At 37.2% G+C, this 283675-nt stretch overlaps 3 protein-coding genes and 2 long non-coding RNA genes across 6 annotated transcripts; 4 read left to right on the top strand and 1 right to left on the bottom strand.

Annotated features, from left to right (window-relative positions):
- Window positions 1-4631: 4631 nt before the first annotated feature.
- On the top strand, window positions 4632-10023 carry LOC117329213. 2 transcript variants are annotated; one of them, XM_033887030.1, is made up of 3 exons: window positions 4632-4662; window positions 4839-4891; window positions 8082-10023. In XM_033887030.1, exons 2-3 carry the CDS (start codon window positions 4885-4887, stop codon window positions 9821-9823), a joined length of 1749 nt encoding a protein of 582 aa, XP_033742921.1. In that variant the 5' UTR covers window positions 4632-4662; window positions 4839-4884; the 3' UTR covers window positions 9824-10023. The 2 variants fall into 2 exon arrangements, with proteins under 2 accessions (XP_033742921.1, XP_033742922.1); XM_033887031.1 differs by lacking the exon at window positions 4632-4662 and having other exon boundaries at window positions 4679-4891.
- Window positions 10024-15569: 5546 nt separating this feature from the next.
- Window positions 15570-23748, top strand: LOC117329212. Its single transcript, XM_033887029.1, has 4 exons — window positions 15570-15961; window positions 19070-19139; window positions 20836-20881; window positions 23053-23748. Exons 1-4 carry the CDS (start codon window positions 15820-15822, stop codon window positions 23332-23334), a joined length of 540 nt encoding a protein of 179 aa, XP_033742920.1. The 5' UTR covers window positions 15570-15819; the 3' UTR covers window positions 23335-23748.
- A 97886-nt stretch (window positions 23749-121634) lies between these two features.
- LOC117329209 (protocadherin Fat 1-like) lies at window positions 121635-276398 on the top strand. The gene is given in 36 exon segments (XM_033887028.1): window positions 121635-121756; window positions 145157-147897; window positions 147899-148520; window positions 164677-164991; window positions 198691-198752; window positions 228667-228975; window positions 229380-229596; window positions 229754-229893; window positions 240859-241069; window positions 241861-242136; window positions 244135-245621; window positions 246031-246208; window positions 246447-246668; window positions 249672-249692; window positions 252642-252763; window positions 252942-253761; window positions 253981-254189; window positions 254323-254458; window positions 254591-255645; window positions 255930-256092; window positions 256311-256544; window positions 256780-257381; window positions 257867-258004; window positions 258360-258503; window positions 259235-259252; window positions 261309-262353; window positions 262754-262861; window positions 263133-263296; window positions 263986-264388; window positions 264926-265075; window positions 265400-265576; window positions 265749-265946; window positions 266193-266714; window positions 267047-267157; window positions 269177-269200; window positions 272000-276398. Coding segments are annotated over 35 exon segments (14109 nt in total). The 5' UTR covers window positions 121635-121756; window positions 145157-145167; the 3' UTR covers window positions 272776-276398.
- On the bottom strand, window positions 184399-186600 carry LOC117329211. The gene is made up of 3 exons (XR_004533132.1): window positions 185865-186600; window positions 185674-185744; window positions 184399-185107 (listed from the first exon to the last, which is right to left on the bottom strand). It is a non-coding gene; the product is annotated as an uncharacterized LOC117329211 (long non-coding RNA).
- On the top strand, window positions 206504-208437 carry LOC117329210. The gene is made up of 3 exons (XR_004533131.1): window positions 206504-206713; window positions 206827-206897; window positions 207464-208437. It is a non-coding gene; the product is annotated as an uncharacterized LOC117329210 (long non-coding RNA).
- Window positions 276399-283675: the final 7277 nt, after the last annotated feature.

The following is a 283675-nucleotide window of genomic DNA, read 5'->3' as shown; positions in this document are numbered from 1 at the left end:
ATTGTGTAATTTTGTACTTTTAAGAGAAAACACGTTTAGGGAAAGTACCCCATTTGGGTAACTTTGTCCAATTAGAGTTTTGTCTCGTACCTTTTGTCATGCTAGGGTGGTACGCAGGGACATATGGATGAGGATATCGGGGGTCATTTAACGAAAAATGAACTTTACTCTCACAATTGTTGCCACCAGTCTAGTGGTTATATCACTGTATGATAACATTAATCAAATTTAAGACATCTTCAATTTATTTAAATAGAATTTAGCCTTGAATGCATTATCCTTAGGTGCCTTATTCCTGTTTTATTAAATGTCATATAATACAAATAGCAATTCACACAAAATTTACAAAATACATGTCTATGACAGTTTCTTTTTCCTTTCTAACACGACTTTTACAGGGAATGTTGATTTTAACAACCAAACAATCGAGGAGCTAGGAGTGGGAATATTGATTTTAAAAATCGGGGAACTAGGAGTGGGATATTGATTTTAACAATCGGGGGAACTAGGAGTGGGATATTGATTTTTAACAATCGAGGAGCAAGGAGTGGGATATTGATTTTCAACAATCGGGGAACTAGGAGTGGGATATTGATTTTAACAATCGGGGAACTAGGAGTGGGATATTGATTTTAACAATCGGGGGAACTAGGAGTGGGATATTGATTTTAACAATCGAGGGAACTAGGAGTGGGATATTGATTTTAACAATCGAGGGAACTAGGAGTGGGATATTGATTTTAACAATCGGGGGAACTAGGAGTGGGATATTGATTTTAACAATCGGGGAACTAGGAGTGGGATATTGATTTTAACAATCGGGGGAACTAGGAGTGGGATATTGATTTTAACAATCGGGGGAACTAGGAGTGGGAATATTGATTTTTAACAATCGAGGAGCAAGGAGTGGGATATTGATTTTCAACAATCGGGGAACTAGGAGTGGGATATTGATTTTAACAATCGGGGGAACTAGGAGTGGGATATTGATTTTAACAATCGGGGAACTAGGAGTGGGATATTGATTTTAACAATCGTGGAACTAGGAGTGGGATATTGATTTTAACAATCGAGGGAACTAGGAGTGGGATATTGATTTTAACAATCGGGGAACTAGGAGTGGGATATTGATTTTAACAATCGGGGAACTAGGAGTGGGATATTGATTTTTAACAATCGGGGGAACTAGGAGTGGGATATTGATTTTTAATAATCGGGGGAACTAGGAGTGGGATATAGATTTTAACAATCGTTGAACTAGGAGTGGGATATTGATTTTAACAATCGGGGGAACTAGGAGTGGAATATTGATTTTAACAATCGGGGAACTAGGAGTGGGATATTGATTTTAACAATCGGGGAACTAGGAGTGGGATATTGATTTTAATAATCGGGGGAACTAGGAGTGGAATATTGATTTTAACAATCGGGGAACTAGGAGTGGGATATTGATTTTTAATAATCGGGGGAACTAGGAGTGGAATATTGATTTTAACAATCGAGGGAACTAGGAGTGGGATATTGATTTTAACAATCGGGGAACTAGGAGTGGGATATTGATTTTTAATAATTGGGGGAACTAGGAGTGGGATATTGATTTTTAACAATCGGGGAACTAGGAGTGGGATATTGATTTTAACAATCGAGGGAACTAGGAGTGGGATATTGATTTTTAACAATCGGGGAACTAGGAATGGGATATTGATTTTAACAATCAGGGAACTAGGAGTGGGATATTGATTTTTAACAATCGGGGAACTAGGAGTGGGATATTGATTTTAACAATCGGGGGAACTAGGAGTGGGATATTGATTTTAACAATCGGGGGAACTAGGAATGGGATATTGATTTGAACAATCGGGGGAACTAGGAGTGGGATATTGATTTTAACAATCGGGGAACTAGGAATGGGATATTGATTTTAACAATCGAGGGAACTAGGAGTGGGAGATTGATTTTTAACAATCGGGGAACTAGGAGTGGGATATTGATTTTAACAATCGGGGAACTAGGAGTGGGATATTGATTTTAACAATCGGGGGAACTAGGAGTGGGATATTGATTTTTAACAATCGAGGAGCAAGGAGTGGGATATTGATTTTCAACAATCGGGGAACTAGGAGTGGGATATTGATTTTCAACAATCGTGGAACTAGGAGTGGGATATTGATTTTAACAATCGGGGAACTAGGAGTGGGATATTGATTTTAACAATCGGGGAACTAGGAGTGGGATATTGATTTTAACAATCGGGGGAACTAGGAGTGGGATATTGATTTTAACAATCGGGGAACTAGGAGTGGGATATTGATTTTTAACAATCGGGGAACTAGGAATGGGATATTGATTTTAACAATCGAGGGAACTAGGAGTGGGATATTGATTTTTAACAATCGGGGAACTAGGAGTGGGATATTGATTTTAACAATCGGGGGGACTAGGAGTGGGATATTGATTTTAACAATCGGGGGAACTAGGAGTGGGATATTGATTTTAACAATCGGGGGAACTAGGAGTGGGATATTGATTTTAACAATCGGGGAACTAGGAGTGGGATATTGATTTTAACAATCGGGGAAACTAGGAGTGGAATATTGATTTTAACAATCGGGGAACTAGGAGTGGGATATTGATTTTAACAATCGGGGGAACTAGGAGTGGGATATTGAATTTTAATAATTGGGGGAACTAGGAGTGGGATATTGATTTTAACAATCGAGTATATAGGAGTGGGATATTGATTTTAACAATCGTGGAACTAGGAGTGGGATATTGATTTTAACAATCGGGGGAACTAGGAGTGGGATATTGATTTTAACAATCGGGGAACTAGGAGTGGGATATTGATTTTTAACAATCGGGGAACTAGGAATGGGATATTGATTTTAACAATCGAGGGAACTAGGAGTGGGATATTGATTTTTAACAATCGGGGAACTAGGAGTGGGATATTGATTTTAACAATCGGGGGGACTAGGAGTGGGATATTCATTTTAACAATCGGCGAACTAGGAGTGGGATATTGATTTTAACAATCGGGGGAACTAGGAGTGGGATATTGATTTTAACAATCGGGGGAACTAGGAGTGGGATATTGATTTTAACAATCGGGGAACTAGGAGTGGAATATTGATTTTAACAATCGGGGAACTAGGAGTGGGATATTGATTTTAACAATCGGGGGAACTAGGAGTGGGATATTGATTTTAATAATTGGGGGAACTAGGAGTGGGATATTGATTTTAACAATCGAGTATACTAGGAGTGGGATATTGATTTTTAATAATCGAGGATATAGGAGTGGGATATTGATTTTTAACAATCGAGGCAACTAGGAGTGGGATACTGTGGGTCTTGCTTTCTCTTCTCTTATACATGAAGGAGTCCCCAATGTCTTGGTGGTCGTTATCTGGACATTACCCAAATCTTCAAACAAAGCATTTCCAATCGAAGAAAGGTTCTGGCACCACCGAATTCCTTCTGTCCTTTACCTTCTCACAAATGCTCAATTGGGAATAATCAGTTGCTATATTGCGGGCAGTCAGTTGGATCAATAATACGATTCTCCAATAAGTCCTTATGATTCCTTGCAATACAAGAGTATGTGAAAAGAGAATGAAATAAATTTGAATTTGACGGCAGTGTAGTTAAAACTGCTTTTCAAGTAAAATATGGTAGCTGATTGTGACTATTTCGTGGTGGCGCTTTGGTGTGTTTCGCTGTGAAATGTATCGGCGCCTTTGTGTATTGGCACAGTGGAATGTCGCTTTGGCCTGTTGGCGCCTTGGGGTTTAAAAACGCAACAAGATGAAAATATGGAAGTTTTTTATGCGGTCATGAATTTGAGATTTATTTCCGTTAACAACTTTCAAACCGAGTACCATTATCTCTTTCTAAGAAATGTTTTTGAAGACTGCCTGCCGATTTATTTGTAAGATATGACAGGCATTTCAAGGTTTGTCCAGCCTAGTTATACAAGGTGCTATCTTAAGTGATGTAAACATGATATTTAATGAGTGAGAATAAATTGAGATATTAAATTAATGTGGTCATGCAAATGATTGAATCTTGGACTCTAGTTACAGAAAGCATCAGTTTAACTGCTGTGATTGCTAATTGGTATAGATACTTGGTTAGACCCACGACATTCCCTCTACCCGTAAATGTTCGGCACATCTAATAGTATGGCACCAAGTCAGCCCTGGAGGATGACAGGTAGGCGTAACACTATGTTTAAAGAATGTTTTAGTTAATGGTGTAAAATATGTAATAAAGACATTTAACTACAGGAGAAAAATCAATGAAACCAGAATAGATAATCATGAGAAAACCAACATGGTCGAGCGAGTGACCATTCATTCTCATCTTCCAATCGGAGAATCAAACCCCGGACATACCTTGGTGAAAGGCGATAACTCTACAAACAAGTAAAATCCTGGTAATGTGTAACCGTGTGACATTTCTGTTAAGAAAGAGTATCTATTAAGATTTCGATTTTTATTATCCATTCACACTCCCGCGGAGATGGCTTCAGTAGTGCTAATCATAACGACGCCATTCCATAGACAAGGCGTCACAAACATTGTGACGTCCTATACATTGTCGTCAACGTCGCTAAGCAACTTGAACGAGGAGGCTGACAGGAATGGCGGGACCCGAAAGGTAATATGTCGTGGAATTGGTGTAGTGGTCTTAGTAGAGGTAATGAGAGCAACATTATCGTATGCTCTTTGAATTCAAAGTTTATAAATATAACCAAACTGGTATTAATGGACTGTATAAATGTCAATTCTCGGATTTATTATTGAGGAACTTCTTTGTCTACTAATTGTTGACAGGTGAAGTTTGATGGAACAGAAAGCTTATCGATGATCAGGGGCGACCATGAAGTGTAAGTACACTGTAATATGTAACTTGTATACAAAATAGAAACCTTATAAATACCGGACACTTTGGATTCCGCAAAAGAAAATCAGGCATACTAATTTCCGGATTACTGCAATTACCGTAATTAAACTAAAATCTAATGACCATTAGAGATTTGTGACTTAGTTCTAATGACCGTTAGAGATTTGTGACTTAGTTCTAACGACCGTTAGAGATTTGTGACTTAGTTCTAACGACCGTTAGAGATTTGTGACTTAGTTCTAACGACCGTTAGAGATTTGTGACTTAGTTTTAACGACCGTTAGAGATTTGTGACTTAGTTCTAACGACCGTTAGAGATTTGTGACTTAGTTCTAATGACCGTTAGAGATTTGTGACTTAGTTCTAATGACCGTTAGAGATTTGTGACTTAGTTCTAATGACCGTTAGAGATTTGGGACTTAGTTCTAATGACCGTTAGAGATTTGTGACTTAGTTCTAATGAAATTTAGAGATTTGTGACTTAGTTCTAATGACCATTAGAGATTTGTGACTTAGTTCTAATGACCGTTAGAGATTTGTGACTTAGTTCTAATGACCATTAGAGATTTGTGACTTAGTTCTAATGACCGTTAGAGATTTGTGACTGAGTTCTAATGACCGTTAGAGATTTGTGACTTAGTTCTAACGACCGTTAGAGATTTGTGACTTAGTTCTAACGACCGTTAGAGATTTGTGACTTAGTTTTAACGACCGTTAGAGATTTGTGACTTAGTTCTAACGACCGTTAGAGATTTGTGACTTAGTTTTAACGACCGTTAGAGATTTGTGACTTAGTTCTAACGACCGTTAGAGATTTGTGACTTAGTTCTAATGACCGTTAGAGATTTGTGACTTAGTTCTAATGACCGTTAGAGATTTGGGACTTAGTTCTAATGACCGTTAGAGATTTGTGACTTAGTTCTAATGAAATTTAGAGATTTGTGACTTAGTTCTAATGACCATTAGAGATTTGTGACTTAGTTCTAATGACCGTTAGAGATTTGTGACTTAGTTCTAATGACCATTAGAGATTTGTGACTTAGTTCTAATGACCATTAGAGATTTGTGACTTAGTTCTAATGACCGTTAGAGATGTGTGACTTAGTTCTAATGACCATTAGAGATTTGTGACTTAGTTCTAATGACCGTTAGAGATTTGTGACTTAGTTCTAATGACCATTAGAGATTTGTGACTTAGTTCTAATGACCGTTAGAGATTTGTGACTGAGTTCTAATGACCGTTAGAGATTTGTGACTTAGTTCTAATGACCGTTAGAGATTTGTGACTGAGTTCTAATGACCGTTAGAGATTTGTGACTTAGTTCTAATGACCGTTAGAGATTTGTGACTTAGTTCTAATGACCATTAGAGATTTGTGACTTAGTTCTAATGACCGTTAGAGATTTGTGACTGAGTTCTAATGACCGTTAGAGATTTGTGACTTAGTTCTAATGACCGTTAGAGATTTGTGACTTAGTTCTAATGACCGTTAGAGATTTGTGACTTAGTTCTAATGACCATTAGAGATTTGTGACTTAGTTCTAATGACCATTAGAGATTTGTGACTTAGTTCTAACGACCGTTAGAGATTTGTGACTTAGTTTTAACGACCGTTAGAGATTTGTGACTTAGTTCTAACGACCGTTAGAGATTTGTGACTTAGTTTTAACGACCGTTAGAGATTTGTGACTTAGTTCTAATGACCGTTAGAGATTTGTGACTTAGTTCTAATGACCGTTAGAGATTTGTGACTTAGTTCTAATGACCATTAGAGATTTGTGACTTAGTTCTAATGACCGTTAGAGATTTGTGACTTAGTTCTAATTACCGTTAGAGATTTGTGACTTAGTTCTAATGACCGTTAGAGATTTGTGACTTAGTTCTAATGACCGTTAGAGATTTGTGACTTAGTTCTAATGACCATTAGAGATTTGTGACTTAGTTCTAATGACCATTAGAAATTTGTGACTTAGTTCTAATGACCGTTAGAGATTTGTGACTTAGTTCTAATGACCGTTAGAGATTTGTGACTTAGTTCTAATGACCGTTAGAGATTTGTGACTTAGTTCTAATGACCGTTAGAGATTTGTGACTTAGTTCTAATGACCGTTAGAGATTTGTGACTTAGTTCTAATGACCATTAGAGATTTGGGACTTAGTTCTAATGACCATTAGAGATTTGTGACTTAGTTCTAATGACCGTTAGAGATGTGTGACTTAGTTCTAACGACCGTTAGAGATTTGTGACTTAGTTCTAACGACCGTTAGAGATTTGTGACTTAGTTCTAATGACCGTTAGAGATTTGTGACTTAGTTCTAACGACCGTTAGAGATTTGTGACTTAGTTTTAACGACCGTTAGAGATTTGTGACTTAGTTCTAATGACCGTTAGAGATTTGTGACTTAGTTCTAATGACCGTTAGAGATTTGTGACTTAGTTCTAATGACCATTAGAGATTTGTGACTTAGTTCTAATGACCATTAGAAATTTGTGACTTAGTTCTAATGACCGTTAGAGATTTGTGACTTAGTTCCATTTCGTTGCCATGATAAAATATCAGCTACTGCCCCATTCTATCCATTTTCAAAACATGATTTATTTTCAGAGTTCTTATCATGAGGTATTTTCGTATTTAATCAAACTTATGTCCAATTATACATTATTGTATGAATTGTTTTACCCTATCTTCACGAAGAGGATTTGTAAATAGTCAGCTGCTAGTTCCGTAAGTGTTTCTGTAGAAGAAATCATACACGTTTTCTTGTTTACCTTAGAGAGCATTTAGAACATAAGACAGCGTTTATGATGCAATTCCTAAAAATCATGTTTTTAATGATAAGAAAAAAGAATCATGCCCGATCGTCAGAGTTGAACTATGATTATAGCAATTAACACCTGACGAATTAAGACTATACTTATTGACTAAGATGCACTTATTTTGACTCTCTAACTACATGTATTGGTTGGGTTTTTTTAAATATTTTTTTATTAATTTATTTATTTAATATTTTTCGTGATTAGGTTATTTCAATATTTGGACACTAAATCAAAAGTGTCACCAACATGTCCGGGTACTTATCATTAGTATTATTATTTTGTTTAATAATTACATGGTAATACAGACTGAATTTAGGTTTAAATAACTAATTTCTGTCCTTTCGTCCATTTATAGATCAAGTGATCACCCGGAACAGGTCGATGGTGAACCTACAGGAAGTGGAACACCAGGTGGCCATCTTGGATGCCAAGCAGGACTTGGAGAGGATGCAACAAGCGGTACGAGAATGGCGAAATAAGAAAGAGGTTGACCCAGACTGCGTCCAGGACTCGGGGAGCGACAGTAGAGTAATAGAATCATACACAAATAGTAATCAAAACGAAGTTATCAACAAAAATACACTGTCGAATAATATATCGTGGGCAAAGGGGAATGAATTCCGTCCTCTTATGGTACCAGCATTAATCAATCAGCCCATTCGGAAATGCTTCTCGGAGTTTCAGTTATGTGGTGACAGAGAGGTCACAGGCGGAACTGGGGTCAGCGTTGGCGATATCTTTCAGGAGGCTTCTTTGCTTCTTAGAAAGGGGTCATCGAATAGCGATGCTGCGGCCAACATGATGCGATATTTGAAACCCTTGGGAGCAGAATCTAAACACTACACCACCCCGAACCAATCGGCCAAAAATTCACCCCGAGATAATCTGATGTGGCAGCAAATTCAGGAAGAAATAGCTGACCAAGGAGATGGAAGGCAGGTCTTACAGGAAGTGCCAGAAGTCGCACAGGGGACGAGGTCACCGCATGCTTCGAAAAGCAGTATGGGAGGGGACACTCGGAAGCAGAGACGCGAACAGCAGGATGCCGACGAGGACCTTGATCAGATAAGCTCCATGCCGTATTGTCATGGAAGATGTGGTATAGTAGAGGTCCTCCCTACCATCATGGAGAAAACATCTCCCACAGCAAGCTCTTCTCAAAGGTCATTCGTTTCTTCGTCAAGGTCAGACGAAATTCTCCAGCCAAAAAATGCACTTATTAAAGTAAAGAAGGGAGCAAATACATCCGCTCTGGCGAAATGCTCATTATGTGAACGATTCGGGTCAAATAGTCAGATAATATTTTCAATAGACAATGTCAAATATACATTTTCTAAAAGTGGACAAAAAAGACTTGAGCCTTATACAGGCAGGAATGGCACTAAGGACAGAACAACGGCCAATACTAACGACAACAAAACGGAACCCACTCACCAAGAAAAGTCGAATAACATGAACTCTAGTGCTGGGCCGTATACACGATATGAAAATCAGAATGTCCATCTCCCTCCTATCAACCCCCGCTCGGACAGCTCGTGTTCACCCCATCAGGAGAATCCCATGAAACCGAAACATCCGTCCAGAGTTTCCCTTCCTCCATTAACGCCACAAACATTTCCTTCGGATCGCAAGTTGCGCCTGTCTGACGTTTGCCGTGCAGACAACAAGAAGCTTCCCCCGATACCGGGTCATGTTGTGTTAAAACGGAAAAAGAAGGTGCACATTCAAAAAGCAGAAATGCCAAGAACACCCGCGAGTTTGTTAAATGGTTGTAAACTTCCGCCATTGAAACTACCGGAAGTATGTGGCCGCGGCAAACCCAGCAGACGACAGAAATACCAAGGCTACCAGTCTCCCTTCTGCGAAAGTATCAGAAACAACAGTCGATGCGAGGAAATAGAGGGGCCTACTGAAACATACGAGGTCGGCAAAATAGCAACCGAGAAAAATCGCGCGGTTGAAATCAAAGACGATCCTACCGAGGAAGCCATACATCTGTTTGTGAAGGTACCTACTATGGAAGCTACAGTTATAGACACACCGAGAACGCCAAGAAAACGGAGGGGCTCGAAAGGATCTAAAACTAGAAAAAATTGAAAGTAATTGTGAACTGGTTTCATAAAACACCTCAATGAATTATTCAAAATAGTTACACTGCTAAATTTGTCAATACTTATCGAAAGAAAAATCAAGAAGAAGTTCTTAATGTCATCATATTAGGAAATGAATTAGGAAATGTTTGAAAAGTCATTATTATGTAAATTTATATACACTAAATAATAATAATACACAAAGAGGAGAAGTTTATATTCTATTTCATTCGCTGATATATAAACACGGATAGATGATTTGATTTGATTTGATTTGTTCCATCGCAACTGGTAGAAACAAGAGATTATCAGTATTAAAACTAACAGTATTATTTCATCAAAAGCCTCACCTACAAACAATCACTGTTACAACCAATCACAACCGACCTCTGTAACAACCAATCACTGTAACAACCAACCACTGTTATATACAATCACTGTTCCAACCAATGACAGCAATCTGATTAAAATCAGCTGTCACGTGTCTACCTTTACTTAGTTATAACAATGTTTGCTTGTAACAGTGATTGGTTGTAACAGTGATTGGTTGTGGTGGTGATCGACTTTAACAATTATAAGCTGTATCGCTAATTGGTTGTAACAGTGATTGGTTATAACAGAAGTTGCTTGTTACTATCATTAGCTGTAAAAATGGGTGCTTGTAATTGTGATTGACTGTAATAGTGATTTGTTGTAACGATGAGTGGTTGTAACAGTGACTAGATGTAACAATGATTGGTTGTAACAGTGATTGGTTGTAACAGTGATTGGTTGAAACAGTGATTGGTTGTAACAATGATTGGTTGTAACAATGATTGGTTGTAACAGTGATTGGTTGTGGTGGTGATCGGCTTTAAAAATTATTAGCTGTACCGATAATTGGTTGTAACAGTAATTGGTTGTAAAAGTGATTGGATGTAACAGTTATTAGCTGTAACAGTGATATGTTGTGATGGTGATTGGTTGTAACAGTGATCAATTGTTACAATGAATGGTTGTCACATCTATAAGCTGTAACAACGATTTGTTAAAAATGATCGGCTGTGCTAGTAATTGGTTATAATAGTAGTTGGTTGTTACTATTATTAGCTGTAACAGTGATTGGTTGTTAATATCGATTTGTTGTAACGGTATTAGGTTGTAACAGAGGTCGGTTGTAACGCTAATTGACTGTACAAGTGATTGACTGTAACATTGATTGACTGTTACAATAATTGGTTGTGATGGTGATTGACTGTAATAATAATTGGTTGTGATGGTGATTGATTGTAACAATAATTGGTTGTGATGGTGATTGATTGTAACAATAATTGGTTGTGATGGTGATTGATTGTAACAATAATTGGTTGTGATGGTGATTGACTGTAATAATAATTGGTTGTGATGGTGATTGATTGTAACAATAATTGGTTGTGATGGTGATTGATTGTAACAATAATTGGTTGTGATGGTGATTGATTGTAACAATAATTGGTTGTGATGGTGATTGATTGTAACAATAATTGGTTGTGATGGTGATTGATTGTAACAATAATTGGTTGTGATGGTGATTGATTGTAACAATAATTGGTTGTGATGGTGATTGACTGTAACAATAATTGGTTGTGATGGTGATTGATTGTAACAATAATTGGTTGTGATGGTGATTGATTGCAACTGTAATTAGGCGTCAAAGCAATTGGTTGTAACAGCGCTTGTTGCACAACTTGTTTATGTAGCAGTGATAAGTTGTAACAGTGACTGGCTGTTACAGTCACCACCAATCACTGTTAAAACAATCACTGTTACAACTTATAACTGTTACAAACATTCATTGTAATAACCAATCACTGTTATAACTTATAACTGTTACAACCATTCATTGCAATAACCAATCACTGTTATAACCATAAACTATTACAACCAATCACTGTTCCAACCAAAAACTGTTATAAGCAATCGCTGTTACAGTTAACTGTTACAACCAGGCACAGTCACAACCCATCACCGGCCTATAACCATTGAAACCAATCACTGTTACAGTCAATTAGCTTTACAATCAATCACTGTTTCAATCAATCACTGCTGTAACCAATCACTGTTATAACCAATCACTGTTACAACCTATCACTGTTACAACCAATCACTGTTATAACCAATCACTGTTACAACCAATCCTACAACCAATCACTGTTATAGCCAATCACTGTTACAACCAATCACTGTTACAACCAATCACTGTTACAACCAATCCTACAACCAATCACTGTTATAACCAATCCTACAACCAATCATTGTTACAACCAATCACTGTTACAACCAATCACTGTTTTAGCTAATAACTGTTACAACCAATCACTGTTACAACCAATCACTGTTATAGCTAATAACTGTTACAACCAAACACTGTTACAACCAATCACTGCTTTAGCTAATAACTGTTACAACCAATCACTGTTACAACCAAACACTGTTACAACCAATCACTGTTACAACCAATCACTGTTACAACCAATCACTGTTATAGCTAATAACTGTTACAACCAATCACTGTTACAACCAAACACTGTTACAACCAATCACTGTTACAACCAATCACTGTTACAACCAATCACTGTTACAACCAATCATTGTAACAACCAATCACTGTTACAACCAATCACTGTTATAGCTAATAACTGTTATAACCAATCACTGTTACAACCAATCACTGTTACAACTAATCACTGTTACAACCAATCACTGTTTTAGCTAATAACAGTTACAACCAATCACTGTTATAGCTAATCACTAGTACAACCAATCACTGTTACAACCAATCACTGTTATAGCTAATAACGGTTACAACCAATCAGTGTTATAGCTAATCACTGTTACAACCAATCACTGTTACAACCAATCATTATAACAACCAATCACTGTTACAACCAATCACTGTTACAACCAATCACTGTTACAACCAATCACTGTTACAACCAATCACTGTTTTAGCTAATAACTGTTACAACCAATCAGTTTTACAACCAATCACTGTTACAACCAATCACTGTTATAGCTAATAACGGTTACAACCAATCAGTGTTATAGCTTATAACTGTTACAACCAATCACTGTTACAACCAATCATTATAACAACCAATCACTGTTACAACCAATCACTGTTACAACCAATCACTGTTTTAGCTAATAACAGTTACAACCAATCAGTGTTATAGCTAATCACTGTTACAACCAATCACTGTTACAACCAATCGCTGTTATAGCTAATCACTGTTACAACCAATCACTGTTACAACTAATCACTGTTATAGCTAATCACTGTTACAACCAATCACTGTTACAACCAATCATTGTAACAACCAATCACTGTTACAACCAATCACTGTTACAACCAATCACTGTTTTAGCTAATAACTGTTACAACCAATCAGTTTTACAACCAATCACAGTTACAACCAATCACTGTTATAGCTAATCACTAGTACAACCAATCACTGTTACAACCAATCACTGTTATAGCTAATAACTGTTACAACCAATCACTGTTACAACCAATCAGTGTTATAGCTAATCACTGTTACAACCAATCACTGTTACAACCAATCACTGTTACAACCAAACACTGTTACAACCAATCACTGTTACAACCAATCACTGTTACAACCCATCACTGTTACAACCAATCACTGTTACAACCAAACACTGTTACAACCAATCACTGTTACAACCAATCACTGTTATAGCTAATAACTGTTACAACCAAACACTGTTACAACCAATCACTGTTACAACCAATCACTGTTACAACCAATCACTGTTACAACCAATCACTGTTACAACCAATCACTGTTATAGCTAATAACTGTTACAACCAATCACTGTTACAACCAATCACTGTTACAACCAATCACTGTTACAACCAATCGCTGTTATAGCTAATCACTGTTACAACCAAACACTGTTACAACCAATCACTGTTACAACCAATCACTGTTCCAGTATATTGAAAACCCTTATAACAAACAGCTTGGATTTATTCCTGATATTTGGTGTATTTTATACAAATACAACTTACAGAATTTCCTGCAGGAGTACTTGGTAAATATCTACTTCCCTTCTAAAACGGCTTGGAAACGGATTGTCTCACATTCTATTAAAACAATGGAAGACACCCTCCTGAAAGACAGACTTGTGACAGATTTAGACTTTTTGAGATTAAGAGACATCCATGATACAAATAAATATCCATATATTCTATGGAATACACCAAAAACTAGTAAAGACCTCCAAATTGTCAAGTTCGTGTGTAAAATGGTGGCATGCTCCCCCCAGTGGAAGGAGCAACGATGTAAATATTATGTAATGTATCGCCATTCTCCACTTTGTAACTGTGTGTAGTGCTACAGCTGACCTTCGTGACATATTCACATCACTGGTAATAGATAATTCCGGCATCGAATTATTTATCTACTTGGACAACTTACACCATGAGAATTTCCTTAGAACTCTTCTTGGCAAAACAATTCCAGCAGAGATATACGAATCTATAGAGGATTACCAGGGATTTTTATTGGATAGTGCTAAATACATTAGAAGTGCTGCACATGTGTTTTTCTCCTAAACTAACTCATCATGTAACTTATGCAATACTACAAACAGTACCAGTATTAAATGTGACAGCAATAGTAATGTAATTCATACATGGACATGTAGAAAACAATTCAATTGATCACATTCAACCTAATTTTATGTAAATATTAACTTTTCATTTTGTAAATCTCTTAACAGAGGAATAAAATATTTGATTGATGATCACTGTTACAGCCGATCACTTGGCAATTACCGTCACCGCGATGGCAGAGTGGTTAAGGTGTACCGACACTTTATCACTAGCCCTCCATCTCCGGGTTGCGAGTTCGAAACCTACGTGGGGCAGTTGCCAGGTACTGACCGTAGGCCGGTGGTTTTTCTCCGGGTAATCCGGCTTTCCTCCCACCTCCAAAACCTGGCACGTCCTTAAATGACCCTGGCTGTTAATAGGACGTTAAACAAAAACAAACAAACCGTCACAACCATTCACCGATACAACTAGTCATTTAAAACCAATTACTGTTAAACAATCACATTTACAACTGAGACAACTGTACAATCACTTAACGTGTGACATCGTATTGTTTTATGGTCCGTCGACAATTTAAGTGATTTAGGGCCAATATCACCATGGATCAGTTGTATGATTAGCTCACTTAGCAGTCGCCAATTCGTCGTTCGAGAACTTTTTCTTTGAATCGTAACTAGTCGTGAACGACTGATTTTTTTTATCTGTCAGAAGCATCCTTGTAGAAGGGGAAGATAATAGTGACTCTGGCTCCCCTGGGCAGGACCTAATAGAGGAAACCGACGTCATTTTTAAAATGGCTACTCATGTTTTCCGATGATCCTTGAAATATCCGGGTAAACAATGCAGGCCATTTGGGCCTTTTGTTTTACATTACATTCATACAACTTGACACAAGGACACATTATAATAGACAGAGTCAGTGAAATATGGATCCTTGCTGTGATAGTGACGTTGGTTTATGTGGAGATTTGTTTCTGAGAAAAGGGCATTGGACCATAACAGTCAACGCACCACTTAACACTGCGTCAAGCTAACAATACTCATAGATGTCGGTCACGGTGGTCATTTTGTCACGTGACCAAATATGCTATCGTAAAGTCCAATGTCGTGTTGGTCAACAATATTAACACTGCGTCCTGTTTATCTATCCTATGCATATCACACACAATGTTATCCAAACACCATTACCTAAGTTCACAAACGTGTATAGTATGCCCCATGTTCAATTTTCTATGCCAAGCAAGTCCTCCCCGAAAGTGAACCTGACCTAACACACCCAATAATAACTTATATATGTACAGGATTATAGCTCGGAATCACCGTACTACAACTGTCGCTCACGTGGTGTCAACTCTCCGCCTCGGAGGAAAGGACTGTGTCACTTTTTAAACAGCCGTACAATAATGGAGGGCGTTCTACAGATGCCGGGTTGGATTTTGATCTGGTTTTACTCCACCGCCGCCATCTGTACGTGGGATGCAAGCTTTATTGTTTTCCGACCTCATTCCCTGCCCGGGGGTAGACTGGCCTATATCTGGTACCTCTGTAAGTACACATAAAAGAAAGTATGTCACCCTTCGCAAAACAAGTCGGGTAAGTTTTGGCAGAGTGATATCTAATACTTGTATCGTACGTAATTCTTACTCCTGTTGTAGTTTGTTAATATAGGTTACTTATATGCACAGTTGCTACATTATTATCGTTCAGATATCAGTGTCGTTTACCTGGTTCAAAGTCTCTAACTGTTCATGTAGATTTATTCTGGAATGTTTGATTTAATACCCACAGGCACATGTTGATCTTTTATATCGAGGTCCGACAATTAAAGTGAATTAAAACGTAAACATAGAATGAGATTATAGTCAGTGAAATCCTACCCCCCCCCCCCCCCCCCTCCCCTTCCTCTCCCCATGTCTCCACCCATCCCATGTCTTCACCCTCCCCATCTCTTCCCGTACCCCTACCAGGAAAATCCCGTCCCCACACCACCCCATGCCCCACCCTCCCCCATCTCTTCCCGTAACCCTACCAGTAAAATCCCCTCCCCACCCCACCCCATGTCCCCACCCTCCCCATCTCTTCCCGTACCCGTGTCAGTAAAATCCCGTCCCCACCCCACCCCTTGTCCCCACCCTCCCCATCTCTTCCCGTAACCCTACCAGTAAAATCCCGTCCCCACACCACCCCATGCCCCACCCTCCCCCATCTCTTCCCGTACCCGTACCAGTAAAATCCCGTCCCCACCCCACACCATGTCCCCACCCTCCCCATCTCTTCCCGTAACCCTACCAGTAAAATCCCGTCCCCACCCCACCCCATGTCCCCACCCTCCCCATCTCTTCCCGTACCACTACCAGTAAAATCCCGAATCAATCAAATTTTATGTCACTTTTCATTTCACTTCAGTATGCAAATAGTAAGCATAAAGCGATTCGCGACAATGTGTCAAGTGGCCCACACCACCTGAACGTTCAGCTTACCTACTGAAACATTTATGACGTAGCCTTCAAACTGAGTGAACTTTGATTGTATTTACACTGGTTTGAGATTGAGTTTTAGCGATCCTTAGGACCTATTTTTAAAATATGTAATTGACGTAATTGCTAAAATAATCCGACGAGTGTCCCGATCCAGTTTCACGAATATTTGTTAAATACCTGGGAATAGGGTACGTTTTCTTACACGTATTACTAACCCTCTCTACGTTATATGTAGGCTGACTCGACATCTACCAACTGGTCCGTGGGAGACTTTTAACAAGTTTCGCATGGACTGTAAATTACAAAACCATAATTCAATGCTGTTTACGTTACACTTCTGTTTGATGGTGTTCTACATAGACAAATCTACACTTACTTAACAAACGTTACAGTTGTTGTGTGTCTTACATGTATGAGTAAATAGTTGATTATTCTGTGTTGTATGGTTAGAGTATAGGAATACTGTCTGAGTTGTCTCCCTTGTTAACAGACAAGGCATCGCTACGATGCATCGTCTGGAAATGCCACTATCACAAATCACTTTCAAGAGGAATATTGACTTGATGATATCAGCTCGTGGTTCCTTTACAAATACTACTGTCAATTATAAACCATACCAGGATATCAATGGGAATGAGAATAATAATAAACGAGACCCCTTAACGAGATCCCAAAGGGATCTTGGTGCCACCATTGAAAGATCTTGAGAGGTAATGATCTTTTCTCTACGTTAATGACAAGATCCTAGAGAGATCTAAGAAGAACTTCATGTGAATTAGAAATGGCAATACCAAACTTAACAACGGACTCGGATATAAAGAGGTTTGAAAACTTCTCAAGAAATAGCGAGAGCAAACTTCAACCTTCAAAGATGGCTGCCTGTTGGCCATTTTCTTTTCTGGGTCAGATTCAGAAGTGAATGGGCACAACAAAGGACCAACGGAAACCAACACAATTATGAAGTTTGAGAAAAGAAATCATACTTGTACTTTTTTTCACGAAATAGATATAACTATCTTCAAGTGTCAAAATGTTTTCTAGATCAGCCTCAAAATTGAACGGGTACAACTTGGGACCCAGGGGAATCGACATTTGAAGTTTGTAAAAAGTAGTCCTCTCAGTACTCAAGAAATTGCGACAAAAAATGCAACTGTTAAAATCAAAGATGAACGTTTTGTCGGCCATTTTGTTTTCTGGGTCAGATTCAAAGAATCATATTGGCACATCTAGGGACCAAGGAGAACATGCCTTGGAAGTTTGAGAAAACTCCTCTGCGTACTTCTCAAGAAATTGCGATAACACACTTCAACTCTCATAGATCATAGCGGTCATTTTGTGTTTCTTTATCAGACCCAAAATAAATTGTGCACAGCTAGGGATCAAGGGGAACCCACATATGAAGTTTGAGAAAAGTCCTTCCAGTACTTATCAAGAAATAACTATAACAAGGACTGTTTACGAACAAGCGGTGAACACCCTTGTATAAAACAACGAATTGAAAGTGTCTTTGAGACGGGAAACTGAAGCGCCCTTTCTGTTTCAGATTTATTTAAATTGTAAAGTAAACTGTAAAAATGGACATTGGACTGTTACTACACGATAGCCACAGTCGAAGCGAGTACAGTACATGGTTTGTAACAGATACGCAATCAAACCGGGCAATGTTCTATCTATCACAAAAACAAACGATAACAATAAAACAACTTATACGCAGATTACCTTGTTAGCATATAGAGACTTAACATAAAGTCCTACACCATGGACGGTCCCAGTAATGGACATGTACTTTTGTGATTGTGTATTGTGTATTACTATATTTCATTTTATTGTTTTGTAATGTCTTCTCTCTGATGTGTGGAAAAACACAATGAGAAATAAAAGAATCTGAATCAGTATTATCATGATACGTAGGACCCGATACACGTGCCAGGTCCCTGTGTTTTATATAAACAATGCCGAACCAAACCATAAATAAATATTGGCTTATATAAAAAAATTGAGCATTTGTTAGAACTAGCTTCGAAATTTGTTCTTTCAAAATCTTGGATTTGCAGCATTTACTACAAGATCGAAATGCTGTGTATAAAGAGATAATATTAATTATAGATTAATTAATTATTAAAAGAAAACATTTATCAACACGTAAAACAATGTGTGACATTTATTATTGTAGATAAGCACTATGTGACGGTGGACCAGCGGTATGCTGATCTGAAAGACGACTTTGTGTTTGCTCAGAGTTTGTAAGTGTCAAAACTATTGTTTGTGACTACATCTATTGTTTTTACGTCGCCTCTATTGTTTACATTGCACATTTATTGTTGTATTTTAAAGCTATTGTTTGTTTTGGGTTTTCTTTTTTTGTAAATCTCGTATGCTAAAGCTATTGTTTGTTTTGGGGGGTTTTTCGTTGTAAATATCGTATGTTAAAACTATTGTTTGTGACCGAAAAGGGTCAAATTAACTGAAATTTCATGAAATTTCTTCTCAAGACTTAAATAAGGTAGAATCAAACACTCTTCATAGCTGGAAGGGTCTTAATGTGCTTTACCAAAATTGTGAATTTCATGACCCTGGTTCACACTTTTGTCCCTCGGAGGTTAATTTTTACTATATTTTATATAAGTAAATCACATTTTTGACTATCATTTGTTTTATTTCTATTGGAATTCATTCTAACTTTGTGAAAATTAGCAGCATGGGATAACGGCTTGATGGTATGCACATGTTGGCCTTGACTGACCCTAGGGACTGATGGGCGGGGCCAAAAAGGGTCACTTGTTTTGTTTGTCCAAGCTATTGTTTGTACATCACATCTATTGGTTCTTCGTCTTAGATATTGTTTGTACATCACAACTATTTTTTTCAGGATTTTTATTTTATTCCGTTATGCATCAGCATATAGGATTATAATATACATACAAATTATAACATATTTCATTTTACAAGATGGCGGAGAACACAGCCAGCATAATTCAAAACATAATTAAAGTACAGCTCAATGCATCATAACATTATGACGTCATCATGAAAAAAGTTCATATAATGAGTAATATAAACCCCTCGTTCTGGACAGTAGGGAAAACATGATCTTTTGACGTTAGAACGTTAGAAAGATGGCAAATTTGAACAATATCTGAACTATTTAAAAGTAATTTTCTCTTAGTCGTAGCATGAATTAACATTATTGCTAGAGAACAGTTCTGTTATTTTGTAAACCGATGATCGACGGTAAAAGTATGGATTGATATCTTTAACTCTTTAATCTGAATAAGTTGCACACAACAATATCAAATGAGTTTCATCTTCAACTTCATTACTTTTACAAAGCGTACATAACTTTTCAGATCTAGGGATACCACGTTGTCTACCAGTTTCAACATTCAGCGAATGTGCATTCGTCCTATATTTAGCTAAAATATGTCTGTTTGACCCACCTACCATACATTTTATCTGATTATACAAACTGTATATGCCCCCACTATGAGTATCGTGTCAGCGTGTAGCGGGTAGTTTAACGACTGTGCACAAATTCCGAACTTAGGTCCATATATATGCATAAGTATACATATAATACTGTACTTACATATTTCGTACGTATACATGTAATCAATTTAAATGGGGTGTGAGTCGGAACTCCGGAACTCGAATAATACATATATATGGACCTTAGGCTGGGAATCGGGGACTTGAATAATAGATTGATATGGACCGTAAATTAGGAATACAGTAGTCGGATAATGGACTTATATGGACCTTAGATTAGGAAATTGTGCAAAGTCCATGACCATGTCCTCTTAGTTTTTCAGTCATGTAAAGTTTGTGTTCATGTATCACGATATTGTTGTATAGTCAATGTATTTTAAATAATATCACCAGAAATTGTGCTTACTTACATAAAAAAAACTACAATGTATTTTTAACATTTTCTTTTTTCAGACTAAATTATGTAGAAGTTGTCCTGAACATCATAGCGATAATCATGGTACGTAACTAGATAGTCAGAGTCTGTATAAGAGTTATTGCCCTTCCATCGGAAGATCATTTATTTTATAAACAATTTCATTACTGAGAATTGGTTCGTGTGGGTACGCGACAGGTGGCGTTACTGGTCAAGATGAAGTATGTGATTGGTCAATGTAGCGGTAAATGCAAAATGCAGATATGCAGTTAAAAACGAAACAAAAGTTAAGGTTGAATGCAAGCTGAATAAGTCCATGGATGTATCTTTTCAAATGACACATTAATAAAATTATATTCCTGATTCAAATGCAGTCTTATTATCACCAAAAATGATTCAAACTGATATAATTTTGTTATCCGTGTCGAAACGCATTAGTTCGTTGATTTATTTCACCAGCAGTTTTACATTATAACCACCAGCATTAAAACTATGCCATTTATCTTTTTTAAATGTATATGAACACGTAATTTCAGTATTCAAATATGTCTTAATATTCATACAAAGATGTTGGCGTTTTATATTGGACTGAATAATATGTAACATTGATGTGGCAGCTAATTATTTATATTCGCCAATGGTCGTCTGGTTCCTTGATCAAAAGTGCATATCTCCTTTGACAAGTGTTTGTTGAGAAAGTTTACTTCAATCTACAGGTAATTTGAGCGTTGACGAAAAATGTCGAGATGTAGCAATTACGTTATACCATTGTACCTATATACGATATAATAATTTGAATGCGAGATCTCCGAGTCTGACTTAAAGGAAAATTATTTTCCCTTTCTTATTGGAATGACGATAATAATAACGGTGCATTGGTATCTGGAGTGTATTCTAACTGACCACCATATATCTAATGATGTGTAGGGGAATACGCCAGAATCAAACGTCCCTGTGATTTCAATGTATTCGACCTAAACTCTATTCGGTCTGAAACTCGGACAACACAAAACATCTAGCAGTCGAAGTGCCTTTTGGTCATGATGATGGCAGTCATGTTAATACTCGTATATCAGCGATTTAGAAAGCAATTCACCACTACGTGACAACTCAAAATCGTAAGCACACAATCTCGTAAAAATTAAGAGATAATGTTGAGGGCAGTAGACTGAAGGGTGTCAGGATGTATTCATTCCTGATTTCATCAGTGTCAAATGGCAATTAAAACATATGCATGTCACATCGGGCTGACGCTCTCGACAATCCAGGCTTTTTATTGGCTATTTAATATGTACTTTATTAACCACTTGTTATGACGACGAAACTATTCCACGTGCTAATCTGCGCGAGGCGTGTAGTATCAGATACGGGTGTCGTGTGGTTCTCAATCTTAACTTATTCAACTTGTCGTGTTTACATTAAAACTTTAATAACCGTAAGTTGGTGAACTCTAGCATGAATCGCTATGAAATAAAGTTTTAACGTTTAAAATAGAAGCCTTTTATTAGAAGTTAAAGAGCTTTTCAGCAAAAAAAATATATAGAGACGACCCCCGGTGAAGACTTTGTTGACGCAATCACAAATTGATGTTTGACTCCTGTTTGACTTCAGTAAGCCAGTAAAAGTGGTGATGAAATACAACAAAACATTGTTAAACATCATTCCATATTTTTCTAACGATCGTTTACATATCTAACCAATAATATCTGGTAATAAATCTCTGTAATCATTTTATTGTAAAGCCGACCGTGGTGACCATGACAACCATTTCGTTATTTCCGGAGTTCGCTATATTTAATCGGGTCATAAATAATATCACTTGTAATATTTTTGTAGTTCCCGAATGCACTATTTCACCATACCGAAATACTCTAAATCTCGCGAACTGATCTTTTCAGACATATTTGCGAATACATTGTTTCGCGAACGCTGATCTAGAAATGACTTTAACTTCGCGAATAATGAGTTTTTAGAGTCGCGGACTCCTATATCGGTAACCGGTAGCCTGGCAACCATTCAAGTGTTATTTTCGTAGAAATAACATCAACGGTTTTGAATTCGCGATTGGCTATCCTCGCATAATAACGCGAAAATAACTCCCACGCGAAATATAAGTGATTTACAGTATGTATCTTGATTCGGTAATTGTCTTAGAGTTTTAAGGGATTAATAATCCATAGTGATCCACATAATTAGCCTTTAAATTTCTTACTGAATAAGTTTTGTGTCATTCAAGATTTTCATTGATCTTGCAGCATTACCGGAAGAGCCGCCATACGGTTCCGCTGGCGTTCACAGTGACTGTTATGACGTTCTGGAAGACAGTGCTCTATTTCCTGATGTACCTTGTCTCCGACACCTACCGGAAGAACAACACAATGGTGGAACACATTTTCCTTTTCGTGATTCCCAACGGTTTCTGGATCGTCGTCCCATTCCTCGTAATGATCAAACTCTGGGGATGTCTACTTCCGCGTGGCGAAGATGAAGTCAGAGGATTGGCGAACACCCGGAAACGAAAAACAAAGGCGTCGTAGATATTCCTATCATTTAAAGACTTTTCGTATTACGCTAGTCTTACACAGACTTAAGTGCATCATTCTCCATCAAGTTGTTTCAGTTAGTTAAGGGAGTATGCTAGCTTACTAATCTATGGCAATGTATGGATATTTGTTAGCACGAAAACATCGACACGCATCTCCTTAAAATTGATTATAATGTATGCAATGAAGGTTCCATAATGCATTGAGAAGACGACGATATTGGGAGATGTACGACAACAAACTTGTGCTCAATGCGTAATTAATCCTGGATGTTTTAATTAGTATCAATATATGAGCTGAAACAAATAAATAATGATAGGCTACAGCATCCATCGTCGGTCAAAGATAAAGAAGACTATACAGGTTGTATAGCATTATAAATAAAGGGATATAAAAGTCTACTTGTCAGAAGGTCTTTATGGTCATTATGTTTGGTTATTAGCTACCGGAGATGAAATACTTATGAATTTCGTAATATTGATAATTTCGATTTATTCTCAGAGCCAAATATTTAAAACAACATCTACATACTGTATTTGTGCTGCTGATAGTATAAAATGTCGTTACGAAAAAGAATTTTGATCCACATACACAACTTATATGTAACAGAAATTGTCATCTTCCATTCCATATCATAACGAACTAGGTGAGTGCTGCAGGCCCATTAGACCCCTTGTTTATGCACAGTATTTTATATATACTTATCGTCATCTTTGGTTTTTGAACAATTGAAATACACGGTGTCTGCATGTACGTTGACATAAATACAATCGCAACGAAGAGAGATTTATAGAATTGCACTCACTCACGAGTTTTTTCCTACACGAAAGAAATCTATCCGAACGTCATTTAAATGATTATTAGTTTTAAAAATTCGAATAAATTGCGAAGAAATCGAACAAATAATATGACAGGTTCCATTTGAAATCGCTTCATTCGATGGTGGAATCAGTGACAAGCTCCAAAGATATATATTTCATGGTCGTTTTAATAAATGTTTAAGATTATTTGAAATAATTAAAAGTGTAATTCATCAGTTACAGTGTAGTCTTTACCTTTTCGCTTCCTTATGTAAGTCACTTCATGGACATTATGATATTACCTTCATACAGCTATGACTGAAATATGATCAGTATCATTTAGACTTTTCTCTTCGCATTTCATTAGATGTAAACATTTTGGTGATGATTAGCTGTTACAGCCGCTTCATCACCTTTAATAATTTGTACGGCTTATTTATCGGCTTGAACAATGGCAATTTAATGGCTTCCACATTTTTTCAGTTATAGAATGCCTCAGCGCGAGCTCCAGCAGCGTCCACAAGTCTCATATACATGTTGCTTAGATGCCACCTCGTCACACCTTTTTTGTCTTCTTATGGGGAGAATCGACTTCTTCAAATGTATAAAGCACGGGAAAATACTATACTAATTCGAATATTGCATACGCACACGGTTTTGATATTCATTGAGAATGAAATTGAAAAGTCGTTTTCCGATAAACTGGGTCGATGTTCACCAACCATTGTGCCGTTTTCCTGAAATAGACAACCATAATTATGCCACGGGACTCTTCTCGCACCACATCAATTTTACACGTTTAGTATTAACCTACAAAAAAAAAAAGACAAATAACACCGACATATAACGAGGAGACTCACGAAATAGTACCAGGAGAATAAGAGCAGGTGCCAGGATGAGAGCGAGCGTCTTTCCATGGAAATCTAAAAAAAAATCACGTTTGGTTTGTTTTTGTTGACGTCCTATCAACAGCTATTGTCATAAAAGGACATCTTCCCGTTTGTGCTAGATGCACGCGATACATGCTTGTAGTGTATGTGAGTGTGCTTTGGGAGGCTGTGGCATGTTTGTATTTGTCTCCTTGTTAGAGCGAAACTTATGCCGACTTTATAGTGCCACCTCACTGAAGCATACTGTCGAAGGTATCCAGCAGGACACCTCACTTGTTCACGTTATGCTACAACAGGTAAACCAGATGTCCCAATATCAAAATGTTGAGCGTAAAGCAGGAGTAGAAACTGCCATTTTCATAGACTCTGGTTGTCTCTGTCGGAGGACAGATGCTTGGGCCAAACAGTGATGAAGTGTCAAGGGAGACATCATCAGATCAAATTTCGGCTAAGGTACAATCTCAAATGAGAGTTAGGGCGGTGACAACGGAACCACTTGGCATATCAACAAGTATCAAACACGTCTGTTGTCATATCGCATATAGAAACAGAATATTACCAAATAAAATCATCCCTGCAGGTCGGAGGTGGGAAGCCGCTGTTACATTTGACGAGGTGCTTTACGTACATGGATAAACTTAACCGACAACCTCCAGTGGTTCCCTATCTTTTAATTACACCTTTATTATAAAATGGTCAATTTCTAATTGTTACAGGTGTTACGCGTCACTGTCCAGGTGTAGTTAGTTACAAGTATAACAGACCAGCTTCACTAACGAATCCCACTGCTCAGAATTTTAGTTAAGTGTACCGTTTAAAGAATATGCATGTCCATCGTCAATATGTCCACTCAGAACAAGTCGTGTGATTTAGATTTTAAGTCTAAAATGAAGTTGTTGCATGCGTTGTACATAAAACGATTCCCCTGCGAGATCGACTTCGTGGTATGGCCCGGCAATAGTTAATCACTTAGCCACAGATGAAGCCGCTGGGTGTAATTTGGCTCAATTGAAAGAATTTGTCGCTTTGAGATCCAATAATTGAGTTTCGAGTCACGGAAGAGTAGTTTCTGCTTTGGTGCACGGGATTTTTTCTCCAGTTTCTATGTACGTTATAGAAATCGTGCTTTAGAATTGGCGTCGTTTTCCACGAGAGGATGCAGGATTTTGGACTTTGTACTTAAAACCAGCGATACTTGTCATTCAGTGGAAGACTGAAAACAATTACATGTGGTATTGTTGAATAGCAACAAAGCTTGGCAAGAATAAATGTAGCATAATGCCCCGTCAAATTTAATATTTCAACTGTTTAAATGGATGCCAATATAATACAAAAAACATTAGTTATTTTAAAATGTATAAATGGAATTGTTCTCAATTATTTCGACTATCGTTTTATTCACGTTAACCGTGTCCAATATAGAGTTACACGCCTGACTGAACATAATCTTTGGAACATCACAACACACTGGACTTATTCTAGACATTTTATGGTATCGAGCTGTCAAATCTGGAATCAGCTTCATGGTGATGTACGATCACCACTTTCATTAACAATCTTACTAAAAAAAAGGAAATTTGTCATTACTATGATATGTACTTTTAGACTACAATACCAATTTTAATGTGTACAAGCCACACTGACCTCTTCCTTTGACACTACTCCCCCTGTTTTACCCAAATCTCAACCCGAGACTCTCATTACCACCAATGTGGGATTTTAGTTGGTCGCCAATGTGAAAGACAGGGGAAACACATTCCTGCAGAGTGCCTCGACAGGAATCGAACCCAGGTCTCTGGCGTGATAAGCAACGGCTCTACCTCCGTGCTCCGTGAGCCGAGAGTACAATTATGAGGCCCTGGCCATTTGACTTTGAGTATTATAAGCATGGTATTTGTGTTTTCTGTGATAATAATTTCCTACTATACATCATGTATGGATGGATATCATCATTATTCATATTCTTGCTTTTTAAGTACATAACGTTTATCTTTATCCGCATAAATATTATCAATTTAAGAATGTATACGTATATACATGTGTGTATAGTAATACGTAACTAACTTTTACTAACCTAGAGGACCCTCAGGGAGACTAGCCCTCGGCTAAATCAGGTTTTACATCCTCGGTAAATAAACTTTATAATAATCTCTACAGTATACTCCAAGATGTTACAGATTGAAGAAGACAGCATAACAACATATCATCATTAAAGACGAAGATATCGTTGGATGACAAATGTGTGGCGAAAATTGAAAAGTAAGTCAAACCCTGTATATGATGACTAATCCAGAAAAAAAAATCGGAGTACAGGAAATTCTCTAAACATGATTGCTTCATAGTGAAAATCTAAAATCAAGCACTGTAAAGCACACGGAAGAGTATTTGAGACAAAGATTACAGTTGTGGCACCCAAATTAAGCACACTAAGTCAAATGATACCGGCCTTGTCTGATCTTATAGCAGCTGGTTACAACGGCAATACAGAAAACACTGTTTACTGTAAATAAAAATTCGCATTTTCCTGGCGACAGTGAACAAACTTTAAATGCTTGAAGCAGCCACCATACGGCTTTGACGTCATAGAATGAGGATTGTGATATCTTTCCATTTTTGTGGGCCCTGCGGTTTCAGGTATCGATGTTTATCCGTGTCGACTTCTATGTCAGTACCGAATGCATAAGTCGTAGGAATTAAAATAAAATTACGCTATGTGGCTTTAAGGAGATTGTGTTCATGGCTGTCATTGTTTTCTCATTGGACAAAAACGCGTAATTAATTTCAACCGGGTCGTAAAATTAAAAATTAAATTTTATTTAGTATTGCTATGAGAAGAAATTGGTGCATCGGTTTTTCTTGCACATGCTGTCACCGAGTCGGAAACTATTCTTCTTTTTATGTATATGTATGACAGGTTTCCTATTTCAATGTGACGTTGCTAAGCAACACTGTGTTTTATTTTCCAAGAGAACAGCTATTTCATTTAATTGTCTAGATTTTCAACAAATAGTGAGACAGGTTTCTGACTGTGCTTTTTGTACAATGTCGCTTAACGATGATTGTGTGGTACCGATTGGTACCGGAATCATCCGAATATTTCCGAATATACTGGTATCTATTAGATATTGTGTAATTAGGGGTTGAGGCATATTGGACTGGGCAAACATATTCACCATAAATGCCAGACGACCACTCCGGATTTATACGGTCACGAAAGATGTACGGACAGAAATTCCACTCAGGCATGAAGATATATGGACAAATACGGACATGCTTGAAGTCTGATTTCCTGCTGCGAATGTTGCGACTAGTCTACGTTAACTGGTCGTATCATCCGCAGCAGGGAACCAGATTAACATGTATGTGTTGTGTACCACATGCATGTACGACATGCTTACATGCGTCATCACGTCGGTCACGTGGTTCTACGCCACTTTGTTTGTCGTCGAGATTGTCCCCAGTTTTTATTGACAATAAGAAATGAGAGATATCATTGTAGGTGTTTCTATAATCCCTGATAGTGCAATCCAGTCGTAAATGGACCCCTCGGCTCGGGAAACGCCAAACCAGCACGAGCCGGAAGTATGAGCAGACATCTTGATTTACATAGTCATAGGATGTTTTTTTAAACTTCTGAACAATGAACAGCGCCCACATAGAAGTCGTGTAGACGGTATAGATATGGAGTCCATTGTACGGCACAGTTTATCAGCAAGCGAGATGGATGTCTTCATGCAACAATAGTGATACATTCTCATTTATATTCCCACAAAACCGGATGTTGACGGTCACACCTAATATTACAATATATTACAACAAATATTTCTTAAACGAGTCAATGTTCAGTTAAAGTCGGTCAATGATTACTCATTTCGTGCATGCTGTATGCGTCATGTTTAAAGAATAAAAATAACTTTGTTGATATTCTGTTGAAATATTGACACTAGCCTTTAACCTGAACTCAAACGAAACCATGCATTTAATGTTTCATTAAAATTGTTCAGACACGAAATATTCTTTGAAATATGAAATAACCTTAATTGTATCATCACAACCAAGGATCGTAAGACTGTTTCCGTTTGTCTACTGTCATGTTTGGCGACATACCAGGTACCTCGACAGCCTTAATCACTAATGCGCTTTCACTTGAATGCTATCGCAAGTGTCAGCTTCCAAACAACTCTCCCAGAGAACACACGTTTGAGACGCGACAAGGGATGATGTCTGTTGGGTTAGTTGTTTCCCCACTGATACAGACGACAGGGGATGATGTCTGTTGTGTTAGTTGTTTCCCCACTGATACACAGACGACAGGGGATGATGTCTGTTGGGTAAGTTGTTTCCCCACTGATGCACAGACGACAGGGGATGATGTATGTTGTGTTAGTTGTTTCCCCACTGATACACAGACGACAGGGGATGGTGTCTGTTGTGTTAGTTGTTTCCCCACTGATACACAGACGACATGGGATGATGTATGTTGTGTTAGATGTTTCCCCACTGATACACAGACGACAGGGGATGATGTCTGTTGTGTTAGTTGTTTCCCCACTGATACACAGACGACAGGGGATGATGTCTGTTGTGTTAGTTGTTTCCCCACTGATACACAGACGACAGGGGATGATGTATGTTGTGTTAGATGTTTCCCCACTGATACACAGACGACAGGGGATGATGTCTGTTGTGTTAGTTGTTTCCCCACTGATACACAGACGACAGGGGATGATGTCTGTTGTGTTAGTTGTTTCCCCACTGATACACAGACGACAGGGGATGATGTCTGTTGTGTTAGTTGTTTCGCCACTGATACACAGACGACAGGGGATGCTGTCTGTTGTGTAAGTTGTTTCCCCACTGATACACAGACGACAGGGGATGATGTCTGTTGTGTTAGTTGTTTCCCCACTGATACACAGACGACAGGGGATGATGTCTGTTGGGTAAGATGTTTCCCCACTGATACACAGACGACAGGGGATGATGTCTGTTGTGTTAGTTGTTTCCCCACTGATACACAGATGACAGGGGATGATGTCTGTTGGGTAAGATGTTTCCCCACTGATACACAGACGACAGGGGATGATGTCTGTTGTGTTAGTTGTTTCCCCACTGATACACAGATGACAGGGGATGATGTCTGTTGGGTAAGATGTTTCCCCACTGATACACAGACGACAGGGGATGATGTCTGTTGTGTTAGATGTTTACCCACTGATGCACAGACGACAGGGGGTGATGTCTGTTGGGTAAGATGTTTACCCACTGATACACAGACGACAGGGGGTGATGTCTGTTGTGTTAGTTGTTTCCCCACTGATACACAGACGACAGGGGATGATGTCTGTTGTGTTAGTTGTTTCCCCACTGATACACAGACGACAGGGGATGATGTCTGTTGTGTTAGTTGTTTACCCACTGATACACAGACGACAGGGATGATGTCTGTTGGGTAAGATGTTTCCCACTGATACACAGACGACAGGGATGATGTCTGTTGGGTAAGATGTTTCCCCACTGATACACAGGGGATGATGGGGATGATGTCTGTTGGGTAAGATGTTTCCCCACTGATACACAGACGACAGGGGATGATGTCTGTTGTGTTAGTTGTTTCCCCACTGATACACAGACGACAGGGGATGATGTCTGTTGTGTTAGTTGTTTCCCCACTGATACACAGACGACAGGGGATGATGTCTGTTGTGTTAGTTGTTTCCCCACTGATACACAGACGACAGGGGATGATGTCTGTTGTGTTAGTTGTTTACCCACTGATACACAGACGACAGGGATGATGTCTGTTGGGTAAGATGTTTCCCACTGATACACAGACGACAGGGATGATGTCTGTTGGGTAAGATGTTTCCCCACTGATACACAGGGGATGATGTCTGTTGGGTAAGATGTTTCCCCACTGATACACAGACGACAGGGGATGATGTCTGTTGTGTTAGTTGTTTCCCCACTGATACACAGACGACAGGGGATGATGTCTGTTGGGTTAGATGTTTCCCCACTGATACACAGACGACAGGGGGTGATGTCTGTTGTGTTAGTTGTTTCCCCACTGATACACAGACGACAGGGGATGATGTCTGTTGTGTTAGTTGTTTCCCCACTGATACACAGACGACAGGGGGTGATGTCTGTTGTGGTAGTTGTTTCCCCACTGATACACAGACGACAGGGGATGATATCTGTAGGGTAAGATGTTTCCCCACTGATACACAGACGACAGGGGATGATATCTGTTGGGTAAGATGTTTCCCCACTGATACACAGACGACAGGGGATGATATCTGTTGGGTAAGATGTTTCCCCACTGATACACAGACGACAGGGGATTATGTCTGTTGTGGTAGTTGTTTCCCCACTGATACACAGACGACAGGGGATGATGTCTGTTGTGTTAGTTGTTTCCCCACTGATACACAGATGACAGGGGATGATGTCTGTTGGGTAAGATGTTTCCCCACTGATACACAGACGACAGGGGATGATGTCTGTTGTGTTAGATGTTTACCCACTGATGCACAGACGACAGGGGGTGATGTCTGTTGGGTAAGATGTTTACCCACTGATACACAGACGACAGGGGGTGATGTCTGTTGTGTTAGTTGTTTCCCCACTGATACACAGACGACAGGGGATGATGTCTGTTGTGTTAGTTGTTTCCCCACTGATACACAGACGACAGGGGATGATGTCTGTTGTGTTAGTTGTTTACCCACTGATACACAGACGACAGGGATGATGTCTGTTGGGTAAGATGTTTCCCACTGATACACAGACGACAGGGATGATGTCTGTTGGGTAAGATGTTTCCCCACTGATACACAGGGGATGATGTCTGTTGGGTAAGATGTTTCCCCACTGATACACAGACGACAGGGGATGATGTCTGTTGTGTTAGTTGTTTCCCCACTGATACACAGACGACAGGGGATGATGTCTGTTGTGTTAGTTGTTTCCCCACTGATACACAGACGACAGGGGATGATGTCTGTTGTGTTAGTTGTTTCCCCACTGATACACAGACGACAGGGGATGATGTCTGTTATGTTAGTTGTTTACCCACTGATACACAGACGACAGGGATGATGTCTGTTGGGTAAGATGTTTCCCACTGATACACAGACGACAGGGATGATGTCTGTTGGGTAAGATGTTTCCCCACTGATACACAGGGGATGATGTCTGTTGGGTAAGATGTTTCCCCACTGATACACAGACGACAGGGGATGATGACTGTTGTGTTAGTTGTTTCCCCACTGATACACAGACGACAGGGGATGATGTCTGTTGGGTTAGATGTTTCCCCACTGATACACAGACGACAGGGGGTGATGTCTGTTGTGTTAGTTGTTTCCCCACTGATACACAGACGACAGGGGATGATGTCTGTTGTGTTAGTTGTTTCCCCACTGATACACAGACGACAGGGGGTGATGTCTGTTGTGGTAGTTGTTTCCCCACTGATACACAGACGACAGGGGATGATATCTGTAGGGTAAGATGTTTCCCCACTGATACACAGACGACAGGGGATGATATCTGTTGGGTAAGATGTTTCCCCACTGATACACAGACGACAGGGGATGATATCTGTTGGGTAAGATGTTTCCCCACTGATACACAGACGACAGGGGATGATGTCTGTTGTGTTAGTTGTTTCCCAACTGATACACAGACGACAGGGGATGATGTCTGTTGGGTAAGATGTTTCCCCACTGATACACAGACGACAGGGGATTATGTCTGTTGTGGTAGTTGTTTCCCCACTGATACACAGACGACAGGGGATGATGTCTGTTGGATAAGATGTTTCCCCACTGATACACAGACGACAGGGGATGATGTCTGTTGGGTAAGATGTTTCCCCACTGATACACAGACGACAGGGGATGATATCTGTTGTGGTAGTTGTTTCCCCACTGATACTCAGACGACAGGGGATGATGTCTGTTGTGTTAGATGTTTCCCCACTGATACAGACGACAGGGGATGATGTCTGTTGTGTTAGTTGTTTCCCCACTGATACACAGACGACAGGGGATGATGTCTGTTGGGTTAGTTGTTTCCCTACTGATACACAGACGACAGGGGATGATGTCTGTTGTGTTAGTTGTTTCCCCACTGATACACAGACGACAGGGGATGATGTCTGTTGGGTAAGATGTATCCCCACTGATACACAGACGACAAGGGATGATGTCTGTTGGGTTAGTTGTTTCCCCACTGATACACAGACGACAGGGGATGATGTCTGTTCTGTTAGTTGTTTCCCCACTAATACACAGACGACAGGGGGTGATGTCTGTTGTGTTAGTTGTTTCCCCACTGATACACAGACGACAGGGGATGATGTCTGTTGTGTTAGTTGTTTCCCCACTGATACACAGACGACAGGGGATGATGTCTGTTGGGTAAGATGTTTCCCCACTGATACACAGACGACAGGGGATGATGTCTGTTGGGTAAGATGTTTCCCCACTGATACACAGATGACAGGGGATGATGTCTGTTGGGTAAGATGTTTCCCCACTGATACACAGACGACAGGGGATGATGTCTGTTGTGTTAGTTGTTTCCCCACTGATACACAGACGACAGGGGATGATGTCTGTTGTGTTAGTTGTTTCCCCACTGATACACAGACGACAGGGGATGATGTCTGTTGTGTTAGTTGTTTCTCCACTGATACACAGACGACAGGGGATGATGTCTGTTGGGTAAGATGTTTCTCCACTGATACACAGACGTCAGGGGATGATGTCTGTTGGGTAAGATGTTTCCCCACTGATACACAAACGACAGGGGATGATGTCTGTTGGGTAAGATGTTTCTCCACTGATACACAGACAACAGGGGATAATGTCTGTTGTGTTAGTTGTTTCCCCACTGATACACAGACGACAGGGGATGATGTCTGTTGTGTTAGTTGTTTCCCGACTGATACACAGACAACAGGGGATAATGTCTGTTGTGTTAGTTGTTTCCCCACTGATACACAGACGACAGGGGATGGTGTCTGTTGGGTTAGTTGTTTCCCCACCGATACAGAGACGACAGGGGATGATGTCTGTTGTGTTAGTTGTTTCCCCACTGATACACAGACGACAAGGGATGATGGCTGTTGTGTTAGTTGTTTCCCCACTGATACACAGACGACAGGGGATGGTTTCTGTTGGGTAAGATGATTCCCCACTGATACACAGATGACAGGGGATGATGTCTGTTGGGTAAGATGTTTCCCCACTGATACACAGACGACAGGGGATGATGTCTGTTGTGTTAGTTGTTTCCCCACTGATACAGACGACAGGGGATGGTGTCTGTTGGGTTAGTTGTTTCCCCACTGATACAGACGACAGGGGATGATGTCTGTTGTGTTAGTTGTTTCCCCACTGATACACAGACGACAGGGGATGATGTCTGTTGGGTATGATGTTTCCCCACTGATACACAGATGACAGGGGATGATGTCTGTTGGGTAAGATGTTTCTCCACTGATACACAGACGTCAGGGGATGATGTCTGTTGGGTTAGTTGTTTCCCCACTGATACACAGACAACAGGGGATGATGTCTGTTGGGTAAGATGTTTCTCCACTGATACACAGACAACAGGGGATAATGTCTGTTGTGTTAGTTGTTTCCCCACTGATACACAGACGACAGGGGATGGTGTCTGTTGGGTTAGTTGTTTCCCCACCGATACAGAGACGACAGGGGATGATGTCTGTTGTGTTAGTTGTTTCCCCACTGATACACAGACGACAAGGGATGATGGCTGTTGTGTTAGTTGTTTCCCCACTGATACACAGACGACAGGGGATGGTTTCTGTTGGGTAAGATGATTCCCCACTGATACACAGATGACAGGGGATGATGTCTGTTGGGTAAGATGTTTCCCCACTGATACACAGACGACAGGGGATGATGTCTGTTGTGTTAGTTGTTTCCCCACTGATACAGACGACAGGGGATGGTGTCTGTTGGGTTAGTTGTTTCCCCACTGATACAGACGACAGGGGATGATGTCTGTTGTGTTAGTTGTTTCCCCACTGATACACAGACGACAGGGGATGATGTCTGTTGGGTATGATGTTTCCCCACTGATACACAGATGACAGGGGATGATGTCTGTTGGGTAAGATGTTTCTCCACTGATACACAGACGTCAGGGGATGATGTCTGTTGGGTTAGTTGTTTCCCCACTGATACACAGACAACAGGGGATGATGTCTGTTGGGTAAGATGTTTCTCCACTGATACACAGACAACAGGGGATAATGTCTGTTGTGTTAGTTGTTTCCCCACTGATACACAGACGACAGGGGATGGTGTCTGTTGGGTTAGTTGTTTCCCCACCGATACAGAGACGACAGGGGATGATGTCTGTTGTGTTAGTTGTTTCCCCACTGATACACAGACGACAAGGGATGATGGCTGTTGTGTTAGTTGTTTCCCCACTGATACACAGACGACAGGGGATGGTTTCTGTTGGGTAAGATGATTCCCCACTGATACACAGATGACAGGGGATGATGTCTGTTGGGTAAGATGTTTCCCCACTGATACACAGACGACAGGGGATGATGTCTGTTGTGTTAGTTGTTTCCCCACTGATACAGACGACAGGGGATGGTGTCTGTTGGGTTAGTTGTTTCCCCACTGATACAGACGACAGGGGATGATGTCTGTTGCGTTAGTTGTTTCCCCACTGATACACAGACGACAGGGGATGATGTCTGTTGGGTATGATGTTTCCCCACTGATACACAGATGACAGGGGATGATGTCTGTTGGGTAAGATGTTTCCCCACTGATACACAGATGACAGGGGATGATGTCTGTTGTGTTAGTTGTTTCCCCACTGATACACAGACGACAGGGGATGATGTCTGTTGGGTAAGTTGTTTCCCCACTGATACACAGACGACAGGGGATGATGTCTGTTGTGTTAGATGTTTCCCCACTGATACAAAGACGACAGGGGATGGTGTCTGTTGTGTTAGTTGTTTCCCCACTGGTACACTGACAACAGGGGGTGATGTCTGTTGTGTTAGATGTTTCCCCACTGATACACAGACGACAGGGGACGATGTCTGTAGGGTAAGATGTTTCTCCACTGATACACAGACGACAGGGGATGATGTCTGTTGTGTTAGTTGTTTCCCCACTGATACACAGACGACAGGGGATGATGTCTGTTGGGTAAGTTGTTTCCCCACTGATATACAGACGACAGGGGATGATGTCTGTTGTGTTAGTTGTTTCCCCACTGATACACAGACGACAGGGGATGGTGTCTGTTGTGATGACGGCACATTGGTTTTCCGCCTCGCTGGTTTTCCTCCAACATCAAAAAACAATATTTGTTCCCGTATCGTTATAAACGCAGCTAAAAGTTCATCACATCTGATATCATATAATGGTTCATTCTCATTTGTTATCTATGGTAACATGTATGGGACTTATAAAGAAAAGTGATAAACCTTTAACAATAAAAAGAGATTTTATGCATCGACGTTTTGCCGCATTTATTTCTGTGACGGAATTTAAGCGCTGCTTTGTCATGTAGATTTCACGAACATATTCCATACATTTGTCAAATGAATGATAACTCTTCTCCAATGAACTCTCGCGAGAGTTGTACCTACCGCATTTGTGATGCACTTTATGACCCCAGGCTGATCATGGCTTCCATCATAACCCACGTTTACTATAAGAGGCTCACTTCGTTGTACTTCAGTATCATTACTTAACAAGAGAAATAAAGTCGTGTGTTTTAGGATTTTACTGCTAAATACACATAAAACAAGGACCCTTGTGACTTAAAGGATTGGAGGGAAATTGATCGAAAGCGATATAACATTTGACCTTATGATTCGTGCACGTGCCCATCACGTGTCAAGTATTCTCTAGAGACGCCGATACGCGTTAGTCGGAAATCAGTCCCAGAAAAGTTACGTAACCAAATACTTAATTAGGTTTACCCTTCTATGTTCAGAGGATGAAACACTTGCCTGTCAAATATAGGATGATAAACCGGAATAAAGTTAATGCTCTGTCTGATATCCAATAAAGGAGACTTGGCATATTCCGTTAGCTTTAAACAATTTCAGTCGCGGGTTGTATTATCATATATTACCTGTCGGGAATTTGATTTAGACAATTTATGTTTATGTGCATGTTAAAATGAAAAAGTAGCACCGTATTCTATTAATTGATATAGGGGTATCCATGCTTCGTAGGAGTTATTGACCTTCCCACGGGCGCATGGGATGGCTCGCGCGTTAATATTTACAGTAAAGGGTTTCTTATAGGCTTTTTTCAAAAACTTTTTAATGGGAGCTCAAACTTAAATTATGATGCTGCGCAAAATACAATTTCTATTAAATTTTATAGACAAATGTACGTGAATACTTTCAAGGTGGGTCTACACGTCGGTTTCTACCTTCGGTGTCTTACGGGCTTTTCCATTGTCCTACACCTATAAATTGCGCTTTCCGAAGCAGTTAAAGCCACGGATTATGTATTTCGTATGTTATAAATCACAGCAGGATGAGAAAGTATTAATCATGGTCACGTATTCTGATCAACTTGACAAGTTCGATCTGTCTGCGTTAAGATGATGTTGTGAGGGCTAAGGAGTTCATTGTCAGTATATCATTACATATGGTTAGGGGACGTCACTTTTGTATTTTACTGTTCTATTTTGTCCTGATTGACGAACTTTCAAAGTCCAATAAGCTTGGAATCATAAAACGTAAAATTGGTACCTTCATTTAGAAATCACAAATGACACGAGCGCATTTGTTAGCATGTTGAATGCCTTTCATCAGACAGATGTCATATGAGACGATTTCGATATAATCTTTGGAGATATAAGATAACAAATATGGACATTTGAATAATGTTTGATTAAGCTGTTAAAGCCATATACTTTATACAACGGTTTTACCTCTCGAAGCAGCTGGGTATCACTTTAAATCGAGTGTAAACAGTCACACAGACAAAACGCACCACGTGCATACAACGCGGTTAATCTTTGATTACACAGAAGTCAAATCGATGTCATCGCGATGTTTACCCACGTTTAAGTACATATATATATATAATATATATTGAATGTTTAGCGTTAAAGTCAGCTGATTCCTTTATGTGTGTTTGTGGGGATTACCTTGTTGGACAGGTAAATATATGTATATTTGTCTACCCGAAGAACATTTGAGGAGAAGTTAGCATTGACACCCAATTATCCCCGTCCCGTCTCTTGTTGTATAAGAAGTGTCCCTCCCTGTAGGGGGCGTGACACTGCCAATTGTGGTTGCCCCTCCCTTCAATAAAAGGGCGTGGTTCTAGTGTGCTCGGTAAATATGTGTAATTTGTCTGTTACGCTATCAAGCCTTTGTGATGACACGAGTATGATCCCTTCTGTACGGCGTTAATAGAAGTAAAGACACTTACTTATCTATCCGTGAGGGTACCCGGATGTTTAACCACGCACCTGCACAAACAATTACATAGCCACGTCGGTCTCCTGTACACACAGACAATTTGTAATGATATTATCAGTTTTCAATTTCCCTCTCCATGAGTAAGAATTGAAACTTGTCGACAACAGCATATTTGCATTCATGCTTATTGCAGACCATTTGACAAATATTTATCAGTTTGCAAGACGTTCGATTACGAAGAGACGCGTGACTACAAAATGTGGGTCTATAGTTGGAAATTCATTTACTTGTTAAAACAAACAGTCTTTGCTGGAACAAAGAATAAAAGGCGATATTTACAATGCTTTATAGATAAATAAAAGGGCATTAAGTTTGGCTTCTTCCTTATAATTGGAATCAACAGATTGTCTTTAAAGATAATGTTGTTTACAAATAAAACTCAGCGACCCTGACTTCGCCGTCGTGTCCGACACTGGTAATTCTATACCAATATACATGTGTCTACGCCTTACTAGCTGTTTACCCTTAGATTGGCACATGTAGACTTTTCTTTAACGATCGCCATTGTTTCAGTCTAACAATGTATCTCTTGAAAACACTACTAGTCCCCTCGCTAATCAATATTAACATGTACAGTATGAATACGCAAGAATAGATGGTAAGAATGGTCTCATCTCAATATTGCACAGGAAACGCTACTAAATATCATAACAAGAGACATAATGAGTAGAAGTTAGGAGTAACAGAACTACATATATATGTAGCTGAGCCCGTTTTTTTCAAAATTATCGATGTCTTTAACACCAGTGACAGTTAGTTTCGAACTTTTTCCCACAATGCAATTTGTTTAAATGACCCTGGCAAGCAGATAGAGAGACGGGGTTGGGGTGAGGGGAGGGGATACACACACACACATTAGAGGAGTGAGGACGGCGGTAACTTAGTGTGTGGATTTGTCATAATGAACCCCGTATCAATATCCAATTGTTTGTCGGAGTTATTGCCCTTTGCACAAAGAAAACTATAATTAACTAAGTAATTACCTGTTCCCCGGGTTTTTTCGTTACCGCTTGCTTCATCGATTTGTAACTTGATATGATGGCTTTATCATATTACATCAGACATTTTGTTTGAACTCGTGTTAAAATGTCATAGTTTTGCCGGAGTTGTGGTCTTTTATTCACAGTGTAGTATCATGCAATCATATCATCCTCATATGACCTCAGATGTTGCGTGGACGTTCAATTCCATCAATCAACCATCCAGCAACATAAAGTATGTTGCTTTTCATATGGTGACCATTCAATTAAGACACATCCACTTATTGTATTTTAGTAGTTAATGATTTCCTATCAAAAGAGATCATTATGGGTCACATGCATGCTACTCGGGTGTTTTCGTCGGGACGAAACTTTATGACGGAAAAAACCGAATGGATTTCTGATCAGGAGATCACCTTGTAAACCCGCAGATCGCGATCAGGTAATCGACACTTGACGTAATTAATACGTACCCATTGGTATTCTCTGTAACAGATAACAGCTATTATCTATCAACCACCCAGGTTGACCTCAAAAACCGGAAATGCAATGCCGTTCAGACAATTGTTTTGCGATTTAAATGACGTAAACCAGTTCCGGTATGATGGGTTTGTCAGGATTGAGTAAGTTTACAAAACGTAGCAACCTTTGAACTTTCATTTTAAAAGATTTTAAATGTTGAAATGGATATCATTTGATTACTAGCTGAGAGAAAAAAACGAATAAAACCCCAAATCAAGCGACATAATTAAAGTGTCGTAATGCGAGTCGATGGTTCGGTAATGAGGGTCCCATTTCGACATAATTACATTTTCGAAACGAATGCGACTAACTTACTTTGAATGGTGTCGTTGATATCTCTAGATTGCTGATAATGTTTATATTATATTTGTTGTCGTTCATTAAAATGAAACAAAACACGCTAGTGGGTCTAGTTGTGTTAAAATGATAATATTAAAAGTTGTCTGCAGTGTGAACGTTCTATTCCAGTGCAAGAGATAGGCTTAGACTGGCCACCAGAACCTAAGTTTTTTTGTTAAGAATTGCCAAGCTAAATTCTAATACTAGATTATCTGTCCCTAGTTTGAAACTAGAATCAGACATATCCTAGGGATCAAAATAAGAAAGTTCAATTATATTTATAATTCTAATATTCTAGAGACAGGGGGCCAGTCTAGAGATAGGCTATCAGACCGTCTATACTCTACACTGTTGTGACTTTGTCTCCAATCTTAAAGGATTTTTGTTGTTGTTTGTTTCTTTTCTTCTTCCATATTAGGCATATTAGGAGGTACATTTGTATTTAAAACATCAAAAATGCTCTTATTAGACAATATAAAGTATTCTTGATGTGGCAAGAAGACTGCTTTTATGAAAAAATGTTCAACCGTTGAGTTTGGGGTAAAATAAGCCTTTTTCTGAAAAAGGCTCCAAACTCACCAGTTTAACAAATTGACTTCAAAATGTTCATGTTACTATGATAAGATGTCATAAAAGTACGATATAGGAGTTTTGTTATTAACTGAAATGCCTCCTCTAAGCCATATTTATGTAATATTATTCTCAGCTGCCATTTGCATTTCAAGGTCAAAACAAAATAAGTGTTTATACGTACATACAGTAAAATCCGGTCAAACAAATGCTCCTACCCTGTGCTATAGACACTTGTGAACATAACAGCATGGCTATTTTTCAGGTTTGATAATTTGCGTGACTTAGAATTATTCCATGCTACATCTTACCGCAAAGTTACTCTATAGAAGAAACTGGTAGCATCTATAGCATATTATTGGTGATTGTAAGAAGCTACATGTCCAAACAAACATTTTGGTATATTACATCACATTTTTTGTGCAAATCTTTAGGTATTTATTCGTATTTGAAATTCAACACTATTCTGCTATATAGATGACCCTATGGTCTGGAGATAATCAACCGGAAACAGTTGACCTCTAATTAGAGAGCAACCTAGGGATCAATAAATTAAACGGGTAACAGAAATGTGTAGTTAATTTCAAATTCATAATGTTATGACCCGGATATGCAGGCACTGAATAAAAAATCAATTTCACTTTTAATATTTTTTAATGTGACCTTGATATTGGACGTTATTGAAGTTATGGAGGTGGTAAGCGACCCCCAGGATATGTAGACGAACACACCAGACATTCAATATCTATTTTAGAACAGCACACATGCTCTTGAAACAGAATTATAATCGGTTTTTGTTTTCCACATGAACATTATTAGTGATCGAGCACTGCATCAGGATACGACTGCATCACATTTCGATGACGTCACAACACTGTAGTCAACAATTATTCAATTCAAACATTGTATCTAACCTGATGTCCACAACACACCTGTAATCGGCTCGAGACGTCGGATGACTAATTTCCGCAAGCCAGCTTTGACAACGATCTAAGCGACCTTAAGTGCGATAAGAAAATGGGGTCAGCGGGAAAAAAATAAATCGATTAAAGTTTACGAGGTCGAGTGCGCATGGGTCGGTCGTCGGAGTAACGTTCATTCATATGCCATCAAAAAAAACATTAAATTCAAATTAGTTTGAGAGCTGCCAAGGAATGATTGAGAACACGTCCATGAAGAGTTTTACTTTTTGTTTTAAATACCTCTATCAATTAGCCACTTATTATAACACAAGAACAAGCTCGACAATTTTCTACACCTGTGTCTTCGGGTTTAAAGAGACAAACTTTTGATTCTTCTCCGGATGATACAATCGAATCCGCACCAAAAAAAACTGCTAATGAATCCCTACAGCCAGTCAGTACTTGTAAATTTTCACCCACCACATTAACAATGAACACATCAGATGATGAATTTTTCAACAATCTGATTCAAGCATTGGTAGAACCTGTAAGCCGGCTTGTAGCCTCAATTATTACTCAGACTTTTACTGCTGAGATCCAACCTAAATTGGACCAAGTTCTATCCGATATGGTCAACAATGAGAAAACAGAAAATCTGATTCAAAGTTGTGTGGATACTAAAATAGGCTCTATGATTGACAACAAAGTATCTTCCATGGAAAAGTAGATTATTCTCCAAGACAATCAGATAAAGGCTCTACACAGTAGAATTGATCAGTTGGAAAACAGTCATAGAGAACACGAAGATATCCTCGACGAACATGAACAGTATTCACGTCGGACTTGTCTAAAGTTTCTTAATGTACCCGTTCCGAGAGGTGAAGACGTCCATACTTTCGACCCCCAGAAGGCGGTATTAGATATATGCGAAAAATATCTAAAATTGAAAGTCCAGCCGCGGTCCATTTCTCGCTGTCATATCCTTGGATCTATCTCTGAAGGTAAAACCAACATCATTATACGCTTCCTGAGGTACATTGACCGTGAACAAATTTTTTCCGCGAAACAAAAACTTAAGGGCAATGAACATAAAACGTTGATTGTTGAATCCCTCACAAAAAAAAGACAAACTGTTGTGAACGAATTGAATAAGCTGAGACATGCAGGTAAAATCAATTCATTTTGGACTCGAGACGGCCGAATATTTGCAAAAAAATCACAAGAAGACAGGAAATTCATGATTGTGTCATTGAAAGACATAGGTGAACTTCTACCCGGCTATGAATACGTCCCACACCGTCCAAATTAGTGGATGATGTCTTGTCACCAACTAACAATTGCTACTTTATTCAATTGAAATATGCATGGTGTTTATAAAACTAAATAATTATGCTATTTTAGCTGTTACACGTACAATGTATAACTATATTCCCATGTTTGAAGTGTGAGCGAATGTACACGTGAACACTTTTGAAGTCATGTTATTTTACAAAACCATACACGTGGTTAGACTACAAATGCTTCTTTCGGGCCTGAGTGACCCCTCGATGACCCTGTAATTTCGCATGATAGAAATGTCGAGGGGTGTCTTGCTCTCTCTCACTCTCTCTCGTGGACCTACACACTATTCATATATGGAGCCGTCAAATAGTTTGCTCCCCTACGTATAACTTGTTGTAGACTCTCCTATTCTATTTGCATATGAGTTGAACGATTCGACACACGCTCGCTGATCACCAGTCTCTTCAACACTAATAATTCTAAATGATAAGTTACAATCATATTCTTTGGTTCAATAGTACACTATATGATGCTATATCGACTACGTTCATGAAAAGAACATTATCATTTGTAATTTCAAAAAAAACATTCCTCATAAACAATGGTTGACGTTCCTATACAGATGTACTTTTATAAACTTTATCGTGCTAAATCTATCACTGCTCAAGTCACTGGAATTTCACGAGGAAGGAGAGATACATTGTACAGTTTATCTAAGTGTACAATTATTATATGTTTTTTTTTTTTTTTTTTTTTGTATTTAATTTTACGAACAAAGAATATTCCTCGTAATTTTAAGTCCTTCAATAATCAACTGTAATGAATTCAATCTACAACACGGACAGTGTAAGTGTACATTACCTACATTAGCTAGATGCTAGGTGTGTAGATACCTTTTATAAATTTATAAATTATGTTGTAATAAATTTATCCCTGTTCAAGTCACTCGAACTTCACGAGGAAGGAGAGATACACTGTACAGTTTATTCAAGTGTACAATTATTATATGCATTTTTGTTTGATATTTTTTCTACATCTTGCCTTATATGTTATCTTCTGGATATACATGTACGAGTTTCTGCTTATCTCTTGTGCAAATATTTACTGCGAGGTATGTTGGTATTATTATAATTATAAGCAGTGAGTCGTGTTAGCTTTGAATATATGTGTATAATATGTGTGTGTGGCAAAGACTGTTTTCTTTTCTATAGTAAGCATGAAAAATTTGTAGAGCGCGTGCATGTGAAATTTGTAGGGCGCGTGCGCAATGACGGAGCTGATTTAGTGGTGTGTGCGCAGTGAGGTGTATTTGCAACTTGCCTGTGTGTATGTGTGTGGCAAATACGATGTATTCATATAGTATGCATGTGGGTTCCAGCGTACTTGTGTACTAAGTGTGTAGATATGTACTGATGAGTGTATGTACCATTTAACATTATTCTTGTTCTCTTTATCTCTTGAAAATATCAGTGTTCATTTATTTTTATTATCGTAAGCATCTCCGATCTTCACTTTCTCTCGATCAATTAGTTATGTCATTACATACTTCTGTTCCATTTTCTATATTTCTTCTCGCTTTATCCTTACTTGTATCATCTTTCTTTCTCTTTTATCTATCTGTCTACTGTTTACTAAACTTTGACCTTGACCGAAACCAATATGTATATTCAAGAGCCGTTTTCTTTCTCGGAACAGTTTATAATGCTATTATTGTGAATGTTTCCGATGGGATCACTGTGCGGTTGACTAATTTTGATAATGGTTAGAAGGTGATATATCCGCAATTTGGCACAGAGTTTCTATCGGAAGTTTTTACAATGTAGCTTATGGGGGACTAATTTTTAAGAAGATTCATTTTAAAGGTCACATCAGTGCTAAATTTTTTTTAGATATTTTATCTAGTTTGATAGCAAGTTTGATATCCTTCGTCTTTATGTGCATACAGTCACAATTTGACAACATATTTTATTACAATATTTTATTATTACTGTTGATATTGGACATGGATATAGAATCAAACCCTGGTCCCGCGGAAAATGAATTGTCTATATTTCATTTAAATACTAGGAGTATAAGAAACAAATTGGAATATATTGAAAATATAGCAGATGAATTTGATATCTTGTGCTTTACCGAAACCCATTTAGATCACCATGTACCATTTTCTGAATTAACTATACCGGGTTTTATGGAGCCGTTTCGAAAAGATAGAAATTTCTCAGGTGGAGGTTTATTAGTATATTATTCTGATTCGTTGAAATGTATTCGAAGATACGATCTTGAATTTGTACATGGAGAAAATATTTGGATACAAATCGAAATGGACAGGCAAATTTCATTACTGTGTACTTTATATCGACCGGAAGGTTCATGTCATCCTTTTTGGGAAAATTTTAAATATTCTATTGAGAAGGCCTTAGAAATTACAACGAATGTGGTAATTGTTGGAGATATAAATGTTGATTTTTTAACCATATCGCATAACCATATTTTAAATCAAATTATGTTGGAAATGGACTTAACCAATGTTATTAATGAACCCACTAGACACGGATTGACGAGACATAGTTTATTGGACCCTATTTTATTGAGTGATAATTCTAGATGTACAGATTCTCATGTTATTAAGATAGATCGTAATATAAGTGATCATGACGGATGTGTAGTATTTCTGTCTATACCCATTAGTCTATCCCGTAACTATACCCGTCAAGTTTGGTCATATAAAAATGCAGATTTTAATAAGTTAAATAATTTGATTAATACTTTTGATTGGGAAACATTTTTCCAAAATTTTGATTCTGTTGATATCGCCAGTGTTAGATTCACTGAACAGTTTTTATCATATGCTTCGGAATGTATACCAAAAAAATCAGTTGTTATTAGACCACAAGATAAACTATGGATGAATTCAGAACTCAGGAAAGCTATGCGGCTACGAGATAGACTCCGTAAAGTATTCAAGCGTGTTAAGTCCATTTCCAATCTAACAAAATATAAACAACAAAGAAATAAGGTCAATAATATGAAAAAGCATGCAAGGGAGTTGTTTTATGATAAAGTTGGGGACATTATTGATAAGCTTGACACTAGTAACCCTAAATCTTATTGGAGACTTGTTCGTAAATTATATAAACAATCTGAGTCGCTGGAAGTTATTCCACCACTTACGAACCCAGATAGTGGAAATATTGAACTTGGTGATATCGAAAAAGCCAATATTTTGAATAACTATTTTTGTTCTATTTCAACAATTAATGATAGGGAGGTTCCATTACCAAATTTTAATCTTAGAACTAATTCTTTCCTTGACTCCGTTGTAGTCAGATCCGACGAAGTTTGCGATATTCTGAAAATTCTTAAACTAGGGAAAGCATCTGGTCATGATACCATAAGTCACCATATGTTAAAATTTACTGCAAATTCCATATGTAAACCTTTGTCAATTTTGTTTAATATGTCTTTTAATCAAAAAAGTTTTCCTGAAATCTGGAAGAAAGGCGTTGTACTTCCCCTTTTCAAAAAGGGTGATAGACATTTAGTGTCCAATTATCGACCAATTACTCTTCTGTCTTGTATCGGTAAAGTTTTTGAAAGAGTTGTTTTTAAACACATTTACAATTATTTTCATGAAAACTCCCTTTTCTATGAAAAACAGTCTGGTTTCATGTCATGTCACTCTACAGTGCACCAACTTATCGAAATTTACCACAATATTTGTTGTTCACTAGAGGAAAAAAAACACGCATGTCTTATCTTTTGCGACATCTCCAAAGCGTTTGACCGTGTATGGCACAAGGGTTTGTTAATTAAATTAGAAGCATATGGTATTAGGGGTGATCTTCTAGAGTGGTTAAAAAATTATATTTCTGATCGTCAACAACAAGTTATAGTTAAAAATGTGTACTCCAATACAGGTTACACGACTGCTGGCGTACCACAGGGAAGCGTTTTGGGACCCCTTTTGTTTTTAATATATATAAATGATATTGTTGATAATATGAATAGTATATCTCGTTTATTTGCTGATGACACTTCGTTAATGTATTCTTCATCATCTCTTTTAGACATTCAAAGATCTCTTAATAATGACTTGCAAAAACTCAATAAATGGTCTCAAGACTGGCTCACTAAATTTAACCCACAAAAAACTGATGTATTGCTAATAACAAATTCAAAAAATATTCCACCCTTGAACCTTACTTTTGGAGAAGAAACTTTGAAACTAGTTAGTAACCATAGACATTTAGGTGTGACTTTCAGTTCGGATGCAAAGTGGTCCCTGCACATAGCAGAAATAATAAAAACATGTATGAAAAAAGTATCGGTGTTAAGGAAATTCAAATTTTTGTTGAGTAGAAAAACTTTATTACGAATTTATAGAGTATTTGTGTTGCCTGTATTGGAATATGCTTGTGAGGTATGGGATGGTTGTTCTCTGGCAGATGTAAATAAACTAGAACAAGTTCAACTTGAGGCAGCAAGAATCATTACCGGCATGCCATCTTTCTCTAGCAAACAATCTCTATATAAAGAATCCCAGCTCCAACCTTTATCTGAAAGAAGAAAGTTCCGTAAACTTTCAATGATGTATAAACTCCACAATGATTTAACTCCTTCCTATTTCAGCAATCTTCTTCCTCCAAGAGTAGGTGAACGTAATTCGTATAATGTTAGAAATAAAGAAAACTATACCGTTCCAAATTTTCGATTGTCTACTTCTTATGAATCCTTTATCCCATCTTCTGTTAGGTTATGGAATAATTTACCTATTGATATCAGAGAACAGCCATCCATTAGTAGATTTAAATCCAAAATAGAAAACAATCGTGATATATTACCTATTTATTATCTAACTGGAAATAGAAAATTAAATGTTTTACACACAAGGTTAAGACATGTTTGTAGTAGCTTAAACTATGATTTGTATAGAGTAAATATAATTAATGATACAACCTGTGCATGTGGTAATGAGTGTGAAAACGTGTATCATTATTTTTTTGATTGTATATTGTACAGAAGAGAGCGTGAAACTTTATTTGATAATCTCTCCCGCTATTGTAATGTGACTCTTAATGTTATTCTCTGGGGTTCTCCTAAACTATCTGATGAACAAAATGGCTATATTTTTCAATATGTTCAAAATTTTATTAAATCCAGTAATCGATTTTAGGTCATCTCTCTCTCTCTCTCTCTCTCTCTCTCTCTCTCTCTCTCTCTCTCTCTCTCTCTCTCTCTCTCTCTCTCTCTCTCTTTAAATTAACTGGCATTAACATATTTACTTTTCATTCTGTCCCTCATCTCTGTCTTTTCTTACATCATATACAAATTTTATATACTGTATTATATTGTAAATTCATATTATGTACATAATGATTATTGGAAGAAGGCGTTTTAAGTTGCGATAACTTGTGTCCTATTCCTGTTGTTATATTTAACAATAAAACTATGTTTAAATCAAATCAAAACCTCTATCAATATATGTATACAAAGGTTTTTTTTTTAAATAGCAAATTACGAATCTGCAATATATTGTTCCATATATCAGATACACTTATAAACCTGTGGGAGGGATTTAACGCGATTTCTCTCTTCTTCTTTTATATATATATATCTATATTAAGATATATTTAATGCATTTGTTAATCCAGACGGATGCTGATAACGTATACTCTCGTTATTCCGGACAAATTGGTCTGTGTATACTGTGGACTCCTTTGTTCGGACATTTCAGTAATGTAATAGTGTTCAGTTGGTATGTACTATGACATGTACCTTGATAATATGGACACTTTATATACTCGTTAGTCCGGCTTTTCAGTTTTAAGACCATATCTAGTCCGGATACTTTTGACATTATCTAAAATAAACCCTCCTTAGTCCGGACGTTTGCTTTTTTTAGAAAGTCTATACTCTTTAAGTCTGGATACTTCGTTTATATAGAGAAGACCATAATTGGTATGACCACCTTGGATTGTATTTTTAAAAAACCGTTAGTCCGGAAATGTTCTTTGAAGTCTCTTCGCTTTGGTGTGTGTGTAAAGTAAACTCACGCTAGTCCGGATATTTGCTTTCATTACCATTGTTAGTCCCGGACATTTATTTGTATGAGCAGACGATTCGGTATTATAGAAAATAAAATCCATATTATCGGTTATTATTCTTGATCATAGAAGAATGTGATTGATGGGGGGACGACTGCTCCGAATGTTAAGAGTCGTGATTACCCGAAGATGGTTCCGAATGTTATGAGTTTACCCCAATATGGTTCCGAATGTTAGGTGTCGTGATTACCCGAAGATTGTTCCGAATGTTATGTGTCGTGATTACCCGAAGATTGTTCCGAATGTTAGGAGTCGTGATTACCCGATACGTGACGTATTTACGTCGGTGGCCACTGAACACGACATGTTGATCTATTACCAGTCACCTTTAACTAGTCCTTCTCACACTTACACAAATTCTCAAAATAAACATCTTGTATCCATTATGTGTTAACATGGCGTGCTTATACGTAGTTTTGGTTTCGACACAAACTTAAATTAATGTCTCGCGGGATTCAGCGGAAATACTGATTACAGAGCCACTATGAATTGTTACTATTGAACCAGCGCCTCGATTTCTGGATCTGCCTGTGCCCAGTAGACCGAATTCGTATTAAGAGTTTACAATGATAGAGTTCTAGGCGCCTAACACCAATATGAGTAATTGACAATATTTTCAAGAGTGTAAGCAGCCCGGTGTTTCTAGGGATTTAAGCGGTCCTGTGTCATCTCTGACTGATGAGACTGACATAGGTTCAACAAGCACAAGTTGGGTTGCCGGTCCCGGATGACCGACGGAATTGACAGGAAACATGTTTTGATAACATTTGTCATCCTGTTCGTGTCTTTCAGATATATTAACGTCCAACTGTCTAGGGTAGATTATTGGTGGTTGTGACTGGCGGTCTTATTTTTACTTAGTTACTCAGTGTCATTTATCCAAGTCACGAAATACACAGTAAATACGAGGGGTAAGGTATGGTAACTACAATGGTCAAAGCCTTTCACACAAAAAAGTACTACAAATTATTCATCACATTATATTTAAAATGTCCTAGACGGTAAGTCACTTATTACTTCTATTTGTTTATATTACATAATGCGTTTGATTTTCCTTAAATATACATCTAAGCTATAACTATTGCCAGTCACGTGCGAACTATTGAACACCTGTGACGCTTTGGAATTTGGTCACGTACGAACTATTGAACACCTGTGACGTTTCGGAATTTTTCGCCCTACCTTTTCAAGCGTCTAAGTCACTCAGATGTCAACACTGCCGACGACAGCCATGGTGACTTCTAGGCTTACAGGAAAGTCGAGATGTCAGTGATTCTAACTGTGTTTTAGTGAGTATGTAATAAAACATGTATATCATGGTTGCCTGTGCAATAGTCCAGAATATTTGACCCTCGCTACTGGTAATCGAATGATGTTCTAGTGCACGAGGCCGAAGGCCGAAGGCCTCGTGCAATAGAACATCGGTCGATTACCAGTACCTAGTGTCAAATATTCAGGACTATTCCACAGACACCCATGGAATATTTGCATAATACATATCAGTTTCATTTTATTTAACCATTTGTATCTAACATTAATATTCAATTCAAGGGAAATGGTTCCAAACGAATAAGAATCATTTGCAGAAAAGAGCATGAAGACGAAATAATGATGCTGAGTGTCAATCTATGAGAAGTAATGGCAGCACGGGAGCAGAGTTGTGACTTAACGTATAGACGCCTTATAACTGTCTGTTTACCGAAAACCTAGCAAATACTTGCTGAATAAGAATTGTGTCAACCAACGTAACATTTCTTCTTCACGAACGTGATCCAGGGAAATGTACTATACTGCACAACTATAACTGTATAATAATATTGAGTGTGATATCCTGATCCAGCCACTCTTACGACACAGTAACGTAAAACAGAGTCTGAGAATGTCTAAAACGACAAAGTCACGTAACAGAGTCTGAGAATGTCTAAAACGACACGGTAACGGAAAACAGAGTCTGAGAATGTCTAAAACGACAAAGTCACGTAACAGAGTCTGAGAATGTCTAAAACGACACGGTAACGGAAAACAGAGGCTGAGAATGTCTAAAACGACAAAGTCACGTAACAGAGTCTGAGAATGTCTAAAACGACACGGTAACGTAAAACAGAGTCTGAGAATGTCTAAAACGACACAGTAACGTAAAACAGAGTCTGATAATGTCTAAAACGACACGGTAACGTAAAACAGAGTCTGAGAATGTCTAAAACGACACGGTAACGTAAAACAGAGTCTGAGAATATCTAAAACGACACGGTAACGTAAAACAGAGTCTGATAATGTCTAAAACGACACGGTAACGTAAAACAGAGTCCGAGAATGTCAAAAACGACACGGTAACGTAAAACAGAGTCTAAGAATGTCTAAAACGACACGGTTACGTAAAACAGAGTCTGAGAATGTCTAAAACGACACGGTTACGTAAAACAGAGTCCGAGAATGTCAAAAACGACACGGTTACGTAAAACAGAGTCTGATAATGTCTAAAACGACAAAGTACACAGTCTGAGAATGTCTAAAATGACACATCAGTAACGGAGAACAGAGTCTGAGTAAAATATTCTGGTGAAGTAATAGATGACGATGAAAGGAAACACGGGAAATTTGTTTCGTACATATAATTACAATATGTAGTGTTTTTGCATATTTTAGTTCACCAAAATATATATGTATTACCAGCTTATAAATATATATGATATTCGAAACAAAGACGGAAGACGGCCATGATGCCATTGATCCAAAAACAATTAGGGCTGTCGTTACTGAGCTATCCATCCGACGACTCTCTCGTAAACTCTGATTATACCCCGTATTGGGGACCACTCGGTGTGGGAGGGACTCGTCTATGTACAGATGTCAGTCTCATTACAATGATTTGTTAGCAATTTGTTCGTTCTGTCCGGAAATTATCATTCGCATAAATCTCACCAAACGTCGTCAAGAGCGAGACTGGACAAGCTCACATCGTTTGTCTGACATCGAAAAACACATGTATTAATCTGTGTATTAGTTGACTGTCTCGTCAGTAAATACTGAATATATTCTCATCAGATTAAGAGAGTAACCAAGCTGTGACTTACAAAGGAAAACACCACGGACATTGAAATTCTTATGTATTCCATTTCTGTCAAGGCCGAATTAAAACGAAACGGTAATGTGAACCGAATGTAAGTCAAAACATAATGGAAATAGACAAAGGGAAAAAATCAAAGTATACATCACATGTTCATTGGAGTTTCCCACGTTAAAACTAGTTTCCCATGATGCAATTCATAAAACGGAAGTACAATGTAAGTTACATTCGCATGTTACAGTGCTCTTTCCTATGATGTATTGTCGGCCACAACATGTAATTCACTCGTTATCCTGAAAAAGTGTTGTTTCCGATATTCTTGAATTAACGTTTGTTTATTTTCAGACAGAGATCCTATTATAAAGAAAAGTACATTGCAGTATCGATTTCCGGAGACCATATAACGCCCAATCTATTGCTGGTGATTCCTGAAGGAATGGGATTCTGTATATACGTCCTTACTGCAGTCTCTTTGTCGGGTTTCCCTTCCATGCCGACCTAGGCTGACTTTTCTATGTCAGACTGGCGGCGGTTGTTGTAACAAAAGGAACATATTTCTCGTGAGATGCTCGTTCGTGTCACGTGACGTCTATATTGTTGTTAACCGTCTGTCGTAGTCTTTCCCGTTATATTTGGCCCCCAGCGTCCCTCCCTTCCCCCATTATACCGACCCCGTATCACATCCGACACAAAAGGGATGTCAAATGACTCACTGCATCAAACCGGTGATAATCCGGCTCACAATTGAGACTAATTGACAAGATAGGAAAATAAATAATTTGTCGTCAAAATCTTTTCAATCATTATTCAAATAAAAGACATCTGTGTGTGTGAGCTGAAGTGCCGAGACAATACCACTTATGATGTCAGCGTTAAAACGCATTCAGAAATTGTCGCCATCATTTCTCGATAATTAATTCCAAAAGTACACCAATTAACGGGATAAAGTGTTGACAACATAGCCACATCTAAAGGATTCTGTATTGTGATGTTGAGGATATCTTTATAGGGCGCATCGAGTATTCTCTAAATAGTAAAAAAAAAAAAAAAAAACACCGATAAACATAGCTATAACATCACAGCCAGACGATAAAGTATGTGAAAGACTTTTGAAGTTTGGTACCGGGGCTAAGGACATACTAAACCAACTAAATTCGGATGTAGTATCCATCGCATTATATCAGCCTACTCGGAATCGGCGAGCCTTGAATTTCATTTGAAATGAAGAATGGCGGAGTTTGACATTTTTCGATTTATGAGATTATGTGTGAAATAAAATGCTACTGTCAGAACAGATTCTCCATCAATTTGAGCTTTAATTCCGAGCACTGACGGAACTGGCCGAGGTCTTGCGAATTGGAGCGGTACTGTGTGCCGATAACCGATTGTACAAGACTTAACAACGAAGCGGTGCACTGAACGTTATACAAGACTGTTGACATAATACAGTTTTATCCTGATTTATATATATCATATGTTTACTACTGATAACACCCTTTTTGTATATGTGATATGTCTACAATTCTCACAAATTGATATCGGCCCGAGTGATATCACACCCCCTTCAAGTGATATCATACCCTCTCGAAAGTGATATCAAACCATCTGTAAAAAATCCGGATTTTGCCATTTCGGCTTATTTTTACCGCTTTTAATGTAAAAATAAACGAATTGTTGAATTAAGTCATCTTTTATAAAAAGTTACCGAACAACGCCATTTCCGGATTTTTCTTTTCTTATTAGTGTGTGTTAAACTTGTCTGCATAAATATAAACAACGATGGCGACTGGTGATCGAGGGGAGGAGATATTAGAGGAGCAAGCAGCCAAAATTGTTGACCTGGACGAGCTGACATTGATAACAGCAGACATATTTCAGGGAATCGATTTGATGATGCAGATGACAAAGAAGCGTTTGTATAAAATATGAAAAATTGTAATGAGAAAAACACAAAAGGACATGAAGATTTGCACAGATTATTTGACAACTCAATGAATGTCGGAACTCCTCGGAGAATCTACATTTGTACATTACAGCGACAATACCCGATGAGTTCAGAATGATCCCATACCAGCCCTCAAGTCTTTAGATCAGCCATCGGGCCTTCGGTCCTGAGCTGATATCAAGACTTTCGGGCTGATAAGGGATGTGATATCAAAATGCTCATATAATTATCTATAAAGATATAATTTATCATATAATAACGACATATATTGTACATGTGAAATGACAGGTTTTTTTCCCAGAAATTCAGACTAGAGGTAGTCATCATTTAGTTTCGAGGCACGACTGGACCAGCCCCTCCTGAGGCCCCACCACATTACCTGTGCATGCATGTATATATGAACTACCGCAATCTACACGTGCTTTGGTCACGATCGGAATTTGTCGTTCTTCCAATTTCAATTGGATACACAAAACGGTCTAAATTCCGAAAAAATAGCATTGCTTAGGTGAAAAAATGTCGTGAATGGGGCAAACCATATCCGGAATGTTACTTTCCGTGACCACTAAATAACAAAATACGTTTGGAAACAGTCTTTTTTTCTTCTGACCATATTTTACATATAACGAACGGTATCACGGTCGCAACTAAGCTCTGGAATGGGCATCATATCTTTGGGGAAACTATTTCCAAATCAATATCGCAATGCACGCGCTGACCCGGAAGTAGTGACCCAGAAGTATCATCATGAAGTTGACATCGGATTTATCAAAGTAATACAATATGCGATCCGGAAATATCCCCAAGTCTGACATGCAACATGCCCCGTCATTAGATACGATGTTCGATCAATACTCTGCGCCTTGTAGGCATCTGTAGCGATCACGTGACGAGCATCTCGATGTGAATTAAGGGGCAGCAACTGGAAGGTTTCAATTAATTATCTGCCTCGTTTTTATTGCCGATCTGTGTCAGAATATTAACCATTTGACTAAACAGAGCTCCGTCTATTGGATTTAGGCGACTTCCACTGAACCGCATTTAATATTCAGGAAATAGAATGGCCAGGGACTGGGAAGGAGGAATTGGGAGGAGGAGAGGGAGGGGTGGGGTCAACGTGACCATTTCGTTTCCTCACCATTATTATGAAATTCAGTTCATCAAAACAATACAATTTTAGGTGTCGACATATTGATATAATCAGCGTTGAGTCTGATTATATATGTTTTATTTATCATGGAAATATTGGTCTTGCACCTTGAATGCTGAAATAGACGAATTTACTGCGAAACTGTTCGTTTTTTGTTTGTGTTTTCTCAAAGGGTGTATTTCCTATTTCTAATATAGAAACATCTAGATGGAGTTGAAATCTACATTTGACTTATTTTTTAAACCTCCAGCGATGAAGAACCAAATATCACATGATCTGTATATCGATCGAGCCGGAAGAACATGTGATACCTAATTGGTATTATTGTGGTTTAGCATTTGTATAATAATCAATTGTCTATACGTTGCAACACGACAAAACAAAACGTCTGCGTCCGGATTAATTACATGAAAACCCAGTTTTCGGTACGAGGCACTAAAACAGTGATATTGACGACCACCTGTTTTGATACACGATGTCTTCCTAGATCCATAACATTGAAAAAAATATTTCGACTAAGAATTGTTTTTGTCTAGAGACTGCAATTAAAAAGACGATCTCGCCCAAGTCTGAACGAGGATATAAGATATCCTGTTTGTAGTCATATTAAAGCGATGGTAAAACTAGGCGACATTTCCAATAAGGACAGAAATAACAACAGTACAAATTGGCGACTTTTGTATTTCATACAGAATAAAAGACCAATAAACAGATGTTGGTCTCTGTATAGTAGTAGGAGTCAGCTAGACGACAACGACAGTCCAGAGAGAACGTCTTCCCTAAACATCTAGGCGACAACGACAGTCCAGAGAGAACGTCTTCCCTAAACATCTAGACGACAACGACAGTCCAGAGAGAACGTCTTCCCTAAACATCTAGGCGACAACGACAGTCCAGAGAGAACGTCTTCCCTAAACATCTAGACGACAACGACAGTCCAGAGAGAACGTCTTCCCTAAACATCTAGGCGACAACGACAGTCCAGAGAGAACGTCTTCCCTAAACATCTAGGCGACAACGACAGACCAGAGAGAACGTCTTCCCTAAACATCTAGGCGACAACGGAAGCCTAGGCTAGAACATATTTTACATTGTCCGGAAATGTTTTCACAGTGCGAATTCGTTTCTTGCTTAGAAAGTCAAGTCACGTGACCATCTCTGAGGAATCCTAGACTACCGGGACTGATGGGTCAAAGACATTATCGATTTCAGCAAATGTGGTAGAGTCGTCGACGGGGAAATAAAGCGAAACGTTACGCAAGTCCGAAGGTGAAAACAAACAGTTAGCTTTAACTTTTTATCGAATCATCCAATTAAGTGGCGAATGTCTGCCGTAACTGTCAAGATCTGTCCTTGATTCTCTAAATTAAATACCAACAAAAATCTGTGTTAATCCCCAGTCTACCATGTGTTAGCTGAGAATGGTATCAGTAATCATAGTGGAAAGTACGTTAGCAAACATTCAAACACTGGACAATACAATGGTGCTAGTTTATACATCCGGTACTGGTCGGAGGCAGAACTTATAGTCGTTTATGTGTATCTATTTTCTGGTCGTTAGTTGGTTGGTTGGTCGGATTTTAGGTTGGTTGGTTAGTTGGTTGTAAGATTTAAGGTTAGTTGGTTGGTTGGTTGGTTGGTTGGTTGAGTTGTTTGGTTGGTTCCGGGAGGGGGAGGGTTTTGATTTGGTTTCATACTGTTTTATATCACATACCGACACAGAACGTTCATGTGATGGCGATTATCACGGACGATGGAACCGTTGATATACGCTTTTACAGTGCCATCACACTGAAATGCCACCTTTATACGGCAGTGTGACAACCACGTGATCACATTATACTGACAACGGGCGGACCAGTCATTCAGGCAGCATTAAAGCTGACGTCATGTCAAGCAGAAAGAAGTATGTCTCAACTAGCTCAGCTGTAGCCTAAAAGGCGGCAGTGTCAAGGGAAATGTCACGAATGTCCCAATTGTAGTCAACAATTTACGAATCGTGTAATAGGGAAGGGGGTAGTTATAATCCTTACGTCCTACCAGCAGCACGGGACAGACATAGTCTAACTCGCTATAATAATTTACAAAAGTGTATAATGGTAGCACGCTTCCGTAGACTTTCCTCGTATCTCTGATCGGAGAGTTCCTGACACCACTTCTACCACTCATATCAGACAGGAAACGATTCCCGATCGAATTTGTAGCCGATAGCCTCGATCAGACAGTCCAGGAGGGTACAAGCTGATATGACAGCAAGTATTTATTGTTTAACTCGGAACTAATCAGCAAAATAGACGGGTCAAATCGCCATTGATTTCCGGAAAATGGATGTCACTCATCTTAAGCTCTGCACCATCGAAACACTCCGTAAATATGTTTCTAGTACACTTCGGAACACTTTGCATTGGGCTGTCGGTTCTTCTATTACGAGACGTAATCACAACAGTCTCGTGACCAAGTAGTTATGGATGTCTGGTTTTGACAGGCTCAAGATTCTCGATTCGCAATGTTTATTTGACTGGTGAAAGTCCAATTTGTTTTTGTATACCGTTATTACCAAGACTTCGGCACAGCACTTTTCGAGGTCAATACCGATAATGACCTGTCACGTAGATCTTAATGCATCACAACATGGGGGTCGCGTCACATTAGAGTCTTACCAATGTGGTATCACCACGTTAGTCTTACCAATAGGGTCTCACCACGTTAGTCTTACCAATAGGGTCTCACCACGTCAGAGTCTTACCAATAGGGTGTCACCACGTTAGAGTCTTACCAATAGGGTGTCACCACGTTAGTCTTACCAATAGGGTCTCACCACGTTAGTCTAACCAATAGGGTCTCACCACGATAGTCTTACCAATACGGTCTCACCACGATAGAGTCTTACCAATAGGGTCTCACCACGTCAGAGTCTTACCAATAGGGTCTCACCACGTCAGTCTTACCAATAGGTCTCACCACGTCAGAGTCTTACCAATAGGGTCTCACTACGCCAGAGTCTTACCAATAGGGTATCACCACGTTAGAGTCTTACCAATAGGGTCTCACCACGTTAGTCTGGCCAATAGGGTCTCACCACATTAGTCTGGCCAATAAGGTCTCACCACGTTAGTCTTACCAATAGGTCTCACCACGTTAGAGTCTTACCAATAGGGTCTCACCACGTTAGTCCTACCAATAGGGTCTAACCACGTTAGTCTTACCAATAGGGTCTCACCACGTTAGTCTTACCAATAGGGTCTCACCACGTCAGAGTCTCACCAATAGGGTCTCACCACGTTAGTCTGACCAATAGGGTCTCACCACGTTAGTCCTACCAATAGGGTCTAACCACGTTAGTCTTACCAATAGGGTCTCACCACGTCAGAGTCTTACCAATAGGGTCTCACCACGTCAGAGTCTTACCAATAGGGTCTCACCACGTTAGAGTCTTACCAATAGGGTCTTACCACGTTAGTCTTACCAATAGGGTCACACCACGTTATAGTCTTACCAATAGGGTCTCACCACGTTAGTCTTACCAATAGGGTCTCACCACGTTATAGTCTTACCAATAGGGTTTCACCACGTTAGAGTCTTACCAATAGGGTCTCACCACGTTAGTCCTACCAATAGGGTCTAACCACGTTAGTCTTACCAATAGGGTCACACCACGTTAGAGTCTTACCAATAGGGTCTCACCACGTTAGTCTTACCAATAGGGTCACACCACGTTAGAGTCTTACCAATAGGGTCTCACCACGTTATAGTCTTACCAATAGGGTCTCACCACGTTAGTCCTACCAATAGGGTCTCACCACGTTAGTCCTACCAATAGGGTCTCACCACGTTAGAGTCTTACCAATAGGGTCTCACCACGTTAGTCTTACCAATAGGGTCTCACCACGTTAGAGTCTTACCAATAGGGTCTCACCACGTTATAGTCTTACCAATAGGGTCTCACCACGTTAGGGTCTTACCAATAGGGTCTCACCACGTTATAGTCTTACCAATAGGGTCTCACCACGTTAGTCTTACCAATAGGGTCACACCACGTTAGTCTTACCAATAGGGTCTCACCACGTTAGTCTTACCAATAGGGTCTCACCACGTTAGTCTTACCAATAGGGTCTCACCACGTTAGAGTCTTACCAATATGGAATCAACACGTCAGAGTCGTACCAATGTGGTATCACCATGTTAGAGTCTTACCAATAGGGTCTCACCACGTTAGTCTTACCAATAGGGTCTCACCACGTTAGAGTCTTACCAAGAGGGTCTCGACAAGTTAGTCTTACCAATAGGGTCTCACCACGTTAGAGTCTTACCAATAGGGTCTCACCACGTTAGAGTCTTACCAATAGGGTCTCACCACGTTAGAGTCTTACCAATAGGGTCTCACCACGTTAGAGTCTTACCAATAGGGTCTCACCACGTTATAGTCTTACCAATAGGGTCTCACCACGTTAGGGTCTTACCAATAGGGTCTCACCACGTTATAGTCTTACCAATAGGGTCTCACCACGTTAGTCTTACCAATAGGGTCACACCACGTTAGTCTTACCAATAGGGTCTCACCACGTTAGTCTTACCAATAGGGTCTCACCACGTTAGTCTTACCAATAGGGTCTCACCACGTTAGAGTCTTACCAATATGGTATCAACACGTCAGAGTCGTACCAATGTGGTATCACCATGTTAGAGTCTTACCAATAGGGTCTCACCACGTTAGTCTTACCAATAGGGTCTCACCACGTTAGAGTCTTACCAATATGGTATCAACACGTCAGAGTCGTACCAATGTGGTATCACCAAGTTAGTCTTACCAATAGGGTCTCACCACGTTAGAGTCTTACCAATAGGGTCTCACCACGTTAGAGTCTTACCAATAGTGTCTCACTGAGTTAGATCTTCGCGGTGAATATTTGTTGTTTTTATCATTTATTTTACAGTGAATTTAATGTCTTTCTGGAGAAGACAATTAACCGTGATATGAACAGCATCTGAAGATATCATGAAGATCTATATATGCGGCGCGCACTTTCCGTTGTGAAGTGCATGTAGTATACAAGATGTTCCCGTTTTTATTAAGTTTACTTAAAGCAAAACATGCTGTATAGAAACTTTATTTTCCTTATTTACCAATTTAAGGCAAAATAGCCCACTAATAATACACATTAATTTTCTGTTGCCGTTAGTAGGCCAACTGAAATGCAAGATTCAAAATTAGATTATTGGTATCAAATGCATTCCATCAAATAAAGCTTTAAATGAATTTTACAACGTCCATGACTTGAATTTCACGGAATGAAAAAGAAAGAATTAAATCTTAAGTTAAAACTCATACCGCATTTTCACATTTTTTTAAAGCCCTACATTAAATTTGCTCCCTTTACAGTAGTGGTAACAAAACACTGACCAACATTCCTGGTCAGCTGCATCATTGGAGTGATAACCCTGGCGACAGAGACGTGGGGGGTGGGGGGTGGGGGGCAGTAGAATACACAAAAGAGCAGCATTTCTGGGGGCTAACCTGGAAAACGACTGAAAGAGATTATTATGGTGTTATAGAGCTGGTGTTCCGGCGAGTATCGTAAGCGAGACTGGAGTGTACTGTCGCCTCTGTATTCGGCTGTACGGGATGACTGGCGGGTACACTGAGACTGGAGTGTACTGTCGCCTATGTGTCCGGCTGTACGGGATGACTGGCGGGTACACTGAGCCTGGAGTGTACTGTCGCCTCTGTGTCCGGCTGTACGGGATGACTGGCGGGTACACTGAGACTGGAGTGTACTGTCGCCTCTGTATTCGGCTGTACGGGATGACTGGCGGGTACACTGAGACTGGAGTGTACTGTCGCCTCTGTATTCGGCTGTACGGGATGACTGGCGGGTACACTGAGACTGGAGTGTACTGTCGCCTCTGTATTCGGCTGTACGGGATGACTGGCGGGTACACTGAGACTGGAGTGTACTGTCGCCTCTGTATTCGGCTGTACGGGATGACTGGGGTACACTGAGACTGGAGTGTACTGTCGCCTCTGTATTCGGCTGTACGGGATGACTGGCGGGTACACTGAGACTGGAGTGTACTGTCGCCTCTGTATTCGGCTGTACGGGATGACTGGCGGGTACACTGAGCCTAACAGCTTAACCAGCTATATTCCCCATAAAATATTTATATCTATCCCAGACGCTGTACTAGGTAGAAATATGACCGGACAAAACTATCGTGTGAAGCTTTCCCCTGGGTGAGAATCACAAAGGAAAGCAGTGTCATATCTCACGACACACCATATTGTCATCATCGAACAACGAAATTGTCACTACGGGAGTTTTAAATCTTCATTTTTGTACTCCATATTAGGATTGATGATATCTCTGTATATGTAGTTTATGTCTGCCTTTTATTAGCATTGCGTTTATGATATCATAACTGTAATACCATTACTATCGAAAGTACGTGACGCTATGCAACCGTTACATTCATTGGAACAAAACGACAGAACCAAAGGCAGACTTTGAATGCATGAACTGGTGAGTCGTTTGTTACCAAGGTTACAGTTATACATGTCCAAGTATTACAAAAAATACTCTGTCTGCCAAAGCGACCTCTAGCTACTATACTCCATCTTACGGCACCGCCATATATATAACAACTAACGTAAAAACTGTATCAAGAATAGGCCAAATGAGAATGTCTGGGGATTATCAAGGGAAGGCAACTCTTGTACGAGGATTATATTCCCTTTATATCTGGTAACACACATAGCACGTGCCGTACTTTAACCATCATCTCATAAACTGACTTGATGCGAAAATATAGTGTGAAATATGTCAGTTTTAAATCTTTACGACTATCTGTATGCATCCCGCCAGTGATGGGCGTTTGGATATATGCCATTACACAGGTACATCGCCACAGGTGAGATATGTACCCAACTAAGTCTAAAGCTTCCTAGATGTTTCTATACGTCTTACCTTGTGCATTAGAATACGCAATATCTAATAAAATATGTGTCAGACACTTCTTCTAAGTATAATGAGCCAGAAAATCGGTGGTGATTTCTTTTATATTTCGTTAAAATATCTACGTGAATCTAAGATAAGACTCTAACATGGTAACAAACTGTGTTATCTCGTCAGAATATCTCAAAGCGACACATGTTTCACCCAACGTCTGTCAGAGGACGTCGAGGGTCGTGAAAATGTCTACACAACATCTATAGCTGACTGGTACGAATTGAGAATTACATATCAAATCTTCGCCCCTTTAATCATGGTTTCTAAAATTTGAAAAAAATAAAACGATGTTGTTTTTGGTAATTGTTGTCAGCCTTTGACGGGACAACATAAAACGTCTGTTGAATATATATTGAAGGTACGTTATAGAATTAGTACTTGAATCTTATGATTTTGCACTGAAAGCAGATAAAGATAGACTAGGCTAATTCTTTAGAGTAGGACCCACTCAAGTCCTGTCAGCTTTACGAAATCTAACATGTGACGCAATGTAAACGCCTAAAACAACATAGATACTTTAAATACGAGTGCATAATAAAAATAAATAAATGTTCATTCAGTAAAACATAATAAACCTCCGTAAAGAATTAGGAATTCCGGCAGAATATTTATCAAAAATATCTACAGCAGATTAAAGCTAACGTCACTGGTTGGATTTTGTAACTCTATCCGTTCAGTATCAATGACGTAAAGACTAAACTACAATGACTTGTGTCAAGCTCAAACTAAATTTCAATTTTTCGGGCCGAGGGATTTAGACAAGGCGATCGTGTGTGCCCTCCCCTGTTCTCGAGCACCCGTCGATTTACGGTATTTGAGATGTAATTCAATCGATTCCCTAAATTCTGATTACACGGGGAACAATGCCCGAATGTAATATAACTGCAAAGAGGTCGTGTAACAAAACGTCCATATTCCTGTAGTGGTGTAATTTGTCCGTGAATAAAATCGGGACAGTCCGTCCACTGAACCGGAAAAAAACATCGGATAAATCACTTGATCACCACTGTAAACTTATAATAAATTCTTACCTAATTAGATTCAATTAAAATTCCGTAATTGTTGAACTGCCTGACATGATATGCACATAAATTACCACAAACAGTAATCCGAGTTCAGATTGAGATGATTTATATGTGTTTCAGCACACTTCAATTACGAATTCTTAATTATTTTATACGCTGTATATTTAAAAGATAATAAATCAATATTTTAAATACGTGGTACATGTATATATACTTACATAATGTATCATACGCCACGAGGTGGAATTCTAGATCTATATTACACAAAATGACGTCAAAACATTAGACCCCATTTAAGTAACAGGTGTGCTCAGACAAAAACATCGCCATTGATTGAAATGACCCCACATTTTTGCTTTTAGCAATAAATAACCCATATATTCATAAAAAATGACGTAATCTCTTTCATCGAATCTTGCACGCGCTCTAGAAATAGACATAATAACATATTTATCTATTAATTGACCTGGTCGCTGTTAGATTTTTCACAGTTTGACTGTAGACGTACCCCACCGTTAGGTAGACGACATGGGATTGTTTCATCTGTAACCATTCGGCCTTGAATCCCCGGGAAATATAACTACGACATGTAATTCATATGTTTGTAGAAACATGAGGTGGCGTATAGATATATTTGAATGCAGATCGGTTGAGATGCTGCAGGAAAATCCATCGTAACCTGCTGATATCGTGCCTTTGGTATGGATACAGCTCGGAAAACTGCAGATGTTTGACTATGAAATTTGATGAACGATTTTCGCTGATATGGTCTTGCCAGAGATACAACATGAAACATTACTCTGGGTTTGCAACCACATTCAAGACAATTTATAAAATAAATGTTACTCTTAAAATAATGTATATGTAGAAAATGATACGGAGTTCAACAGCGTGACCATTCATGTAAATGGCAAATGCAAAATTTGTGTTTTCCTAAAGACCGTGCGCTGTCGGTTCAAATGACTAAAATCACTTCAAAATACAAAAAAAAAAATTTCTCGTATTTCTCTACTTCAACAATTTACATATCTAAAATGGAGAAACAGCGTTATCATACATTTAATAGGTATACAATATAGGTGCGGTATTGTATATGCCCCTGAAATGTTGTACTTAAGTTATCTCCCTTTTAATTTCATTTCACACTGAATCACAATTTTCTAACCATTATTTAAAATTTTTGTTTGTTTGTTTATTTCTTTTTTTTTCCAATGAATTCCCGAAGGTCAAGTGCCTTGATATTATATGTCTTAACTTTATTACAACAAGTATGTGAAATATAATTTTAGGACTTTCTTTTTACTGAACAATGAGCACTGTTCTCCATTTTGAGTAGACTGGGTCTAGATCCGCTTGATGACGTCCAAGGTTGCTACTGGCAATGTCTTGCTAACGTGACCTCGCGTGTGAACTTCGTCTTTTTTCCTTGAAATTGCTTTTACCACTAAATTTGGAACAGGAGCAGAATATCTATTTTGGAATGTTTCGATTTCTCATAGCATGACTACTACAGAATATTGACCTCGACAACAACACCACTTTTATTTGATGTGCTGTTTCATGTTTTAAATCCCAAACGGAGAAAACTGCGTGACTCCATCTCATTACTAGTTTATAACAGTATGTTTCATTAATACATCCTATTAAATTCGATCACAATACAAAATTGCATCCAGAAAATAAACAATGCCGTATAAGGTTACAAGGTCATCCAGCCATGTAGGTCACAAACGAGATAAAAAAAAAAAGAACAAAGCAGACTGACTGTATCAGTACCACAACAACGGCCATCAGTATACATCCGACCAACATGTCATCCCTTCATTTTAAAACGATCCACATCATACCTATCAAATCGGTTTAATTCTTTGACTTGTTGATTTGTTTTACGATACACAGTATTAGTTCTGTTTAAAGAACAATACGCTGTTTGTCAAGTTGTCGCCAAGATTTAAGTCTTCGGATTTACTGTCCGGCATTTTGTTTACCGTGTGGATTTAGTTTGTACCCGATCAAGCCCCTGTTTAACCCGGATCTCTTCCCTACCATCCCTCGTTCCGATTGTGAGGCTCGAGACGGGTATGGAAAAATACATTCCACAGTTTTTGCTTAAAATCATTCCTTGGTTTCTGTTTTAATAACTACAGACTTAATCGATACGCACTTAAATCGTTCAATATTTCAGGATGTGAATTTAACGGCAATAAACCACTTTAAATGGACTTCCAACCTGAGCTAACGCTAAACCGATACTGCCTAACTGTTCAAAACAATGCATACTTGTTACCACTTCATATTCTGTAAAATGACATAATCAGTCTTTATATGGCTGTTAATGGACGTACTGAAACCCCGCAACAAGGAATGTATGACAATAATTAGATATTTCCAATATAATACAGTTGTTTCATGCCACAGACTGTTAGATCATGAAACAACTGTTTTGCTTCCGGAATAACAGAAAATAATCGCATATAAGCTATTTTATGAGAAACCGGCCCCAGAAGACCCTCGTCTGATATATTTCCAAACAGTCGGTAGCAGACGTCGGCAATTGCGAACAGAAAAAAAAAATGCTTCATCATAATCATTCCACACCGGTCAACATTTTTGATCGTGGACTGGCTTGTTTCGATCCTCTAACAATTTCCCTGGGAAACAGTCGAATATACTTAACTCATATCTACGTAGAGAGTCAGGTAACAACACGGTTTGTCATTCTGAGCCCCACGAGTTAACATTATCTATACAATGGCCCGTTTGTTTGATAGTTGCCAATTTCCAAATTCATGTAATATGTCAACCTTCAGGATATAGCTCGGAAACGAGATAGGATTTAACTGTCTCCCATAAACGACCTTGATTTCTGTTTCTCCTGATCTTATTTGATCTACAATAAGCATGCCATCTAGACCACATCGGTGTCTACAGAGCTTATGTTTATCTACAACTTTTCTTCCTAACAGGAAGACAAAGTGAAAACACTGACTTCCGGTAGTTTATCGCCCTTGTAATGCTTCTACCTTTGGTTTGTTTTTGTTTAACGTCCTATTAACAGCCAGGGTCATTTAAGGACGCGCCAGGTTTTGAAGGTGGGGGAAAGCCAGAGTACCCGGAGAAAAACCACCGATGCTTCTACCTGTCGATATACAATAATGGTGGTCATCAAGTACAGTTAGATACTGAACCGAATGCATTTCACAACATGATGATGGTACTTTCGGAACTTCATTTCCGGATTGAAAAAAATCTTTCCATTGTAGTTTGACGTTGTGTGAGATGTTTAAGAGAGAGATGAGGACACACACAATATGTGTTTGTCTTATGTTTGATTAGTGTTACCTTTACAAAATAGCAATGGACCTTCGCCTTCTAGAACACGATAGCTTACTCTGTAATTGCAAATTTTGAAGAGAACAAAATGCAGAATAATAAGAATTAAAATGTCTTAATCTCTAACTACCCATTATGTACGCTTACGGATAATTCAACGCCCAATGGGACAGTCAATTATAAATTCATGAATGATATGTTTACCTGGCCATACAGACACGTGTGTACGTCAATCAAACTTACACATTTTACCGGGTAGATAACGTCAGTGATTGGGTATCTTATCTAGATAAATGTGTATGTAACCAGCGTTGCTGAGTTACATATGTCCATCGTCAGTCAGAAGGTTTTTAGGTTTCGTACTCGTAAGTGCCGAGATATATCAATAAATTAGCCGATTATGAGTTTTCAAGATACTTTATGATCTTGCCAAAACAGCAACAAAACTATATCGAAAGTGTATTTAATCCAGAAAAGTTTTAACAGTGTACCGCCGATACATAGTTCGGGTTATGAATCATTTACGAAACATGATGTACACAAACCTGTGGAGAAGTTGGAATAAAGTACATGGTGGAGAAGTGGGAATAAAGTACATGGTGGAGAAGTGGGAATAAAGTACATGGTGGAGAAGTGGGAATAAAGTACATGGTGGAGAAGTTGGAATAAAGTACATGGTGGAGAAGTGGGAATAAAGTACATGGTGGAGAAGTGGGAATAAAGTACATGGTGGAGAAGTGGGAATAAAGTACATGGTGGAGAAGTGGAAATAAAGTACATGGTGGAGAAGTGGGAATAAAGTACATGGTGGAGAAGTGGGAATAAAGTACATGGTGGAGAAGTGGGAATAAAGTACATGGTGGAGAAGTGGGAATAAAGTACATGGTGGAGAAGTGGGAATAAAGTACATGGTGGAGAAGTGGGAATAAAGTACATGGTGGAGAAGTGGGAATAAAGTACATGGTGGAGAAGTGGGAATAAAGTACATGGTGGAGAAGTGGGAATAAAGTGCATGGTGTGTCTCATTGCACGGTGATCGTTTACAGGAGTCGACAAAACTGCTTCTCCTATTTTTTAGGCTTTGGAGGACTAACAAGTTTAATCTGATCCCCAATCACAGCACTTGTGATGTTTATATGTTTTTCTTTCCTGTAATCTTCTCCTTGTCTCTTCCGCACTTGGCTTGATGTGACCCTGACTGTTGGTGTCTTATCCACACATGACCTGACAGTGACCCTGGCTGTTGTTGTCTTATCCACACATGACCCGATATGACCCTGACTGTTGTTGTCTTATCCACACATGACCCGATATGACCCTGACTGTTGGTGTCTTATCCACACATGACCCGATATGACCCTGACTGTTGGTGTCTTATCCACACATGACCCGATATGACCCTGACTGTTGGTGTCTTATCCACACATGACCCGATATGACTCTGACTGTTGGTGTCTTATCCACACATGACCCGATATGACCCTGACTGTTGTTGTCTTATCCACACATGACCCGATATGACCCTGACTGTTGGTGTCTTATCCACACATGACCCGATATGACCCTGACTGTTGGTGTCTTATCCACACATGACCCGATATGACCCTGACTGTTGGTGTCTTATCCACACATGACCCGATATGACCCTGACTGTTGGTGTCTCATCCACACATGACCCGATATGACCCTGACTGTTGGTGTCTTATCCACACATGGCCTGATATGACCCTGACGGTAGGTGTCTTATCCACACATGACCCGATATGACCCTGAATGTTGGTGTCTTATCCACACATGACCCGATATGACCCTGACTGTTGGTGTCTTATCCACACATGACCTGACAGTAACCCTGACTGTTGGTGTCTTATCCACACATGACCCGATATGACCCTGACTGTAGGTGTCTTATCCACACATGACCCGATATGACCCTGACTGTAGGTGTCTTATCCACACATGACCTGACAGTGACCCTGACTGTTGGTGTCTTATCCACACATGACCCGATATAATCCTGACTGTTGGTGTCTTATCCACACATGACCCGATATGACCCTGACTATTGGTGCCTTATCCACACATGACCCGATATGACCCTGACTGTTGGTGTCTTATCCACACATGACCCGATATGACCCTGAATGTTGGTGTCTTATCCACACATGACCCGATATGACCCTGACTGTTGTTGTCTTATCCACACATGACCCGATATGACCCTGACTGTTGGTGTCTTATCCACACATGACCCGATATGACCCTGACTGTTGGTGTCTTATCCACACATGACCCGATATGACCTTGACTGTTGGTGTCTTATCCACACATGACCCGATATGACCCTGACTGTTGGTGTCTCATCCACACATGACCCGATATGACCCTGACTGTTGGTGTCTTATCCACACATGACCTGATATGACCCTGACGGTAGGTGTCTTATCCACACATGACCCGATATGACCCTGGCTGTTGGTGTCTTATCCACACATGGCCTGACAGTGACCCTGACTGTTGGTGTCTTATCCACACATGACCCGATATGACCCTGACTATTGGTGTCTTATCCACACATGACCCGATATGACCCTGACTGTTGGTGTCTTATCCACACATGACCTGACAGTAACCCTGACTGTTGGTGTCTTATCCACACATGACCCGATATGACCCTGACTGTAGGTGTCTTATCCACACATGACCCGATATGACCCTGACTGTAGGTGTCTTATCCACACATGACCTGACAGTGACCCTGACTGTTGGTGTCTTATCCACACATGACCTGACAGTGAGCCTGACTGTTGGTGTCTTATCCACACATGACCCGATATGACCATGACTGTAGGTGTCTTATCCACACATGACCCGATATGACCTTGACTGTAGGTGTCTTATCCACACATGACCCGATATGACCCTGACTGTTGGTGTATTATCCACACATGACCCGATATGACCCTGACTGTTGGTGTCTTATCCACACATGACCCGATATGACTCTGACTGTTGGTGTCTTATCCACACATGGCCCGATATAACCCTGACTGTTGGTGTCATATCCACACATGACCCGATATGACCCTGACTGTAGGTGTCTTATCCACACATGGCCCGATATGACCCTGACTATTGGTGTCTTATCCACACATGACCCGATATGACCCTGACTGTTGGTGTCTCATCCACACATGACCCGATATGACCCTGACTATTGGTGTCTTATCCACACATGACCCGATATGACCCTGACTGTTGGTGTCTTATCCACACATGACCCGGTATGACCCTAACTGTTGGTGTCTTATCCACACATGACCCGATATGACCCTGAATGTTGGTGTCTTATCCACACACGACCCGATATGACCCTGACTATTGGTGTCTCATCCCATTTGACCCGATATGACCCTGACTATTGGTGACTCATCCCATTTGACCCGATATGACCCTGACTATTGGTGACTCATCCCATTTGACCCGATATGACCCTGGCTGTTGGTGTCTCATCCCATTTGACCCGATGTGACCCTGGCTGTTGGTGTCTTATCCACACATGGCCCGATATGACCCTGACTATTGGTGACTCATCCCATTTGACCCGATATGACCCTGACTATTGGTGACTCATCCCATTTGACCCGATATGACCCTGACTGTTGGTGTCTCATCCCATTTGCCCCGATATGACCCTGACTGTTGGTGTCTTATCCACACATAACCTGACAGTGACCCTGACTGTTGGTGTCTTATCCACACATGACCCGATATGACCCTGACTATTGTTGTCTTATCCACACATGACCCGATATGACCCTGACTATTGGTGCCTTATCCACACATGACCCGATATGACCCTGACTGTTGGTGTCTTATCCACACATGACCCGATATGACCCTGAATGTTGGTGTCTTATCCACACATGACCCGATATGACCCTGACTGTTGTTGTCTTATCCACACATGACCCGATATGACCCTGACTGTTGGTGTCTTATCCACACATGACCCGATATGACCCTGACTGTTGGTGTCTTATCCACACATGACCCGATATGACCTTGACTGTTGGTGTCTTATCCACACATGACCCGATATGACCCTGACTGTTGGTGTCTCATCCACACATGACCCGATATGACCCTGACTGTTGGTGTCTTATCCACACATGACCTGATATGACCCTGACGGTAGGTGTCTTATCCACACATGACCCGATATGACCCTGGCTGTTGGTGTCTTATCCACACATGGCCTGACAGTGACCCTGACTGTTGGTGTCTTATCCACACATGACCCGATATGACCCTGACTATTGGTGTCTTATCCACACATGACCCGATATGACCCTGACTGTTGGTGTCTTATCCACACATGACCTGACAGTAACCCTGACTGTTGGTGTCTTATCCACACATGACCCGATATGACCCTGACTGTAGGTGTCTTATCCACACATGACCCGATATGACCCTGACTGTAGGTGTCTTATCCACACATGACCTGACAGTGACCCTGACTGTTGGTGTCTTATCCACACATGACCTGACAGTGAGCCTGACTGTTGGTGTCTTATCCACACATGACCCGATATGACCATGACTGTAGGTGTCTTATCCACACATGACCCGATATGACCTTGACTGTAGGTGTCTTATCCACACATGACCCGATATGACCCTGACTGTTGGTGTATTATCCACACATGACCCGATATGACCCTGACTGTTGGTGTCTTATCCACACATGACCCGATATGACCCTGACTGTTGGTGTCTTATCCACACATGGCCCGATATAACCCTGACTGTTGGTGTCATATCCACACATGACCCGATATGACCCTGACTGTAGGTGTCTTATCCACACATGGCCCGATATGACCCTGACTATTGGTGTCTTATCCACACATGACCCGATATGACCCTGACTGTTGGTGTCTCATCCACACATGACCCGATATGACCCTGACTATTGGTGTCTTATCCACACATGACCCGATATGACCCTGACTGTTGGTGTCTTATCCACACATGACCCGGTATGACCCTAACTGTTGGTGTCTTATCCACACATGACCCGATATGACCCTGAATGTTGGTGTCTTATCCACACACGACCCGATATGACCCTGACTATTGGTGTCTCATCCCATTTGACCCGATATGACCCTGACTATTGGTGACTCATCCCATTTGACCCGATATGACCCTGACTATTGGTGACTCATCCCATTTGACCCGATATGACCCTGGCTGTTGGTGTCTCATCCCATTTGACCCGATGTGACCCTGGCTGTTGGTGTCTTATCCACACATGGCCCGATATGACCCTGACTATTGGTGACTCATCCCATTTGACCCGATATGACCCTGACTATTGGTGACTCATCCCATTTGACCCGATATGACCCTGACTGTTGGTGTCTCATCCCATTTGCCCCGATATGACCCTGACTGTTGGTGTCTTATCCACACATAACCTGACAGTGACCCTGACTGTTGGTGTCTTATCCACACATGACCCGATATGACCCTGACTATTGTTGTCTTATCCACACATGACCCGATATGACCCTGACTATTGTTGTCTTATCCACACATGACCCGATATGACCCTGACTGTAGGTGTCTTATCCACACATGACCCGATATGACCCTGACTGTTGGTGTCTTATCCACACATGACCCGATATGACCCTGACTGTTGGTTTCTTATCCACACATGACCCGATATGACCCTGACTGTTGGTGTCTTATCCACACATGACCCGATATGACCCTGACTGTTGGTGTCTTATCCACACATGACCCGATATGACCCTGACTGTTGGTTTCTTATCCACACATGACCCGATATGACCCTGACTGTTGGTGTCTTATTCACACATGACCCGATATGACCCTGACTGTTGGTGTCTTATCCACACATGACCCGATATGACCCTGACTGTTGGTGTCTTATCCACACATGACCCGATATGACCCTAACTGTTGGTGTCTCATCCACACATGACCCGATATGACCCTGACTGTTGGTTTCTTATCCACACATGACCCGATATGACCCTGACTGTTGGTGTCTTATTCACACATGACCCGATATGACCCTGACTGTTGGTGTCTTATCCACACATGACCCGATATGACCCTGACTGTTGGTGTCTTATCCACACATGACCCGATATGACCCTAACTGTTGGTGTCTCATCCACACATGACCCGATATGACCCTGACTGTTGGTGTCTTATCCACACATGACCCGATATGACCCTGACTGTTGGTGTCATATCCACACATGACCCGATATGACCCTGACTGTTGGTGTCATATCCACACATGACCCGATATGACCCTGACTATTGGTGCCTTATCCACACATGGCCCGATATGACCCTGACTGTTGGTGTCGTATCCACACATGACCCGATATGACCCTGATTATTGGTTTCTTATCCACACATGGCCCGATATGACCCTGACTGTTGGTGTCTTATTCACACATGACCCGATATGACCCTGACTGTTGGTGTCTTATCCACACATGACCCGATATGACCCTGACTGTTGGTGTCTTATCCACACATGACCCGATATGACCCTAACTGTTGGTGTCTCATCCACACATGACCCGATATGACCCTGACTGTTGGTTTCTTATCCACACATGACCCGATATGACCCTGACTGTTGGTGTCTTATTCACACATGACCCGATATGACCCTGACTGTTGGTGTCTTATCCACACATGACCCGATATGACCCTGACTGTTGGTGTCTTATCCACACATGACCCGATATGACCCTGACTGTTGGTGTCTTATTCACACATGACCCGATATGACCCTGACTGTTGGTGTCTTATCCACACATGACCCGATATGACCCTGACTGTTGGTGTCTTATCCACACATGACCCGATATGACCCTAACTGTTGGTGTCTCATCCACACATGACCCGATATGACCCTGACTGTTGGTGTCTTATCCACACATGACCCGATATGACCCTGACTGTTGGTGTCATATCCACACATGACCCGATATGACCCTGACTGTTGGTGTCATATCCACACATGACCCGATATGACCCTGACTGTTGGTGTCATATCCACACATGACCCGATATGACCCTGACTGTTGGTGTCTTATTCACACATTGCCCGATATGACCCTGACTATTGGTGCCTTATCCACACATGACCCGATATGACCCTGACTGTTGGTGTCATATCCACACATGACCCGATATGACCCTGATTATTGGTTTCTTATCCACACATGACCCGATATGACCCTGACTGTTGGTGTCTTATCCACACATGACCCGATATGACCCTGACTGTTGGTGTCTTATCCACACATGACCCGATATGACCCTAACTGTTGGTGTCTCATCCACACATGACCCGATATGACCCTGACTGTTGGTTTCTTATCCACACATGACCCGATATGACCCTGACTGTTGGTGTCTTATTCACACATGACCCGATATGACCCTGACTGTTGGTGTCTTATCCACACATGACCCGATATGACCCTGACTGTTGGTGTCTTATCCACACATGACCCGATATGACCCTAACTGTTGGTGTCTTATCCACACATGACCCGATATGACCCTGACTGTTGGTGTCTTATCCACACATGACCCGATATGACCCTGACTGTTGGTGTCATATCCACACATGACCCGATATGACCCTGACTGTTGGTGTCATATCCACACATGACCCGATATGACCCTGACTGTTGGTGTCATATCCACACATGACCCGATATGACCCTGACTATTGGTGCCTTATCCACACATGGCCCGATATGACCCTGACTGTTGGTGTCGTATCCACACATGACCCGATATGACCCTGATTATTGGTTTCTTATCCACACATGGCCCGATATGACCCTGACTGTTGGTGTCTTATCCACACATGACCCGATATGACCCTGACTGTTGGTGTCTTATCCACACATGACCCAATATGACCCTGACTGTTGGTGTCTTATCCACACATGACCCGATATGACCCTGACTGTCGGTGTCTTATCCACACATGACTCGATATGACCCTGAATGTTGGTGTTTTATCCACACATGACTCGATATGACCCTGATTATTGGTTTCTTATCCACACATGGTCCGATATGACCCTGACTATAGGTGTCTCATCCACACATAACCTGACAGTGACCCTGACATTTGTGAATATGTAAATCTGCGGTCAAAGCCAATTTAGGATATGATGTGTTACAGCGGAATATAAGCGATCTATAACGCTTCAGCCTTGGTGTTCTGATTCAGAGTTATGGTTCCTGATTTACATTCCACCTTAATATAAAAAAAATGTCCCTCTACATGCTCCTCTACATCTCGTCTTGTTAATACAAGGCTCTCCAATTATCGTCTAACTTTGCCGCTACAATAACTAAGATATAATATTATAATTAGGCAGAAGTTCATTTTTGTCTAAGCCCAGTACACATTTGCCTATATTTGCAACACGGCGGGTAGCCTTGTGAAAGAACATTGCATGTAATTGTTTTATTGAATACAAATAATACCTATGCAGTGATTGCGTGATAATATGAAGCTAGTAACCAATGAAACGTGTCATAGGTGAATAACATTGCGTTTTATCGTTTAAATATGAAATACCTTGTCTGTACATTCCAGTGTATACAAAGTAGCTGTATTTAGGCCCCCATCGGTGATTTATTGTCACTATATATAGGAGTATGCATTGAATAATTAAAAAGTGTTATTAATCTTGTGCTAAATCATAAGACTTGGGGGAGAAGTTTTAAGGTTGGCGGAGTACGCTAGCCTTTTGACTTCCCTGGTGTGATGTATGCTACTAATTCAAGTTAATTTATAAATGTTAAAAACGTTTTGTGTTTGTTTTGCATACAGCCGAGATGGTTTGTTGGGGTTTGATGACAACATGGCACCCCGGGGGTTAACTTCTGTACAGATAAGTGTTAATTTGACACATTTAACGTGAATACGGACGAAGCGTGTCAGGTACAGAACACATTATCTTGTACCTCATTGAACACTACGTCGTGTCTTTGCTTTTCACAATATCTCACCTTAAAAACAAATTACCTTTAAAATGAAATTCTATTTGGGACAAAATCACGTTTGAATTAGAGGTCTACCGGTTTCACAGGTTAGTAGAAAAAAAAAAACATTTAAAAAATTGCATCATCATACTCGAAACTACCGCACATAGGAACGTTTTAGTCAATGTGATTCAGCAGTATTTGTCAAATAAATTATCTCAGTGTCTATGATGTATACTACACGTATAATGAAGGTCATTTATTTTCTGTATTCATCCATTATAAAGAAAAAGATATTTCATTTTTAAAAAAACCACGAAAAGTTGATTGAACTCCCTGTACGCTTTCGCCTGTTAGCTCAGTGAAAGGATAAGCTCATCAAGGCAACGTCAATACCACTGTTATAACGTACTGTAAGGATAAGTGTTATCATGTTATACCACTGTTATAACGTACTGTACGGATGAGTGTTATCATGTTATACCACTGTTATAACGTACTGTAAGGATGAGTGTTATCATGTTATACCACTGTTATAACGTACTGTAAGGATGAGTGTTATCATGTTATACCACTGCTATAACGTACTGTAAGGATGAGTGTTATCATGCTATACCACTGTTATAACGTACTGTAAGGATGAGTGTTATCATGTTATACCACTGTTATAACGTACTGTAAGGATGAGTGTTATCATGGTATACCACTGTTATAACGTACTGTAAGGATGAGTGTTATCATGTTATACCACTGTTATAACGTACTGTAAGGATGAGTGTTATCATGCTATACCACTGTTATAACGTACTGTAAGGATGAGTGTTATCATGTTATACCACTGTTATAACGTACTGTAAGGATGAGTGTTATCATGGTATACCACTGTTATAACGTACTGTAAGGTTGAGTGTTATCATGTCATACCACTGTTATAACGTACTGTAAGGATGAGTGTTATCATGTTATACCACTGTTATAACGTACTGTAAGGATGGGTGTTATCATGGTATACCACTGTTATAACGTACTGTAAGGATGAATGTTATCATGTCATACCACTGTTATAACGTACTGTAAGGATGAGTGTTATCATGTCATACCACTGTTATAACGTACTGTAAGGATGCGTGTTATCATGTTATACCACTGTTATAACGTATAGTAAGGATGAGTGTTATCATGTCATACCACTGTTATAACGTACTGTAAGGATGAGTGTTATCAATTCAATTGAAGATAGGTACATTAAAGATTGGTGAAAATAAGACTAATTGAACCTATCTTAGATTGATTTGAACCTATCTATAATTGAATTGTACCTATATCTAATGAATTAAACCTTACTCTAATTGATTTAAAGATAGGCCCAATTGAATTGAAGCTATGTTTACTTTAATTAAGGATATGTTGTATTTGAAGATAGGTACAATTCAATTAGAGATAGGTTTAATTCAATTAGAGATAGGTTCAATTCAATTAGAGATAGGTTCAAATTAATTAAAGATGGGTTCAATTCAGTTAGAGATAGGTTCAATTCAATTAGAGATAGGTTCAAATTAATTAAAGATGGGTTCAATTCAATTGTACCTATCTTTAAATAATTAAAGACAGGTTCAATTAATTGAATATATTTTAATTTGGAGTTCCATAAATCATATCGGTCCTGTACCTTCTCCACGGACATAAGGCTGAACTGATATTCGTTATAACGAAGTTCCAGCAGTGCGCTACATATATCTATCTGATATAAGGACTTTGCAATTAATTCAATATTCAGGGCGACAACTTGACATCGTTATTGTAGAATTTGAATTCATTCTAAAGCGGTAATCTAGCAGGCTTTTGTTCAGGACATGGTCTTATAAGATAGTACATTCTGATTGTCGGGGACATGGTCCTATAGAATAGTTCGTTTTGTTTGTCGGGGACATAGTCCTATAGAATAGTTCATTCTGTTTGTCGGGGACATGGTCCTATAGAATAGTTTATTCTGTTTGTCGGGGACATGGTCCTATAGAACAGTTTGTTCTGTTTGTCCGGGACATGGTCCTATATAATAGTTTGTTCTGTTTGTCGGTGACATGGTCCTATACAATAGTTCATTCTGTTTGTCGGGGACATGGTCCTATAGAATAGTTTGTACTGTTTGTCGGGGACATGGTCCTATAGAACAGTTCATTCTGTTTGTCGGGGACATGGTCCTATAGAACAGTTCAGTCTGTTTGTCCGGGACATGGTCCTATAGAATAGTTTGTACTGTTTGTCGGGGACATGGTCCTATAGAATAATTCAGTCTGTTTGTCGGGGACATGGTCCTATACAATAGTTCGTACTGTTTGTCCGGGACATGGTCCTATAGAATAGTTTATTCTGTTTGTCCGGGACATGGTCCTATAGAATAGTTTGTTTTGTTTGTCGGGGACATGGTCCTATAGAACAGTTTTTTCTGTTTGTCCGGGACATGGTCCTATAGAATAGTTCATTCTGTTTGTCGGGGACATGGTCCTATAGAATAGTTCATTCTGTTTGTCGGGGACATGGTCCTATAGAATAGTTCGTTCTGTTTGTCCGGGACATGGTCCTATAGAAGAGTTCATTCTGTTTGTCGGGGACATGGTCCTATAGAAGAGTTCATTCTGTTTGTCCGGGACATGGTCCTATAGAACAGTTCATTCTGTTTGTCGGGGACATGGTCCTATAGAATAGTTTGTACTGTTTGTCGGGGACATGGTCCTATAGAACAGTTCAGTCTGTTTGTCCGGGACATGGTCCTATAGAATAGTTTGTACTGTTTGTCGGGGACATGGTCCTATAGAATAATTCAGTCTGTTTGTCGGGGACATGGTCCTATACAATAGTTCGTACTGTTTGTCCGGGACATGGTCCTATAGAATAGTTTATTCTGTTTGTCCGGGACATGGTCCTATAGAATAGTTCATTCTGTTTGTCGGGGACATGGTCCTATACAATAGTTCATTCTGTTTGTCGGGGACATGGTCCTATAGAATAGTTCATTCTGTTTGTCCGGGACATGGTCCTATAGAATAGTTCATTCTGTATGTCCGGGACATGGTCCTATATAATAGTTTGTTCTGTTTGTCGGGGACATGGTCCTATAGAATAATTCATTCTGTTTGTCGGGGACATGGTCCTATAGAATAGTTCATTCTGTTTGTCCGGGACATGGTCCTATAGAATAATTCATTCTGTTTGTCGGGGACATGGTCCTATAGAATAGTTCATTCTGTTTGTCCGGGACATGGTCCTATAGAATAGTTCATTCTGTTTGTCCGGGACATGGTCCTATATAATAGTTTGTTCTGTTTGTCGGGGACATGGTCCTATATAATATTTCGTTTTGTTTGTCGGGGACATAGTCCTATAGAATAGTTCATTCTGTTTGTCCGGGACATGGTCCTATAGAATAGTTCATTCTGTTTGTCCGGGACATGGTCCTATATAATAGTTTGTTCTGTTTGTCGGGGACATGGTCCTATGGAATTATTCATTCTGTTTGTCGGGGACATGGTCCTATGGAATTATTCATTCTGTTTGTCGGGGACATGGTCCTACAGAATAGTTCATTCTGTTTGTCGGGGACATGGTCCTATGTAATAGTTCATTCTGTTTGTCGGGGATATGGTCCTATAGAATATTTCGTTTTGTTTGTCGGGGACATAGTCCTATAGAATAGTTCATTCTGTTTGTCCGGGACATGGTCCTATAGAATAGTTCATTCTGTTTGTCCGGGACATGGTCCTATATAATAGTTTGTTCTGTTTGTCGGGGACATGGTCCTATGGAATTATTCATTCTGTTTGTCGGGGACATAGTCCTACAGAATAGTTCATTCTGTTTGTCGGGGACATGGTCCTATGTAATAGTTCATTCTGTTTGTCGGGGACATGGTCCTATAGAATAGTTTGTTCTGTTTGTCCGGGACATGGTCCTATAGAATAGTTCATTCTGTTTGTCGGGGACATGGTCCTATACAATAGTTCATTCTGTTTGTCGGGGACATGGTCCTATAGAATAGTTCATTCTGTTTGTCCGGGACATGGTCCTATAGAATAGTTCATTCTGTTTGTCCGGGACATGGTCCTATATAATAGTTTGTTCTGTTTGTCGGGGACATGGTCCTATAGAATAATTCATTCTGTTTGTCGGGGACATGGTCCCATAGAATAGTTCATTCTGTTTGTCCGGGACATGGTCCTATAGAATAATTCATTCTGTTTGTCGGGGACATGGTCCTATAGAATAGTTCATTCTGTTTGTCCGGGACATGGTCCTATAGAATAGTTCATTCTGTTTGTCCGGGACATGGTCCTATATAATAGTTTGTTCTGTTTGTCGGGGACATGGTCCTATGGAATTATTCATTCTGTTTGTCGGGGACATAGTCCTACAGAATAGTTCATTCTGTTTGTCGGGGACATGGTCCTATAGAAGAGTTCATTCTGTTTGTCCGGGACATGGTCCTATAGAACAGTTCATTCTGTTTGTCGGGGACATGGTCCTATAGAATAGTTTGTACTGTTTGTCGGGGACATGGTCCTATAGAACAGTTCAGTCTGTTTGTCCGGGACATGGTCCTATAGAATAGTTTGTACTGTTTGTCGGGGACATGGTCCTATAGAATAATTCAGTCTGTTTGTCGGGGACATGGTCCTATACAATAGTTCGTACTGTTTGTCCGGGACATGGTCCTATAGAATAGTTTATTCTGTTTGTCCGGGACATGGTCCTATAGAATAGTTCATTCTGTTTGTCGGGGACATGGTCCTATACAATAGTTCATTCTGTTTGTCGGGGACATGGTCCTATAGAATAGTTCATTCTGTATGTCCGGGACATGGTCCTATATAATAGTTTGTTCTGTTTGTCGGGGACATGGTCCTATAGAATAATTCATTCTGTTTGTCGGGGACATGGTCCCATAGAATAGTTCATTCTGTTTGTCCGGGACATGGTCCTATAGAATAATTCATTCTGTTTGTCGGGGACATGGTCCTATAGAATAGTTCATTCTGTTTGTCCGGGACATGGTCCTATAGAATAGTTCATTCTGTTTGTCCGGGACATGGTCCTATATAATAGTTTGTTCTGTTTGTCGGGGACATGGTCCTATATAATATTTCGTTTTGTTTGTCGGGGACATAGTCCTATAGAATAGTTCATTCTGTTTGTCCGGGACATGGTCCTATAGAATAGTTCATTCTGTTTGTCCGGGACATGGTCCTATAGAATAGTTCATTCTGTTTGTCCGGGACATGGTCCTATATAATAGTTTGTTCTGTTTGTCGGGGACATGGTCCTATGGAATTATTCATTCTGTTTGTCGGGGACATAGTCCTACAGAATAGTTCATTCTGTTTGTCGGGGACATGGTCCTATGTAATAGTTCATTCTGTTTGTCGGGGACATGGTCCTATAGAATAGTTTGTTCTGTTTGTCCGGGACATGGTCCTATAGAATAGTTCATTCTGTTTGTCGGGGACATGGTCCTATACAATAGTTCATTCTGTTTGTCGGGGACATGGTCCTATAGAATAGTTCATTCTGTTTGTCCGGGACATGGTCCTATAGAATAGTTCATTCTGTATGTCCGGGACATGGTCCTATATAATAGTTTGTTCTGTTTGTCGGGGACATGGTCCTATAGAATAATTCATTCTGTTTGTCGGGGACATGGTCCCATAGAAAAGTTCATTCTGTTTGTCCGGGACATGGTCCTATAGAATAATTCATTCTGTTTGTCGGGGACATGGTCCTATAGAATAGTTCATTCTGTTTGTCCGGGACATGGTCCTATAGAATAGTTCATTCTGTTTGTCGGGGACATGGTCCTATATAATAGTTTGTTCTGTTTGTCGGGGACATGGTCCTATATAATATTTCGTTTTGTTTGTCGGGGACATAGTCCTGAATAGTTCATTCTGTTTGTCCGGGACATGGTCCTATAGAATAGTTCATTCTGTTTGTCCGGGACATGGTCCTATATAATAGTTTGTTCTGTTTGTCGGGGACATGGTCCTATGGAATTATTCATTCTGTTTGTCGGGGACATGGTCCTATGGAATTATTCATTCTGTTTGTCGGGGACATGGTCCTACAGAATAGTTCATTCTGTTTGTCGGGGACATGGTCCTATGTAATAGTTCATTCTGTTTGTCGGGGACATGGTCCTATAGAATATTTCGTTTTGTTTGTCGGGGACATAGTCCTATAGAATAGTTCATTCTGTTTGTCCGGGACATGGTCCTATAGAATAGTTCATTCTGTTTGTCCGGGACATGGTCCTATATAATAGTTTGTTCTGTTTGTCGGGGACATGGTCCTATGGAATTATTCATTCTGTTTGTCGGGGACATAGTCCTACAGAATAGTTCATTCTGTTTGTCGGGGACATGGTCCTATGTAATAGTTCACTCTGTTTGTCGGGGACATGGTCCTATAGAATAGTTTGTTCTGTTTGTCCGGGACATGGTCCTATAGAATAGTTCATTCTGTTTGTCGGGGACATGGTCCTATACAATAGTTCATTCTGTTTGTCGGGGACATGGTCCTATAGAATAGTTCATTCTGTTTGTCCGGGACATGGTCCTATAGAATAGTTCATTCTGTATGTCCGGGACATGGTCCTATATAATAGTTTGTTCTGTTTGTCGGGGACATGGTCCTATAGAATAATTCATTCTGTTTGTCGGGGACATGGTCCCATAGAATAGTTCATTCTGTTTGTCCGGGACATGGTCCTATAGAATAATTCATTCTGTTTGTCGGGGACATGGTCCTATACAATAGTTCGTACTGTTTGTCCGGGACATGGTCCTATAGAATATTTTATTCTGTTTGTCCGGGACATGGTCCTATAGAATAGTTTGTTTTGTTTGTCGGGGACATGGTCCTATAGAACAGTTTTTTCTGTTTGTCCGGGACATGGTCCTATAGAATAGTTCATTCTGTTTGTCGGGGACATGGTCCTATAGAATAGTTCATTCTGTTTGTCGGGGACATGGTCCTATAGAATAGTTCGTTCTGTTTGTCCGGGACATGGTCCTATAGAAGAGTTCATTCTGTTTGTCGGGGACATGGTCCTATAGAAGAGTTCATTCTGTTTGTCCGGGACATGGTCCTATAGAACAGTTCATTCTGTTTGTCGGGGACATGGTCCTATAGAATAGTTCATTCTGTTTGTCCGGGACATGGTCCTATAGAAGAGTTCATTCTGTTTGTCGGGGACATGGTCCTATAGAATAGTCCGTTCTGTTTGTCCGGGACATGATCCTATAGAATAGTTTGTTCTGTTTGTCGGGGACATGGTCCTATAGAATAGTCCGTTCTGTTTGTCGGGGACATAGTCCTATAGAATAGTTCATTCTGTTTGTCCGGGACATGGTCCTATAGAATAGTTCATTCCGTTTGTCCGGGACATGGTCCTATAGAATAGTTTGTACTGTTTGTCGGGGACATGGTCCTATACAATAGTTCATTCTGTTTGTCGGGGACATGGTCCTATAGAATTGTTTGTACTGTTTGTCGGGGACATGGTCCTATAGAATAGTTTGTTCTGTTTGTCCGGGACATGGTCCTATAGAATAGTTCATTCTGTTTGTCGGGGACATGGTCCTATACAATAGTTCATTCTGTTTGTCGGGGACATGGTCCTATAGAATAGTTCATTCTGTTTGTCCGGGACATGGTCCTATAGAATAGTTCATTCTGTATGTCCGGGACATGGTCCTATATAATAGTTTGTTCTGTTTGTCGGGGACATGGTCCTATAGAATAATTCATTCTGTTTGTCGGGGACATGGTCCCATAGAATAGTTCATTCTGTTTGTCCGGGACATGGTCCTATAGAATAATTCATTCTGTTTGTCGGGGACATGGTCCTATAGAATAGTTCATTCTGTTTGTCCGGGACATGGTCCTATAGAATAGTTCATTCTGTTTGTCCGGGACATGGTCCTATATAATAGTTTGTTCTGTTTGTCGGGGACATGGTCCTATGGAATTATTCATTCTGTTTGTCGGGGACATGGTCCTACAGAATAGTTCATTCTGTTTGTCGGGGACATGGTCCTATAGAATATTTCGATTTGTTTGTCGGGGACATAGTCCTATAGAATAGTTCATTCTGTTTGTCCGGGACATGGTCCTATAGAATAGTTCATTCTGTTTGTCCGGGACATGGTCCTATATAATAGTTTGTTCTGTTTGTCGGGGACATGGTCCTATGGAATTATTCATTCTGTTTGTCGGGGACATAGTCCTACAGAATAGTTCATTCTGTTTGTCGGGGACATGGTCCTATGTAATAGTTCATTCTGTTTGTCGGGGACATGGTCCTATAGAATAGTTTGTTCTGTTTGTCCGGGACATGGTCCTATAGAATAGTTCATTCTGTTTGTCGGGGACATGGTCCTATACAATAGTTCATTCTGTTTGTCGGGGACATGGTCCTATAGAATAGTTCATTCTGTTTGTCCGGGACATGGTCCTATAGAATAGTTCATTCTGTATGTCCGGGACATGGTCCTATATAATAGTTTGTTCTGTTTGTCGGGGATATGGTCCTATAGAATAATTCATTCTGTTTGTCGGGGACATGGTCCCATAGAATAGTTCATTCTGTTTGTCCGGGACATGGTCCTATAGAATAATTCATTCTGTTTGTCGGGGACATGGTCCTATAGAATAGTTCATTCTGTTTGTCCGGGACATGGTCCTATAGAATAGTTCATTCTGTTTGTCCGGGACATGGTCCTATATAATAGTTTGTTCTGTTTGTCGGGGACATGGTCCTATAGAATATTTCGTTTTGTTTGTCGGGGACATAGTCCTATAGAATAGTTCATTCTGTTTGTCCGGGACATGGTCCTATAGAATAGTTCATTCTGTTTGTCCGGGACATGGTCCTATATAATAGTTTGTTCTGTTTGTCGGGGACATGGTCCTATGGAATTATTCATTCTGTTTGTCGGGGACATGGTCCTATGGAATTATTCATTCTGTTTGTCGGGGACATGGTCCTACAGAATAGTTCATTCTGTTTGTCGGGGACATGGTCCTATGTAATAGTTCATTCTGTTTGTCGGGGACATGGTCCTATAGAATATTTCGTTTTGTTTGTCGGGGACATAGTCCTATAGAATAGTTCATTCTGTTTGTCCGGGACATGGTCCTATAGAATAGTTCATTCTGTTTGTCCGGGACATGGTCCTATATAATAGTTTGTTCTGTTTGTCGGGGACATGGTCCTATGGAATTATTCATTCTGTTTGTCGGGGACATAGTCCTACAGAATAGTTCATTCTGTTTGTCGGGGACATGGTCCTATGTAATAGTTCATTCTGTTTGTCGGGGACATGGTCCTATAGAATAGTTTGTTCTGTTTGTCCGGGACATGGTCCTATAGAATAGTTCATTCTGTTTGTCGGGGACATGGTCCTATAGAATAGTTCATTCTGTTTGTCGGGGACATGGTCCTATAGAATAGTTCATTCTGTTTGTCCGGGACATGGTCCTATAGAATAGTTCATTCTGTTTGTCCGGGACATGGTCCTATATAATAGTTTGTTCTGTTTGTCGGGGACATGGTCCTATAGAATAATTCATTCTGTTTGTCGGGGACATGGTCCTATAGAATAGTTCATTCTGTTTGTCCGGGACATGGTCCTATAGAATAATTCATTCTGTTTGTCGGGGACATGGTCCTATAGAATAGTTCATTCTGTTTGTCCGGGACATGGTCCTATAGAATAGTTCATTCTGTTTGTCCGGGACATGGTCCTATATAATAGTTTGTTCTGTTTGTCGGGGACATGGTCCTATAGAATATTTCGTTTTGTTTGTCGGGGACATAGTCCTATAGAATAGTTCATTCTGTTTGTCCGGGACATGGTCCTATAGAATAGTTCATTCTGTTTGTCCGGGACATGGTCCTATATAATAGTTTGTTCTGTTTGTCGGGGACATGGTCCTATGGAATTATTCATTCTGTTTGTCGGGGACATGGTCCTACAGAATAGTTCATTCTGTTTGTCGGGGACATGGTCCTATGTAATAGTTCATTCTGTTTGTCGGGGACATGGTCCTATAGAATATTTCGTTTTGTTTGTCGGGGACATGGTCCTATAGAACAGTTCATTTTGTTTGTCGGGGACATGGTCCTATTGCATAGTTTGTTCTGTTTGTCCGGGACATGGTCCTATAGAATAGTTTGTACTGTTTGTCGGGGACATGGTCCTATATAATAGTTTATTCTGTTTGTCCGGGACATGGTCCTATAGAATAGTTCATTCTGTTTGTCGGGGACATGGTCCTATTGCATAGTTTGTTCTGTTTGTCCGGGACTGGTCCTATATAATAGTTTGTTCTGTTTGTCGGGGACATGGTCCTATAGAACAGTTCATTCTGTTTGTCGGGGACATGGTCCTATAGAATAGTCCGTTCCGTTTGTCCGGGACATGGTCCTATAGAATAGTTCATTCTGTTTGTCGGGGACATGGTCCTATAGAATAGATTGTTCTGTTTGTCCGGGACATGGTCCTATAGAATAGTTTGTACTGTTTGTCGGGGACATGGTCCTATATAATAGTTTATTCTGTTTGTCGGGGACATGGTCCTATAGAATAGTTTGTTCTGTTTGTCCGGGACATGGTCCTATAGAATAGTTTGTACTGTTTGTCGGGGACATGGTCCTATATAATAGTTTATTCTGTTTGTCCGGGACATGGTCCTATAGAATAGTTCATTCTGTTTGTCGGGGACATGGTCCTATAGAACAGTTCATTTTGTTTGTCGGGGACATGGTCCTATTGCATAGTTTGTTCTGTTTGTCGGGGACATGGTCCTATATAATAGTTCATTCTGTTTGTCGGGGACATGGTCCTATAGAATAGTTCATTCTGTTTGTCGGGGACATGGTCCTATAGAATAGTTTGTACTGTTTGTCGGAGACATGGTCCTATAGAATAGTTCGTTCTGTTTGTCGGGGACATGGTCCTATATAATAGTTCGTTCTGTTTGTCCGGGACTGGTCCTATAGAATAGTTTGTACTGTTTGTCGGAGACATGGTCCTATAGAATAGTTCGTTCTGTTTGTCGGAGACATGGTCCTATAGAATAGTTTGTACTGTTTGTCGGGACATGGTCCTATAGAATAGTTTGTACTGTTTGTCGGGGACATGGTCCTATAGAATAGTTTGTACTGTTTGTCGGGGACATGGTCCTATAGAATAGTTCGTTCTGTTTGTCGGAGACATGGTCCTATACAATAGTTTATTCTGTTTGTCGGGACATAGTCCTATACAATAGTTTGTACTGTTTGTCGGGGACATGGTCCTATACAATAGTTTATTCTGTTTGTCGGGACATAGTCCTATACAATAGTTTGTACTGTTTGTCGGGGACATGGTCCTATACAATAGTTTATTCTGTTTGTCGGGACATAGTCCTATATAATATTTTGTTCTATTTGTCGGGGACATGGTCCTATATAATAGTTCATTCTGTTTGTCGGGGACATGGTCCTATACAATAGTTTATTCTGTTTGTCGGGACATGGTCCTATACAATAGTTTATTCTGTTTGTCGGGGACATGGTCCTATATAATAGTTCATTCTGTTTGTCGGGACATAGTCCTATAGAATAGTTGGGTTTTTTTGTGTGTTTTTCTTACATTTCCAGCCTGTAATGTTACATGTTTATGCAAATACATTCTTTAATATATACATATATTCCCGAATTCATAATACAAATATTTTTAATTGATACTTTGATAATGATGGCTGTAATATCTAGAACGATCTTAATGTACTATTTCATTAAACAGTTTTCTATACCTGTTCTGCTGTGTCATGGCAAAGTAATGCTTATGTCTGCTCCATACTTGTGTGGGGAGCTTTATCAACTTAACAGTTTATCGGCATTCAGTAATATATTAAACCCCGTAAAGACGTTTCCGTGATGGCATCGAAAATTGCTGGTATTTATTCAGGAAACTTCCCGAGCCTTGAAGCCAAGTAAAAGTGAAGGAAGCCTGTGTAAGTGACAAACACCACTATCATATTGTCATTCATTCATAGTGTCAATGCTACCTACCCCCTATATCGCGAGCACGCACCTGTGCATACAGAGATTGTAAAACGCACTTTGCATTAGGTGTAATTGACAGGCTGTCACATTTTTACAGGTAAATGTAGATTTCAGGGCAATCTTTAGAATGGAAATGGAGATTGTCAAATGTTCGTGAGGTTTACCTTAAAAGATAAATGTGTTTATTTTACAGGGTCATATTTGATCTGTCTGATAGGAAAACGAGGTCAGTTGAAATCAATGATATCGCATTATCTACATGACACAGGTACATGTACAGGTAAGTACACACGATAACATGGGCATCTGTCTTGTCTTACTGCTGGACCAAAGTGATGTTTGTAACAGTACTCATCTCAATAGGTCAGTGGTCCAGCTTCACGACACGAAGATACCAGAATAGGTTATTATGTAAACATTACAAATAATTTAACAATGAAATTGAATTTGAAAACAAAATGGAATAAAAAAAATCGGCAGTGGCGGGTCTAGATGAGCATTGAGTACCACCATCGGACAGATTTCCATAAAGAAATTCTCCCATCGCGAACCCTATATAAACATATGCATCATCAGCATGGATATATGTAATAGAGTGTCTGTATACGGCAACATTTGCATACTGGAGGTTTTCTATCCAGCCTTGTTAGCCGGAAGTTGAAAATTCGCCATTTTGTCCGTTTGCCATCAACTCACCGATTTTCTGTGAAAGTACACTGATTTATATTCTGAACACGTGAACCACGTGATTCTAAGCATTCAGCTGTAAATATCAAACCTACTGACAACTCAATAGCGAGCTGTAGTCTCCGACGTCAGACCAATTTCATTTACAAAAACAATTTTGAAATCACGTGACTTGATGCTGCGTTACTGTTGTCTGACTTTTTATTCCGGATTAATACCGTAGGTCAGTCGGCATCCCTTGTCACGTTCTAATATATCATTACATTGACCTGTCGACTTCAAATTTGTCTAGCTGTGTTTGTTCTGATATATCATTACATTGACCTGTCGACTTCAAATTTGTCTAGCTGTGTTTGTTCGCAACATTAGGAGCATTTTACGACACCTTAAATGTTGAATTTCAATTATTTTTCTTCTTCTTTTTTTCAAAAACAACATTTAGATTTGTTCCCTTTCTGAGTAATACTAGTATCCTTGACGTTTCCGATACGATAACACGTATGGTGTTGGTAATTCAAACGTTCTCTCTTAGCGTGCAATGTTAGCAGAATACTCGAATGTTTTACTGTTATTGAGTTCGTCAAGTAAGCCTCATCCGTTATCCGTTTCTCCAAGGCCGGACCTGTTCCCTTTGAAACCTCATTTCATATAATATCTTTTTTCGTAAATGCCTTTCCGACGCTGTTCGGTAAATGTAATATGTTGGAGCAAAATGGCTTTTGTTTCTGACTCACCAAGGAGGTTTTTGATTCGAACCAAACTATTTTTTCTCACAAATTAAAGGCAATTCAACCTCCTGAAATGATTTGAGGCGAATTGCAGTGTCATTGGGTCACATACTGATACCGCGGGGCGCCTTGCAAGACATTCTGACCTATCGCAGTGACTTCCCTTCGTTTCATTCTAGTAGCGATAATGCCTGCCGGATCGTGAGCGCGTTTTGACTTTTAATCGAACATAAAAAAGAGACCAGCTTTGATATACTGTAGTCACTGGAATACTTGACATTTAATTGTTCTATCTTAAATAATTGTACTGATGTCTCCCCGAGTACATATATAAAGTTTAATTTTGTGATAGAGTAGGCTCCCTTGTCGATATTGTGACGTATAAGAGTGATAGGCGTAATAGATCAAATGGACGACGAGAGACCCTACATTGGCTATAAAGTTCAACATATGACCTTAACTGTAGACTAAAACATATTACAAGCAGATGTTATCCAAGCTTCGAGTACATCGTCCTCTGCTGAAATACATTAAGCACAAGTCACAAGACGCTCACATTATACTTTTTGAACGTGTCACATAAACATTTCATTTTCTGTTAAAACTTTTTAACTAAATATTATTCATTACTCATTGAGAAAGTATCTAAAATGAAAAAAAAAATAGTTTATGAATGGAAATAATGACATGAAGCGGAAAACAATTTTGTTGACATATACGTAAATGTTTTGACAAATGTTCTCGAGAATGTTATCAGCTAATATATATATATATATGAATGATAAAAGCAACATTATTACGCAGAAACGAAAAATCTGCCCAAATAAATATCTGTTGACATGCTATATTGGTTGAGTGACGTAATAACTCAATGAGACGGTGTTCCCGATACGATCTACCACACGTGATGGCGAGTCTGATAAACTGTTAAAAATGACGCTGTCATTTGGAGCCATTGTTGTGAGACCGATAGCGAAATGATATCCGAGATATAATGGTTAGATAAAGCTTTAAAGACAACCACTTTCCATAAGGTGTTTTAACAACATATATATTACGCATGAGTTCGCATTTAAGTTCGCGTTAAGTACAGACACCTCGTCCAGATACATCTGTAATGTACTATGGTGAAGAAATCCCTCTCCTCATCTCTTCACGGATTCTTTCTATCGCTGTACAATCCCTCCTTCTGTTCGCATACTCCCACCCCTTGTCTCCTCTCCCTCCCTACTACTATAACATAAGAGGCCGCTGGTCGGCCGACCTATTATGCCAACTGGGACGTCACCTGTCAAACCTTGTTGAACAGCTAACATTGATGGAGCTCCCTCCCCTTCTTCTCCCCATCCATTATATTCCCTTTCTCTTTCGCTCTTCTCTTTGCTCCTTTCTCTTCATACCCACCATTTATCTTCCATGCACAATTTTTTTATGTAAAGGAAAACACTTGTGAAATAAAATCAATATGAAAATTGTTTATTACAAAACTCATTACTCTATAAAAATAAAAGTCCGCTGTCACTATAAGAAATAATTTTAGAAGATCGATCTGATAGTTAAATGTACCATTAGACATCTCTCAATCTGATTTAACAAAACGTAATGAAATCACGACTTTAATGGGGTTTTCTAGGGACGGATGATATTGCCAGTCATGTATCTGATGGTGAGTATCTACTGCTCCACTCACTACCAACGCTTGTCGTTCGATAAATCATCGATGAAGTCATATATGACGAATGACAGTTCGTGTGGTAAATCAACAAAACATCTTAAAACTTTTTGCAAGATTGAAAATGTAGTAGGGATATAATTTAGGGTTTAAAAAGATAATTTCACCTCTCTTACGTCAATAAAACAACATGTTATTGCAAAACCTTCAGAACAGAAAGTAAAATGTAAATGACGTAAGTTGCGTTTGTGTGTCTGTAAGTTTTAAATATGAGACTATGCTCCTTCGATTGTGACAAACCAACGGGACTCTACTTTGTCGTTTGTGTCACACGATACTCTACTTTGTCGTTTGTGTCGCACGAGACTCTACTTTGTCGTTTGTGTCACACGAGACTCTACTTTGTTGTTTGTGTCACACGAGACTCTGCTTTGTTGTTTGTGTCACATGGTACTCTACTTTGTTGTTTGTGTCACACGAGACTCTACTTTGTTGTTTGTGTCACACGAGACTCTACTTTGGTGTTTGTGTCACACGAGACTCTGCTTTGTTGTTTGTGTCACATGGTACTCTACTTTGTTGTTTGTGTCACCCGAGACTCTACTTTGTTGTTTGTGTCACACGAGACTCTACTTTGTTGTTTGTGTCACACGGTACTCTGCTCTGTTGTTTGTGACAAACCCAAGAGACTCTATCGTTTGTGTCACAGCTGTATGATGTCCCTGGCATCGATGACGAGTCCTAGAAGGCTAACCAGCTGTATGATGTCCCCGACATCACTGACGAATCCTAAAGAGACGACCCAGCTGTATGATGTCCCTAACATCACTGACGAGTCCTTGAAGGACGAACCAGCTGTTTGGGGCAGGTTTATATTATTCAGAAACAAACTTCAGCTCCCATCACATACACGACCCACCCATTCAACTCTAAACACAACCCACCCACTCACCCCTAAACACGACCAAAGCAATCACCCCTAACCACGACTCACTCCTTACCACGACCCAACCACTCACCCCTAAACACGACCCAACCACTCACCCCTAAACATCACCAAACCACTCACCCCTAAACACGACCCAACCACTTACACCTAAACACGACCAAACCACTCACCCCTAAACATGACCAAACCACTCACCCCCAAACATGACCCAACCACTCACCCCTAAACGCGACCCAACCATTCACCCCTAAACACGACCCAACCACTCACCCCTAAACACGACCAAAGCAATCACCCCTAACCACGACTCACCCCTTAACACGACTCATTCACTCACTCCTAACCACGACTCAACCACTCACCCCTAAACACGACTCAACCACTCACCCCTAAACACGACCCAACCACTCACCTCTAAACACGACCCAAACACTCACCTCTAAACATGACCCAACCACTCACCCCCAAACATGACCCAACCACTCACCCCTAAACGCGACCCAACCATTCACCCCTAAACACGACCCAACCACTCACCCCTAAACATGACCCAACCACTCACATCTAAACACGACCCAAACACTCACCCCTAAACACGACTCAACCACTCACCCTTAAACACAACCCACCCACTCACCCCCAAACACGAACCAACCACTCACCCCTAAACACGACCAAACCACTCACCCCTAAACATGACCAAACCACTCACCCCTAAACACGACTCAACTACTCACCCCTAAACACGACCCAACCACTCACCCCCAAACATGACCCAATCACTCACCCCTAAACACGACCCAACCACTCACCCCTAAACATGACCAAACCACTCACCCCTAAACACGACCTAACCACTCACCCCTAAACACGACCCAACCACTCACCCCCAAACATGACCCAATCACTCACCCCTAAACACGACCCAACCACTCACCCCCAAACATGACCCAACCACTCACCCCCAAACATGACCCAATCACTCACCCCTAAACACGACCCAACCACTCACCCCTAAACACGACCAAACCACTCACCCTTAAACACGACCCAACCACTCACCCTTAAACACGACCCAACCACTCACCCTTAAACACGACCCAACCACTCACCCTTAAACACTACCCAACCACTCACCCTTAAACACTACCCAACCACTCACCCCTAAACACGACCAAACCACTCACCCTTAAACACGACCCAACCACTCACCCTTAAACACGACCCAACCACTCACCCCTAAACACGACCAAACCACTCACCCTTAAACACTACCCAACCACTCACCCTTAAACACGACCCAACCACTCACCCCTAAACACGACCAAACCACTCACCCCTAAATATGACCAAACCACTCACCCCTAAACACGACCCAACCACTCACCCCTAAACATGACCCAACCACTCACCCCTAAACATGACCAAACCACTCACCCCTAAACACGAACCAACCACTCACCCCTAAACACAACTCAACCACTCACCTCTAAACATGAACCAATCACTCACCCCCAAACATCACCAAACCACTCACCTCTAAACATCACCAAACCACTCACTCCTAACCACGACCCACCCACTCCTCCCTTTGGTCCTCTCTAATAATCGGATATATGGTTGATTTATAGGTCGTGTCATGCAATTTAACCTCTGTTGACCTTTAGTCTTCGGACAGTAGAAAATTCAATATACCGGACTACTTGTGGTATTATGGAGCATTGTCTACATAATTTGCATTTGGAAATCTTTCCCCAAGTCCCATCAAAGACCAATCAATGCGAAAGAAATATGAACGTTTGGAATTTTGATATCAGAGAGATTTTTTTTAAACTTATGAACAAGGTAAGGAGACGTTACTCCATTCGACTATCCATAGCTGTTGTCTTAAGTGTCAACTCCCATCGGAATTGTGACATTATAGAATTAAGACATTTGAGATTTTAACGTTCTGCTATTTTTGTAAACAACAAAGAAAATGGATTGTTCGCCTCCAACAATCCTGAATTTGTCCTCAAAATGTCAACTCAATGACGGAGGATAGAAACTATATATCATAGCTATCAGGTTTCCCGTTAACACGTATTAAGGTTGTTGTTGATTTCTGTGGGGCCTATTGTGTAAGTTAAGGCGTACAGGAAAAACAGGGGACAATCTCCAGTCTAAATGTCGGTAGAATCGAGTAATGATAGGAATTTTATTACAAAGGATATTTTAACAATTAAGTGGATTTTCCAATCACAACAGATATTGAAAATTGACCCGTAACATAGAAAATCAATCTGATAATGAAATAAAAGAGAAAAAACTGAATTGTTGGATGTTTACAAATCTGTTTATCAGGGAGTACACCATATACAATAGTGTAGTATAGCCATTGTCTGTCCGATAATAAAACCGTATGGAACAAGTCACCCACGGTGTTTTGATGTCTACGATGATAATTACTCCAGGCAGAATAATGTGGCGAAAAATTCCTGGTTTTATTATCGCCTTATTAACAGTGCGCGTGGAGCATAAATGTTCATAGATAGCAGTCTATACAATTAATGTACTTCTCTAAAACTGTAATGACAATTTATAGCGTAAAAACATACAAAAAAACTCTTCCTCTATTCCCCACTAAACCATAACAAATATCCATCTCTTGTTTGTTTCTCCTCTTTACTTAAATTCTTTATTGTATATTAAAGTAACACAAACGTTGCATGATGTATATTATAATATTATGATTAATGTTGCATTGTGTCCAATTGGTTTGCAATTTTTGGTTTATTTTGTTTGACGTCCTATTAACAGCCAGGGTCATTTAAGGACGTGCCTGGTTTTGGAGGTGGAGGAAAGCCGGAGTACCCGGAGAAAAACCACCAGCCTACATCAGGCAATTGCCTCAGGTGAGTTCGAACTTGCGACCCAGAGGTGGAGGGCTAGTGATAATGTGTCGGGACACCTTAACCACTCGGCCACCGCGGCCCCTTCGTTATGTGTGGTAGTGTGTATTATGTCTGGAAATGAATTATGTCTGGTAGTGTATTTTGTCTGGTCGTGTATTATGTGATGTGGTAGTGTATTATGTATTGTCGTGTATTATGGCGGATGAAGCCTTAACTAAGTCCTATAACTTAACAACGGGAAAATACAATTGGATGGCGACAATAAGATCATGCAAACGCTTAATCTGATGGCAACGTTTGAATGGCAATACAAAAATAGTGAGCATTAAGAAGCCACAAATGCATAGTGTAACATAGTCGGCACACTTTGTCTGCGGCAGATTTTTCACGCAGAAAAAAGAAAACCAGCTTATGATTAAGCACACACAACGAGTCGAACAACAAATAAAATCTCTGAATTTTTTGTTTTTATTATGGTTCGGGGCTGTTGAAGCCTAGCGGTCTTTTAAGTTATATATGGTAATTGAATTTTAAAAAGAGTTTGTCTCAATTAACAAAATGCATGTATTGCATATAGGAAAAACGCCGGTTGGAACGTGATAAAAGAAGCTATGTTTATCATGGGATACACAGAGAACACCAGTGGTACACATGCACTGACTTCTGGTTCGGAGGCTATCCCGCACTCTGGCCAACCAACAATGTCCTTAACGACTGACGGGTATTTTATGTCGACCACGTGATAGAAATAATCATATTGCCGATCTCTTTTTGTCTGACCAAGATCTCTTAAGTTACAGAGAACTACTCCAGAAGTTCACCATCCGCCATTCTGAACCGCTGTTTTGTGATTAGTAAGGAAGGATATCTCCTTTAGTTCAAAGCAAGCCATATATTGATAATGATTTGGAGTCACAATACGATGGTTTTATTCGCATTGTCAAAAAAAAAGATGAATTATCTCCCTTCTCGTCTTTTTTTTGTTTGGGATTTTTAGAGTAGTTTCCGGATAACGCTTACGAAATAATCATCAACTTTTAATTTACCGGGTTCTAATTTTAGAAACGCCGATTCATTCAATGTTTAATTTATGTCTGTAGTTGGCGATGGCTAAGTGGATTTATTTTTATCCTATAAAATAAAGTTACTACGAGATAAGACACAGACACCGCCTAAGGAAAGTCTATTGAACGAGAATACATAACATTTCAAATCGTAAGAAAATCAGCGACACACAAATGCATCATATCGAATTATGAAGGTCTTTAAAGTAATCAGTTTGTGGAGAAATGGCTTCTGCACTAAGTCTATATAGTACAGTAAAACTGATAACAAAATAATGGCATATATTGATAAATTACGGCGGTCAGGAATGACCTCGGGCTACAACGCGGTCATTGGTTCATATCTGGTGCTTTCAGATACCTTAGGCAACTCCAAACAGTCCATTACCATAAACCAGACGCGGTTTAGTATTATGACCTTTTAACGCTGAAAGTCTATGTACCATACAGGCCTTGCCTTTCCTCCGAACGGCATATGTTGTGGTCTATCTCCAGTTATCGGCGTGTGTGTTTGAATCAAACTCGGCTACTGTAACGTAGAAATGAATGGGCGATAAAACTAAACCCTGTCATTGCCGACAGTAATAAAAATGGCGAGATCCGCAACGTTATGCCGCAGGAAACTTTGTGAAAATGCTATCGACAATATCTTTGATTCAATGTAAGCGGGTTTTCCGGACGGAACGATGAACGAGAACGAGATGTGCAAATTGTTATAGCCAATGACATAGAACACAAGCTTCTGAATAACCGGAAGTGATTGCCTGTTTCCAGGAATTGTAAGCTTAGGTGCGTTTGTAGTGGTCGGAAAAGTCGTATTACGTGTTTTCAGAGTGTCTTTTTTTTGCTGGTGTTGTTTTTGTACCATACTAGAGATGAGCCATCAAAAAATCATTTATTCAATCAAACCATCAATAAGCGTTTGATCGATGAGTGCGGTATGTCGTTAATGGCTGTGTATAATATTAAATCAGGCATATAACATTTCAAAGTTGAGTCTAATTTTAAAGACAAATGGGTAGGTGGCATGTCATTGGAGATACTAATAAACAAAGCGGAAACGCAACAAGTACACGTCTTGTTCCACACTGTGTCACGTGACTGGCGTATATAAAAATATTGATCTGAGAGTATAACTGATGTTGTCGCGTTGACCCTCTCCCTGTTTGATTACAGAAGATGATATTCTCCTTCCCATTACACAAAGTGCACACAAACAACTACTCAGCACAGCTCCATAGCCATCTTTCTATGACAGCTTATATCGACGTAGACGCAAACCTACCTAGATAATCACAGGCTGCATCCAGAACAAACACTTAAGTGACGCCGTCACGACGCTGGCTGATTCTCTCCCCCATACGGAACTAAGCGTACAGCATCACCACTCCCCTTTTGTTACATTATATACGTGTATTTTGCGAGATGTATACATAAATATATTGATGTGGACTTAAATCTCTATCCTATACTGTGCTATGTGCGTTATGAATGCAGTGAAAAAAATCAGATTATAAAAAAAATTATCAGACATTATAAATAGGTCACATGACTACCCTATTGATAACACCTAAATATAATTCATCATTGGTTCGATAGTTACATAACAAATGTGACAATTTCATTGAATTTAATTGAGAACTTTTTCTCAATATAAAGCTAATTCATCAGCCCAAATTCTACAAAACGGCATGCAATAAATAGGCCTATAATTCGATTTTTTCACCTTTACTTAAATATATAGTCCTTTGATTAGTTTCTTTTTAACTTGGTAGACTGCGTTGGAAATTGTAGTTTATTATCATATAGGCGTTATTCTTTATTTGTCAACATGCTGCCATTTGAAAAAAAGGTGCGATGGCGTATTAATATTGGTAACATGGTGTGAGATCCTGCCTAAAGCCATGCACACGGAAAATGATAGGCAAGACAGTCGCTAATCATTAAGAATAGATATCGTGTAAGTGAGCAATTTAAATTTCTGTGTGATTACTTCGATAATATTGTGTTGGCTTGTCGCTAAGACTACCGTGTGGTTCGCTAAGGTAATATCGTGTTGGCTAGTCGTTAAGACTACCGTGTGATTCACTAAGATAATATTGTGTTGGCTAGTCGCTAAGACTACCGTGTGGTTCGCTAAGGTAATATCGTGTTGGCTAGTCGTTAAGACTACCGCGTGATTCACTAAGATAATATTGTGTTGGCTAGTCGTTAAGACTACCGCGTGATTCACTAAGATAATATTGTGTTGGCTAGTCGTTAAGACTACCGTGCGGTTTACTCAGATAATATTGTGTTTGGCTAGTCGTTAAGACTATCGTGTGGTTTACAAAGATGATATTGTGTTGGCTAGTCGTTAAGACTACCGCGTGATTCACTAAGATAACATTGTGTTGGCTAGTCGTTAAGACTACCGTGTGGTTCGCTAAGATAATATTGTGTTGGCTAGTCGTTAAGACTACCGTGTGGTTCACTAAGATAATATTGTGTTGGCTAGTCGTTAAGACTACCGTGTGGTTCACTAAGATAATATTGTGTTGGCTAGTCGTTAAGACTACCGTGTGGTTCACTAAGATAATATCGTGTTGGCTAGTCGTTAAGACTACCGCGTGGTTCACTAAGATAATCTTGTGTTGGCTAGTCGTTAAGACTACCGCGTGATTCACTAAGATAATATTGTGTTGGCTAGTCTTTAAAACTACCTTATGGTTCACTAAGATAATATTGTGTTGGCTAGTCGTTAAGACTACCGTGTGGTTCACTAAGATAATATCGTGTTTGGCTAGTTGTTAAGATTACCGTGTGGTTTACAATGATGATATTGTGTTGGCTAGTCGTTAAGACTACCGTGTGGTTCACTAAGATAATATTGTGTTTGGCTAGTCGTTAAGATTACCGTGTGGTTTACAAAGATGATATCGTGTTGGCTAGTCGTTAAGACTACCGTGTGGTTCACTAAGATAATCTTGTGTTGGCTAGTCGTTAAGACTACCGTGTGGTTCATTAAGATAATATTGTGTTGGCTAGTCTTTAAAACTACCTTATGGTTCACTAAGATAATATTGTGTTGGCTAGTCGTTAAGACTACCGTGTGGTTCACTAAGATAATATCGTGTTTGGCTAGTTGTTAAGATTACCGTGTGGTTTACAAAGATGATATCGTGTTGGCTAGTCGTTAAGACTACCATGTGGTTCACTAAGATAATATTGTGTTGGCTAGTCGTTAAGACTATCGTGTGATTCACTAAGATAATATTGTGTTGGCTAGTCGTTAAGATTACCGTGTGGTTCAATAAGATAATATCGTATTTGGCTAGTAGTTAAGACTAGCGTGTGGTTTACTAAGATAATATCGTGTTTGGCTAGTTGTTAAGACTACCGTGTGGTTCACTAAGATAATATTGTGTTGGCTAGTCGTTAAGACTACTGTGTGGTTCACAAGATAATATTGTGTTGGCTAGTCGTTAAGACTACTGTGTGGTTCACTAAGATAATAAAATTATTGTGTTTGCAGTCGTTAGACTACTGTTTGGTTCACTAAGATAATATTGTGTTAGCGAGTCGATAACACTACCGTGTGGTTCACAAAGATATTATTATGTTTGCGAGGCGTTAAGACTACTACACACGTATATGGTTCATTAAGATAATACCGTGTTTGCGAGTCGTTAAACTGTTTGGTTCACTAAGATAATATCGTGTTTGCGAGTCGTTAAACTGTTTGGTTTACTGAGATAATATTGTTTTGATGAGATGTTAAGATTTCCTTGTGTCTCAGTAAGACAATGCCTATTTTAATTGATTTGAATAGCTTGTATCGGCATGAAAAAATGGAGGTTTCATTCAAATAGCTTTGTTCATCACGTAAGTCTTTAATCTTGCGTTCGATGTTAAGAACAATCCACGAATTTCCCAATCTGATAGAACCCATCTGTAAGTAGGATTTCAAATACACGGACCATGGTTCTTTACTTCTTTTAGTCATGCATGTATTACCATTACAGTTAATGAAAAGCGAGATGTAAGGACGATTTACAAAAGCATGAAGTTTGTCAAAAGATGATTAACGTTATCACCGATGCCCCTGAACAATGAGTGTACACAGAGCTACCCGTGGATTTGATACACAGTGGGGGAAGGGATATTACACATCTCCTTATTTGGTCATGTTTTAATGTAATTAAACAACGGCTCCTATTATACGCACGATGTATTGTAACTATCATCCAATTAACGTAACGTTGTATTACTTGGAACATTTTCTCCTTTAGAAATATGCATACGTTATAAAAAGTCGAATGACACGGCAAACGTGTATGATGAGACGTTAGTCTTCCTCTCACTTATTAAAATGCAGATTAAGCGAACAGACGACTGATCGTGTCGAGCACGTGTTGTAACAATAGGCCCCACACACTGTCATTTCGCTCCGTTTTGCAGAAAATGACATTTTATGTGCATGCTTTAATGGAGATATTGAATCATAAAGACGGATTTACGACAAACTGTTAAATAAGAGAAATGAATCGACCTGTTTATCTCGGGCACTACTGAGTATACGAATTCCTCGAGATCAGACATCTCTGTATTTTATAATGGCGTCTTTGGTTGACATTTGGAAAGATATGTAGCCGTAACTTTTTTTATTGAGGGATTTGTACGCAGATAGATTTATACCTGTAAAGTTGTGTCATATCCGGAGTGAAACATTCTTCTGTCAGAAATTAATATAAAATGTAAATGGAAGTCGCTAGTTGGCGTATTAATCAAATCTTTCCAAATAATACGATGTGTAACCTGTAAGATACAAAGAAATGTGGCAACCTCTGTAGCGACATGTTAAAAATTAACCCGTTCCACTTGTGGCTATTTTACATTTGCGAATTCGGACAACCCAACGTTGTCAATAAGGAACACCGACACGTGTCAAGACTTCCGACCCCTGCCAAGAACGACTACCCACCCTTGTCAATAAGGACTACCAACACTTGTTAATAAGGACAACCCACCCTTGTCAAATGGGACCCACCCTTGTTAATAAGGACTACCCACCCCTTTTAATTGTCTTGTCAATAAGGACTACCCACCCCTTTTAATTGTCTTGTCAATAAGGACTACCCATCCTTGTCAATAAGAATTACCCATCCTTGTCAATAAGGACAGTCCACCCTGGTTAATAAGGACTACCCATCCTTGTCAATAAGGACTACCCACTCTTGTCAATTAGGACCACCCACCCTTGTCAATTAGGACTACCCACCCTTGTCAATTAGGACTACCCACCCTTGTCAATTAGGACCACCCACCCTTGTCAATTAGGACTACCCACCCTTGTCAATAAGGACTACCCACCCTTGTCAATAAGGACTACCCACCCTTGTCAATTAGGACTACCAACCCTTGTCAATAACGACTATTCACCTTGTCAACTAGGACCAACCACCCCTGTCAATTAGGACTACTCACCCCTGTCAATTAGGACTACCACCCTTGTAACTTAGGATTAACTATCCTTATCAATTAGGATTACCCACCCTTGTCAATTAGGACTACCTACCCTTGTCAATAAGGACTACCCACCCTTGTCAATTAGGACTACCCACCCTTGTCAATAAGGACTACCAACCCTTGTCAATTAAGACTACCCACCCTTGTCAATAAGGACTACCCATCCTTGTCAATTAGGACTACCGACCAATGTCAATTTGGACTTCCTATCCTAGTTAAATAAGATTACCCACCTTTGTCAATTAAGACTATCCACTCCTATCAATAGGGACAACCTGCCCTTGTCAATTATGGACTGTTACATCCTTTCTAAATATGAACTCTTAACTATTCGACTATAGACTCATACATGTATAAAGAGCTATACCTGTTTTTATATGGCTGCAATCATAGTTGATGATCGTCCTCACCCCTATTCTTTGCATTTTTTGTTCTTGTGTCCTTGTGTAAGACTATAATGGGGGCCATTTTGATAAAACATTTTCTGTGAAATCCTTTGTTCCATTTGCGACATCTGCGCCGAACAACGTGATTAACTATTTTGTTGCTTTTGTCAGCATTCTGTTGTTTTTTTAGTTGCTTTCTCCCTAGACACCAGTCTTCACATGTTTCTGGTTGTTGGTTTCTCCCTAGACACCAGTCTTCACATGTCTCTGGCTGTTGGTTTCTCCCTAGACTCCCGTCTTCACATGTCTCTGGCTGTTGGTTTCTCCCTAGACTCCCGTCTTCACATGTCTCTGGTTGTTGGTTTCTCCCTAGACACCCGTCTTCACATGTCTCTGGTTGTTGGTTTCTCCCTAGACACCTGTCCCCATATGTCTCTGGCTGTTGGTTTCTCCCTAGACACCCGTCTCCACATGTCCCTGGCTGTTGGTTTCTCCCTAGACACCCGTCTCCACATGTCTCTGACTGATGGTTTCTCCCTAGACACCTGTCCCCATATGTCTCTGGCTGTTGGTTTCTCCCTAGACTCCCGTCTTCACATGTCTCTGGTTGTTGGTTTCTCCCTAGACACCCGTCTTCACATGTCTCTGGTTGTTGGTTTCTCCCTAGACACCCGTCTTCACATGTCTCTGGCTGTTGGTTTCTCCCTAGACACCCGTCTTCACATGTCTCTGGTTGTTGGTTTCTCCCTAGACACCCGTCTTCACATGTCTCTGGTTGTTGGTTTCTCCCTGGACACCCGTCTTCACATGTCTCTGGCTGTTGGTTTCTCCCTGGACACCCGTCTCCACATGTCACTGGCTGTTGGTTTCTCCCTAGACACCCGTCTTCACATGTCTCTGGCTGTTGGTTTCTCCCTAGATACCCGTCTCTACATGTCTCTGGCTGTTGGTTTCTCCCTAGATACCCGTCTCTACATGTGTCTGACTGTTGGTTTCTCCCTATACACCCGTCTCCACATGCCCCTGATTGTTGGTTGCTCCCTATACACCTGTCTTTACATGTCTCTGGTTGTTGGTTTCTCCCTAGACACCCGTCTTCACATGTCTCTGACTGATGGTTTCTCCCTAGACACCTGTCCCCATATGTCTCTGGCTGTTGGTTTCTCCCTAGACACCCGTCTTCACATGTCTTTGGCTGCTGGTTTCTCCCTAGACACCCGTCTTCACATGTCTCTGGTTGTTGATTTCTCCCTAGACACCCGTCTTCACATGTCTCTGGCTGTTGGTTTCTCCCTAGACACCTGTACCCATATGTCTCTGGCTGTTGGTTTTTCCCTAGACACCCGTCTTCACATGTCTCTGAATATTGCGAGTACGTTGAACCCGATTTAAAGTAGTATTAAGAACGAGATCAATTGATTTAAGAAATGCGAGACATTGATTTCAGCGACAGTTTCACCTAAACTTTATTCGTCTACCTTGTGATCCTGTATGACAACTATTGTGATTGTTTGGCCGTCCAGGCGTCTATATGAACACACATTTCTGAGTCAAAGTAATTGTTTCGAATGACCACAGCTCGTTAACATGTGCAATATGACAATATCCGTTACAAAACCATCGTCAGTACCAGACAATCCAGCTGTGTCCAGAAGGAATGGGGAGGGGTAACAGGTAGAATGGCTGATTTAATGATAACGTTCGCGCATTACTGAAACCTGTAATATGTACACCCGTGGGTACAAATATTCCACGAACTCGTGAATATCCATGTAGTACTTTATTTCTGAAGATTAAACACTAAAATGTATATTTAGTGTTCTAACCCCTTTGTGTCGGCCCTGATTCCTCATTAATCTGGGGTAGATATTACGGGCGGTTGCCGCGTCGTTACTTATAGTGTCTATTTTTGGTCGGTAATTCCGTATCCCCGGTCATGAGCGAGCCCAGAATTAGTTTGTAATGACAGGTCTTGGAGGTCGTAAAATGTAGAGTTTTCGTTTTTATTATCGAAACGTACACGGAATTAGTGTCTTTCTTGATATACCTGTAATTGTCTTTTGTGAGCACATAATAAATGACCTCTTTGACCTTATCTACCATCACGTGTATCGACCACGGCCGAGCGATCATGTCGGAATGTCACGGAAACAGCCGATATTAACTGGTGGTACTGGACTACCTTACACGATTTTGATCAATGTCTGGTAATGAAGCGAACATAAGTAATGTGGCTTTGTCATGCACGAGTCAAAACCGAATGGCTGTCACAATGTCAACAAAATAACACTGCATTGCTCTTAGACGGTTGTCAAAGCATGACTTTGCTATTTTGTTGAATTTACAAAATGGCGCGAAAAGAAAGAGAGGTCAATAACCATGGGTTTGAAACATGGTGGATGACTAAAATGCGTGGTCAAACGGGCAGACGGTTAGACTGATGCCATCAAGTGGTCAAAATGTACTCCAGCATTCACCCTCCAACTCAGTTTCAGTTTCATCATCAATTTCCACCAGATAACGATGATTGTTTCGTTTGCTGATATCTGAAAGCGACAGCAATGCATTCTGGGATCTGGAAGAGAATGTAGTTACAGCATTCTAACGAGCTGTAATCAGTGATATCGGACCGTCCATATGTCCAGTTTCCCGGCATTTGCAGTGTCTATTGTTTATTTGACCGTCCTTGTCGACAAACTTTCTTTTACGGTAGGGGTCTGAGGCTTTAGCATTGACGACAAGTGCAAAAACTTAGTTTTCTTTTAACAAACTGCCAACAATAATTATATGGACCGAAAGCGTGGTAAAATGTTAATATTATATACAAAGTTTATGGTTTATGGTATGCTAAAATCCAATTTAATTTTTAAAGAATTATTGCAATAATATCAATATTCGGATCAAAATGGAAATATCAGCACCATGCGTTTCAAACTAACCAATCTTCGAACAAACCACAGACAGTGGACACTAACTTCCGGCCCGGAGTCGTAAAACTGCCTAATCCGGACAAAGTAATGGCACTGTCTACGACTGGCGACTGTGATTGACATTAACTCGCCAGACTTATTACGGACAGAGCTGACCACGATTGATGACCAAAATACGGACACTGTGACATTATTTTGGTAACGAAACAAAACATGTTTGTGTAGAAGTGCACACGTTCGAAAATTCCATTGGAAGTATCGATAAAACAAATTGAATTGAATTGTTTCGTGCGGAGAAAATCAAATTTAAGAGAGAAAACACAACCTTATTCTGTGTTGTTCAATGAGGAAATTGAATGAAATTATATAATAAAAGTTTTGGATGACTCCTGGTAATCTCGTCAGCAATAAAGGTCACCATTTTTATAGAGTCGTATTTAACCTAGTTAGACATTAATTGGTAATATAAAACTATATAAAAATACAAACTATCCTATAGAATTACCGAAATTGACAATTATGATTGAAATTTCCAGTTGGGAAAATAAAGGTTAAATGTTGTATTCCGATTGTTGTATTGTGATCGTATGAGTCGACTAATGTGATCCCATAAAAAGAAGAACCAACATCGATCTGTGCAATTATTCTTTGTTAATACCATATAAGAATTCCGTTTCTAGCAGCTGAGTCAATCAGACCATCACGTGATAGAATGAAAGATAATTTTTGTTTTATTAACTCATTACAAACCACAATGTACCGCATTTTACATGATACAATGGTCATATGGACATCTTGTCACCTCTATCCTATCTCAATACACTTGAACATCATATTGAAATTTACTCGTTGAAAGCTACTGGCGCCATAGAAGTTTGAAGCACAATCTCGAATTTGTCAAAGGCAAAATTAATGCGCTGCACTTGAAGAGTGTAAATATTCAGGGAGAGGAAATATAGTTTTCCTGACAGAGTTTTCTTTAAGTTAGGAAAGTAGTCAATCACTGAATGTACATCATTTAAGGATTTTACAAGATGATAAAGTGGCTTGTCTATGTATATGAGGATATCTGTCTACACTACACAGTACAAAAATGCATTGTCTAATATAGCCTTACTGTCATATAACCTACGTCCCCGGTAAATAAGGAGTAGGCTTATTGCCGGACGGTCTTATAGCCTTACTGCCATATAACCAACGTCCAGGGTAAATAAGGAGCAGACTTATTGTCGGACGGTCTCATAGCCTTATTGTCATATAACCAACGTCCCCGGTAAATAAGGAGCAGACTTATTGCCGGACGGTCTTATAGCCTTACTGTCATATAACCAACGTCCCCGGTAAATAAGGAGTTGGCTTATTGCCGGACGGTCTTATAGCCTTACTGTCATATAACCTAACGTCCCCGGTAAATAAGGAGCAGACTTATTGCCGGACGGTCTTATAGTCTTACTGTCATATAACCAACGTCCCCGGTAAATAAGGAGCAGACTTATTGCCGGACGGTCTTATAGCCTTACTGTCATATAACCAACGTCCCCGGTAAATAAGGAGCAGGCTTATTGTCGGACGGTCTTAATACATATTGAATGATGACGTTGGTTATATGACAGTAAGGCTATAAGACCGTCCGGCAATAAGTCTGTCCCTTATTTACCGGGGACGTTGGTTATATGACAGTAAGACAGTGACGTTTGGTATATACTAAAGCATGTTAACGTACACGGTCTGTCCAAATAAGGATGTTTATATATGATACCCATCGTCATTGAATAATTATTGTTTAACTGTAGATGGAATTTTTAAATCCTTTACATACGAGGTTTTATCTTAGGCATACTAAATATTTTACACCTGGCCCCAGTTTCATCAACATTCCGATAACTCATAACAGAAAAATTCCCATAGGAAAACATTTTAGTGGATTTAAGGAAAACAGTCTTAGTTAAAGAACCTAACTTTTGAAAATACTGTATGATGTCTTGTTATTGCAGTTTTTAAATTAAGGGATGTTGATAAAACATGGGCCTGGTTATATGTCAATATAATACGTCATTTTATATTAGGTATTAAGGTCGAAATGCAATTCATGAGTTAAAATTTGTGCCGGAATTTCGTTGAAAAATGTTCAAAGTTAGAAAAAAGTAAACAACACTTTGTTTCGATTGTTACATTTTTCTACTTCGACCTTGTCTTCTCAAGTCTTGTTGGATTATACATGTACGACAAGATTGCTGCTGCTGTTCTCGATTTCATACATACCGGTCGATATCGATGTCCTCATAGGCCTTTTGAATATCTTGCTACCATACATTTATGAGTTTGGTATCTGACTGAGATGACGAGCTGATAATGGGTTATAATAATATCAAATATGCAGACAGCCCACCACTGAATCACTCGATATTGTTGCCAGCTATATTAGCAATGGTGTATTTGTATTCATTGTCCCAGAAACCCGCTACATTAGTGAGTTGAATACCAATATATTAGTACTAATATGTTTTTAAACGACAGTCACACTTGAATCCAATATGGCCACTGTATAATATAGTGGTCTCTAAACCAAAGCTAACATAATGTGATTGAGGTGTTATTAGGGGACTTATTCCAGATGTTCACAATTTACAATTTTCTTCAACCTGGCATCAGTTTAATCAACTTTCCTTAACCCAGTAATGATATTCTTTAATATTTACCGTAGGGAATAATTACAGACAATATTAGTATGCATCTATGGGACACTTTAACCAAGACCATTAGACTCTAATAATGCTTCCCTTTCCTTATACTAAGAAACGTTTCAGGCCCTAAGCTGCATGGATGGATGAACAAAACTACAATTTACATCTGTTGAGATTACAGTCGATGTTATTATTTCCGCTTGTTCACTGTATGTTTTGATTTTAATTGGAAGCGTCCGAGGCTTTCCGAAAACACGTGTATGGCATATCGCCGTATCTCTGTATTGGACTATTAATATTGGACATGGAATCGCTTCTAAGGCAGTTGTTACGAATCTAATTCGGGAATGACATTCTAACTCGTCCGCCTCACTCAATCTCCATTGGACGTGTGAACTCCGGACAATATTACGAGGTCAGCGTTAGGTCAAATGGACATTAATTAGAATAATCAATGAGGATGGAGATGTTGAAATGGATGAACACATGGAATGTATCGTCACTGGAAATCCCAAGGAAGCAATACTAGCATGCAGGATTGTCCGTTAATTTGTGTACGGAATTGATAGACGCCATTGGAAGGCATGCAGTCCGACAGTACGGGAACTGTATAACAAAATGGTCTAAAACCATACATGTTTATTTTACAATTTGTTTATGATAAATGTTTTAAATATACATGCGTATGTATTTCCTTTAATATATTAAAAGAAATGATTTCAAAACATATCAAATTTTACCAAAAATATAATTTTACTTGACTTGGTTTGCTTACACGAAACCATTTATCATTTAAAAATGTCCTTTTTCAGTCAATAGACTCTGAATTAACATGTGGCTATGTGGTGTAGTGAAGGTGTAAGCGTCACAACGGCGGGTCTGCTCTGTGGATGCTGGACGCGGACATTTTATAGACATGTTTACAATGTTTGCAGTTTTAAAATCACGTTTAATATAATATACCCTGTTCATTTTGATTCTATTGCGGCTTTGAAGCAACAAACATTTTATCTAATAATCTTGAAGTTGAGAAAGACGGTCACCTACATATTCTGTTTTCTCCTGATAAAACATGAATATGTAAAACCCTTATATATCCTCTCCATTTAGTAACTGGTCTCAGAAGAGAAGATCGTTGTCGCCGTCTGAGGGTACACACGGATATAGGTATACATGTATATATAATCGTTTCTAAAACACTTTACGCTATATTCGGCCACATCGTGGAACAGCTCGCCATCTGCCACAAGGAAAGGTGAAAGCCATGATCAAGTTCAAGAAGGGGTTAAAACTCATCTGTTCCCCGTTTGCCTTTTAGAGTCTCTCGCAGACGTCCTGTACATACATCATTATGTAATTGTTCGAGTCGTTATAGGATATACATGTTCTGTAACACTTGTATTATTATATTACGAATGTGAGCGCATTAGTGTAATTTTACAACTTAGATAGTGTGTCAATGCTGTATATTATCTAATACACTGGCAGATTGAAAGGGGGCGTGAGGGCGCACGCACACTACCCCTCCCCCCCCCCCCCCCCCCCCCCCCAACCACAACCACAACCCTACCCCTCCTAAAATTGTATGAATCGTGAAATACACTAGAATGCAGGATTTTGCATTTACCTGCTAACTTATTTTCCCGTGGGAGGACCCCCCCCCCCGTAATTTGGCACGCCCCCTAGCTGAAAATCGTGTGTCCGACCTTGATCTAATACATGTATTGTATTCTGACCAAATAGGATATTACATGTATCAGTTGCACACGCTCTATTCGCGCGACATCACACGATAAAAAACAGTCTAGTTTACATATTTCAGTTACCTATGTGGCGTTGTCTATAAAACAGAGGTAGACACGAAAAGCACGTTCCACAGCATTTTGACATGGTATTTAAAGCAGATAGACAATCCAGGGCGTGTTTGTATTTTTTCTGACATAAGCCTTCTGTGTCGATATTCCACGCGTTTTTCTTCCATGTCGCCCGTTTGCGGGTTTAGAGTGCGGCTCTGGTTATGGGAACACGCAATGGCTTCACACTGAATTTGGTACTCGTGTTCTGTCGTAACAAAATATTGAATTGACGCACCAGCAATTTCCAGCTCGGCAAATAAAATATGATATAATCAAATTAAGCTAATACGATTACCGCTATCCACGTTCTAACAAAACTGATGTCTGTTGCTTCCCTTCGACATCAGCAGTAATGATTTTGTTCGTAATATGGATAACATAGGAGGTTTGAACGCGAAACCAACAGTTGAGCGGACTGTAAAACCTCTGATGCCCGCTTCAGTTTCCTAACTCTTACGTCAGCCCCGACAACAACGGGCTTTATATTATTCTGGCAGTACCGAGGTTAGTAGACATCTAGTGTAGATCGATTAGGAGGTGGAAGAGTTTTCTGTTTGTATGCATACAAGGCTTTGGAATCCGTAATAACAAGTGACGTCGCTATTACATCATTAAGGTACATTTATGGAGGTGAATATCTCATCACGACCAAACGGAAACGCGCTTCCGTCGTCTTCCCAAATATTATTAAATGGAAGGCAAAACATTAAAAATATGTTATTTCCTCTCGCGGCTTGGTGGCATGTCAAACTAGTCAGGAGATTAAGCCCATGAGCTGCGTTCTTTAGTAAACACACCAATACTGCAAGATAGTTACATTATGGGAACTTTTAGTCATTCTCAATTGTCTTTTTGAGGAGTTTAAGGTTTTGCATCACTGTTCTGCAAATGCTCAATTTTCGAAGCTAACAACAATCAGGGATTTCGCCACCCTTTACTCCTGTATGATGTCCCTTACATCACTGACGGGTCATAGAAGGACGAAACAGCTGTATGATGTCCCTTACATCACTGACGGGTCATAGAAGGACGAAACAGCTGTATGATATTCCTAACCATCACTGACGGGTCATAGAAGGATAAAACAGCTGTATGATATCCCTTACATCACTGACGGGTTATAGAAGGACGAAACAGCTGTATGATATCCCTTACATCACTGATGGGTCATAGAAGGACGAAACAGCTGTATGATATCCCTTACATCACTGACGGGTCATAGAAAGACGAAACAACAATGTAATGTCCTTAGCATCACTGACGAGTCCTAAACGGACGAAACAGCTGTATGATGTCCCCAGCATCACTGACGAGTCCTAAACGGACGAAACAGTTGTATGATGTCCACAGCATCATTGACGAGTCCTAAACGGACGAAACAGCTGTATGATGTCCCCAGCATCACTGACGAGTCCTAAACGGACGAAACAGTTGTATGATGTCCACAGCATCATTGACGAGTCCTAAACGGACGAAACAGTTGTATTATGTCCTTAGCATCACTGACGAGTCCTAAACGGACGAAACAGTTGTATGATGTCCTTAGCATCACTGACTAGTCCTAAACGGACGAAACAGTTGTATGATGTCCCCAGCATCACTGACGAGTCCTAAACGGACGAAACAGTTGTATGATGTCCACAGCACCATTGACGAGTCCTAAACGGACGAAACAGTTGTATGCTGTCCTTAGCATCCCTGACGAGTCCTAAACGGACGAAACAGTTGTATGATGTCCCCAGCATCACTGACCAGTCATAAACGGACGAAACAGTTGTATGATGTCCTTAGCATCACCGACGAGTCCTAAACGGACGAAACAGTTGTATGATGTCCCCAGCATCACTGACGAGTCCTAAACGGACGAAACAGTTGTATGATGTCCCCAGCATCAATGACGAGTCCTAAACGGACGAAACAGCTGTATTATGTCCTTAGCATCACTGACGAGTCATAAACGGACGAAACATTTGTATGATGTCCTTAGCATCACTGACGAGTCCTAAACGGACGAAACAGCTGTAATATGTCCTTAGCATCCCTGACGAGTCCTAAACGGACGAAACAGTTGTATGATGTCCCCAGCATCACTGACGAGTCCTAAACGGACAAAACAGTTGTATGATGTCCTTAGCATCACCGACGAGTCCTAAACGGACGAAACAGTTGTATGATGTCCACAGCATCACTAACGAGTCCTAAACGGACGAAACAGTTGTATGGTGTCCTCAGCATCAATGACGAGTTCTAAACGGACGAAACAGTTGTATGATGTCCTTAGCATCACTGACTAGTCCTAAACGGACGAAACAGTTGTATGATGTCCCCAGCATCACTGACGAGTCCTAAACGGACGAAACAGTTGTATGATGTCCCCAGCATCAATGACGAGTCCTAAACGGACGAAACAGCTGTATTATGTCCTTAGCATCACTGACGAGTCCTAAACGGACGAAACAGTTGTATTATGTCCTTAGCATCACTGACGAGTCCTAAACGGACGAAACATTTGTATGATGTCCTTAGCATCACTGACGAGTCCTAAACGGACGAAACAGCTGTATTATGTCCTTAGCATCCCTGACGAGTCCTAAACGGACGAAACAGTTGTATGATGTCCCCAGCATCACTGACGAGTCCTAAACGGACGAAACAGTTGTATGATGTCGTTAGCATCACCGACGAGTCCTAAACGGACGAAACAGTTGTATGATGTCCCCAGCATCACTAACGAGTCCTAAACGGACGAAACAGTTGTATGATGTCCTCAGCATCAATGACGAGTTCTAAACGGACGAAACAGTTGTATGATGTCCCCAGCATCAATGACGAGTCCTAAACGGACGAAACAGTTGTACGATGTCCCCATCATCACTGACGAGTGCTAAACGGACGAAACAGTTGTATGGTGTCACCAGCATCAATGATTAGTCCTAAACGGACGAAACAGTTGTATGATGTCCCCAGCATCACTGACGAGTCCTAAACGGACGAAACAGCTGTATGATGTCCCCAGCATCACTGACGAGTCCTAAACGGACGAAACAGTTGTATGATGTCCCCAGCATCACTGACGAGTCCTAAACGGACGAAACAGCTGTATGATGTCCTTAGCATCAATGACGAGTCCTAAACGGACGAAACAGTTGTATGATGCATTTTAGTCTTGCCGTGCATTCCTTTATCGGGTTCGTACCAGTTGTACCAAATAGGCAATGTATCTTGTTATGGAACGCAATTGAATCTCAAGTGATTTCCCAAGATGGCGGCTATCGCTCACTTCAAACATAAAAAGATCATTTTCCTGTTTAACAACGTAACGGATGTAAAATCAATACCTAAATAGTTCTGTCAAACATTGACTAATATAATTTATAAAATTTCATTGCAAATTGAGAGTCCTCGTCTCGTTTTTAACAAAAAGAAAATGTACTTTTGTATGACAAATGAAGTACTAAACATATTTCTGCCATCTCGAATTTAAGTGGCACGTTTGAAAAATCTGTTAGATGACCGTAGAGAATCGGCCGAGGTGTTCCGAGAGGGTACAGCGCGTTCCACTATGAGTACACCAGATGCGTATCGGTACAACTGGTACGAACCCGATAAAGGACGCACAGTTAATTAACAATTGTGTGTCTATTGTCCAAAATATGGGTAAAAATGGGAAACTCTAAAAATTCTGGAAGGAACAAACCTTTGTGTGACTCCTGCTATTAGAAAAACACGACTCAAGCAAGGCTTAGGGTGTGAACTATTCTGAGGTTTTATTCCTAATACCGAAACGCGTCGACGAAGTCCTGGAACTGTAATCACGCAAGTCATGAACCCCTTTAATCACGCGACCTTTTGTGTGTCTTCAATCGACTGTTCCGCTGGAAAATAAAGTGTATTATGAATGCATGTGTATTTGCCGTTCTAACAGCATGTTGGATATGACACTGGGGACACCAACCATGCGGGCAACTCATACCGTAATTCCCGTATAAAATATGTAATAAAAATGACATTAAAAAACGTATGTCTCTTTCTATAAAAGTTTTATTTTTTCTGTATTTTTTTTTAAGATTTAAATGTACAAATGTATATATATTTCCCATTCAAAAACGTCCCTGCATTGGACGCTTTCCCCTCCGGACCACCTGGTCTTATTTCATGTGTTTCCGTGTAACTTATATTTTTGTTCGTACTTCCCCTCATTTTATTCACTTAGAGTCAGATTTTAAAGTAAATGTTCTCTACTTGCATTGAGTAAGGTATATCACACCTCGTCCTGACTGATCTCTAATAGAACAGGGAAACATATTGAGTACCTATACTGGTTCTCATTGGTCGATAGTTCTCCGTCAAAGACGCTAATTGGACCAAAAAATGATTGGAATATTGAAATATGCTGTATCAATTTCTCGTTTTCTGGCATAAAAATAATGTTTTCAACAAGAACAAGAAGTATGTGCGTTATTCTGAAACGGTGTCAGGATTCGTAATAATTAAATTGTGACATGCGTGTGACATGCGCGTGACATGCGGGGTGGTTTAGCTTTATTTGTTAGGATATCGTATTTAACAAAACTTAAAACCGTGATATAGGTCAGAACAATTCACGAGAATAAAAAAAGCTCAATATTTTGTATATTACATTCATCTATGATTTACCATGATTACCTGTCAGCGCCATTGAAAGATTCCCTTTGGAATTGGTGCTTACCATTATATGCTAATCGCGATACAAATTATTTCATTTAAACGCCCGGATTGAAATTATAATGTCGTGATTATTTCCACTAGGAAGTCGTTTTGTGATTTACTCTTTGTATCAGGGGTATGGAATTTTTACTTGCTAATCGTCGCTTTCATTGTTGCTGTGTATTGCTTTTGTCAAAAGCTAAATAAAACCATCTGGCGAACCAATGCTTTGACATCGTTTCCGCGTTATGATAAATGACCTATTTACATATATGTCTGAGATAATTACTCAATAGACATGAAATGAATATAGCAGTAAAAAAGTGTATGTACGAAGGAATCCATGTACATTGTAGTTTAAGAATTTCCTGTCTTTTCCGATCTTCTTTAAAAAAATCCTTTCTACATGTGCCAAGTACGTGCCAATGTAATCCCAATGTGCCCCGCTAACGACAATACGAGAATGGCTGAAAATTAACACACAGCTAACTAAAGTCATTACGTGTAATGCGCGCGCTAGTCGGCACCTGCGACGTTGTTGCTGACGAAGGTGCTGCGCAGAAAACACCATACGAACACTAGTTTATATTTTATGGTGCGACTTATGAAACCATCATTTACATTCCTGTTGAACTTCTGAATGTACTGTAATACTAAAGAGATAAGAGGGGATTGTGGAAGGGTATTAGGTGTCGACATTTTACTGTAGCCGATCTCAGTGGATACGAAAGTTACATGGAATTGAATGCATGTCTTCTTCCTTCACTACCGCTGATAAGCTGATGCAATGGCCCAATATGGCAAATACCTAGAGATTTAAAAACTGCATGCACAACGGAAATTAAATAAAGATTACATTAGATATAGGTAAGGGAATATATTTCAATCCTAAGTCCTCGTTGTAGACGAATAAGCGGACTTCATGCGATTACACCACCCGCGGTGATTAAAATAGGTGGTGTCTGGAACGGAATCCTTGACGTCATAGGAGCAGTGCTCATGTCTTGTTATATAAACCAATTAACGAATCATGCTATTTATTGAAATGCCAAAATAATTATGAGGTCGAAACCAGACACATTTTATTCCATTCCTCATCCATGCTTCGTCATTCATGTTCATAATTCTGATAATTTTCAAATTGTGACGTCACATTATATAATGACATCACACCCTCCACCTCTCCAGACAGGGGACCAAGGTGTAGACGACGTTAAGTTAAGGTATTACATGCGGGCACGTGATGGCGAAGGAAATTTGTTTCTAGTTTGTTTCTTAAATTAAAAAAAAATGAAAGCAGTTTGGTATTCATATATCTAAAAACAGTTGTGATCATTGGTGAAGGCGTTTGCAGAAAATGATAAAGTGTTGTATTGAAAGCCACAGTTGATTAAAGGAATTTTGGTTAAAAAATGTCCCTTTATTATTATCAATTATGAAAAAGTTTCTACTCTCTTGTCCTCTGGAAGTATCAAGGTGGTACACCTGCTTTAAATATTAAATAATATAACAAGAAATATCACTCAAAAACTGTATGAAAATCGGTGGTCTGTTCAGTGTTTAATATTTTTGAGTTGTTTTTACTTCATGTTATATTTCCTCTTCTGTTTTGAAAATGTCAACGTTTATGAAATTTGAATAAAATACACACGAACTTGACGACATTCTTTGACTTCAAATATTGACAATTATGAAATTCATTGAATTATGCGGCTATTGTATCTGCCTAACCAGGTTTTGACATTTTTTCGACCTTTTTGTATTGCCTCCGTCGCCTGCTAGGTAATAATACTTGAGGTCACCACATCAGTGAACGATACGACAAAGGAGTGACATGGTGCCGTCTATGGCTCTACTGTACCTTACTCTTAAATTGTGTTGAAAGCACTAATATCTTGTGTGCTTTTTACACTAGTTTGATGCATGCGTTTGTGCTCAATACCTTAGTAATGGTCTTTTGGCAATTTAAAGTGGTCATTAAATTGAACAACAAAAACAACGATTGTAAATATGTAATTGATGCTGAGAGGTAACAAAGTGTTACAGAGAGGAATTCGACCCTATAGGAGTATTAATCGTTCGTAAACAGGTACGAGGATCATCTAGATACTAAATAGGTAACAAAAAACAGCATTTTTGTTATGGAACAGCATGCATTTGGTCGCCGAATATATAGCCTACAACAAAGAGGAATCCCCTGATAGCATCGGGAATAGAAACCAACAGATTCCTCTCGCTTCTGTTCCGACAGGTGGCTTCCTCTATATATGTAAAGTAAACATTGTTATAACAAGGTACGAGACAAATTACGAGGTACACATGCCAAACATTTTGCACCAAATGCTGAAGATATGCCTCGCTGCAAGATATATTGGGGCGATTGCTAAGGCCTTGTGTCTTCTTTCTCTCCGACAGCTACACACCTGTCAGCTTCCATCTGCCTGCTATGTTTATTAGACTCATTATAGAAATTAACCTCGCTGTATGTTGCCTACCCCGTCGTCAGAAAATCCCCGCCAACGGACTGCCATTGTTTACGAGGAAGAAACCAATCTCATCATATCGTATAAACAGCGTGAAACGCCCGCAGCAATGTAATGCGTTGTTAGAAACCTATATCAATCGCAGTGGAAATATTAATATGAAATATGTTTGAAATATCTTCCTTTTGTAATCAATATAATATATTGTTGCAGGTTTGTTGCCATTACTTTTCAATCGGATATAACAACCATTTGCAAAACATCTGATATACCAGTAGACTGGTAGGGTCGAGAAATCATTTGGTTGTGTTCAGTATTAACAATATCGTAAAATAATTAACAAACATCACTGTTTTATTGTTTGGCATCTCATTAAGGAACAAAACAAAAACGACCAGGAAATCTACCGAAATCCCGTGTAACCTTATGATGGTAAGTTCGTATCGAATGCCTTCCGTTTGTGCGTTAACAAGGATTAGTATAAAGTATTGTAAATAGATACCAATCCATCAAACCTTCTACAGATTATGTACTTCAACGAACGCGCCTTAATCAATCTCGTTGCCAGCTCCACAACGGAGCTCGACAAAGAATTAATGGCAGTTTAAGAGAAACTAACCGAAGTGCCTTTAATCCAACGCCAGAGATGAAATTTGAAGATATCGATGCAAGGTTGAACTTACTCTGTTAATTCGAAATTAACGTCGATGTTTTTATCTTTTACGTCGGTACGATACGCTACCGATAAGAAAAATGAGTTATAAACACATCTCGGTACCTCGCCGTGGTTTATCGAGTAACTTACTTATACCTGCTACACAATCAATGCAATAAGTCGACGCCAGAATTTTAACTAAAGTTTATTCTCGGAGGTAAAATACCTCACTGTACCCTTCATGTCTCACTAAGTTTACGAAGTGTAAGTTTTAACATTTTAAGCCGGTGGGCGGCATCTTCCTTCCCGATTCCTGTAGATTCCGTTTGGCGTTACTTGAGCACTTTAAGACTTGGCACCTTTGATCTTCTCCACTGCTTCTATGTCCGCCGAGGAAAGGGAGGGCCGGGGGAGAATATGATTTACCCTGTCGGGAAGTCGTGCTGTGAGGAATTAGTGCTAGAAAGTTTGACCAAACGATGCATTCAGAGGGTTCAAAGGTATTTTGGGAGAATTATGTGACAGAAAAACGATAACCAACCATTACAGCCATACTTTTTGCTATAACACTGCGAAAATTGGCATAGAATGTGACCAGTATCAACTACCGCTCGGCACGCGTTATATTTATATAGGGCTAGTAACGGAGCATGTCTGTATGGACGATATAGTATACCGCATCTCTTTTGATGACGAAGGTTTCATGTGCAATAATACTGTATTCATACATGCATGGATGTTTCGCAAAAATTATTCAATTATGATTTCGCGTAAGTCACATGTAGACAATTGTACGTGGACCTCAAAGCATGCACGTACATAGACGAATAAAAAAAATTTCGATTACAACATATTGTGTCCGATTTTTACACTCCCGAAAATGTACGAATTCTTGAGTGCAGTAGTAGTTACGTGTTTAAACGAATGAACCTATCCAGATAAATGCATGGGACGGGCAAAGGTTAGTAACGGACAAAGGTTAGTAACGGACAAAGGTTAGAAACGGACAAAGGTTAGAAACGGACAAAGGTTAGAAACGGACAAAGGTTAGTAACGGACAAAGGTTAGTAACGGACAAAGGTTAGAAACGGACAAAGGTTAGTAACGGACAAAGGTTAGTAACGGACAAAGGTTAGTAACGGACAAAGGTTAGTAACGGACAAAGGTTAGAAACGGACAAAGGTTAGTAACGGACAAAGGTTAGAAACGGACAAAGGTTAGTAACGGACAAAGGTTAGTAACGGACAAAGGTTTCGTGTGCGGCAATGCATGTTCACACGGACGAAGGTTTAGTTTTCGCCATTACATGTTTAGACGAATGGACAATTTTCGCGTGCGGCAATGCATGTTTACACGGACAAAGGTTCCGCGTGCGGAAATGCATGTTTAGACAAATGAGTAAAAGTTTCGCGTGCGACAATGCATGTTCAGACTGACAAAGGTTTCGCGTTCGGCAATGAACAAAGGTTGCAACGGTGTTTCGATACATATGAAGGTTTCGTGCACCGCAATAAATGGTGCGTCTTAGGAAAACCATCTTCACTTCGGCCAAGACATCATGAGGTGTGTTTATTTTGTTCAAGATTATGGAAAATCCAGTAAAACCTCTAATGGTCGATGAAGTATAGAGATGTGGGCAATTGCATGCAGCAAAAACTTTTGTCCGGACCATAGGTCGTACCAATGTTCCCGACTGAAATTGTTTCAAGTTTTTTTTTTATTGATAAACATCTTTAAATCTTAGGTTTTGTTCAATACTGCAGCAACGCACTTTGGAGTGATTCCGTGGTTACCAAGGCGAAGAAAATGGATGACATTGTATAAGAAGGTAGAATATTGCACTTTTCACAGGTGTGTCAAGTACCAGTTCTACCAAGTCCGAAATCATTGGGGAGTGTGTTGTGATACTAATAGCACCAGTTACACTATTGTTAGGTCTCGTATGTCGCGTAAGTGTAACCAAAGTAACTGTTCAATATAGTTTCATAAGATTAACTATCAGCCGTCGTAAATTGAATGACTGAGAGGAGGGGTTTGACTTAACATCCGTCGGTTCTATACTTACGTACACGGGGGTGAGGGGCTACCTAAGACATTGACCTTGGATCTCGCTTCCTCCGATACTGGGCTAATGAGATACCCCACCGACAGCGGTATCCACCCCCGCCATGGCCTAATCCCTATCGCTTCCTTGAGGATTGCTTTTAGTGTTTTATTTCTTTTTTATTTTCTAAAAAGTCTAATAAACCTATGATGAATGTATTTCTGGTGCTATGTATTTTTTATCATTTCACGAATCATAATTTCAGTGAAACAAGCTCGGAAATTGAATCATAAATAAAAAATAATATGTATACACAGCGGTGTTTGGGAGTGGTCTCCCTTCTCTTAGACTGGCCGGACTGCAGTTTCTGCTCGAGTTATTTGGTACATTAACAGCTGGACCATATCTTTACAGTAAAAACTTCGGCTAAAGCCTAACGTTTCTTACTGATAAGTGAACCAAAACGGGCGTTCACCCGGACTCTTGTACCCTATTGGACCCACGAGCCGCGGAAAGGCAAGCTGTGTCGTGATCTATTGAACTCCGACAATAGATCAGAGGTTGGAGACAGGGACCCTTACGTAGCTTAAATACATTACCCAAACAATGTTTGTTGGCTTTTATTGACATTTTAGAAGAATTGTAAACAGTATTTGGGTATGTCTAAAACAAATATCGAAACAGCTTATAATAACGATTTGTCGTAGTACAATGAACTTGGGGGTTACATATGCGATAGGTGCCTTCAGTGTAGAGTATTTTAGACCAGGACTTCACAACCTAATACCACGGACTTGTCCAATATATATGTCAATGTTAATATCTCTAATGGTCATAAGATGATAATAGTAAAGTTGTTCATGTATGACAACCGATATGACAGATACATTTTGATCAGTGCCAGTTATTTAAAAAGTAAACAAAGTCAAACATGAAATATGATTGAAACACAGTTACATATTATCAGGATGTTGTTAAGTTCATATTCTGTGTTTATTAAAAATCCAATCGTATCAGAATACGTTTAAACATATCATATCTATTATAATATTGTGAAAACAAATCGTACACAGGCTTTTCCATACTGTACTGCCATTAATAGCTACACTTTAACATATTTTTAATTTCCTTTTCACCTCACCGGAGTGATATTTAGTTTTAATGTTAATGACGAATGTGTTACGTAGTATCGTCTAATTTCTAAATCATCAAAATACTTTCTAAATAGAAAGAGACAATAGATATACATTGTATTTGTGATGCTTATGACGGAAAGCTTTACACACATAGACCTGTATGTGTTTTTACACACATAGACTTGTACATATAGTAGCTGAGTGAATCTTAATGTGTTTTTACACACACAAACTTGTATGACAGAAAGTGAATCACTGTTTGATAAACTTTTACACACACAAACTTGTATGACAGAAAGCTACTGAGTGAATTCCAACGCCTTTACACACACAAACTCTCTGTCAATACACATGAATTATCAGTCATTTGACTCGTCATTTGAACATTGATAAAAATTCTACCGTAATACCAGTAAGCATATAATGCCACCTGTAATATCCAAACTTCACATTTACAAAAGTTTTACATATTAGAGTGGACTGCACTTTAAATGGGAAATCTTACATCAGGACAGCCTTGATAGATGTCACGTTCTGTTTTACAGAAGTTTATACTCCGTTTATAGGTCTAAAAGACATAGAGCTTAGTACCAATTAACGCCAGGCTCGGCCGATGGCGTTTGATAAATCTAGATTATAAGACGAATGTTTAGTATTGAAAATAGTATGATCGTTGAAATATGAAGATAGTCGGCACGATTTTCTATTATAATTTTTATCTTAGTTAAAATAATTACTTCGACCTTTGTAACCTTTTTATGTAAAGAGTACATAGTTTAAGTTTTTAAATGTTTGTGATCGTTATCCTAGTGAAACATATTATGTCACCTTGTTAGCTTTTGTAATGAACCCGATTTGCTCCATTTCCGATAGAGTACATATATAATAATATGATGTTCTGTAGTCCAGGGTAGGCTGTACATTACAGACTGTTATCGTGCCAACTTGTCAATAAGATACATACTAATAAGGACTAATTACTCAGTGTAGTGTCTCCGTGATTTACCTGTTGATAACTCCCTTTGATGGTCGAGCTAAGCCGACGCGTGAAAGGTGTGATGCCACTGTCAGTCATTCGGATATGGGCGGAGCATAGTATATCCCTGCACTAGTAGGGGGGCAAACACGCTGGAATGTTTTGATTAAATTTATGTTTGTCGTATTAATGTATCGGAAACGCACAATCACGTATTTAATATGTAAAACACATTGTTTAACAAAAGAAACGATTGATATAAAAAGTGATCCATGAACGTTAAGTTATAGCGTAGAACTATTTTTATCGCGGACGACGCGCACCTGCCGGTGTGAGTGAGTGTGCGCGAGTCGCATGGCGGTTGTCGAAGTGTACACATAGAAAGGAATACAGTCATGTTGTGAATTGGAAATGATGTTTTTGCTCGGAATTACTGCTATTCTGGATTAATTTGAAGGTTTGTATTGATTTGTTTTATCAGTTGCTATATGGAATATATCAGCTTTATTTTTTCCGACTGTCAGGTAAGATAATAACCTATGGATATGTAAACTACCACTGGAATAGGTCATATATGACTGTCGTCGATCAGCGAGAGCTTAGAGACCTCGGAATGGGGACATGTCCGCTCTCTATGCTAACCCTGGGGACGGATTAAAACCCCATGAACTCCCGTATGTGGTCGAGAAAAGGATGAAATGCTGTCGAGGACTTCACTAAAAAGTCAAAAAGGATTTTTATCCCGTGGTCAGTTTTTAATGCACTAGTGTATTGGAATATAAAGTGTGGACGGTGTATATTCCAGCTCGCTGTTTACGGTATCAGCTGATTGCGGTTTTGTGTCATTTTTCACTCGGATAAGGCAGGTAACACAGCTCATACTGGTGACAGTGTATAGATAATCTATGAGTTTTGAAACAAAATAATAATCCCAGTTCGAAGATTCAATGACTTGTATGTATTTGTCTTAAATTTACAACTGTTGTGATGAGTTTTCTAGAGTTCTGATAATGAAACAAAAATCGATTTTAAAAATTTAGTAGAATGTAGAAATCTATTAAAAATTGCATATAATGAATGATGAAAAAAAATAAATTATTCAAATCAAGCCAGAGGTTAATCTATACCAATTTTGCTACCAAAATTAGGTAGGTAGTATTTTCCACTGATGGTGTTTTCTTTCCCCTTTGAATAAAAACAAATTACTCATCAAGAAAAATCCTAAACAATAGAAAAATTCTCCAAAATCGGAAATCCCCCAAATTTGATGGAACATGTTAGAATAATATCAAAGAATAGCTGTATTAATGAATAATTCAAGACACTGCTGCCGTTCATTTCCCCTAAATTTCATAATGGATATTATATATTCCCCAAATCCGAGATTAATGACTGCAAGCCTAACACTACCTGAGCAGTTTGCAGTAACTTGCTCAGGTATATATTACAAACATGGTAATAAACTGTAGAATATTTTTATAGAAAACTTTCTGTCACCTACTGAGATGTCTAATATATTGATCTGTATAATATATATATAAATATCATGGGTACAGATAAATCACTTTACAAGAACACATTAGTATAATATATGATGTACATCAACTTAAATGGGATCTACTAAAAACCTTAAAGTAAACTGAAGCTTTGTGATGCATACATAATGTTGTGAATACACCATTTATATGCAACAATGTGTTAACATGTGTATTTATATAGTTTTGTTTTAATTCAACGGAACACTCCGTCAAAGTTTATCTAAGTGAGATAATGTTGACATGAGATCAAATAAAAGTATATCGGACTGCGATATGTGTAGGTTAGGTAAGCTATAAAAGTGTGGAGCCTTTTTGATAGCAAATTCTGTGCAATCTGTGAAATCACATGTTTATATTCTCAGCCTGAAGGGCTGAATTGATCAACCTGGTTTTCAACCCACAATGTTACTAAAACCTTCAGAATTTTGTTTGGAGTCAATTTTTTTTGTTTCTGTATTTATTTTTCAACAGCACTTGAAGTAGACTATGGTACATGTATAATGATCCTGCTGTTTGGATTATAGCAGAGGAGGGGAGTCTCGTACATTCCGTGTGATAAAACAGGAAATTTGTTTCGTATTAAAAGTTATTCTCTTATCTGACACACCAATCTGCGATTATTCTGATCATAAAGATATATGGTTTCTAAAGGGCCTGCTGCACATGTTCTGACTGCAGTGCGCTATATATGTTCTTTACAAACATGTACACCTTTCTGTCAAGTCAAATCTAAAATCCTCTGGCAAGTTCATAATATCATAAACCGGCAATCATAGGTATGAAAAAAACTAAATATCTCAAATGCTCTTATGTAAGAGCAATTGAGCAAATTATGAAATTATTAGAACTTATTGCATTTTTTTTAATGTAATGTGATGTTATTAGATAGAAAAAAAATATAATTATAGTAAATTACATGTCTTACTTTAAGGTCTGTAAGATTCATCATTATATCTATGTAGGATTATTACAAGATAGTGTTTATCTTGTAATGAGGAAGTTTGGGCATTACATTTGCTGAATAGATTTAAAAGTAATGTCGTATATTAATCACATTTGTTATAGTTATTATTAGAATAAATTAAAATATTTAAATGTCTACAAGAAGGAATTGTTCAGTAGCATTTCATATGTATAGTGTAATAGTTATTCTAAGAATGTCATATTATGAATATTTTGTTTTAAGATGTGTGTGTGTGTGATAGCTTTATAGCTTGTTGTTCAGTGACATCTCCTTGTCATCTTTTGATGAACAATATGGCAGTACTTGATAATATAGCTCTTATACCTAGATGATAGCACACAAACCTATACACAGATGCTGTACACATGCAGAACATGAAACAGACTGGTCCATGCATACGCACACATGAATGACACAGACAGGCTTGTGTGATGGCATGCCAGGGTACTAGGTCACATTAACAAGGCCAATCATTAATGGGAAATGACTCAGTGAGTTCCATACAAGACCATTACTACCACACACAACATTACTCAACAATGAATTAATATCGAAAATACAATCTGTCAATTGATTATTTATTCACGAGTTCACAGGGCTTTGGCGGATAATAAATGTTCGGGGAGTATGGTATTGGAGTTTATTATAATTTGGTATTCAGGGAGTAAGCTGGGGAATACCTCATAATCAGACAATACATTAAGACACCTAGTTATGTCCCTTGCTTCGACTCTGAAAAGGTTACTTCATGAACTATTTATAGAGAGGATGATAGATACGAGTACAGATCGTGTATGGGTTGAATTGGGGTAGTGGCGATGGGCAGAATAGAACTGAAAATTTTATATTCACTCTCAAAATTTCAATAAATTAAATACTCTCTGATATTGGTTTTAACAATTAACACAAAATTGTATTCGTTGATAAATATGTAATGTAGTTTATAGACAAAATTAATGCAGATTTTACTTTTAGACAATTTATCTTTCACAATTTAACTATAATCTATAGATTTGAAGTTTTTATTCAACAAGGTCTGATGTTTATTTCTCAAGTCCAGTTCTTCTTTTTCATACATATGAATATAATCTTATTTAGGAGGATTAGCCTCTCTGTTTGTGCGATATCAAGTTCATGAGTTCAAAAAGCGATCAAAGTCGGATAATTCATTACACTGAAGTTGATTTCCTTCTACAAATGTACCTCTAACCAGAGTAATCAATATCTCTCTCTAATGTCCACAAAATTAAATCTTTGAAAATACTAATATCAAACCAACCATTCTGTCATGTTTAATTAGCGTGATTAAGGTATTTTTAATGGTTGGTTGTTATTTTGATCGTCAACATGGCGGCCTGTTCTTGAATATCCTGGTCATCAGGTAGCAGTGGGATGTATCTCGATGTCTCTGGCACAGGCTCACTACAACTTTAACAGACCAATCTGATAGAACACATCACAGTATAGGCATTGCACACAGCATGTCCGATACAACACTGGGCGATACTAGAACATTCACTATTAAAAACAACTTTGTACCCTGGCACTCCTTTGAACTATGTAGAAAAGAACATGCCATTTTTATTGCTTCTTTAAATGCTATTTTAGCTATTCTTTCCTGAACACTTTCGAACTGGGCCGGTTAATACAAGAAACATTGATTTTCATGTGAATTCACTACGTTGACTGAAGTGAGCAACAAGTACATCTGTGCTATCACATTGAAATGGCTTTCCGATCATAATCAACCAATGTTCGTGTTCATGTTGCGTTGTAAACTAGTAAAGAAGATCTATTTGTGTTTAGGGGAAGCATGGCATTAAATTTTACATTGTGAACATTATGGAGAAAAAAAGCTATGAATTTTCATGTGTAATCATAAGATGTATTACAATTTGAAGAAGCCTCAGTGGGATAAAATCCAATACATACAAATTACTGATTAGTTCTTTACTCTTTATCATTGTTGTAGATCATTCAGACTAGGGTTTCACATATCAAATTAATTTGGGACCATACAATGAATCAACATTAGGTTTTTCCTTTGAATTATTGCCCTCAAAATAGAAAGAACCCTGCATCATCTTTTTACAGGATATTTTTTAAGTCCGCCACGGTAAGCTGAACACAACACACTAAAGTGATTTATTAATTCCCCTTCTTTCCGCTTCAGTAAAGTTGAATTACAACCTGTTGTTGCATGTGGTTATGAATGCAGAGGTTCCTCCAGCTTGAGACGGGTTTTCTTGGGGTCATGACACTTTTAGCTGGGTTTTTCTTTAGGGGGTGTAACACCTATGGCAGACCATTATTTGGAGCTTGCAACACCTGGTAGAGATATTTTTCTGCAAGACAATATATTTAGTTCTGGGATGAATGAAACTTAGTATCCGACATTTTCTTGAGGAAGAAATAAACAATAATCTCCATCAAAGACTGATATATTCTAATACTTAATTTGCACAAATTTAAAGCGTTTTGAATTTAATATTGGACCTTTTATTGCTAGTTGTAAACTGGTTGATCTGTGAAACTCAGTAGATATAGGCTGAAAAATACAAAGAAATCAATAGGAACTCACACAGGTTCCAAGTTGCAATGAAGTTGAAACTTAGAACTATAGGGAATTTCAGGAAATAACCTATTGATTGGCATTACAGTGATATTACTTGGAACCAGGATGAGTTTGTATTGATTAAGGAGACCCACATCATAGATATCCCACACTAAAATCTCTGGTACTACATGCACAATTATTACATGTTATTAAGAACTTCTGGAAAGTCTGGGTTGGCATAAAAATAATGTGGAAAAATTGTTGGAATATTTCAGTAATCCAGGCATAATTGCTAATCTTGACTCAAAAGTGATGTTGAAAGTTGTTTCTCTTATATTTGAATTTTTAAACAGATTTGAGTATCTTTATGAAAATTATGCAATTATGGGAAGAGAATTGCTAAAATTATACCCAATATTTCAAGACTTATAATACATATTAACACTTAGTAAAGGATGAAAACTCAAATAAATTACAAAAGATGTCATCAAAAAAGATACAAGTAAGCGTTCCATTCATATACATGTTTATTGTATTTCATTTCTTTTATTGCAATGTATGTCAACTTAACTACAAATATAAAAACCTTTGAATGAATTCTAGATTAGATTATGAATAGCTACTTTGTGAACTTACATGTACAGTGTACATACACATGATAGGTAAAAATATATAAGGAAATGAATATGCTTGTACCTGCAGTAGAATTACCTTTGGATGAATACATATGCCTGTGTTAATTGATGTCCAACTTAATTAACACAGTAATGTATGTGAAATTATTATAATCTACATATTATAGCTGATATATATACTGTAGACATGTGCACATCGATCAACATATGCATGAATCACATGTAATCAAATAATGATAAATACGTTTTTGAGGACTTGTGTCTGATATTCACGTGATGTAATTATTTAAAATATATATGTCACAAGTTAAAAATGTAGTTGAGACATCCTAGCCGTCAGGTAGGGCCGAAGTTATGGCTTATATTTCATTAAATAATACATCATTAGCGGGCCAGAGTATCGAATACACATAATGTCTTATTGTAGCGATATGGAGATTTCTGGATAAGTGTGTATCTGATCGCTGGTAATAATCCATTCAATACAACTGTTGACAAGTGGAGATGAAGATATAAGAATCAACTATTTATATTGTACCTACAGTACAAGAACGTGTTAAGAGATGTATCAATGAAAAAGTTTCCCCGTGACACCCAAAACTCTTTGAAGTGATTGTATAAATTCAGGTTTTGATATTACTTTTCGTAGTTGGATTCAAGTTGGTGATAATTTAAAGGTGGAGAGTTTTAAATGGGCACTTTTGTGTGGTCATGATTACAGTCTTTAGAAGTCATTAGTTATTGTTGAAAGCACTAGGAGACAAATTGTACAGGGGGTATACGAGGGCCCAGCTGGTGGGATACCAGCATTGTACTGCTAACTGACGGCACAACTCTGCCAAACACCACATAGATAAGACCAATATATGTAATGTAGACTTAAAGATATCAAGGGGAAGGAAACCTTTTCATACTAAATTTTATTTGTATTAAATGGAGGTCATTTATTCTTCAGGGGGAAAAAAGTCAGGGTCCTTTTGTACTTATCGAGGGTATTTTCGTGTATCAAACCAGTGTTTGGGCTCATGTCATAAAATCCTGTTAAGGCTAGTTCTCGATATATTGTACTTGGAAAACCGGAGGTCTCCTACGCAGTTGTCTTTTTTTTTTGTCAAGTCCTTGACTCATCCTCTATTTTTGTCACCACTTCCAGACTCGACATGCAGCTTGATTAAATGCAGATTTCCCATTGTGCTTCTAAAATTAAATATCAAATTCATGAACTTATTTAAAGTTTTCCTTAACTTTTTTACACAGACGTACCCAAATGAAATTGTTAGCGGCAGCTTCCGGAAACTTAAACAAATTTCAACACTATATATTACAAATGCGAATTTCAGCAGGCTAATTTTAGATATCATTGGGAATTCCTAGTTGTATAATCACAATTTTGACTTCAAAATGAGTCATTTTGACTGAATACCAAATAAGGTTGTATAATATAATTATCGTATATGGTTTACAGCCCAAATGACTCTTCATAGTATTGTTGATTTTGACTTCAAATGTCAAAGAAAATTTAATTGTGTAAATCTTAGTGACATTAATGTTCAAGCAGAATTTCTGTATTTGAATTCTCTCTCTTCCATATATTGTTTATAAGGACGTGTGTTTGCTTGCGTAGTTGCAGTTTTTGCATCAAGTGGGGTTGGAAACTAAGGCTTGGGTACAGGTGTATGGCAGATTAAGATGTGGAGATTTTTACGGTATAAACCCTGAGGATTTTGTCGGCTCTTTAGTGTAGATTAACCTCATTTTCTTATCTACAATAATTAATTAGTACCAAATGATTTGTTAAAGGTGGACCAGGGGCTCTGATCCACTTGAGAGCTAAAGTGGTTGTGTAAGGTCAGATCCCACAGATGAGTGCTGGGATACAATAGGTCACCTTTAGCAGGTAAAATCTATAGGTACCTGTCTTAAACAAAATTTGTCACACTGAACCTTTGTCCCCAGTTTGTATTTCACTGATGAAAGGATGTCGGTTAGATTGGATATTTTCCAATTGAGGAATAAAAAACACAGCATTTAAAGTAGGGCCACCTTAACATTTTATGTGTGAAATTTTATGAATGAACACTAAAGATTTGTTTTGTTTACCTGATTGGAGCGGATTTTACGGATTTGTTAGCTCAGCTTGTTGGATGTATATAAGGTGTGGGTATAAGGGCTGGGCTGAGCTAATTCTATAGGGAATCCAAGTTCACAACTGTTTATCAAGTCAAAATAGTGGGTAGACAGTATCAGTGTTTTTACTTTAAGAGACTGACTAATATATGTAAATGCCGGTTTCCTTGTATTTAGAAAACACTCACATAAAACTAGAAAAAGTTCTTTCCGTTTTAAATTAAATTTTTAAAATTCAAATTTTGATAGAAAATTTGTTTGCCTATGTGCTTTTTTGTGACGGAAAGGTTTGAGTCTTTTTCATTTGTCACATGACTTGTTTACACCTGTATGTACTTAATCTAATCAAACTGATTATATCATCTCTGTAAATGAATTTCATTATCTTGTAATAACTCAAATGATATTTTTTCCACTTTAATATTGATCTTATTTAAGAATCTGTTCCTAATGAATTCATCATTCCTATATTTTATGGAGGTTTAAATAAAGAACTGAAACCTGTGAAGTTGATTGCATATCTGTACTGTGTATATTTACACATAACCATAACACCTGGGGCTAAATCACAAGTAGATATCCATCAGGTTGTATCCTTAAATCACAAAACAACAGGGCATGAAGTAAGTAAATAGAAATAGAAAAAAACACAGTGCTGGAAACAAAAGTTTTAATCCGAAGAATCATGTGGGTCAAATTTAATACAGCTGATATGTAGTGTTTCACAGCCTTTACCTGTGTATCACTATATGTACATGCTGACATTCATATACATATAAATTCCATTGACTGGTAATTAATATTACTCTAGATCTATGATTTACAGTATTCATATAGCTCTGAGACTCAGCCTACAATCTCGTTAAATTTCAACACCATTTGAAGTGTCTTCTGTAGTTATGATTGACATATTGCAGTTTATAGAATTGACAAAATTGTTATATAAAAATAACTTGTTTGATAGTCAGTGACAGTAACTGTTGTTTTATGAACAGCCATTGTGTGATACATGCAACAGGATCTTTAGGTAACAGTTGTCTTGTATTTAGTTTGCTGGTCCAGAGGTCAAGAGGTCAAGCTATATAGCTATTCACCCTAGTATATAGCTATAGTGGTCAAGTCGGACCATTAACAGGTAAATGATCAGTGTTGTATCTCACCTGGAACCTGTATTATTCATGGGTAGATAAGTAATGTCATACAAACAGGCAGGTGTGAAAATTCTCTAACAATGGAGTAGGAAATTCGAGGGTCGTTTTCCGGGTGTTTATGATCATGTGATTGACTAAGTAGATAGGAGGAGCCTTAATGGAGGAGAGGTGTGTCCATTATGGTCAGTGATTAATTTGTTAGCACTCAGACCGTGGTCAACCACATGTAACGAGTATCTTACCTATATACAGTATTGACCAGTAAATGGGTGTTTACCAAGACGTACTCAGAATTGTGCTATATTTAGGGTAGCAAAATGCAACAACCATTGATTCAAAAATGGTAACTTTTACTGTTCACTCCATGTTATGGTTCAGAATCCCAAACAAAATGAATATATATGTAAAAAAAAGGCCTTCCCCTCAAATAAGCCCCTTTCTTCAATTTTGTAGAATCATCAATTTTGAAATAGTAAACTTTAGCACTTGGGAAGGAAATATGTTACTAAACTTTAACACTATATATATAGGGAATTAGAAGGGGCTCATTTAAGGATAAATACAGTACTAAACTTTTACATTAGGCGAGGGGGCTTATTAGAGGATGAATACACTGTATTATAATGGCACTGTTGAAAAGTACAGCTATATGTACTTTCTAAGATATGTCAAATCATGTCACTTTAATTTAATTATGTTAAATAGATCGAACTCATTGATATTATCAGGATATTTCTGTGATCAAAATTAAATTTCAATACTGTAAAATAAGAGCAGATATTTTACTTTGTATTCAAATAGCTTTATTGTCTGACCTTTTCTCTCTCATGTTGTGAAAATATAAAATTGAAATTAAACCACTTTAAAAACTTCTCCAGAATTTTACTTCAGTTGAAAAAAATGAATGGGAAGAAAACAAGTTTGGAGTAGGAGTGCTATGTATCGGTCGGTCGGTACACAGCTGTTGACCTAAATTTACAGGTAAATACAGGTGATAAACATCCTATAGGTGAGCTGGAGTCTCCAGTTTGAAATTGCCTGCAAGTACAAGTGATCAAAGTACACACCTGAGCGATAAACAGGTGAATTAGAAAAGACATGCTTTACCTTTGTTTGTATGTAGTCTACAGACACCTTTTTACATTGTAGTGTTGTTTGAATTCATTCACAGAATTACCATGATTGATACACATAGGCAGACATAAGATAATCTCTCTAGTTCTCTGTCTGAAATTTAGTGGGCAATTAAGTAATACATGTGCAAAATCTATAGACACATAATGGTGGCCTCTATAGACACATAATGGTGGCCTCTATAGACACATAATGGTGGCCTCTATAGACACATAATGGTGGCCTCTATAGACACATAATGGTGACCTCTATAGACACATAATGGTGGTATATAATTTGACCTTTTATTGCTAGTTGTAAACTGGTTGATCTGTGAAACTCAGTAGATATAGGCTGAAAAATACAAAGAAATCAATAGGAACTCACACAGGTTCCAAGTTGCAATGAAGTTGAAACTTAGAACTATAGGGAATTTCAGGAAATAACCTATTGATTGGCATTACAGTGATATTACTTGGAACCAGGATGAGTTTGTATTGATTAAGGAGACCCACATCATAGATATCCCATACTAAAATCTCTGGTACTACATGCACAATTATTACATGTTATTAAGAACTTCTGGAAAGTCTGGGTTGGCATAAAAATAATGTGGAAAAAATTGTTGGAATATTTCAGTAATCCAGGCATAATTGCTAATCTTGATTCAAAAGTGATGTTGAAATTTAAATTTTTAAACAGATTTGAGTATCTTTATGAAAATTTTGCAATTATGGGAAGAGAATGGCTAAAATTATACACAATATTTCAAGACTTATAATACATATTAACACTTAGTGAAGGATGAAAACTCATATTTAAATTACAAAAGATGTCATCAAAAAAGATACAAGTAAGCGTTCCATTCATATACATGTTTATTGTATTTCATTTCTTTTATTGCAATGTATGTCAACTTAACTACAAATATAAAAACCTTTGAATGAATTCTAGATTAGATTATGAATAGCTACTTTGTGAACTTACATGTACAGTGTACATACACATGATAGGTAAAAATATATAAGGAAATGAATATGCTTGTACCTGCAGTAGAATTACCTTTGGATGAATACATATGCCTGTGTTAATTGATGTCCAACTTAATTAACACAGTAATGTATGTGAAATTATTATAATCTACATATTATAGCTGATATATATACTGTAGACATGTGCACATCGATCAACATATGCATGAATCACATGTAATCAAATAATGATAAATACGTTTTTGAGGACTTGTGTCTGATATTCACGTGATGTAATTATTTAAAATATATATGTCACAAGTTAAAAATGTAGTTGAGACATCCTAGCCGTCAGGTAGGGCCGAAGTTATGGCTTATATTTCATTAAATAATACATCATTAGCGGGCCAGAGTATCGAATACACATAATGTCTTATTGTAGCGATATGGAGATTTCTGGATAAGTGTGTATCTGATCGCTGGTAATAATCCATTCAATACAACTGTTGACAAGTGGAGATGAAGATATAAGAATCAACTATTTATATTGTACCTACAGTACAAGAACGTGTTAAGAGATGTATCAATGAAAAAGTTTCCCCGTGACACCCAAAACTCTTTGAAGTGATTGTATAAATTCAGGTTTTGATATTACTTTTCGTAGTTGGATTCAAGTTGGTGATAATTTAAAGGTGGAGAGTTTTAAATGGGCACTTTTGTGTGGTCATGATTACAGTCTTTAGAAGTCATTAGTTATTGTTGAAAGCACTAGGAGACAAATTGTACAGGGGGTATACGAGGGCCCAGCTGGTGGGATACCAGCATTGTACTGCTAACTGACGGCACAACTCTGCCAAACACCACATAGATAAGACCAATATATGTAATGTAGACTTAAAGATATCAAGGGGAAGGAAACCTTTTCATACTAAATTTTATTTGTATTAAATGGAGGTCATTTATTCTTCAGGGGGAAAAAAGTCAGGGTCCTTTTGTACTTATCGAGGGTATTTTCGTGTATCAAACCAGTGTTTGGGCTCATGTCATAAAATCCTGTTAAGGCTAGTTCTCGATATATTGTACTTGGAAAACCGGAGGTCTCCTACGCAGTTGTCTTTTTTTTTGTCAAGTCCTTGACTCATCCTCTATTTTTGTCACCACTTCCAGACTCGACATGCAGCTTGATTAAATGCAGATTTCCCATTGTGCTTCTAAAATTAAATATCAAATTCATGAACTTATTTAAAGTTTTCCTTAACTTTTTTACACAGACGTACCCAAATGAAATTGTTAGCGGCAGCTTCCGGAAACTTAAACAAATTTCAACACTATATATTACAAATGCGAATTTCAGCAGGCTAATTTTAGATATCATTGGGAATTCCTAGTTGTATAATCACAATTTTGACTTCAAAATGAGTCATTTTGACTGAATACCAAATAAGGTTGTATAATATAATTATCGTATATGGTTTACAGCCCAAATGACTCTTCATAGTATTGTTGATTTTGACTTCAAATGTCAAAGAAAATTTAATTGTGTAAATCTTAGTGACATTAATGTTCAAGCAGAATTTCTGTATTTGAATTCTCTCTCTTCCATATATTGTTTATAAGGACGTGTGTTTGCTTGCGTAGTTGCAGTTTTTGCATCAAGTGGGGTTGGAAACTAAGGCTTGGGTACAGGTGTATGGCAGATTAAGATGTGGAGATTTTTACGGTATAAACCCTGAGGATTTTGTCGGCTCTTTAGTGTAGATTAACCTCATTTTCTTATCTACAATAATTAATTAGTACCAAATGATTTGTTAAAGGTGGACCAGGGGCTCTGATCCACTTGAGAGCTAAAGTGGTTGTGTAAGGTCAGATCCCACAGATGAGTGCTGGGATACAATAGGTCACCTTTAGCAGGTAAAATCTATAGGTACCTGTCTTAAACAAAATTTGTCACACTGAACCTTTGTCCCCAGTTTGTATTTCACTGATGAAAGGATGTCGGTTAGATTGGATATTTTCCAATTGAGGAATAAAAAACACAGCATTTAAAGTAGGGCCACCTTAACATTTTATGTGTGAAATTTTATGAATGAACACTAAAGATTTGTTTTGTTTACCTGATTGGAGCGGATTTTACGGATTTGTTAGCTCAGCTTGTTGGATGTATATAAGGTGTGGGTATAAGGGCTGGGCTGAGCTAATTCTATAGGGAATCCAAGTTCACAACTGTTTATCAAGTCAAAATAGTGGGTAGACAGTATCAGTGTTTTTACTTTAAGAGACTGACTAATATATGTAAATGCCGGGTTTCCTTGTATTTAGAAAACACTCACATAAAACTAGAAAAAGTTCTTTCCGTTTTAAATTAAATTTTTAAAATTCAAATTTTGATAGAAAATTTGTTTGCCTATGTGCTTTTTTGTGACGGAAAGGTTTGAGTCTTTTTCATTTGTCACATGACTTGTTTACACCTGTATGTACTTAATCTAATCAAACTGATTATATCATCTCTGTAAATGAATTTCATTATCTTGTAATAACTCAAATGATTTTTTTTCCACTTTAATATTTATCTTATTTAAGAATCTGTTCCTAATGAATTCATCATTCCTATATTTTATGGAGGTTTAAATAAAGAACTGAAACCTGTGAAGTTGATTGCATATCTGTACTGTGTATATTTACACATAACCATAACACCTGGGGCTAAATCACAAGTAGATATCCATCAGGTTGTATCCTTAAATCACAAAACAACAGGGCATGAAGTAAGTAAATAGAAATAGAAAAAAAACACAGTGCTGGAAACAAAAGTTTTAATCCGAAGAATCATGTGGGTCAAATTTAATACAGCTGATATGTAGTGTTTCACAGCCTTTACCTGTGTATCACTATATGTACATGCTGACATTCATATACATATAAATTCCATTGACTGGTAATTAATATTACTCTAGATCTATGATTTACAGTATTCATATAGCTCTGAGACTCAGCCTACAATCTCGTTAAATTTCAACACCATTTGAAGTGTCTTCTGTAGTTATGATTGACATATTGCAGTTTATAGAATTGACAAAATTGTTATATAAAAATAACTTGTTTGATAGTCAGTGACAGTAACTGTTGTTTTATGAACAGCCATTGTGTGATACATGCAACAGGATCTTTAGGTAACAGTTGTCTTGTATTTAGTTTGCTGGTCCAGAGGTCAAGAGGTCAAGCTATATAGCTATTCACCCTAGTATATAGCTATAGTGGTCAAGTCGGACCATTAACAGGTAAATGATCAGTGTTGTATCTCACCTGGAACCTGTATTATTCATGGGTAGATAAGTAATGTCATACAAACAGGCAGGTGTGAAAATTCTCTAACAATGGAGTAGGAAATTCGAGGGTCGTTTTCCGGGTGTTTATGATCATGTGATTGACTAAGTAGATAGGAGGAGCCTTAATGGAGGAGAGGTGTGTCCATTATGGTCAGTGATTAATTTGTTAGCACTCAGACCGTGGTCAACCACATGTAACGAGTATCTTACCTATATACAGTATTGACCAGTAAATGGGTGTTTACCAAGACGTACTCAGAATTGTGCTATATTTAGGGTAGCAAAATGCAACAACCATTGATTCAAAAATGGTAACTTTTACTGTTCACTCCATGTTATGGTTCAGAATCCCAAACAAAATGAATATATATGTAAAAAAAAGGCCTTCCCCTCAAATAAGCCCCTTTCTTCAATTTTGTAGAATCATCAATTTTGAAATAGTAAACTTTAGCACTTGGGAAGGAAATATGTTACTAAACTTTAACACTATATATATAGGGAATTAGAAGGGGCTCATTTAAGGATAAATACAGTACTAAACTTTTACATTAGGCGAGGGGGCTTATTAGAGGATGAATACACTGTATTATAATGGCACTGTTGAAAAGTACAGCTATATGTACTTTCTAAGATATGTCAAATCATGTCACTTTAATTTAATTATGTTAAATAGATCGAACTCATTGATATTATCAGGATATTTCTGTGATCAAAATTAAATTTCAATACTGTAAAATAAGAGCAGATATTTTACTTTGTATTCAAATAGCTTTATTGTCTGACCTTTTCTCTCTCATGTTGTGAAAATATAAAATTGAAATTAAACCACTTTAAAAACTTCTCCAGAATTTTACTTCAGTTGAAAAAAATGAATGGGAAGAAAACAAGTTTGGAGTAGGAGTGCTATGTATCGGTCGGTCGGTACACAGCTGTTGACCTAAATTTACAGGTAAATACAGGTGATAAACATCCTATAGGTGAGCTGGAGTCTCCAGTTTGAAATTGCCTGCAAGTACAAGTGATCAAAGTACACACCTGAGCGATAAACAGGTGAATTAGAAAAGACATGCTTTACCTTTGTTTGTATGTAGTCTACAGACACCTTTTTACATTGTAGTGTTGTTTGAATTCATTCACAGAATTACCATGATTGATACACATAGGCAGACATAAGATAATCTCTCTAGTTCTCTGTCTGAAATTTAGTGGGCAATTAAGTAATACATGTGCAAATGTACCTGGATTGTTAACTGCACACACTCTACTTAAAGCATATATACATGCATACGTAGGCAGTTTAGACAACAGCTATTGTATGATGATAAAGCCTTACCTGTCTTGTTTCCTACCTTTACACATGTAATTAAGCATTAGTTATCTCTAAACTCGGGGTTGTTGGCTTTAGATTGGTTAACCTGTTAGTTTCCTCCTTTAACCTGTAGTTGCCAATATACAAGTTAATAGGTAACAGTTGTTTGTGATTTACCTGTAATAGATGTTTGTGATTTACCTGTAATAGATGTTTGTGATTTACCTGTAATAGTTGTATGTGATTTACCTGTAAATTGGTGTATGCAATTAGTGTTAGTTCTAGATCTGTTAAATCAAGTTGTCAATACTTAAAATTGTTAACTCTGCATTAACTGTACAGTGGAAATAAATTTGCCTTATGCAAAAAGAAATGAAATATTATATGTTTGCACTAAAATTAAAAGGTAGATGGATTTTCTATTTTGCAAACTATTTTTAAACAGTGCCTCATGATATCTAAAATTCATGAAGAAAAATTAAATGGGGCAGTTTATAATTAGGAAAGTAAAACCTATGTTGTTCAAATATTTTGCTTTTACAGAAGCTTAGTGTTATATGGTAAAGAAATCAAATTAGCTATGTTAATGATTGTAATTATAAAAATATAAAAGACACTCGCTAAAATTTTCCAGATATGTCTCTTCTATCTCTGATGATTTGTCTTCGGCCTTTTCATAAAGAAAAAGATCAAAATTGATATATTTTCAGAGTTGATTTCAGAAGTGAAAGTGTCACTGTGATATTGGGATGACACCAATAATTATAGATTACCAGGTTAAATATATGTACCCGACACAGTTGTGACATGATGACATTTAATTTGACAAACTTATAAAGACTCCTTTAATAATACAAATTTGATGAGTTGTTGAATTCTGATTTTGAAAATCTGTCAAACATTACACATTTGCAGGAATTTCAATTTAACTTACTTAGCTGAAGGTTTGATACCAACATTTCGCTTTTGCAATAGGAGAAAGCATTAGGGCTATATATATATTTAAGTAAGTATAACTTAAGAGTTACTTTATGCTGTGATTAGACTTCCAAAATTGAAATTTTATAAACTGCTGATGTATGTGTATATATATGTCTGGAGATTGATGTTTGTTTACTAGGTTTCTCACTGTTCACCAGATGTCTCACTTGTTATATAAGTATATGTGTAGCGTCCACTGAAAAGCCAGGTATATCAGACCAGGTAGATAAAGGTAGATGGTGTTGATCAAGTACAGGTGTTGTGTATGCACATACATCGGAACACATCAGGTCGTAATTTACATACATACATCTACATAATGGCCGCATGTCCATATATCTTTATTTGAATTGTTGTTCAACATTTGACTTGTAAATTTTTACCATTCATGAAACCAACATAACACCTAGTTTTATCCAAAGTATACCTGATAATTTCAAGAGATGAATTGGAGTTAGACAATTTATTTAAGTTTACGACTTGTGTTTTCTGATTCATCTGCTGATATACGGTGCAAGTTCCAGTCTGTAAATGCACATACTGTTGTGCAAAAACTGAAATTGACATTAGAAATAGGATTTCAGTGTTACTCATCACAATGACATGTATATATAGTTGTGACGAGATTTTATCAGCCATACCACACCTGGGAGGAGGAGGACACTAATGATACAGGCAGACCTGTCGTTTTACCTGGAATTGGCACAGGTATTGATCCTTGAATGTAAGATTATATAAACTGTATGTAAATATCATTACTTGCGTCAATCTTCGCAGCAAGATTCTGTAAACCATACACAGGTATCTCTGGATACTGCCAGTGTAGCGACAGACTGAGACACCTGGATACTGCCGGTGTAGCGACAGACTGAGATACCTGGATACTGCCAGTGTAATGACTGACTGAGATACCTGGATACTGCCAGTGTAGCGACAGACTGAGATACCTGGATACTGCCAGTGTAGCGACAGACTGAGATACCTGGATACTGCCGGTGTAGCGACAGACTGAGATACCTGGATACTGCCAGTGTAGTGACAGACTGCTATAGGTATATGAAGGGACTGGCTTTTTTGATCGATAACAAAGTATAATGCGCAGTATATGCAATAAAATTATATCGGGTAAATTCTGCAGTCTGGCTGTGAGTTTCATCAGCTGATAATGATAAAGTATATCATTGTATATCGTCATCAAGTTTTATCAAATGGCTGCAAAAATGTTAAGACCTCAAATCCACACAGCATTAAAACGAGCTGTTCCAATGTAATTATTGACAAAAATCACTCTGGGATTCATTTGATGTGATGTTGATTTCTATCAAGTCTGCTTAATGCCAATTATAACAGCATATTTTCCTTCATTAACCATTGCAAGAGTAATGATTTTCTTTGAATTACATGTCATGAAATTCTCTCTTGAGACATTTCATTGGTGTTTTAATTTGCCCTATATATATACATATGCACTACCAAGTAGCATCCGGTGGTATATATTAAATAGGAATGGCATTTAATTTGACATCACTAAATCATCTTGATTTTTTACGTTTCCTGGTGAAGAAATTATTCAGAATGACTAGTTAATTGGATACAAGCTGTGTGTATGTCACAGATGTACATTAGTAATATAATAATTATTAGTAATTCATCAAAAATTTCAAAAAAGTGTCACACACAGTACTTTATAGAAGCTGGATGTGTCTGAATGTCATTTGACAAAATTCCGATTAATTATGAAACATTCTGAGTCAAAGAAATGCTTTTTTGATCTTTGCTGGTACATCCTTTAGGTGCTTGAGTGGCCTTGATAAAAATCTGCCTGGAGTTAGGTATGGGTGACGGCTGTTCCCTGCTTGTGCACAGATGTACATGTATATACCGTATATATAAAACAACATATAGGATGTAGTATAGCGACACATGAGAATTTTGATGCAGGTTTTTTCCATAAACAATCAGTTATCAGATTATATTACATACAGTTTATATATAACAGATTTGTTGCCAAGCTTTAATGGGTGACAGTGTGTGGCATCACTTGCGCTTATTATATTGTACATGGATACAACTAGAGAATGCTACACCTGTATAAAAATGCAGCATCTGACGAATTCTAGCTTGGAATAGGGTGCATATTCCATGTAACTGTCCTGTGCCACAAGTATTAGTACCACAAGAGAGACACATTCATGCGTTACTTTACGAGATATTTTCCCCACTCCTGAGTCTCTTTCTATTCCACATCATCAACAGAAACATGTATACAGATAGTTTTTGTCTAAGATTCATAACCAAGGAGTGGTTTTCCTTTGATTGCAATATCAAGGTCATTTATGTGCATTTTATTGGACTATAAGTCTAGTAGTTCTGCTTGTAACACCTGCACGAGCAAAAAATTGAGGTAAACCTCATTCCAACATACCTATCCGACTTCCATATTTATATATATGCTGTCAGTATGATGTTCCTGTCTTGTATCTCATACTTTACGAATGCACTATTCTGCGATATCGCCCGATCACTAGACACTTCCGAAGTACATGTTGTATAACGAAGAGACGTGTATCGATAACAGAAAACCTATCATTAGGGTCCCGCAGGTGTTCCGTGTTTCACGATTTTCAATTAATGAAATAACATCTCTAGGAGATATATATGCACCAATGTCAATGCTAGTAACAAGATTCTTATTAGGTCTTAGATCACAAACCTCATTGAGTAAAGGTTGTCATAGAAACAGGATGATCGTCTGTCAGCAAAAAAAATAATTATATTAAATTAGAATGGATATGCATGTATCAAAAGAACATACAACGAAACTTGATATTATCCAATACTAGTTAAGTCTTTGTTTCCTGTATTCTGTTCCCACACCTTTCCGTGTTTATGATTGCTCGTCAGCAATACCATATTTCTGTCACGTATAAGGACAGAAAAACCATGGAAATAAAATCTGCTTGGGATGTTGCCATGATGGATAAATTCTGAAAGGGAATATGTGGTAAGTGTGATTCCGACATGCTGTAGGAGTCCTATGTCTCGATAGGGTTACACTTGGAAGACTACGCACCTGTTGGAGGAAGTGATTAGGCCTGAAAATGAACAGGTGTATGATATCACCTTAAGGGCTTATTTGAAATATCGTTCAGGATTAATTTTCTCTAGTCCTGATTAATTTCACTGCTTTTACAAGCTTACTTCATCAAACCAGGTAGATTATATTTCGACTGATACCTGATGATGTAAATAGATCTATATGTAGACAGAGAAAAAAGAACTTTTTTTTGAAAATAACATTATTCTTGGTGTGTATAAAGTGTATATGATCATGTTGGCTAGAGTGACCTGCATGTAAATGATGAAAACTGACAAGAAACGAGTAAAATTATACTGACATTCAATCCTGCTTAATGCTGTACAAGATGCCAGAATATGTTTTAACTAAATTTTTGTATTTTTTTTCTGCTAATTCTAACATATTTCTATGAACAGAAAACCTTTATAAAACCATTATTACAAAAAAATCTTGCTGTAATATATATACCTACTTTGAAATAAGATAATACAAATTATTTTGTTTGGCCTAAATAGATATATACCATAGTGTGTGTATTGATTTTTTTTTGCCTCATTCCTTTCATTGACATAGTAGTCTTTGCTGGTACTGCTGTGTGTATCATCATATCATGACAAGGATTGGTTGGTTGGTTGGACTGATTGTGTCACTGGAGTTATATAGAACTGGGAGGAAAAGCTTTATTCAGGCATTGTCTGAGATACAGAACAGCTGGATGAGTCACACTTTTCCTTAAATAAATGTTGTCGTAGCAAGTTGAAATTGCTGCCATTAATTTCTGTATATTCACATTTTTGGAGTAATCACATGTGACAGGGCTATGTACTTCCACTGGCTAATGGCTTTGTACAAATTTAATGCTTTCTCCATACAAGGATTCGACATGTCAACATACATTTTGTATATATAGTGATTACCGATTTTGACTTTAAATGCTATTTAATTTGATGTAATTTTCATTGTGCTGTCATAATTTCAAAATGTTCCATGTTTGATTACCTTTTAGGATTTGTCTGCTTCTTTTGATCCCATGAATTAAAAAAAAAGTTATTGATTTTGAGAAATAATAATGAAGTAACTGTATTTATATCTGCAAATATTAGTACTTTTGTATCAATACACCCCGGTCCCCTCTCCCCTTTTATTAAATTGGGTAAGATTGTAAAAATGTAAAAATAAAAAAAAACAAAACAAAACAAAAAAAACAAAAAAACAAAGAGAGAGAAGGGGTGGGGGGGGGGGGGGGGGGGGGGGGGGGGTAGGTAGGGGGTAGGTAGGTGTCTTTGTCTTGTTCCCTGATGTTAAAGGAACATTTAGTCCCCACTTTAGAAGTAATAAATCTCTTGACATCTATCTCTGTATAACTTATAATTACCTGTAAAATGTTCAGCATTTTCCTTGAAATGTGGGTTTTTTGTCACTGACAGCTACGTACTACAGACTCATCAGTACCAAAAATGCATATTGTTGGGATTAAATGGAGTTGTTTGTCTCTAGATAAGTCTGGAAAACCAACATTAATGAAATATTGTCAAATTCCTTTGCCACACATACAGGTTCGTCAATATCTGGTTCGAATGTATGTGTGCACATGCCCATCTGTTTATCCGAGACACTAAGTGTGGCGGTGTCTGTTTTATGCATGCTGAAATCAATGCCTTCAAGCGAGTCATTGAGAACATCGTTCCATGTTTCTCTATCACTATATTTGTACCGTCTATTTTGGCATAAATTATGAGTTTTTGCGCAGCATCATAGTGTTACAGAGGAACACATTTTCCATCCTCGTGTGGCCTTTTCTGGCCAAATGAACGCGCCATATTATTCACGGCAGCAGCATATACTGTTGCAACATTTTTTAGATTTTTCGTTCATGCTAGGGAAAATAAACGAAAATTTGTAAATTTTTGGTTACAGTAATTTATACAACCAAACTGGGAATTTTGTTTTTTCTCAAAGTTCCGGAATTAAAAAAAAGAAGGGTCAGCATGATTTTCGAATGAGGGGAAACAATAATTTAATTTATGTATAAGGCCTGCCCATAAATAAGCCCCCCACTTTTACATTTTACTTTTACTGCTACACTAGGGAATGGGACTTATTAGAGGATATATGGTACATTTCTTTTTTGTGGACTGATCATGAAAACCCTTATGAATTCAGTAAAGCAGTTGATCAAGATTATCTTTATCGTTAATAGAATCTGATTGTCTATTGCACAAATTTTGCATTTTGCTTAGTGTAAAGAAGTTAATCAATAAACCAAGATTTTTGTTTTTTTTTGGTAAAGATGTGTTCTTGAAGTTCTGTAAGTTCCCATTATGCTAGACATCATACATGTATATATATGTACTCTATGCATACACAATATCTCATTTCTGATCAGAACTATATACTACTAGACATACACATCTCTAGATCTATACCCCTTTACAATATATCTCTGTCAAAATCAAGGTCATATTTAAGGACACATAAACCTAAGTAATCCAAAAAACCTTAAGAACTGCAAAAGAGGAAAATCATATTTCTGTAGGAAAAGCTGTGATAAAATAAACAGTTGGTTCAGAGATTTCCTCGTTAATTCACAGTTAAGTAATCTCTGCCAGTCTTGTATCCTAACAGAGGGGATCACAGTTTTTAGGGGATGAAAGATGATGTTTGAACCTGATTTCACTTTCTTGTTTAACTTTGTTATCAATCGAAAGGAAAATTTGCCAAATGATGATCCTTGTGGTATTTGGCACCTCTGATGTGTGGTATCATAACATATATTTAGGCTCTTCAGCCATGAGGACTTCTCAAGCCCAGTCGGAAGTCTTTACACCAATACACATGTACAATCAATGACTTGGTCGGCTAGACAGACTGGGTCATTGTGAAGCTTGCTATGACCAGATGTAGGGAAGTGCACTCAGGGCGTTTGATGTCTTTGATATAGGACCGCCCTCCGATATATTAATCAGTTTATTTGATGTGTCCCCACATACATACAAGGTCTATAGGTACAGAATGTGTTGTATACTGATTTACATGTTAAAATGTATGAAGGTCATCATTATGTGATAGAGACAGGGTCATACCTTAATGAAAATGATATCAAGTGGGGCATTATATTGTGGTATGGTAAGTACGAGTCCTTCAATTTGTCTTAATTGGGTAAACTTTCAAAATGGCACAAACGTTTTTATGATGCGTGTATTTTCTGTAATAATATACTGAGCCGTGTAATAAACCTATAGGGCCCACAACTCAAGGTGGGGCTGGGCTTATTATCAGGTTATGAAATTTCATTTTATGGAAATTTTACTCTAAGTAATAGATCTGTTTCAGCCTATTGCTCAGGCATCAGCTTTTTAAGATGTATATACAGTAAGCATATTTTCTTTCTAAATTTGAGAAACCTTTTTCCTGCTATCATTCTTCTAATTGACAATACTGGTGATCCAATCACTGTATTTGTAAATAAATCAAGGTTGTTTTTCACATATCAGAGTTGAAATAATGCTGTATTTATATTTGGTTAATTAAATGGGTTCAAACAGATAAGTACTGACTTCATTTAAGGAATAACAAACACTAAACAGATTATCTGATATCTATTGTTTTGTGGAGATATCGGAGGTTAACTGAGTACGTTGTGTGAGTGTGTACTCACCTTAGACAGAGTATCTGGTGGACATGTTTCTATCCAACTCTTATCGGTAATAAATGATTTATTTACATGCATGTAATAAATTAGAACTGGTGATTAATGGATTTGTAATGATTTGTCACAGCAGAAGAATAGTAAGATTTTGTAGGCGTTTTTGTGAGATATTGTATTTTCTAGTCCATTATGTTGGTGATTGTGTTATGGATATTAGAAGCGGAATAGGTAAAGTCATTACCACTGGTTTGTAGAGTACATTTAATATTATTACAAATGTGTTCTGCGGTAGGTCTACAAATGGCTCACACACAACAGAGCATTACTATGACACTTTGTTTAGTGGGATAAATGTTTGTAATTGGCTGGATATGTCAATTAAAAACAAAGATTAATGGAGGGAAATTTGAGATTTGTATTTTGCTACAAGCTAATTTGTTTCTTTTTTTCATTTCAGGTATGTGAAAAATGGGAGCAGTCAGGCAGTCAAAATGGTGTCGAAGAATTATGTTGCACACCATCTTTGTCATTGCCACGGCAATGCTAGGCATTGGCAATGGAGCTGCAGGAATCGCTATCGATGATACCTTCCAATTCACACATGCCACATATAATGCTACCATATATGAAAAGGCACCAGGCAAGACATATGTCACGTCATCGAGGAAGATGGGCATTTATTCAATGCGGACGACAGACGTCAGATATAAAATATTTGACGGAGATCGGCGAAGTCTGTTCAAAGCAGAAGAAAACAGAGTTGGTGATTTTCACTTTCTTAGGGTGAGGACACATTCAAGTTCCCATGGGGTACTAAATAGAGAGTTTGAGGATAGATATCATTTAAAGATTAAGGCCATTGGCCAGACTAACTCAGGGTCATCACTGACAGCTACTACAGATCTCATCATAACTGTTCTGGATAGAAACGATCTCAGTCCACTTTTTTACCCCGAGATCTATAACAAATCTGTGAGTGAGGATACACCATTACATTCCAGTGTGGTACAAGTGTTTGCGTTAGACAGTGATATTGGTATCAATAAAGAAATTTATTACAGTTTTAGGAAACGGACACGAACATTTGCTATTCATCCAACAACAGGGGTGATAACTCTAACACGACCTTTAAATGTTTTCGAGGAAAACGAATATCACCTTGATGTGATAGCAGAAGATAGGGGACCAAAACATCCAGATCTTAAACCAAAGAATTGCACTGTTAACATTGAGGTTTTGGAGGCAAACTTTCACGCTCCCCAGATAATAGTGCAACATTTACCAGCAGTTGTAGAGAACGGTAGTAAAGGAACAGTTTATGCTATAATTACAGTTACTGATGAGGACCAAGGGGACAAAGGGGTCATCAGTGATGTCTCAATTATTGATTCTGAAAATGTTGACCAGAGTTTGTTTAGAATTGAAGAAACATCCAACCCCAGTGAATATAACTTAGTTGTTTTGAAATCTTTAGATAAGGAAATAGCTCCAGATGGATATGACCTTGAAATTGAAGCGACTGATTCTGGGATTCCTCCAAAATCAATGAGAACAATGATTCATGTTGACATTTTGGATATCAACGATAATAAGCCTCTGTTTGAGAAAGATCAGTATGAGGCGAGTGTGGAAGAACTATATCCAATGGGAACATCAGTGCTATACTTGAAGGCTATGGATAAAGACTTCGGCCGAAATTCTGAGATAACTTACGCGATAGAATCAGGAAACGACAACAAATTATTTACCATTCACAAAGATACCGGGTTGATAAGTACATCTGCAAGACTTGATACTGAAACCGTTCCCGTGGTAACATTAGTGGTCAGTGCAGTAGATCACGGTCACCGAGGTTCCACAAGAAAAGGCAATACTGTGGTTAATATCACTGTCATTGACTGCAATGACAATGCTCCAGCATTCAATCTTTCTGACTCCATTATTCTCATGGAGGAGAATCTTCCGGTTGGAACCCAAGTAGCAACTATCACTGCCACAGATGCAGACCAAGGAGGTAATGGACGTGTCAGTTACTCCATTGCAAACATCAACTCTGTCCCTTTTGAAATCGATCACTTCACAGGAACAATTAAAACTACTGAGAGAATGGATTATGAGACCATGAGAAGAATTTACAAAGTAAAAGTCCGAGCCTCCGATTGGGGTACTCCATTCCGACGGGAAAGTGAGATTACTCTTGATATCCAGCTTACAAATATAAATGACAACATCCCAAGGTTTGAAAAGATGCAGTGCTCTGGTTATCTCTCAAGAGAGGCTCCAATTGGAACAGAACTTGCTGTCATCACTGCCATCGATTTTGACAATGACATCTTGACCTATCGAATAGAATCGGGCAATGATGATGGCTGTTTCGATATTTTACCTACAACTGGTACCCTTTTGTTAAACTGCTCCATGGAAGATGAACCTGAAAATGAAAAGAGAGTCACTGTGGTAGCTACAGATGGAAACTTTGTTTCTAGCGAGTCCAGTATGCAAATAACGCTGGTAAACAACCGTCAAAATTCTCAACTGTCCAATAGTGATGCTAATGTTAGGTGTCAGCCCACCAATGTGTCTCATGAACTGGCAAAACAGGTGCAGATCATGCGTGAAAATAACCAGCCTCTCGCAGACGAATCCACGACACAGTTAAATATCAATCCTAACATTTATGACCCTACATTCAGTTCAACACAGGTCACTATTTTGGATATCTCGGAAGGAGTTGAGGTTGGTACGTCTATTTTGACAGTACAAGCTGATGATGCTGACCCTGGTTTTAATGGGAGGTTAAACTTTGTTATCCTGGATGGAGACCCACACAATCAATTTGATATTGAACCAAATAAAGGACAGCTCACAGTCATCTCCAAACTTGACCGTGAATCCATTCCAAAATATGACCTTGAAATTATGGCCATTGACCAAGCAGATGAGGGGTCTCAAAGGTCATCCACCATTCTCATTTCTGTGAATTTACTTGATGAAAATGATAATCCTCCAATCTTCGAGGAGGGTTTTAATGAGATCAATGGAAACAACAAGGTTCATATATCTGAAAATATCCTCGTCAATGCTACCATTTCGCAGCTGATTGCACATGATCGAGATCTAGGAGTAAATGGTAAGGTGATGTATTCTTTAGGAACAAATATCAATAAGTTTTCTATTGATGCCGACAGTGGCATTGTCAAGGATTGCTCAGTCACTTGATAGAGAGGAGATGGCAGTGTACTACTTGCCAGTTGTGGCCTCAGATAAGGGCGAAAAACCCCTATCTTCCACTACGACTCTCACCATTGCCCTCGATGATGTAAACGATGAAGTTCCAAAATTTATTCCAGACCATTATGACCTTAAGATTCGTGAGGATTTACCTATTGGTACTGTGGTTACCATAGTGAAAGCGGAGGATCCAGACCAAGGTGATAATGGCAAAGTCGCCTACAGACTAACCTATGGAACAGAGGATAAATTTGAAATTGACGAACTTACTGGTGTGATCAGAATCTTGGACAGTCTTGATTTTGAATCTCAGCAGATCTATAATATCAGTGCTGTAGCGGAGGATGGGGGTGGTTTGGTTTCGGCCTGTTTCATTAATATAGAAGTCATAGATGTAAATGAAAATCTGGAGCCTCCTGTGTTCTCATCTTATTGTGAAACCGGGTTTGTTCAAGAAAACCGTCCAGTTGGAGTTTTTGTTCTGCAAGTGAGCGCTAGTGATGCAGATTCTGAAATAGATCCAAGGAATTTTTTAACATACTCCATCCGTGATGGATCAGGCCTGGGACGTTTTACAATAGACAACAATGGTAAGTACCCATTTATAAGAAGCTTTGATTTAGGCAGGTGGCCTTTTTATGGAAACGGAAACAGGGCTGTCTTTACTGGCAGGCTTGGTGGCCTTAAATGACAGGTTCAACTAGCTTTATATATTGGTTTTAATGTGATAGTACATGCTATTTTACATAATACAATTCCTCATGACAGTAGTGTACATGTTTATATTATATACAAATACTTCAGGCAAGAGAGATAAGGTCTATAAAACTACATATTGACCCTGAGGGGAATCTGTATTGAATAATTCATTGAGTCAGTAGATGTCATAACATTGATGAATTGTACTTTTGATAGATAGGATATTAGTATTTTATATACCGTGTTTAATGACAAAGAAAACAGCACTAGCTACTGTTAAGGAGGAAAAATACGAACATTTGATTGAAGTTGTCAACATGACACCCGCGCACCTGTGCTTCAGTATAACTCTGGGGGTTAGTTCAATAAATAACCTCATATGTCATTACAGTGATTTATATATCCTAGTTATACCAAGCTCAAATTGCCCACCCAGTTTATGTGATTGGATCTCATTACTACTAGTATGAGATAGGTGACAGGAACCATAACCTTCTTGTACATTTGTATATGATCATGATAGGCCTATTGTCACCCTGGGTGCGATTCCCAATTCTTGAGCCAATTACTGTCTTCAGTTTTGTAATTTTTTTGGAGGTCTATTCAGGGTATACAAATCACTGCTATGGTAGAAGTTCTACAGGTGTGATTTGACAGGTAATACAGGTAATTCCAGGCCCTAACAGGTATATCTTTTTACCCCTTTTGTCCTTATAACAGAACTTATTAAGCTGGCTGTTGGACCCCTTAGGTGGATCTTTGGTAGCTATAGCTTAAGTCTATCATATATGTATGATACTATCATTTAACCATTGAAATAGAATGGTGTGACTTTAAGGATTTAGAGTTGCTTCAGCAGCTGTGGTTGTGATTTTCTTGCATCTCAAACAGCATGACCCATGCTAGACTGCATTTGAACAGCCATTACCCATTGACTTCTAACAGCAAGCAATACGTCGATCCATGCTAGACTCAGGCCATGTTAGACTTGGGACTGTGGGCTAATCATTCTAGGCCAAGAAATGAACAGCAATAACCCATTCTTGGGCCATACACAGCAATAACCCATTAAAGGGTCAGACCCAGCAACAATCCATTCTAGTGCCAGACACAGCAATAACCCATTCTAGGCCCAGAAATGAACAGCAATAACCCATTCTTGGGCCATACACAGCATCAACCCATTATAGGGTCAGACACAGCAACAACCCATTCTAGGGTCAGACACAACAACAAACCATTCTTGGGCCATACACAGCAATAACCCATTCTAGGGTCAGACACAGCAATAACCCATTCTAGGGTCAGACACAGCAACAAACCATTCTTGGGCCATACACAGCAATAACCCATTCTAGGGTCAGACACAGCAATAACCCATTCTAGGGTCAGACACAGCAACAAACCATTCTAGGGTCAGACACAGCAACAAACCATTCTTGGGCCATACACAGCAATAACCCATTCTAGGGTCAGACACAGCAATAACCCATTCTAGGGTCAGACACAGCAACAACCCATTCTAGGGCCAGACACAGCAACAACCCATTCTAGGCCCAGAAATGAACAGCAATAACCCATTCTTGGGCCATACACAGCAATAACCCATTATAGGGTCAGACACAGCAATAACCCATTCTAGGGCCATACACAGCAATAACCCATTCTAGGGCCATACACAGCAACAACCCATTCTAGGCCCAGAAATGAACAGCAACAACCCATTCTAGGGTCAGACACAGCAATAACCAATTCTAGGGTCAGACAGCAATAACCAATTCTAGGCCCAGAAATGAACAGCAATAACCCATTCTAGGGTCAGACACGGCAATAACCCATTCTAGGGTCAGACACGGCAATAACCCATTCTAGGGTCAGACACGGCAATAACCTATTCTAGGGTCAGACACGGCAATAACCCATTCTAGGGTCAGACAGCAATAACTCATTCTAGGGTCAGACACAGCAACAACCCATTCTAGGCCCAGAAATGAACAGCAATAACCCATTCTAGGGTCAGACACGGCAATAACCCATTCTAGGGTCAGACACGGCAATAACCAATTCTAGGCCCAGAAATGAACAGCAATAACCCATTCTAGGGTCAGACACGGCAATAACCCATTCTAGGGTCAGACAGCAATAACCAATTCTAGGCCCAGAAATGAACAGCAATAACCCATTCTAGGGTCAGACACGGCAATAACCCATTCTAGGGTCAGACACAGCAATAACCCATTCTAGGGTCAGACACGGCAATAACCCATTCTAGGGTCAGACACAGCAATAACCCATTCTAGGCCTAGAAATGAACAGCAATAACCCATGCTAGGGCCATACACAGCAATAACCCTTTCAAAGGCTATATACAGCAATAACCCATTCAAGGGCCATACACAGCAATAACCCATTCATGGGCCGGACACAGCAATAACCCATTCTAGGGCCATACACAGCAATAAGCCATTCTAGGGCCATACACAGCAATAACCCATTCTAGGGCCATACACAGCAATAACCCATTCTAGGGCCATACACAGCAATAACCCATACTAGATTTGGAAATCAAGTGAGGGTAGTGGCAGATGGCAATGAAATGCAATAACCAATGCTAGCCTCGACGACAGATTACCTTTGGTAGACTCACGATGAGATCACCTGCACACCAGACTTGACCAGCATTATTATAATGTCTCAAACAGGATGAAGTCATGAATTTATTTTTCAGCTAATTATATAATGTGCTATAGAAGAAAAATAAATCAATGTAACATTTTTATGTAAAAGAGAAATAGCGGGTTTTCTCAGTATCGGGCTAACATTTAGTAACATCACAACCTCTGCTTGCACTTTACAGCTGACGCATAATGTAATTGTATCCACTTCTTGATCAGACACAATTGTTTAGACATATATTTGTCTTTCCTATCTTTTCTAGCGAATAATTTTGTCATTTCTGTTTATACTTTCTTTGTACAGTGCACCTATTCATTCAGTGATCACAAGTTTATGACGGAGAGATTATATAAAAAAAAAAAACCCTTGTATGTATAAACTTTAAAAGGAAGGATTTATGATTTGAAGGTGCTCTGGGCAATAAACATTCATAAATGATAGATACTTCTGTCAATGTTTCTGATAAGAATTGTTAAAAAAAGACCTTAAGGCCCCTTCTTTTACTTTACCTCATTCAGTATTCAGTACTTTTTAATTATTTATCTCTTGGTGATGAAAAGAATATACAAGTTAAATCGACTATACTTCCGGCATTAAACTTTTCTCCTTCCTTGATGTAGCTTTTATACCATTGTGTATAAATATATACATGATTATTTCTGGCTGAAGTAATATCAGACATTAAAAAGGTATTAAATCCATCAAATTGAATAAAATTTATTCTTGAATTTAAGAATGTTGTGCCACACACAGCCAGGTTTAGTTTGATTTTAGTAGCACTCAGTCCGTGATGATTGGACTGTAATTAATGAATAGGATCATTTCTCTGTTGGGTTGATTTATTGCGTGTAGCGTATTAGTACATCTAGTCGTATGTACGGTGTGTCACAAGTTATTTCAATTATATATATCTGTCCTTAGAAAGGACAAACACGGGTTAAAGGGTGACCAGAATGACTACAGTGTCCATGATAATCATGATGGAAGGTGCGATGTGTGAGCTATATAGATGAGCTATGTGGCTGAGTAAATTTCTCATCATCTGACAGACATGCCTACACTCTAAGGCTCCAGAGAAGTAGTCAATGTCAACACGAATACCAACAGGTAGTAACGTAATCTCTACACTGAAACAAAAGAGCAGAGACACGCAGCATGGAGTTAAGACACTCCTTAAATCAAACAGGTACATTGTCTGGACATACTGTCGCGAGCTTGACAGCAGATACAGACCTCAGTTTTGTTTTTTACTTGTGTCCGTTGTCAGAACATGCAGTGTTGTAGGATGAGCGTCTAGTAACACTATCCTAGTCGTGTGAGTTACTTCTTGGTCGACTAGGGTTTGAAAACTACACAATACGCCGCTTATAGACGAGTACTAGTGTCCATTGTCCTGCAGTGATGAAAGTCCACTGGTCTGTTGAATTGGCCAAGGGAGCAAATCTTTGACCTTTCCTAACCCTCAAGTTTGGCTCGTACCCCATAAAGGCAGGTGACAGGGATCAAGTTTTCAGCTCATTGTTGAAGACTACACCCATGCTACAATGTATATTATAAACTGTGGTCGCACTGAAATGAAAAAAAAAATTTCAAAAGGAATTGTGTCCTTGTTTACTCGATTGGTCTTTGCTTTGGTTTGACCTTCTATCTTCTCTTGTCGGTTCACGGGTTGATTTGATTTTGGAAGTGTCATTGGTTTATGTCCTATGATGTTACTTTACTGCGACATATTGTAACTCTATTACAAAAGAGTTCAGACTCACACTAAGAAACTATTTAACAGCCAAAACTTGAACACAGACCAAAGAAGTAACATGTTAGGTACATAGTTCGGCAGGATATATATGCTTAATGGTGTACATGGTATCTGACAGGTGATGGATGATCATGATATTGTAAAGAAATGTTTATTTTTAGGTATAAGTCGGATCATAAATCATGGAAACAAATTAATATAAACACTTGACTTGCAGGTCTTAACAATATTTAAGGATTGATGATAAAGTATTTATCTTGATTGATGTACAATATATTCTAAAGCTATTAGGAAAGTACACTCTGAATAAACGTTTAAAGCCCTTTTTATCCCATAACTTTTATACAAATGTATGATAAACTTCAAAAATTATCTTTTTTGTAAGTTGCTCCAGGTTTAACTTTTGATTTTTGTGTCAAAATAAAATTCTATGTACCATATGTAAATGTGATGTTGAAAAATATGTGAAACATGCCATGTTTTTTTATTTCATTTTAGACTATTAAACAATTCTATGGACTGAAAAGTATAATTGATTTTGAAAATGCGCTAAAAAATTTTCAGAGGTTTATTAGGTTCCGCTCTGTACATGCATAAAAACATACAAATATCTGCATTTCTCGATTTCTCTGTATTACCTAGCTACATTCTAAATATATATAGTAAGAATGTGACTGTACAGTATCAAACAATCCTCTACAACTGTGGTGTGTGCCTCTTAGCATAAGGCTATGCTCTCTGTTATAAACGTGCTCCTGTATTTCGACTGCTGAAGGTTGCCATTCCAAGTCATGCCATGCAAATGGATTAGTTGCTATCTCCCACACAACTGCTCATTGATAGGGGGACAAAAAACCAGCCAGCCCAGACAATAGGGAACACGATCAACTCACTGATACAGGGAAACCAGAGATACAGAACTTCTCTTCATTGAAATATTTCAAATTATTCAAATTGTTCACTCGCATACAGTCCTAGTTTTCACTTGTGTTCTCTCTAATAGACATTGTATTACAAATTGCTAAATTTGTTTCACATTTTGTTTTTTTGCTACATTAAAGTCCCGCCACATAAACTGATCACATTTGGCATTTCATTTGATTTTTTTTCCCATGGAGAAAAACGTCCCAAGGTACTATATGTTTGTAGGATGTAAACCGATGTTATTTGATCGGACGCTTATTAGTTATGAAATACAAAATTTGCACAAATTTGCAGGAGTCATATGTCAAACTGTCGGTTGACCCACTGTGACCCAGGAAACAGTGATTTAATATTGCAGTGCTGGGGTGTTTTGACTTTTTCTACTCTACCTGTTCCCAGGGTATGTGAATGATATGACCTTTGATGTTGACCTTTTTACATGATGATAAGCTTTAAAGCCTGTTGAGGGGGTTGTCATATTAACCCATCACTATGACGATATGGCGATGGGTCCCTTGGTGACCAATGGTGTGTCAGAACGAAACAGGTCTTGTCTCTCAATGATTAAGGAGACTATACTCATTCCTAATTTTGACAGAGTTCTGTAAAATTGCTTTGTATGCAAGAACAGAGGCATACAGGAGACAATAATTAATTTCTGTGTACATGGTACATTGCCTTGAAAGTTTTGTTATGGGGCAGTGTTTCTATAGATATAAGACATGAAACACTTCAGTCTGACTAGCTTCTCATTGGGAAGCATGCAGGCGTCTTACAGGATAGAGGTCAAAGGGGTTTAAAATGTAAATAAATCACTTATGATGTCTAACAGACATTAAGTTCTTCTACAAGAAAAAAAAACTGATATAAACAAGGAGAAGTGCCAATTTCTACAATGATGCTATGTAATAATGGAAGAAGATAATTCAATCTGAAGTTGATGAAATAAAGTTATGAGTTATAGAAGGTATAAATTTGAGTGATTGTGAGGTTAAAGACCACAAAAGGGAACTGGTAGTAGCTAGTACTAATCTCCATCTGGTTGTACTTAGAAGAATTGTCCATCTCCTTCATTTCTATGATAATAAACCTAGTGAACTTCTTCAGTTCCAGTTCGGTGTTTTGATGGATAATAGATTTATTTTTATAGGCTAAACCCAAATTACTTAAATGTATTGCTGTTGTATTCACCAGTGATATATATCTCTGCCTTTTCCCTCTGAATCCGCATTAATTATAAGTTTATATCTATTTCACTTTTATACCTTCCTTGTTCTGATCTTTGAAATTGTTTATGGGAGTTTTTAATAATAATGATAAATAAAAAAAAACGTACATTAAAACTGACATTTTGGTGTTTAATCTCCAAAAATGATCCATGAGGCACATGTTAGGTATAAAAGTAGATTTTATGTATCGATAGTGACTGTAATACACATCAGTGTGTTTGGGGTAGTTATTAGAATACCTAATAATATTGATGTTTCCTAGGATACCGGGGTAGTTATAGAATCCTTAATAGTATTGATGTTTCCTAGGATACCAGCCAACTTAATAGATGTTTTAATGGGAAAGAAACTTTGATGAAAGTTTAAAAACAAACTCAAAAATACATACTATCTGCCGTTAGAGTGCACAGTGACACTGTAAAAAGTTATGGTTTATTGATGGGATATTTTAACTTACGTGCATATAGTTGACAAAACTAATTTGACATGCAGATGATACTAAACCCACACAGTTTGTATGGTAAAGTCAAGAAGTTAATGTACGAAAAATAACACGAGACAACCGAAAGTTTTGTTTTGGTTGGCCTTTATTATGCAATCTTGACAACATATAATATATACATATGACTCATGACAACCATACAGTTTGTATGCCTTGGCCTTAATTGGGCTAATCTTGACGAGCATTGTTAGGGAACATGTGATAACTCCAGAAGCAATGCATACCACTTCCTTGCACCTGCAGGGAGGCTGGATGCCCCCTGTCACCCCCTCATTAACTAATGGACCCAACATTCATTGATAAAGATTAGCTCAAATCTCATCCACAGGGGGCAAAGAGTGGTGAGGAAAAAAATTGTGGTTAAATAAAATGAAACATTTCATGGGGTATTTATTCTTGTCTTTTTAGGTTCATGGTAATTTGTAAAAGCACATGTAGAAATAATGTGTGCCCGCTGTTTCTATTCCCTGGTGTAGACGGAGTCTGCTTGGGGCATACCAGAGTTTAATCCTTCTATATATCATTTTCATGAGGCCATTGTACAAATAAAGAACCCTCTATCAGATTGAAAAAAATAAGGGAGGAGGAAGTGGGAACTGTTGAAAGAGGTATTTCATCAACGTTTAGAACACCTAGCTAACATATACCTTACAGTATACTCATATACTTCAATATTATTTTATTGATCAAACTCATGCATGCAAAAACAATGAAGGAGGTAGGAATTTATTTTACAGAAACTTAACACCCTCACAAAGTTTAGCATTTGCCAGTTCACTTCAGTTTAAGTGGATATCCTTAGTATATAATTTCTGCCCACTTGAATAAGCAACGGATCATGAAATCTAAGGGTTAACAGGCTAGGCCTATATGTACTGGACCCGTTATCAAATCTGTAAAGCACACTGCCAAAATGTTTTGATTGAATCAAACTTTTAGCACATATATGTATTGTATATAAATTACCTTTGAAAGCTTTCTATAAATCACAAATTGTCACAGAGAACACTTGAGGTGATTTAATTTGGCTTGTAGGAAAATAGATTTGAAGCTGAGGGGCGATAAGTACCGCTCCATAGGGTCTTTAACTGGCATGGCCACATACACCGAAATTTCATGGTCTAGAAAGTAAACCTCTGGTGGTAAACACTACATTAAAATTGGAGCATTATGTACATTTATCTTTAGAGAATATCTGTTGTACATTCTGACTAAATTGTACTGAAGTGAACATTTAATGGATTATGTTTCTGCTTCATAGGGTATATATGTTTGTCTTTGAAGCTGTAGGTATACTTTTGTATAATTATTATACTTAATTCATAATTCCCTTTGAACTTTGGATTTTTTATTTATATTGGTGTAAATACATTATGTCATGACTTCATTAAGGGACATATATACTTCAGTTATGAAAATAGAAATTATGCGTTTGATAGTTATACTAGTACACTGCTTCCATGATTATTTTGGTCGGTAAAACTATATCCATGCATGTGTTTCTATATTTTATATGTACTACTTTAATTTGGAAAACAACAGGATTTCGAAGGAACACTAATACCTGTGCGTGTATTTTAGGATTAAAACAACAAAAATAAAAGTCCTCAATACGTTCTAATTAAAAGATATGTATATAATACTGTACACTTGATATTAGTTTTATATATTTAGAGTTAGCTCCCCTTGAAAACTTTAAGATATAAATTACATTATAATTTGACACATCAGAATATTAATTATCATTGTTGTTTAGTACTACTGTTGGAATATTCATGTAGAACTTTCAATTTTTTGCTTAACAATTCAATTATGAACCAAGTTAATATAAGCAATCATTCATAAGAGTTCAGAGTTTTGAATTGAGCTCTTTCCAAAAGGAGATACAAAATCCTTGAATTATGAGAAATAGATAATTATACACTGACATTAACATAATGCCCATATTGAATTTTACCCAGACATAGAAGCTGATATGAGTATAGGTACATTTACAGACCTATTTCTCAACTTACTGACCATGACAAATTTTATACTTGTAGAGCCTGTATATTCTAGGTCAAGGATGTGCTTTTAATTGAGGCAGTGATCTATACCTTCAATGAGAAAGCCTAAGCACCCAAACGATACAGATAATTATAGATTCCTTGTCGTTTTCTTGCACATAAAATTTCTTATTTGATGTGAGTGGGTGAACCGTCTACCTGACCTGGGACAAAAACACCTTTCGATAGATCACATGGCCTTCACATCAAGGGCCTACAGCATAAATATATACTTGTATGTTTCATGAATGAAATTTAAACTTGGGGTGACGCTGGCTTGGAAATAAATTAGCATTTTACATTGAAAGTGTTGTGTTGTGGCCGAGAGTGGAGTTTTTGGGTTCCCTTCGTTCATTCATAATCACAAAGCACACGTTGGGTTATCTGTCGGACAAATCAGAACTTGTCTGTGGTTTTCCTGTAAGTCAACAACATCATTAAAGTTACTATACACTGTCATTTATAAGTAGGAACATCATGTTTAGATATGATGTTTGCGTCAAAAACAGACTGGTGTCTGCATGTCATACACCTAGGATTGGCCATTATATCAGCAATATTTACATATACAGTATTAGATATATTCAAGTAAACCTACGATTGATTATGACAGCAGACAAGCAAGTCAATATATAAAATATATTGTACCGTAATTGACTAGCAATAAGCCCACTCTGGCTGTAAAGTTCTTGTAGCAAGATCAATGTTAACAAATTTGTTTTCTAAGGTAGCATATAAATGTTTGAAATGAATTTAATTTTACAGCTCATGTCAACTCTCTGGAGAAAAGGTTCATCTGAAGGGGAAAAAAGAAATATTCGAAAAAATATAAGAAAATCCACTTTTATTTTGAAAAAGATGTATTATATAACATATTCATTACAGTGAATTAAACCCTTGAAATGTTAATTTTCTCACAATTAGAAGAATATCCTTTTTTGGAATTTCCTTTATAAAGTTAAAAGTTTGTATTAAAATTCTTAACCACACCTAATTAGGGCTGACAGATGTATTGTACAGTATGGAGGACAGGAAGTTGGATTAACTTTGGGATATTTTTCTGTCATATATTACCTGTGATGTACCTGAGTATACAGGGATTTGCTTACCTGTGACAGGTGGTATAGAGGTAGAGCAGAAACAGGATATACCACCTATGTATGAACGGAAGGGAGTGCTCTTTTATTTAAGATTGGCAAATAAAGATCTGACCACAGTTATATCATCCTTGTTCTAATACACAAGACCTCTCACGGCCCACACATATATATATGGACATACCTGTTGATGTCAAATTCTTCTAGATAGCCGCTGTTTACTTTAATTTCTATTCTCAGCTTATTTAATCATCATACAGAAGTTTTCTGAAAGCTCTTTTTAGAACTTATGCAATATAACACTTTGGAAATTTCACTGTCTATATTTAACGCTTATCCAGGTTTCCCTTCTTCGCCTGTACTTTTAAGTAATTTTCATTTTCTCAGTAGCAATGTATCCTTGATTTGAACATGCTGTTTAATTATTGTTAAGCCAGAGTTCATGATAATGGGAAATTGCTGATTTGAAGTAAGTCTTTTGACCTCGACTCCATCAGTGATTGAAAGTTTAAAAAAAAACCCATTATATTCAATTTATTAAAGGAAGACTTAGTGAAGTTGTTACAATGAATTATATCTGGATCATTGCTTTGACGAACTTTGATATAAACAACATGAGTAGTTGGTATACCTTATATACAGAGAGGATTAATGGTTGACACGTGCTACAGTAATCACTTGCTCTTTCAAAATCCTTGCGGGGATCGATCGGTTCAAAGCAGTGACCTTCATTAAAAGTAAACAAAATGTTATAATTGAGGGTGTTTGTTGTGTTTATTAGTATCAGAGGTATGTTTGTGATATGTGTACATGTAATGATCACCCCTGGAGGATGTTAGTCCACAGTATAAGCTTTATGGTTTTGGGTAGGCCTCCCGACACTAATCTTCCAAACATTCAACCATAATATTTCTACAGAGCATCACATTTCTGACCTGACTGTTTTGATTGAGAGGTTAATTTTTTCTAGCTATGTTACAAATGTTTGAAATCCTAACCCTGGGCTGGTGTGTGGCTAATGAAGTGTGCTCAAGGTATATTCAAACGGGTAAAATCTGGTTCACCAAGATGTTTTGACACCTGAATGAACAGCCATAATTTGACATGTAACCAGGCATATGGATCACATTGAGGGGGGCAATACCATATTCTGTGGTCGGGTGACAGGGGTTGTTCGGTACAGTTTTAAACTGATTTAAAAACACCTTGTCATCTTGTACCTTGTATATTGTTTGGGCTCTGTAAAGGATTGGTGTAAGATTTATCAATTATACATACACCTAACCACAATTTTCAAATTAGAAAGCTTCTGGTTTCCTTTTGTAATCAAGGGAAAGTGATGTCAGTAAAATGCTCTTGAAAATTCTGTGCTATTCAAAATCTTTTCTGAAAGGTAGTAAAATAACTTTATTGCTCCAATTAAATACATTACTAAATAAAATACATAGTCCAAATTATAGCCATGCCACTTATAAGACCATTTTTGAAACAAACATTTTCAAACTTCAAAGATAAAACTTGCGATCACTTCAATAAGTTGAAAACCATAGCCTTTTACTCATTTACGTCCATTTTATTGTATTCTCAGAACATTTTATAAAGAAAGAAAGAAAAAAAGAAAAAAAAAAATGAGGCTAAATTTTGTCCAAACTACAGTTAAGTGGCAACTTTGCTTGAACCGTATATATTTAACTGCTGTCTCAAATTAATCAGTCTGTATTTCGATCGTGTCTACATTTTTGCAGACACTTTTACTTTGATTTCACTCTATGGGATTACACAAGCTTTTTGTCCAATATATATGTCCAAATATACATGAAGACATTCCAACATTATTGCTAGCGCTATTGCCATTGATTCTGTCCAGACTTTTACCCTTAAGTCTCCCGCCCCAACACACCTTGGTCATGTCAGGCACATGAGGAATATTTTATACACAGAATTTAATGACTGTCTGTTTTAACCCAGTTTGTAAATAAAAATACAAAACCCTTGTAATATACTTGTGCATCTGGCTTTTACCATTGATTGAGAGTTGTAGATACACCATCAGTCAGGCTTGTAAATTTACAACACAGAAACAAAATATTTATATTCTGTGATAACGTACATACAAGCCCTTCTGGTATATATATATAAATACCTACCAGCCAATGTTACTCTCAAAAGGAGATATAAGCAGGCCTCAATATATGATTTTTCAAAGAAGTATGATCTTGATCATTGAATTTTAATTATAGTTTTCCATTTCATTGTATTTATCATTATTCTGTTATTGATAGATTTTACAGTCATTATTTTTGAGTGATTTTGTGTTTTTCCAGATACCATCAAATTTTATTATGCAAAAGAATCTGGTGTCCTATTTCCATCTTTACAGTAAAATGATTTTCCTTGATATCTTAGCATGTAAAATGCCCTATCTATTACTCAGACTTTATTTCCCTGGTATCAATCTTTGGTTCGTAGCTGTATTTTTGTAGTTTAAACAACAGTCGTTTAAAATGCTGTAAAAATTCATTTTTATCCCCGGGGATACTCATAATGGCTAGGAAACAGTGAGAGCTGAAGCTCATAAAGGCAGTGAAGGGATTGTGTTTGATACAAATGGGTTTGTTTTTCTGCTATTGTGTGGTAGGCCATATAGTGATCGATGTAAGATCATTGATTAGCCTTACAGCACCTGCTGTGAATGTAGGTCAAACTGGAGAATTCATTAATCACTTTCTGGTCTGAGGAGTGAAACTCCTCAATAATGACCCATGTCCATACTGGAAAAATATGTCCCATGTATCACATCCCTCATTTTTATTTGCAGTGAAACCTCTATATTATGACCCTTTAAGTTTATGGAACGTTAAACTTCTCTGAAGGACCCTTGTCAATATATACAGTAAAACCCCTATATAGCGACCCTCTTTTATGCGACATAAAACCTCCCAGAAGGACCCTTTTCAATATATACAGTAAAACCTGTATAATGACAGGCCTCATCTAAAACAATATGTATATGTAATTACCTTCATCAAGTAAAGTGGTCTCATTTATATACAATAAAACCTAGTTAACTGTCAGAAATTTACCATTATTGTGTCAATTTGTAAATTAAGAATCATGATCTATCTTTCATATTTGGTTATTATAAAATTTGGGCTACATGTTAAAAGCGTGTACCTCTAGTTTAATTAGATATTGTGTAATCGATTACCATCATGAAAATGCCTCAGAATATTTTGGGAGGTTTCAATGCAACTTGTTTTGCACAGAATTATTTAAATATAATCGGTCTGCTTCATACTGACAATGTTTGTGTGTTCTTTATCGCCTGGTAGCCACCTTAAGGACATATGGGTACCAATTTGAGACCACCAGTATTTTTGTTATTCACTGTACTTCAAAGTAATGAGGAAAATTGTCCAATTCTGATGAGTGGTGCGCCATTCTTTTTGAGTGACTGGATCCCTGATGTTCTATGCTAATCATGCTTCCAAGAGACAAACTTTGAATTCATGCTATTTATGGATTCTATATCGTTGCTTAGGTAAATTTAATTAAAGGAGAAAAGTTTTTGTGAAGCAATATTTCATCTTGCCTAACTATAATTAGGGTAATTTTGTAATGAAACCTTGGAGTCTGGACTAATTAGACCAGTATTGACCCAGTATTAATCCAGACTTAATGCTCTGTCCTTAAGGGTTGAGGGCCTGAAACCATCCATGTGAGCATTTCTTGGCTTGTTTTGGCTTGGTCTTCAAATAGCATGAAATGCCTTCAAGAACCAATTTTCAGGTTGCATGCAAGTTTCCATCAGCTAATTTGTTACTGAAGGATGTCTTGTGAGTGTAGGCGAATGAGAGTTGGATTTGTAGTGCCTGTTCTCCAATGGGCGATCAAGCTTTCATTGGATTCCTACCAAGGAAAGCGTAGTGTCTCAATGCAAAACAACAGTGGGTATAAAAATAAGCCATCAGTATCATAATGATTTTTGTTTCTGCCCCTGTATTGGAAAAACAGTAAAAAGATCATTGCCAGCTCAGTGTTTTTACGGGTGATGGAAATAAAGTGTTTGGCATATTAGCTGTCACTGAAGTCGGTAGTGATGGGCAGATTGTCTGCCAGGTATATATCACTACAGATCTAGATTTGTAAAAGAGTACGAAGGTTGTAGAAGCTGGCTTGATGTATCGGGAATCATTGCCATGACTGACACTAAAAGTTCCTATTCATAAAAATGATATTGATTTCACATAGATGACTTGATATATTTTAATTTCAACAAAGCTAACAGCTATAAGCCTATAAAAGCCTTCTCCATACCATACTCCATATATACATTTCGTGTGTTTTATTCCTCTCTTTTTAATGGAAATATTTCAAAAATTTGATATTAAATAAATATGTGTTTAAATTTTTAGTAAATAGACACTTTAATTTGATTATCTGTATTGCATCTAGAACATTTTACAATGAATATAGGCTGTTTTGTTTTAAACTTTTGAAATTCCAGGGGTTGCATTCACCAACCATATGAAAATCAAAGCTAATTGAGAACACATAACCAATGTATTTCAGAGAAGCTTTAAAACTTTGCCATACAACAGTATTGGTGGCTTACAGTCTACATAATAACACACCAGATGTGTGGTCGAGGCCACAAGTTTGCCTTTGGATTTAGTGATCCCATATGCACATATTCTATAATAGCATTTCTGCATCGGTGTTTGCATTTTTGTTTTGGAACAAACGTATGATATCAATTTGGGGGTCAAAATTGTGGTATTTAATTTGTACAAAATGAGATTGTTTAAATTTAAAAGACAGTAGAACCAGCAGTTAGGATTGTTTCACCATATATACAACAATCCTGTTGTTTCAAATAGCAGTTGAAGTTCTTAAAAGGATACCTTATAGCATTCAATAGAGATTGTTATTTGTTTACTATGTGGTGAACATGCATTGAGATGTTAGGACACTGAATCCTAAAATACCTAGTATCTAGGCAGTGTGAACAGACAATAAACAATGAGGACACCGCCTGTGGCGTCTCAGCCCATTGTTTCATCAGAGGTGCCAATCTGAAATGATTCGGAGTCTGGGCTGTAGACAGGAGAGGTGGAGGGAGGGGCGGGTCACAGTGTTAATGGACAGTTATGTAACCTCAGATTTCTCTCTTGAGTGTAGAACACCTGGCTGATAGTGTACTGAGCATTGTCAGCTTATCCTACATTTATAGAACTATATAATTTATATTAATCCAATCAGTTAATCAGAACATATTGATACAATTATTATAGAGTACTTCAGTGCTTTGTATCCATTAAAGAGGTTAGCTGAGGTGTGTTTCCAAGTTATTTCAATGAGTTTTAATGAATATAAATAAGTTGATGTATAAGGTAGTGAGGTTGGTGATAAATTAGCAGAGTTGTAGACTGGCTATACATTCCTTGTATTAGAACCTGGCCCAGACTGTAACATTATCACCATCATTATCTACCATCTGAGGCCTGGGACAGAAAGACAAAGCATACTTAAAGTAGTATAGTTAATGGGGATATGATGAATATAGACAGTGAACACTTCTATCACATAAATAGCGTATGTTTGGTAATTCATGTATAAAGTCCAGGCGGTATTGAAATGAAACTAATGTATAACTGTTAATGTCTTTCTTCTATATCGTGATAATAACCTTGGATTAGAATATTCATTAAATGTAGGTCATTGCCAAGGTCATTAAAACATAAATGTCCAAAAATTTGATGTAACTAATAAAAAAACTTTTGTGTAATGTTTTGATTATTGTGGTTTATTTTTTCAGGTACAATACGCACAAGTCAGATTCTGGACCGTGAGACAGCATCTCACTACTGGCTAACTGTATACGCCCAAGAACACGCCCCTGTACCCCAACATGCCCGTCTTGAGGTCTTTGTCAAGGTAATAGAGGTCAATGACAATAGCCCACAATTCCTCCACCCGATCAACTACATGGCCATCATTGAGAATTCAGCGTCAGGTCTTGTAGTTGGAAACATCACTGCCCATGACAAGGACAACAATCCCACAGAAAGACTGACCTATAGTATCACCAAGGGCAACACAGGGCAATATTTCTCTATCAACATAACCACAGGTAAGTTCAGAGTTCAAGGGCATTGGAAATGACCCCTACAGATATAATGATCAGCTTGTGGCTTTCCTTTAATTTCAGATGGCAGAAAAGAAATATAAAACAAACTAGCATGTCTACAGTTACCTCACAAAATCACCAATTATTGTATTTTTCCTGTATCAGCTAGATTTATATATTAAGCTCAATTTTCATTCATTTTTCTTAGCATAGACAAATTTCCTGTCCTCTTTGCTAGATGCTTTGACAGAAATGTACCATTTTGTGTAAATATATATAAGACCATAGGAAGTAGCTTGTGATCATGTATGTCTGGGTTAGAAGGGATAATCGAGGATATCTAGACACAGGGGAGAGGGAGGCCACTGAAATCTCTGGTTTAGGCTTAATGTTTCTGATAAATCACAATACCCCCTGGCAGACTATCTGACCTCTGTAGGAGTGGAGAATGTATTAGGCAGAGAAGGAAAAAACATAATGATAACAAAAGTGTAGGAAATTTCCTGGTCAGAGATTGTATATAATACAAAAATAGTTAGTCGAGGACCTCAATATGGATTTTGGTTTACTTATAAACAAATCAAAATTTTTCTTAAAATTTCCACAGGAAAACTTTATAATTTTTTTTAATTTTGACAGTATGAGGTTGTTTTCATTGCTTTTATTGGTTAATAATTGGCCATAAAAATAATATGACAAGTCATGATAATTATAAGGCCACATGCTGGGGACATGTCAATGTAATGTTTTTATGGCTCTGTACGTAATTTCAAACTAGACAAAACTATTTTACACAGTTGTAAAATTAGCCAGACTGAGGTTTATGTGTTAGTTGATTGAAATTTACAACGTGAATTGGACAAATTATCGGTGAAAGCAAACAAGAGAAAAACTGCAACATCTGGCATCAGCGAATACCTTTTTTTTACGAGAACAGTAGCTAGAATCTCTGTTTAGGCTCTACCATCTGTAGTATTGGAGTGTACTCCGAGGAGCTTGTCGTGTATCTCCTGCTATAAAACCTGACACATTAAATGTTAACCATCCATATTTATCAACAGAATTGTTCTTTACATACATAAAAACTCGGTATGGGAGACGAAGCTCACAAGAACGTGGCAGCAGATAAGATAGAGTTTCCTTTCGATTGGAAAGTGCTGCAGTTGATGGCAATAAGATCTCTCTAGATCGTGTGCAGCGATAGGTCTGTAGGCTGTGTTCAGTACAAACTTCGTCATTATTTCTCTCGTAGATATGCCATAACATGAAATTGATTTCAGAAATTAGAGTAATGAAACCTTAGGCCATTAGGTAATTTTAGCTGAAAACAGATAAGAGAGAATAGATACTGAACCTGTATTAAAAATATGTTGCAATTGAGAACCCGGCAATGGTTTAGTGTTACAGCCATTTTGGCAAGGTGCGATATACTCTGAATGTGGAGGAAACAAGGTATGAAGCAGGTTAATATCAGATTTACAAACACTTGACTGATCAAGAATTAAAAGAAAACATTTTAGTGATCCAGAAAACTTCAGGAAAAGGTGTTCCATAGAAAAGGTGTAATAATGAGAAGTTAGAATGCAAGGTTTCCTTGAATAATAGTACATGAAGCAAAGATAAAACCAAATAAAACCAAATAAAACCAGGAAACGTTTATTGAACGACCCATCAACACATGTACAGTATGTAGTTTATGGTAAAATGTTCTGCTGACTTCAGACTTCATGTATCATCATTACTCACAGGGGAAAAAAGTAGCTAATGGTGATGAGAATTGCTTGTAGTTCCGAGGGAAGCATTATGTCAAATGTTCAAGTTTCATGGAGAATTTGAAGCTGTTACACGTTCTCTTCCGACTATTGCAACATTGAAATGTCAAAGCAAGCCATACAAACGAGTTTCCAAGTCATTGCACAAGTCGTAGGTGTCGTGTATCCATCGTTTGGTAAAACACTACTAATGAATAAATAACTTTTCCAAAGGCATCTTTTGGATGAAGTGCATGGAAACATTACTGTCAAAGATAATCAATAATATAAAGAGGAAAAAAATACTACAGTGCATCACGTTTTAGAAAAAAAATCTACTGGTGCATCACAGTAGTCATATGGGTCCAGCATTACATGTAGAGCCTGCACGTGATTCCCATGGGGTGTTTAATAGCTAGGTAGCAGCCATTTCATGGCCATATACAGGCAGTGTCGCTGGAGTATGATGGCTTCATCAGGACAGTATATAGTTTTAAATGATCGGCAGATTAATGACAATAAACCCAAATTATTATCATCTATTTCGCAATATAAATTCTGTGTAGTATGATGTTAAATGTCTTTGTGAGTACCATAGGAAATTGTTAGGGTTTTGATGTAGAAAAAAAAACAAAAACAGAAAAAAATACAAAAATCATGCAATTACAGCTTTGGTACTGGCAGGTTGATTATTATGTGTACCGAATGACTTATGCCAACAGACAGGTTCTGTTTAAAAATTAAACTTTATTTTAGACTTGTATTGTCGGTTTGCACAATCATATAATGACTACATACCTTAGAGAATCATTAATGTTTAAACAATTATGACAATTGCTTATGGTGTATGTGCATCATAAATAACCCATAATTCTCAAGACACTGTAAATTTTTCATAGGTGAATCCAATACAAGGCAGTTGTAGTTTTACATATGTTGTGTTTATGTCGGTAATCAAGTGGTTCTCACTTATAACATCAGTTTTAGTTTATTAAATACTAAGGATTCTTCAAAAAATAAAACCATTCAGTAATCATTTTTAAAGACCCATGTGAATTGTATTTTTGTAAAATCGTATTTTTTTTATCTGGATATTATTATTCTGTTTGGAAACGCAGAAATATTTGCAATGTAGAATTATTATTTGGAGGGTTAAACAGGTACCAATGAAAATGACCTGATTCTAATTGTAATTAATACTTGCACTCTGTTTTGACAGGCAGTATGGCAATGGAACTATAATATATAAGAAATTGTTAATGAGGAATTTTTCTTGTTTGCATTGACATTTATGATATGTGTACTCAGATTTGACTTTCTTCAGAGATGTCCGACATGGATTAGAATAAAGGAATGGGAGATTTACTCAAGGTCATACTTGACTGGGGTTTATGTGTAATATTATATACCCTATCTCTCCTCAGACACCTTAAAGGACAGAGGTTATTGTAATTATAGAGCTAAAGTCATTCTGTCCCTGAATTTAGTTCTTATTACTAGAGTGAGTTGGTCTATATGTAACCATGTATTGTGTCACTGAATTTAGTTCTTATTACTAGTGTGAGTTGGTCTATATGTAACCATTTATTCTGTCACTGAATTTAGTATTGGTTACTGTTACTGTACATAGAATAAAAGACTGCAGAAAGAAAGCATTGTCATTCAGTCTCTGTATGAATTTGGTTCTTGTTACCAAGGTGATTTAGTCTCGGGTAATGTAACTGTACATAGAACTGAAGGATTGCAAAATGAAGGTCATTCTGTCAAGTTTGTTTAAGTTCTGATGTCCAGTTTTTATGACCAGTATGACCTGTGGTTATCAGGGCTGGACATAAGTAAACAGAGTGGTCACTACAAACCATAGAGCCCTTGTTATAAATGACCACTCTGATGATACAGATAACAAAGCAATGTGATCATGTGACCAGCTCTGCCTGCCATATCAGGTATGGCTGCTGCCAGTACCTTGTGATAAATTTGGTCATCCTGTTCAAGATATTAATGATTGCTAGACGACAGGCTTGGTGATATCCTATACACAAATGTTACCAAATTAGGGCCAAAGTTTACAGGTGTGAGATTTATAAATGTTGCTGGAAATGATAACCTGTTACGAAATGATGGCAAACATTTGAATGGAACCTTGCGTAGGTGAAACATTTATATAAGGTGTCAGGGGTGATTAGCATGTTAAGAAATCGGGATAAAATTTTGAAAAGGAATATTGTGTAGGTATACTATTCATAATAGATGTCAAAATGTGTATCAATGTAAAACAAATATTGGGTCTCTGTGTAATCTACAACTTTGCTGACAGGACTGGCATATCAAACCGAGGTCTAGCTTGGTATCGCATTGACATGTATGTAATAAAGAATTTGAATATTTCCAAGCTGGCCAGAATCTTTGTGTCACTGCAGTACTACATGCAGACAATATCAATATATCACAGTTTAAGTGTGTGGCGTGGCGGGATTGGAGTCTCTAGACAATGATTTGACAAAAGCCAGGTACATGGACAAATTTAATATGGGACAATTAAAAATTCACCACTCTGGCATCATTTGGCTCGTCAGGATTGTGGTACATGTTAATGCTGCAGTTGACATAGTAGACTGTGCCGATCTATCACTTCAAAGTGTGGGCGAGTGTACAGGATTTTGATAAATCTCATCACTCTGCCATCCGTCATTTTGCTATTGACAGGTATAATTCAAATTTGAATATAATTGAATGAAATTTTAATTAAAAATTATAATTACGTATTTTCCCACATTGACATCATCACGATCAGATGACAGACACAAGCTGGTCTAATATGATTCAGATATTAAGTATTCTATAATTTCCCCACTTTCCGATCATAAATACATCTATGAAGACGTTTATGTTAAGTCTCACATTACAATGTTATCCAAAGCCCCAGGCGAGTAAAAAAAAGAGATAGTTCCTATGTACCGTATATGTTTTTGGAAAATATGCATTACTGTAGAAGGGGAAAAGCCCTCAAATAACATATTTTGTCTGAAAAAACTGCATTATGTGTATCCAAACATAAATCTATCTTGTTGAAGAATTGATCTTATTTGAACAAAAAGATTTGTCTTAAATTTAATATATATATTAGTTTATAAAGGAAAATATTGAACTTTTTTTTCATCTAAAGCCATAGGAAATGATTCTCTAAAGCAACTGTAGACTGGCCCGCTGTCTCTAGAATATCAGAATCATAAATTAAAATGAGCTTCATGATTTTGGTCCCTAGGATATGTCTGTATTCTAAGTTTCAACGGAGGGGCAGATAATCTAGTACAGAATTATTAGAAATTAGCTTGGCAATTCTTAACAAAAAGAACTTGGGGTCTGGTGGCCAGTCTAAAGCAACTGTTGTGAGGCCCAGTGGGATGAATGGCTTTACATGGCACTGAAAGTATTTCCATGTCAACTGCAGAATGCAGACATTGTCACTTAGCTGAATAGGGAGGTGTAATCTGACCAATGACAGCTGTGAAAAGCCAGTGTGGCCTGAGTTTGACCATGGTCGGTGGTCAGCCTTGGAGATTAACAGAATGCAGTGTGGTCAGTGAATGATATAGCCACTGGTCACAGACAGTCTTATCAATATCTCTGTTACACTGATCCATCATGGTACAGACACTTCATGCTGGGAGCAGTGGTCAGACAAACTGACCAATATCTGCACAAAATACAGTAGGGCACTAATGTTTTGACCACTACTTGGCCAGGTGGTCCAAAAGTCTGATAATGTCATATATACACTTGTTTTGTGTTGGGTAGGTGGTGCGAATCAGTGAAGAATCTCTCTAGATTAACAAACATTCTATGCCACACATTAATAATGAATAATCTATTCCAACCTTAAGGATTTCCTCTCACCATTCTCGGTCTGCTTTTGGAGAGGCTTTTTACTTTAGGAAAGAGAAAGTAAAAATGATCAAAAACAAAATCGAATACAAATGTTGAAATTTGCATTTGAGGGCCAACATAGAAATACATCTTGACTCATCTTAACACAAGGAGTTGTGTTCAGATTATGATAGTCCAGTCAGATGTTGAAATATAGAAGATTTATATTTTGCCATTAAGTGACCAGTACGGCTGGTGATAGTGGTGGTGGTGGTGGGTGGATATGGACGGCTAGATTGAGGCTGGTATATCATTTAGGAAGGACTGCATAAAGAACTGGTGAATACATGTCTGAAGACTTTACTAGAGTAACTAGGGGTCAGTATTTGAATTAGGAGCTGGAGGGTACCAGTCCCGTCTCGAGGGAGACTGGAGGCGGGAGACTGGAGGCGTGTATGTGAGCTAAGACAAACTGGGGTACAGTAAAGGGATAAACTACCTGAGAGACTCTGGCCAGGTGATGGCCATATAATGATGATGGAAGAGACAAGATTACAGCCTTGGAGATTTGTGTAGGATCTAGGTATATCTAGGTTAAGTCCTCTACATCAATAACAACATACTATACAGGGCTACTGCCATGCAGGGTACATCCTGGTTAAGGAACAATCCCAGCAACAAGTTAGTCAAGGGACATAACCCTGCCAAAGATTCTTCTTATCGTAATCCAAGTAAACGAAAAGATCTCCAATTAAATCCTATTCTATCTGTCACTGTTGAAACTTGTTAGTATTCTAGTTAGAGCATCCGTCTACAGCATGGAGTTTGAATCTTCCGGTCTGGTTGTTTCATTTGTAAACAAACTTGTCCAGGAAAAATGAAAATACAGTATAAAATGCTGTTTGAAAAATCTTTTTGAAATTGTCTTTAAAATATAATGCAAGAGAAAAAAGTAATGGTTATGACCTTGGTTCATAATGATTCTCGGTAAAATGAAGAGTATATGAGGATATCTTAAATATTCAGGGTTTCTATAAGGAGGTGATGAAGTACATTTAAATCATTACACTGAACTGAAAGTGTTCATTTCATTAAGTAGTTCAAACAGATTACATGTCACTAAATAGGGGACAGTTACCTGAAATCCTACCTGAAGTCAAAGGTATATTGTATGTGGTTGTCTTACTAAATTACAGGTAGGATATAAATAACTAAAACACCTTTATAGCATTTACACCTGGGACTCGTATCAACTTCAAGATTTTGCGAGATTTTATTAATTAAATGACTTTTGTAATGTAAACCATTAGTAGAAATGAAGACATTTTGAAGAGGTATTGTTTGAATTCTGACTTGTGACAGGTATGTTCAGGTGTACTTGTTATATATGAGGATAAAGCACACCAGACAAGATACACACTGTGACTCACCGCTGTCACGTTTTCCTGAATGGAATCGGCCCCAGGTATTGCAGTATTACATCACAAGAGTTGTCAAATACCTTTATCCCTCGTACCTGTTGAACATTCTGTCTGATAAACGTTGATAAGTGTCAACACATGCTGAATGGATAACAGTTCAACTACTATGATTTTTGTGACAGATCAATTTAACAGCTCTCTGTGCTTGCAAATCTTTTTAATTTCTCCAAATGCCTTTTGTCAGTTTTTTTTTCTGTGCAATTTGTTATCAAGTAGAAATAGTGCTGAATAACTATAAATTATGTTCTTTGTAGCATTTCTTTGTGAATTTTTTTGTCGATTACTGAGACGATGTGCTAATGCTTCTCTACAACTTACAAATCTTGAAAATGTCACAATGCTTTCAAAATGATTGAATAAGGTTGCATTCACGATTTTTATACGAAATGCACACCTGTATGTAAAAGTTGATTTGCACATTAAGTCAAGGTCGGATACCCTTGGGGCACATAGCACATCTGAATTTAAATATCATTTCGTAAATTTTCTGATGAAAGTTTGATAAGGACAGCTCGTATTTCCGGCACTTCCTTAGTTTGACATAAAACCTATCTTAATTGTGCAATTTATAGTCAACAGAATACAAAATGGATTGTGACATTTCAAGGGTTAAAAAGGAGAGTCAGAAATGGACATCCTATGTTACCAGTCCACTTTTACCTATGTACATTCTTAATGTCAGTCATTATCTGACGATAGTGAACCACATGATAGATTAGTGTTTGTATGGACAATGTTTTAGTTCCAATCTTTAAAGCACCTCACGTCTAGGGTGGCCATCCCATATTGCCTTGGGTATACTCAATTTCCTTGAATAATGTATGAATCCGATAATTTAAATTCTCTTTTTACATCTGTGAGTTTCCCTCTTACCAACCTAATTGCTCTTGTCCAGGTAAATGCCCCGCCTGTAATAATTGGTTTGTAAGGTTGATGACCTGAACTGTTATCTATTTTTTGACAGATCATCTGTTAAATCCCTGTTTATGGTGTTACAATTTTACCATTGCATTCACACCAAATGATAGCCTTTAAAGTTTGGTTAGAGAACTAGGTTTAAATGTCATATTGGGGTGTAAGGATACACTATTTGGATCCTGAACAGAATTGTTCATAAATTTATCAAGCAAGAAGAGCTCTAACAGAGTGAAGTAATACTGATTATTCCTAGTGTCTTTGTTTAAGTGTATGAAACTGTAATAGGTACCTGGTATTCATAGTTGAAAAATTTTGCCAATTCATAGCTACTAATTTTGATTTCTGTACCGTATCAATTTACTTCTTCAACAATTGAAATTTCAAGTAAATATGTCTTTTGATGAGATGTATTGTAACCTAACAAGAAAAAGGACAGAAAAACCTACATATGACCCATGTGTTGTCAAACTTGTCAATTAGATTCAGATGATCAGATCGGCAGTGTTTTTACCTGAGTGATTTATCTAAGTAGCTGTGATCATCCGAGGGTCAATTTTTCTGATATGGACACACAAAGACAATCGTGTCACTGGTTTGATGGACGTTTTTTGTTAAGGGAGAATTGTTTGTGATTAATTGTGTGGTAAGGTAAAGGAACTGATATCAGTGTTTAAGGTTTAGAAGATTGCCACACCTGTTCACGACTTAATTGACATATCTTGATCAGAAATTCTATTGACCAACAAATTACCTGTGAACAAAACAAGCAAAGATGTTACCGTTGGCCTTCCTAATATACAGAGAACCAATACAGTTTTGACCTTTCGACTGCTTAGAGAGGATCTGATGTCTTTCTAGCTGGGCTGGAAGATTCTCTGCTAGCTTGCATTTATTTTGTTGTAAGAAATAGGTTCAGTCAAGGCACTCCGCATACTGGTGAAATCTACTTCATGGTTTGTGCTGTGTTTTTTTCGCCAACTCCTTGAATTTGAAGTCATGAGCTTTAAATTTCAGCTTGCAGGGAATCTTTTAGTGATATTGAAAATCGCTTTGGTAATATACTGATTGTCATTTGAAGGAACATGAATAAATACATGATATTCATTCTTTAACAGTTGCAAGATTTTTTCCCCAACGGTAGATTTGTGTTGGGATTCTCTGGTTCTCATAATTGTGCTTACTCTATAATTTTTAGTTTTATTAATAAACATCAGTTTAAAATGATCTCATCATTTCATTTGCAATTCAAACGAACATCACCTGTTGATTAATTTATGATGGGTATATTAAACCTTTTGAACTAAGCTTATTATGTAAGCGAAGCAGAGAATTCCAGTCAGGTAAGCTGTCTGTGGCAATTCTACATTCTTTAGTCAGGAAATAAGATGCATGCTGTGTTGAAAAGAGATTTGCCTATGCGTGGAAATAAATTATTATCATTTGCAGTTTTAATGGCTGTTTGGACCTGGCCGGGTGAAACAGTTGTCTGTCGTGCATGCTAATGTAGAGTAGAGCTTTGAATCATTAGTAATTTTCTGTTACCTTGGGGGACATGTTGATGTACAAGGCTGTATACCAGGTAAATTGGAAAGTGAAATTAAGTAAAGGTGCTGAAAGGACGCACAGAAAATACAAACTTAGCAAGTATTGCCCATAGCAATTTAATTTGTTGTAACTACAGAGGGTTGTAAGCAAACTCAGTTATTTGCTATAGTGCAGACACAAAGATGAATTATAAGTTAAATGTACATTTTACTTTTCAAAACATAAGAATTTTAAAATTCAATTGATATATATATATTAGTCATTATTGCCCTCATTGAGACAATGAAAATGATCATTCAAGACAGGATCAGTTAGATTTGAAGATTTTTACTTTTAAATTGTAGTATGTCGATATTGGTTGGACGACAGGTAAAGGCATACCTGAGCTATTGATTCATGCCTTCTTGATTTGGACGTAGGTTTTGCTGCATTCCCTTGATCATCACAATCCATTCATACTCGGCTTGTTGTTGCGATGCAGGTGTAATGCTCCAAGGCATGACCTGTATTTAAATCATTTAAATATATTCATTCAATACTATAACTATATCTGTGAAATGAAACAGTGATACCTTTGTTTGAATTTTAAGAAAAACTGTTCAGAGATTAAATTAAAGTCCTTATTTAACTTTTGAGAATTCCTGTGTAAGCAGAAACTGTCGTAAGGAAGTAACACCTGTGTCGTAACAAAGAAGACTGGGGAGGGGGAAGGGTAGGGGAGGGGGCGGGGCAGTGTGACGGATACAACACCACACTTGGGTTATGTTTTCCAAGCTCTGATCGTATCTTAAAGCTGTAATTCAAGTTACACAACTTTAAAAGCTTGAAACAGAAAGGAATTTCTTTGATTCCACATTATATATGTGGGAACAACCTAAGATTGTAGGTGTTATGCAACATAGAAATCTAATACATCTTTTAAATTTAACATTTTAGAAAATTGTTTATGACTTAAATTTGATAAGCCATAAAGTACACACTTCAATCACAACTGGTTAACAAGCAACCTTTTTGGAGTTTTTCATGGTTTTAGATAATTATGGCTTTTGGGATCATTGTTAATTTCTGTTGTTGTAAACAATTACCCTAACAACAAGGAATAGATGCTATGTCAGATAGCTTTACTCCTACAACTTTTATGTTTTCTTCTGTCGTGATTCACATGTCTGCCACATGTAGGACCCATGAAATTGTCTTGTAATGCACATGAAAATTAGGAATAATTATGAAGATGTTTCATTATATCAGCTACCAGGCTAATAGTCTACTTTCTCTTTTATAAATCTAAGAACTGCAAAAAAGCCTAATGATGGCATACAGAAACGTTCATCAGGAGTATTCTGTTTGACTAGCATTACCTCTCTCCTGCTTTTATAAATTACACTGGTCCCTCCCCCAACTGTAACAATGTTAACGAGACCTAGCGTTCCTTGTATCATAATAGCCAATTTACTAATCAGTTTTCAAGGTCAACTGGCTAAAACGTAAAACGAAACATTTTTAATGCAGGGCGGATGCTTCAGTGTATGTACTTTTTATTTCATAATCTGATAAAATATTTCAAAATTCATGGGGATGTTTTTCGACTTAAAAATTAGTTTCATGTAAGAATTAATGCATTTCCATGAAACTTTAGCTTGAAAAACAACCTGTCCTCTGATGACTAATGGTTTGTTATTGCAGTGTTTATGACAAGCATTGCTTTCAAGTTATCTGATTTTATGTAGTAATATGTAATAAATGTATATTATCTGTTACACAATTGTATCCCTGGATAATTTTGTTTGTAATTACAATCATTCCGTAGTAGTGCAGACCTAATAGATTGGCAGAGTGTCTTGTCTAAATTTAATTGTTTCATTACAAAGACAATTATCAGGTAGCATTCCCTGGCAGCCTTCAGACGACTTGATTGGTTGGGGGAACACATTCCATGGATAACTCGGTCACACCTCCTGGGGCAGTTACCCTATAAATATGTTCCCTAGTTAAACCTACTGCTTTGTATATTTCTCTGTCTTTTAGTTTAAAATAAGTTTCAATGATGGACTTTCTTCATCTGGTACTATTTTCTGACTAGCCCCAAGAAGTAATTGAAAACTAAAAAGTACACAGGTATCTTTTGGACCAACTACAGTAGTAAAAGAAAAAGTGTAGGTGGTACCCTTAAATCTGGATAATGGTGTATAATTATCACAAAATGCATGTGGAACCATCTCAGATATGATGTACTGAGCTTAACATTGACATTTCCATTGTTACATCTGGATCTGATATTGTACACTTACTTTGACTGATTAATGAACAATAGAGTCTGGAAGGCTTTTACCATTATTATCCTGGTAGGGGTTTATGAGTGGTAAATTAGCCAACAGCAATAGTAGATAGAAGGTAGTGTAGCTTGTAGAGAGTTGAAATTCTAACATGGCTTATGATCTGTTTCATGTCTTGGTAACCAAATTAGGCAACATAAAATTGACAGAAAGTGGATTGAAATGGTTGAATTACATACTGTTAGAAGGGCAAAATTATAAGAGTGCATTAATTGTTTAGCATTTAAAATACGGATATGTAAAAAAAAAAAATAAAAAAAAAAATAAAAAAAAAAATAGAAAAAGATCTTCATTTTTACCCAAGTATAATAATTTTTGCACTTTTGTTCATGTATTGACTTTACCAGAACTTATTCTCCATCAGGATCACCCCGGAGCATTGTTTTTACAGATTTGGCACATTCAGTCGGGGTATAAAACAATCGGGCCAGACATGTTGGCAAATGGTACTTTTTAAAGTTTGTAAAAAGTTAGATCTTTCAGCTTTCCATCTCTTGAACTTATCCCTCTTAAAAAAGTTAGATCTGAATCTTGCACATCAATTTGTCTATCATGCCTTGGTAACACTGTAGACGTGATATACAGCACTAGGAAATGACAGGGTGAATGTACTTGTATAAAATCACTGTAAAAGTAGGTCAATGTATTGTTTATCTCGGTCCATAATTTCTAGGAAAGTATTCCGTATTTTCTATGGTCCATTATTGTAAGGAAAGTGTTCTCTGTATTTTCTACTTTTGCAAAGAATCCACATTTAAGTCCCATGTGCCATCAGAAATCATGAGAGCAATCTCACCGATGTTCATTGATTCTGATGCGCTGATGGGAAACTCCAGACAGAATACGTATGCTAGTGTTACAGTAAAAGTCCAATGTCTGTCAGTCACAGCTCCACTTGTCCTCCAATGAATCTACCTAAAACGTCTCACAGACTCTGTACTACCCGCAGGGATTATGTAGTATAAGACTGACTTTCTTGGGGGAATCACTTTGGTTTCTCTCAGGTTGACTTTGAAAATAATTATAAAAAGCGTACAACTGGCTTACTTGTTGTTCCATTGGTTCTTAAGATGGTCAGGTTACTACTGGGTGATTTCTTTAGTGTTAAAATTTTATTATTTCTGTGTACAAGACTGTGCCTTCTAGGCATTAGCTTACGCTTTAAACCTCTTATTCAATCAGGAAATTCTTCCGTTCTGTTACACAATTATTGGTTTTTCAGTCTAATTGGTTTAATATGGTTAACTAAAAGTACTCCAAAGTTGATGATAATGAAATTCATTTCTTTTACTGACAATGGCACCTTAATTGGTTAAGAAAAAAATGTATTCTTCAGTTGGTGATTTTATCTTCTGTGAATTTCAGATCTACAATGAAATATGATCTTGTGCAATGTATGAATTGGTTTTCTGACCTTGTAAGATCTGTGACCTTGAGAGTGAGATATGTGCCCTTGCAAAGTATGTGACCTTGAGAGTGAGATTTGCAACCATGTAAAATCTGTGACCTTTTGAGTGAGATATGTGAGCTTGTTAATGAGATCTGTGACCTTGTGAGTGGTATAGGTGACCTTGTAAAATCACCTTGAGATGTCTGTAAGACATTGTAAGATCTATATCCTAATATCAGATCCAGAAGTTTTGTACACTGGAGGTTAATGTGTTCGCTTTATAAGATCAGGTTTACCATGGATACCAGTCAATATAATACAACTGGTGTCTGATGATAGTCCAGCCATGAAGAATATCAATAATCTATCCCTTTTACTCACTGATACCAAGTGAACATTTTACACGATTCATGAGTAATGCATGTGACTCACATATAAAGATAAAAAATCACGAAAAACGAATTGATTTTCTGTCTATGAGGTAAAACATCATTGGTGGAAAACAAGGTATAACTCTTCACAAGCATCATCATGACCATGATTGTTCGAGTTCTTTCGTGCTATGTCGTAAGTTTTATTGGCAAATATAATCAAGAGAAATGCAAAAGAGTGGAAACGCCATATTAATGTCTCCTCAGAGAGGAATTGTTACCATGGTCAGATTAAGGTGATAAGGGGATGAAAAATATGGTAACTTCAGTCTTTGTATTGTAAAATGATGTGTAATTTTGGTTTGAGAAATGTGTTGAATCAGTATTCCCATGAAATTTTGACCATTAAGATATTTCACTTTAGATCACTCCGCTGATTCTGTACAGCAAAAATACTGACACTTGTCAGTAACTAGGAGTACTCCTATGATTAGATTTGGAGAGAATTTTCCACAAATCATTTCTGAAGTTTTTTGTCAAAGAACTTAATAAAAATGATCATTTCTGCCTATAAATAATAGTCCAGTGTTGCTTTGATTTATAAAGGACACACAGTGATTCCTGGTGTGTCCAGGCAGGGTCAGAGCCATGTGCCATCTTGGTCATGTGAAAGCTTGGCTCTGTGAGTGCTTTGGAAAAGACCCCCTGTAAGGTTCTGACTGCTGTGGACAGACATCTGCCCTTCAGATAGCACCTCATCAGGAAGCACTGCTTGAAATCAACTGGACTAGTGATGTTGATCAGCTGCTCAGTGATATAAAAAACCAATTATGACCACAAATTTCATTTCCTGTATGATAAATACTGAATGGTAAAAAAACAAATTTTTTTAAATTTTTTTTTTACAAGATTTGATATGATCTTGTTCAACAATGATGCATTGGACAATTCACCATTAATAAACTGTAATCTTTAAATTCTGTAGATAATTTAGTCAGTATATTTTTGTAACAGTCCAAATAATGAACTCTCCCTGAACTCTTTCCTGTTTATATGTAAAGTAGAACATGTTTAGGACATGGGAATGTAAATTAAGGGTATATGTGTTAATGTTCTTCATGATGAGATTTCAGTTTAAAATTGATGGTAGGGGAGAAGTGGGAAGTGTAACCGTGATGAATGAGCTGTATAATAGTGTTAGTACAAAACCTGGTGTGGCAGTAGTCACACACCGATAATAAAAACACCCAACATCAGAATAATTAAAAGAAATGTAAGCTAATGTTTAACACATGATCCTTGATTGTGCTTACATGATAAATGTGATGGTGGTGTTTCTGTTATCAGGGGCTCCACATTTCTGTCCTCCCACTAGTCATAAAACAACCAAGGTCCTTTTTATCTTTGTGTCATTGGAATCCATTCCTAGTTCTACTATAACACATATCTCTCGTACATCTTTGTCTTGTGAAGGGTATAACCTCTGAAAGTTGTAGCAAGTTTTCTATTTGCCTGGGAATATATTTTCTAATTGGCGATTAGATTTGACTTTGTTTGCTTGGAAAAGTTTGGACATGAATTAGGATTCTATTATTGGCTTCTCCCTGCTGTAACAAACGACATCCATGGCATTTCTCTGTGTGTCTGTATGGCTTATCTATACCTTTATTTTTGTATCACAGTAATACATTTAAATGTCAGTTTGAATCTATGTCCATGTATAGCATTTCAGTGTGATAACACTTTAGAAAAAACATGTCTTGTTCCTTTTATGGACACGGCATTCATGCCAACCAAAACTTTTATCAATACGTTCAGAGACAAAACTCGGATAAAAGGATGATGACTTAATACAATTTGGAATGTTTTGTAGCTAGGTTATACATTTCTTCTGGTAGACCGTTTGCATTATTGTATGATAAATTTTGATGACAATTGTTGTATAGATTCATATGTTTTGGAATTACTTGAGCTCAAACATGCCTTTGTTGTCATTTTGGCTGTAAACTTGGGGTCTTTATTAAATCATATTTTTGTTTGCAATCTGATTTAGACAAGCAACACTTTTGATTTTAATTGACCAAACATGTTAATACTTTGAAGATATAAATTGAAGCTTTGTATGAGTCATATGTATAAATAAGATACAAGATACAGAGAAGGGAATTCTGCCCGGTTTTGTGTGATATTGCTTTCCTTTTTTCCCATTATGTTGCTTGAAAACTGAATTAAGCCCTGTTTCTTTGTGTTTGTCATGTGGGTTGTCTGAACTCGGTAACACTTTATATAATAATCACCGAATTCCTTCATGTTTCATATGGAATAATGTGAAGTACTAAAAGCCTCTTGCCTGCCTTATGACAGCCACATACTGGGTGCATTTGACTGTGGTTGAATGAATTTATTTAATTCACATATTTTCTTTTGAATGAATTTCTTTGATTACTCCATGTACATTTGTAACTAGACTGTGGACAAGTTAACATGACAGTAGGGTCTACCTTAATCTGACATCTGTAAACCTTTGTATTAATCTTTGATTACTTGTTGTTAACAGAAAGAAAATTAATAGCTACAATTATTAATAAGAAACTGTCTGAAAGTACAGCTCCTGGCTTCCTATTTGTAGTCATGAATTAGCCGAAGATGTGAATCAGCTTGTGTTAGTGTTTTGGCTAGCTTGTGATTTGCAGCAGGTTCAACATATATGATCAAACTGCTGATCGTCAATTTTAAATACATTAATATCCTTTGTAGATTTTTTTGTGATTCTTCAATTTGAAATATGATATATGGTAACTCTATGTGATTCACATCTGTCCATATTAAATAAAGATAGGAAAATAGCCTAAATTACAATTTATTTCAATTCAGATTTTATTGAAAGAAACCAACAGATTTTATCATGCTCTTGTTGCCTCCGGTAGCTGAGAGATGTTTATGAGATATGTTTGAGCCATTTCTAAGACATGAGTATTTAATTGGTTTGCTCCCTATGGTAGCAGTCTTTTCTATGTCTCCCAAGTACATCAGTTATAAGTTCACATAATCTTCTACAAATGTTTAAAATACCAATAATTATAGCCATCACAGAGCTCTTTAATGATTTTAGCCCCATTTTAAAGACAGTATCTTGTTGTACATATCTCGACATTGATTAGTACAGATAGCATGCATCTGACTGTTCTGAAGGAGCATGTACATTAAAACAAGATTTCACATTATGTACAGCTGCACAGATTGGAACTATACTTAACATAAACCAAGATTCATTTGGAGTTGTCTCCCCACCTGTAGGGTCGTCAGCAGGTAAACAACACATCTTAAATGGTGGCCATGCCAGTAGTTTACCCAATCAACACCATTACAAAAAATTCATGCCGATATCAATATTTACAGATGTAAAGGCTAGAACAGGAAGGTGTGCACTGAACATACACCCGCTGGTTTCATTACGACTGTATGGTCCATATGGAGAACTAATTATAGTGATCTTTGCCCTGACTTACTGGAGGCGATGCTGGTGCTGAGATCTGACGGAACAAGGCTTACTTCGGCATCAACCTGGCGATTTTTATGTAATTTGATTAAGATTTTTTTTATACGATCTTAAAGATATGGCACCGTGATAGGAACCTACATGTATGAATGGTAATAGACTGATATGCCTACAAATACACAGACGTTTAAGTTTGTAGACCAACCATGTTAAAAGTACATTTTCTCAAAGTTTGAATTAATTTTTTTTTAAATCTACAAATTCAAATGACGATTTTCATGAAATTTGAGAATATTTGAAGCAGATAAACAGAGCTGTCTTGAAAGCAAATTATATAAATGTTACATATTCTTATGCTGGTCGATTAAAAATGCTTCCGTGCATGATATTATATGTAAAGAATTTAATTGGTGAGAAATTAAAGATGCCTGATTAGCATATCATGGTATACTAGTGTGAGATTATCTAGTGCAGACTTGGGAGATGAGGATAACTATAGAAGGCTATTACCCCAAACTCCAGCCCTCCACATGTCACAGTCTAATGACAAAGCACTTGATGACTTACACGGATATTGGAGAACCTAGCAATTTTTTTTAATGGTTTCTGGCTACAGAAATCTTACCACATAGTTGGTGTAGTGATAAAAATATCAACAAATCACATTTTTCTATCTGTGTGTTTTTTTTGGCTATAAATATGAATTCGGTTGCGAAGGTCAAACTGTACTGGGTAGGTTATTTTTTTAGCGTTATTTTAAGCACCATGTTGTGAAATGATTGTGAAACAAGACTTCAGTGTTTGAATTGACCAATTAGTCTCCATATCATGGACAGTTGTCCTGTATAAAAGTCAATGGGGGGTGTCAGGATATGGCAAAGCTTGTTAGAACCTTCCAATTAGTGGGAATAAGCCCAAGTGATATAACAGGTATCAGTGTTATAGGACTAGAGATGGGTGGAAAGCATTGGAACTACCAGCTGTATCTCAAAAATTAACAAAGGTTCACTAATGTCAGGATTACTGCTACAGACAATGATGTAATCTGATCCAGGACTGGGATGTTTCTCCCAGACATTCTCTCCAATACATATTTATGACTGTTACAGACTTCTCCAAACAAAACAAGGGACTACTGAGACAGGAAGTGAAATTCTTTATTAACAATTTCTCCACACTGGTATCAGTAAAGTTTTACCATTGATGTCTTGGTGTGGGGTTTGGGTGTGTATATTAGTGTGAGATCTCACACTTGGATTTTTGCTTATCAAGCTGACCAGTTCAATGTTCACTACAGTAAATGCAATTTTATTAGTCACCTTTTATTGTTTTACTGTTAAAATTGTGATGATTGTGAATCTGATTCAATAATGCTGTGTTTAGATAAGAAATTCTTTAGCACTAAATTTTAGTTAAATATATCTCCATCAGCTTCCCCTTATGAATTTGCAGCATGATCACAGCATAGATGCAGTATGAATGCAGCATGGAATTGCAGCATGAATGAAGCATGGCTGCAGCATGGTGCCTAATTTACCTCACTATATATTCTTACTAGTTAAAGCATGATTGCAGCATGTTTCAATTATGCAAATTATGCTGGGATCATGCTGCATTTATGCTTTAAAGAAGCATGGCCGCAGCATGATCCCAGCATGGTCTGTGAAGCATGATCCCAGCATGGTCTGCAGCATGGTTTGCAGCATGATCCCAGCATGGTCTGCAGCATGATCCCAGCATGGTCTGCAGCATGATGCCAGCATGGTTTGCAGCATGATCCCAGCATGGTCTGCAGCATGATCCCAGCATGGTCTGCAGCATGATCCCAGCATGTTTCAATTATGCAAATTATGCTGGGATCATGCTTCAATCATGCTTCATGGCAGCATGGTTTACAAAATCAATGAAAATCATGCAATAAAAACTTGAAGAATACTTCTGTATTACATTTTATTTGGTAATTAACATGGTATAAAACTTTTCATACAGGCTGTTTTTTCTAGTTCAAACATTTAAAACTGATCAATGAAATGAGAATGTGACAAAACAAATTTTAATTCTAATTTACCCATGGTACTTATTTTATTTGCCTCTTATATTCTTTTTCTCAAAACTTCCATCACATACACAACACAGCTATCTTTTTCTAGTACAATTTTCAAATACAACTAATATCAATTCATCCTAGCTAGAAGTGGTTTGTTTCAACAAAAATAGTCAACAAGATATACAAGTTCAATGTCAGTACATACTACAGTATGTATTTATAATTCTGTTTTTTTTTCTAAAATAGTAGGAAAATAGTACAAAATAATATTTTCCAGCAGAGTTAAAGTAGGATATGTATTCATTTTGTCACCGACGCACAAGACTGATTTCAGACAGTATACGTAGTTTCCTCGAAGTAGCCCAGATGTACTGGAAACTGTTTTCATGTGTGTCCGTGAACTTAAAATAAACAAAAACAAGCAACAGTCGAAGACTTCTGTCGAATTTAACATTATTTCTAATAAACTGTGAAAAGATTATCATAATTTTGGAATCAATTCTAAATACCGACTAAATGAAATGTTGATTGACAATTTGAACAATGGTGTGTTGTTTGATGTAGCACGTACTGTAGTGATATATCTCGGTCACTGTCCCCGGGGATTTCAATACAACCAAGCTTGAGACGACTATATTATATTTTTTAGCTAGTACAACAAATAACTAACAAGGATTTTTAGATAATATACATGATTTTTTTTTGTATATATATTAATGTTTACACTTTTATTATGAAAGGAAATGTTGTATACCTCGACAGATAACATATCTCGAATAATCTTAATTAATGTGAAACATAAACTTCTTAATTTTTCTTCATTCCTTTCTGCTTTGTGTTAAGTCAATGCCATCAATTTGGACCACAATGCATGCGGTGTCCCTCATTCCAGAATGTACTGCATGCAGACTCAGTCTCTGTTGGAAGAAAGAAAAAAATTTAGAATATTATTTTATTTCAAAATTAGAATAATTGTCAAGTTTTAGAGATAATGTATGTATTTAACTTATGTACTTTTCATGATCACTTTGCTATCATTTACATTATGTTTTCTTTGGAAGCGTTTTTATCAAGAAAATTTAAGCCAGCCACACAAAGCTACAAAATAAAACTTGCCAGGATGACTTAATTATTACTTAAATCAAGCTACTCCCGAATTCGCCATCAGTTCATATCAATGTGAAACTGCAATATACTATACATAAAACAATGTTACTTACTTAACATCTTAATTCATCTCTTTCATTTAATCGTTTCAATTTGATGCAATAATCTGCAAACATCGATCCTCAAAAGAATGTGGAGGTAAAGATCTTTCCCGAAAGGTTTCATTATCCAAAACACAAATTTTCCTCACCATTGCTTGTGAATACGTATGTACGTCATATATAATCATAATAAGGGTTGTGTGAGTGGGGGAAAAAATGAAATTTAAGTCGGGCCGAAGATCGTTAATAATAAATAAATAAAATTGAAAACTTACGATTGTAACACATGGATCGGTACTGCGTTTCCTTCAGCCGTATAATCTGTGATAAATTAATCATCAAAACCCTGAAAAATAAATAATTAGATATTATTGATATGAATAGATCTAGATTCTATATCAAATTCATCGTCGTATAATGTGAAACGATGTCAGAACGTGAAGAAGATTATATAATTAAAACTTACCCTGTCTCGTAACGATGTTTGTCGGTAAAAATATGCATCAGTCGTCAAAAACAACGAGAAAGCTGATATGCTTTCGTCGGTAACTTGAAGTAAGCCGATCTTCTTCAGTAAGACGGGAAACAAACTTCGTTTTTAGGCTATCGTCGTGTTTGTTTATACTTTTCTTCTGGAAATAAACATCCGGTGAATTCAAACATGGCTATCAGACTTCCCGCTAAACTCGTGTGTGTTGCATCATGGGATAAATATTTTACTGCCAGAGATTAACACGATTCATTTTTACTTGTGCGTGTTTTTTATTCTAAATCATAAACTTCTATTGTGTCATACTTTTAAGATAAATATTACAGTATTTAATACTTGCATCGTGCACATTTAGATCGCACGAGCTCGAGGAGCACTCTCGTCACATCTCGGGAGCAAGGTAAACAAACGAGGTCATAGGTGAACCGAACGATAAACATGTAATCTGACCAGAGGTTTTGGCCTCGTCTGTCATACGCCTATTGTTTAATATGAATGTATTTTCAGACGAGGAACCGACCAATTCACGTTTTCTTTTTATGTTCACGATTTCAAATAATTCAGATTAAAGTACGGGAATATCGCCTGTTGTTAGTAAACTCATGTCGAGGTCGAGATCATCACAGCGCTTAACTTCAATATACGTTTTACAAGGAAGCGTCCGAGTGACAACATAAGTTCGACACATGTTTATTGGAGTTTATAGCGATGAATGTTGTGTCGGACACGACGTGATTTCGTATGCTATTATCAGATGTAATCTTAACACCGCATATATCCAGAAAGTATGCGATACAAAGACAAAGAGCAGGTGATTTTAATCTTATTTGATTGAATTAAAAGCGATATTCCAAGCACATGTGTAACTGTTGGTAGAGTGACCCCGATTTTGTTTTGGCGAACATGATCAGACTGATGATACCTGTATGGCTACCTGGTAGTAAGCTGGTGCATGGTAAATGGCAACGTCTTGGTTTATGTCAGTGTTTGGATAAAGTGACTGATTCTATCTCCGATCAAAAGTGTATAATCGAAGCAAAAGTCAATATACTGGTTCTTCAAAAAACGATCTAAACTCTGAAAATTTGAATGAAATTTTTATAGGGATGAGTTTTAAGTCGTCACACGAATGTACTAACTTGCAACATTCATCAATGTTTAAGTTAATTTCTTCTGAGATAGAACTACAAGTGAAAGCTGACAAAATATCACATTTAAAAGCTGTGAACCGTTATACTAACAAAGAACATACTTATAAACGAAATACTTAATTAAAATAATTGATATTGAATTTTAAATAAATATGTGTGGTACTGATCAAGTATAAAAAGGAAATTCTGCAACACAAACATGTTTTTAAAAATTATTTTGTTATCACCATTGATACCTGGAAATTTTCTATATTTTATTTAAAATTAAAAAAAAAAGATACTAAAATATCGAATACCAACTTTTGTTAATTTTCTGTATCTTATTTTATTAATTAATAATTGTTTAGGTTAATCTTGGTACCTGGGAAATTTGGTCCTAGATTTTGGATCTCGCTTGGACCTACATTACATTTCACCCACAGAAATTTTGTGATGTCCGAACAAAGGAATGCCCTTTTAAGCTAATACAGAATGGCCAAGCATATACACATTTCAACTTAAATAATTCATGTTAATACATGAAAGAATGGTGCAGTTCATTAAATTAACTAAGTTAATACAGCATAATTGCAGTATGGTACAGTTTGTATCTAAAATGGCAAAGTTAATACAGCATGGTTGCAGCATGGTACAGATCCTATCTAAAATGCCAAAGTTATTGCAGCATGGTTGCAGCACGATTCATTTCATATGATAAATTTACTAAGTCCACACAGCATGATTGCAGCATGATATAATTTGATGTCCAAACTGGCAAAGTTATTGCAGCATGGTTGCAGCATGGTACATATCCTGTCTAAAATGACAAAGTTATTGCAGCATGGTTGCAGCATGATACAATTCATATGATAAATTTACCAAGTCCACACAGCATGATTGCAGCATGATATGATTTGATATCCAAACTGGCAAAGTTATTGCAGCATGGTTGCAGCATGATACAGTGCATATGATAAATTAACTAAGTCGACAAAGCATGATTGCAGCATGATAGAGTTCAGATATTCAATTACCTCAATTTTTAAAGCATGGTTGCAGTACATGCTGTACAGAAGCATGGTACCATGCTGCTATGCAGCACATGCTGCAATCATGCTGTGAAACTAGCAGCATGATGCCAGCATAAAAGCAGCATGATTGCAGCATATGCTGCATTGCATTGCAGTCCATGCTGCAAATTGATAAGGGTCATAACAATACAATTCCATATAAGTTATTGTTAAATACAACATATCACAACCTTATAATGCCTGTTTATTGCTGCAATAATGCATTGATATAATAAATCTCTCATTTATCTACTGTAAAACCTGTAGATAATGTCCCCATTAGTACATTAAAACCTTACCAATATCCTTTGCTTAGCAGCAACATTTCTGAAGTCGACCCTAATACAGTCAAAACTGTGTTCAAAGACTCTTCTCACGGTGCCAGGACCAGTGGTGTTTTATATAGATGGTCTCTTAAAAGATGTAGGTTGTTAGAAATACTACTGATTTGTTTACTTGTTCTAGCTGGACTGTATTAGATAGAACACTGACTGACTTATCTGTATAGTACTATATGTGTGGTAATACACTGAATGACTTATCTGTATAGTACTATATGTGTGGTAATACACTGAATGACTTATCTGTATAGTACTATATGTGTGGTAATACACTGACTGACTTATCTGTATAGTACTATATGTGTGGTAATACACTGAATGACTTATCTGTATAGTACTATATGTGTGGTAATACACTGACTGACTTATCTGTATAGTACTATATGTGTGGTAATACACTGACTGACTTATCTGTATAGTACTATATGTGTGGTAATACACTGAATGACTTATCTGTATAGTACTATATGTGTGGTAATACACTGAATGACTTATCTGTATAGTACTGTATGTGTGGTAATACACTGACTGACTTATCTGTATAGTACTATATGTGTGGTAATACACTGAATGACTTATCTGATCTGTATAGTACTATATGTGTGGTAATACACTGAATGACTTATCTGTATAGTACTATATGTGTGGTAATACACTGACTGACTTATCTGTATAGTACTATATGTGTGGTAATAAAATTTGGGTTTATGTCAACATCAGCAGTTAGCAGGCAGTTAGACCCTCATTGTAGTAGTTCACAGACTTCACTTCATAATAGGCATGGATGAGGTGATGGGAAATAGGCAAGGCAAGCTGTTTGGTATCCCAATACATCACACAGAAACAGGAAAATCTGGTGAACTGCCAGAAAATAGATTTACTAGATATTATGTGTTTACAAGTGTTTATAATGCGTGTGTCTCCAAATGATGTGTTTTCAGGCTTATAGACCTTTACTTTTAGAAATTAATGTAAATATCATTCAATACAACTTATTTATCTTCATCGGCTTTCTGTTGATGTTAGACTGATGAGATACACTGTCCCAAAAAGACTAACTAATGTTCTTGTAATGGAATGTCATTAATATTAAACAAAAGAAAAGAAAAAACATTTTTTCTAGTTAGACGTTTTAGGTATGTGACTGGTTATTGTTATATCAAACATATTTATGGTATAGTATTTTCAAGTATTTGTGTTCAATATGTATGTAGTTGATAGGTATATTATAATTCTAGAAAGCAGGGATCAACATTGAGTTGGCAGGATACCTGAATCTTATTGCGTAGGTGTTTACGGACCAGGTAATATTTTACCTGTAATAACCGTCGCCAGTTTTGACAGAGGCTATCATGGTCCAGGCTCTGACACAGATGGATAGCTACAGATCGAAGGTGTTTACTTCCTAACAGTTACATTTGGCTTGCATCCATAAATAGCATATGTTAAAAATTGAGACTAAATTTGATGTGACACTCATGATATGATTGCTGGCTAAATAGGTAGCCGTTTTGTATTTTAATCAAAGAGGTGTGACTGTTTTCACCTGTATAAAATGACAAGGTATCAACTTTCAACCCAATTAGATGACGATCCATATTAGCCGATTCATTAAGTAAGTTTTGTGGCGTGCTTTGTACTGGGGAGTGTTGTGTCTTAAGTTCGACAGGTACTAAACAACACCAGTCATAAACTTGGTTTGTAAACCTGGTGTGTATATATATAAGTCTAATTTAAATTGTGGTTTTGTTCTGTCAGACAGACTGGTGTTCTACCCGTGGTGGTTACATATCATTTTCAATATTCACCTTGTCATCCTTGTAAACATCAAAACAAAAAATTTGACACTTAGGTCATTATTTACTTCATAAAGACGTGCTGTGTCATTGGTTATGCTGATTTCAGAACATTAGACACGTCTTGGTTTCCTCTGCTGGACACTTGAACCAAGTTTCAACTACTTTGAAGGGGATTGCCAATCTCAAACTGTGTATTACCACAAACTGATGTTTACCCTGGCCAAACAAAGAAAGTATAAAAGAGCTTCCTTCCCTGTGCTGTTGGAGTCAGTCTGACGTCTTCATGTCGTACTGGGCAACTCCCACTCAGCTGTATCCAACAACGGACATTATTTTTATGTCCTGTTTTTATAAACTCTTGTTATGCATACATATAAGTCTTGGTAACGGTGTATTGGAGCCTGTGTACAAAGGCCACCATGACCTCGTCTAGTAATTATGTACAAACGCGCAGTTGACCTTGGCAGTGGGGGGCTGTCATTTATTTTTGCCCTAGAGGTCATACATGTCCACACAAAGGGAATCAGGTCTATGGACAGGCTATTTGGATAATTTTATTGAAAGGGCCAAAATTCAGTGATGTCTAAAGAGATGGGTACTTTAATCGGGAGTTTAAAACATCAAACAACACGGGAAAATGTTTTATCCATGAAATAAAGATTTTTTCATCGATAAATTACCAACACAATATTTTTTTTATTGTTTCATTAATATGTTTTTTCATAATGCAGAATTGCAATGTAATGATGACAGTAATATTTTAAATTGTCACTTGACCAAATTGTTTCCAACAAGAGGTACATGTGATATTGTTTTTCCTTTTTGGATATATATGCACCTGCTGTATCATAGACATGGTGGGGATATCTTTTCAAGGCGATGTTCAAGTAATTATCATTTTGCATTCATCTTAGCAAAATTAATCTGAAAATAATGAAACTTTGTACTGTTAGTTGTTTGAGATTCTTTAAAAATGTTTATTTCTAGACAAAATGTCACAGGTCAAAAAAAAAACTGTCTGTTTGATGATATACAAGAATAGAACTAATCTGTTTGACTTATCCACATCATAAAGACAACCGGCCCTTGTCAGCGGTATCGAGTGTGAAAATAAGAATGAACTCTAATCACTTAAAGGTATTCAACATGAGGCTGATGGTGTCCTTATAGTACTGTTTTAACTAGGGTTTAACTTGCTTGTGACGTTACTGTGTTACTAAAGCTGTTCAGTTTAAACCAAAGTAGCTGAGAATTTGGGACAATAGAACGTACAACAATGGCTGTTTTTGTTTACCGTTACTCAGTGGATTACAGTCTGTGTCAATTCTACTAATCTCTAGTCCAAAGTTGTTTTGTCTGGATGCATGTAAAGTGTGGTATTAAATTCTCATTATTATATCTACAATATACAATTGATAGATACCTAAGGTATTGGAGAGCAACATAAAATGATTAATTCTTTCAAAAAAAGGTGTCCCGACACTTTATCACTAGCCCTCCTCCTCTGGGTTGCGAGTTTGAAACCCACGTGGGGCAGATGCCAGGTACTGACCATAGGCCTGTGGTTTTTCATCCGGGTACTCCGGCTTTCCTCCACCTACCAAACCTGGCACGTCCTTAAATGACCCTGGCTGTTAATAGGACGTTAAACAAAAACAAACCAAACCTAACCAATCTCAAAAATGCAGACTCGTATTTATGTATACAATTTGATTCTAAAATGTGCCCCTTTATTGAAATATAAATTTTTTGCTTTACCTCAGATTTGAGATTGAGAGCAAACCTTTTTTGAGTTAATTAGCTTTTACATCAAATATGAAAAGGAGGCAGGTGGGTGGTAACATTTATTCAGGTTGAAAAGATGTCAAAACAAGTCATGTTTTGAAGTATTGTGTCTTCATCTTGTTCCTTGAAATAGAAAAATATCAAGCTGAGATAATTTTTGTATGTCTTTGTATTTTTGTAATTAGATGTTGTCAATGTTTAATGGAGTCGGAGCAGCAGGATTAATGTTCAGAATCTGGGTGACTTTTGATGTCTCTTTACATACTGGAACACAAAGGATACACCTGGAGGTTGTTGTCATACCTGTTTATTTACCTGTCGTGGACAACTTAATTGATCATATGATATTGATTTGTACTTTATAGTGATCTGCTACATAATTATTTCTTCAGCATTATCCTGAACATGTATTTCTAAGGGGCATAAATTTCTGGACAATTGTTGACCTGTCGACGCCTGACAGTTCGTAAGTGTGTAGATGACAGTTGAGGTGGGCTAATAATCAGGACCTACCCCCAGGGGTTGTACTGGCTGGGTCAGGCTACCAGGGCTTACCACACCTCACACAAATGGTGACTGAGGGCTCCTTTACAGGGTCACCAGGCCAAGTTACATTGACAGTACATTAGGAGTATTAAAGGTTGTGTAAAACCTTATAAACACCTAATCAGCCAGTTGACCTCTCTCATGGCACGTCAGGCCATTTTATGCACCACCTGTACTCATATACTACTGTTGGTGTACACATTACAACTGTTATTGCGTTAAGATATAACTTAACTTCCATATAATGTGATTTAAGTTAAGGTTATATGCTACCTTATACATTAGAGTTAAGGTAATATACTACATTTCCCATACCTGTGATTTGAGTTAAGGTTATATGCTACCTTATACATTTATATTTACTTGTGACTTGTGTTAAAATTAGTTATATATACTACATAACCCATACCTGTGATTTGAGTTAAAGTTATATGCTACCTAATACATTTATATATACTTGTGACTTGTGTCAGAATTAGGTTTATATATAACTTTACCCATACCTGTGATTGGTGTTAAGGTTGTATGCTACCTTACACATCATACCTGTGATCTGTGTTGGGGTAAGGTCATATGCTACTTCACATTTGATACCTATGATTAAATTGTATTAAAGTTATATGCTACTTTTAAGATATTGTTACAGTGGTATCTATACATTTATAGTTATGTCCTGAGCTAATTGTATGCATCTCATCCTCTAACTGGTTATGAAAAATCTTTATAATATTCACTATCAGACTGACCATTTTAGGAGGATGTGTCAAATTTGATGTCAAATCAGTAGAGGTAGGGACTGACCATAAGCTTCACACCTTAACCAATGCAAAACAGTTTGACAGTTGGGCTTCAGCTGGCCAGAAGTTTGGTTCAGTGACCATATTACCTGGGGACAGGTATTTTATGATTACCAGGGTGATGGTTTGGAATCTAGTCATGCCACAGGACGCCATGACCTGTTCTGTGTCAGTGACTGTCCGGAAAGGAAGACCAGACAGCTGGACGGACATAATGTGTGGGGGCTGACAGGACTTCATATAAATCTATTAATACCATAATGTTACTCACACATGCTTATCCTAGTTATGGCTAAGGTGTCATAACATTGCACACATCGCGTAACTCACAAGTCTTAGTGATCTATGCTTTTCCCTGATCTAGTGGACTGGGCTATATAATTTTGATGTGCCATAGAGGCCTCCATCTCTGCTATAGTTCGCCTAACTGTATAACTGTGTAAAGTTCTGTGTACAGTTGGTATGGTATTCATGCCTGTATCTCATTCTTTGCTATAGTCCACCCAGCTAGATAAGTTGGTACATTTTTGTCTTTGCACCACCTTTCCTGTGTATCCAGCAAGCTATATGTGTGTTTTCTCTGAAACATTTGCATCCACCTGATTTTCAGCTATAGTCCACCCAGCTAGATAAGTTGGTGCATTCTGTGTTGTACAATAACTTCTCTGCATATCCACTAGACTTGTATGACTTGATAACAGCATTTGAGTCCATCTGAAACAGCAGCGTGGATAAATGTTGTATGCAAGGTATCAAACTGTCTATATAAATTAGTCTATTTTTTATTCTTCGTGTCATTTATTCTATCGCTTTATCTCCCACACTCCCAGATATCATTTTTATTACTTTGTCTCTGACAAACGCTTTTGTTCCACATATCAGGTATTGATTTTCTTCTCTACATTTCACATAAAAGATATCTTTTCAAATGATTGATTTTCTAAGAATTTATACGAACGTACGTTTATCAAATAAATTTTTTACTTTGATAAATTTGTAATTTATTGGAATAGCCTGTATAGGGTTGCCATATTTAGGAATCTTCTGAAAACAAAAGAGACCAGTCTGTAGGCAAGAAAGATAATTTTTGGGACAAGTCCAGAAGATGAGTGGTGTTTAGTTCTTGAAGTCTTTGAACTCCTTACAGATTCACCATTATTTCTAGCCCAATCATTGACATTATTACTTAAGAAAATAGGTTGGAGGTGCGACAACATTGCCTATGTAAATGGACTGTAGAATAGTACTTTAATGTCCGCTGTAGGACTGATAAGCCATAATCCTGCTTCCCCTAGGTTTGTCACCTGACAGTAGTAAACACCCAAAGTCTCAGTCTGGTTTAGGACTCTGTCAAAGACTTTGAGGTTTAACAGCCCAGTAATAACACCAGCTGGTGCCACTGTTACATAACTCAGCTTACGAAAATAAAAAACTCTCCTTTCAAAATAAAAACGTATTACAACGATTAACAGTAACAGTTTAGTAGTTCCTTCTGTGGTAACTTCATCATCATTAAGTAGCCCTAACAGGTTCTGTCATGTCTCCATTGAGGTGAAAATGGTGTTTTTTGTATCATTATGTCGTGTTACATGGTATTTTTTATCTCTCAGCTTATAACGGCTTAAAATCTTAATGATTGGGTTACCCTTGCTTATAAATGCATGGTTGTCCATATTACGACAAACATGGAATTTATGTGCGAAACCTTAAAATCTGTAAAATAAATTAATGCTGTTGGTGATATTATATAGTCCTCATCTGATAAAGTATTGTAATTAAAGTTATAATCCTAGGTGTATTATGTCAGTGGAAAAAAATCACTTCAATCTAATGCACCCTGAATATCATTTAAGTGGAGAAGGAGGCCAAAAAAGTTATATCTAACTTGAATGTGATTTACATTATCAATGTGTCATCTTTTTCGAGTGTTAAGGCCACAAATAACTCGTGAACTCTACTGTTGATCGAATGGCCTGATGGTATCAGGAGATGTAGTAGAATTCTTCAAATGCTCATGATCCAATGTTCATATATGAAAATATTTGATGCATCCAAATGCAGCAGAGTAAAAAAAGATATAGTGACGTGGATGTGTAATAGGATGTTGTCGGGGAATAATTTGATACATTATGGACATGTACATATGTCCCATCATTGAATGACAGTATGTTTTGTAGGAGGGGATAGTTGGCCATCTTTTCAACAACCTATGAGATACCCATACAAAATATGATTGAGAAAATTTGTTTGGCTTTGATTAATGAAAGGAAGTACTTGTACCTGTAGGATTTCAACCAAGATTGGTTCTTATAAGGATTTTCATAATTACCAAGATATTGTCAGCTCATCTTATTTCATAATCACACCATACATCTTATATAGTTTTTATAATTAGAATCCTACACCTTGTATGGCTGTCTTTTATGTTCCTGTCTTTGTCACAAAATATTTGAAAATCATTTTTTTTGTATGTTTCAATTCATATAGCCATTTAGTCCCTAAAGGTCTTACAGCTAGGCTTTGAGAATCCAATGCTGATGGTTTTCATATTATCTTAATTGAGAAGAAAGGATTACAGTCTGATGTCTATGAGAAAGACTTAAGTGATGTAAAAGATGTTTTGAAGGAACACTGTCAATTCGGGAAAAGGAATTGCCATAAATTGATCAATTTTCTTGGTGACAATATTTTGAAATTGATTTCTCCTTTTGTTGAGTACATACATGGTATAACCATGAAGTTGTCTTCCTTTGTCATTTGTGTTTCTAAGCTATATCTATTTATTAGCACAATGTATCATATACACTATGTGTTTGTGATCCGAAGATAAAGATTTGAATTTCCTGTCGTAGTTGTACCGAGAGAAATATATATAATATATGTACAATTCGTATCCATGTATGTAAATACATTGCGATCCAGGTATTCTATATCATCTTATAGACGACTTCCACAATGATCATGTCAGGGTATCGGGCCGACCATCACTGTACCATTGAAACGTTCTTTTTTAAGAACGCCGATGTGGCGCAGCGGTATAGGCTGCGGATATTTCTGGCTAGGCGATTGGGTGCCGTAGATCGTGAGTTCGAGGCCCGGTCAGGGCACGAGTCAAAAAGTTGTCTTCCTTTGTCATTTGTGTTTCTAAGCTATATCTATTTATTAGCACAATGTATCATATACACTATGTGTTGGTGATCCGAAGATAAAGATTTGAATTTCCTGTCGTAGTTGTACCGAGAGAAATATAAAAAAAATAGAAATACATGGTATAACCATGATACATGAAGTCATGCAATGTCTTCGATCGGAGCCGATGTTGTTCTCCGGTGTACAACTCAATATCCATATATCACTAATTTACACAGGAGTTGTGTATCAAACAGATTGAGTATTTTAGAGATGAAAAAACTCTGAGAAATAACAAAGAACAATGAATGTATACATATTACATAAACTTTGAAGTCGGTTGTATTATTTTCAAATGTGCTGTAGCTTTGTAAATGGAGACCCCCTCCAGGATAATTTTACCCCCAGTAAGTCTGCCCGCACAGCTGGGTAGTGTCTTATCAGAGGATCACAATAACTTGTCTAAATTTGTACCAACATGTTAATGTAAAGGGCATCAGTGCTTTTCACAAATAGTTCTTTTTAATTTGATATCTTCAAAATATTACCTGGTGATGACAAACATACCTGGTGCTATTTTACACATGATTTTTTTTTTATATATATTGTATCTTGAAATTAGATATTTGTATATGTAGATATAATGATACTATTGGAAGTATTTAGCTATTATTGTAACAGATAAGATTAACTGTTTGGCCTCCTGTGATCAAGGTATATAATAACACAAGATATTCACATGCTGCTAAAGCATGTTTCCTAATACAGAGCTCAGGTATTGAAGAAAAATCCACAATATTTAACTCTCTAGTATGTATACACAACAGAAAGTTGTTATCAGATGTTTGAAATATAAAAATAAAACAAAATAAAATAATAATGATAAAAAAACCCATAACAAACTTTGAGTGATATAATCAAGAAAACCTAATGAAAACAAGAAGCATTTAAGGATCTGTGTGTTTGTCCAGATGATAATGGGTAATGTTTTATAAAATTTGAAAGTTTGAAGAATTTTCTAGATTTGAGTTATCAGGATAATTTATTATGCTAATTTGTTGTGTATTTGATTTGGAATTTAAGAACAAAATGGCATTTAACCTCATAAAAAAGGAAAATTTTGGGTAATAAAACACTTGGTATGGGATACGCTAGTCTTCTGTAATTATATAGGCACTCTCTGTAAATTAAGATTTTGTGATCACTGTTTGAGACAGGCCAGTTATACTTTAGATTTTATAATCTAGCTCAGTAGGGGATCATTGAGAATGTTAGGGGCCCTCCCACCAACAATTAGTGTGACACTTTTAACTTGTCAGTTGTCTCACCGATAAGTCTTACTGGGTGGTGAAGATCCGTTTTAAAACTAAAATGCTGGAAGTCTCTTAAATTCGTTAAAATCTCTTTTGACATTTAGTGTATATGGTAGATAAATGATTTTTAACATTTGAATGCTAAAAAAAAACTGCCAAGGGGTATTCTATTAATATCACCAAAGAGTTGAAAATTGGACCAGGGACTTTCCATTGATAGTATATTTACCAACTGTTAGATTTTTGCTGAAAGTGCAGAATTCAGGTCATAACGGCTGTATATTTTAACTACCCATTTTATAATTAATTTACTAGTCATTTCCTGTAAGGCTCGGAGAAGGACAGGGATGATTTACATATTTATCTGATCATATGAAAAATTCAAGAGTTTGTGGTTATGTACAATCAGGCACTCGACTGTACCAGAAAAAATACTTGTATAAAATTGTTATGTAGACTGAAGGCCATCATGTATTTAAATAAGCTTTATATGGTACGTATTGTGTCTGTGAATACTCCCTGGCTGGCTCAACCTGCAGGTATATTGAATTAAAGACTTTTGAATTTGGAAATATCGAATGAATTTGGAAGTATATATATATAAAAAGTATTTAGAGCATTAGGAATTGATAATCAAATGCCTGTATAAATCACTGTCACTTGTGATGAATTCAGTTGAAAAGGGTTTAAAACTCATAATGTCCATATAGGTACTTATAATGTCAGCATACTGATACAAAACAATTTGCTTCAATATATCTACATCCCACAGTTAAAACCGCAGATTTGGATCAAGGCTGAAGGATACTGTTCTTTCCAGATTTTATATAAATATATATTTTTTAAACATTGAATTCTGTGTTAAGATATTTTCATTTTGTATATTCTACAGGCGTGATATTCACAACTGAACACACACTCGACAGAGAGGTGAAGGAAAGTCATACACTGGAGGTGAGTCTCGTGTCCTATTTATCTCCCTTTGTTTATAATTAACTCCCTATGTACTTGTAACCCACTAATTCACAGTTATATCCCCATTTTCCTGCTTGTCTGAATACCCTAACATATTGCAGATGTAGTTGTAGTCGCCTCCCTATGTGTGGAGTTATCTCCCTTTCCTAAATCTAACTTGATTTTCCTTCCTTTGTTTTGTGTGAAACATGTTGTAGTGTCTCCCCTTGCTACCATCACATTTATACCTAATATCTACTGCATTTCCCCGGAGATTAAAACTGTATTACTATCAGGAAGTCATTTACTGCTACAGGTAATGTCATTTGGCTGGCAGACGAATTCACACAGGTGTTAAAATGAGCATGATATAAAGCTTAAAACCATTTGAATTCACATTTCGTGAGCTAAAATACACATTTTATTTTTACTTCATCAGATTATGAGCATTAGGAATCCCAAGACATGCAAGTTTTTCCACCATTTTCTATGAATATGAAATATCTGGATTATAAGTATACAGGGACCTATATTCCTTGATTTCCATCTAACTGATATAAAATGGACTTGCTTTCCTGTGGAAATCAATACGACTTAGCTCCAATACAAACCATCTGCTTGTAGGTCAAACAAAACTCCAGTCAACCAAAAGTCTTTGTATATTGGAAACCTACAGACACAATGCTTTCAAATGTTACATGCAAGTATTTTACATGTCAAGATTACATCTGTCATTATGTAAAAACATGTCATCCCCTCGAACATGCATCAAATACAGAAATTGATGCTTCCAAGCTTCCCAGAATCGAATGCTTTTATATAAACTGAAGAAGATCGTGTCTATGTGAGAGTTGAAATGTAGGCAGTGATGTGAAGTAACATGGCAGGGCTTGACTAAGACATGGTCTATACATTGAGGTTGTGTTCAGTGTTTAGATATGACCACCAGGTAAGATTATTCCTGATTTCTGTATATCTACATGTCAGGGATACATGGATGTTGATGATTAAAACCTGTCAGAGCTGGTTCTAGTACAGGTAGACATCTGCTCTCAGACATCCACTTTTGTCTGCTGGTATGGTCACCTAATGCTTCAACTACAAATCTCAACATGTGATGCAATTTACAAATTACATGCCAATCTATGGGGACCAATAGGTGAGGAGAAGATTAACTGACAGCAGGAGTTTCTCACCATTGGTATTTCAGTCGCCCCTACCAGTATCAGAGAGAACTATCTCTCCAGATGTCTTCCTGCCAGACTAGTGCCAACAGCTCCAAACATCCATACAGCACAAAAATCCCAACCCCGTTACTTCACCTACATGTAAAGAAAAACATTTGTGCTACAGGCATGTCATAAAAAAATGTAAACTTATGCACTAGTTTGGTAAGATCTCGCACAAGATAGTGAATGAAGGTGTGCTATTTTGGATTCCAAGGTCCTTTGGTTTGACTTTGTGATGACCTCCAGATGATTATAGGTAATTATAGGTCATAGTGCAGTAAACATGCAAGATCTACCTGAGGAGTTTCTCCAGATAAAATGATAGGCCTTTTTTAAAAACCAGCTGTGCATTTGAGCAGACAAAATTTCAATTACTGACAGATGCATAATTTACAATGACTGTTTATACACAGTCATATAGCTGGAAAAACACAAAATTTATTTTTATTATCAAATAACAAGGAAAATCAATTTTAAATACAACAAACAATGTATTGAAAGCTGTGACACCTCTCTCTAGTATTTTTATGTTACGATTTAATAATTCACCCTTATGCTGTTTGCCAGAACACTGATTGTGTAAGTCACCCTTTTCTAGAACGGTGATCTGTTCATTACGGTAGTGTCATGAAACTACAAATAAAATGTGTTAAGTTATCCAATCCATAAACATTTCACGGAGTTGAAACCATTTGAATCGGAATACAAATCAAGCCCATTGGATTACATATTACCCATTTAACTGTCGGTGGTGTGCATGTGATGCATGTACAATTGGTGTTTAGGTACATGCCCACCATCTATTGAAGAATTCATCCCACGGAACATCTCTCTTGGCTCTGAGACTCAATTACTTACAGTGACAAATTCACTTCCATTGATGAAGGCCCTGAAACTGTGACAGAATGATGGATTGAGCATGTTGCCAGGCAGACAAGGTTGAGCATTGAATTGCTCTCACTTGAAGAAACATTTCGTATATATTCTGCGGCATGTCAAATGTTAACTTGAATTTTACGCAGGGTTGGAATTTGTTCCAAAATATAAGTTGTGTCGGATGATGTATATGTATACATAAATTTGATTTGTGGAGTTGAGTTAGAATTATTCATTATGAAATAGATCAATACGGGAAATGTGTTACAGCCTTTAGGATATCTCCTGGCTTTTACTGCGATTGTCGGCTCACCACAGAGTTAAAAGGATGTGTGTTTGATGTAGGCCGAAGTCTCCTCCTCAGGTCTCAGGGCTTTAACTGGAACAAGTAATTTTATCTTGATTGGTCATTTCATGTCAGTTATATGACTGATGTAGGTCACTCTGTATACGGTGGCCTATATACTCTTAATGTAGGTCAAGGCTACATATGTCCTATGTAGGTCAAGGCTGTGTACAGCTGATAGATATCCAATGTAGGTCAAGGCTGTGTACAGCTGATAGATATCCGATTTAGGTCAAGGCTGTGAACTGCTGATGTAGGTCAAAGTTATATATAGGGTCTGCGATAGCTCAGTTAGTTAGTTGGCCTAGGTCACCTCAAGTGGAGATCCAAGGTGTGTGGTTCGAAGCTCCCTACCCAATAAAACAAGCAAACATGTAGGTCAAGGTTACATGCTTGCTGTTACTGTAGGTCAAGGCTAGATGTAGTTCATAGGTAAAATCTACACCCTCAATGTAGGTCAAAGCTACACAAAATTAAAATAGGTCTTTGCTACACTGTGGCTGTACTTGTGGAGTCTGGAAGTAACCACAACACCATTAATAAACTGTCATAATCTCAGTATAAGTCAAACTGTCGCTAGGGGAATGGAGTAAATTGTAAATGCATCAGAAGCGTTAGGTTCCATAAACGTGATAGGATGTAGGGTCAGTAAGCTAACCTGACTCCCTATAACATGTTTAGACATCAGAGTCATACTGCTCACCTTTCATCACTGAGATCTTTATCAGTTCCTAATGACAAAATAATCTGTATGGCTACAGTTAGGGTCAGAAAAAAGCATGTTTTTGTGATTTCAGGGGAATCGAGGATAGATTGCTAATCCTACTGTAAAGAAAGCATAACATCACTACAAGGAAAGGAATTTGTAGCTAGGAACGATGCTGAAAATTGTAAAATGTGAAATTACCTCTTTGGTATAGTTGGTAGAGGATTTTTTTCTTGAAGTGGGCAATAAAATGTATAGAGAGGTTGTCCAAATATTGCGAGTTTATTTACCTCAGGAACTGTTCAATTATGCAGAGTCTGACCTAAAGCTTTTACAGATATAACATTTCAATAAATGTCCTCAAAAGCTATACAGACTTACAGAAATGAAGGCTACGATGAAAACTTGTAACAATATAGTAGTGTCTATTAACTGAACTGGTTATAACTTCATCCTTAGACCTTTGGCATTAATCTAATGGCATGTTCAATAGAAAACTAATGAAATTTGGAATTTTTTATTAAAATACATCCAAAATGAAAGTTTCCATATTACAATTGCATTGTCTGGGGAGTGTTTTTTTGATAGGCAGTGTAAATTGTAATCTTCTGAGCTGTATTCATTACCATTGCGTGCATACTATCTCTTGCTGTGTTTTCAAGTTAATGCTATTTCATGAAGATTCTAGTAAATTGCCTTTGTTTCCATGTGAGAATTGCACATTTTTTTTTTTTTTTTATTTGACCCCATTACAAATATTGGGACAAGAAACACCAAGAAGATGAGAAAAAAAAAAGAATGGAAAAAAAAAGCAGTCCATCCATTTCTCAGACTGTCTATCTCTGGATCCTGCTCCATCCCCGTGACTTGTGTCTTTAGACTTCTATTTGAAATATTTCATATTAAGTCAAGTATTGGCTCCATTTCTATTACCGCCATGATTTTCTGCAGCTAGCCAGTCCTGATTATATGTATTGACTTAAATTATGGCAAGTTATTATTTTTTTATGAGGATTGAAGTTTATAGTGCTTGTCAATAACTATAACCAAATTCTTCAATCAGGAAAAAACTAGTTATCTGCCTTTATGACAAGTGCTTCAATCAGAAAAAGGAAGTTATCTACCCTTATGACGAGCTCTTCAATCAGAAAAAAATTGTTTGTCTGTATAATGAATCTTTCAATCAGAAAAAGTAGTTTTTCGCCCAGATGACTTTGTTTATTTGTATGGTTTAAGAGGGTTTGATGAACACTATTCCGTAAGGTGGTGCTGGAACGTTTGGTGTTTTATTTTATCTTCAGAAGTGTACAGTATTGTATTGTGTTTTAGCAAATGTGGTGTTGCTTGGTAGATTAAATCGGGGGCAAAGTTGACTTCAAACGCATGCATTTCCTGTAAAATGGGCTTTAAATCCTCGCAGGCGGTGAATGTGGGTCTGTGTTTGTCGTTTAGGAAACCAAGCGTCTGTACTTTCAAATCACAGCAGTTGGAGGAAAATCCAGGTGGTTCCTGGTCCCAATGGCTCTAGATTTGCTTAAACGAGACTTGTTGGAGCTGATAATTAGAGAAACAAAATGTTGTATAAAAAGTCAAATGTCTATCTCAAAGTCAGTGGTGTTTTTTGTCTTTGATGTGCGGGTGTAAGTAAAACGGTATGCATGGATATGAAGGATTATTACAACTAATTGCTACCTTCTGTTTGCCATTTTGTCTTAAAATCTAATATACACCTACATTATTATTCATCCATTTTGAAAATTACCTTTAAATGTCGCTGCAGCTGTTTTGTGAATCTTTCAAATTAGACTTAACACTCTTTTCTTCAGAGGATAGGTTTCCTTTTAGTAACATTGTGGGAAAGTAAAAAAAAAATCATGTTAGAAACTATTACCATGAAATTTAATTTTGAGTTGCATGCAGTTTTTGTAAGGTTATTTTTTATCAAGTTAAAATCATCTGAGGAAAATATTTGACTTTAACAAAGATTTGTGTGACAAGTATTGTCAGAAATAAGAATTTCAACAAAAGTATCTTTAACAGCTGGGTCAAAGATACTGATGTTGGTGGAAGAATCAAGATTATTATACCATTTAAAATGCCAATGGAGCATTGTCATTGTTGGCCAGCAGTCCAATGGTGTTTTGTTACCATCTATCTGATTGGTTCAGCATGTCTCCGCTAACTTGTATCTCCTAGGATAACACATTACAATCACAGGAAATAATGGCTGCTGACATGTTGCTGCGACTCTAAAACATATGCTGTTATAATATACTGAGTGGGTATGACAGTACATGCCGATAAAAATGTTCCCTGGTGGGGTCGAGTTGATGTTAGCTGCTGTATACGTTTTTCTCCACAACCTAATACCAACCATTCATCATTTGCTGTGTAAATTGCTGAGGATTAGTCGACATAGGGGATCTGCATGAATTTCTATATAATAAGGAGTTTAATTGCTATCCCTTATCAATTTGCAGCATGGACTGCAATGCAGCATATGCTGCAATCATGCTGCTTTTATGCTGGCATCATGCTGCTAGTTTCACAGCATGATTGCAGCATGTGCTGCATAGCAGCATGGTACCATGCTTCTGTACAGCATGTACTGCAACCATGCTTTAAAAATTGAGGTAATTGAATATCTGAACTCTATCATGCTGCAACCATGCTGCAATAACTTTGTCATTTTAGACAGGATATGTACCATGCTGCAACCATGCTGCAATAACTTTGCCAGTTTGGATATCGAATTATATCATGCTGCAATCATGCTGTGTGGACTTAGTAAATTTATCATATGAAATGCATCATGCTGCAACCATGCTGCAATAACTTTGTCATTTTAGACAGGATATGTACCATGCTGCAACCATGCTGCAATAACTTTGCCAGTTTGGATATCGAATTATATCATGCTGCAATCATGCTGTGTGGACTTAGTAAATTTATCATATGAAATGCATCATGCTGCAACCATGCTTCAATAACTTTGGCATTTTAGATAGGATCTGTACCATGCTGCAACCATGCTGTATTAACTTTGCCATTTTAGATACAAACTGTACCATGCTGCAATTATGCTGTATTAACTTAGTTAATTTAATGAACTGCACCATTCTTTCATGTATTAACATGACTGTTGAAGTTGAAATGTGTATATGCTTGGCCATTCTGTATTAGCTTAAAAGGGCATTCCTTTGTTCGGACATCACAAAATTTCTGTGGGTGAAATGTAGGTCCAAGCGAGGATCCAAAATCTAGGACCAAATTTCCCAGGTACCAAGATTAACCTAAACAATTATTAATTAATAAAATAAGATACAGAAAATTAACAAAAGTTGGTATTAGATATTTTAGTATCTTTTTTTTTAATTTTAAATAAAATATAGAAAATTTCCAGGTATCAATGGTGATAACAAAATAATTTTTAAAAACATGTTTGTGTTGCAGAATTTCCTTTTTATACTTGATCAGTACCACACATATTTATTTAAAATTCAATAACAATTATTTTAATTAAGTATTTCGTTTATAAGTATGTTCTTTGTTAGTATAACGGTTCACAGCTTTTAAATGTGATATTTTGTCAGCTTTCACTTGTAGTTCTATCTCAGAAGGAATTAACTTAAACATTGATGAATGTTGCAAGTTAGTACATTCGTGTGACGACTTAAAACTCATCCCTATAAAAATTTCATTCAAATTTTCAGAGTTTAGATCGTTTTTTGAAGAACCAGTATATTGACTTTTGCTTCGATTATACACTTTTTATCGGAGATAGAATCAGTCACTTTATCCAAACACTGACATAAACCAAGACGTTGGCATTTACCATGCACCAGCTTACTACCAGGTAGCCATACATGTAACATGTTCGCCAAAACAAAATCGGGGTCACTCTACCAACAGTTACACATGTGCTTGGAATATCGCTTTTAATTCAATCAAATAAGATTAAAATCACCTGCTCTTTGTCTTTGTATCGCATACTTTCTGGATATATGCGGTGTTAAGATTACATCTGATAATAGCATACGAAATAACGTCGTGTTTGACACAACATTCATCGCTATAAACTCCAATAAACATGTGTCGAACTTATGTTGTCACTCGGACGCTTCCTTGTAAAACGTATATTGAAGTTAAGCGCTGTGATGATCTCGACCTCGACATGAGTTTACTAACAACAGACGATATATTCCCATACTTTAATCTGAATTATTTGAAATCGTGAACATAAAAAGAAAACGTGCATTGGTCGGTTCCTCGTCTGAAAATACATCCATATTAAACAATAGGCGTATGACAGACGAGGCCAAAACCTCTGGTCAGATTACATGTTTATCGTTCGGTTCACCTATGACCTCGTTTGTTTACCTTGCTCCCGAGATGTGACGAGAGTGCTCCTCGAGCTCGTGCGATCTAAATGTGCACGAGGCAAGTATTAAATACTGTAATATTTATCTTAAAAGTATGACACAATAGAAGTTTATGATTTAGAATAAAAAACACGCACAAGTAAAAATGAATCGTGTTAATCTCTGGCAGTAAAATATTTATCCCATGATGCAACACACACGAGTTCAGCGGGAAGTCTGATAGCCATGTTTGAATTCACCGGATGTTTATTTCCAGAAGAAAAGTATAAACAAACACGACGATAGCCTAAAAACGAAGTTTGTTTCCCGTCTTACTGAAGAAGATCGGCTTACTTCAAGTTACCGACGAATGAATATCAGCTTTCTCGTTGTTTTTGACGACCGATGCATATTTTTACAGACAAACATCGTTACGAGACAGGGTAAGTTTTAATTATATAATATTCTTCACGTTCTGACATCGTTTCACATTATACGACGATGAATTTGATATAGATCTAATCATATCAATAATACCTAATTATTTATTTTTCAGGGTTTTGATGATTAATTTATCACAGATTACACGGCCGAAGGAAACGCAGTACCGATCCATGTGTTACAATCGTAAGTTTTCAATTTCATTTATTTATTATTAACGATCTTCGGCCCGACTTAAATTGCATTTTTTCCCCACTCACACAACCCTTGTTATGATTATGACGTACATACGTATTCACAAACAATGGTGAGGAAAATTTGTGCTTTGGATAATGAAACGTTTCGTGAAAGATCTTTACCTCCACATTCTTTTGAGGATCGATGTTTGCAGATTATTGCATCAAATTGAAACGATTAAATGAAATAGGTGAATTAAGATGAATTATAAGTAAGTAACATTGTTTTATGTATAGTATATTGCAGTTTCATATTGATATGAACTGATGGAGAATTCGGGAGTAGCTTGATTTAATTAATAATTAAGTCATCCTGGCAAGTTTTATTTTGTAGCTTTGTGTGGCTGGCTTAAATTTTCTTGATAAAAAGGCTTCCAAAGCAAACATAATGAAAATGATAGCAAAGTGATCATGAAAAGTACATCAGTTAAATACATACATTATCTTCAAAAACTTGACAATTATTCTAATTTTAAAATAAAAGAATATTCTAAAAGTCTTTCTTTCTTCCAACAGAGACTGAGTCTTCATGCAGTACATTCTGGAATGAGGAACACCGCATGCATTGTGGTCCAAATTGATGGCATTGACTTAACACAAAGCAGAAAGGATGAAGAGAAATTAAGAAGTTTATGTTTCACATTAATTAAGATTATTCGAGATATGTTATCTGTCGAGGTATACAACATTTCCTTTCATAATAAAAGTGTAAACATTAATATATATACAAAAAAAAATCATGTATATAATCTAAAAATCCTTGTTAGTTATTTGTTGTACTAGCAAAAAATATAATATAGTCGTCTCAAGCTTGGTTGTATTGAAATCCCCAGGGACAGTGACAGAGATATATCACTACATGTACATGCTACATCAAACAACACACCATTGTTCAAATTGTCAATCAACATTTCATTTAGTCAGTATTTAGAATTGATTCCAAAATTATGATAATCTTTTCACAGTTTATTAGAAATAATGTTAAATTCGATAGAAGAAGTCTTCGACTGTTGCTTGTTTTTGTTTATTTTAAGTTCACGGACACACATGAAAACAGTTTCCAGTACATCTGGGCTACTTCGAGGAAACTACGTATACTGTCTGAAATCAGTCTTGTGCGTCGGTGACAAAATGTATACATATCCTACTATAACTCTGCTGGAAAATATTATTTTGTACTATTTTCCTACTATTTTAGAAAAAAAAAGAACAGAATTATAAATACATACTGTAGTATGTACTGACATTGAACTTGTATATCTTGCTGACTATTTTTGTTGAAACAAACCACTTCTAGCTAGGATGAATTGATATTAGTTGTATTTGAAAATTGTACTAGAAAAAGATAGCTGTGTTGTGTATGTGATGGAAGTTTTGAGAAAAAGAATATAAGAGGCAAATAAAATAAGTACCATGGGTAAATCAGAATTAAAATTTGTTTTGTCACATTCTCATTTCATTGATAAGTTTTAAATGTTTGAACTAGAAAACACAGCCTGTATGAAAAGTTTTATACCATGTTAATTACCAAATAAAATGTGATACAAAATTATTCTTCAAGTTTTTATTGCATGATTTTCATTGATTTTGTAAACCATGCTGCCATGAAGCATGATTGAAGCATGATCCCAGCATAATTTGCATAATTGAAACATGCTGGGATCATGCTGCAGATCATGCTGCAGACCATGCTGGGATCATGCTGCAAACCATGCTGGCATCATGCTGCAGACCATGCTGGGATCATGCTGCAAACCATGCTGGCATCATGCTGCAGACCATGCTGGCATCATGCTTCACAGACCATGCTGGGATCATGCTGCGGCCATGCTTCCTTAAAGCATAAATGCAGCATGATCCCAGCATAATTTGCATAATTGAAACATGCTGCAATCATGCTTTAACTAGTAAGAATATATAGTGAGGTAAATTAGGCACCATGCTGCAGTCATGCTTCATTCATGCTGCAATTCCATGCTGCATTCATACTGCATCTATGCTGTGATCATGCTGCAAATTCATAAGGGATGTCATGAGCCTTTAATAGATTTTATATTGTGCTGACACGAGAGCAAGATTCTATTTATCATCATAGATATGAAGCATATATTTATACAAAAGTAAGTGAAGATGTTCAGGGAAGTATTTTACCTGAATGGAAAGGTTTTCCTTGGAGATATACAATTCTTATGACGTAAATGTATTACATGGTGTAAGAGGTCAATTATGTGATAAAAAAAATGTAGGTCTGATAAGAGTTGAAAGATGATAGACATCTTGGGAACTCGATTGAGTGATTTTTTTTTTCTAACAAGCTTTCTCTGAGTTTAAAGTAGTGTAAAATGTATGTGACATGTTTCGAAATCTTGTCTTGAAGAATTAAAGCAGTGGATTAATTTCAGAAAATGGAACCCTATAACATTTTACTGGAAATGTGAAAGAGAACATTCTAAGAGTTAATCAGTTTTGATTGCTGGTGTTTGACCAGAGACCTGCCACTGGTGGTGTAGACAGCTCAAAGTGAAGCATGCTAGGGTCTCAATGTAATGGTGCATTCATGGATGCCAACAACACTTGTCTATCAGCTTGATAACTCTTCATTGATCTATCACCTCCACCTGTCTATAATACACTGTCTCAGCATCAGGTCACATTACCTAATCTTTGGACCACTTTCTAAATGCCATAGAACCCATGAATGCTTGGAACACAGGTCTGCCACTTTACCACCCCAGATGAGACTCACTTTGATGTTCAAATGTTCAGGTTTAGTTAAGAATGATTGCTAATTAGGAAACAATGTTGACCTTATATGGCTTATTTCTACATATTTAGATCTGGTAAGGGTATTCCTGCCTTCTATATATATAGATCAATGGTATCCCTGGCAATTCATTCCTCTTGGAAACAATGATGACTTTCTATAGCTAATTATCTGTATATTTAGATTGAGGCTGTCCTTGCCAATTCTGTCTTCATGGAAACAATGGTTACCAAGTAGAGCTTTTATATCTGTATATTTAGATTGAGGGTATCCTTGCCAATTCTGTCTTCATGGAAACAATGGTTACCAAGTAGAGCTTTTATATCTGTATATTTAGATTGAGGGTATCCTTGCCAATTCTGTCTTCATGGAAACAATGGTTACCAAGTAGAGCTTTTATATCTGTATATTTAGATTGAGGCTGTCCTTGCCAATTCTGTCTTCATGGAAACAATGGTTACCAAGTAGAGCTTTATATCTGTATATTTAGATTGAGGGTATCCTTGACAATTCTAGCTTTTCTAGTAGTTTCTAATATCTTTCCACAGTTCTCCAGTTCACAGCATCTTAGTTTTACGATCAGCATTTTCCATTATACACATACACACTTCACAATCTACATTCTCTGGTTTCTATATGTTTTAAGGATAATTGTTTGTTTAACGTTGAAGTATTAAGAAATATGTTTTACTAAAATTCGATAGAAGTCAGGAGATGAAAGTATAATCCACCTCTAGATCGTGATGAGAGTAGTTGTTTGATCCTGGTAGGTTAGTAAGCAGAATCTTTGTACTGCATATGGTGGTAGAGGTGGTTGGACATTTGTCAGACAGAGAGTTATGGATAGTCTGATTAAAGGATGGCAGACTGGATCTGACAGGAGATTGACAGCATTACTGCCAACTTATGGTTATGGTTCATATAGAACAAGAGATCAAATAAACTTTTTTATAAATTTGCCATTTTTATGGGAGCAGAGAGAGCTGATTACCATGTGGTGGAGATGTATCACTTCTCTCTCCACCTCCTGACTGACCTATTGTTTACCTGACTGACCGTTGTACAGGTGTATTAGCTTAGGTAGCATAATGATTTTGTAATGCGTATGACGTATAATGAAATTTAAATCATCAACTTTTAAAAAGTGATTTAATGGCTCATTACATTAATTTGAAAATTAATTAATTCCTTACTATATGATATGAATTTAATATCATGATTTGTAAGAACGTGATTTGAGGTAAATAAATAACATCTTTGATGCTGAATTCTGTGGGTGGAATTACAGGACTTTTAAATAAAGTAAATGTGAAATTTGATGCAGACAAAAGTGCTTTGTCAGTCCATAATAATCAGGTTTAATAATGTCAATCAAAGCCTCCTGACAGCTCCTTTGTACTACGGGGATGTAAGGAGAAGTTATCTAACAAACCCTGACTGCACTGTCCCAGTGTCAGGTGTATAATTCTCGTTATAAATGTCAGTTTGACCTTTTTTTACCTTCCATAACAATCTGATTGAAGAAACAATCAGGCATAAGTTTCAAATTTCCCATATATCAATCATTGGAAATATATACTGGTAGATTTTCACTGTAAAAACTAAACAAATCAATTTGTACTTGTTGGGAAGCTGTTGTGATGTTTGTTTCGACAGACTTATCTGAACTTTAAATCAGAATTGGCTTTTTCTGGATTGAAAGGAAGCATTGTTTTGATGACAAATGTAAAATAAATTGTTGGCATAATTCATTTCTCACAGGATTACCTCCCTTGATAAAGTTGAGATGGTTCTGTAACTGTTGAAGAATGGTACATTCTCATTGTAGAACTCACTCTCGTATCAGGTCATTCGTTCTCTGTGTCGGCAACAGATATTGATATAGTCAGGTAGATAACAATCCCTTTTAAATAATCAAAAGCGCTTTGTCTTTTCATGTATGTTTGTCTGAAGTAAGGGGTTGTTTAGTTGAATAAACAGATAAGAAATTAGAAGAACAAAAATTTGGACCAAAGTTAATGATTGTTTCACACACAAGTTTTTTTTTTTTTTTCAATTTGAAATATATAATTTATAGATTTGTGTATACCCTTATCTTTGGCATTCACAGCCTGTTGAAGAAGGGGCGAGATTGTAATGAGTCGATTATGAAATCACATAAGATGCAAGGGAACTGATAAGAATTCATAAAGATTTAGAATTTCATTTTCTCTGGAACAAGAGATGTTGCAAGATTTTACTTACTAAGCACACCTCCTTAATATTTTATAAATGGTGAAAAACCTGCATGAACATTTCAAGATAAATAAGAAAACATGTTTATTGCTAAAAATCCTCACAGATTACTACTGAGCAAAGCTATTTCGTTTTTCTGACAGCTGAAATAGAAGTAATGCTAAATTGATGAGATTTTCCACTTGTCTATTCTGTGTTATCAGATACAGTCCTATTGACATGAATCAGCTTACATAATGTAACAAAAATAAAGCTAACTTGAAGTGCACAATATTTCTTGTTTTCCGTGATTTTAAACATACTAGTTATCAAACTATTATAATGTCAAGTTGAAGATGGGCTTTGTATGTATTTCGTTAAAGTGTTTGGAGAATCTATATTTCTCATTTTCTTGTGTTTTGAGAATTTTTATTTATCATTTTCCTGTTTTTGGAGAATTACTTTTCTTTTCACTCGATTCTGTGTTTGTTTTATTAAAGGTTAGTTAAGTTTGTATGGCTGTCATGTCTGATTCAGTTTGAAAATGGAAGTTGTCATATGCAAGTATTTGAAATATGAACACCGCTGTGTGATGCAAGTCCGTGTGATGATAACTAGCCCTGTGTTGTCCAGTCCAGTTATGTATTTAGTACATTCTGTATGTAGGTTTATAATGTGTGATGATATTTCCATGATTTATGACCCCAGTTTGATTAGGTCAGGCCCTTCCTGGTGTCCAGCATGTGTTCGCCTGCAGGACATGTCCGTTTAAATTGGTTATCTTTCAATTCTGCTGTTATTCATGGCATACATCTACACCAGATACACCATATGTACATTCATAAACTGACATACATAACTATAACATCATAACAGTTTTATAATGAATTCCATGGTGCAAAGGAAATAAATGTTCTATTCAAAATTTATTATTGGATTATAAATAAGGTTGAGCCAGATTTGGGGATTTGAACTTATTCATTATAAACAGAAATTGATATCAGGTCTGGTCATCCGAAGAATGTTTTACAGTATATATAAATATATAAATCTCCAGATAAAACTGGCCTATAAAATTACATTGTATCATAATTATCTTGTGCCCCACAGAAATTATTATCATAACATATACCATATTCGATCTTAGAATAAGCATACCTGCACCTTATAATAAGTGCATGCACCCTCACCTTTTTTCAGGAAAAGTGGATGGGTTGGCAAATTAAAACTTATCTAAAGCTCCTTACCTCACTAATCTGCCAATATAGTCTTCAGTGACTCTGGATTGTTTTCACTGCATAACTTATGTGGGGGGGGGGGGGGGGGGGGGGGGGGGGGGGGGGGGGGGGGGGGGGGGGTCAATTTCAGTATTACAAAAGAATAGAATAATTAGGCTCAATTGCTTTGAGAAAGGATATGTAGCAGAGAAAAAGTAAAGCCAAAATGACTACAATTAAAAATTTGGTACAAATCACTTCGGTTGCACATGATCTGTCATGCATGTTTTGAAATGTTTAATAGCAGCATCATATCACTATATGACAGAAAATGGCTTCCGTTTTTGAAGTGAATATGTATTGACTAGCATACACTTCAGTGTTGGCAGTACAGTAAGGGCAGTAAACTGTAACAGGATGGCAGGGTATAATGGACATTCATAGGGTGGAGAATCAACTATAATATTGATCCTACCAGACAGATTTCACTAATCACTTCTTCACATGCAAATACAGCCATACCTGTGTAACTATATATTTGAATATAGTAGCAGATTTTTGCATGCCTGGGAAAATTAATAATTTACATACAGAGTCAGAGATATCGTCATGGGAATTGAAAACAGGAATCTAAATTACATTATGAAATACAAAGTTTGAATTGTTGGGAGAATTTCATTACAACTGCTTGCTTGAAGCCATTGTAAGGTCATATGTGAAACAGGATTAGGAAAAAATGGGGCACAAAGAAAGTATAAAGTGTAGATCTAGGATGTGTATCCTCTTCTGTATGTGTGTTAGGGTGTAGGTACATACATTCCTCATCAGTGTACTCAAGGTTCTGGTCAATCCAAACATTATATACATTAGAACTCCTCCCCATGTTGTATGGGAACTGTACCTGTCCCATGCATTCAGTAGACAATAAGACTGTCAAATACAGGACAATCATTACATTCCCCAGGTAGGGGAAAGATCTTTGTAAAAATGTGTGGAATTCTAGAGAAGACAAGCTTTTCAGGTTAATCTAGGGTTGGTTTAATATTGTTTAACATCATATTAACAGCTACCGAGGTTCATCTAGATTTTAGAACATGAAAAATTGTAGATTCTCTACAAAAACTAAAGTATTTATCAGCAATTGTAAAACTGATTTGTCTCTACAGTGTAACAATGGTTTGTAAAATAAAGAGATTCCCGTTTGCTTTCCTGGTGTGTAAGTGTTCCATAGTTCCTGTATATACGGGAAGGGTATATCATTTGATTTGGTCGTACAATGGTGCCAGTTGTATGACATAATAACATTAAGGAGGCTACATTTACAGTCTCCTGTTTAAAATCTATACCTAGGTCAACATTCAGGTCGTCTTTTATTGAGGTGTATTGATTTCTACCATGACAAACATTGGTTGATGGGTGAATGATTAATCTTATAACAGGCTGCCATACCCTAGTGAATTCTGATGGCGTACTTATCCAAATACACCATTCAGCAATAAATGAACTTTGAAAACATTTTTATTTCTGTGCTCTTGTTACTAGACAATATTGTGATTGGTGTTCTACACGAAGTATTAAGCGAAGACGAGACAAAATTGCTCCAGCTCTTATTCCAGTATCTGTATCACTCGAAAGTCTCATTGATTTCCATGTAAAGAACCTTTGTTACAGAGACCCTTGATTCCATACTGTGTGGTACCGAGGCAAATCATTACAACATTAAACGCATGAAACTGTTAAAATGAGGATAGCTGTATTGTAATGATACACTGCGTAAACTCATCTCCATTGATTAAAACTACACAAGATTTCCTTTGAGGGTATGTGCAGAATGAACCTCTACCAAGGTCAACTTCAGAGACAATTTTGTAACTTGGCTTAGATTTCTTGAAATAACTTGGAAATAATACAGCTTAGTATGGTAAAATGTAATGATACTTGTATCAAAATAATTTTACCAGAGGTTAGGATTTTTTTTTTATTATTATAATCTGGAGATAACAATGTTTAAATTGTTCGTATAAAACTGGCTATAGAGCCTTAAGTTGATATTGTCAGGGACAATTTAGACAAGTTACAATCATGATCTATTATGTACATAATTTAGTTAAATAAAAGAAATAATTTTCTCTTTGAAATGGCATTAAAAAACCCACCTAGACAATTGATGATAAAACGGTAGGCAGTGTAACGTCAATAGCATTAACATCACCAATTAATTATTGTCCTCGTTAATTGAAAATGTACAGGGCTATTCTCAACTATGTCATGTGACAATGTTAGTTATTTGCATTTTAAAATCATGAACATTTCCTGCACTAGACTAATTGGCGAGTGTTTCCCTTCACCAAAGCCACCATCACTGATGTTGTCATGCTGGAATGAATACTCCAAGGACCTATATTAATCTATAAACAGAATTAGAATTTAGAATCTAATTTCCATTGTGATTGTCCTCAATAATTATCTACAAAAGTGCAGAAGTGGGTAATTGAAGTCCCAGAACCAAATTAAAGATTTAAGAATCAACAGGTATTAATGATTGATCATACTTTGTAGCAAAACAGAAAATAATGCCTTTTTGTTTTCTCTGTTAAACCTCCTTTGTTCCTTTATTGTATTTTGACTAAGTATTGCTGCTGAAAATTTAAACAAACATTTTCACAAAAGAAATGAGTTTCTACCTTGTATTCCCTAATTTTCATGTAAAGTAGAACTAAACAATTTTACTCCAGCAGGTTATTTTACTAATGTTACAGTAGTTCAATGCAACAAAGGTCGCTTAAAGAGGAACAGAATCTGTATGATCCGACACTGTGTGCCAATAAAGTAAGGGTTGGAGATAAAGAAACCAAAATCTCTGGCCTGACAATCATGTCAAGATATTCCTAAAGTAAGATTAAGGTCATGATTTCATTCTTAAAGGTATATGTTGATATTTCCAATTATGGATAATTTTTTGAAAAATTGCACTGACCGAAAAAAAGATATCGCCCAACAATTACCTGCCAACTGTTTCTATTCAAGAGGGAGATTCCAGTTTATCAACTCTAAACATGCTCAATTTCAATCTATTGCAAAAAATTTGGAACTATGCACCAAATGCTTAGCAATACGCAAGAGATGAAGTTTTTTTTTTTTGCTGACCTCTTTTAAAGAGATATATTTGTCACAATAAGGTGGCTTACATCTTTAAGTGAGTAATTAACAGGATCTGCTGTGGCGAGATATTGCTCATCTGCTCTGTGATTGTCATGGAGATTTGTATCCAAGGTCGCAGGTAACACAGGGAAAGTGATGATGTGAAATCTAACATGCACATTTACCTTATCACAGGAAATCCATGCAGTTTTACCTAATTACTCTGTAATTATATTCAAGGTCAAAGCTTGTCCTTGAAATTCAGCAGAGATTATTGGTGTGTAAATTAATTGTATGGCTGAGGTTTGGTTGGTGTAATAAAGCAGTCAAACCGCATATCCAGTATGAGGGATGGGGGAGAGGAATTCACTGATCATTATGATAATATTCGAAATGTCATAATTTAATGTATGTGTTATCATCATGTGAGCTATCCAAACCAGACATTGTTTATTTTTATCCTAAAATAATGTTCGTATTCAACGTGTGACTGTCACCAGTGTCATATTTGTAGAAAGTCTCGCCCCAAGGATGGATCATCGTGCATTAAAATTTAACATAAAATGTATCATTGCTTGTGTTAGGTAAATTAATTCACCGCCCAGTTTTTGTATTTATGTGCTGTACATTTAACACTAGCCATAATACATGATTTAGTGTGTCTGAATATAAAAACCCACCCAGAATATGACCTATGTGTTCATTGTATGAGGGACAAATTAATAGGGAAGGCATAATTTAAAACGGATGAATAAATAACCAGTTTGGCCTATATCAGAGGAACATTATTGCATTATGTGAAGGGGTATTGGTGAAGGAGAAGTATTGCTTCTGTCAAAACCGACCATAAACTAGTGTTACTTATCTTCTGTGACATCCAATAACCTACCTTTGTACTGCTTTCATTTGTTTATAGAGTTAGCTTTGTTCTAACAGATATCTGTCTCCTAATGTAGATATTCTGTAAATACTCTCAGGGGAATACTCATATATTGATGGAAGAGAGGTTTTTTCCACCAATACCAATAAATATTTAGTATAGGTATATTTTCTGGTAGTCTTGTCTGAGTACATACTGAAGTGTTGGCTGATGTAGGTCGGGAATGGGAAACACAAGACAGTAATGGCAGCAATGGAGACACAACAGAGAGGGATTGCAGGGGAGAACAACAGTTGTCAGATGTAATTCTATAAGATGAAAATGTCACATCAGCAGGCTCTTGAGAATATTCTTTTTAACATTTCAGTTGCTCTCTTGGCAAATTTTCTGTAATTGTTGTTTTTTGTAATTTTAGATTCATCTAAAAGCTTTGTAGAACATTAAAAAATTCTGTCTAAACTTACCTCTAAAGGTCATTAAGCTGAGATTATGGAGTTGGGGAATGAAAAGGTCTGCTTTAAAGAGGTTTTCAGATTGTACAGGTTTATATAGAAATATTTCTATATGGTCGGGATACACAGGATTTTACAGATTCTACAGAATTATAGAAATATATTCATATAAATGGTTGGATTACACAGGTTTTGCAGATTCTACAGACTTCTATAGAAATATATAGATGGTCAGTATACAGAAATATTTATATATAGGTGGTTGGAATACACAGGTTTTACATATCTACCAGGCTTATAAAGAAATATTTATATATAGATGGTCGGAATACACAGGTTTTATATATCCTACAGGGTTATATAGAACTATTTATATATATAGGTGGTCAGAATACACAGGTTTTACATATATAGAACTATTTATATACAGGTGGTCAGAATACACAGGTTTTACATCTATAGAACTATTTCTATATATATGGTCGGGATACACAGGTAAACAAATTACAGTTTACATAGCTGATATAACTCTGAGGAAGACAACACTTGTATTGTGGAGGAGGCGATGGGGAGACCAAATAACCTTCAGTGTCAGCCTAGTTCTGACAGACCCAGTGTCACTGACACCCTACATACAAGTTTGACAGGTGGAGACAGTACTTGAGACACTGTTTTATCTTGTAAGACTGGACCAGCCCATATGTTTACAATAATAGCAGCATTATTTCTCGACAATCAATTCAACTTGATCATTTTGTGTCATTGACCCCCTATGACACAATCCTATTGTATTCTATATTTTAAGAGGAGAAAAAACCACTCTGAATATAGAGATCAGATTTCTGGCTTTTTAATTTACGTTTTGATATTTTGTGTCACAGCTTGGTTTATGAGTGGGGTGAGACTACATACAATATCATTCAAGATGATAATAGTGGCTTTATACGCCGGATCAGAAACACAATCACACTGTTTTGACATTTCCGATTTCTTTATTATTAGATTCGATTAGAATGTTTTCAAGGCTGTAGTTTAGTGGACAGGTTGACATCCTATCAAGATCAGCTCCTACACTTCACGTAAATTAGGGAACATCAACAGTTGTCACGATGTTTGATCTTAATATCACCAGTATTGAGTTCAGTCTTTTTGAAGTCACTAGTTTTAAACTGATTTCAATTAAGTGTGACATATTTTAGAGTTCAAAGTATGCTTTGTCTTGTATTAATTAGTGTCCTAGCAACCTTCAAACTGTATCTGCCTGGTCAGGCTACACATTATGTTCTTAAATACTGTTGCATTAGATTCTTGGAAATTCATATCATATTCATGTATCAATACGGTTCAACATTGCATTAGGAACCACTTTGTGACATGCAGTTAGCTTGATTTTCAAAATTCCGGATACTCCTATTCACGACAATATGTAAACTTTACATGTGGGGGACAAAGGAGTGCAGATATAGGATTCTATTTATAATGGAAACAATGACTTTGTTCTAGTGTCATTTGTATTAAATACACTGAGAGAGGACGAAACAATGAGGGATCTATACTGGAATGTGGAGTATACAGACACAGTACCACAGCAATATATCAGATTAAATAGGAGTATTACAGGCCCTGGTAATAACAGGCTACAACACATACTCATCAATGTTACTCATGTAATTATATAGACACGATCTAATTATGCTGACATAGATACATGTCATTGTACTAATGTATACACACACGTGAATGCTAATTATATTTATCAGGTAGCTCCACTGGTGGTATGTGTAATGTTGGTGTCATTATTTTTGACAATCTGTTAAATAAACTTCACCAACTTGATTTTTTTTTTCATGGAAAACATTACATAAGGTAGTGTTACAAGGCCATGCTTCAAAATCTATTGTACTGTATTAGGAAATAATCATGTCATGCCTTCAAAAGTGTTAAATGAAAATTCCCGAAGTTTGTTGCATAAGGAAATCTTTATCAAAAACAAAAACAAAAATGTGTTGCCCTATAGATGGCTTGCCAACCTCTGATAACGAAAAGAAAGCATTTTGAAAAATGAATACAATTTTAGTTTTGTAGTTTAAATGTCAGTATCAAAACACATCTTCAATGATATACAATGAAGTATTGTACAGACAATTTTCTCACTCGGTGTTGTGCAGTGTTGTAGACTATCATAAATTTTAACATACCATCCCTAACTTTACTATTATAACATCATGACAATGATTCCTAGTCATGCACTAGTAATAGTTTACATATGAAGTTTACCAATGGTCCGTCTCTGAGGTGTTGTTCTACTGTGTTTTGCGATGGAAGCCATTGCAAAGTTTGAAAAGTTTCATTTGTAATTACGCATTGATGATGTCATTGCAGAATTGGAATACTGTAAATCACTTAGATTATGGAAAGTACTTTATTTCATGGACTTGCATCTTCAGACATATTCACGAATGCATGATTTTGCAAACGCTTCACTTGTTGAGGTCATGGACTCTCCAACGGTCCTATATTGGTAACCAATAGCTTGGCTGTCATGCCAACGTGTTATTTTCATACAAATAACTGTGAAGGATTGGAATTCGGATGGACTCTCCTCGCGTATAAGTGCGAAAATAAATCCCACACAAAATATAAATGATTTACAGTAATGATTGCTTTGGCTTCATATGGTGGTTTCCAGGATTGTAACCATGGAAATGATATCATATACACAGTTTGATAGTAACCATGGAAATGATATCATATACACAGTTTGTACCCACTGTACTGGGGACATACACATACAATAAATACTAATGTGTTCCATTTTTTAATGGTCTCTGCTCCAGTTCCTCTCCACTGTCATGCAAACATGATATTTATATGTTACATATCAACAGGACAGATCTAGGACTTGGCCTCTGGCTTATTACAACAGGGGCTCACAACATCAACAGTCAATGACTTTTAACATTGATGGAAACAAATACATATAAAATCAACATAAAAAACAATGTTCCAGTCATGGTACTTCTTCCAAAAGAATTATAATGTTTACAAATAGGGATAGCAAAGGTCATGGAAGTGTAGGTAATTACTTAGTCACAGCATGCATGGATGCAGATTGACAATAAAAGGATAGCTGATTAATTGTATAGTTTTCTGTCCCACTCAATCATGCTCTGTAGGTGTTGAAATGTAGAGAGATGTTTAAAGATATAAACAACTGTAGAAAGTTAATACACTGGAGGTCATGTTTATCCCTGGAGGTAACAGTTATCCCTTTGAGGTCAAGGTCATGACTATCCCCCAGAGGTCAAGAGGGGGTAATGACTATCTGTCATAGGTCACAACCATCTCCTTGAGGTAAAGGTCACAACTATCCCTATGAGGTCACAGAGTTCCCCTAGGGATTAAAGCTATCCCCAGAGGTAATGCCTATCTGTCAGAGGTCACAATTATCTCGTAGAGGTCAAGGTCACGACCATCCCAAATAAGTCAGGATTATCTACGAAGTTCATAAATTTATCCATTGGAAGTCACAGCTTTTTGCTGGTGGTCATAGTTGTTATATAGTGGGCACCATCTGGTTATGTTCTGATTACTATAATTACCTGTCAAGTTAACGAGTATCACAGACAGGTACAACACATCACTTGGTCAAGGTGCAAATTACTGATATTGAAAACCAGCCACACTGTAACATCTCTGGGCCCTATACAGTCTAGAAATATACATTTGTTGGTATATTTTACTGAAGAATAGATTAGCAGGATTTTAGAGGATATATTTTGGCAGTAATCAGCAAGATGACATTCATGGAAGGTTTGATTTCATGAATGACTATCCATACAAATAACAAATGAATATCTGTTGGAACTTTGTCGATTTGCCTACCATTGTTTCTTTCTTCAGACTAGATTTGATGTCTCCAGAATCATTTCTCCCTTGAGGTAATGGTGGGATTTACTACCTGTTGGATATTTCCTTCTGAAATAGAAAAATAAAAATAGGAAGTTTTGTTCTACACAGTAGGTTACCAAGAACGGTCCTTTTAATGTCATAAGTAGTTAGCTTTAGTGATCCAATGCAATAAAGTTTGAGAGAAAGAGAGATCTTAGAGCAACAAGGATCTGGTGTTGTCACAACGGATAATGCTGTTAAAATAGGAAAAACCGTAACTTGTCTGTATATGGAATTGATAGAATTGCTGTGGAGACCTAAGAAAAAAGAAAGAAGGAAAAGGAAGTCAGAAAATATGTCTCACATCGTAATGACAGGATAGAAGCTCTGAACTTTTCATTAATCTGCCTCTCTTAATGGTTCAATCAATGACAAAGATGCCATGCAAGATTGACACGCAGCAAAATACCATGGCAACATACTTATTGTTGCTAGCTTCAAACAGAATAGATTGGTAGGATATGTATTATCTTGTGTGTATTGATTTTAATATTGATGATAAAACCGGTTCTTGTTTTTTTCTCGCATAAGCACAAAGTATAGCTTTCTATTGCTGTTTGATTTCCATAAATATCATCTGTAACGTCAAGTCATCACTGAACCAATTTTAGGACTGACTATGCACTGCTCAAAATATGTCCATTTATAGCCTCCTTTTCTGAAGAGCTCCACTTTGTATAATGGCACATGGTAGTTAAAATTACTAGGTTCATGTCAGTTTGATGAATATTTGGGTTTTTGTTCGTGTTTAGAGCATGGATGATGTCTTGCTTTTGAAGAAATAGAAAATAAGAAATAACATCATTTGAGGAAAGATTTATGTGTTTTTACGTATTTTACTGGAAATTAATTTTACAGTTTAAAAGTATCCCCAGATGTTGTAAATATATGCAGGTGTTTGTGTAATCATGTTTTTTCAAAAGAGAAAATTTTATCATTGATAGTTGATACACAGGTATTTCTGTATGGGCAGATTTATCATTGAAGTTAAGTATACAATGACTTGCAGTTTGGGAACACTTAATTCTGTACACTCTATATATGTCTTCTAATGCTCTACAGTATTTACAGCCAGACACAACCGCAGATTTACTAGGAGGAAATCTTCTACTACTTTGCCTTGGTTTGATATTTGTAATGTTATTGTTACTGAATGTATCCTGACAAACCTGTTTACTAGAAAATCATACTTGTCAATTTCTTTTACTTTGAAATTTTTCAAAAATACCAAAAATTTGCATTTATGAAGACAATAAGATGTATAGAGCTGCTGATTTGAAAAGCTAAAAGTGAGGGAGAAATGTGTAAAAAGAGAGCATTAACAAAACTTTTTTGATTGCTTTTTCCTACAAGTTGCCTATCTATTTCCTGTCATCTGCCTTTGAAAGTGTTGTAATGTATGCCTTTTAGACCTTTTTATCACCTCCTAACACCTTTGGACATGAAGAGGTCTAAAAGAAGGGAGATAACTGATGTGGAGTAGGGGAAATTCATTAATCATATAGATGGAACATTGTGACAGTTTACTCTAAATTCTAGTTTCTGGTGTATACAAAGGGGGCAAAGGGGATGAATGTTAGGGTACAGAATTTATGGCGACTTTATGTAAGTTTGAACCTAACAGACGATGGATTTTCATTTCCAGCTGTGAACATTGTATAAAACACAAGTAATAAAACAAAAAAGTAAATGAGAAAAAAAGCATCTGTCGTCATAATGCACAAGTGTTTCCTACTTAGAGGCTACAGATTGTTGGTGTTTTTTACGGTTTCAGATTTGAACCCAGCTTCCGTTTAGACTTTGTTTATTGAGTAGTAATGGCCATTTTGCCAGACACAAAATGTCCCATGCTGACTTCCGCTATGTTGAAGACTTTAGCAGCATCACTTAAACTTCAACTGATGTGTATACCCCTCTCCTTCAATCCATCATACTGAAATGAAATGAAAGAGTCAACAATTATCTGATAAAACATGACAATTATTAAATGAAAATGTAGATTTTATTCCAAAATGGTAATTCAATCATGCATTTTAGAATTTAATTTAGTACATCATTAAATCTCAAGGGCAAATCTATACATTTTCTAATTTTGGAAAAATATATCCGACCAATAGAAGGATTTTTTTCAAGTATGAAGATTATAGATATGCATTTATATTGTCATTGTGTCCATGTAGTTGTAATTGGATTACAGATTTGAGATTTGATGTCTTGAATATTGTGGTCTCTGTGGCATTCAAGTGACCTTGGTCTTATTTATTGTGTGGAAACAACTTAAAGAGAGATACTTTATGGGATGAAGAGGAAAATTATGATCAGTTTTATCTTCGTTGATAAAAATGTTGGAAAAGAGGGATTTTCAGTATTCATGCTTTGTGGAAAGATCTTTAAACCACATCAAATGCATTGAGCAGACGGCTTGTCAGCCATGATGGGAAGACCAGTACGATTGAACCTGTGGTGCTGAAACAGATAAGGATACACGTATTTGTCAAAAAGCATCAGAGATAAGATATTGCAATACAAAAAATTATGTTCCAAAGTTTCCATTATTTGTTATTCAAATCAAGTTTTGATGTTAATGATTTTTTTCTTGTCCCTTGATTTATAAAATTTGTCAACATTTTGAATTGTTTTCTGGTTCCAGCTTCACCTTCACAAGTGCCTTGAAAATTTAAATATGGTTTTATGATGGAAATTAAAAAAAAAAACCAAAAAAAAAACCAGAATTAAAAAAAAAAAAAATGATGCAGAAAAACAAATTTCAGTTTTGATACAGAGATTTTCAAAAAATGTTAAATTTGGTAATGTTCATCAAGGATTCAAATTTCATGGTGATAAGTCATCGAACACTTACCAGTTTCAGATGAAAAGGAAATCTCAATATCTCCGGTACCGTGACTAGTGTTGATCATACATACATGTTGGTGTTAAGATCAATAACGCGGACACGAATACCGATACAGATATCACACTGCCAAGTGAGAACGAACATTATCTTACCTTAGCAATGGCTGCCGCCATTGGTGTCATTTAATCAAACTAGATTGTAACCAGAAACAGTGAAGGAAGGTTATTTGTCAGTTATATACATCACAAAAAACCTGGGTAATGACCAGGAGGCTAGCCTATCATAGGTGTTGGCAGCTCTATTAGGGATGACCACAGCCTTAGGAGAGATTTATTGCTGTTGATGGACAAAGAATGGAGAGAATTTATATTGGATTGTCTTGTAAGAACAACCAGGATGTAGTCTGTAATGGCTAGTCACGAATATCATTGACTTCATCTATATGTTGGCGTAATTTGAATGAAACTTAATATGTTGCAAGCTAGTCTGATAACATTTGGCCACTATATATATTAAAGGACAGGTGATATATGAATTGATATCGCAATAAGCATTCATATAGACAACAGATAAACACTGCATTAGTCAAATATTGATGCTACTGACCATTGCCATAGTCTTGCCTTGGCTAATCTGCTCAGATATTGATACGAGTGCCTATTGTCTTTTTGTCTGTGTTAGCAACACTAACAAGTCCAGATAGATTGGTATTGTTCGGAGACGCTGACCATTGATGGATGGTCAAACCACAATCTTTGGTCACTTCTTCGGATCTCTGATTAGTCCGGCTGACAAAGATGATCATTAACTTGAAATAAATGACCAATGCGGACCAGTGCCTGTGGTTAGCAAGCGTGGGTTGTTTCCTTGGCTACTTATTGTTCCCCTCAGTAGAAGTCACTATGAGGCATCCTGATTAAAGGAAACCAGTTTGGCACTGTAGCACCAAGGGGCATAACTCCAGGCTACAAGGTGCATAATTCAAACAGAGTATTATTAATTGCAAATATTGTTTTGAAGAATATGCCAAGGAATTATTACTGATAATTTTCTTGGGAAATTGCTGGGTTTTTTTGTGATGCATATTTTTTGTCTCCATTACCAATATATCACGGTACAATTTAATAAAGTTACTTGTGTGGTTATATTACCATGTTTCTATCGAGCCTTTAATGTGCTGATTGTGTAATAGCTACACAAGGTTCCATTGATTAGTTATATATATATATAGACAAACCTATGTGTTAAAGGATCATTATATGTACTCAACTGATCAGGGCTACACTTGATGCCCCACCATCATTACGTTTGATCTACCTGTCTAACTGTTGCTCAATGCCTCCCATCTGAACATGTTTCTAGTGGTGGCCATCTTTGATTTGAAGACCAAAGCACAAATTAGATTTCATTAGTGGTTTATTTGGTGGTGGAATATATACAATTTCACAAATGAATGATTGCTACCAATCCTGTACGCTATGTTTTCGCTGTCAATCCTTCTAGTCAGAATATATTTATGTGTTTGGTGGAATTCTTGAATCAACCAGTCACAATTTCCAGCTTTTCAATGAAGTATGAGCTAGCTAGTGCACTTTCATAGCAAGCATTGGATTGGTTTTCTGAGGTTGTCATGTGTGTTTTAGCCCAAAGGAAATCAGTCCTGGCCGCTCTGTCTGGCTATGCTGCAAGCCCAGTTGCTGGATGTTATTGCATTTGAGGCATAATATGGAGTGATGAAGTCAGGTTGAGAGCTTATTTTATTTAATTATGAGTGAGAACGGTTTTCAATAATCTTACAGCCAGAAGGGCACAGCTTAGGTCTCTGGGGTTGTGACCTTGCTGTGAGGGCAGATGTATGATGTGGAGACTCCTTTCAACGTTATTGCTGTTTCCTGTTTGCTGGAAATGTCGGCATACACCACAATGGTCACTTAACTGACCATCATCTCCTAGAAAACTACCAATAATTGTCAGTGGTTCCTTCAGCAATGAATCCCAGATAACAAAGTTAATGGAGGTCAGGCACAAAATTAATTTGACACTCATTGCAAAAAAATCCCCAAGGGACTAGACAAGCCGATGTGCACAAAAGGCTGACACACAGTATTGACATGACACACAGATCCAAGATGAATCTGTAACAAATCCTGTCATTGGTCAACAGGAGGTAAGCTTATTGTGAGATCTGATTCATTAAGATGTTTTCGGTCGCTGTCACCAATGATGTTTTAAACCTGCTGCGATATGACTGTCTGAATTTTTTTTTCTGTTGATCTTAACTAAATATTGCAATTTGTGGTAGAAAAGACTATGACTTGGTATATGAAACACCATACATACCTAACTAGATACTCAACCACCAATGTGTTCTTCTACAGTTGCTACTTGTGGATTCATTGTTACACTGAGCAGCTAGCTGTCATGGAATAAATGTACTGTGAGCATCCCGAATCTATAACAAGCTATATGCTAACCAATTTCTCGATCCCCTGGGGTTCATTATATAAACATGTTTTATGCTTGTCCAAAAACAGCCTTTATTTCGCTCACACACACAAGTAAAGAAATGAGCTATGATATCACGATGTTTTAACTTGACAGGCTGTGATGCAATTAAATTTTTTTTACTGAGATCAGCCAATGGCAGCTTTGCTGAGCATGCATGTAGGTTGTCAGACAATAACCTACACCTTGTCGTGTTATTGTAAAGCTTATCAACTTGGTTAACCTGCACACAAACTCGCAGGGAAAAATCTTTTTTGGAGCAATTGAAACATTATGTTTCTATATATAGAAATTGAACAAGAAAATGCTATTTCAAATATAAACATTAATGAATTTTACGAATTAACTTCCGAATTCAGCATTTGAAATTTCAAGATAGATTGATTGAAAGTGTAATGTCAGCAATGATTTGAGCTTGATAAGCCAGCCCGGATTGTAAAATTTTGTTGAATGAACATTGAATTCCATTGTTTAATGCAGTATTGATTTATAGTACACGTGTGAATGCTTCCCCGCCCAGGACAAACCCCCTCTATACATAACTTCTGCTCCTTTTGAGTCTTCCTTTTGGGCGAGTGCTCATGACTCACAGTGTTTGAATGGTAAGCTAAGACATTTTGAATCAGGATATTGTGAGATCGGCTATTTCCTGTACCTTTTGTCAGAGTACTTCAGTATCAGACAAGCAGATACTGTTTCAATATTGTGATGCTATCTTTTTATCTATCATTAATGTTGAGAACTTGACTACGGTCTGTTCATGTGAGATTTTGTTCAATTGCTGATAGCAATATATCACAGTGTTGTGTGTGGGTTGTATATTTGTGTGTGTTTGTTTATTAAGCCAGGTGTCTGAACCTCAATACACTATCAGGTTGATAATGCTTTTCCTTTCTCTCCAGGTGGATTACATTTTCGCCAGGATTTCTCAATTCTAGTATTTTGATTATAATCCTGATGTGATATCAATGTAATATCTATTTTATTTTTTTTAAAGTATATATCTGCAAATAAGCCCCTGCTTACAATTAAACCCCTTCTTCATTTTGGGAAAATCACCAATTTCAAAATAGTAAGACAAAATTGGTTAAAAAATAAGCCCTTCCCAAACCTCAATACTAAACTTATTTTGGATATAGTCCAACCTTCCTGAATTCTCATTGGCTAAGACATAGTCACGTGGAGGTTAATATTTTGAGATATTAACCTGATGTTTCTATTTAAAAAAGAAATAACAAAAAAAAAAGAAGAAAAAAAACCCCTCTGATTCAATATTGCATTTATGGTGGCATAATCATCAATGTCACTTCATGCCCCTATGTACATTTCCTGTTATCAAAATAAATATTTAAGGACCTTCCGTAATTATGCAAGAGGCTTATTTGATGTGAACATTATAAATGTGAGCAAAATGCAATACACTGCTCACCTCTGACTTTTCTATCTACTATTTACCATATTTTTCTGGCAATAAGCCCAAACATACTCAATAACTAACATTGTGTTGTTGTCTTTTTATAATCAACTTAAATGCGACATTTCAAAGGCTGCATATTTTAATTTTTCTAAAAATGAAATGACTTGGATAAGTTTTCGTTAGTGTTTATTTTTTCATTCATTCTATCAGCCTATCAAATTGCAATTGTACTATTAAAATATTGTTCCCTGTTTCACATACAGAATGAACTGATTATTACAATATTTCACAAGTAAAAGGAAATGACAATTTTTCTCATTTCAGGTAACTGTTAGTGACAATGGAACACCAAGCCTCACATCGGTCACAAGAGTAATGGTCAAGGTCCTTGACAAAAATGACAACAAGCCAAAGTTTCTCCAACGGAACTACAAAGTCAACATCATGGCCAAGTCCCCTGGAAGTAAGCCCATGCCTGTTCTTCGTGTGTTTGGGGATGACAAAGATACCGGTAAAAACGCACAGATTACATACAAGATTCGGGGTAGGGAACAGACGGAGTTCACCATCAATGCCACAACTGGTATGATCTATGCAGTAGAAGCCCTAGAACCTAAGATGTATGAGCTCAAGGTTAGTACCATATCCAACTTGTCTTTTATAACATCTCTGAAAGGCAAAATCATCTCTAAAGTGTATTTGAACATCTTGTTGTCAGAGTGTTTGAATGTCTTATCTGAAGAAAGCTTTAATGTCAAGTCTGAAGAATGTTTGAATGTTGTCTCCAGAGTATTATGTATTTTTATTGTTATTACAGCCTCCCATCAGAGATAGACTACCTTGTCAATGTCAATCTCTTTTTCTGTCTGTCTCTCTCACCTCAGTTTCTGTTGTATAACTTTTAAAAATGGTTAGATTTCAACAAAGTTTGACAAGCATATATATGTCATGGCAAGTCTGAGGATGAATTTGTTGACCAGTCTGATGTGTGATTAATGAATAATTCTAATAAATTATCTTTGTTTCCATGGTTACAGATTCGTGCCACAGACAATGGGGATGTGAAGAAGAGGAGTAAAGTTCGAGCCCAGATCATAGTGGGACCTCGACTTCTCAGCTCACCCAATGCACCTAGATTTGACCAATCAGTTTACCTGTTTGAACCGGTGTCCGAGAACTGTAAGCTGGGCCAGATGCTGGGGTTGGTTACTGCCAGAGACCCTGATAAGGATAGGATTTGGTTTTCCATAATCGGTATGCATGACATTATCTTCTCTGTTATTTTAATCTTCATTATATTTATTATTTTAATCTTCATTATATCTATAATTTCTGTATGGTCCATGAATTACTATATGTGGTACCGAGAGGGTTGGCATTGGTAATGAGTCGTCACTGTTTTTCATTGTAGGTGGTGATGACAACAGTGACTTCGTCATCAGTCCTATCGATGGCAGTGTGCACCTGGCACGATACCTTGATCGGGAGACGAAAGAGATCTACAATCTAACAGTTGCTGCCACAGATGGTGTCTACGAGGCTCGGGCCAATGTAAGTTGCCTTAAAGATTTTCATTTTATTTATTTCATTAACGTCTTATTATCACCAACCAGTGGATTCAGGCATTGAAATTCAATAAAGCAACAGTTTATTTTCAATTGTTTTGGAATTACTAAAAAAAATTTATTTTAGCTGCACTGTAAACATATGCACAGGTCAAATACAGCTATGATTTTCCCAGTGGAATAAAATATTCAAATCTCTGAACACTATATCATGTAGAGAATCTAAAACTTGGTAGATTTGGTTAGGGATAGGTGCCATGTGGCTGTAATTGTTGTGAGTTGTGGTCAGCTAGGTTGTGGGCGGTTTGACCATCATTTGACCATAACCAGATATAGGAGCTGCCTCTTGGTAAACATTTCTGGATCATCCTGTAATATTCTGTCTAAGCAAAGGAGGAGATGTTTCTTGTCCAGTTGTAGGATGCTTTCTGTCTGACCTGATGTTCAGAAGGTTTTGCTGCATTGGTGGTGTGATAACTGTTTATAGTCCTCGCCCTGGGTGGTATCTGACGGGCTTGTTCTAAGTCCATCTGGTTGCTAATCCTTGCGCCTTAATCCTGACATTTGTTTGGAGATATTGTAACCTTGTAAATATTTGTGATAACTGAAATAGCTAATGTAAATGATTGTATTAACACAATTTCATAAAGTCACTCTGCCCATCGTTATACTTACTGCTTTCCTGAACTGCTGATCTCTTTGATAGTTTCTATCAACAAAGTGATATGAACTTAACTCTGAAACTAGAAAAAAGGGAAAAAACTAAAATGTCTGCTTTTACCTGGTAAGTATAAAAAAACGTCAATAATTATCTTGTCCTTCTGTGTAAGTATTTATAGACTTTAGGTTAGAAAAAGGGGTAACTATTTACCTGTTTACATCAGAGATATCTTTTCATCAGGAACCCATCAAAGTCACTCAAATGTTTGTAATTGAACTAGTGATCATGTTGATATCTAAGCTTATCAGATATGAGTAACTTTCATTTTAGACCAGGATATATAGTTGTTTTGCATTTAGATATCTCAATGTGTCACATGTGATGCATTTAGATATTTATATCTTCACCTAATACTTATTTTCTTTCAAGTCCAAAATATCATATTTCATGTGATTTATAACTAGCTTTGTATCAGTTTACTGAGTGACTTGACTACAGGAAGTGGCAGGAAACACTACAGTGGAGGTCGTTATCATTTGTCAAAATGAAATATCATCATAAAATAAAACGGTGTTATCAAAAATGAAAGGATGTATTTAAGAGATAAACCAGAAATGAAAGCATGTATTTATGAACAGCTATCTAGATAAATTAGCTCCATTATGTTGTGATCAGAATTCTTAACCTCACACTTTCATATTTCTGCCAGAACTGATAGGGATTTAACTGTAACTTTGGTACTGGATCGGTATCGAGATTTATAGTGTGAATTTGGTACTGGATCGGTATCAAGTTTTGGTTTTATCCAGTGTAGAAGAGTACAAATGTAGGAGTATGCGGGACAATTTTAAAGGTTTTAAACTGGACTTACCTTAATCTGGAGACAGACATCAAATAGTCGGCCAGATTTTTTACAGGATTAACCAAATCTCTTGTTTGAAGTTAGTTTTCAGTTGAAAATTCCTTTCAGCACTAAGTGGCTACGATTGCCTTGTGTGACGTGGTATATTGCAACTTGAACTTTTAAACAAGATTATGGAATTGAAGGGGATGTTTTATTTATATTTCTGGCCCGCAGTGTATAAATTGGTTTAACCAATTTTCGCATTCCAAACCACAAAAACTTTACATTGTTTGGGCCACACAGAAATAATTGATTCTTTTTAATTCAATTTCAAGCATATGTTAGAAAGGATTAAATAAATTACTGTTATATTTTTGTCTAAGAAATGTCCAGTTCTGTCAATTGCAGAAAAATAATTTACAAGTTTTGAAAATTAGAGGTTATTAGCCCACCATCATCAGATGGTGGGCTATTCAAATCGCCCTGCGTCCGTGGTCCGTCGTCCGTCCGTCCGTCCGTCCGTCCGTCCCTCCGTCCCTCCGTCCGTCCGTCCGTCCGTCCGTAAACAATTCTTGTTATCGCTATTTCTCAGAAAGTACTGAAAGAATCTTTCTCAAATTTCATATGTAGGTTCCCCTTGGTGCCTAGTTATGCATATTGCATTTTGAGACCAATCGGAAAACAAAATGGCCGACAGGCAGCCATCTTGGATTTTGACAATTGAAGTTTGTTATCGCTATTTCTGAGAAAGTACTAGAAGGATCTTTCTCAAATTTCATATGTAGGTTCCCCTTGGTGCCTTGTTATGCATATTGCATTTTTAGACCAATCGGAAAACAAAATGGCCGACAGGCAGCCATCTTGGATTTTGACAATTGAAGTTTGTTATCTCTATTTTTGAGAAAGTACTGAAGGGATCTTTCTCAAATTTCATATGTAGGTTCCCCTTGGTGCCTAGTTATGCATATTGCGTTTTTAGACCAATCGGATAACAACATGGCCGACAGGCAGCCATCTTGGATTTTGACAATTGAAGTTTGTTATCGCTATTTTTGAGAAAGTACTGAAGGGATCTTTCTCAAATTTCATATGTAGGTTCCCCTTGGTGCCTAGTTATGCATATTGCATTTTGAGACCAATCGGCAAACAAAATGGCCGACAGGCAGCCATCTTGGATTTTGACAATTGAAGTTTGTTATCGCTATTTCTGAGAAAGTACTGAATGGATCTTTCTCAAATTTCATATGAAGGTTCCCCTTGGTGACTAGTTATGCATATTGCGTTTTGAGACCAATCGGATAACAACATGGCCGACAGGCAGCCATCTTGGATTTTGACAATTGAAGTTTGTTATCTCAGTTTTTGAGAAAGTACTGAAGGGATCTTTCTCAAATTTCATATGTAGGTTCCCCTTGGTGCCTAGTTATGCATATTGCGATTTGAGACCAATCGGAAAACAACATGGCCGACAGGCAGCCATCTTGGATTTTGACAATTGATGTTTGTTATCACTATTTCTGAGAAAGTACTGAAGGGATCTTTCTTAAATTTCATATGTATGTTCCCCTTGGTGCCTAGTTATGCATATTGCGATTTGAGACTAATCGGAAAACAACATGGCCGACAGGCAGCCATCTTGGATTTTGACAATTGATGTTTGTTATCACTATTTCTGAGAAAGTACTGAATGGATCTTTCTGAAATTTCATATGTAGATTTCCCTTGGTGCCTAGTTATGCATATTGCGATTTGAGACCAATCTGAAAACAACATGGCCGACAGGCAGCCATCTTGGATTTTGACAATTGATGTTTGTTATCACTATTTCTGAGAAAGTACTGAATGGATCTTTCTGAAATTTCATATGTAGGTTTCCCTTGGTGCCTAGTTATGCATATTGCGTTTTGAGACCAATCCGAAAGCAACATGGCCGACAGGCAGCCATCTTGGATTTTGACAATTGAAGTTTGTTATCGCTATTTCTGAGAATGTACTGAAGGGATCTTTCTGAAATTTCATATGTAGATTTCCCTTGGTGCCTAGTTATGCATATTGCGATTTGAGACCAATCTGAAAACAACATGGCCGACAGGCAGCCATCTTGGATTTTGACAATTGATGTTTGTTATCACCATTTCTGAGAAAGTACTGAATGGATCTTTCTCAAATTTCATATGTAAGTTTCCCTTGGTGCCTAGTTATGCATATTGCGATTTGAGACCAATCTGAAAACAACATGGCCGACAGGCAGCCATCTTGGATTTTGACAATTGAAGTTTTTTATCACTATTTCTGAGAAAGTACTGAAGGGATCTTTCTGAAATTTCATATGTAGGTTTCCCTTGGTGCCTAGTTATGCATATTGCGTTTTGAGACCAATCAGAAAACAACATGGCCGACAGGCAGCCATCTTGGATTTTGACAATTGAAGTTTGTTATCACTATTTCTGAGAAAGTACTGAATGGATCTTTCTGAAATTTCATATGTAAGTTTCCCTTGGTGCCTAGTTATGCATATTGCATTTTGAAACCAATCTGAAAACAACATGGCCGACAGGCAGCCATCTTGGATTTTGACAATTGAAGTTTATTATCGCTATTTCTGAGAAAGTACTGAAGGGATCTTTCTGAAATTTCATATGTAAGTTTCCCTTGGTGCCTAGTTATGCATATTGCGTTTTGAAACCAATCTGAAAACAACATGGCCGACAGGCAGCCATCTTGGATTTTGACAATTGAAGTTTATTATCGCTATTTCTGAAAAAGTACTGAAGGGATCTTTCTCAAATTTCATATGGAGGTTCCCCTTAATGCCTCGTTATGCTTATTGCATTTTGAGATCAATTGGAAAACAATATGGCCGACAGACCACCATCTTGGATTTTGACAATTGAAGTTTGTTATCTCTATTTCTCAAAGTACTGAATGGATCTTTCTCAAATTTCATAAGTAGGTTCCCCTTGGTCACTTGCATTGCATTTTTGGACCAGTCTGTCCGGAAAACAACCTGGCAAACAAACAGCCATTATCGTTAAATCTCAAATTTCTTATATAGCTAGGATTCCCTTGTTTGAAAAGTACTGGAGGGATGTCTAAATTTGCACAGATTAGTAAAATGAAGGGAAAAGTAGAGAAAAGATCAATCTGACATGGAACCTATGAAGATCATTCAATGGTGGGCGCCAAGATCCCTCTGGGATCTCTTGTTTTTGTGTGTAGCAAGTGTAAGGAGGATATGGCCTTCAAGGTAACAATTCCCAAGGTTCAACAGAGTGGTTCTATGGGGATTGGTATTGTATTAAATCTACTCTTCTACCAGGCATGATAAAGAAAAAAATTATGGTTCCAATACATAAATGACAAATTAAGACACTTGTACAAACTGCTGTCAATAATGGTGTATGATAGGTACCACATGTGGTGCAAGAACCTTTTCCTTCCAAAGTTTTGTGTCTCGATTTTTGTCAGGATCTGTGATGTCTTTAGGGGACTAATGTCAGTTCCTGATGTTTCCTGCCATGATAAGAACTTGTCTGTATTGTTACAGGTGACTCTCTGTTCTACTCTGCTTCATGTCCTGTATTGTCTGTATTGTTACAGGTGTTTACACTCTCTGTTCTACTCTGCTTCATGTCCTGTATAGACGTGATGCCACAGTGTCTGTGATCTCCACTGGTTTACCCCATTCATGTATGGTAGACATATCTGTATGTACATAAGTACAATTACCTGATAATTGATATAGGAAGGAAGCAATTCATCCCCTGTAAGGACTGTTTGCAAAATAGACAAAAACAAAACAAACAAAAAAACAATAGGAAAATTCACTTGTGATAAGTAGACCATTTGTGATTGTTATCTAATATTTTTTAAGTTTGAAAACTTTTTTTAAGTGTTTGAAATGGAAAAGATAATTTCAAAAAGAACTTCATTGTTCATTAGTCTAGACAATAATTATATATCTGATTTAAAAGTGCTGATTGTTTGCCATGAGGCCATACATTGGTGGTAATTTATACCTTTAATGATCAGGGCCTCGATACACTATGGACAATGAAAACTTAAAAAGAAATATAATGGTTTTATAATCTTTCCTTTATGAACACATCATCGTTTTGTGTGTCGTGTTGGTGCCTTCCCTTGTTGTCACTTCCATCATTCCCAGCTATTTTCTTTCTCCATCAGTTCATCACTCTGTCTGTCCATCTCTTCTGATCATCTCGCTCCATTTTATGTTTTTTCATCTCCACTGTCACCAACCTTCCATTCCGTTCTCTTATCTCTACTATACAGTAACAAGAGCCATCACTCCCTCAATATTTCAAATACCATCAACTATTTTCTACTTATGGTAGATCTAACCTTTGACCTTTTGAATTGCATTGCTATGGTAGATCTAACCTTTGACCTTTTGGATTGCATTGCTACGGTAGATGTAACCTTTGACCTAGAGACATGCTTACAGTTTCTCTGTGTTCATGTCTAACCCTATTGACTTCTGGTTGAACCTACCTGACCTTTTCCAAACCTTTTCTGACCCAGCTTGACATTCTGTTGCATAAAAAGTGAGGATGCGGCATTACTGATTTGATTAGAGGAATATACTTTGCTGAAGTTTAGGAGAACAAAGACGCCATTTTGCTGGGGTTCTGCAACCAGTGTGTATAGTAGAGTAAGGTGACATAGGGGCCATTCAGACACACAGACCCATCATCAATCACAGATTAAATATTGATGAGGACACTAACTGGTTATCACCTAGCTTGGGCTTGGAATCAATTATTCACCTCAGCAGCCTACACAGTGGACTACTTCAGTTGGTGAGCTCATGATGTCAACGACAACCATAATTATGTCTAATGAAAAAAGACACTGAGCCAATTGTAACAAAAATGAGAAAGAGAAAAAATAAATGTGGTTTTAAAAGTGCAGTATTGAAAAGGCAGAAATAAGCAAGTGATGGAAATAATGGCAGATATAGAAAAGGTTATTTAAAATAAGACTGAACTTTCTTTGTATCTGAAGTTTTTTTTTTGAAGTAAGAGAAAGTAAAAAGAGATCAATGGTATTGTGTCAAGTACCTAAAAAACTAGAGCAGGGGGATGGAAGAGTTCCATTTTGGATTACAGTTCAGCAGCTAAAACATTAACACTTAATGTGTTACGAGTATTTTTTCTCTCTCTCTTGAGATAAAAAAAATGCATCTTAGATGTACGACATCGACCTTTAAAGGGTTGGAAATGTGGATGCAGCGGTACTGGGAAGAGTGCGGCCACAACGGCACTTGGAAGAGTGCGGCCACAGCGGCACTGGGAAGAGTGCGGCCACAGCGGCACTGGGAAGAGTGCGGCCACAGCGGCACTGGGAAGAGTGTGGCTATAGCGGTACAGGGAAGAGACATAAACGTGATAACATATATGTATGGTATACTGAAACAGCCAATACAAGGGTGGGAACATCAACCAATGTCAAATAGCAGACTACAAAACAATAACAAACAAAAAAATAGATTCCAGATAAACTGCAGTGGTTTTGGGACCTATAGAAAAAATGTCCATTCATGAGGATAATGGCGTCATACAGATTGCTGATTCATTCTGTGGAAGATATAGAATGGTTGTCATTTGGGGAATCAGGGTGGCATGTACCTATAGAGTGTGTGTTGATTTACCTATTAGGGCATTTGATACACTTGGAATATATATATAACACACCCAATGAACAATTAACAACATGTCGGACTATACACAAAGTGACCTCTGCACTTTAAAAGTAGACAGATCAATTTTTGTAGGGCAGTATATATATTGAGAAGATTTTTCATGAAAAAGAACATTCCTGAAATTTAATTCCTGTTTTATCATTGAATGAATTATATATAATGAGCCTCAAAATTTTCCGAGCAGATTATTTTGTATACAGAAGATTAAGTGGAAGATTTTCAAAGCAGTTGCCTTAAAGGCAAGCAGTTATCTCGCGTCTTGTACTCTGAACATCAGGTGTAATTGGCTTGAGTGGAATCTGTTTTAATTATTTGCTATAAATTAATTATTTTTGGACAGAATATGACGTATTTCCTTCATAGTTTGAAAAAATAATGTACAAAAATGAAACATAACAAGCAAGATTTTTTTGTGATGATCTGCATATGTGGAACATTGAAGTGATGTATATGTACCAAAAACTGCTGATGCAGGAAATCTTCATCTGACACTGATGGGCAGACAAAAAATCCTTTTTACGTTTAGAAATTATGTCAACTCTGATGTTTTAATAATGACGAGAACATCCGGGAGTGATTCAAATATGGCAGAAATTTTATTGTAAACAAAAAGTTTTAATTAAATAGATTTTACAGGCATACCACGGAAGAATGAAATAACAGTTATTATTACAATAGGAAAGAACATGAAGGGAAAAAAAACATATTTCCATTCTTCCCTCCATTTTCAAGTGTCTTAGAATACGTACATATTAAATGTATATACTTCCTTATTATAGTTTTCGTGGATTTAATGAAATTTTTGTAAAGAATAATTCCGATTTACAACAATTTTGCCATCAAGGCACCTTTGGACAACAATTTTGCCATCAAGGCACCTTTGGAGTTTTCTAGTGATGAGAAATAGATACCACATTTGTGGGGGCAGGGGCACAAAGAGTTCAACGTACAGAGTTAAAAATAACATGAGCACTTTCTGATTTCTCCACATGAAAGTAAAATAATTAATATCTGAAAAAAAATCTTCAAAATTAATCTTGAGCTATCGGGGAGTGATTTAAGTTTTTTCAGAGTCATGTACCAACGTAGCTAATGCGTTGAAGCAGTATATCGTGACTGGGATATTTCAACGGTGATATTCGTGCCAGGTGCGGGATTACCAGATTACTGTACTATATCTCTAATAAATCCTTGTTCTGTATATAGACCACCCGACTTTGTGTAACATGTTTAGAGTAGGAGTGTATTGAGGAATAAAGTGTTGTGTCATTAATTCCATAATAAACTGATATATAATGTACCTTCGTAAGAAGTACTCCACCCCATTTCTCCTGCCCTGGGCTGAGGTAAAGCTTGGTATTTATAAATAAGCTGAACACTTGTTCTACCTGTTGTCGGTGAGATACAGCTCCTGGGGTTTTGGGTGTAATTTGTTGCGGGGGAGGATCTACAGAGATGAGGGGTACTGGAACAAAAACATAAATCTTTATATGAAGGGCTATAGTGTCAGACTCAGTTTCAGAAGATGGATTTTTTTCAGAGGAGCTTGTCTCTCTTCATTACCTACACTACAGCCACACTGCAATACATTGCTACTACCCTGTGTGATTTACATACCTAATAGCTCACCTAATGTCAAATACACAGCCAGCATAACACCATTCAATCCAGTGTTTGTAACCATTCGTGTTCAATAAATCCAACAAGTACTGCTCCACCAACACAAACTCATGCTATCTACATTAATGTAGTGTCAGATGAATTTTATGTTATTGAAGATAAGACTAAAATTGAATTGAAAACAAATTCAAGTGCATTAGGAAAATATTTAAGTAGAAGTCCTCTGCTTTAAAATTAATTTTCAACATAAATTTGATAATTATCATCTGATTGAAAAAGAATTTTTAGTCTTTCCCTTAAAACTACCGGCATTTCTAGTTAATAATGTTCAATTCTCCCGCTAGCATTTTGAAATATTTTTATTGCAGTACTCTCATGTTTTTATTTAAAATGCAACTTAATTGCTTTAGATCTATCACAATAACGCTGAATGAATTAAGGTAGATTTATAATTCAGAAGTATAAATTTTATCTGCTTTGTATTTAAAGACACATTTTGTGTTTCAATATTACTCAGTGTAGCCTGCAGTCTACTTGTTGTTGCATTACATCACATATCTGATGAATTCATAATTTGGAAGGGACTTGATTTTATTGATTTTTAAGTAGACAGGGCGTACCTATATGAACCTATACTGTATAAAATGCAGTATTCAGTTTTTATAATGGGGCCAAACTGTTTAAAAGTCTGCCTAAATGTAGAAGAAAAAGTTCGTAACACGGGTCATATGTATAATTTTGATAGGAAGATGGAAAAGTAAGTGAAATGATTATCAACTAACAGGCAGTTATAAAAAACTATATTTAGGCTTTCTGTATTTTTCAATGACACACTTTGTATTCTTTGTCCATCAATTCCCCCATTGGGAATACAAAATATTGTTATAGTATTTTGTGGATGTAATCAAAGAAATTTCCTGTTATACACAACTCATTACGATGAGTAAGGGCAATCATTCTATACAGTTTTATCTACAATGGGTACATTCTAATATATACCATTGTACAATTGTCTTTCGTTCTTGTTCTGTTTTTGTTAATGAAGGACAGAAAGGTTATCGTAAGCTATCCAAGTTTGTTATGTTACACAGGAGACCTGTATGTTGATAGCGGTGTATACTGGCCTTGTCTCCACACAAGCTTTATCCTTCAGACTATTATAAGCATTGATATGCAAGATTGGCAATGAGATAGATCTGATTTATTCAGGAAACTGATTCCAGGTGTGTTTAGACAAACATATGTTTTCATAGAACCCCCCCCAGTCACTAACTGTCAACATTTGGTACGGGTTATAGGGAAATCAGGGAAGATAACTCTGTTTAATTTACTGGTAGGTACAAAAAAGATGAGAGTATGTAAATAGATAATTGTATTAATCTCAGAACTAGCAGTTTGTTCATCAGAGGGACATAACTTTCAGGGACATCCAAGAAAGAAAAAAATGAAAAAATAAGAACCTGTTGATAACATTACTCATGGAAGTAATAGTGCGCATTATCAAGACTGATAATTTGGAAAAACAGAAAGGAATAAATAATGGACAATCAGAAAAAAAAAACGAAGGAGAAAATGGAATCCTTTTAGATTGTTCCATTACTTTATGGAAATGATTTGTATGATATGATGATGTTATTGTAAGCACTAACTAGTAGGTAATACTGTTAATTACAGTGGATACACTATGTAGTTTTGTTCCAAGGGAAATGTGGCTTCTTTTAACTTTCTGCAGTCATGTCTTTGATCTAAAGGTAGTACTGGTGAAGCTGAAATTGTTCAATCTGTATTTGGTTATCACATCGAATTAATAAATATAAGTACAATTTTTTTAATTATAAATTTGTCCATATTTCTGTCAGAGCTATTTTTCTTATTAGAATACATTTTGATGATTTAAAAGTCAAAAGAAATAATCATTGAAAGACAAAATGTCTGATGGTTCTTCAGTAATTTGCTTTACAATTGAATTTTAACAGTGAACCTGGTACTCTGGTTCAGCACTTGTATAGATCAGAATGTAATAAAAACAAATACAATGTCCTTTGGTAATTCATTTAGATGTGCATTAACTGATTTACATGTCCCTGTGATACTATTTTCCCAGGTTGTTCTCCGAGTTCTGGACAGTAACGACAATGCTCCGATGTTTACTCAGCCTCAGTTCAGCGCCAACGTGTCCGAGAATGCAGCCATTGGGACCACAGTACTTCAGGTCTCGGCCATTGACCGTGACAAAAACAGCCGATTATTTTACACTATCCTGGCAACAGCAAACAGCATCACTGACAACAAATTTGAAATAAACTCTGAAACAGGTCAGTTTGGAAAGAAGATGGATGAAGCTCCGAGATAATAGAATTATATAATAATATTTTGTAACGAAATCATAATCTAGTAATTATTTCATTCTCGTCCCAAAAATCTCATTAACTCCTGAAAATTTGACAGAAGTTGTTTGTTATGCTGAAGTTTGAGGAAGCCTTGTGTAGTAGTTACATGTAGGTTACACAACCTAGTCAGGAGTGATGCACTACAGTCATATTTGTCATGATGTACTAGTTTCTTATTTTGTTGAGTGTCAAATTTTGTTCTTGGAAATGAGCCACAAACAGACCTGAAGCTCTGCAATCTGTTTTAATTGAAGATGAGAAATCCTTTTGTGACTGGTAATTAGACTGTATAGCCAGAAGGAAATTACATAATTCTATTGATTAGAGTGTGTTTAACTCTACCTAATGTCTTTACATGTCACACCAGCCAAGAAATCAGACTTCAATATTTTTTTGTTGCCATGGTTATAGTTATTGATAAAAAATAATCTACACAAGATTGGCAAAGATTCTGGTGATTACGTTGGTTTTGTGTTTGACATACAATGAATATATTCAAGTCTTAGCATAGAAATATTTGATATCATAATCTTGAAAGATCAATCTTTAAGATATTGATAAAGGTTGGAGTATAGATTAAGGCAAATATTAATCCTCTGAATCTGACTTGATCTATAGCTGATGATTATCATTTGTGTATCATTCTTCTTTTTAGTTTCTATAAGAAATGATTAAATGAATATCTGAGTTTTGAGCTTGTGATTCTGGCATTGTAGGTGTAATCCGAGTGAACCAGGAGCTTGATCGTGAGGTACAGTCAGTTCACCAGTTGACAGTGATGGTGCGTGACCAAGGGAAACAGTCTCACAGGAACTACACCTATGTCTCTATCCATGTGTTGGACCATAATGACTTTGCTCCAGAATTTCTGGAAGACGTTGTCGAGGGCCGTGTGTTTGAGACAGCAGCCATTGGTACCTCAGTTGTTGAGGTCATGGCAATTGACAAAGATAAAGGTCAAAATGCAGAGTTATCTTTCTCCATCACATCAGGTAAGGGTGACAACTCTTGTCTCATGAAGGTTTCATACCACAGTTTTATCTCAACAGACCATAGATTTATAAATCTGATAAAACTCAGCCCTAGAAATGGGGAAGCAAATATCAAACTGCTGTGTGACTTTTATCATGTGACATCACAAGAACAGGTCATCATACTCTACAAAGTTGACCTTGACCTTAGATAAGAACCAATAAAATAGAAAGCCAGAGCACACTGGAATGTAAACAAGAAAATCAGATTAGCTCATCTTCAAGGGAAAATGAGAGGATTTATTATACAAATGATATATAAAAAATCTTAGTGAACCCACAGGGATGTACACTGTCTTAAAGTTTGGGTTCTAAAATCTTGCATTTTGATCGAAGATTCATGTATTTTTATAAATATTATCGAGATTAGGGTAATAAACAAATGACTTCACAGGGAATGAGTGGCTGAAATGACTCGAGAGTACACATGTACCGGACAACCACTGACTCAAGTGTGATATAAGTGTAAGATTTGAGATAAGGGGTGTAGAACTTGATGAACTTAAATCTTTCCTGCTAATTTCCTACTGGTCAATATGTTGTGAAGGAGATTCCTTACTAGTCAGAAGTTCTTAGTAAGCACCTCAGTGGTTGACCAGTCAAATAATTGTGACCCTTGCTTGGTCATTCTCATTCCTGATATGGTTCTCAGTGGACTGTTTGTGCTCTCTGTAAACACTGGAGAGTTCTATTCAAGGGGTCTAATCTCAGGGTAGTGGCAAGGTTAGAGGTTGTCTACAGTAGAATTTCAGTTTGTTTTTACATTGAGTATAGAGCTGTATTTGAGTCTTTTGTAATCAAATCAGTAGGCGCATACTGCTTCACAAAAATAAGTAGATTTTTGTTGATACTCGACAATCGAGTGGACATTGTAACATGTTTACAGTACTTGATGATATTGACATTTTACACAGAATATACACAGAATTATATATGGCTAAGATTCCTATAGCCTCTGGACTTTAGATAACAACTTCTAATGGAAGTGGAAAATTTTATTACAAAATAACTGATTTGGAGAAAAATGTCACTGTTCATGCATTTTTATTGCCCTTCATTATGTACACTACCTGAAATTCCATTCAAAATTTGGTCAACTTAACTGTAATGACTGTGATAACATAAAAGATTTCATGAAAAGTTTTGCTTTCAATAAACTTTTAATTGCCAACTGACGTATATCTAGATGTAGGTAATAACTGTGTAGTATGACATATGTCCTTGAAGGTATGTAGGCCATATAGGTGTAAACCACTGTATGCTATATAAATAAATATATTTGCCAAATGTAATACTCTTACCAATAGGATGATCTTGCCCAGTAATTATCCTATGTGTATAACAGGGGCATGGCTGTAATAATTTGGCATCAAAGTATGATTAAGGCTTGGCTGTGTGACTGGGAAAATATCCCAACCATCCTCACACACAAATAAATTAACACCTACCGACTGGTAATGAGTTAGGCCGACCCTAGAATTACAAGCTTTGATCTATTCTCTTAATTATTATGTCAGCATGATTATCCCCAGGAGAAAACAAAGCAGGATTACCCAGCTGTACTACAAAGGAAGTTCACACCAGTAGTAGTGTTAGGTTTTCAATATTAATTAAACAGTTTTGAAATTACCACTGTGTTAATTTGATGTTTTCCTGAAAAAGTACATATTTACCCTGTGTTTGATTGTTATTGACATTTCAAATACACAGTCTTTTTTCTGTAACGGAAAGATTTTTTTGGAAGGTGTAATTTCTTGAAATTAATCTTTAACCTTGTAGTAAAACAACTCGATAGGTATGGAGAACTACCCCTTTGGTGTGTAAGAAGTCACCGTCTTGTTAGACCAGAGTACAAAATAAAGAGTTTAAAAGTCTGGAGCTTGATCAGTTTTGAAAATACCTGTAAAATGTTAAAGTTTGAATTCTGCCAATTTAACTGATTAAACACTTTTATTTCAGGAAACATTGGAAGGATGTTTGAAATTGATGAAACTCTAGGAATAATCACTGTCGCACAGGAGCTTAACAGAGATGAGATGTCTTCCTACCAGCTGACTGTCATGGCAACAGATCACGGATCTCCACCCCTTAGCAGTACTGTATCCGTTACGATATTAGTCACCATATCTAACAATGCTGCCCCAAAGTTTGTTTCTGCCATGTTTATGGCGGAGGTTCGAGAGAACTGCCCCCTGGGAAGTCATGTGGTACCCGTGGAGGCACTATGTCAGTCATCCATGTTGTTTGACATCATCAGCGGTAATGAGGATGAGGTATTTAGCATCAACCCAAACTCGGGTATCATCTATACGAAGGATGAAGTGGACTATGAGACACGTGACCAATACAACCTGACGGTGTCAGCAACCAACATTGTAGGTGCAACCTCAACTGTTCGCGTTGTCATCCTGGTACTCGACCTCAATGATAATGCACCAGTGTTTGACGAGACCATGTGCGAGGGCAAGATAAGCGAGAGTGCCCCTGTTGGCAGTGTGATTCTCAGCATGAGTTTGGAACCCCTGGTTGTACATGCAACTGACCTTGATTCCTACAAGAACGCACATGTGACCTATAAAATAACTGACCCAAAAGGCAGCAGGTACTTCTCTGTGGATTCTGCCACTGGAGCAATTAAAAGTATGGCTGCCCTTGACCATGAAGAGTTTGACAAGATCGAGTTTTACGTGTATGTATGGGATAAGGGCTACCCACAACTACAGGCCGTCGAGCCTGCAAAAGTTGTCATCCATATCCTCGACATGAATGACAACCCACCATACTTTACACAACCATCATATCATGCTGATATTTTACTGCCAACAACGGAAAATGTCGAAATAATCAAACTGAATGCTACGGATATTGATTCAATCAACATTGACACTTTAGTTTATAGCATTGTGGATGGTAATGCAGATGAAAAGTTCAAGATTAATTCTCAAACTGGACAGATATTTATAAAAAATAAAGCTGATTTACTGGAAAGTTATGAATTAAGTGTTGAAGTTACGGATGGATTATTTAAATCGGCTTCCACAGTGACAATATCGATAACCTCACCAGAGGAGGAGGTGTTCGTATTCAGTAAACCTGTTTACTCTGTCAATATAACAGAGAATACTCCAGGTCCTCAGACACTCACAGTCATCCAAGTACTTGATCCCATGAACCAGCACCTAGTGTTCACATTGTTGAACCACCAGGATTTGTTCAGTGTTGTCCTGACTTCGGGAGTTCTTCAGACAAAGGAGCGGAGTTTTGACCGAGAAGAAAACACATTATATACCCTGGTTGTATCAGTACGGGGAGAGTCGGGGCAGATTGCGCATGTTCTTGTCGAAGTGAACATTATGGATGAGAACGACAATGATCCACAGTTTGTGAACCAGCCGTATGATACAGTGGTAGCGCTCGGTCTGCAGCCCGGAGAACTTGTCAGACAGGTAGGTCAAGGTCACTAGACTACATGAGAATTGTCGATATGCTGTAGTAGGTTTCTGACATGGCTGAAGCTTCATCAATAAATCATGCAAATATGGAGTCTAGATCTATACATTATGTCTGCCGTTCTTGGTATGAACTCGTACATGGTTACATAAATCACAAACTTATTTGTGAAGCTTCAGGTGTATTTGATCCCAATGCATGAGTATGTACATATCTGCACCACTAATACAAGGTAATCTTACCAGAAATATTTGCTGAGAATATTTCCATTGGTCATCCTTAGAATTAATTTTTCTGCATATTGTATAGTACCCTGGCACATGTTTTTTGAGAGGGAAATAAAGTACTGTAATACATGATCAAAATGAATGCTTATGAACCTGACCTTCTTCTTTCCTTACCTAGGTTACAGCTATTGACCGTGACAGTGACAGCAATGGACTGGTCAAGTTTACTGTTGTGACCGATTACCAGGACAGATTCAACATTGGAACCAATGATGGAAGAATTACTCTGACCAATCCTCTTGACCAGGCTGACCAAAATAGGGACTTTGTGCTGACCATCAGGGCTAGTGATGAAGGTAGGGGTGACACACTGTCACGATTTATGAAATGTTTATGAAATTATCAATAATTGAGGGAGTTTTCCTGCCACTTCTGGTATAAATGCTATCACTAAATCACTTGCTAAGTGAAGGAATATTCTGTTGTTGGCAATACATAACTTTTATAAGGAGTCAAAACATGACTTCAAATTAAAGGGATATTTAGGTTTTTCCAAATGTATGCTTAAGTATTTTATATATATTTAATCTTTAGGTATTCCTCCTCGATCTGTAGACGTCAATGTAACCATCTCAGTCATTAGTGATGCCCATCCTCGCTTTGAGCAGCAGTTTTATACAACGACTGTCCGAGAGGATGTCCAGCTCCACACCCCAGTCATTAGTGTGCGGGCAGTCAGTCCCAATGGACACAAGCTCATCTATACCATTATCAGTGGCGACACCTACAAAGATTTTGATGTGGACTTCAACATAGGTAGGTGATGTTGTAAGGTTAAGGTATTTGTGACAGCTGTTTTCTGGTTTCGTATGTAGGGAGAACAATGTGAATATATTAGAATTTTAACCTTTTTTTTATAATCAAGAGTGATATGTTGATGGCAATAAGGAAATTAAATACTATTACAAACATACTATATATCAATTTGAAGAATTATTATCAAATTTAGTTTAGACTACTGTAATATAAGATACCTTATAACAGTCCCTGGTTTAGACTACTGTAATACAAGATACCTTATAACAGTCCCTGGTTTAGACTACTGTAATACAAGATACCTCATAACAGTCCCTGGTTTAGACTACTGTAATACAAGATACCTCATTACAGTCCCTGGTTTAGACTACTGTAATACAAGATACCTCATAACAGTCACTGGTTTAGACTACTGTAATACAAGATACCTCATAACAGTCCCTGGTTTAGACTACTGTAATACAAGATACCTTATAACAGTCCCTGGTTTAGACTACTGTAATACAAGATACCTTATAACAGTCCCTGGTTTAGACTACTGTAATACAAGATACCTTATAACAGTCCCTGGTTTAGACTCCTGTAATACAAGATACCTTATAACAGTCCCTGGTTTAGACTACTGTAATACAAGATACCTTATAACAGTCCCTGGTTTAGACTACTGTAATACAAGATACCTTATAACAGTCCCTGGTTTAGACTACTGTAATACAAGATACCTTATAACAGTCCCTGGTTTAGACTACTGTAATACAAGATACCTTATAACAGTCCCTGGTTTAGACTCCTGTAATACAAGATACCTTATAACAGTCCCTGGTTTAGACTACTGTAATACAAGATACCTTATAACAGTCCCTGGTTTAGACTACTGTGCAGTATTTGTACATTGAATGATTCAACTATCAGTTAGGTTTGTAGTTTAGAGTTTTATGGTTGTCTTATCATTTTTGCTCTCATTCATCTTCATGAATCAGTGCTTATATACATAATATGTCATAGCTACTTAGAATTTCATAATGCTGGAACCTGTCATCAACATATCATTTATTTGGATCCACAGTGTGTCTGTTTTAATTGACCATTTTAGGTTAAATGTTCAGACTAATTATTCATATGCAATTCGCAAGGCATTTTAATGTTGGAAAAGATACTAAGAAATTGGTAACGTAAAAAATGGGTACATTAAGCTGATAATGATTTATAGAATTAAATTGCCATCTTGATTGCAACAAAAGAATTGTACAAGACCAGCCTGGAGATGAGAGCTGCCAGTATCAGTCATGTCATTGTGTTATCATTGAGTTGTGCTTATCTGCAATGTTGTGTGGTGATAATCCCAAACATGACCTTGACCCCTGCCCCTTTCTCCATCACTCCCCTGGTGCTGGGAATCCCATTGACCCCATCCCTGCCCCCTCAATTCTGTAACTATTTATATACATGGGTAACTGTACTGCCTCTTCTACACTTCATTTTCCAGCATGTTGGATATTTCATTGTATGATGAACTGAGATTTTTAAGTTCATGTGCAATAAAGAAAATATTGGAACATGAATTGTATTCTTTTGAATTTATTTTGTATCATTACAAACTACAAATTGCCTATATGTTTTTGGTTTTGGTAAATTTCCTTTCTTTTTTAATTTACCTGTACTTTACTTTTAGTATACTTATTACTGGTACTGTTATTTCTGAATATATGGCATATGACATGATTTATTATCATTTTTGCACTGTTTAATCGTTCTTCTATTGAACCAATACTTCTCTCTACCATTTCACTGTAAACCCGCAGAGAAACAAGAACACTACTTCAGCTGCTATTAAAGAAAAGAAGAAAAAAAATGAAATATTTCCTTGACACATGAGCCAAATTCTCTTTCCTGTCTTTTATTAATGTCTAAAAGGAAAAAAAATCATGTGCCCTACAGAATTAAGCATCCAACTTTTCATTGGTGCCATTGTCAATGTTACGCTGGGGTTGACTGGCTAGGTGTTGGTGATCCATCTTGGCTATACTAATTGTCTGTGTAATGGGACAGCAAGCTTTCATCAACTCATTAACTGATATTACTTGTGGACGTTTTAAATTAAACATGAGTGTTATGTTCTAACAAAGTATTTTACATGTGTCATTTCCATAGGTGTTGCGTCATGGATATTTGAAGTGATAATTTCCTTGTGTGTTTGAAATGTATTTTTTGCTGATTATTTCTATCAAAGATCTTGTTTGGCAAGCATGGGATTTTGTTTCTGAGAATATTCTACTTTTTGTGTTCTCATTGAGGACTGATTAAGTTTGCATTCATTAAATATGAGCTGGGTTATATTTCTAGCTTTTCAGTCCGCCAAGATTTTCTAGATGAAATCAAAACAATATTTCCCTTTCATTAAACATTGATTACCTCCCTTAAAATATAAATTGTCTCAACTTGAACAATGGTTACTTTTAAACTTTTCGACATGATATTGTATTTTTTCTTCCCCTTTAAAAAAAGTAAGTTTCTGATAAACTTTACGAAGAATCTAAAAAGCTTAATTAATTCTGTACATGTATTATAACTGTACATGTATCATAACTGTACATGTATCATAACTGTACATGTATTATAGCTGTACATGTATTGTACCTTATGTCTAAGATATAACATCCCTGTCATATATATTTTGCAACTTACTTTTCAGAAATTTCGTTAGAAAATCTGCTTTCTCATTATACACTGATTTTTTTTTTTTTTTTTTTTTTAAATATTTTGATTTGTTTTCTCAACTAAAATATTTGCTTCCATTCGTATGTATATATATCTTTCTTTTTAACATGGTTTCTAAATTTATACAAAAAATATAATTTCACAATATTTGCTGGTTGTGGAAATATTTTTTGCTAATTCAATGTATTTTTTTCCTTTGAATTTGTTGTGTACCTCTGATACCACGTCCACCACCAACATCACCACTCTGTCCCTACTCTATGCCTTATGTGTGTTTCTACAAAGGCACGGACGTACTCGGCCCGTGTGAGTATCTCTCCCACATAACATATCTCTACACGTGACGCCAATTTTGAATGCTTGCCTCTGCCTGGTGTCATGACTTCAAGCATTGCATTCTGTTTGTGATATGTTCGATTTGTGAATTTTTCCTTGCACTGTTTAACAAAAGGGTTTTTTGCTCCTTTTGTGTTTTTTCTCTGTTTTGCATTTTGCAGTTGTTAAACAAAGCTATCAGTTAAGATTTAAGTTAAAGAAGATTGTCTTCTTTCATCTTTAAGAAGATCTTAATGATTTATTTAAAAAAAAAAGACCAGAAAAAAAAAGATTTACACAGATTCTTTTTAAGTTTATAGAAGTATAAATTTAAGTTATTTAAATTTTGTTTTGATTGTTCTATATTTTTGTTGTCTATCCACGGTTAAACCGGAACCCTAATAACCCACCACTCCCTCCCATTTCCTCCACCTCCATAGTAGTGTATGGCCCATCACATCCATTTTATTCTCTCACATTTCATTCTTCGTGTTTTATTTGTCTTCTGCTTAAACTTGAAATATTATTTTTAGAGCATTTATCAAAACTGACTTCAGGACAACATTTCTCTTTAATAGATATCACTTTTGACCGAAGTTGGTTTACAGACAACCAAAATTGCTTTATTTCAAAGTAAACCTGATATACATCAATGAGATCATAAGAATGTTATTATCTGGACAGATATCACAAGTTCATTATTTCTGTTAATTTGGTGTGAAAGTCCTTGGATGAAAAGTGCAATCTGGGTCAAGGCCATGAGAAGTACATCAGGTCAAGGCCATGTAGACAGCTTCTGATTGGTTGTTCACAAAGGTCACTTTTAAGTTGATCTCTGTATAAATATCTGAGGTCTTGATGATTAAAAACCAAATCAATTAGACAAAGAAGTTTTAATTAATTTTCGGAGTGTTAAAATAATCAATCAGAAGGGAAGAAAACCTTGATATGAGATGTATTATACAAAAACATGTTTTGTTCATTTTCATCTTTGAAATTTAATTATTTCTTAATTTAGACAATGTTAGTTTCTATTTTTGAAAGCAAGCAACATAAATTTAAGATGAAGTCTTTCACTACCGTGCATCAATTTAAGCTTGCAGTCTTCCATTCATCACAAGGAATGAACTCGGTTAAAAAAAAATCACTATTCCATAACAAATTTTATTTTAGCCAACAGAGGTATTAAACAACAAGTAAAGCGTATGTTTTATGTTTCCGATAGGAGTGCATGACTCGTAAAAGCAACCTCCAATCCTAATGATACACACGTTTTATAACCGTTATTCATTATATAAATATCGGATATCATGATCTTCAATTTAACTTAATGATGTATATGAGAAAAACTTACATAAGACTATATAAAACGGTGTAATTATTCTCCACATACTGTAAATTTGTTGATATTTCAATTATACCTATACTGTACATTTGTCAGTATTTGAATTATTCCTGAAGAATTTACATCTGTTTTAGGAAAAGTAAACATTAGTTTGTAAAATTAACAAATTTGTCTGTTATCTAACAAATAACGCTAGATTTACTCTGGAATGTGTGGTATAATATAACATAGGTAGTGATTGTTTGTTAGATATGGCGAGTCTAGGATAATATCCTTACAAAGTGTAAGTGTTCGGGGTCGATAGTTAAGGATAATGAAATCTAACATTACATGCATTTAATTCCTGTGGTTAGGGATATGAAGAGGGGAGTAGTTATGCAACTGAAATCTTGTGATGGGTGGCATTTAGAAATTAAAGTTTTAGTACCAGGTATTTGTGAGACCCTGATGGGTCAGTATTTCAGATGCTTAGAATGTATGGGAATGCAATATCTGTAGATTTTCTCACTGTATACTGGGTGTAGTATGGACCAAATAGGTGTAGGTGCTGGTACATGTAATTTTAAGGGATATACCATGATTTGAATGTCGGGGAAATGAGATAGTTTTAATGTTGTTGGGGATTTACACTAGTTTTCACCTGCATTGCTTTCTCTGCTGGCACTGCAATCCAGCACATATTAAAAAATAGTCCAGAGAACTTTATATAAGTCCTTGTGGGATTCGTTTCTGCATGTTGTTTCTGCCGTTTGCTACACTCTAATTAGTATCTTGCTGAGTTTGTTTTGCTAGTTGCATGCATGTAATTTTTTCATAACTGCGAAGCAAGGAATTGAGATAGTGCCACACAGTAATTGGGTAAAGACGCATAGTCTTGCCTGACAGATATTACAAAAATATATGCACTTGACATGTACATTATTTATCCTGCCCAAGTTAATTAGTGTTATGACCTTGAGGATATCCTTGTGTGTAGCCTCCTTACACCAATCATACTCCTATTGCATACCAATTATCTTGCTACGCATACCAAGTATTAATGATATAGTACCTCCATCATGATATACCGCTGCTTGTATCATGGCATGGTGTAAGGGGAATAACTCCTACTGAGAATGATTTAAGGAACTGGATAATGAAGAGTAACCAAAATGCTTCAGACCTGTTAATCAAACCTTAGCTACCATTTCTGTGGTTGGAAAGACATTTTCTGGGTTATGGTTTCTATGGTATTTTTCAAAATTTAGAGAAATGATATGGCACTATCTGTCTAGGTATCAATAGTGAAATAATTATAAAGGTCGAAGCTTAGCAAAGCTGTTTTGTCATTAATTAGAAAAATAGAAAAGTTGAGGATATCTATGGCAAATTAATTTTAAATAATAATTTAAGTAAGATATCTGCTGTGGTTTGATCTTTGTAAGAGATATTTATGATGTTAAAAAAGATATTTATGGCGAATGAATTTTACAGATGACATATAAAACGTAAATGAAATTCTATGTTTTAATGTAAAAGTAGAAAGTAGAACAATTATCTACTTTCTATCTGTGATTACCTGAACCATACCTTAGGAAACTCTACCTTAATTACAGGTGTAGTGGGTGTGGTCAGCCCCCTTGACTATGAGGTCACCAAAGGTTATGAGCTTGTTGTCCAGGCAGCCGACGTAAAGACTAGTGCTACTGCTACAGCTACCATCAGAGTCATTGTTACTGTAAGTATTGTGATAAATAAAACAGACATTCAAATTTTTAATTAAGGAAAGATCATAATTGAATTATAGTAGAGCAATTAGTAAATACACATTCAGAAACCATGAATTGATTAAGTACATGTCCATAATCTACGATTACTACAGTAATTGATGTGTTTAATAATGTCTTTTGTTTCAGGATGTAAACGATAATGTCCCAGTATTTACCAACTACAAGTACACAGCCCTACTGTCGGAGGCAGTGGGCGTAGGGATGTCTGTTGTCAAGGTACACGCTGATGATGATGACCTTGGAAGTAGTGGACTTGTATACTACAGTATAGAACCACTTTCAGATGGTAGCACTGACCCTGATTTCTTCACCATCGACAGTCACACCGGGCTGATCACTCTTATACAGCCACTTGACCATGAGGTGCAGGCCGACTTTACATTTGTGGTGCGGGCAACTGACGGAGGTCTTCCTGCCTCCAGCAGTACCGTTTACGTACATGTGATCGTGGAAGACTTCAATGACAATGCGCCCCAGTTTGACCAGCCCTCATATGACTGTTCCATCACTGTGCAGACGACTGGTCAGATTGTCACCAGGGTAACAGCCTCTGACCCCGACATCAGTAGCCAAGGCAACCTGATGTATGCTATTGTTGGAGGTAATGATGACCAGACATTTCATATGAATGCTCAGACAGGATTGGTGACACTGACTGGTCGGAATGGAGACAATTACTACCATGCCTACACTGTCAACGTGTCTGTCTCCGACGGTGTCTTCACCAGCTTCACTCGTGTTGGCATTACGATCCAGGATGGTAACAAGCACACACCCATGTTTCAGGAACAACCCTACCATGCTTCTGTCGACGAAAATCTTGGTCCGGGTATACTCGTCACTACAGTGTCTGCCAATGATGGTGACCATGGCAACAATGGCCTCCTTACCTATACTATCACCAGTGATCACATGATGCAGTTCTTCAGCATTGATGCGGACACCGGTAAGGCCAGCATATTGGACTAATATGATCACTCTATCACAGTACTGTAATTATGTATAAAGGTTTTCTTGTGGTATAGGTGTTAGTGTCAAAGATTGCACTTCACATACAAATTATGTGACAGTACATGTTGAAAAAGGGATGCAGGTTTTTCGAACCACTTGAAATCTAGGGTAAAGCAAGAATTAAACTAATTGAAAGTATTTGTTTGGATTTCAGGAGAAATATTTACAGAACACATGTTTGATCGAGAAGTAGAAGACACATACCTGGTCCCTGTGGCAGCCATTGACAATGGTGGGAGAATGGGTTTCACCATGGTGGAGATCTCGATCACTGACAAAAACGATAATATCCCAGCATTCACTGCCCAGGACTATCGTGCTGTCGAAGCATATGATGCAGCCATCAACACAACCATCATACAGGTACATACATAAATGTATTCTATTGGTTAGTGGTCTAGGTAACCATGGCGTTCTTTGTATTTGTTTTCACTCTCAATATGCTTCATAGTGAATTATATATGTATCATAATATGTATTCACATTTTTTTTGTAGGTAACTGCCCGTGACCGTGACCTTGGGGACAATGGTCGGATTGTTTATCAGCTCCATGATGACAATGTGGCTCAGTATGTGTTTGTCGACCCCAACACTGGTGATGTCAAAGTCAAGGCCGACCTGACACCAAAAAGTAAGTTACCATAGCAACATACCATAGTGGCGAAAAAAAATATTACTGTATGTAAATACTACGGTAAAATATTACTTAAAAGAAATGCAGTTATGTGATATTGATACTATAATTATAATTCATTCTTTGTAGTGCATTCCGTGATGCAGTTCTTCATCAGTGCGGTGGACTTTGGAGAGATCCCACTCGAGAACAACGTACCGGTGGAGATCTACGTGATGGGTCCTGAAGAGGTGGCTCCTCGCTTCCCTCAACCCAAATACATATTTGTGGCCCCAGAGAACACAGATAAGTTTAACTTCATCCGGACAATCACAGCTGAGAGTCAGCAGCCAGTCCACTACAGGGTGGTACCAGGTAGTAATCCGGAGACCAACCATCCACAACTCTTCACTGTGGACGACTCTGGTAATATCCACCTCAACGGTGACCTTGATGCAGAGGATGTGTCACAATACACCTTAACTATGCTAGCTTACACAGAGGCCTCACCATCCCTGGTCAGTCACACAGAGGTATACTTCCAGATCACCGGCATCAATGACAACGCCCCACAGTTCGAGTCTAACCCCTACACTGCAAGTCTGGTGGAAAACTCCAAACCAGGGATCAGAATCATACAGGTCAGGGCGTTTGACCTTGACAAGCCTGAGACTTTGACCTATAGATTTAGTGATGGCATGGAGGAGATTTCTCAGGTGTTTAACATTGATCAGGATACTGGCTGGATAATGCTGCTGTCTTCGGTAGACCGTGAAGTGAAAAGCAACTATAACCTATCTGTCACAGTGGAAGATACGGAGGGTTCCATCACCAAGACGAGCGTGACTTCTGTCCTGATAGAGGTGAAGGATTATAACGATAACCCACCAGTATTTCAGAGCCGCCACTACCAGGCTGCAGTCAATGAGCTGGCAGAACCAGGAACCGTCCTGTTGCCTTTACATGTATTTGATGCTGACAGTGAACAGAATACGCATATCAGTTACTTCATCATCGACGGGGACCCACACGGACGCTTTCAGGTGTATCACACAGGCGAAGTCTGCGTCAGCCGACCACTCGACCGTGAAAAGGTCACAACCTACAACCTGCAGATAGCTGCCACTGATGGTGGCCTAAGTTCCATGACAACTGTTACTGTGGATATCCTCGACGACAATGACAACAGTCCTGTTTGTGGACAGGTAACAGTTTGGCTCATCCTCATTTTTCCTAAACAATTGTTGTGATAGATAAAATTTGGTATTCAGGACACCTTAGTTAGTTAACTGTGTACAAATACTTCTTTTTGTTTGGAATACAGCAGACTAGCATAATGCCCCACTACACTACGTTTACAAAAATATACAGCCTAATAGTAACAAGCATGTTGATTTTCTTATGAAATATTGGGAACTGGAGGTAGTTTTGTTTTTTATGTGCTACAAAGATTGATAGTAAGCTTGGATAAATTGTGTTTGCTATACAGCCGTACCATGAAGTTGTGTTATCCGAAGATGTGTTGCCATCTGACATCATCACTCGAGTCCATGCCACTGATGCAGACGATGCCTCTACCATCAACGCCAAGGTCCGCTATCTACTCTCTCGTGAGCAGGATAGAGAGAAATTCACTGTGGATGAAACTACAGGTAAAAGGCTTCTATACAGTAGAATCTTTTGATTTTAGAATGCATTAAAAATTGCCATTTTTCTCTCCTCTATGGAAAACCTGTAAGGCATGTGATATGTAGTCACAGATATCGGAACTCAGATGTGTGTTACTGGCTTAACAGAGGGAATATGTTATATTTTTATTATATTATTATATTATTGATCAGCCCCAGCAAAAATGACTTTGATGTTATAGGAATACTGACCATAAGGGACAGCCTTGACCGTGAAGAGGTAGCCAAGTATGATGTGGTGGTCAGTGCTGTAGATGGAGGTCAAAGGTCATGTGACACTCAGGTTTTCATACAACTGAGTGATGTTAACGACAATCGTCCTGAATTTGTTGATGCACCAACAGATTTCTTGTTGTCGGAGTCGGCGGAAATCAACACCTTGCTGCTCCGAGTGACAGCACAGGATGCTGATCTGGGTATGTATAAACACTATTATATTGGATCAAGTACCTGTATGGGACTTAATACCACCACTATTCCGTTCTAGACCCTGTAATTCTCTCCAAGATGTTGGAATCTTATGTATCATTTTTAAAAGAAATAATATTCCATGATAAAGTTATAGCTATGCCAATGTTATCTGCAAGAAGGAATATGCCATTAAAATGTCTGATATTTTAATCAGTAAATTTTTTCCTATCCCATGTACAGGTATCAACCGCCAAGTGAAGTATCGCCTAACAGATGATGGCAATGGTACATTTGCTGTGGACTCAGAGACAGGAATACTCATGCTGAAGGCACGGGTGGACCGAGAAATGGTACCATCTTATCGACTTGTCCTACAGGCTAGTGACCAAGGAACGCCCAGCCTCTCTTCTGAAACTGTCCTACGTGTCCTTCTACAGGATGAGAACGACAACCCTCCTGAATTTGTCCGTAATAGTTACAGTGAAACCTTGGAAGAAAATGTCAAGCCAGGGACATGGGTCACACAGGTACAGGCTACCAGTAAGGATATTGGACAGAACGCGGTCATGACCTATTCCATCGTTGGTGGCAACAAGCAGGAAAAATTCTCGCTCAATCCTGACACAGGATCAATCTATGTCCTTGGAGAACTAGACTTCGAGGCTACACATCAGTACATCCTTACGATTGTTGCACGAGACCACGGTGTTGTACCTCTCAGCAGCTCTGCCTATGTCACCATCAATGTGACCGATGTCAATGATAACACACCTGCCTTCACGCAAGCCAGCTACAGTGTGCGGGTCAATGAGTCGGAAAAGGTTGCTTCCATTGTTGTCAAGGTAACCAACATCATCCTATAGAGAAAATGCTTGAATGATTTGTGTAAAGAAATGATCCATAAACATGTGTTGTTATTGAAGGTTGTGCTCAGAATCCATCAATTTGTAAAAGATATTCAAAGTTATGATTTTTTTGGTATCATATAGGGATCACATATCGGCGTCGTTGTCAGCAGCGGCGTCCATACAAAGCTTTCTGTTTGATATTTCAAGTTCCCTTGTGCCAATCAAACTAAAACTTCATGCAGATCTTCTTTATCAAAAGTGCTTGCTTTAGATTACTTTTTAGGTCCAAAGGTCAAGGTTACTGTTACTAAAAATAGAAAATTTGTTTCTGTGCGATAACTCAAGTTCCCTTGGGCCGATTAAACTCGAATTTCATGCAGATCTTACTCACCACAAAGTTGAATAAACTAATGATTGATTTTGAAACCAGTACGTGTTTTATTTTCCCAATTTTGATTGTCGATATCTTGTGACCTTAGGTTAGTGCCAGTGATGCTGATAGTCCCCCCAACTCTGTGCTGTCCTACTCAATCTCAGATGGTGACCGCCTGGACAATTTTGAAATCAACCCAAAGGATGGTACAATCCGAATCAAGACTCCACTAGACAGAGAATCGGTAAGGCTAAAAGATGGCACTCCAATACAGAAAGGATATGTTAGAAATTATAGTCAACTTCACTTTCAATGAATTTCTTGGGACAATAAAAAAAACACTTCATTATGTCCCGAGATTGTGGAATTCAGGATTCATAAGATATTTAATAGTAAAGCAAATTAAGTCTGATTTGTTGGTGGTGAAATATGTTGTTCTGGTTTTGTAATCTTCTGAGTAACTGTAGTTATATTTACTTTAGTGATTATGTCACATCAGTAACAATCAATATTCCAAATCCCTCCAAACTTTGTCCATCAAGCCTACATGGCTGATCCAAAACCATTATACCTTTCTCAATTTGAATTGTTTATCCTAGCTGTCCCGAATAGTCCTGATGGTCAAGGCTAAAGATGGTGGTCAGCCCAGCTTGACAGCTGAGGCCTCTGTCCAAGTGGACATCATAGACGCCAACGACTGCGCTCCACGTTTCTCAGAGGACAACTACACTGCCATCGTACAGGTAAACACTTTTCATAGGCTACATTAAAATTTATCTATTGAAATCATCAGATTTATTTGAAGAAAGTGGCATGTGTTTAGATTCAGTATACCATGAGGATACTAAATATTAGGAAATATTTCCCATTCGTTTTGCAAATATTGATTAATTAAAACTTCCTGGTAATAATGTCAGAGAGGAGTCTGTTTTCATGATTAGAAATTATTGGAATGGAATTCATTAAGTTTGAAATGATTGCAAACTGTCACAGCTTTTGCATTTAGGCATATTTCACAGACTTTCTACGGCTTGAAACCTTGCAGTGATTTACACTCATTCACAAAGCTTTACAAACAAATTTTTACATCAATCAACAAGCAAGTTATCTTATGAAAGATCAAATCAGCAATATGTAGCAGGAACAGGGAAGTCACATTGACAAAAATTTGAAGTTGATAATTTTTCATTCCTGGTAAAGCTGTTTCCCTTCATTTTACTAAGTGTTTGCGCTTTCCATAAGGGTTGTTTTCTCTCAAAACCGATTTTCTAGACAATATCAAATAACGATTGCTATACAACAATAGTTATGATTTAAAAGAAATAGACAGTATAAATGTCATAAATTGTTGTAAATTGTAAACAGTTATAACAAAATGTGTTATGATTTTACTTGAAATCCTGTACATTTTTAAATGATGATTATCGACACGATACATTTTAAATATAATGTATTTGTCGATTTAACAACACAGCGTCCTCCTCAAGGCCTCGTAAGTCACTCAAGCATCGTGATTTAGTTATCAGATTATTCAGTTTTAATTTTGTTATTCAAGAAAACTTGCAATTTGTTAAACTCTCTCTCACACAGCATGTGTTCAGTTTCCTGTTTTTAAGGGCAAGGCATGTCCTATGTTGGAGCGCTTATGTCAATATTTCTTTATTTTTTTTTTGCATTTTTGAAACAGTTTTTCAATTGTCATTGAAGTCACTGCAGTATAATGAAATGCTGAAAGAGATATCATTTTTGTTGTATTTTCACATTCATACTTTTTGACTACAACATATTTTATCAATGAAAAGTCATTTTTGTTGTATTTCCACATTCATACTTTTTGACTACAACATATTTTATCAATGAAAAGCCCAAGTGGTCATATCATCAGAAATGACAGGGTTGTTTATAGGTCTTTTTCAAGTTATATATGGTCCTTGAAATTCTATACTTAATATATAGATGAATCGCTATACTAGGATAGTGGGTTAGGGATAAAATCACTTTTCAGTGGTATAATATGATTACCCTACCAATATGATATCAGAAAGATAACGAGATAATTTACATATGTAGGAGGTTGCTTAATACAATGAAATCCCATTAAGTCTTGTGTCCATCCTTTTGAAGATATGCTATTGTAGACTTCAGTTTTGGATATGTACAAAATTACCGGTATTGTTTTTACCCATGAACATGTTGAAAATTGCTTTCACTAATCTTCAAGATTTTGTGCTTATAACACATGTACAATGTAATATGTAGACAGATCATAAGTATCTTACAGAGCCAACACTGTCAATTGGGCATTGTTACGATTTTGTCCTCGGTTTTAATTTGCTTGCTTGTTTTTGTCTTGTTCTATCTCAACACATGTTTTTGTGTCTATATTTGTTGACTGTCTGATGTTGTCTGTATTCTGTCAGTATATATATAATTACTCATATGCACCATGATGTAAACTTCAATGTTTTTATGATAATCGGTTACTTTTGTCGTCCAGTGTCTTAACAGGATAAAATTGCCTTCTCTCTATCCCTTGTTATAGGCAATTTAATTATGCTTGTTGAGGAAGCCTATTTATCATACCAAGTATTCAGATATACCTATTCTAATACGTGAAAATGATGATTTTTTCATTTGTCACCTTTAAGTTTGATCGTACAAAGAAGAAACATTTCAAAGTTGAATAAAATCTAAATGCATGCAAAAGAATGGAATTTATGACTTCAGTTTCTTGTAAAATTTCATGTACTGTACATATACAGAAATTGTTTGTAAAATTTCATGTACTGTACATATACAGAAATTGTTATTTCGAAATTCAGCAGTTGCATTTCTGTTATAAAAATACACTTGGGTGGGATGATGTAATGCATTTTGGTTTATCAAAACCTCATAGTAATAGCAGTTTATTTCTATCTAAAAGCATGCATGTTATATAAAGAAAAGGCAGACTAGCATGCTGTCCGTTGAGAAATGTTACAAATGTTGTATTTGATGTCTCTCTATTATGATCTTTTGTGGAGGTAAATATACAGTTATATGAACCTGAGAAAAAGAGGTCAATATCATTGGATGAAATTAAGACCTGTGGAACATGAAAAGGGAGAGATCATCATGACATTAAGTTGAAGTGACATGATACTGTCTCACTGTTTCTAAATATAGTAACACAATGTTAATGTTTTAAATCAATGACCTTCATCTAATTTACGATCCAAACAAATTAGGACATGAAGTAGATGCGAGATATCCCTTTATCTGTGTTTACTACAATGTTAATAGTATTTTCCAGAAGATACAAGGGGAATTATGTCCCAACTGAGATTCTCATGCCAGATTTTATGCTTTTATGCTGTACCTGAACGTTTTTCATCACTCTGTTACTTTGACTGTGTGGTGATTGATGGTTTTTGCAAATTGATATTGAGATTGAAAAAATGTATATAGTGTTGTACAGTGATAAGATAACTCTAAGAATCTACTAACTATTATTACATACATTATTTGCTGTTGTACCAATACTAATGCTGTTGTAATGTATTAAACAGGAGGATATCCATATTGGATATGATATCATTGGCTTCCTGGTGACTGATGACGACCTTCACCCCAACGGGGAACCATTCACCTTTGACATTGTCAATGGCAACGAGGGAGGAGAGTTCCGTATTGACTCACAAGGCGTCCTGACAACAGCTAGCAAATTCAACCACAACATAAGGAGTTTGTATCAACTTGTCCTGCGAGTATTCGACAATGGGTATCCATCCCTCTACACCGATGTACCAGTCACTATAACAGTAACAGAGAAAGGCAGTCACCCACCACAGGTAGCTAACCTGGAGGTCACCATCAACTCCTATCTGGACACGTTTCCTGGCGGTTTGATTGGTCGACTAGAGGCCACTGATATGGACAGATTTGATATCCTCACGTATGAAGTGGTCTCACAGAATCGTCATCTCTTTGATATTGACAAGGACGATGGCAGACTGGTGGCTTACGAAGGTCTCGATGCTGGTGATTACCTTGTAAATATCAGTGTTACAGACGGACACTACATCAGCTACGGTCGAGTGTACGTTGATGTGGTGGCCATCACAGAAAAGATGTTAAACAATGCTGTGACTATCCAGTTTCAGAACCTCACACCACGCGACTTCATTCAGCACTTCCAGAATGATTTCCGTAAAGCAGTCCGTAAGAGGCTTGGCATTAAGAAGCGTGATGTCCAGATCATCAATGTCCAGGCAAGTCAGCCCTTAGATGGACAAAACCGTAGGAGGAGAGAGGCCGGTTCTGACCTTGATGTTCTGTTTGCTGCCAGGAGGGGTCCCAATAGCTACTATTCCAGTAAGTTATTGAGGAAGAAGATAATGCAAATAACTGGAGATATCGAACAGGCACTCGGGGTCACTGTCATTGATGTTTTCAATGATATCTGTCATAGCGACCTTTGTCCGGATGGCAAGTGTGTTGGAGAGCTGGTGTTTGACAAGAAGAGTCAGACACCCATCGTCATGGATGTGGGGACGTTTGTAACAGCACGGCATTCCTACACCCACAAATGTGTGTGTACAGACCAGTCTCGAGGTAAGAACCAAAACATATAAGGGAGATAATCTGCAATTAGGTGTTTATCATTTGTAGGGGACATTTAGATAGTTGTTGAAAAAGATATTGGTGAAAAAGGAAAGTTCATGGGGCCATTGGCCCACAATTTTTCCTGAATGACCTACATGATTTAGGAAAAATCCTTTAAATTTCCAAAAATGGCCCATAATTTATAAATTATATAACTTATAGTTCTTTTTCTTTAAAATGCCCCACCCATTTGGTAACCCAAAATAAAGCGAATAGTATTGAATAGAAACTTGATATTAAAATTGATGAATTCTTGAATAAGAGTAACTTCTTAGTTGAAAATAAAGATAATATTAATACTACTATGAATGTATGAAGCTCAGATAGTATCTTGGTTTAATCTTCCTAGGTCCATCGTGTGAGAACCCTAGAGTCGGAAGTCAGTGCCTGCCAGGTCAGCCCTGTATTACAGAATCAACAGAGCCAGAGATTTGTACTGACTTCTCTTGTTACTCAGGTTTGTAAAACTTGCTGCTTACTTCTTCTCATTTCTCTCTATGGAAATATGTTACAGAAGTTTCTTAATTCATGATAATCTGTCATTGAACAACAGTTTGAAGTACATTGTATTAAATGTTGTTAATCTATTACTGCCCTCTTTACATTTTTCTGTTGGTTAAGATTTTATGACATTTTGTAATTCACTTAATAATTTGGACTTCACTTGAATCTAATAACATTCAGTCGTTAGGATCTGTAGCATCTGAAACATATCAACTGTGTTATAGGAAACAAACCAATGACATTCATGGGACAGAGTTATGCCAAGTGGACACTACAGGATGCCTTCAGTATAGAACAGCGACTGAGTCTGTCACTGAGGATCAAGACACGCCGGTCCACGGCCAACATCATGTTCGCAAAGGGCAATGTTGACTACAGCATCCTTGAGGTAAACAATGAGGACATTTATTGATAGTATTTACAGGTAAACAATGAGGGCATTTATTGATAGTATTTACAGTTAAACAATGAGGGCATTTATTGATAGTATTTACAGGTAAACAATGAGGGCCTTTATTGATAGTATTTACAGGTAAACAATGAGGGCCTTTATTGATAGTATTTACAGGTAAACAATGAGGGCATTTATTGATAGTATTTACAGGTAAACAATGAGGGCCTTTATTGATAGTATTTACAGGTAAACAATGAGGGCATTTATTGATAGTATTTACAGGTAAACAATGAGGGCCTTTATTGATAGTATTTACAGGTAAACAATGAGGGCCTTTATTGATAGTATTTACAGGTAAACAGACTGAAGATAATACCCAGTAATGGTAATATACTGATAACCTAGCTACAAAGAAAATTTTAAGTGACAGTACATTTTATAAATTTTCAAGCAATATTGTGATATCACCAAACTGATATTTCTCCCTTCATACAGAATCTCTATTTTTGTTTGGTCTAAATTGGATAAGGACCTGGATAGGGTTTCGATGTAAGAACCAGTCATTTTCTAACAGCTTGAGGTTGGAAGTTACTGTCGTGATCAGGATTAGTGTTTTACACATAGAACAGCCATCTGATTATAATATACAGCAGTAGGTAATACAAGGGTGCTTCTCATTCCAGATATTTAATGGTATGGTACAGTACCAGTTTGACTGTGGTAGTGGTCGTGGCCTTGTCCAGATTCCCGTCCACGTCAATGACGGTAAGTGGCACACCATCAGTTTGGAGAGACGCGGTCGCATGGCAGAAGTGTCCCTGGATGGTGAGTTCTCCAACATGGATATCGCGCCTGGCGTCAATGACTACATCAACCTCAATACCAAGGATGTTTACTTTGGTGCAGAGGTTGTGGCTCAAGGTTACCGACATACAGTCCAGCGAGGGTTTGAAGGATGCATGGAGGATGTCAAGCTGTGGAGTGTTCGACTTCCATTTGAGGGTAGCAATGCTGTCGTCACCAGCCAAGAGTTTAAACAAGTTCAATTCCACTGTAAAGACAGTTCCAGTGGTATTGATGGCACAAGTAAGTTGGTTACAGAATTCTCCGGTTCATTCTTTATCCTGTACTGGATAAAGAGGAAATCGTAATCCTGTGTTGATATGTTATTGATATGTTTTTACTCTTTCTTACAAATCTGATAAGTTTGTTTAGTATGGCTACACTTGTTAATAGACATGGGCTTATATAGACATTCTAAAATGATTTCCGCCTGATATGGAGAATATAGATAGACATTTAAAAATGATTTCCGCCTGATATGGAGAATAGAGATAGACATTTAAAAATGATTTCCGCCTGATATGGAGAATAGAGATAGACATTTAAAAATGATTTCCGCCTGATATGGAGAAGTGAGATATTAAGGACATTCTATAAAGCAACTTCATTCATGCTTTGAATTTAAATATTAGATTAAGCATTCTAAGAACCAGTCACAGAGTACCATGTTATGGACACACATGCAGAACATCTGATACATGAAGATTTGCGGTTCTGGTGTTGTATATACCCTATGTTATTGTCCTACTGTAATACTTAAGGCTCTGTGTTACCCTACAGACATCTGCAGTACTTTCCCCTGTATGAATGGTGGAACATGTCAGAACTCAGGCATCAACTCCTACATCTGTGTCTGTCCTGACAGATACTATGGAGCCAAGTGTGAGATCGATTCAGACCCATGTGCCAACTCGCCGTGTCGTAACAATGGTAATGTTTCATAGACTCGCTCACAACCAGTCTCTTATTCCTTTGAAAATGTAGCTATATAAAATTATTGATGACAACATGTCCCCTGACTAGTCATTTAGACATTATGATTATAATATTTACATAGATGTAAAATTTATTAGCCCAATGCCAATGCCAACCAGATATGGTGCTTGGGTAAGTGCAAAAAGTTATCTTATGATTTTTCTGAAACACATTTTACTTGTGTTCACTCCATTTTGAAAATTGGAAATGCATTTGATTTTAAATAGCATTCTCACAGGTTTTTCAAATTAACCAAATATTTCTATTTTTGCATTATAGCCAAGTGTCAGAACATCAAAGACATGCCCAATGAGTTTGAATGCTCCTGTCCCGGGGAGCTGAAGGGTAAGCTGTGCGAGTATGGTCAGCATTGTATCCCCAACCCCTGTCAACATGGAGGAACGTGTGTGGAGGGACCCAACCGAGCCATCTGTATCTGTCAGACCGGATTCGAAGGTATAGCTATCTGCCTTTCTCCTTCCCCATTTTCCCTACGCCTAGTTAATAATATATCACTAGCCTATTTCATTTTCAGTTATTGGTTGAAACTCTGTTCTATCCACGTTTGTGTTTGAAAAACTTGAATCTTTGGGATTAACTCAACTGTAAGTGTTTCCTTTTTATTTAGGTCCACTATGTACAACAAGGGTGAATCCATGTCGCAACAATCCGTGTCTCCATGGTGGCCTGTGCCACAACATAGAGGCCACATACATCTGTAACTGTACCAGTACAAGGAATGGCGATAACTGCCAGAACATCATCGTACCAGAAATCACTTCTAATGCTGCAGGCATCACCCAGGAAACACTGTTTGGTATTGTGGGTAAGTTTTCACTCCACAAAATTCTCTCTGTTAGCAATTTTAATAATTTTGTTTTCGTTTCTTCTTAATGGACTTTTCTTTGCCAATAGTCTACAAGGGGCTGAAGAGCTAATGGACTTTTCTTTGCCAAGAGGCTGAAGAGCTGAAAATGGACTGCAAGATTAGTCTTACAGATCACATTTTGTATCAATTATGTGAAAATTAAGAAGTAATGATTATATGCAGTGATGTTTTTGTCCTTTCCAGGTGTGGCAGTAGCATTGATCCTGCTGGCCTTCCTGTTTGTCATGATCCAGTGTTACCGACGTAGGAATAACCGTCGTCGTGGTCACGGTAACCGACACAACAGCGAGGAGAGAGACATGATGCTGCGAGGGATGAAAGACGATAAGAAATGCAAAGTCAGCTCTTTTGACCTACCTTCCTTACACATGCAGAACATCCCGCCAAGCCCACGTCCACCTCCAGTTCCAAACAGGCCTGTGTCCTACACGCCTAGTAACCATGCCGACTCCCTCAATACTCTCAACAACTTTGACACTGTCAGGAACTACGGGAGTGCAGCAGACGACCTTGAAAACTGCCATACAAACATTCCATACCATGACCACTACTTCCAGACCTTTGCTCCTCCTCCCCCCAGGAGTACGGCCAGCATGGCTCCGTCCCTCCCTCCACCACCTCCTTCAAACCCTCCTTCCGATACTGACTCTATACAGAAGGTGCCATGGGAGAATGAATTCCCCAACATGCTGGAGAACCATGAAGGTGAGAGGGACAGACAGACTTAACAGTTAAAGAAACCAAACATGTCATATGGCAGGGGAAACTATTTCTGCATATGAAAACATTAACAAGTTCAGCATTTAACCCAGTGCCTATATTACCACTTTCTGAGGATTTGATCTTAGAACAAGGTCCATAACTTTAAATACATGTGCTTAACTATCAAAGGTAGACCGAAATTTTCTTTTTTTACTGATCATGTTTCAGTTAAAGTTATTGGTAATTATAAGTTAACTGCATATTTAAGGTGCAGACTAGATTAAAGGGGAACTCTGCACTCTGATAATAAATTTTATATCAATTTTGAATTTCAGAAAAGAAACATCCAGAGAAGTTTAGCGGTATTCCACGGTATGCTCATCCTATGGGGCCTGATGCAACATCATTCAGTAGTTTACCTGTCTCAGAGTCAGAAGATGAACCAGGTACATAATTAGCTCCATTTCATTTCACAAAATTTACAAATGGGAAATGTTTTCCCTTTAATTGCTTTGACAGAATAATTTCCCCAGTAACCTATAGATCAGGTGATGTTTCCCTAGTAACCAATAGATCAGAGGTGTTTCCCCAGTAACCAATAGATCGGTGATGTTTCCCCAGTAACAAATAGATCAGGAGATGTTTTCCTGGTAACAATTTTCAATTCCTGCTGGTCTGGTTTATAATATGGAAGGATATTTTGGTTGTTTATCTTTCTTCAATGTTATACATAATTTAACATTCTACTTTTGATACAATAACTATTTTTCTGTATAAACCATATATCTACTGATATTAAAACCTAGAGTAGTTAGGGAATGGTGACGGTGGTGTGTTGTTAATTACAATCCTCATTTGTCTTGTGGACTTCTGTGCTAGTTATTATACAGTAAATACACTGAATTTCTCAGGAATAAAAGTCAGTTGTAATTGAAAAAATCCTTTATCAAAGACTAGTCAAAATGTACATACCTGTCTTAAAGACCCAATAACATATCTACAGTGAAAATGATGTTTGGATGAATCTTCAGTTGTTTAAAGAAAAAGTCCAATTCTAACCTGACATTCTGAAGTAATTCTTTGAGTTGAGAATAGTAAAATAACAACATGAAGGTTGTGAAGTTCTGACAAACAGCCTGTTATTGGTCAAAAGTCCACAAGACAAGTGAGATAGGATGTAGTATGTTCAGTTTAGCAAGTCCAACACTAGTGTGTAGAAGACTGTATTACAGTATATGCTAGGCAGGATATCAAAGTTACCAAGTATACAGCAGTAATTCCCCATTGTGTTCTCTTTCAAGACTCATATTTAGTCGCCCAAATCTACTACGGAACATTTTCTGTGTCTGATAAAATCAAACATTAGAACGAGAGATTATTGATTAGAAGTATAACTATCATTTTGTTTTTTGTGTGTGTGTTGTGTATATATGACTTGTGCTTTGAGTGCTGCGCTATGGAAGTGGTCAAGAGATAGATTCTTCAGAAACATATCTTGTGCGCTTGAAATAGAAATGGATTTTGCCAAGATAACAACATCATCACCATGTTTGTCATTCCTCCTTCATTACAATCTTCATTTCACTTCATGACAATCTAATCCTCCTGGTGCCTGCCAGTGTAAATACAGTTTCATAGTAAAAATGATGAATTAATTTGGATTAAGTTCTATCAGACCTGCATCCTAACACATCAGTCAGACTTTCTTATCAGACTTACATATCTGGTGTGCAATTTATTTTCATGCTTCTTAGATCTTGATATCTTTTTCATTCTTTTAAATATACTTTTAAAAATAAAGGGATTAGGCACACAGCTCTCACAACCTGTGCCCTCCCTGAGAACTATGTTAATATGCATCGGCAAAAGGCTATATTTCATTCAGGTCATCAGAGTGTTTTGATAAGATACAACTGTCAAAATTGTTTCAAAATAGAATGGTGTCTCTTTCTCTTTCATTTTGCTTTTATCATTTGGAATGGTTGAGGTGGAATATCATATACTCAAAGTATGGAATGTCTGCATGGGACATTGTCGCATCAATGTTGTTCACACTCCACAGTATAAACACTGCAGCTCACTGGAAATCGCCCAACCCATGTTATAAAACACATCCCAACACACGAGCGATCACACAACCCGCATAGCGTGGGTAAAAAATCCCAATTCAAGGGAAATCTCCCCAACTCGTAGAGTTGGTGAAAACACATCCCAATTCAAGGGAAATCTCCCCAACTCATAGAGTTGGTGAAAACACATCCCAATTCAAGGGAAATCTCCCCAACTCATAGAGTTGGTGAAAACACATCCCAATTCAAGGGAAATCTCCCCAACTCGTGTAGTTGGTGAAACACGTGCCAACTCATGAGAAACATCACTCATTACAGTAATTGTTGTGTGACTTTATTGTGCTGCCCCGTCATTACCTGTGGCTGGTTGCTAATCATGACTCTCTTTTTGCACAGCAGCTAGGAGGAAGAAGAACAAAGGTATCCATTATATCTGCTACGTCAGTCAAACCGCATGGCCACCATTATTATTATAATTCATGTATTCCTTTATATATATTAATTAAATGTATCTTCCATTATCATTATAATCAGATTATCATTAATTACCTGACTTTAAGTTTAATTCTGTCTATTGGCCTCCACTAGAAAGCAGTTTAGGCTTGTTTAGGTAATTAGCATATAATGCATTTTCAGAAATTGTACAAATTGTATTGCATCATCTTAACAGGCATAATATATACCTGCTAAGCTTTCCTTCTTATACCAATGATATTATGCACTCTTTTATAATTTTAAATTGCCTTAAAAGTACATTATGTTTGAATTCCATTAGAATTCCTTACTTTTATGCATCATTTTGTTATCTACCAACTTTATTGTTGCACATCAATGCTTGAAAATATCAAACCACACCATTGTTTAAATCTTAATAGTTCTTTGGAAATTGTAAAATGTGGCAAAGCAATAAAGGTTTTCATAAAATATTTTTATTTATCAATTTAAAGATACTTGTTGCAAGCAATATTGAAGATTTAAATTTATTTTTCATTCTTTTGATATAAACCTGGAAAATGAACAAAGAACTTTGTTATGGTGTGGCAAAGCTTTTTTTAACCGACACAATTATTGTAAATTTAACATTAACATCTCACTTAATTGACCAAATAACCTGCTAACATTTTGTAATACAAAATTACTTCCTTGACCATTGAACAGTATAAAAACCGAAACTGCTTTCTGGTCCTCATTTAGGCTGATTACCTATTGTGTTTAATATTGAATTAGTTGTCTATTGTGAATTTATTTTTCTAATTCTTTAAACTTGATTGAAGCATGTTTGTTATATAATTTCTATATTGATAATATGCAAGATTTTTAATTTGTTATCTAAGAATGTGTATCTACATTTTAAGGTTGCAGTCTCCTTATTTATGGAATAAAGTACCATAAATCACCGACAAAAGTAGACAAATTATCAGTTAAATCTCAGATTTTGTAAGCTAGCTTTACACCTAATGTTAACAAAGTCTTGTTTTAAGCCTAAGTATACTTTATATTATTGATAATGAAAATGAAAATTCAGACCTGAACAGCTAAACCTTTATTGAATATTTTAGTTGAAATTAACAAAAAATTTATTTCACTTGGGACAATATTTTTAAAATTCTCATGGTGTAAAATGGTGTTTATTTGATAGTATTTTGGTTATCAGCATATATCAGAATTGTGAGGTGATTTATGGTACAAATGCTATGGGTGTCCCTATGGTTACGACCTCACACACCAGGTCATTGAATGTGATATTAGTCAATATAGATTTCTTATAATTCAATAAATTGAAACAAATATCTAATTTAGTGTCTATAAGGGTTGCTACATTTGCTACATTATAATTATTGTGGTTTAAATCTCTTTTATAATAGATTCCACTATTTTACACAAAGTTCTTCTGATTATTAAATATCACTGATAAATCAAGGGAGATATTTCAAGCATAAAACAGAAAAGGAATCATTTGGTAACATACAGCCTTAAATCTAAAACCTATTTTATAAAGATTTATAAAGACAATATTTCTTGATTTTAGTAAGTTTACCAGTCTGGAAACTAATACTTGTATGTGACCTGGTGTGAGTGGGCCCTGCCTTACCCAGCTTTATTTGGACTATGGCTAAATGTAAAATGGTGCCTAGCAAAGCATGGCTCATATCCTATCATCATGGTTATTATACTCTGTGACATTCACTGTATCAGACCGTCACTTTAACTGTAGGAATGCAACAGTAATTGGCAAATCCGAAAAATATGCATGTCAATGAGGATGACACCGAGTATGAAATGTCAGATAAAGTGACAGTGCGGAAATTGTCTTGTATATTTGGGATTCGCCAAATTATGTTGGATTTTTACAGGAAAGTGAGAGTGTCATTAAAAAAAAAAAGTTTGAAAGTCGTATTTTACAAATCTTAGAAATGTATTTGTCCTGCTGATCCTGGGTGATAAATCAGAAATAAAAACCATGATAAAAATATTTCTTCATTTCCTTTTTACAGGTTTCCCATTTCAATTTTTTACTTTTGTATTTATGTTGATTGGTTTCAGTTCCTTTTGTTTTAACTGGTTGTCTATGTGACAGGCCTTTTTGTTTCAGTAAGTAGTGACGTAGACTTTAGAATGTTGTGGTGAGGTGGGGTTGCTGGCCATACTCTATGTACATTAGTTGTGGAATGTTTGTATGGTATGCACCGAATGACCTTCATAAAAACTTGGTGCAGGGAACAAAATTATATATGATTACTAGGCATCTGTGTTAATGAAAGATACATGTAAAACTGATGTCCTTAACACAGCTGAAATAGTATAAATTTTGTGCATATCAAGATTGGATTTGCTTTCAATGAATCTACCTTCTTTTAACTACCTAAAGTATATTTCATGGTAAAGAATTTTTGATAATTTTTTTCTTTTTTAATGCAACATGGTATCAATTTGATCTAGAATTTGTTATTGTATAGGTAGAGTTACTTTTCCTTTGTACAGAATTTGTGATTTTAAAATTTATAATTCCATGTTGTTTGTTGGGTAAGGTTCAGTCCAACTGCTGGTGCCTGTTGCTCTGTGAGCTATAAATGTACGTCACCATATATACCACATTACCTTGGTAACGGGGGCATCCTACACCACACATTGTAAAAGCTTCACATAATTACTGGGTGTAAGTGGATAATGATGTAAATTCTCTATAGGATTACAGTATGTGTTGATTTTGTTTTCCAGATTACCACTGGGATGCCTCTGACTGGGCCCCGCGACCGTCCCTACCCAACATCAGCGAGGTACCAATGAAGGAAGTTCCTGATTCGCCCAGATCTAGTCCCCATAGTAACGACAGTAACACCCATGTGTCTAGTTTTATACAACCTCCACCCTGTATGACCGAGAGTGGTGGCATGTACACAGACCCAGAACTCCTCGAGTCCGAGTATGTTGGAGATTCTGAGTATGCCGAGAACGAGTATGATACTGATGACCATGGCTACCCAAGCCCCCCTGACTATCACCAGATTTTGGGGCTGCCTCCTTTCCCCGAGATCGATGAGCAGGGTGGTGGACAGGAGGATCCATACCATCTTCCTCAACACAATTTACACATGCACCCAGACCAATACCTCCCCAACCACAGTTTCAGCCAGTCACACGAACAGGTTGGGGAGACGGGTAACGACCCACCGACATACCCAGAGGTGGAAGTTAGTGATGTTAGTGATACAGAGGACAATGAAAGTGTGGTACAATATGGCTTTCCCTCCAGTAGTATGGGGAGGCGGCCCCGTGCCCAGGAAGGCGAGTACAACCCAGACTATGGCCAGTCGGCTGCATCTATGATTGACAACATGAGTGTGTCTGTAGGTGGTTACACTTCGACAAATGCCTCGTGCTCAGACATTTCGGGGCTTTGTGAGATAGAGGACAGTGAAGTAAATCTAAGTGAGGATGACAGTGCTGATGAATTGACACCTTTAAATACTGAACAGTTACACACTGTGGTGTAACACTGTTCGAAGGATTGATAGATGGGATCAAAAATGACAAGAACCCTATTTTGTCTGACAACCAGACAAATGGAATGTGCGAGTGTGCAAGGGAGAAACTGCCTTTCTACATCAGGGAATATTGCCCTCCTCTCAAAGCCATCACAAGGGGCAGTCATACATTTCTGCAGCCTCTTTGATAACAGGTGCTTTACTACAGAACTCACCTCCAACAGCTTGTTTCATCCTCATCAAATGATTATGTTGTTAATCTTGACTGCATCATATATTTGTGTTTCCATGACAATGGCTGATGATGGGGACCTACCTTTGAGTCTGAGTGGACACCATATTGATTTTTATATTATCACATCTTCATAAATGTGCCATCATCACAGATTTTGTTAGTATTTAATTAGGAATGATTATGAATTACTTTGTTTTAATGTCTAATTATAAAAAAGGTTTTCCTCAATTCCCAGAACAACCTTTGATTTAGGTGGTGCTATTAGATTAATTGTATTCTCAGTAAAGATTATTAAGTTACTTTAGTTCTAAAGAAAATTCAGTAACTGTTTCGCTGATATCTTTGCTGCAATAGTAATGTTTTGAATCTCAGCATAGTTCTGCCCTCTTCTTCCTGCAGTGTTAGTGGTTATGTGTCACATATATATTAGCATAAGTTTAATTACAATGAATAGTTTATCAGTGTATAGATATTGTTTCATACATTATTACCTCCCTGGTTCATTGTGCTTAATTAATTCAATATTTTTTAACTGTGAATGTCTTGGTTTCCTGAGAGGCACAGAAGCAATGAGTGAAATAGATTTTCAATTAGATTAAGAAAAGAGAATTTTTTAAGAAAAGAGAATTTTTGGCAAGAAAAAAAAATCTTAACCCTAGATACTAAGCATGATAATCTTGTATTTAGATAGAAGATATGAAAAAGAATTTCACATTGGTTTCAATGAGATAAATTGTTGGAATTTTTATAATATTCATAAATTGGGTGAGGTTGTCATTGACAAGGGGTTCCATAGATTTGACAGTCTAAATACTATTTTAAGCAATTATCCCTCTTTAAGGCTTTTCACGCTGACAAAGATACATTACCAAATGGTTCATGTTCTATTAATCATCTGTTTAAGTGCAGATGAACAAAATTATGATTGTGCTAAGAAAGCCAACCCAGGCTACAATGGTGATATTGAGCTATGTGTCGGAATAAAGGAAGTGTGTGTGTGAGAAAAGTAGCTAGAACATCTGTGATGTGAGATGGGAAGTCTTAAAAAAAGACATTTGATAATAATTGTGTGAACTCTAATTGAACAAGATAATTTATTTTGCTATATTAACTGGTTGTGATTATCTGAAAGTCTATGTTTTTGTAAATGTTTGTGTAAAATAGTGTCCGCTATGTATGTTCCTATTATTGTAGATCTTGTAATATATATGTCAATCCATGTTTAAAAATTGTATAGTTTTATACAAAAGAATCATTTTAATATAATATATAGTAGCTGATTTTAGCTGCTTCGTGTAAATGCTTGACAGTTATATTCATGACATTTTATCAGTGTCATGTGAATGCTTGACAAATGTGTTTTGAACTTTAATGACATTTTATCAGTGTCCTGACCTTCAGTTCACCTCATTTGATTCTATACAAGTGATTGTTACCTGTTTTGTTTTCATTCTGGTTGTTTTGCACTTATTTGTTTTAATCAAAAATGATTTTCTGCCAAAGTTTGTTTGTGATAGGATGTATCGATGGCATGGTTGTGTATAAACAACTGAAGTAAGATACTGTCAGATAAGTGCTGAAGGAAAGAACTCACCAGGATCTAATACTTGTTTGTAGTAATTTTACAAGACTGGAGTCTGAAATATGTTAGAGGATTTTAAAATAGATGAGGTTGAACCAAATTTCTTAGTGATAAGCAGAATTTTGTATCAGGCCAGGTTGTCTTGAGAAAGTATGAAAAAAAATTCTTTTGAGAAAAATTTACTTTATTTCAGAATTGCAAGGACAATTCATCTGTTAGAAATGTTTTGTTAATTTGAGAACCTGGTATAACCTTTTAAATTAATCATTCAATAATCCAGAACTGTAACTGGTGTAAACTTACAAGGCTCTACTTTTGGTGATTACAATGCTTTATTATTGTATTGTAACCCTTATTGATTTTGTGGTTCTAGTTTTAAGCAAGTTTAAAATATTTGTAATAGGTAATTAGGAGTTGCACGGTTTCCTGTGTCCAGTCTGTGTAGTTTGTGAGAGTTATCCCCCTTTATATACACTATGGTATACACTAGTTAGGCTGTTGTGATATCCTCAATGTTTCATAACTTCCTAGTGGAGTAGGTATGTTGTGCTTGGAAAGGAGAGTAAAACTGGATTATTAGCATGTTAATGTAAGTGTAAATCTATGATTAATTGCAATGCGTTATGATTGTCAATGCTCAAAATGCTGCCTCTTGTTCCAAAAACGAATATTTGAAAGCAAGGCTAACACTTTATTTACAAATGTGCTGTTTTTGAAGAATTTTTTTCTTTTCTTTATTTTTTACCAGTATTCTGAGAGAGAAAATTATAGAAATTACAAAGTAGGTGTACATAATGTACATTTCAGTGTTCAAATGATAAAACATCTGTGTTGATAAGTAATTGGTACTGTATAACTTCCGTTAGAAATGTGTTATTTTATTGAAGCTTATTTCGTTATTTAAATGTATAACATCAAGGGTATAGATATATGAATTTTAACATCAAGGGTATAGATATATGAATCGGTGTTGTATAAATATAATATCTGGAGAAAGGCCACCATCTGAACATGTGGGAAGGTGTTAATACCATAGGTAGATTATTGTTCAAGATTGGATTTTTGGGATCCCTCTGAAAACTCCATGCTATGACCTCATTACCAGTAAGTGTACTTGGAGTCACTGTGTTTTGTTTTAATTTTACTTATAATATCAATGAAAGTACATACTGGGTAAACATACTATTTTTGTTATTTTTTTCTACTATTACAAGAATTAGTTATATATTTGGAATCAAAAGAAATAATTAAAAAAAATCAATTACATTATATAATCATAAATCATCTGTCATATTGTAAATTTCAGTTTAAAATGAATCATGTTTCATTTTCTTCGAAGCCACCACGTGTTTTAGTACTTTGTTAATATAGGGCAATTTTAAGGTCGTGTAGCCATAGTAACGAGCATAACCTGATACAACCACAGTCTGTTGTAGTTAGAACTGTTCAGAACTGTTCACTCTATGTAGATATATCCACTGCATAGACGAACGATAAAATCATGACAACTGCCATGAAGACCTATTGTATGGTGTTTTTGAGGAGAAATCTGAAGTATATATGTAATAGAAATGTGTACCCTTGAATGGAATCAGTGTGTAATTGTAATCACACATCTATGTGTCTGTCTGTGGGTTGTGGAAGGTTGTATGTGGTATGGATGATGAAGGAAAGAAAGGGTTGATATTGTTCTATGTTACATTGATTCATACAAAGCCTTCATCATCTTATTTCAAAAGCTTGTTTCATGGTAAATAACCATTAAAAATAACAAAAATACCTTGAAAAAAATCAATAAAATTTATGAAATTTTTATTTGATTTGTGAGATGTTGTTCTTTACAGATATAAATGGTATGTTCTTCTGCCAGATTATCTCCCTTGGAGGGGTTTGGAAACTGTAGGGTTTCACTAGGAAATATAGCACCCACATACATTCTTGTTATTGATATTACCATCATGGTAACTTAAAATACTTGACAGATTATCAGATTTTGTAGGCTTTTCCTTGGGCTTATATAATTTTCCAATTGATACAGATCAGAAAAAGAAATTGTCAGATAGACAGCCATTTCAGATTTTTGACAGTTTTATATAGATTGGATTTTCTAAACTCTTTCTAAAATCTCATAAATAGGCTTTTCTTTGTCCTGGTTTTGTTTGACTGATCAGAAAAGAAAATAACCAGCAGACACCCTTATTGGATATTGATAGGACCAGGGTAAACTTGTCTTGCTCCTTGTACTCGCTAAGGAATGATAGCTCATGGTCGAGATTAATGATGTTTCTCCGATAGTTCTAAATGGGTGTTTCCCAAATTCGGCAAACTTGATTCCACATTTGCAATATTGGCAAATGGATAACAGTACTGTGAGAACGATATACCTGTGTCTGATGCCAAAGTGACATGGACTCTTGTATCAAAATGTATAAAATACAAAAGCATTCTAAGAAGAATTGTTCACTGTCACAGGTAGAATTGTTCACACAATAACTGATGGCTTGTAATGGTAACAAATTTAACCAAGTAAATCATGGAGATTGGTTAAAAAACAAGAAGGAAGACATCTGGAAAAGCTTATACTGAAATAAACCAGGGGCAATAACTCTTTCAACAAGTTATACAAATTATATCAATCAAAATTGATGATGAAGTCCAAATAAATTGTCAAAAGAGATCCCCTAAAACCTCTTGGAGAAGTCCTCCAGACAAGATTCAAATACTGAAATACAGTAAAATGACTTTTGATAAAAATAGTCTAATGGTAATGCCGATCATGAAACACTGCTGTATATTATATCCTACATAGGTTCAAAGGTCAGCTAAAAACTGGGGAAGAGATATTCGGACACTAAGTACAGTTAAACCTGCCTTAGTGACCAGCTGAATTAGGAGACTCTGATACAAATGTGACCTATCCCCCCTCCCAATGTTATTTCGGGAAGGAAAAATGATGGCATATTTCCTATACTAGTTACCTGAAACTGGATTTTAAGAGAGCGCTTGTCATATGTGACCTTTTATTATCTCCCTTGGAAGGCCATTCTTGATAGGGTTGACTATCGTCAAATTAAAATGCCGCTCAGAACAATATAATTATAGACCCACAAAGTACACTGTATCATGACAATAAAAGACACCAGCTGAAAAATGTATGGGGAAATTTCTGGACAAACAAAAGTGACCTCGCCTAGCCGGAGTTTCCTCTGGCTCTGACACCATATCCCTACACCAGACATGGTGTCGGGGCCAGAGGAAATTCGGGCTAGACCTCGCCACACCATAATGCCACCGGCTTACAAAAATAGATACCAAAACTGACCAACATATTTTATCATTATTGTTGAAATCGTAACGCCATAGTTAAAGTGTACCTTGTAGGCATGGGTAGCCTAGATAGCCCTATTCAAATGGATCTGAGAAGTGGAAAGTCGTAATGAAAAATATCTAAAAATATGGAACAGTCTTTCGGAAGATGATGTAACTGCTAAGAATATAAACACTTTCAAAAAAAGATTAGATGAAATGTGAAAAAATATCAGGACATATTATATAGTTATAAGGCAACCATAACCAGAAATGAACTTTAATCACAAATTGTAGAATACTAATTGAGTCCAGTGTAGAAGAACTTATATTCTGTTCCTGTACTGGAAAATAACTATAAATAAAAGTATTCACATTCTGAGAATATTTAAAATGAAAACTCAAAATCATCGCATATACATATAACATACATACGACCACAGAATATCGATATCACACGGCTTTGATCTTACCTTGCCGGATTGGTATTACCAAAGCATCTCCCGATATCTACATCCGAAAGATATTGACATTATTTAGTAACAAGTGGTGATTTTATGTCTCGCCTGGTGCTCGCTGTCAGTATAGTAAGTGTTAAGTAGTATAAAATGTATCGAGTTTGTACCGCCGCCTGTCGATTTATAATTAAAATATGACAAAACTAGGCCTAGGGCCTGTTCGTTAATGCGGACAAACCGGTTTGTCTTGTTTTTGTTTATTTAAACTTATTTTTCTGTCATTTGAACAAAATGATAGGGCACACGTTTTTACAACTTATAAAAGCCCTCTCTCAATATACAATTAAACAATACAACATTCAATGGCCTTGACAATATTAATAAATTCACACAACACATTTTACATATATTTATAAATATATAAATATATATATCTTAAAATCTTTTGCTGGACTTGATATAATGATGCATGTGTCTGAAAATACTTCAGTTTATATTTTCGGCATACAGTTTATTGCCATACAGTAAAACATTCAAAGTTATACTAGTATTTATATTCAAGTTTCTTAAATTATCAAATAAAGCATTCCTGCAATTTACATAATTATCACATTCAAAGAAAAACTGATAGACACTCTCACAACGATTTCCACAGCTACAATCGGGACTGTCACGAGGTTTGCACGGAACAAATTATAATTCAATTGACTACATCTATGTTGTAATTTAGTATGTATAATATTAGTCTTTCTGTCGCCAAAATTTAAAAAAGTTGGATATTTATCTTCAGAAGATCTGGATATAGTTTTCTTAAAAGTTGCCAATGAAGGGGGTGATCTAGTAGTTACGTCAAAGTCATTCCACATCTGTAGAGAGGAAGGTATAAAGGAGGAGGAAGAGAGTCTGTAGTGCGGAATTCTATAATTATTGTTAGTTCGTAGTGTGTAGTTGTTAGTATCGCCTACTTTTGGAGGAAGAAGACAATGGAGATAATTTGGTGTTAGTTCCTTTCCATTTTATAAAAAAGACACAAGTTTCTTCGTTTTCGTCTCTCAGAAAGTGTCTCAAGGCTCGTGTCTGAATATAGAGCTGAAAAAATTACATAAGATGGTAAACCAGTTATGATGCGAGCTGCCTCACGTTGGGCTAATTCTAATTTCATAGAGTCTGATATTGAACACCCATCCCAAAGTTCACATGTAGATTCTAAGATAGGTAGAATGAAAGTTTTATAAATTCTAAGTAGAGCATCTCGTTTTAACATGAATTTAAAATTTCCTTAGAATATTGATCTTTTTCATAACTGACTGATATATAGAATTAACATGATCCCCACATTTAGCAGTTAAACTAAAATTACCCCAAGATGTCTGTGACTATCCGTAAAATCTAATGGTATCAAGGTCGCTTCTCTCGATAACCAATCATAAAAGGTCGCTTCTCTCGATAACCAAACATAAAAGGTCGCTTCTCTCGATAACCAATCATAAAAGAATGCTTCTCTCGATAACCATTCATAAAAGATCGCTTCTCTCGATAACCAATCATAAAAGATCACTTCTCTTGATAACCAATCATAAAAGGTCGCTTCTCTCGATAACCAATCATAAAAGATCGCTTCTCTCGATAACCAATCATAAAAGATCACTTCTCTTGATAACCAATCATAAAAGGTCGCTTCTCTCGATAACCAATCATAAAAGATTACTTCTCTTGATAACCAATCATAAAAGGTCGCTTCTCTCGATAACCAATCATAAAAGATCGCTTCTCTCGATAACCAATCATAAAAGATCACTTCTCTCGATAACCAATCATAAAAGAATGCTTCTCTCGATAACCATTCATAAAAGATCGCTTCTCTCGATAACCAATCATAAAATCTAGAAAATTTCTATCAAAAATGGTATCAAGGTCTGCTTCGGTTTCAACACAACTGGATATAAATATCATTTCAGTTTGATTGGATTAAAAGTAACTAACCATGTTTTAGCCCAGGAGTTTAATGCTTCGAGATCTCTGTTAAGTGCTTGTTCTATCTTTTGACAGGAAAAGGAAGAAACTAAAAGATAAGTATCATCAGCAAACAGTCGAGAAACCGATTCAAGAATATCGGCTATGTCATTTATATAGATCAAAAATAGAAGAGGTCCTAGAATCGAGCCTTGAGGTACCCCTGCTTCAATCGAACCCAGAGCTGAGAATTATTTTTTTATAAAGACTTTCTGCTTACGATTATAAAGATAATTTTCAGGACACTTCAGAAATTCGTCAGTATAACCATATAATTGTAATCTAACAATAAGTCCCCGATGCCATACACGATCAAAAACTTTAGAAATATCGTAAAATATCATCAATCTTTATTCCCCCCTTTTGGGGATTTTGTTTTGTTTACAATGAAAGTGCATGAAATTGAAATGTAACTTTTAAATGTTAAGTTAAAAACGCCAGGTTTAAAGTCTGCATAAAGGACGTTTTATATATTAGTTATCAGGTAGAGCTAAATTGATAGAAATGAGCATGAAGACGCGTCGCGTAAGTTTCACATCTTGGGAGTTACGTAGTAAAGCGTTGGATCGCTAAAACTGGAGGATGCGATGTCGTCTTGACAGTGGCTGCATAACCTGTTGGAGGCAAGATCGGGAACAGCGGTCAAAAGTTTCACGGATAGGTACAAGCTGCGCAACTGACGTGCATTTGTTGGTTCCCTGAGGAGTTCAAGAGGCGATAACTGCAATGGACACGTTTATACCTGTCGAAATCAGAGTCACTATCCATTCTTTCGTGGAGTAACTTGTTTTCAATTTGGTAGATGGTACCAAGTACGGCTCTTTCCCATTCGCTTTTGGATGAATTTTCTAACATAAAATTATGCATGTGCTTATAGATAACTCTCTCAAACACTAGTGGCTAGAGAAGCAGAATCGGTATCTTTAAGGGATGGAATTTGTTCAGATGTGTAGTATTAGATTTCATTAGACGTTTAACAAATCGCCAGTAAGATTTAGGATCAGAACTATAGTACTCGTCAATGAGACCATGAACGTTTTCGTAAAAAAATTAAGCGTGTATTTTTTTTCCATGTTATTAACCTTATTTCTCTGGTCCTTATACTTTCTATCCGAATCTCGTTTAGTCGTTTTTGCCTGTCGATACAGTCTATCACGAATTCTAATGTTTTTCCTTATTTCCGAATTCATCCAAGGTTTATCGTTATGTCGAATAGAAACTTCTCAAAGTTAGAGGGGCGTTCACAAGCCAAATCTACGGAGTCTCAAATTGAAATTATACTTTCCCACTCATACTCTGATAAAAGATAATTTAAACGAGCAAAGCCAGTCCCTTTCATAAATCCATACTTTACGTATATCAACTGAAGAAATATCACAGGATACATTAATACTTGTCATACAGCCATCATGGTCACTAATATTCCTATCAAAAGCAACAGTTGAAGAAAGAGTATAGGGTCTAGTAGGCCATTTCTTGTCTGACCAAACCGTGTAGGATCTTTAATAACATTTACAAGACCGAAGGAATTAATGATGTCACATAAAGTAAAAGTAGGTTGGAAAGTTAATTAGTATACATTTAAGTCATCAGTTACTATTACATTTGACGACAGATCTAGAGCGTTACCTAGAGATACACGAAGATGTTCCCGAAATCTTACTGAGGAATGTTCTGGTCTGCACGCAGTACATACTATGATGGAGTATTTTTTTAAATTTAATCTGAATCCAAACTGTTTCATACTCCTGGTTTTCCAGTTGGTGTAACCTGTTAACATTTAATAAATTATTGACGTACACAAGACTCCCCCACCCGCATAGTTTCTATCTCTTCTAAAAGGGGCATGAAACCTTCAATAGTTAAATCGTCAATCGATATTCTGTCGTCAAGATGTGTTTCAGTTAAACATATTACGTCATATTCAGGAATCACTGACCATATCTTCAATATATTCAAAGTTTGTTTCGAACACTTCTAACATTCAAGTGAAAAGTGACATCTCGTCAGGGCTCGGACCAGAATTCGGTTTAACAGCCATACAAGCGAAAAATCCAGATTAAGGAAACAAGATCAAATATTTACAACAGTACAATGTAGATAGCAAAAAAAAAAAAAAAAAAAACATAACCGTTACCCATTATCCATTATTAAATGAGAAACGTGATTAGTTGAATGGGCGATAGGGTTTGAATTACTAGATGTGAAAAATTAAAAAGTAGGGACATCAATCTTGATTTGTATGGGGCGCCGTTTTACTATTTATTCCCATTTGGTGATATCACCTATTCGAATAGGTGATATCACCAATTCATTGTTCAAATAAGTGATATCACCTATTCGAATAGGTGATATCACCCATTCGAATAGGTGATATCACCCATTCGAATAGGTGATATCTCTTAATGAAACGAATAGGTGATATCACTCATTCGAATAGGTGATATCACTCATTCGAATAGGTGATATCACCAATTGGAATAGGTGATATCACTTAAAAATATTCTTAAGTGACATCACCTATTTGAATAGGTGATATCACCCATTCGAATAGGTGATATCACTTATAAAATTCTTAAGTGATATCATCTATTCGAATGAGTGATATCACCTATACGAATAGGTGATATCACTTATGAAATTTTATAAGTGATATCACCTATTCGAATTTGGTGATATCACCTATTCGAATGAGTGATATCACCTGTTCAATCAGTGATATCACCTATTCGAATCGAATAGATGATATCACTTTCAAAAGTTCTTAAGTGATATCACCTATTTGAATAGGTGATATCACTCATTTGAATAGGTGATATCACCAAATGGGAATAAATAGTAAAACGGCGCCCCATAGATTTGCGCATTGGATTAATTAGATAAGACGAATGTGTTGTGGAGAAATAATTTACAAATCATAACTGGTACAGTATAGCAGAGACGTATGGTGCGGGAAGGATGTCATAATTAAATATTTTGCCTAGGCAAAAATGAAATATTTCTAGGCAAAATTATTTCTGCCTAAGCAAAAATCGAATATTGCCTAGGCAAAAATAATTTTGTTTCGATTATTGTCTATGCAATAATAATTTTGCCTAGGCAGAAATCGAATTTTGCATTGACCCTAGGCAAAATTATTTTTGCTTTGGCAAAATTATTTTTGCCTAAGCAATATTTTATTTTTGCCTGGGCAAAATTCGATTTCTGTCTAGGCAAAAATATTTAATTATGACATCCTTCTCGCGCCATGTAGAGACCTTGTAATCACAAGAGAAAAGTAATATTAGTTATGGAAATAGTATGATATAGAGTCTA

This window comes from Pecten maximus, chromosome 6, assembly GCF_902652985.1.
Source record: "Pecten maximus chromosome 6, xPecMax1.1, whole genome shotgun sequence".
NCBI classification, from domain to species: domain Eukaryota; kingdom Metazoa; phylum Mollusca; class Bivalvia; order Pectinida; family Pectinidae; genus Pecten; species Pecten maximus.
This window is presented reverse-complemented; position numbering and strand designations above follow the sequence as displayed.

What these genes read in the sequence shown, in the direction of transcription:
- LOC117329212 (XM_033887029.1), top strand. Translation starts at nt 15,820, where the DNA reads ATGGAGGGCGTTCTACAGATGCCGGGTTGGATTTTGATCTGGTTTTAC. An exon ending in GGCCTATATCTGGTACCTCT is followed by an intron (nt 15,962 to 19,069) that starts GTAAGTACACAT and finishes TTATTATTGTAG; the next exon opens with ATAAGCACTATGTGACGGTG. An exon ending in ACATCATAGCGATAATCATG is followed by an intron (nt 20,882 to 23,052) that starts GTACGTAACTAG and finishes TTGATCTTGCAG; the next exon opens with CATTACCGGAAGAGCCGCCA.